This window comes from Culex quinquefasciatus, chromosome 3 (genome assembly GCF_015732765.1).
Source record: "Culex quinquefasciatus strain JHB chromosome 3, VPISU_Cqui_1.0_pri_paternal, whole genome shotgun sequence".
Lineage (NCBI taxonomy): Eukaryota > Metazoa > Arthropoda > Insecta > Diptera > Culicidae > Culex > Culex quinquefasciatus.
Genome location: NC_051863.1, coordinates 104,031,786 through 104,279,189, shown reverse-complemented (window position 1 = coordinate 104,279,189; position 247,404 = coordinate 104,031,786). Strand labels below are relative to the sequence as shown.

Here is a 247,404-nt window from a genome sequence, read left to right as displayed (position 1 = left end):
CTGTGTGAGTTGGCGGAGAATTACCCATATGTTTTATAGGACATCAGATGCCAACTTTTCAAAAATTTCCAGGTTGTGCAATGGTACTTTGACCGAGTTATAATTTTTTAATTAATACTGATTTTTTCAAAAAATCGAAATATTGGTTGCAAAAATTTTTCAAGTTCATTTTCGATGTAGGGGGAGAGGGGATAATATGCACCCCCTAAGGAGGTTAACTGCTTAACGAAAGTCGCCATCAATATCTTTTCACTTGCGCTAATGTTTTCAAAGCGCTTAAGATATAAAATTGCTTCCAACTACCGGCAACATGTTCTTTTGCCCATTACTTAGTCACTCACTTGAAAAATAATGCCGAAACATGTAAATAATTAGCAAGCGCCATCAAAAAAAACAAACGCGCTAAGTCTTTTGACGTTGCGATTTCGACCATCCATTCTAATCGAAGGCTGAAGAAAACCGAGCGAGAAGCGAAGGCAAATAAAGAACAAAGGGTGGCCACCAACACCACCAGCAGCGCTTGTGGTGTTGCCAGGAAACTTTCTCTATAAATACTACTTTTCGTGAGTGTTCGCTCAAAATTTCATCAATTTTGGCAGCACGAAGCAGACCCAAACGAGCGTTGGAAGAAAAAAAGAACTAAGCTGAAAATACAAAAATGGGCGTGGCCCAATGCACACGACTGATTAGAATGCGTTTTTGAAATATTTTTTTAAAATGCTTGTAAAAGGAATAGCATAACTTTTAATAAAAGTGAAAATAAACAGTAATGTTCACAAAAAGTTGCTCTACTCGTTGGTGTACTTGGTTTTACAAGGAACACTCCAGATTATCCAGCATCATTCAAACAAGACCGCTTATTAGGCTTAAAATGGGTTTATTTCCCCTATCTACAGAATAGTGAAGATTATGACAAAAACTATATACCTCAATACTTACAATAACAATAAATGCTTTTTATATTGTCCAAAAATCAAGAAAGTTCAATGAAATTTAGATTAAAACACACCATTTTAAAGTTTTGCAAATAACTTAAGCTGTTTTTATACTACGATGCTAAAATTTTTCCAGCATGGTTTATTAATGTTAAGCTTCCAATTTCTATGAGTTTTTCCCCGGAAAATTCTTCCAAATACCGAGAAAAGCAGGGGGTGCATTAGCGTGTCCCAAAAAAACACGAAGTCGAGGAAATCCATGTGCTCAGTTCTCAAATGATAGATAATCATGTTAGAAACAACTCTCTCATATATGAAAACTTTTGCAAAAATCGTTTACCATGTTCCCTGGGCATTTTTTGAAAAAAGTCAATTTTTTCGACAATTTCACAAAATCTGCTTAGGCTGGTACAAATATTTTTAAAAGTTTTTGTCCCCCCCCCCCCCCCCCTTCAAAATTGGCCCGAAAAATCAGGGGGCAAAAAAAATATTTTTACAATAAACTTAAAAATTTCAATGAAAATTCAAGTGCAACCAACTGAAATCAAATTAAAATACATTCTCCTGCGTTTAAAATCATTTTTAGCATGTTTGGGTTTATTAAAAAACTTAAGGTTTTTTGAAAATTTTCTATGCAAAATCTTTTTTTTCGATACAATTTTTGTTTTTGTCAGATCTTAGATTTTTTGAAAACCAATGATTGCAAAACAACTGAACTAGTGTAAAATGCATTTTAAAACACTTTTTTCATTTAAATGTGAAGACTATGGCTTGCTATTTAATTTTTTTATATTTTTATATTTCTTTGCCCCCCCCCCCCCCTTGACTACGGCCAGGGCCGAGGGACAAAAACTTTTTTAAATATTTGCATCGGCCTTAGAAAAAATGAAAAAATGCCTCTGTGCTCTCTTGTACTAAGCTTGCTAGTTTACCTATCTAGTTAGGATAAGAGAGCATTGAGGCATTGATTTGTTTTTTGTTTATTTGTATCCATGGAAACGCAGCAAACGTGCATCGATTGGCTTAAATGCAAAATGCTCTAATCATGAGTTATTTACTAAAAGTAATTCATTGATTTAGCACGTAGTGTGCCATGATAAAACAACACCAGGTAGCCTAAGTATTAGAGGATGAGCTAATTATGTTTAAAAACAGATGCGATATAGCCTCACTTTAAATTAGGGTTTAGTTTCCTTTAATATTGTATGCCAAAGATAGTTAATTTCAACAATTTCAGAAATTCGATATTCTTTCCTAACAAAAACTGGAATATCTTAGCTCAGAACTGATGAAACTTCAAAGTTGCTTAGACAAAAATCTTCAGCGAAAAATTTCCTACAAGATGCAAGTATTCTACAGATGAGGAATTTTTTGTGTCCAATACCGAGAGAAAAGATTGAAAAAAAGTATAGCGAAAACTCATATTTTTCGACGTAAAAGCTACCGGGAAAGTGAAAACATGGTTTTAATTGGCCAAATCGATATATATACACTTGTTTATTGAACCACAGACCATCATTTTATAGTATAGCCTACTTGAAATTTTAAGTTTTTTCATTTTTTCTAAGCAGATTTTGTGAAATTGTCGAAAAAATTGACTTTTTTCAAAAAAATGCCCAGGGAACATGGTAAACGATTTTTGCGAAAGTTTTCATATATGAGAGAGTTATTTCTAACATGATTATCTATCATTTGAGAACTGAGCACATTGATTTCCTCGACTTCGTGTTTTTTTGGGACACGCTAGGGTGCATTTTGCCCCGGGGGTGCATATTACCCCCTCTCCCCCTAAAATCAAATTTGCAATCAAAAAGTACTGTAGTGAAATTTTCTTAAAGTGCACCGTTTTCAAGCTATACCCATTTTTAGGTGACTTTTTTGAAAATAGTCGCAGTTTTTCATTTTTTTAAATTAGTGCACATATTTGCACAGTTTTGAAAAAAAAAATATTTTTGAAAAGCTGAGAAAATTCTCTATATTTTGCTTTTTTGAACTTTGTTGATACGACCCTTAGTTGCTGAGATATTGCCATACAAAGGTTTAAAAACATGAAAATTGATGTTCTTCAAGTCTCACCCAAACAACCCACCATTTTCTTACAGCGATATCTCAGCTACTAATGGTTCGATTTACAATGTTGTCTGCGTTGTCATTTTTTTTGGGACTACTTTCTGTTGAGGGAGGATGATTGTGAATGTGGGAATGAGAGAGAAAAAGAGAATGTCACAAGTATTTGTGCAAATTATAGTTAGAGACGGAAATTCTTGGGGACGAGAATCTCGCGATGAAAAAAAACGACAGTGTATGCTGGGAGTGATTCGTACGACCCTCAAGTGAATAGAACCTGTGAACAGTCTTCGGATTGATAGATTCCTTTCAAAATATGAACCTTCGACTTGTCAAATAAGTAAGTTCAGAGCATAGCAATGCCTAGCGAGACAATTATGCGAACAATTTCACGATGGGAATCATATTTGAACTTTTGGGATGGGACAAACAAATTTGCCGTTGATTTTCAAATTTCTGGAATAAAGTGGTAAATATTAGTTGAGTAGCTTAGAGTAGCATATGATACGAAATTATTCATGTATCTTACTTAAAATCCAGAGTTTTTTTTTTTTAAAAGGACCAATAAACTATTGTCTTTCATATGTTTATAGGACCATACCTTCACATTTAGGAGACCCGGGAGGCGGAGTCTTGTCGCAAAAAGAACGATACACGCCTGTGGATCCGTTGACGAAACCGCAAGGTTTAAGAGGGCCATTATAAGGTGTTACGTCGATTCCGTTTTTTTCCGGACCTTATAAAAAAAACTCTAGAAATCAACAAAAAATGCAAGTGGGAACATGGGCAGTATACAGTACAGACTCGATTATCAGAAGCCTCGATTATCCGAAGTTTCGATTATCCAATTACAAAATGAGCAATTCTCTACGAAATCGGTCTTATTTCTTCAATTTTAATTTTTGTATTTTTTAATCCGACTGAAACTTTTTTGGTGCCTTCGGTATGCCCAAAGAAGCCATTTTGCATCATTAGTTTGTCCATATAATTTTCCATACAAATTTGGCAGCTGTCCATACAAAAATGATGTATGAAAATTCAAAAATCTGTATCTTTTGAAGGAATTTTTTGATCGATTTGGTGTCTTCGGCAAAGTTGTAGGTATGGATACGGACTACACTGGAAAAAATAATACACGGTAAAAAAATTTGGTGATTTTTATTTAACTTTTATCACTAAAACTTGATTTACAAAAACACTATTTTTAATTTTTTTATTTTTTGATATGTTTTAGAGGACATAAAATGCCAACTTTTCAGAAATTTCAGGTTGTGCAAAAATCATTGACCGAGTTATGAATTTTTAATCAATACTGATTTTTCAAAAAATCGAAATTTTGGTCGTAAAATTTTCAACTTCATTTTTCGATGTAAAATCAAATTTGCAATCAAAAGTACTTTAGTGAAATTTTGATAAAGTGCACCGTTTTCAAGTTATAGCCATATTTAAGTGACTTTTTGAAAATAGTCGCAGTTTTTATTTTTAAAATTAGTGCACATGTTTGCCCAGTTTTGAAAAAAATATTTTTGAAAAGCTGAGAAAATTCTCTATATTTTGCTTATTCGGACTTTGTTGATACGACCTTTAGTTGCTGAGATATTGCAATGCAAAGGTTTAAAAACAGGAAAATTGATGTTTTCTAAGTTTCACCCAAACAACCCACCATTTTCTATCGTCAATATCTCAGCAACTAATGGTCCGATTTTCAATGTTAATATATGAAACAATTGTGAAATTTTCCGATCTTTTCGAAAAAAATATTTTCAAAATTTTCAAATCAAGACTAACATTTTAAAAGGGCGTAATATTGAATGTTTGGCCTTTTTGAAATGTTAGTCTTGATTTGAAAATTTTGAAAATATTTTTTTCGAAGAGATCGGAAAATTTCACAAATGTTTCATATATTAACATTGAAAATCGGACTATTAGTTGCTAAGATATTGACGATAGAAAATGGTGGGTTGTTTGGGTGAGACTTAGAAATCATCAATTTTCCTGTTTTTAAACCTTTGCATTGCAATATCTCAGCAACTAAAGGTCGTATCAACAAAGTCCGAATAAGCAAAATATAGAGAATTTTCTCAGCTTTTCAAAAATATTTTTTCAAAACTGGGCAAACATGTGCACTAATTTAAAAATGAAAACTGCGACTATTTTCAAAAAAGTCACTTAAATATGGCTATAACTTGAAAACGGTGCACTTTATCAAAATTTCACTAAAGTACTTTTGATTGCAAATTTAATTTTACATCGAAAATGAAGTTGAAAATTTGTACGACCAAAATTTCGATTTTTGAAAAATCAGTATTGATTAAAAATTCATAACTCGGTCAATGATTTTTGCACAACCTGAAATTTCTGAAAAGTTGGCATTTTATGTCCTCTAAAACATATAGTGTTTTTTGTAAATCAAGTTTTAGTGACAAAGTTAAATAAAAAATCACCAAATTTTTACCGTGTATTATTTTTTCTAGTGTAGTCCGTATCCATACCTACAACTTTGCCGAAGACACCAAATCGATCAAAAATTCCTTCAAAAGATACAGAAAATACATCATATGGACAGCTGCCCTAATGATGCAAAATGGCTTCTTTGGGCATACCGAAGGCACCAAAAAAGTTTCAGTCGGATTAAAAAATACAAAAAAAATCGAATGACCGAAATCCTAGAGAACTGCTCAAATGCATTTTTTCAATATTCAATCATCTCCATTTTGCCCGCCATCATTAAAAAAATCACTTTACTGCCCATGCTCGCATAAATGTTCGATAGGCAAAAAGAGCAAGGTGAGAAAAACGCATTTGAAGTTTGTCCCACATGTAAGGCTACGTGTTAAGTTTCCGCGAAATAACTGGATTTCCTTCTCATTTCTAAAATTAATGTACTGGATGTTGCAGGTTTTTTTGAAAGAGCACACGATTTTGAACCAAACTGCCCAGCAAAAAAAAAAAAGTTGAATTTTTGAAAGTCGAAAATTTTGTAGGTTGAATATTAACTCTTTTTTGAGTAATATTATCTAAAAAATGTGTAAAAATGTGAACCAGATGAATATTTACCAGAAACTGATGAAAATTCATCATTTTCTGCACGAAAAAAATGAGTTCACTTAAACGTGAACAGAGTTCATGTCAACGGGAACCAGGAAGAAAACTGGTGCAAAATTCAAAATTGCATTATGAAAGTTGGACAGTTTTCAGTCACCATTTCCTGATGAATGTTTACATCATTTTTTTCTGAGTGTACCAATAACTCAAAAGTTATGAAAATGCATATGGGACATTTAAGCGTTCAGGGTCAGTTTAGCTTAGTTGACGGGTCATGCGTAAGCTCGACAATTTAAAATAAGATTCGATTATCCGAAGTGAAAATTTTCCAAAGCCTTCGGAAAACCGACTCCGTACTGTGTCATATTCATATCATTCAGGGCTGTGGAGTTGGAGTCGGAGCCGAAAATTTCTGATTACCCGGAGTTGGAGTCGGAGTTATCTGAAATTCAACAAAAATTATGTTTATTTTTTATTTTTAATATTTGCTATAAAGCAGATTAATTTACAAAACTTTTTATATTTTTAATTTTTTTTCAGAGATCATTAAATGATAACCTGTTAATCAGCTCTTACCCAAGCATGTAGTATCATCATAACTCAAAAAATAAAAATAAATTAATAAAAACAATATTGGTTTTGTAGTCAGAAATGTTAAATTGATTTTCGACTGCGTCCTTTTGCCAATATTTATGGACCCTTCAAACTCAAATTTGACCAAATTTAATCTAGTTAATTCTGTAACAAGTACACACACAGTCATCTTATACCCCGATAGTGAATGTCTTGGTGGTTTTAAGTAAATCAATGTTCAGGAAAAAAGTTACGAGGTACATCAAAAAATATAAATAATAATCACTATTTATGGAAATCGAAAACAAAAAAAAACTCACTGACAGGATAACTCTTCCAACAAATATTCAACGATTATAACAATCTATTACTTGGAACTCAACATGCGCATTTTGTTTATAACTTTATACAAAGAATTAAAAGTGTCTGAGAATGTTGATCCTTAGGCAAACTAGTTTGATATTGCTGCAAATTATCGTTGAACAAATCTCAGGATTTCAGGATAGGACAGGATTTCAAGATAAAAAAAATATCCGTGACCTAGAAATATTTACCCTGTGGATTTTTGTTTTTTTATCCAATTCTAAGTTTTTCATATGTTTTCATGGAAGTGCACGACCATTCATAAAGCATCGTTTTAGGTAAAGATGCAAGAAGTATCGCGCGCTTTCTTTTAAATATATTCAAAAAATAAAAATTCAAATAAGTCAAAAATTCCGAGGTAAAATATTTTCAAGGTCACGAATACTTGAAAAGGACCCCTTAAGCGTTCTTACCACGAAGATTTTTTTTAGATATATTGATTTGTAATAATAAACTTCTTCAGCCTTGACGTGATGTCCATGTACGTCTTAAAAATGGAAATGGATCTTTAAAAAATAGTTTCGTTTAAAATTGTTATTTAAAAATACAAGGTGACTATGATAGTCACTGTGCTTCTTGTAAATGTCAACAAAAAATTGAGCAAATTGAATTTATATGTTAAATCAATCATTAAGGCCAGCTTTCTTTTAATGCTCATTATAAAAAATAACAATTTTATATTTTAGATTTTAGCTTTTTTTGGTGGCGTTTTTTATTTCTGTTTCAATAACGTCTAAAACATGTAAATCTAGAAACTTTTTTCCGGTTTTTTCGACTTAGAGATTTTTTAAATAATCCTATTTATCAATGTTTTCGAAATAATAGTAAACTAACTTTTAAATATTTAAAAATATGTGGAGTCGGAGTCGGAGCCAACCATTTTTTGGAAGCTGGAGTCGGAGTCGGAGTCGGCTAGAGTTGGTGGGCCGGAGTTGGAGTCGGAGTCTGAGTCGGTTGGATCTGAAAGCCGGAGCCGGAGTCGGAGTTGGAGTCGGCTAATCCCAGAAAGCCGGAGTCGGAGTCGGAGTCACTTGAAATATGACCCGACTCCGCAGCCCTGATATCATTCATATCATATCAACTGTTTCGATTTTGAAGATTTCGGTAATCGGCCCTTGTTCGCATAAATGTCCCTTATGCATTTTCATCACTTTTGAGTTATTGTTCAAAATCGCGTACTATTTCAAAAACCAAAAATATCCAGTACACAATGTTCAACAAGTTTGGAGGGAATTTAGTTTTTTCACAAAAACTTAACACATAGCCTTATGTGAGGGACAAACTTGACTTGCATTTTTCTTAGCTTGCTGCTTTTGCAGTGAGGCACTTTGAATTGTGCACATGATGAGTTTTCACATTAAGGCTAAATTGAATCAATAAATTCGTTTAATGCAATGTTATGTAAATTTCAACTAGAGACAAAATTTTATAAAATTATGGAGTTGCATGGTATTTCTGGTCCAAAGGCAACACGTTATTAACTATTGAACTAACTATGAAGAATATTTTTCCATTTGCTGAATAAGCTAACCAAGTCAGCATTGTATATTGTTTGTATCAACTTTATGCTTTATTAAAATAAATAAGGACTTAATCTAGTACAACACGAATGAATAAATAAGTTTGGAATCTCGTAGTAAATTCTAGAAGCATCTGGTTCGCGTACGATAAATACATAAAAGGGCTCATTTTATACATTGATCATATCATCATATGTCAGGATGCAGTTGCTGGATACTACCTGGTTGGCGTCATCACGTACAGATATACAGTCTATGCGATTGAATTTGTGGATTCTAGCTAGAGAAATTTTGCGACTCTCTTCCCCCTGTTTCTGGTTGCTTTCTTATTTCCCGTTTCGATAGGAATGCTTATCTCCTATGTGTTCCCGAGGCCACATACATTCGCACCCGGCATCGATCTAAAAAGCATGATATTATAGTTAGTTATTGTTTTGCGGTTGTTTTGCTTTTACCAGGTGTTCATTAGGGTGATCTACTAAAAAAAAAACAGATATCTTCGTTTTGCAAATCTCATTTTATGAAATTTTACGATATGACCTTGTAAAAAATACGCCAAGCTTATCCCTAAATTCAAATAACTTTTCCTCTTAATCCATCTATGTGGTTGGTGTCTTTTTCACTCCTTAACAACAATGGAAAACATAATGTATTCCGAAACTAATTTCATCACACGGGCTTCTTATAGCCGGTAATAACCGTTTTTAAACTTTTACTGTCAAACGTATATTAAAAACCTTGTTTACATGTTTCACCATGTGAGTTTAAACCTTGTTTACATTTTAAACCCGGTTATAAGGAGCCGTCACAAATGGGTTATTATGTAATCATATTTTGTCAGATCATAAACAAAAAACTTAATTTCAAATTTAAAGCCCATTTTTCACAATTTGATGCCAAAACTTTCTCAAAATGTTCTTCTACCGAAATTTAGCAAATATCAGTGAATTATAAAAATATGTTTTTCAATAAAGTTTTAAGTCTTCTTCCGACCTGTGGTCCCGATCACCCTAACATAAACCATGCTTGTATTACCTCTTCCATCCGCACGTGCTCCCAACAGTTGGAAGTTTTGGCATCTTCGTTGGAAACTTTTCTTCGAGTGATGAAAATCTTCTGCCTTATCTGCGTACACGATAGTCCGGTTTCCGTGCACTAAAATAAGACAAAAATTGTCTGAAACATGAATTTTATATTATACAATAAAGCAAGTAAAAGTTTTTTTTAAATAATTGATAAAACGAGATAAACGAGATTGTATATAATTTTATGATCTCCAGATCTTAGGATTTGAGATTGGTCGTTTAAGGTTTACATGTAAGTTAGAAGATAGAGGCACATATTACTTCCCAAGTATAAAAAGCAATTATATTTGTTTTGTGCAAGCCGTGCTCACCTTGTTGTGAAACGTGTTGAAGTATGGCTCCATGCATGATTCCGTAATATAATGGTCAGGTCGATATTGGTAACCATCTGTCCCGTTTCCCACGTAAACAATATTTACCTATGGTTAACATAATAATAATAATAATAATATAAGGTATAGTAATAATATAATATTATGAACTACCAGAACTTCGCAAAGCGGTTGCCGGACCCGAGACCGCTTCGCTTTAGAATTGATGTCTTGGGAGTCTAGACTTGTGGAACCTTCATCGGCCGCATAGTCCGCCGCCACAGCATCGTTAGAAACGTAATCGTTCGAGTCGTCCAAACGCTGATAGCTTGCAGGTGGTGGAAAAGGTTGTGGGCGCCACCGAATTAAGGGCTTCCATTGGTTGTAGCCTATGAAGCCTCGAAGGGGATTTTCATCGTTGCTGCCGTACACAAATGTGATTGTGACTGCTAAAGCAGAAACTATTACCTGAAAGTACATGTTTGGTGCAATTGTTAATGAAATCATAAAGAGGGATCTTTTCATATTCTTCGCTGCATTTTATTGAGAAACTGAGCTGTGTTAGACTAAGACTCAATCGAAAAATTGAGTCACCGAAGACGTCATCCATAAAGTATGTCACGCAAAAATTGGCCAAAATCAACTCAATATGACAATGAACTTTGTACAAAACTGTAAAAAATAATTATATTTTTTATTTATAATTGTAAATTCTTTGCCCATTTATTTAATCCTTAATAATTTCATTCTAATTTTAAAAAAATAAATCATTGGCACCTCTGTGAATATAAATTGCCAAAACACGAAAATATTGCCAACACAAGTATGGTTCAGAAAATGTCCAATCCTGTCAAAATGGCCATTTTCATTACCCAGTATCAAAAACCATGAATTTGGATACCCATTTTGCTCAAGTCGTATGGTTCGATAAATGTCCTTCTGGTAGAACCTTTCCCAGGGCACTGGCCACTCCGTGTGTGGCCAATCCTGTCAAAATGATCATTTTGATTACCAGTATCAAAAACCATGAATTTTGATAACCATATTGCCCAAATTTGTATGGTCCCCGGTAGAACCTTCCCCAGGGCCATGGCCACTCCGGGTGTGGCCAATATCCTACAAGTTTGGTCCCAACCCCATTGCCCCAAATCATTGAATCTAATCTTATTTAATCAGACCCTAGCGCTGCCAATCTTTCGAAAGGATCCTGGAGAATGCCTTAGGTTAGATTACGCCTAGCAAGCTTGGGGACACACCACCTTACGCTCCGAGATTTGGTTGTATTCGTTGGGAGCACCATGCTAAGAAGGTTTGGTACTCCGGGACCCTCTGGGATGGGACATTGTATTTCCACGAATGCCCTGGACACTATTTGCCGTGGTTATAGCGCCACAACTCGCTCGGCCATTGCCCCAAATTATTGAGCAATAAAATTACCACCGTGGATGCTTCTCTAACGGATTTTCGGTAAACACTAAAATTGTTCAGAGGCTATCTGTTAGCTTATATAGTTCGTATGAAATGTGGCAACATGGTGCAAATTTTGCCTCGTCTCCTGCTTTCTTGGAACTGTCACGCGAGCATGTTGCACCATTGTGCCTTGTTGCGTTGCAGACCCCTTCCCCAGTACCAAGCATGCAACATTTTCGTAACGCGCGACATTTTTCTGGATTGACACCTCACCAGAATAGAGCCTTTAGAACAAAGTTCTTTGTCAAAAAATGTACTATATAATAAATTTGAATGTGATACCGTCACATTAAAACGTCACCAGGGGTGACGTTGGGTCTGGGGGGTGAGTTTGGGTCATACAAAAATGCAGAAATTTGTATGACCCAATCTCAACCCCCAGACCCAATGTCACCCCTGATGACGGTACTTCTAAATACAGCAATTCCCTACGAAAACAGCATGATTCGAAAAAAAAAGTTCTCCGATCGGGCTCAAAATTTTTCTGGGGGTTCCTTGGCCGAAATAATTAGACCCGTATTTTTTTTGTTTGCCCATTGGGGTGAACTAAACCGTGTAAGGGTGGTCCAAAAAATGGCAATTTTCGTCATTTTTCGCAAAAACCACTTTTTTCAAAAAAATCATATCTCCGCGCCATTTCATCCGATTTAAGCTGTCCGCAAAAGAAAGATGATTAGTTTGGCTATTTGGGAAAAATAGTAAGAAATATCAAAAATCTAGCTTAACATTTGAAAAGATCGTATGAAAATTTAAAATGCTGTTTTGAAGGTCTTGGGAAGGTTCTTTGAAGGTCTTTGAAGGTCTGAAAATATTTTTATCGGATTTCTCGGAAAATTTCACATAACATATCTAAAAATGGTCAAGTTATGTTTTCAATACTCTGAGATACGATTTTTTGAAAATAAAAACTGGGTTTTTCGACGCGCCACGCGCAAAAATGGGAGAATGACGAAAACGGGAAAAAACCGACTTTTTTCACTAAAACTGCGATATTATGAAAATTTCAGCGATGACTTATACATGTTAGGGTACCAAAATTTTTGTAATTGAAATATGCAACTTTTTGTTCCATCACATGTATAGGAATTTTTCACGTTATCGCAGTTTCAGTGAAAAAAGTCGTTTTTTCCCCGTTTTCGACATTTTCTCATTTCTGCGCGCGACGCGTCGAAAAACCCAGTTTTAATTTTTTTTTAAATCGTATCTCAGAGTATCAAAAACATAATTTCACCAATTTGGTTTATTGGACCTTTAAAAAAAAACTCCAAAATTATTTTAGAAAAGAGGATTGATTTTAATTGTGTATATTTCGAATTAATATTATGCAATCATAAAAAAAAACCTAGCGTGACGTCACAGCCTCGCAAACCCCCTCCCCTCTTCGTCACATCTTGTCACACCTACGGTAACCCCCCTCCCCCCCTAAGAGCGTACGTACTTTATGGATGACGCCGAACCTCGGCAGAGCTAACACCTTCCAAATGCCTATGCGAGTTATTTGTATGTATAGAATGTAGATCTGAAAATACATGGAAACAATTCAATTTGTAAGAAGCGGCCGCGTGGTCCCGTCAACACACATGAGATATCGAAAATGGGGCTCAGATTCTTGATGAGAGCCCCCTAGGACAAAGTTTCACGCAAATCGAAGATGGGTCGGGGCAACTGCTGTGTGAGTTGGCGGAGTATGACCCTGCTATAGATGTCGTATTAAAAAAATCTTATTGAGAATGGTCGATAATTAAGTAAAAAATTGAGGTTATTTTAAAACATTTCATAAATATATATTTTTTAAACTGTGAAGTATATCTAGCAAGGATGGAATAATCACAAAAAATCTTTTTCGTTTGCATTCTTTCGTCACCCGACTTTAAAAAGTATTTGCAACGGCCTAAACCAAAATACCGTAAACTGGGGTCAATCGGGACACATGGGGCGAATTGGGACAGCAGTTTTAACAATGTTGGAGCACAATATTCTGATTTTTCTGGTTGGTTTCGGTTAGAACAGACTCAGGCCAACAAATCCATGTACATCCATTTCCAAATTTAAAAGCTTTAAGTGCTCTAGAAACTGCTGTCCCTATTCAGACTGTAGTCCCGATTCACCCCATATTATGGTACTTTCTTTTGGTTGCATTTTTTAGGAAGTTGTTCAAGGAATGCAATAAAAATAAAATATTTTACTTAAAATGCCCCCAATATTATTTCTTTGAAGTTTATTTTTAAACGTTGTTTTGACCGATTCTCTATTTTGTTAATTTGTCATTTGATCACCAGACAATTTTACATTAGATTTATTAAATACTTCAAACTAAACCAGCCCATTGCCGAGAAACAGCTATCCAATAATGAGAACTTAATGTTAAGTCGCTTGATTCAAAAATTTTTCAATAATGGTAATGGCATTTGATTTTGATTTTTAATTACTTAATTTGTCTTTAAATGTGTAAGTATCATAAATGGAATGTTAGATGGTATGTCCGATTTTACCTAAACAATGTTACACTTTCCATATGTCTCAATTGATATCACCTGAAAACATGAAGAACATTTTTTTTGCTAAGACACCCACCAAAACACAATCATTTGTTACACTTGTTTACTGGACCATTTTCGCACATTAAGCTGATCTTAGATGATTTTTCAATGCTAGAATTTCAGAAATACTTACGAAATTGATGATTTTATCCATTTTTCTTTCAATTACGTTGCTTTTCAAACAAGTTTGTTTTAGCCGTGTAAATTAATAATAAAACAAAATATCCTGAAACACTTAAACCAAGTCAACTATAACTGTAGTTATTCATGATTTTGGAAAGATAAAAACGGTTTATTATGAATTAAATCCCCTAAATACGTTAACTTGAGCACCGTGTGCGAAACAATGAGTAATGGTTGGATTGTACAACTGCTTTTATATTCATTTATATTTTTCGAACTGTCTCCTCACTGATACTAGTAGAAAAAAAGTCCAGATAGATATTGTCAGCACTTAGATAATGATATTCCCAGTAGATAAGGCTCTTTTTGCAATTGTCAATCAAGAGGGATGGTTGCGCATGCCTCCAGATGACCAAGTTAATCCGCAATTATAAAAATTAAAAGTGGTTCCTACGTAATGCAAATAACGCATTTGACTGTTGGCTTGACTGTACTAATTGCAGTGTTATATTTGAAAACTTTAAATGTCTGAATGAAAACGATAAAAAAAAAAATATTTTTTAAATTATTTTACCATAATTGCAAGTAAAACACCTTTCATCTTTTCCTCTTTCAATCCCCTTTCATGATATATGGTATTTGAAGTAAAAATTTTCAGCGCTTTCCGCTAGTGGTTCACAATTTTTTGAATGCACTTCGTGTCACTTCCAGGAATAAACTTTCATCGTCTATTCCGTGGAGTCCTGCAAAGAGTGCGCGAATCATACAATCATTGCTGAGCACACGTACATAAATATGTCATGAGTTATGTACACTAGAATGAAATATGACCACTAGAAATGCATTTCTCTTCTGAATGCAGCAGCTTCTGGCTAGACCGAGAGATTGTCACTAGCATTACATTGGGAAGTTGTGAGGAACTGCATCTGGTGACGATTGAAGTTGGTGAATCGTGCAAGTGCTATCGTGGGCACTTCGAGTCGAGATATGTATTTTTAATTCAATAATCGTGAATTGTACTTTTATAGTTGGCCATGTCTGAAAAACTGGATTCAAACCAATATTTAAGTGTTATATTTTTTGGCCATATTGCAAACCTACTGAAGTCTTAGTAGCATTTTTCGACGCGTGGGCATAATAGCCCTACCATAGTTGCTACTCTGAATAACAAATTCTTCGTCGTACAAGGTACCGAATAGTGAAAGCATGTGCTAGAATTACTGCTTTTAAGATTTTTCAAGCTTTGCTAGATTTGCTTGTAAATTACATAATTAAACATTTCCGCATTGGTTAATGTTTATGTTGATTTATGACAATATATCAATAAAATCATAATTCAACGTGTATGTATCACAAGCATAAGAAATTTGAATACATTTAGGATTTATTAACTTGATTCATAAATCATAGTCGTGCCGGTGTTTGTATGATAGCCGGGTAATTTTCATTTGTTTCCGGTAATGTTGATTACTATCTTTACCGGGTTATCCTTTTATCAAGACTCTTTTTTTTGTGCGAATTAGCGCCGACAGACGGTTGCTTAATTATAATTATGATGCGTTGACAATCCAATAACGTCAATCATGCTTGGTGCGAGTGATAAAGTTTGTTTGTTCTAGTTGGGGAGTATATCGGATGTTGGTATAACTGTGACGAACTTCCACTAAGCTATTCCTACCTTATCAAGGTTAGATTATGATGAGACAAATGGTTAGAGTGACGTAAGTATGCAAGGTTTTATTGCAATCATTTAGCGCTAGTACGATAGAAAAAGTTGCAAAAAAAACTTTATAAATGTTAGACTTTAATCGTTTGTTATGTTTTTTGATAAATAATTTGACTTAACTTAACACGAATGCCAAAAGCGTCACTAGTAATTGAAACTAAATGAATAAGTAGAAACTTCGAGAATCATCGCAAGTTATGAAATCACGATTAACGTACCTTTCCTAAATCTTTAAGCAATGAGTAATCGTTTGGCACTTGAAGCAATCAGTGTTTCAGCATATAAAAATTTAATCAGTGCTTAATGTCCACTGAGCAAAACAATTTCATAACGACCACTGGTAATATGTCGAGACAACTGTCTCCCGTAATTCTGGTGCTGCTCTAACTGGCCCCGAAATATCCCGCTTCTACCTGTAATTTGCTGACGGATTTATTGCACTTTTATGCTTATGTGGCTAGCTTTCACCTGACTCTTCAATTCAGAATGAAGCACAGACCGTAAAAGGGATTAAGGTAGAAAAAAAGTGGGAGAATTTTCGCAGAAGGACAAAACCCTAAAATGAACAACTTTGAATTACGAGACGAGAAACATGGGTTGGAAATACGGTTTGTAACTTTGGATGGGCCCGGAGAATGAGGTATCACTGGGCAGTTTTGCAGAGGTGAATTAGTCGAGTGTGAAATTTTGGCTAGGAAAGGTCGTTGCATAGCTACAGCTCTATTAGAATACTGGAGTTACCTCAAGCGAAATGGATAAATTCAGAGTAAGTTTGATTTACGTAAAGTTGTTTAATTCAAGTGGTTTCGGTGTAGCAAAGAGTAAAACATGTAGAAAAGCAGAGTGTTGTTTTTATGTAAAATTCAGAGGTCTCCAGAAATAAATCTATTTAGAGTTATAACATACATTAAAACCTCAACAAACAAATTTGAGATTATGTTGGTAGAATAACGAGTGTATGTAGGGGAGAGTGGGGAGACTTGATCCCAAGCCTGTATCTCGTCAGCATGTGGGTAAAACAATTAGCTTCTGGAAAGTTGTGCGAAATTGACTAAAACTCATTGTAGAAAACAAAGAAAAAAAAAACAATGTTTAGATTGAGTTACACACATTTTTCTAAGAAGTGCTGCAAAAAACTTCCAGGAGATCTTTTTTATTTGTTTTGATAAGTATAGAAAACACTCGCCGGGACCGTGGTGTAGGGCTAAGCGTGATTGCCTCTCACCCAGTCGGCCTGGGTTCGATCCCAAAAGGTCCCGGTGGCAAATTTTGAGACGAGATTTGTATGATCACGCCTTCCGTCGGACGGGAATTAAATGTTGGCCCCGGACTAACCTAAAAAGGTTAGGTCGTTAGCTCAGTCCAGGTGTAGGAGTCGTCTCCCTGCACGGAGAAAAAAGAGTTCCCAAAATCGTGAACAAGCGTTCATGAAAATGGGAACCTCGAACAAAGTGTTCAAATCCCATGGTACGATTTTGAAAAACGTACCATGAAATTTGAACACTTTGTTCGTGGTTCCAATTTTCATGAACGCTTGTTCACGATTTTAGGAACTCTTTTTACTCCGTGTGGGTCCTGTCCTGGTGGAGCCGCTGGTAGGCAGTTGGACTCACAATCCAAAGGTCGTCAGTTCGAACCCCGGGGCGGATGGAAGCTAAGGTGTAAAAAGAGGTTTGCAATTGCCTCAACAATCAAGCCTTCGGACACCTAGTTTCGAGTAGGAATCTCGCAATCGAGAACGCCAAGGCAATGCTGTAGAGCGAATAATTTGATTTGAGAAAACACTCAAAAATTATTTAAAAAAATATTTTATATACATGAATTGTTTGATAAACATATCAACTCCAAAACCCTTACGCATTTGACGTTAAATTTATCGTCATACTATTTTTACAATTAATTGTTTAAAAAAGTGCGTTTAGGGAGACTTGATCCCTGCATTTTTACAGTCACTGGAATCAGCCTCAAGATTAAATAATTGGTCTGAGTTTTTGTACATAGTTTCCTTCAGAATAGTAGTCCATAACTTACTGCAGTTTGAACCATTTTTCAAAAGTTTTGTGAACAAAAATTACCAGCTTTTGTAAACATGCTCAATTTTGGTCTAAAAAAGATAATTTTAAGTTTTGCCTTCCTCACTGAGGTAAGGCTATAATCCTGCTCTGAAAAAGAACTTTTTATCAAAAGCTCCTAGACCCACCTTCATGTGTACATATCGACTCAGAATCGAAAACTGAACAAATGTCTGTGTGTGTGTATGTGTGTGTGTATGTGTGTGTGTATGTATGTATGTGACCAAAATTCTCACTGAGTTTTCTCAGCACTGGCTGAACCGATTTTGATCGAACCAGTTGCATTCGACTTGGTTTAAGGTCCCATACATCGCTATTGAATTGTTTGAAGTTTCGATAAGTAGTTCAAAAGTTATGTATAAAAACTAACCTAATCCACCTATGTGGTTGATGCCTTCCTCACTTTTTACCAAAAATGGGTAATATTAGAGGTTTGGACACACATTTCAGGTTTTTTTAGTTCCAGAAAAAAACACAGATATAACTTATGCGGTAATAACTCGAGACAAGGTTGCCAGATCTTCAATTTTTTGGACTCATTGGAAAGGCCTTTCTATTACCTAAATCACGATGGGTCGGATGATGGATCCGGACATAGTTTACATATCACTTAAGTGGTCATAACTCGAGGCAGGCTTGCCAGATTTTCAATAATTTTGACTCATTGGAAAGGCCTTTCAATTACCTAACCAAGGATGGGTCGGATGATGGATCCGAACATAGTTTACATACATTTAGGTGAGATCCGGCTTCAAAAAAGTACATAAATATCACTTAGGTGGTCATAACTCGAGACAGGGTTGCCAGATCTTCAATGTTTTGGACTCATAGGAAAGGCCTTTCAATTGACTAACCAACGATGGGTCGGATGATGGATCCGGACATAGTTTACATACATTTAAGAGAGACCCGGATTCAAAAAAGTACATAAATATCACTTAAGTGATCATAACTCGAGACAGGGTTACCAGATCTTCAATGTTTTGGACTCTTTGGAAAGGCCTTTCAATTGCCTAACCAACGATGGGTCGAATGATGGATCCGGACATAGTTTACATACATTTAAGTGAGATCCGGCTTTAAAAAAGTACATAAATATCACTTAAGTGGTCATAACTCGAGACAGGGATGCCAGATCTTCAATGTTTTGGACTCATTGGAAAGGCCTCTCAATTGCCTAATCAACGATGGGTTGGATGATAGATCCGGACATAGTTTACGTACATTTAAGTGAGATCCGGCTTCAAAAAAGTACATAAATATCACTTAAGTGGTCATAACTCGAGACAGGGTTGCCAGATCTTCAATGTTTTGGACTCATTGGAAAGGCCTTTCAATTACCTAACCAACGATGGGTCGGATGATGGATCCGGACATCGTTTACGTGCATATAATTGAGATCCGGATATTTGCGAAAACATGTTTTTATACATAACTTTTGAACTACTTATCGAAACTTCAAACAATTCAATAGCGATGTATGGGACCTTAAACCAAGTCGAATGCAACTGGTTCGATCAAAATCGGTTCAGCCAGTGCTGAGAAAACTCAGTGAGAATTTTGGTCACATACATACATACACACACACATACACACACACATACACACACACATACACACACACATACACACACACAGACATTTGTTCAGTTTTCGATTCTGAGTCGATATGTACACATGAAGGTGGGTCTAGGAGCTTTTGATAAAAAGTTCTTTTTCAGAGCAGGATTATAGCCTTACCTCAGTGAGGAAGGCAAAACATGTTTTCGCAAATATCCGGATCTCAATTATATGCACGTAAACGATGTCCGGATCCATCATCCGACCCATCGTTGGTTAGGTAATTGAAAGGCCTTTCCAATGAGTCCAAAACATTGAAGATCTGGCAACCCTGTCTCGAGTTATGACCACTTAAGTGATATTTATGTACTTTTTTGAAGCCGGATCTCACTTAAATGTACGTAAACTATGTCCGGATCTATCATCCAACCCATCGTTGATTAGGCAATTGAGAGGCCTTTCCAATGAGTCCAAAACATTGAAGATCTGGCATCCCTGTCTCGAGTTATGACCACTTAAGTGATATTTATGTACTTTTTTAAAGCCGGATCTCACTTAAATGTATGTAAACTATGTCCGGATCCATCATTCGACCCATCGTTGGTTAGGCAATTGAAAGGCCTTTCCAAAGAGTCCAAAACATTGAAGATCTGGTAACCCTGTCTCGAGTTATGATCACTTAAGTGATATTTATGTACTTTTTTGAATCCGGGTCTCTCTTAAATGTATGTAAACTATGTCCGGATCCATCATCCGACCCATCGTTGGTTAGTCAATTGAAAGGCCTTTCCTATGAGTCCAAAACATTGAAGATCTGGCAACCCTGTCTCGAGTTATGACCACCTAAGTGATATTTATGTACTTTTTTGAAGCCGGATCTCACCTAAATGTATGTAAACTATGTTCGGATCCATCATCCGACCCATCCTTGGTTAGGTAATTGAAAGGCCTTTCCAATGAGTCAAAATTATTGAAAATCTGGCAAGCCTGCCTCGAGTTATGACCACTTAAGTGATATGTAAACTATGTCCGGATCCATCATCCGACCCATCGTGATTTAGGTAATAGAAAGGCCTTTCCAATGAGTCCAAAAAATTGAAGATCTGGCAATCTTGTCTCGAGTTATTACCGCATAAGTTATATCTGTGTTTTTTCTGGAACTAAAAAAACCTGAAATGTGTGTCCAAACCTCTCATATTACCCATTTTTGGTAAAAAGTGAGGAAGGCATCAACCACATAGGTGGATTAGGTTAGTTTTTTTTAAGCTAAACTTGTTAAATTTTGAACACAAACTTACAGGTTTTATGTGAAATTGCTGTAATTTATAGAAAATTAAAAGTTTGGATGAAAAAGAAACATTTTGCTTAAGATTTCTTCAAAATGTTTAAAGGGGGATCAAATTACCCCCAACATTTTGAAAACGCCGGTTTAAAATATTATTTTAAAACGCTTGGCATGATTCGAAGAGTTTATCTGATGAAATACCCTTATCAGCCCTTAAGCTTTTCGGTGAACCTCGTTGGATAAATGTACGACTCGTGCTGAAAAAATCCTCTTTTTGCAACTTGTTGCATAAACTACTATTACCCCTAATCCGACAAAATTCTAAATAATATTTTAATTAATTCTAAATGGCATTTTTTCCAATCAAATTCAAAATTCCAAAACCTCAATCTAATGTAAAATTTTCTGAGGATTCCGAATATGACAAAATTGAGACCAACAAGTGCCGTCTTCTTGGCCTACAGGGCAAAAACTAACGTTGTAAAATGTTTGTTCTAGTAAAATCGTAAAACTATGAGAAAAACTACGATTGGCCAAAAAGTTAATACCGTTGGCTTATAGTCCATGAAATTCCATAACTTTTGACCTATGGGAGTATGGGTGTTGGAAGCTGTTGCCAAAAGTTATTAAGGGTTTAAAAAAATCCATTTTTAACAGTAATTTGTAAAAGCTATGAGAAAAAGTCAAACCAATCCTGGATGTCTATAGCACATTTTGAAGGGCTTCAAAAGACCTTTCGAATGCAACTAAGAGAGTTGGAATTGATGAAGTTTTACGGAAATGCGAGCAATTTTAAGATTTTTCATGTGTTTTGGACCTCAAACTTCAATGCCCGTTTTACCCCACTTCCCTTTGTCGTATAGGGCTCATATTTGGCATGAGTTCATCTCATGTATAGATAAACAAACCCTGAAAGTTTCATCCAAATCGGAGCACCTCGATACGACCTGTTTCACATCGGTGAAAAACTCGCTCTTAAATTTATATGGTCTTTCATTTTTTCAAATGTTTAAATGTTTACGAAATTGTAAGTTTGCTGTTACGAGTAAATCGCTCTGAGTGTTATGACAAAAAAATTGTTTTTTCAGATTTTCCCAGGTTTTCACAAGCAATAACAATTGGTTCTTTTTTTGGATAAATACGTTTTTATAGAACAATTATTGATAATCAGCTTTGAACTGAAGCAAACCTAGAAAACTACCGTAACTATCCTCTAAAATCAAACTGACAGTTGAATAAAATTTTCTAATTAGCAAAAGCTTTGGCAAAGCAATTTCAAAAAGTTATCATTGTCACATTAAATTCCGTACAAATCCGTATTATACGAATAAAATTCGTACACAAATCCGACAAATGTTGAAAATTCGCCAAGAGGATCAAAAATTCGTATACATACCATACTATAATTGATTTTTCAGGCTTTGTGAATTTAGACCGTATTTTTATGTAATTGAAATTTTTATGAAATGTAATGTTAGTAACCATTGACTTAACAGAATATGCATAGAATTCTTCCGAAATATTATTCATATTTATGTTTATTATTTTGAAATCTTACTCCTTCGCTTCCTCCTCGTAAGCGGTAGATCGGAAGTTTATCCCCGGCTCGGATCAACACTTCTGGTTTTGATTGCTTGATAAAAGGAAGGTATTGTATCGTCACAAACTTGACCTTATCTCGACACTTTATGAAAATGACCTAAACATGGGGGATACTCTTCAAGGGTGTTACTTTTACTATTCCAAACTTGACATGATGTATTTCAAGTTTGGTTTGAATAAAGCGACAACGATTTTTTGAAAATGTATGTTTTACTATGCGAAATCTGCATACAAGTAAAAAATTCCAATAAGATTACAAACTTTGGTCTCTAACAGAGCATGTGATTGGACTTTGTTACCCTTGACAATTGTTTTTTTTCAAGATTAACAAAAGTATTCGTGATTGGTCTACAAGTTTTCACATTTTGAACTTGAGGAATTTGAGGTATTGAATATTGAGGTATTCAATTGAACAAAACGTTACAAAAAACATGGCTGCAGTGCAATGTATCATGAGTTAAATAAATAGTAATTTTTAACTAGATTTTTGTCAAAACAAAAATCTAACTCTTATTTTTGCTTGGGCCGGTGGGTTGAGAAAACAACCTTTAAATATGATGACACACTTTATCGATCTTATTTTTACTTATGCAACTTGTTTGGTGTTTTTTTGTTATAATATTTTTATTTCGTTTTCATTTAATTTACAGATTAATTTGCTTGTAATTTTGTTATCAATGAATCTCATATTATCAGAAGCAATACCGCATAAACGACAGAAAAGGTTCTTTCCAAATTTTTTCGGAGGTTATACAAGCACAGAGCCTTCTGAAACTACAGTTGCAGCTGTAGCGCCAAAACCGACCTATTTTATCCCGGGACCGAATGATCAAAATATGGCACCGACCTTCATACCAGCGGTTCCAATAAGTTATTTCACAGCCGAGAATGGACAGCACTTCATCGTCGTCAAACCCGTTCCTTCGGATAATGGTCCCGCTTATTCAAACAACATTCCAGTGGTGAAAAAAAACAAAAGACCACCAAAGAAAGTGGTGTCGGCAGCTCACATTCTGGGACTATCTACATCCGAAATCTTGGAGTTAAATCAACTGGCACGGATTATAGGCGTAAAGGATATGTACGATCTTCCACCGCTGGAAGAAGTGATGACACTGCTAGGAACTACATCAAAAAGTGAAACGATCAAAGCTGTTAGAGACTATGCTTCCACACCGGGAGGACTCGAATTAATCAAGGATTATGTTTTGAGTTATCAGCCTGTGAAGCGCATGGATACATTCGCGGCTAAGAATTCGGTCGAAGGCGTTGCAGATGACTGGGCTATCGAAAGCAACGATGATTTTGTCAATTTTGATCTAAATAATTTAGAAGATTTTAATGGTAACATGTCTCAATCTCTGGATGAAAATATCATCACACCAGTCGCTGAGCCTAGTTTTTTCGAAAAATTGAGATCATTCTTTACGTTTGGATACTATAAAGAGGAGTCACAAACAAATGAACCAAAAAGTTCTGAGCAGAAAACTCAAATGCCTCTAGTGCCAACCAAATTGGTTCCACATTTCATAATTCCAGTAAAACCAATTGTGCCAATTGACGAAAAATCCATTAATTCTAATCTGCAACGATACCCACTGACGCCTTTTATTCAAGATATGAATCCTTTCGCAATGAAACCGGTCCCAATTGAGCCATCTACTAGTACAACAACTGCCTCCGCTCCTCCAATGGATATGGACCACAATGAGACGCACATTTACCCCGATGAAACACCACAAGACAGCGCAAACATCGAAGATAATGTCTCCAGTGCGACGAAACAGCCTCAAATGCAAATTCCCTTACCGGAAGAGGCAAATGGGACAGTAAACAAGATTCTGAACAGTGCAGATTTGCCAAAGATGGACAATGTAGCGATAAGGGAGAACAGCACTTTCGAAATAACTACCGAGGCTTAGATTTGTGATACATATGATGTACATTATAACGGAAAAATTAGACAGGAATGTTTGGATAATTCGAGCATATATATTTTTAATAAGAGTCGTAAGTAGACAAACTATGGTATAGATCTAGTTTAATCTCAACAGACTTATTTAAAACGCATAATTAATTTTAATCTGTTGTACAAGACGATCGATATTAGCAATTTAAAATAGTTATACCTACTTCTAAACAGTTTCATTGATTTAATAAAGTTATTTTCTCTAAGTCATGGTTGTTTTTTATTACACATACGCTAAATTGCCGTGTACGATCCCCCAGTAAAAATGATAAATAATGTTTGATATATTCTATGGAAACCCAACCCCACCCCCTGTTAGAACAATTGAATCTTATGTTCAATTGGATTGGAAAGGTTACTGAAATTTAATTTAACTGTCTAAACACTGGTGCTACCATTGCACAGTGGTTCAGATCGCAAAATTAAGAAACATCGATTTTCCGAAAAATGGAACCATTTTGGTGGTATAGTTACTTTACTTTTACTGCTCGTACAACCTCCGGGTCATGAGCTGTCTCCAGATGCGCTGCCACTGGGCTCGGTCCTGGGCTGCTACTCTCCAATTCCGTTGCGGAACTCCCACTTGGTAGAGAGCCTGGAGCTTATTAGAGAACGGACATCTCAAACCAAAAGTACCAATCGAAGCACGAGAACTGTCAAACGGAGGTACCAAGCAGGGATGCCACTTGTTTTTTTTAAATGTCTGTAAAAAAGTCTGTGTATGTCTGTGCTTTTGTCTAAAATTCAAATATATCAATTCACAGTCATTGAAACCCATCAGAAATTTCGTTTTTAAGCATTTGAAGACTTACGAAATAAGTTTCGACAAAAAAGATTACAAAATAATAATTTAATGAAGTTTTTTAAAAGTCTGTGCACCTCAAAAAATGTCTGAAACAAGCTCAAAAGTCTGTGAAACACAGACAAATCTGTGTATCTGGCATCCCTGGTACCAAGCGAGCCTAAGACAAAGGATTTTGCTCGATTGGTACCTCCGTTTGACAGTTCTCGTGCTTCGATTGGCACCTTTGGGTTTGAGATGTCCGTTCTCTAATAAGCTCTAGGCTCTCTACCACTTGGTGGTATAAATATATCTCAAAAATGCGCAAGCCATACGCAGGTTGCATTCGATGGGAGAGATCTAGCACTGAAAACGCTTAAAAAATCCCACTCGAGATATCATTTTAAGGAAAAAGTGTATGGGACCCTAACGAAATTAAAAAATTGTTCAACTACAAATATGTTTCTCCATCATTTTGCCCGCTAAATCTGAATCTGCCCCTCAGAATTTAGCCAAAGTGTCAAAATATCAATGTTTGATTTTTTTTAAATTAAATATGTCTTTATTGAACTTTCTTATAATAATAACATTTCTTTTACATGCTAAGTGCTATGGCTTAATGCTCTTCATCTTTGTTGTATTTTTCGTTTTATTACATTTATTTTATTAACTTCAAATTGTTTTACAATATTGCATTAAATAGAATACATTTGAGTCAAAACCCGATTTAATCCCACCAGGGGTGAGGTAGAGCCTTTCTTACTAAAGAATTTAACTTCTTTCAATTCATAACATCGACTTGATACAAAAAATCTTATGATGAAAGCAAGATATTATTAATGATGTGTTTTCCAAAAGAAATTGAAAACACAATTTTCACCAAAAGAGTATTTCTAAACATACAAATTTTTAATCAAACAAGCGTTTATGACAAACGCAAGCACGGCAAGCTTCCCATGTGCCAGTGACGATGCACACCGCGGTTTTGGTTTTCTAGTTTTGGTACGAGCCCAAAAACCGAACAAAGCAGGCGCAAAGCAAAACCGAGGAACAAGTTAACCGCACAGTGGGAAGCTTGCCATTCAGCATCTGGGTGATGAATAGAGAAAATTCGTAACGTGATTTTCGAATGATCCCACTTTGTTTACATTTACAGAGTAGGAGGCTGTTCAAGCACAAGCATGACTTTTTTCTTACTGAGAAATGAGCTGTTTTATTATCAGTAGTAGTTTTTTACATTTTTTTTTTTGCTGGAAAATTGTGTGTGTTTTCAAGTTCCGATCGATTACAAAAGGTTTTTCTTTTACGGGTGACGAAGAACTGCGGCGAGAGTTTCATTCTGCGATGTCGCAGATTTTGGAATCCTGCAGCTCTTCGTAGTCCAGCGAAAAAACATCGCTCATTCTAGCGAAGCTGATCCAACAAACAGATTTTTGTCAACTAAACCAGTAGGTATTCAAACGGAATTAAACAATGAAGACAGCTTCTGGATGGATACAACCGCCTCAACCCCTTAAACATCTATCATTCAAAATCATAAAAAATGACGATCTCGCCTTCAACTTTCTTAAGATTTTTTGACTTCATTTGAATGTCCTCAAAAGCCACACATATTATATTTTTGCAAAAAAAAGAAAACAATTTTTAATAATCGATAACAATACTCTCTACTTTTGGCGAACAGTAAATTGGTTCCACTTTGACAGTTCAAAATTGAGGCCGGTTTGCGAACCACTATTCAGCACCCAGTTCAGCATCTACGAAAGTGAGAGAGTCAGAGATAGCTATTTTTACAACCGCACCACTACACACTCAATCGCAATACCTTAGGTAGATAGCCATTGGCGTCTCTGAACTCTGTTAAGTAAACTTACGAAATCACGACAAATTGAAGCCTACTTAAAGGCGATTTTAGGAGCATACGGGAAACAAACTTATTGTAGCGGGATGAATGTCCTATGTCACAACAGTTTTTGCATAAACATTGGACAGTTATGCAAAAAACGGACAGAGCAAAAGAAACCGAAAAGCTACGATATCTTACATGTTGAAGGAAACATCGGTAGACAAGCTACTTCAAACGAGTATAAGTCAAGCCAAAACATATATGCGCCAGCATTCTCGCGCCAGTATTCGAAGCTCAACTTGACAACTTGGCGTCGAAGCGTCGAAAATCAATGCAGTGTGATTTTTTGGCGATTTTTCCGATTAAAATTCATGCTGTATCGTCTTAGTTACGAAGATAAAAATGACGTCCAGCCATACAGTAAAACCTATACCTTTCTTTAGTAAGAAAGGCAAAAAGTAAATCGTTCTAAAAGTTGTTCGGGATTGCCGATCAATGTCAAGTTTGTTTTAGATGCTCACTCATGGTCTGTACTATGAATGTAGGAAGAAATTTCGGATAAAATTAGATACGAAAAATGTTGGTGAAGGTCACCAGGTGGGCTTTTACCTTTTTTTAGGGAATTTTTTTCTTATGGTAGATTAATCAAACGGCTCTAACTCCAGAACCATATTATGAATCTGGATGAAAATTTGGGAGGTTGTAGAGCTCGAAAATGCAATTTTGAGATAAATAAAAGATATGAAAATGAAAAATTTTGACCATATTTTCATTTGAAAACTGTGTATTTTGTTGAAAAGTCTGTCCACATCCGACAACAGATGGATATTTCGAAATTTGAGTGGCAACTCGCCCAGGTTCAGCACACTAGCATTCATCTGCATTCAGAAGAATCAAAATCGGATTCAGGGGAGCTGAGAACGACGCGACACAAAATTTGGCAAAATTTTACCACATACGAACATCACTCGATCTCCACGGAATTTATTTTCTCAAAATTCGAGGGTTGGAGAAAGACGAGTTCTGTCAAGATAAATCGATAGAGCGTCGAAAATCAATGCAGTGTGATTTTTTGGCTTTTTTCCGATTAAAATCCGATTATCGTCTTATTTACGAAGATGGAAATGACGTCCAGCCATAAAGTAAAACCTATACCTTTCTTTAGTAAGAAAGGCAAAAAGAAAAAAAATTCATTTTAACAACTAATCCTAACTTAAAATTAAAAAAAAGTAAATGTTTTGAAATATTCAAAATCAGTAGAACGAGTAAACTACGAACTGTATTTTAAAATGAATGCTCCAGAGTTCTTACTTTTTCCTGGCGAGTTTTGCACAGAGACGCATCGAGCTCTACAGGCTCAATAAAAACTCCTTACCTGCTCTGTATGGTAGAACAGAGCTAAGCTCTGTATGCAGCGAACAGAGCCAGCTCTGTATGGGGAAAAATAATATTGATTTGCATATAACTCAAAAACGATAAGTTTTAGAAAGTTGACATGTTCTAGAAAGTTGCTGGTACCAAAAGGTTCTATATTATTGTCTCAGACGTCATTACAATTTGATTGATTTGAGTTGTGCAAAACAAGAAAAAACTATTTATTTTCTAAGATACAAGGTATAGAATATTTTTGTTTTCGACAAAGTTGAACAACTCTCTCGAAGACACCAAAGCTCTATCTTCAATAGATACCGAAATAAAAAATAAAAACTTTTTTTATAATAAATACTGCTTGCGACAAACAAAAAGCGACCGCGTCGTAGGCACAGGTAATATGAGGCATGTTTGGTAGAAATCGTCTGAAGTGAAAACTAGTATAGCATAGAGAGTTTTTATGTTAAATGCTCTCGTCTGGATGGTTATATATTAAATGCTTAAACATTTGCCTTGCATTATCTGAGCTTTATTTCTTTCTACAAGATGCTAATCATCAGCACCTAAAAGGACCTATTAAAAATAAGTTGTGAAAAAAAAGATGCTAATCATGTTTGAACGAGTTCAATGAATCCATTTTATAACGTTTTAGTTAGGTTAGGTTCTAAATTGAAATGATAAATTAGTCAGCTAAGCAAGCAACAAACATGAAATTGGATAAACCGTCAATTTTGCTGTACCTTCAACTACACAGAAAAAAATAATGTAAATTTAAAAGCTGAAATTTTGGAAGGTTGAATTTTACCTCTTTTATGATGTAATTTTACCTCAATTTAGACTGAAAAAGTGACATTACACCAGAAAAGTGGTAAAATTACACATTTTCAGAGATAAAATTACACCTTGTTTCTGACATAAAAGATGTACCCCTTCCCAGATGTAATATTACCATGATTTTTTTTCTGTGTATTATATTATTATATGAGGATATTTGAGATATGAGATATATTATTATATGAGGATACAAATTTCCCTTTCCAGGCTGCAGTCTGAATTCACCCCTCTTGACGGTTTCCGTAATTCAAAATACTAAAAACTAGTAACAGTTCTCACACTGTGCTGGATTAATTATGTTTAAAGGTAAATATTTACTTAGCTGCCTGTATCTGATACAAAACCAACTGTATTTATAACAGTGTCAGTATAATCAAATCTGGCTTCCAGCTGTGTCCAACCAGCGCATACTGTTCATACATAGTCTGGCTGGACGGCGACACATGAGCGCGCATTTATGTTTTTTTTTGTTCAATGTGTGACAAAATTCAACGCTCCGGCAAGTTGATCAATGAATCAAACGGAATGGTTCGTTTCCAATGCAATACCGCGAAACCACACGGGGTGCAGATTTGCTTTGGCTCCACTCGGATGAGAGTCGGTCGCACTTTGGCGAAAGGACATGCGCTATGCTTTTGTTTTGGTAGAAGGTAGTGAAACATTTGTGGCCCACATAAGAGCTTGACTCGGTCGAGCCAGTTTTCCTTCAGAAGTCGTCCGATGCACAGGTCTCTCAGGACTTGTGTCACTATAAACAGTTTACCCCAGGATTCGTGCTCCTGGCTAGGTGCGGTTTAATAGGTCCCTTTGTGGTTAAATGAATAGTGTGGTTATTTTTTTTCTGCTTTTGCTACTTCCTTTTCAAATTGAGTGATTTTGGAATTAACTGAGGCGATAAAGTGAATGAGAGGATAAAACCATTAAATTTAAAAAGTGCTACGAGATAAAAAAATGTGGCAATTGATAAAGAAGGAAGAAAATTAAATTGGATCCAATAGGAAGTCTCTTAGGATGCTGCATAAATGGTTAACGTTGGTGAGCTGTGAAGCATGGAAGAGTTTCCGCAGTAGATAAATTGAATTTGTGCTGCAAACTGTCGGCGTGGGTTCTTCGACTGAAAGTTGCCAGCCAGCCTGCCAGCGAAGGTTTTGCGTAACAGGATAAACGTCACCAACTTTTGCTCGGGTTAAAACTAGGAGAAAGCCAAAAGTTTGTCATTTGCCAGATGTAACCGAAATGAATGAGAGAACGAACTCCACACAAGTGTGCACGGACCACAACCCAATAATGGAACAATAATTGGATCCTGAGAGAGAATACTCTGTCCTCTGTGCTCAAACCACCTCTTGGATAGGACATAAATTGAGAATAATATTTTTTGCACTGCGAGCAAGTATGTGCCGTTGTCACGTCTCAGCAGTAACGTTTGTTTGCCGATCGCATTTTCGATGATTAGTTTATTCAGTTTTCTTGAAGTGTCGTGGCACTGATTGAACAGCAAATTAGCTATGAAGTGCCATTTAATCATTATTATGTTTACAAATTATCCATATTCCTCTATGGCTTTGATTGCATTTGCAAACATATATTAGTCGTTTGTTTTTAAGTATGTTTCAGTTGAACTTCATTGAAAATATAAATTACACTGGTCGGCAATTTTTCTTCACATTCTCAATCCATGGAGTACGCAAGAAGGTCTCAGAGACACGAGCAATTTAAATTTTGAAAAAATAAAATAAAGTGTGCCGAAAGGGGTTTCCCCAATGTCTTAATAATACATTTTATACATTTGAATAATTTCAACCATTTTGAGCGTACTTAAGTTTGTTTTAAAATAAGCGCATCGAAATTTGATTTATTTGACGGGAGTTTTGTTGTTTTTTCGGTGACTGGGACCAAAACAAAATTTATTTCGTCAATTGAAACAGCTTCTGGAACCAAATTCTTACAGGGCATTGCGAAAAAATCAACAGTTATACATCTGTGTAGAAAATCAACATTAAAAAGTTTGATGCTATGAGGGTTGACAAACAAACCACAACTTTTCTCTATCTTTTTTGTTTTGTGGCGATACCTTAGCATTCATAGGTCCGATCTTTGAAGGTTCTCATACAAACATATAGGAAATTTTCTAATTTTACAAAGAAAAAAACTGGGTAATGTAGGTCCCTGATCACGAGTTCATGGTCAACTTTTCGATATCATGAAACGATATCTTGAGCGAAACCGTGAAGAGTAAGAAATTTGGTGTCAAAAGGATTTTTGTGTAAAATTGAACGCCCGATTTGATGGCGTACCCAAAATTCCAAATACAGACATGCCTCGGTTTAGCACCGCATATGGGGGATACAAAACCGAGGCGTGCATAATCGAGGCACAGAGCTTATGGGATTTTGGCTACTGTAAAACGGGGTGACTTTTATAGCCGGGGTGACTTTGATTGGTTTGATATTTTTCCGCAAAATGAAGAGTAAAAATTAAATACGTACGGAATTGTATGGATCATTCTGGCCATGTTAGAAAAGTGTTCAAAGTACTTTTAGAAGAAGTTTTCATAAAATTTTGAAAAGTTTTAAAAGTTAGTTAACTATGATTAAGAAAATGTTGATAAAAAGCATTATTTTGATATTCTGAAAGTGTCATGATTTTCTCAATAAAAATGGTTTCGAAACGAAAAATGGAATGCATTTTCGGATTCTATGGACAATTTTCCACTAGGAGAAAGTAAAATAAGTTTGTATATATTTGGTATTATGTGGTTTTCCAACATAATTCAAAAAAATATATATGCATTTTCAGCAGAATAAATGTCATATAAAATAAGAAAACTTTTGATGCTTGCTTCTATTTTAGTTGAGAGTGTAATATGATTCGAAAATTTTATAAACAAAACTAGTTTTAATGTATTTTAGGCAAAATTTTGGCTTTTTAATTATTTTACCTAAAATTAAGCTTTTTGTTAAAAGGCTTATAAACTTAGTTAACTTTTTATAAACATTGAATTTTTTTCTTAAAAGCTGTATCAGACAACTTAGTGTCGGTACATTTGACGTGAACATAAAATTTGAACACATTAAATTTGATTTTTACAAGAATAAATATGACTATCAAAGTCACCCCGGAATTCAAAATTAGAATTATCAATGCAACTATTTTTTCAAACACTATTGAAAAAACTTTTTATCAAAAATAGTGCATGCACCTTGTGTGACCTACCCTAGTACATGTTTAAAAAATAGTAATCTTAAGACAAACCTTACCAGTTGAAAAATATTTCAAAAATAAATTGATATTCTATCAATTTCACCCCGGTTTACGGTATATGGGAGACATTGGCTATAATCGTATGAAAATCTTGCAATCATCAAAAAATTATAGTGTTTTGTAATCGGTGATGTCAGCTATCCATTAAAATTATAATTTCATGAAAATTTTCACAAAAATACGTATTTTTCCTGTATTTTGAAAATGCATTTTTTTTCTCTAAAGAAACCAAAAATATAATGTTATTGCAATATGGGTATCAAATTATCAGTTTTTCCATACATTTCGAATGTTAAATCATTTTTTTAAACGCTCAAAATTTTCACAAAGCTACGTATTTTCGAAAAAAATACTCATAATTTCAGTTTTTATAATCTGGGTATCAAATGATCAGGATTTTTTCATACATTTCGAATGTAATAACAACATTTTTTGAAAATACAAAAAAAATCACACACGTATTTTCGAAAAAACACTCAAAATTTCCGTTTTTACAATGTGGTTATCAAACGATCGGGATTTTTTCATACATTTCGAATGTAATAACAACATTTTTTGAAAATACTCAAAATTTTCACAAAACTACTTACAAATGTATTAAAAAAATCCCGATCGTTTGAAACCCATATAATCCGAAGGTTTGGATGGGAGTATTGTATTGTTTTTATTTTCTTACTTCGAAGATAAAATTTTAGTTCTGCGACCTGATTTTAGTCAAAATTAATTGATTGAATTGTCCTGCAGAGCTCCACGGCCCGATCGCAAAAAATGCTTTGAAGGGACGAGTTTTTCAAAACCAGAATTCAAGGGCTAGCTGGGTATAAGTAAACGTAAAATGTGCCCCTTGGTTCTAGCGATACATTTGGACAGTACAGAGTGGAAATGGCAGAGCCAAAGTGGATTGAAAAAACATTCACACCTCTTAGGCGGCGAAGTTACGGCAGTGGATCGCTCGACACACACGCTCAACAATAGCGTATGTGCGTGTCCCATTTGCCTAATAACAGAAGAAGCCTTTGTGATTCTATAAATAGAATTGCAAGTCCGCAACAGATCTAATTCCTGGTCGCAGTGGATAGTGGCATCGAACAAAAATCACCTATCGGGCGTCCAATGTTACACAAAAGTCCTCGCGGTTTCGAGCTACGAATCACTTAAAATCTAGACAAATGAATGGGTTCATATCGCCCCATCTTCTCAAGATATCGAATAATGGACCTCGGATTAGACCACAAATTGAAAGCGACAAAAAACTGCTCTGACCGTTTCCTATCGTTTGTCGCTTCCACACCAATCGTTACAGAATACTCTCTCTTTGCTCTCCCTCTCACTTCAGTCGGGTAGTACAGCGAATGGTTCAGAGAGACCGATTGCGTTATGTCGCTAAGTCGCTGAGTCGAAATAGTTTGCGATCGGCTTTGTTTTACTCAGTTATGCTTAAAATCTATGTTATCAAAAATGTGTTGCAATTTTGTTGATAACGCGACATCAAAGACACATTTACAAGCAATTTCCATCATGCCAAATTCAAATTTACGGCAAACTGTGGTAGTGCAGGCCAAAAGAGCGCCGAGCTGGTATGTTGATAGATTCTCTCCTCTCTGAACGTACCGTAAACCGGGGTGACATTGATAGAATTTCAATATATTTTGAAATATTTTCCATATATTTAGGTTTTTCTCAAGATTGTAACTTTAAAAAAATGTTCTACACCCAAAATTCAGAATCGAGATAATCGTTCTCTCAAAATTTATTGAGGGCTCAGTGCCAAAATCGATAGAATAATGGTACCAACTCACACCATAATAACAAATGAGTTCATTCGTTAGTTGAATCAATAAATCTCCAACAAGTGTCATACATCGACTTCTGACTTCTCCATGGTCACCAAGCTGTGGTGGCCGAGGCAGCTAAGTCATTGAATTGGTTTGTCAAAGGTCTCTGGTTCGATTCCCGTTGTCGACACTTTTGGTTTTTGTTTGACGGATGAACTTTTTTGCAAATGAACCTCGAGAGAATAGTTCTATCGCCCATCTCGAGCTGTGTTCTCTGCGTCCGTGAATGGTACCACTATTCTCTCGACTCGAGACCATCATTCTCTCGGACTAGCGCTGCCAGTTTTGGGTGTAGGGTGGGCCACACAAGGTCCATGCACTATTTTTGCATATATAGTTGCATATAGTTGAGTCTTTTAATTACGAAAATTATGGTACCCAAATATTTATAGGTCATCGCTAAAATTTTAAAGTTATAGTGAAAAAAGTTGATTTTTTGTGAATTAAATATACTTTATTGAATCTTTCTTATAATAATTACATTTGGTTTACATTATAAGTGGTCAGCTGTGGCTCTTCAGCTTTAGTTTGCTTTTCGTGATTTAAACACTGTTCATTTTCATAACTTTAAAAGTATATGATTTATCATTTTTGTAACACTAGGTACAATGAGGAAAAAAATGTTAAGAAAACATAACCTAACCTAAAACTAACTTAATCTTACCATAAACTAAACCAATCCTTGAATCAAGGGGTATTCAGATATAGCACATTTTCCCTGAATTTCAAACATTTTTCTTGAATCTTCTGATCCAACATTTTTACTTCTGCTAATTCATGAATATTTCACAGTTTTCCGTGAATTTCAAACATTTTTCTTGAATCTTCTGATCCAACATTTTTACTTCTGCTAATTCATGAACCTCACTTGATCTTGTCCAGCCAGGAACATTCAAAACCATTTTGAGTACCTTGTTTTGGACACGCTGCACAGTGGATTCTCTCCGAACAAAGGTGTGACAAAATTAAAAAAATTCAGATATTCTACCAAATATGTCATATTGGGGTGATTTTAGGCAGTTGAATTAAAAAATACATTTGTTTTTCATGAAATAAAATCTAAGTTCATTTCATCATAAATTATTTTTTAAATGTTTTTATAATTGCTGAAATTGTATTTTTATTATATCAATAGTAGCTTGGAATTTTGATTTTGTGTGTGTGTAAATCTTAACAAATAAAATGTTAGGGTGGTACCATATCACAATGATCCATAACCGAAATTTCGTAGATACCACACTTTTGAATAACAGCTTTGTTATTTTCCGAAATGTTGATCAGGGTCAGTACAGTAGTAACATTAGGGTGGTCCAGTCAATAGGGTGTTCCAAAATTTGTGTATTTGAGGAAAAGTGTTATTTGGCTTCTATGAGATTATCATAACATTTTAACTGTGCTTATTTTAGTAGTATCTGTAGTTTAGGTAGAAAAAGATCAGAAGAAATTTCTAGAGTTTTTTAAAGGTGAAACAATATAAATTAAAGGACCTTTAAAAAAAACTCTAGATTTGTGTTCAGCCCAACGAAAATTTGATTTCAAGTTTTTATCTCCTTCTTTTTCGAATATTCTCCAAATACTAGGGTGCAAAACAAAGATCGTCACCTACAAAATTAATAAATCATTAACTTTTTGCAGTAGAGTTATTAATTAAAGTAATTTGTGATACATTTTAATTTGTAAAGTTGAGAATAAAGTTTTCAATTTTATTTTTTTTATTTTCCATCTTTCCTCCTCTTTTCATCCACGACTAGAGCCAAGGTCTGCTCTGCTTTTTTTGTACTAAGCTACACATAAAAATAGGTAAGGTAAAAACTGCTTTTAGGAAGACTTTTTGGAAGACCTCTTTGGGACAGTTGAAAAAAAGTCTTGCATGGTTAGGATTCCCACAAGAAAATCTATCGTACCAAAAAAAAGTATGTACCGTCATCAGGGGTGACATTAGGTCTGGGGGTGAGATTGGGTCATACAAATTTTAGCAATTTTGTATGACTGTATCTCACCCACCAGAACCAATGTCACCCCTGATGACGGTATTCATTAAAATGTTTGCAATTGCTCATTAAGTAATATGTTTATCACTGCCCGCATCACTTTGTTCCAATAGTTTTCCACGCAGATACACATCATAGCTTGTGTGCTATCTTGTGACACGTCCTATCTTTTTCAGCAGGCAGGTCACAAGATAGCACACAATCACATGTGAAATTTAACTATAGAAAGTATTTTCGCCGTTAAAGTTTTCAGTCATTCCAACAGGAATATTTAACCAAGTCATAAAAAAGACGAGGGAGCGGGCGGGGCGGAATCTTGGTACACTAAGAAATTCTAAATCCAGTATTATTTTAGTACATTTGTTGAATTCTTGAATATGAAGAAAAATCATAAGGCGATTGCCATAGCTGACTATTTGATCCGATTCGTGAATAGAGTAGAGTAGATCCACTTTGACTTTTTTTAGAAACATGCAAATTTTGATCTTTCGAGCAAGTATGAGCAAAATTTGCTATACACAGTCTGAAAGTACATTAAATTTCATGACAGAAACTGCATACGAGACTTTGGTCACACCCGTACAAAATTGTTCCTGAAGAGCTGAAATTCGAAAAAATCTTGAAAATAGTTAATGCTTTCTTTCGTTTGAATAGCTTAAAAGGGGGGAGGGGTCAATCAAAATTCCGAGAACAGTAAAATTAACAACTTTTAATTACCTTTCAAATGCAGCCAAAAGAATCAAATTTGGTTTAAAATTGGCTGAGTTATGCAAGTTTTAAGAAAATATATTTTTCGCGAATTTTGAAGTTTCAGCTACTAGAAATAACAAAAATGTCTGCACTCTCAAAGCCGCTAAAAATTCAAATTCCATCCAATCTTGCTGAAAATTTGGGAAAGTGTTTTTGAAGGTATGAGAAAAAATAGAAAAATACTAAAACTACTGAAATTCAACTTTCATTTTTTGATTTTTGTCACACCTGGATCCACTGTGCGCTGGAGCTTCAATTTATGAGTTCTAGCGCAACACTCCCAAACAGGTACTGCATACTCAATAACGGGGTAAATTATTTGTTTGTAAACTGCTAGCTTATTTTTCAAAGATAGCTTTGATTTTCTGTTAATTAAAGGATACAAACACCTGATGAGAATGCTGCACTTGTTCAATATTTTATCTAGATGTTGCCAAAACAATAGTTTCGAGTCAAGTATGAGACCTAAATAGAGATTCCCTTGTGGACCATCATTCAGTGAGGTACTCCTGGATTTTAGCTCCTGAAAAGTGCTTAAAAAGTGCAAAAATGCCTCAGGGAAAGAAAAAGAGGCGGTCCTCACCAGCAGGATCGGCAGATTCGAAGAAGCTAAAGAATGCCGAAGCGCTACCTGCAAAGCCAGGCAGTATGAGCTCAAAATTGTCTGGAAACCAGTTCGCTACCCTCCCTGTGGACTTGAGCGAGAAGAAAGAATTTGAACGACGGGAAAAGTTGCCACCCATTTTTGTGAAAACATCGTCATCGGATTCGGTGCGAAAGTGGCTGACCGGATTTATCAAATCTGGTGCTTTACGAGCTTCCATTCGCTTGTGTGCTGATGGACTCAAAATTCTGCTACCTACCAGAAAGGATTACAACTACGTTCGGGATTTCCTGAACAACACAAAGATTGAATACTACAGCCATGACGATCCAGGTAAACGCCCCATGAAACAGGTCCTCCGAGGCCTGTACGACATGGATGTGAGTGTGCTGAAAGAGGAGCTCAAAACTCTTAAGTTGAACGTGATCGAAGTTTTCAAGATGACGAGACACAACAAGGACATCAAGTATCGTGATCAACTGTACCTGGTTCATCTCGAGAGAGGATCGACAACGCCGTCTGAGCTGAAAGCAGTTCGGGCAATTTTCAACATCATCGTGACTTGGGAACGTTATCGTCCAGTGCACCGTGACGTAACACAGTGTTCGAACTGCTTGCAGTTTGTACATGGTGGAAGGAACTGTTTCATCAAGAGTCGTTGTGCAACCTGCGGAGGTGAGCACAAAACACAAGCTTGCGAAACAATCAACGAGAACATCGAAGCGAAATGCTTCAATTGCGGCGGCGACCATTCGACCAAGTATCCGAGCTGCCCAAAACGTGCTGAGTTTGTAAAAATTCGGCAGCAAGCGACGACGAGGCACCAACCAAATCGTCGCAAAACACCACCAACTTTCACGGAAGTGGATTTTCCTGCTTTGGCGTCACCTGGAGTGGGATCTGTTCGAGTGGTTCCAAATCTGCAGCCATTGCCGTTGAATCAGCAGCAAAAAGTTGCAGAGAATACAACACCTCCAGGCTTCAGTCAGCAACCGAGGAAAACCAACCAACATCAACGGGTGAAGGCAGTAGTGACCTGTTTTCACCACAAGAACTTTTGAACATTTTCATCGAGATGACAACAACTCTGCGTGGGTGCAAAACTCGCCAGGAACAAGTAAGAACTCTTGGAGCATTCATCTTAAAATACAGTTCGTAGTTTACTCGTTTTAGTGATTTTGAATATTTCAATGGATTTTTTTAGTTTTAGGTTAGGATTAGTTGTTAAAGTGTTTTTTCTTTTTACCCAAATGTATTCAATTCAATGCAATAATGTAAAACAATTTGAAGAAAATAAATAAATGTGATCAGTTAATAATAAAACAAAAAATACAACAAAGATGAAGAGCATTAGGCCATACCACTTATCATGTAAAAGAAATGTAATTATTATAAGAATGTTCAATAAAGACATATTTAATTTCAAAAAAAAGACCTAAATAGACAACTTCCTTTGACCAGGGTATCGAAACATCATTCATTTTTATCAAAACATCATCCTTTGGGACAAATCTGGCCGATTTGGAAAGTGGAAAAATGATAGTTTGAGTTTTGGCTGCATTTATGCGAATTTTCCAGTCGCCAAAGTATTCGGAAAGAACGTCAAGACCCTTCTGAAGACGGCCAACTAAATATCTGGTTATTTTACCCTTATAAATAACGGCAGTGTCATCAGCAAAAAGTGACAACACACCATTACCAGGAAGAGTAGGCAAATCAGATGTAAAAATATTGTACAGAAGTGGGCCAAGAATACTTCCTTGGGGAACCCCAGCATCAATGTTGAATAATCCAGAAGCAATCCCATTCAGAAAAACCCTGAACGATCTCTCTGAAAGATAGTGCTGGATAATTTTGATAAGATACATTGGAAAACCGTATAAATACAGTTTATGTATCAAACCATCATGCCAAACATTGTCAAAAGCCTTCTCAACATCCAACAAAGCCATAGCAGTTGATTTAGACTCAAGCTTGTTCTGCTTGATGATTTTAGTTACTCTCGTAAGCTGATGAGCAGTATTATGTCCCTTTCGGAAGCCAAACTGTTCATTCAAAATTATATTATTATCGTTGGTAAAATCCAAAAGCCTTGAATAGATGACCTTCTCAAAATTAGGACAGACTACTCAAAAGACTAATGGCTTCAAAATTGGTATGACTTTGCCCAGTTTCCAATTGGTGGGGAAGTAACCAAGTGGCAAACATTTATTGAAAATATTGGCTAGATGTTGAAAGAACTGATCACTCTGTTTTTTCAACACTAAATTAAAAATGTTATCAAAGCCTGAAGCTTTCATATTTTTAATTTGTTTAACTGCAACTTTGACTTCCTCACCAGAAACTTGGGAATCTGCAGGAAATTCAAAGGTAGAGTCATTGATTGTTGAAATACTATTGGCAACTGATGTTTCTTTACGGCTGGTCATGGAAGCGCCAAGATTATGTGAACTAACAAAATGAAGCCCAAGTGCATTTGCCTTTTCCTCGGATGTAATCAAAGGAGAATCCTCAACAATAAGAGGAGGAATAGGCTTTGGTTTGTTTTTAAGAACTTTTGAAAGTTTCCAAAATGGTTTTGAATAATTCCCAAGCTGGCTTACATGTTTTGAAAATTCTTGATTTCTGATATTGTCAAGTCGGTCTTGTATGATTTTGTTCAAATTGTTCACTGAAATCTTTTTGTCATAGTCCCCAGTCCGTTGATATTGTCTCCTATAAACATTCCTAAGTCTAATCAAGTGTTTAGTATCTACGTCAATATCAGTTACCTTAAAATTAACAGGAACCTCCCGAACGTTGGCAGCCTCTGCTTGGTTGATAGCCTGCTGGATCACCTCCAGCGAACGATCAATATCGGCAGAAGTTTCCGGGTGTTGATCATAGTCGATGTTGCTGTCGACCACTTGCTGAAACTGCTGCCAGTCAACGTTGTGGTAATCTTTCCGGGTTGGTTGCCGCTGCGGAGTAACGGAAGCTCCAACCTCCACAACCACCGGATAGTGATCAGAACTCAACTCTTCAAACACCTCAGGATGAGCCACGTTCTCAGCCATATTGGTAATGAAGAAGTCGATGATTGAGTGATTCCCAGACCGAGCCACCCTCGTTGGACGATCTGGACTCACAACGTTGTAGTATCCGTTTTGCAGATCGTTGTGCAGAATCACTCCGTTCCGATTCCTCCTGCTGTTGCCCCAAACTTCATGCTTCGCGTTGAGGTCACCAGCGATGATGTACTTTGCGCTCCGCCGTGTCAGCTTCTGTTCAGTTTTGCTGCTGAACCATCTCTGGAATTCACCTGACGTGGGCAGTATGCAGCAATGAAGAGTACTGGGCCAACAGAAGTGGGAATTTCCACCCCAACGGCCTCGATGATGTCCAGCTTGAAGTGTGGCAGCCGGCGTGGCTTGAGATCACGATGAACAGCGACAAGCACACCTCCTCCTCCAGAGGTGGTCCTATCGAGCTGCGTCGCGATCTTGTAGTTTTGCAGATAAACTTTTTCACCGGGCTTCAGATGAGTTTCCGTGATGGCAGCTACGTCGATCTCCTTCTCGCGAAGAAAATCCACCAGCTCTAAATTCTTCCTCCTAATGGAGCAAGCGTTCCAATTCAGCAGCTTGAGGGACCTACGATCCATACTGGATGACGAACGAGGTCAGCACTTCAATCTGCTGGGTCTTGGTTTTGCATCCACGCAGTGCAGCGGACATCTGTTTGAAAATATTGAGGAGTTCGGTTGAGGTGTAAAGATCATTACCATTTTCCTCAACTGCTGGTTCTTGGATTGGTCTTGGCTCCTGGCTGAAGCCCGGTGGTGGCGGTCTCGGCTCCTGGCTGGAACCCGGCCGTGGATGATTCATCTCAGCTCTCTTCCTGGGATCCAACGGCAACGGTGCCAAGTTCGGGACCTGGCGTCGCGGTTGAAGAGGTGGAAAATTTTGCTCCACCAGGGCTGGAGGAGTTCTACGACGCTGAGGCTGATTCTTCGTCGATGCTTGCTGCCGAATTTTCACGAACTCAGCTCTCTTGGGGCACTTTCGGTCGGTTGACGAGTGCTCACCGTTGCAGTTGAGGCACTTCACCAGCGAATCTTGGATGCACTGGGATGTGATGTGCGCATCGGTACCACATTTGGCGCAACGACGCTTCAGGTGGCAGTTCTTACCTCCGTGCCCGAAGCCCAGGCAGTTGAAGCATTGTGTGACGTCACGATGCACTGGTCGGTATCGCTCCCACGACACGATAATGTTGAAAACCGCTCGGATTGCCTTCAGCTCAGGAAGCGTCGTCGATCCCTTAGCCAAATGCAGCAGGTAGAGCTGGTCACGGTACTTGATGTCTTTGTTGCGTCGGCTCATTTTGTGCACGGCCAACACATCCAGTTTCAAAACTTTTAGCTCGGCAGCTAATTCCTCCACTGGCATGTCGTACAGACCTCTGACGACGATTTTGTACGGCTTATCCATGACGACATCATGGGTAAAGTACTCCGCCTCGTTTTCGGTCAAGTAATCCTTGACCAGTTGATAGTGCTGCCTGGATTGCACCAGCACCTTAAATCCGTCCTGACACAGACGAATGTTGCCTTGGACTTTCCCAGACTTGATGAGTTCAACCAGCCCCGCTCGAAAGTCGATCGTTGCTGCTGATTGCCGCACATAACGTCATGATTCGAATTCCCGGATGCTTCGAAACCCGGACACTTCATCTTGTTTTATCAATTATTTGGATATAAGTTCGCATTTTGAATGTCAAAACTGTGTTATTTGATGAATTCTAACATCAACTAAAAGTTTGTTTTAAAGTTTGTTTGAACGCTGTAGTTAGTGCCAAAACAATTAAATACAATAAAATTATAAGTTTACCAAAAATGCGAAACATTTCACTTGAAATATTTCATAGGCGTTCGAAGCACCGGGAAGGCAAAGCAGAAATTTATGGTTTCGATTTCCTTAAATTCTAGCAAATTTTTAATATAAACTATCGATTGTTTTGATGTTAACAGCTTATTTGAGACCTAAAGAATGCCTTTCACTAACATTTCAGTCCAAATTTGTGCGATTCATGAGTAAAATCGAGTGTCCGGAATTCGAAGCAAAAGTGTCCGGATTTCGAATCAGCTTTTATCAGTGTCCGGGATTCGAAGCAGAACAAGACATTTTAATTTTAAAATTCTGAAGAAAAATTGTTAGAAAAGACATATTTTGCATGCATTTTCTTGAAACTGACTGTTTATACTACATCCTGATGATATTTCTACATTTCCAACTTATTACATGATTTTTTGCCAGCTATAACAAAAATGATATGCTACTAAGTGTCCGGATTTCGAATCATGACGTTAAAAAGGAGGCAGTTTCTCCTTTCGCTGTTTCACTTCATTCTCCTTTGCTTCCGCTACCTGGTCCTCGTCAGGCAGTCCAGCGAACTTGTTGTTCTTCAAAAGCTGCTCCTCGTGCGATGAAGAGTTCTCCTCCTCCTCATCCATCGGTACAGTACCGTCGCTCTTTTTCGTCTTTTTGCTGTTCGATGTCACTTCCAAAAGCACCTTCCTTTTGGAAAGCCCCGGTTTTTGGCCATCAGTTGAGGCCTCAACCTTCCTTTTGGAAATTCCCACTTTTTTGCCTGCTTGAGCCGCAGGTAGGGCAATATTGCCGGCGTTTTGCGCCGGGACGCGACGAGTCATGTTGATTCAGACAACTTTCACCAACGAATGCTCGGATAACAAATGAAAAAAAAAGTTGATTTTTTTGCCAATTTCGTCATTCTCCGGCTTTTGCGCGCGGCGCGTCGAAAAACACAGATTTTATTTTCAAAAAATCATGCCTCGGAATCCTGTTAATAAACTCCTCCCATTTTTAGGTATATTAGGGTAGGGTAGTCATCAATGAGACACTTTTGGTTTTCAACTTTCAAAGATTTTTCTAATTTTTTCATCAGCATGTTTTAATGAGCTTTTTAGTTGCATTTTCTTTCTTTTAATGTGTTCTAACATTGACCAAAATATGAGATCGATCCGACATCTACAGCCAGAGTTATTTAACTGTCTCATTGTAGACGCACTTGGCAGGAACAATGAGACAGCTGGGGAACAATGAGACACACTACGAAAATCAAGATTTTTCTAGTAAAACATCATGTTTTTGTATTGCTCCATTGCAGGTAACTTGCCTTGAACATTTTAGAGCAATTTTGCCAACATGAAACTTTAATTAACAAAAGTTATACTAAAAAGTATTTAAATTTTGTAAAATCCGTATATTTATACCAAATAACATTGTATTGTTGATTAAATGAAGTTAAAACTCTATAAATATGCCAAAAATCACTTTTAATTCATGGTTTGAAAGATTTCAATAGATTTTGAAAAGTTTAATGAAGAAAAATCAAAGTGTCTCATTGTTACCCATAAGCTGAAATGAGTGGGGAACAATGAGACAGTCCTGGATACTGGGTATATTCTAAATTTTGGCCAAACCTAATGAAAGGACATTGTAGCCCAACTCAATCCCTATGGAACGTCGAATGAAATTTGAAGAAATATTAGTTTTGAAGTTAATGGCAGTCTATGAGCGAAAATGTAATTTTTAGTCATAATTTACTTTTACACCCCAGAATCAAACATGTATGAATAACTTTGCAAGGGAGCGTCCATAACCAAAGCCACTATTATAGCAGACGTGTATCTAGTAGACACACCTTTCCCCCAAATATGAGCGTGATTGGTTGAAACTACGACTTGTGAGAGCCATTTTATCATTGTTCCCCGTGTCTCATTGATGACTACTCTACCCTACGTAAAAATGTCCGGGAATCCGATAAAAATATTTCCAGACATAGGCTCTTTTGTCCAGACACCATCAAAACGGCATTTTAAAGTTTCATACGCCCTTTTCATATGTTAGGCTAGATTTTTGAAACTTCTTACTATTTTTCTTTAAAATACCAACTTGCATTTGCGTATAAGACAATTGAAATCGGTTAAAATGGCGAGGAGTTATGATTTTTCGAAAAAAGCGGTTTTTGCGAAAATCGACGAAAATTGCAATTTTCAGACCACCCTAAGGGCATCTCCAGCGCTGGGTGCAAATCAAATTTGCACCCGGCTCAAGAATACCGAGATCAAATTTGCCACCTTGAAAAAACTCCGTCATCCCCACCGCTAGGGTAGCAAATTTGCCACCGAAACAAGCCCACCGCGGGGAGCAAATATGGGTTTTAATCATTTTTTGCTCTCGTTTACCTTTAAAATCAATAATTATGTGTTGATTCATGCCTAGAAATGCTAAAAGTTTATTAAACTTTTGAATCCTATTGAAAATTTCAAAGAATTTCATTTTTCGAAAATGTCGAAAGCTAAACAATTTGCTACCCGATTTGATTCCCACCAAATTTGCTCTCGAGTTTGCCCCCGAGTCTCCCACCGCGTGTAGCAAAGCAGGTATCAAATTTGATCTCAAGTTCATCTATAGAAGAAAATATGGTCGGTACCTGTCGGGTACTCATTTTCTGATACCCGACAAGTACCGGCAAGCCGGGGGCAAAGTTTTTAATGCGTGTTTCGGAGATTTTTGTATGTCTCTTCTTGTGTATAAAGTAAAAAAGTAAATCTTTCCCAGTTCCTGAGGGGAACACCCTTGAAGAGTATCGGGCCGGCATTTACAAAGCGGATTCAGTGTCAGTTTCATTCTCAACTTAATGTTAACATGTTAAGGTTAATGACGATACACTACCTTCCCTTTACTAAGCAATCGATTCCAGAAGGAAAAGACCACCAGTTGTGTTGGTCCGAGCCGGGATTTGAACCCCGATCTACCGCTTACGAGGCGGAAGCGTTACCACTGGGCTACGTGGCTCGGTGTATGATTCAAAAAATTAAAAAATCTGAAATTAAAAAAAATTAAAAAAAAATGAAAATTCAAAAAGTAAAAAAAAATTAAAATTCAAAATTACAAAAATGTGTTTAAATAGCTTATTTTTTTCAATTTTTGAAAAAAAATTTAAAATGCAAAAATTCAAAAATTTTAAAATTTAAAATTTCAAAAATTCAAAAATTTAAAATTAAAAAAAAAAACGATTAAATAGCTTAATTGTTGTTGTATTTTTTTTTAATTTAAACAGCTATTTTTTTTTTGATTTTTTCAATCGAGAAATTAAAAAGAGAGATGTGAGCCGGTAACATGGAGTTAAACTTTCGCAACTGTCATGGTAAACTTCACAGAAGCTTGACAGAAAGTTTAATACCATGTTGCACTTTTAATTTCTCGATTTCTGTTTGTTTTTTTTTCAATTTTTTTTCAATCTTTTTATTTTTTTTCATTTTTCCTATTTTTTTATAATTTTTCTATTGTTTTGAATTTCTTCAAATTTGTTATTTTTTTTATTTGAATTTTTTATTTTTTTCTTAAATATAAAAAAAATGTTTTTTTTTTAATTTTTACTTTTTTTTGTTTTTAATTTTTTGTATTTTTTTAATTTTTTTTAAATCTTTTCTATTTTTTAAATTTTATTTAATTTTTTTTTCATTTTTATTTTTTTTAAATTTTTTTGATTTTTTTTTAAATTTTTATTTTTTCTAAATTTTTTGAATGCGTGTTTCGGAGATTTTTGTATGTCTGCTCTTGTGTATGATTCAAAAATTCAAAACTTTAAAAATTCAAAAAATTGAAAATTCAAAAATTAAAAATTCAAAAATTTAAAAATTCAAAAATTTAAAAATTCAAAAATTAAAAATTTAAAAATAAAAAAAAATTAAATTCAAACAGTCAAAAATTCGAATATTTTAAAATTCAAAAATACAAAAAATCCAAAAATACAAAAATTCAAAAATTTAAAAATATGTTTAAATAGCTTTTTTTTCAAAAATTGAAAAAAAAATTAAAATGCAAAAAATCGAAAATTTCAAAATGCAAAAATTTAAAAATAAAAAAAAATCAAAAATGCGATTGTTGTTGTTTTTTTTATTCAAAAAGCTTTTTTTTATTTTTTCAAGTTCTGTGAATTTATTTTTTGATTTTTTTCAATCTTTTTATTTTTCCAATTATTTGAATGTTTTTCTATTTTTTTGTATTTTTGTTTTTTTTTTGAACTTCCTTAAAATTGTTTTTTTTTTTTAATTTTGATTTTTTTTTATTTTTTTCTTGAAAATAAAAAAAAATATGTTTTTTAAATTTTAATTTTTTTTTATTTATTAATTTTTTTTAATAATTTTTAAAATCTTTTTATTTTTTTAATTTTATTTGAAATTTTTTGTCATTTTATATTTTTAATTTTTTAATTTTTTTTAACTTTTTCTAATTGTTTTTAATTTTTTTAATTTTTTATATTTTAAAAAAAAAAATTTAAAGTTTTTTTAATTTTTTTAATTGTTATAACTTTTTTACTGTTTGTTAAATTTTGTAACTTTTTTTTTTTTTATACATCAAAATATTAATTTTTTTCCGTGCATGATTCAGTTTTCCGTGCATCATTCCATTTGCCGCAGTAGCAAACCAGCAGAATAGCGGGTAGCAAAGTGAAATCCCGAAGAACTGATAGCAAATTTGCTACCGCGACAGGTACCGCGGTAGGGTTGACAAAAAAATCAAATCATCCACATTAACGACCCCGGGTCTTTAGTGGTCTCTATTGCAAGTTTCTGCTCGAACCTAGGAGTCCGAAGGCTTGAAAGGAGAGCACCCAAACCTCTTTTACTCCAAGGAACCTTCCACCCCAGTGTTTGAACTGACGACCTTTGGATTGCAAGTCCAACCGCCGCCAGCGATTCCACCGGAGTAGGCTTGGTTTGGTGTGTTGTTTGTACTTATGGCATGAAGACGACTCCTACACCTGTAATGACTTAACGGCCTAACAACCAAGGCCGGGACCGACATATTACTTCCTCATTCGATGGAAGGTAGGGTTGACGTCGGGTGCAAATTTGATTTGCTTCGATGTTTGCTACCCGCGCTGGAGATGCACTAACACGGCGTAGAAACAAAAAAAAAAAATACGGGTCTAATTATTTCGGCCAGGGAACCCCTAGACAAATGTTGAGCCCAATCCGAGCACTTTTGTTTTTTTCCATGCTGTTTTCGTGGGGATTTGCTGTATAAATATCAAAATTTTCGTAATTGAAAGACGCAACTTTTGGTACCATAACATGTACAGATCATCGCTGAAATTTTAAAGTTATCGCAGTTTTAGTGGAAAAAGTTGATTTTTTGCCGATTTCATCATTTTCACGTTTTGCGCGTGGCGCGTCGAAAAACTCTGTTTTTATTATCAAAAAATCATATCTCCGAAACATACGGTTCGACATCGCCAATTTTTTGATAATTTATGTGAAATTTTCCGAGGAATCCGATAAAAATATTTTCATACATAGGCTCTTTGGTCCAGACACGGTCAAAACGCCATTTTAAGTTTTCATGTGACTTTTTGAAATGGTATGCTAGATTTTCGAAACTTCTTACTATTTTTGCCAAATAGCCAACTAACCACCTTTCTTTTGCGTCTAAGACAGCTAAAATCGGATGAAATGGCGCGGAGATATGATTTTTCGAAAAAAGAGGATTTTGCGAAAAATGACGAAAATTGCCATTTTTCAGACCACCTTAACACGACGTAGGTCACCCTAATGGCCAAACAAAAAAAATACGGGTCTAATTATTTTGGCCAAGGAACCCCAAGAAAAATGTTCAGCCCGATCGGAGAACTTTTTTTCGGTTTAGGCTCTTTTCAAATGGAATTGCTGTATATAAAAATGTTGAGCCCGATCGGCGAACTTTTTTTTCGGTTTAGGCTCTTTTCAAATGGAATTGCTGTATACACAGTTCTCTGTCACAGTTGAGACAAGTTAAATCCAACCCAGGGAAGTACAACGATAGAAACTGCGCTTCTGAGCAACGTCTACTCACGCGGCTGCGCATAGGACGCACTCGACTCTTACCTGCTGGAACGGAATCCACCCCCAATCTACACCCAATGTGGTGTGCGAATTACTACAAATCACATACTCTTGGATTGCCGCGCCTTCAGCCACGAAAGGATCACATGTTGTATTAAAGGGACATTAGAGACAATTTTAGCAAACTTCATCGAGAATGAAAAAAAACGTTTTAAAATTTCTTACTATTACAAGGCTTAAAGAACAGTTTTAGAAACCGAATTAGAATTACAATTAAAAATACGACACGACACGTGTCTTTAATAAAACTAATAATAATAATTTCTCTATCCTGGTCAATATTATTCCACATCAATCCGTACGTATTTAATTTTTGATCTTCATGTTGCGGAAAAATCTCAAACCTAGACACTCCGGCTATCAAAGTCACCTCGTTTTACGGTATTCGTGTGTGACTTGGTTCGACGGACGGAGTGGGCAAAGAAATTCACGAAGTATTTGTGTCGCTGGGAGAAGCGATTGAGCAAGTTGCTGTCAGCTTGAGTTTAGTCACACACAGAAAAAAAATATGTAAACTCAGTTGATGTAAACTTGAGATTCGTAAACGGGTGAATCATACGTAAAATCATGTTTTTACGTATAATTTGTTGCAAATTTACATCAAAATGCATGTAAATCTAAATGTTTAATTACGTGCAAAAGTGTTATAAGGCGTAATATTGAATGTTTGGCCCTTTTGAAATGTTAGTCTTGGTTTAAAAATTAAAATATTTTTTCGAAAAGATCGGAAAATTTCACAAATGTTTCATATTAAAAAATTGAAAATTGGACCATTAGTTACTGAGATATCGACATTAGAAAATGGCGTGTTGTTTTTGTGGGACTTCGGAAACATCAATTTACCTGTTTTTAAACCTTTGCATGGCAATATCTCAGCAACTAAGGGTCGTATCAACAAAGTTTAAAAATGCAAAATATAGAGAATTTTCTCAGCTTTTCAAAAATATTTTTTTCAAAGGTGGACAAACATGTGCACTTATTTAAAAAAATGAAAAACTGCGACTATTTTCAAAAAAGTTACCTAAATATGGATTAAACTTGAAAACGGTGCACTTTATCAAAATTTTACTGAAGTACTTTTTGATTGCAAATTTGATTTTACATCGAAAAATGAAGTTGAAATTTTTGCGACCAATTTTTCGATTTTGCCTTCCTCACCTTACTGAGGAAAGGCTATAAAATCACTCGAAAAATGAACTTCTTAATTCGACCTCGTAGACCTACCTTCACGTATCAGAATCAAATTCTGAGCAAATGTCTGTGCGTGTGTATGTCTGTAAGTCCGTGCACCGAAAAAAATGCACTGAGCGAGTTGTGGCGCTATAACCACGGCAAATAGTGTCCAGGGCATTTGTGGAAATACAGTGTCCCATCCCTAGAGGGTCCCGGAGCACCAAAACTTCTTAGCATGGTGGCTTCCAACGATGAATTGCCTAAACAAACAGAAACGTGAGCGGGGGATCCCCACGTTTCTTCCTCCCCTGTAGATTCAGAATTGCATTGCTGTTTGAACATTCGTGTTCAAATTCAATCCAATTCAACGAATCATCTTTGCGGTTAACTTTACGCAGTTGGCCTGGCCGCTTTAACGTTTGTGATGTTTCAAAGCAATTTATTGCATTGGGGCACTGCCATTGTTAATAATGACAAGAGGATGCTAGGCGTTAATCAACCTAAGGCATTTTCCAGGATGCCCTCGAAAGACTGGCTGCGCTAGGGTTTGATTAGATTAGATTAGATTAGATTAGAAGTCCGTGCACCGAAAAAAATGCACTCGATTATCTCCGGACTGGCTGAACCGATTTGGGCCGTTCTGGTCTCATTCGATCCGTCTTAGGGTCCCACAAGACCTATATTAACTATTATGAAGTTTTGTTAAGTATTTCAAAAGTTATGCTAAAAAACGATTCTGGCTAAAATTTGAAAAATTGTAAAAAGGGTGGTTTTTGTAAGAAAACCCGTCTGATTATACATGATGCCCAAAACATTGAAGATCTGATAACTTTATCAAAAGTTATGAGCACTTTAGTGTCATTTGTACACATTTTAGAGGCCGGATCTCAAATATGTTGATGAAAAAGTTGTCCGGATCTATCATGTGACCCATCGTTGGATAGGCAATCAAAGACCTTTCCAACAAGCCCAAAAGATTGAAGATCTGATAACCCTATCAAAAGTTATGAGCACTTTAGTGTCATTTGTACACATTTTAGAGGCCGGATCTCAAATATGTTGATGAAAAAGTTGTCCGAATCTATCATGCGACCCATCGTTGGATAGGTTATCAAAAGATCTTTCCGGATCTATCCGGAGATTTGGCTCCCGGGAATTTGTTGATTTGAAACTCCCGGGAAAAATGAACAGATTTATTTTTTACTGCCTTAAGGCTTAAAAAACATAAAAGTAATATAACTATTGAAAGTGAACAATTTTCATGAAACAGCCCCGTAGTTGTTGTTCTAATATTACGTCCAATGATTTTTGGGATTCTAGATCCCATACTTCATGTAGATATGTTGTAAGAAGTAAAATTTAGAAAAAATTGTAGGTTTGACATTCTTACTACAGAAACAAATATGTACATAATTGTTAGGAAGGCACCAACCACCATCGGTGGATTAAGTAACGTTTTTTTGAAAAAAATCAGTATTGATTCAAAAAATTCATAACTCGCTTAAAGATTTTTTGCACAACCCTGAAATTTCTGAAAAGTTGGCATTTGATGTCCTCTAAAACATATAAAAAATAAAAAAATAAAAATAGTGTTTTTTTGCAAATCAAATTTTAGTGACAAAAGTTAAATAAAAATCACCAAAAATTTTTACCGTGTATCATTTTTTTCAGTGTAGTCCATATCCATACCTACAACTTTGCCGAAGACACCAAATCGATGAAAAAATTCCTTCAAAAGATACAGATTTTTGAATTTTCATGCATCATTTTTGTATGGCCAGCTGCCAAATTTGTATGGAAAATTATATGGACAAACTAATGATGCAATATGGCTTCTTTGGGCATACTGAAGGCACCAAAAAAGTTTCAGTCGGATTAAAAATTACAAAAATTAAAATTTTAGAAAAAAGACCGATTTCGTAGAGAATTGCTTTTTGGTAACCCCTAATTTAGCCATTGAGAGACGTGGTCAAAGTATGTATGAAATAATGTTAATGTTTGGTAACTTACTTATCTTCGGAATTAAATTGGTAGAAAACGTTTTCGGAATCAAACGTGTTTAAATGGGAAAAAGGCCGTAAGAGCAATGTTTAAAATGTTACTCCAGACATGTGAAAAAAAATAAATTAAAATAAACTCGAGTTCTGAAGAAAACTTATTATGTTATCGAATAATATTCAGGATTAAAACCTAAAAAACAACTTTACTGACAACTAGACACACATATTAAGTTTATTCATGAAACGTTCAATCCTAAAAGAAGAAGTATTAATCAAAGAATGATTCTTGTTTAACAGTTATTTAACGTGAAGACTTTCATCATTGTCATGATTTTTCGTTCAAAGATATAAGTTTTGCGTCGCTTTCAATATTTTGACAAAATTCTTTTAACAAGTTGTTCAGAATAGTGCCTTACACATGCTGATTCCTTTTGGTAACGATTATCCCATTCCATGTAAAGTTATGGAAATCGTCATTAATCAATGATTGCCAACTAGGACGTCAATGACTGTGCCACAAAATTATATAAATTTTGAAGCACATTTGTTTTAGATCAAAAATTCTTTCAGTGGCTACAAGAATGCAACAACCGGCACATGCTGATTCCTTTTGGTGCTGAAATTCGTAAAATTGTTTAATACAGAATATTTTATAGTGATGATCAATTTTCTTCAAAAATGATCAACGGCTTCACCTTAAATACTTTAAATCAAATTAGATTTACATTTTTATAAAAAGGGTTTCACAAATCAAATACATTGGGTTATATGTTATGTATGTAAGTTATGTATCCAAACTTACTGTCAAATACTGTATCATCAGCATTTTGCTGTCCTTTCATGACCCTGGTCAAGATGCAGGTTGTGAGCCGAAATTTTGAATCGGCCCTTTACATGAAGCGGTGGTATCGTCGTTGCTTGTTTAGGACAGAGAGATTTATAATCAATGCCGCCTAACATCATGCTAGCATATTTTTGCATCGATCAGAAGCTGCTGTGTAAGGGGGTGAATTCAAGAGTTGAGTGGATTACATCAATCTTCAAATTGCCAATGACAAACTGTTTTTTTAAACATGCAATTTCCTTTTTTGATATTCGCACAGAAAAAAGTTTCCGCGAAAATCGTGTGAAATCAATAACCAAACAATAAAATGCAAATGAAGCTGCCTTCTTCGAAAATGGGCATTGCATGTTTTATCATCCCATAAGCAATAGACTTTTACATCATGTTGCCCCGGATGTGGCAGTGAAATTCATATTCAGGCGAGAATATAATTTTGCTGAGTAACAATGCCGATGAAATTTGAACAAGATTTTCCGCCGGCGATAAATTGAGCTTTATAGCCCTGTTCTTTGCTGTCCTGCATCCGCGCAGAACCAGACACCGAGAGAGGCTGCTAGTTGAAGATTGCCGACGATGGAAAGTGATGGCCTGGCCGGCTTTCGTTTGCTTTTGTCACTCCACCCCAAAGGCAGCTAGTGTGGTGTGTTGTGCTAGCTCTCAATTACGAACAAAATGAAGTATTCGGGCGCTGGCAGTGGCAAAACAAACAGCAGAAACAGCATTCAATGCTACTGCTGCTCTTTCGTAAAAACAAAGATAATCCTCTTATCTCTTCACATAGACACTGGTGTGGCCAAATAAAGAAAAGCTGGCAAGGATAAAATTTAAATGATAATACTAACCGTTGGTTATTCATTGTGTGTAGGAAGAAAACACAAAAAAAACTGTAAAAGAATACAATCAATTTGCTGTTGATTTAACAGTTCCTTACATCTAATGGAGAAGCAAAAAGTGTCCCAGTGTGTCATAAATCGACGGACTCTAAAATCAGTGTCGTAAATCTAACGGGATTGGGATTTGTGAGTAATTGAATGAATCTTGTTGGCAGTATTTTGTGATCCACTGTGGACTACAAGTTAGTAAAATCGGAGCAGTATATTAAGGATCAAATTATGATAAGCAGTGTTTACTTTTTGCAACTGTCGAGAAACTTTAACTGTTTGTTTCGGAGTTGGATCATTGTATTGTACATTTTGCAAGGTTGTGCCATGATGCATACCGGTAAGTAAAAAAGAGTTTATTTTAACATTCAGCATAAAATTCTGTTACGACGATAAGTTCGAGTGTTCAGCTTAGAATCCAGAATTCAAAGTTTCGATAATCTGGAGTTCGATTATCCGGAGGTCTGCCTATGAGCTTCTGTTTATCGAATTGTGAAAACATATCTTTTTCATATTTTTCAAATTTTCTTTTTTTACGTAAAAGTTGAGTTCCTCAACCTGTGTTATATATATATACAGCAATTCCATTTCAAAAGAGCCTAAACCGAAAAAAAGTTCTCCGATCAGGCTCAATTTTTTTCTGGGGGTTCCTTGGCCAAAATAATTAGACCCGTATTTTTTTGTTTGGCCATTAGGGTGACCTTTATCGTGCTAGGGTGGTTCGAAAAATGGCAATTTTCGTCATTTTTCGCAAAAACCTCTTTTTCAAAAATCATATCTCCGCGCCATTTCATCCGATTTTAGCTGTCTTAGACGCAAAGAAAGGTGATGAGTTTGGCTATTTGGAAAAATAGTAAAAGTTCCAAAATCTAGCTTAACTATTGAAAAAGTCGTATGAAAACTTAAAATGGCGTTTTGACCGTGTCTGGACCAAAGAGCTTATGTCTGAAAATATTTTTATCGGATTCCTCGGAAAATTTCACATAACATGTAAAAAATTGGCGATGTCGAACCGTACGTTTTGGAGATACGATTTTTTGAAAATAAAAACTGCGTTTTTCGACGCGCCACGCGCAAAACGGGAAAATGACGAAATCGGCAAAAAATCAACTTTTTTCACTAAAACTGCGATAACTTTAAAATTTCAGCGATGACCTATACATGTCTGGGTACCAAAATTTTCGTAATTGAGAGACGCAACTTTTGGTACCATAACATCTATAGGTCATCGCTGAAATTTTAAAGTTATCGCAGTTTTAGTGGAAAAAGTTGATTTTTGCCGATTTCGTCATTTTCCGTTTTTGCGCGTGGCGCGTCGAAAACGCAGTTTTTTTTTCAAAAAATCATATCTCGGAAACGTACGGTTCGACATCGCCAATTTTTGATATGTTATGTGAAATTTTCCGAGGAATCCGATAAAAATATTTTCAGACATAGGCTCTTTGGTCCAGACACGGTCAAAACGCCATTTTAAGTTTTCATACGACTTTTCAATAGTTAAGCTAGATTTTGGAACTTTACTATTTTTCCCAAATAGCCAAACTCAACACCTTTCTTTTGCGTCTAAGACAGCTAAAATCGGATGAAATGGCGGAGATATGATTTTAGAAAAAGTGGTTTTTGCGAAAATGACGAAAATTGCCATTTTGAACCACCCTAGCACGATGTAGGCCACCCTAATGGCCAAACAAAAATACGGGTCTAATTATTTTGGCCAAAGAACCCCAGAAAATTTTGAGCCCGATCGGAGAACTTTTTGGTTTAGGCTCTTTCAAATGGAATTGCTATATATATATATATATATATATATATATATATATATATATATATATATATATATATATATATATATATATATATATATATATATATATATATATATATATATATATATATATATATATATATATATATATATCACTCTTCAAATTTTCTCTGTTCACGCACTCTCACCACTGATTTTTTATTTCTCTCAAGAAACTGCAATTAGGGGAGATGGGGGTAAGACGACCACCCTAAGGGAGAAGTCTCATAAAATTTACACAACTAGGTATTTTGAGCATGAGCATGAGCATGAGAGACCACCCATGGTTGTCCTTCTCCGTTGCTGAACAGAACCGTAATATCCTTTCAGCACTACTGATCATAGGCTTCGACTATCAAGTGGTATTTCCCTTATCAACAGCATGTATGAATGCGCTGAAAAGATAAAACACCATGACTTCCAGAACAAGATCAGTTGCGAATAGGTAACAGTCATTGGCCACCAACGGCGCCCGCCATGTCAGTTTGTAGATCTCGATTTTAAGGGGCGGGAATGTTAGTTAGCGCAGGTTGCTACTAGGGCAGCTGATTTACTCTGTGCTTACACCCCACGAGCGCCAGGAACCTGAAAACTTGTTAGTAGGATAGGGTGTTTGGTCAGGATTCATCATAGAAGATGATGATGCGACCCAAAATCATAGTGTTTGTTGAAAGGTATTATATTTATTCTCAAGGCAAACAATCGGTTGCTGCGGATGAGACATTTCCCGTTTAACTGTTGTTAAATTTTTAATGAAATGGTTTAATCTTAGACAGCCGGCTGTGGAAAGATAAAACCAAATAATATTTATTTATAAAATGAGGTGTTAAATGTAATGCTGCAATGAAAGCGTAGTATGATTTTAAATTATATAATCATTTAGTTCATGAATTTGTTACGGAATAGACGCGACGAACTCAATCATCAAGTGCCTTCCGATCTTCTTTCTGTTAGCTAGATAAGGTATTGATTTTCGTTGCCTCTCGAGCTACGATGCTATGGAGAGGGCTTAACACACAAACAACCGACGTCGAGCCCTCTGAGCTACGGAGCTATGGGAAGGTCTTTTCAACACAAAAAAGACTCGCGCACCACACGACGTTCTTGATGAATCAAAATAATTTTGTTATGCGATAAACCTAACGAACTCGGATCGTTTTTATCGAAAACTATATAACAATTCACGACAAAAATGCGAAACAAAAGGCACACACAAAAAAAATCACTTTTCACTCCGAATATTTTTTTACGACCACGCGCTCCCTTTGCCAATTATGCACTCAATTTACGCAACTAAGTATTTTGATCTCAAATTACGTAAATATTGTTCTACTAGTAGTATTATAAAAAATTCTTCTATGGCTTTGAACTCGACATGGTAAAGATAAAATACAGATTTATTTTTAAGAAAATACAGATCTGTCATAAAATAATCTGGCATCGTTGGGTAAGATGGTCAGTGCTACAAATAAACTTAATAATTTTGATAAATCCACCCAAATACCTACATGGTTGGTTGAACAGACTTCTCCTAACATCATAACAATTTTGGTTGAAAAAATCTAGTTTCAAATGTGAAGAAAAATGCTGTTTAAAAAATTTCATATTTTGGCTCAGTGAATTTCTTATTATTGCGACCACATTGCTGGACTCGGCTCAACGACCGACGAAATAGGCGGCGGGCCAGATGCGGGCATAAAAATGTCAAAACCTCTCCCCCTCTCACTTGGTCTCACCCTCCACCTGCACCAATTCACTGAAAAAAACCAACATAGCAAAATCAAATGTTTTTTCACGTGAGCTACTTCAAAAACCAACACGATAACTTCACATGATTTTCCTTTGACACTCACATGCTTTTCATTTCAATTGAATGTGAAATTCATTTAGCTCCAGCTGATCATTGGCACACAAACATTCAATCATTTTTGGCACGGTGTTCACGTGAGATTCAAATGAATTTCACCTTGATTTGCCCCAATCGGCTTGTCCTTTGGTTTTGAAGTGTAAGTCACATGAGATTCAAATGAATTTCATTTTGATTTGCTCCAATCGACTTGTCCTTTGATGTCCAAGTGAAATTCACGTTGGTTTCAAATGCTATCGATGACGAAAATGAATTCTAAAGCAAGATGGCAACTTCCGTAAAGTCAGAGCTAGAGCTCTCGCTCCTAATTTTAATTTCTACCCGAAAAAAGTGGTTTTTAATGTATAAAATATTGCTGGATAATTTTTAATAATATGGTAAGAAATTTCTAATGAATTCTTTACAATATTTAATACTAGAAAATTTCTAATATTTCTACAGGTAATCACGGATAGGATAACTTCCGGCGAAATTTTCCAAGACCCCCGTCCAGGCTTGTTCCGGTGCGTGAAAGTGTGAGAGATCATGTGTGGCATAGAAGTCAACTTTCGCTGATCGTCCAGAATGTGCATTTTTTTTTAAGTGTGAATCGCTCTCGAAAAAGTGAAGTTTTTGAATAGCACCTAAACTCCCAAGCTCGAGAAAATGGGGGAATTTCCATACAAATTCCCCCCTTTTCTCGAGCATGGGAGTTAAATTGTTAGTCATGCTAAAGTGTTTGTTATGTGTTGTTTGAGTTACATAAATAAAGGCAAAAATATCAAAAAGATATTAAACGTATTTTTATTTACAATCACAAATATAAAATAAACAAAAAATATGCTACATAAAATCTTCACTTGAAAATGAAGAGAAACCATTTGATTTTAATGTGCAATCCATTTCTTTCTCATAAAGATTTCATGCGATAATCATGTGGGATGACACGTGAAGTTTACGTGTTTACATTTGAATTTATAACGTCCCGCGATGACAAATTTCTAAGTGATTTGCTCATGACATTCACATGTAAAGTCGTATAGAGCAGATTCACGTGTGAAACATGTGATATTGCTATGTGACTTTCTTTCAGTGAAACGAAGCACGCGGTCACGTGATGGCGGCATCGAGCCAGAATTAGGGGTGATCATGTGGTGTAAAATGAAACTTTTTTCAAGAAAAATAATATTTTTCCGACTGAATAAAAAATTTGCGAGCATGTTCAAACAATTATTCCTAATGTTGGAGAAGTGATTAAAAATCAACATTTTAATCCATATTTTTCTATAACTTGAACTTTTTCACTCCAATTGAGAACCCCTAGGTCTATCCACGACCGTTTCCAAAGACCGTGAGAGGATGCCAGAAAATCCAGCTACCAACTAAATCCACAAAATGAAAAACTGTGAATGTTTACTACAAAACAAACACAATTTGATGCAAAATAATTAGTTTGTGTATTTTGGTTAGAATAAGTAAATCAAAATTATGTAAACAATATTAAATTATCGATTTTTATGAAAAGTTTGAAAGGATTTCATACTATTCAATGAGTTATGCTATATCACAGTAAAGAATGTTGTCGAAACGGCATTTTGATTAAAAATGGATAGTTATATCGAAAATGTTTTTCCTAATCTACAAATATGTCTTAATAGTAAAAAAAAACTGTCAAAAATATAACTTATATCAAATAATATTTACAATATGGGTGGCCGTCTTACCCCCGGAGGAGGTGACCGTCTTGCCCCCAAATAACTTATTTTTAAAACATTTTTGCAAATAGCTCATCGCGTTTTTAAACTTTTCCGAGGGACATAATCTAGGGAAAACTTCAATTTAACATGAAAAAATATTTGAAGACAGGAAAACATATTGTTATCTATCAAAAATGCCTAAGTTGTAATTCATGAAAATAACATCCAGTTTCAAGTTCAAAAATTATTTGTTTATGATGAGCAGAGTGGCACGTTGGTCGGATTTATTCCGGAGAAAACGCGTGATTTGCTTAACTAAACTGGAGAGCTTTATTGAACGCGTGCTTTTGCCTTCCTCACCTCAATGAGGAAAGGCTATAAAATCACTCGAAAAACGAACTTCTCTGTTCGACCTCGTAGACCCACCTTCACGTATACCTATCGACTCAGAATCAAATTCTGAACAAATGTCTGTGCGTGTGTCTGGATGTGAGTCCGTGCACCGAAAAATATGCACTCGATTATCTCCGGACTGGCTGAACCGATTTGAACCGTTTTGATCTCATTCGATCCGTCTTGGGATCCCACATGACCCTAGTTAATATTATGAAGCTTGGAAAAGTACTTCAAAAGTTATGCTTAAAAAACGATTTGGCTAGAGTTTGAAATATTGTAAAAAAGGGTGGTTTTTGTAAGAGAACCCGTCATGCTATACATTGTTAGAAAGGTATTTGAAATACCTTTCTAACGCGTCCGAAAGATTGAAGTTCTGACAACCCCATCAAAAGTAATGAACACTTATGTGTTATTTATAAACATTTTTGAGGCCGGATCTAAAATATTTTTATGAAAAAGTTGTCCGGATCTATCATGCGACCCATCGTTGGATAGGTAATCAAAAACAACAAGCCCAAAAGATTGAAGATCTGACAAGCCTATCAAAAGTTATAAGTACTTTAGTGTTTTTAATGATCTTTTTTTGAGGCCGAATCTCAGATATTTTGATAAAAATAGGTATTATTTACACAATTTTTTGAGGCTGTGTGGTATATTCACTTAATGAATGCGAGGAAGGCACCAACCACGTAAAGGTGGATTCAGTAACGTTTTTTTTTTTACAACGGATGGCGCAACAAACTTGTTGTTGTTGTTTTGCAGCTCTGACAGCTGCGCGTGAGGTCGACAGGGGGTTCGGCCGACTAGGTCGACTCGATGACAACAACAGGGTTGTTCATCTCAACACCCCCGCTCAATCCTGGGAGTCGCCATGTCCCGCGCGATGCCACCGGATCACAATGATCAGCCCCCGCTGAATCAGCACACTCACGACATCCACTTGTTCCGGGAGGGAACGCTGGTTTGGTCGATCAAACCGCTCCGCCGCCAGCTGCTGCAGCGGTCGAGCTCGAAGTCTTCGGAGGATGGCGGGACGCTGGCGCTTTCTTCTTCTTGTCCTGCTCCTCGATGTACTTTTTCCGCGCAGCACAGCCACGGAATTCGCTGTGTGGTTTCCACCAGTTCACGCACTTGACGCGCGCTTTGTGCTGCTGGGTGTTTTCCCCCAGCTGGTCTTTCCGCGGAAGATTGCACCTTTCGGTGAAGTGGGTCTCTCCGCACTTTACGCACCGGGGCGGAAAATTGCAATTTCTTGAGCCATGTCCAAATTTTTGGACAGCGGTGGCATTGGGCTGCATCGGCCGGATTCTTCGTGTAGAATCGCCACGTGACAAAGAAGCCGTCCAGTGCTTTAATCCGCCGTAGGTCCTGGATTTTGACGGACCTGCGATCGAAGTACAGGAGGTACAAGGTGTACGTACCTGTCACCGTAGTCGATTTTGAGAGCACCTTTATCTCTCGAGGCTTTACCTTGACGCCCGTCAGGTGTTCTTCCAGGTTGGAGATCGGGTGATCCGGATATCCCTGAAGGACGATCTTCACTGGGACCTTCTCTGCAGGGTCAAATGTAAAACATTTGAAGTTTCGCAACTTCAACTTCTTCACCACAAAGTCGAAATTCAGCTTTTTGTGTGTAATCACTTGCACAGAAGTTTTACTAATTTTGAGACAATATTGGAGTCCCTCAACCCAGTTAACTCAATCGGAATTCTGAAACGGAATTCAATCTGAATCGTTCACGTATTCCGTTTCAAATGCAACAACCGATTCCATGTACGTACCGGTTGTTGCGTTTGAAACGGAACACGTAAACGATTCGAATTGAATTCCGATTGAGTTAACTGGGAAGTAACTCGTCAACATCGTCAGCCAACGTATCCAAAACAAAAATTGGAGGTGGTCGTCGTTCCTTCAGAGAGTTACCGTTTTTCTGCTTTCCTTGCTTGCGCGCAAGTTCAGGAGCGGCCGTGGCTGACTGGTTACGGTGTTTGCTTTGTAAGCGAATGGTTCTGGGTTCGATGCCCATCTGCTCCCAACGAGAAAGTTTAGAACACAGAAATTTGAAATGATGAATATGAACGAAAAATCAAAGTCGCTCGAAGCGGGGTTCGATCCTCCGTCCTTTGGATTGGTAAGCAAAAATGCTAACCACTAGGCCATGACGACTTGGTGAGCTTGGACTGGAATTAGAAATACTGTTACAGAGAGCGAGTTGTGGCGCTATAACCACGGCAAATAGTGTCCAGGGCATTCGTGGAAATACAATGTCCCGTCCCAGAGGGCCCCGGAGTACCAAACCTTCTTAGCATGGTGCTTCCAACGAATACAGTCAAAATCTCGGAGCGTATGGTGGTGTGTCCCCACGCTTCTTCCTCCCCTGTCGATTCAGAATTGTGTTGTTGTTCGAACACTCAGTGCTCAAACTCAACCCAATAGGGGGATGGCGTCGCTATTTTTAGACCACATTTTCCACTTTTTCTCATCGAAACCGACTACTTTATCGACTTCATTTTGCTGGGCGAGATAGGACGTCGTCTATTTTTAGACGATGACTCAGCACTTTTCCACTCTTGCGCTTAGAAAAACCAGATGGCGGCACGATGTAACGCCACGTCCCTATTACGAGTCATCTCTGCGATACGGCTTTACGCAGTAGGCCTGGCCGCTTTAACACTTGTGATGTTTCAAAGCATTCCGATGCAATGGCGCACTACAAATGTTAATAAATGACAAGAAGAATGCTAGGCGTCATCTAACCTAAGGCACTATCCAGGATCCCTTCGAAAGATTGGCTGCGCTAGGGTCTGATTAAATTAGATTAGATTAGATTTCCTTGCTTGCGCGCAAGTTCATCATCGTCATCGTCGTCGCCAGCACTGCTGCTGTCACTGTCGGTGTTGTTTTCATCTCCACTCAGCATCTCGAATTCGTTGCTGGTGGGAACGTTGGAAGTGGTTGTTGCCGTAGTGCTGGTGGACTGCTGCTGTTGCTGGCCGGAAGTGCTTCCGGATACCCGGGTCGATTGTCTCGTCCGTACTGGGGACTCACGTGGGCGGTATGACACGTGTAAAAATGAAGGATCGGTGAAGTCACCGGGCACGCTCCCGTGCGCAATGGCGGTCGATGCGGTCTCTGTCGGTAGATGAACTTCGTGGGTTTTTCGAGCCGCACTCGAGCTGCCTCGGCCACGGTCGGCCCTTGGCATGCTGGAGGAGCAAACTCGCGGGTGATCACGGTGAATTACGGTGAAAAAATCGAAAAGTTTGAAGAGATCCGAACACTTGACTGTTTGTTCCATCTTGATCCGGATCGAACCAAATTAGCAGAATCTTTGGCTGCAAATGTTTTGATGCACCCTTCAGCAGAGCAATTCTTGTGAAAAAGGAAAGTTGCTTGTTTTAATGTTTAAGAGATTAAACCACAGAAAAATATTTACAAACTTGTTGATTTGGAAACAAAATTGCACACGTTCTGCGAATCGGCCATCTTGCCTTAACAACTAGACAATCTAATGGGAAGTTGGCCGAGCTTTCAGGTAAAAATATTTACGAGACTGAAAAATCAAGTCTGTCATAAAGAAATTGTCGAAAACCATCCAAAAACTATTTTTTTCATATACACTGGTTGGTCACTTTTTCGTTTGACACTTTTTTTGTTGGTTGGTCAAAGTCAAACGAACTGTCACTTTTTATACAGCGCTCACGCACACTATCAAAACAAACGTTCAGTAGTGTGTGTGACCTCCGTGTAAAAGGAGTGTCAAGCTAAAAAGTGATCCCGTTCGTTTGACAACGATTGGTGTCAACCATCGGGGTTTGAGTGTAGAATTGTTTTTCTTAACTTATTTTTATTAGGTCCTTTTAGGTGCTGTGACCAGGTTGGGACCGAGGATCAGTAAAACAATATATAATAACAAAAAAATCCTTAAATTCCATACTTGGAGATCATGTAACTGACGAGGGTTACTTGGTCCAAGCGGGTCTTGCAGGTCTTGAACCTGCCGATGTACTTGGAGATAATCCCCTACAGCTCAGCCGAACTGTAGAGAGTGTAGAAATTGTCGAAAACCATATAAAAACCAATTTTTCCAACATTTTTAGATTTAAAACCGCTGTAACTTCACAAGGATTTGACTTAGTACAGTGGTCAATATGGAGACTTTTATGTAAAATTGTCTAGAAAATCGATTCCTGTATTTGGTCTTTGAAAGATTTGACGTTTAGAGCACTTTTCAAAAAAAGTTTTCAGTAAATATTTTTTTTTATTTTTTAGGTGGGTTGCTCTATTCTGCATTTTTTGTGAGTCTTTTTGTAACATCTTAGGTTATTTTCACAAAATTTTGAACGAAAAAAAATCGTGCGCTCATCTTTAAATTTGACTTTTAAACTAAAAATCAGAATATCTCATAAAAGTGGCGTGTTTTTTTCTTACAGTGTATTTTTTTCGGCATGGAGTCAACATATTTTTGCCTTCCTCACCTTACTGAGGAAAGGCTTTAAAATCACTCGGAAAATGAATTTCTCAATCTCAACCTCGTAGACTCACCTTCATGTATACCTATCGGCTCAGAATCAAATTCTAAACAAATGTCTGTGCGTGTATCTGAATGTGAGTCCGTGCACCGAAAAATATGCACACGATTTATTTCCGGACTGGCTGAACCGATTTGGATCGTTTTGGTCTCATTCGATCCGTCTTGACCCTAGTTAATATTATTATGTTTTGTTACGTATTTCAAAAGTTATGCTAAAAACCCGATTTAATCCCACCTGGGGTGAGATAGAGCCTTTCTTACTAAAGAATATAAAAATAGTAGAACTTCTTTAAATTCATAACAACGACTTTGTTTATTTATAACGTCAGTACAAGAGAAAGTCTAATGATGAAAGCAAAGTTTTATAAATGATATGCTTTCCAAAAGAAATAAAAAAACGCATTTTTCACCAAAAGAATATTTGTAATCGTACATATTCCTAATCAAAAACGTTACTTAATCCACCTATAAGGTGGTTGGAGCCTTCCTCACATTATTGTTTGCGTTTTTTCTTGTATTTTAATTAATAAAATGTTTAATTCTGTATACGTGTATGAGTTAATCAATCGACATTTGTTGTAATCAGGCTTGTCACAAATACAGTTTTTTTTTTTGGCGCAGACCAAACACTCTAATATAATTTTTAAGAAAAGCATTTTTACTTAAAACTAAACATGCCAGATGGTGCTGAAAATAAGGATCTTTTTAACCATTTTTCAACATAACTGTTCAAAATAATTGTGACTGTTAATAATAATTGAATAATGTTTTGAGTCTGTGTTTAAAAACAGTCGACAGATTATTCCATTTGTTCACATTTTTCTTGGTAAAAATGATATATTTTCGAAACAAATATAGCAAGACTATGTATTCTGTTCACTCCTAACGTAAATATCCACTGACGTGAACGGAATTCACTTTTTGCGTACTTGGCCCAATCACATTATTTTGCTAGAGAATGAAAAATAATTTCTAACAAGAAAATACCTGACGAGAATTATGCGTGGAAGTACTACAATAAAACAAACAGACTTAATGTTGTTTCAATGATTTCATGCAAAAAATTAAATGGACCAAAACCAGAGTTTAACCACGCGTGGACACCGCTATTAAAACGAACAGACAGACTCTTTGTTAACACTTAGGCTTTGACCCATTTACATTGTTTTGCTTGATTTTTCCGAAAAAATGACATCGTAAAATCATGCGTAGAACAACAGACCAACAGTTCCTAGTTTTGCTGGCAAAACGCACTTTGTCAAAATCACATCCACGATCCTCCCTGGTTAGGGTATCTAATTAAAACACTTCCCCCGCCGAGCCCTGATAAGCTTTGAACAATTTATTTACCTGAAACTTCTTATGGACTCCGACAGCTAGCGAAAGTAGAAAGCTTTACGTTCAACCATCAAAGACGTCGGAGACATCGGCGAAATTACTTTCCTGGGTAGGCCAGAAGTGACGGTCATCAGCAGAACATTTAGTCAAGAGCGAAACGCTTTGCCCTGATTAAGGAATCAGGATTCTTACTAGTATTTTCCGGCTTCAGCATATCCTCGTACAAACTTGATCACCCCGTCTGCTGGTGGAGGATTAAAAGAAATCACTAAATGGACACCGGTGCCAATAAAATTCTTATCGTATCTTTACGTTTTTAATCGGTTGCGCGATAAAAAGTCTGGAATTTTCTCAAGATTTGTTTTTGTTTATTTTTGTTCGAATAACACAGGGTAGTGAACAATGACAGTCGATGGTCGATCAATAGAGCTGTGCCGTTCTACTTTACACGCTCGTTCAAAATCACTTTTTTTTTTGCTCATAACAAAATCGACTCGTAAATGAGTAAATGAGGTATTTGTCAAATTTGAGTGGATTTCAATCAGATATGTTACGAAAGTCAGGGGATAGGGAAAGTGGTGAAAAATTACTACAGTTCGTGTTAGCGCGCATGTAAAAAGTAGCTTTTTATTTTACAAGTTTGGTTTTAAAAACTAGGAGAAATTTGCATATATTAGGATGGTTTAGAATAGAGTCCTTAAGCCCTTTGTATTTTTTTATGTACAACGATGAAAAACACGATAAATACCATTTTTGATCACTTTTTCACTTTAAAGCAAAAAATAAAAATTAAAATGACGAGACGTTTCACAATGGATCAACTGTGGTCCTCTCAGGAAGAATTGGGTCCTAAAATGAAGCTTAGATTGCTGATATTATTGTTTACAGCGGTAAAGCTTATTTTTCTAAGTACATTGACCCTTTGTACGACCACAAAGACGTTAAAATGGATTTTTAAATCAATTTTGAAAAATTAACCTCGCGGTCCTTCTTGACAGAAAAGCTCCTGCTTGACAGCTCGTTCCAAGGGGACCATAGTTGATCCATCGAAAAAATGTTGTCTTGTCGAAAAAAATGTTTGCATTAAAATGAAAAAAAGTGATCAGAAATGGTTTTTAATCGTGTTTTTACCGTAGTACATAAAAATTGACAAAGGGCTTTAATACCCAATTGTCAAGTTGGATGCTTTCTGTCAAAAAGGGCTACGAACTTAATTTATTTTAATTAAATAAAAAAAAATCAATTTTAAATCCTTTGCGGTCGTACTCAGAAAAATAAGCTGTATCGTTGTAAACAATAATATACACCAATAATGTCCAAAAGCCCCACGTTAATTTTTATGTCGACGTTAAAAAAAACTCTTGAAACCTCGCTTGAAACCCATTTCTGATATTTTTTTATTTCATTGCAAAAAAAATGGTTCTCTTGGAAAGAGCTGTCAAATAGGACCTTTTCTGTCAAGAAGGACCACGAAGCTATTTAAAAAAAAAATGGATTTAAAAATCCATTACAAATCCTTTGTGGCCGTTCAAAAGGTCATAGTACTCAACAAAATAAGCTTTATCGTTGTAAACAACAAACAAAAGTCGAGAACAGAACACTGATGAAGTCAGCAAGTAGTAGACGAAAGACGTATCTGTCAAGATATTAAAATATATAGCGGAATTAAAAGGAACAACTCGTCTCTTTGTATTCATAGTAATGCATTCTGCTAAAACTCTCAACCAAACTACAACAACAATATGTATCAGCAATTAAAGCTTAATTTTAGGACCCAATTGGGTACTAAAACCCTATGTAAATTTTTATGTACAACGGTGAAAAACACGATTAAAAACCATTTCTGATCACTTTTTTCATTTGTATGCAAAAAAAAGTTATTGACAAGACAACATTTTTTTCGATGGATCAACTATGGTCCCCTTGGAACGAGCTGTCTAGTAGGACCTTTTCTGTCAAGTAGGACCGTGAGGTTAATTTTTCAAAATTGATTTAAAAATCCATTTTAAACTCTTTGTGGTCGTACAAAGGGTCATTGTACTCAGAAAAATAAGCTTTATCGTTGTGAAAAATAATATTAGCTATTTAAGCTTAAATATGGACCCAATTGATTTCTAAAATTAAGCTTAATTAAGCTCGACACATTACATAGAGTTATCTACGCGCGCATGTATTGCATGTACGTACACAAAAAAGATTGAGGTTAAATTTTGTACCCTCCAGCAAAACAAATGGCGTGCTAGTGTGCGTGAGATCGGGCTTAGATAACTCTATTACATATTTATATAGTTATCTAAGCCCGATCTCACTCACACTTCGGTTTTGTCGGGGCTGGAACCTCGAGCTCGGAGCCAGCACCGGTCTGGAACCTTGCCTGAAACTTTGATCGAAAAGTAGCCATTTTCTTTAAATCTGTTTAGCGTGCATCGCCTGCTAGCTGCAACCGTCAATAAACAAAATCAAAACAAAAGCACGGACAGGTGTTGCAAGAGTTTTTCGCAATTATTTAGACTAATTTGTGCGTTTCTTCCGATGCCGTGACCACTCGCTGGACTTGAATCGTGTTGGGCCGCTGCTGATGCAGCCGGAGAACACCCGAAACGGGCGGAGGGAGCGGATTTAGGCGACGGAAAAAAGCACGGAGTACGATTCCGGAACCGCATAGGACCAACATCGGCACCGAGCTGGGATTTCTTCCGACCGCTGACGGGGCCTTGAACGCCGCTATGGACTACGATAAGACCGTAGAAGCCATGGATACGCAAGCTCTATAACGCGTTAGATCCCCTGAACGTGCAGGCGCTGGCCCCGACGACAGTGGTAAACCCAGCGGACGGAGGTGGTGGCGAAGCAGTGACCGCCGGTCCCCAAACAGATGAACATAAGCGATCAGGACAATCTGGACGACGAGGTCCGGTCGGAAGCGACCTTTAACTTTTAGGTGGAGAATCTGAGCAAGCTGACGGATTCGGTCCTGTCGCAGGTGTATTACGTGCGCAATCTGCCCTGGGAGATAATGGCCATGCGGCGAACCAACAACACAACGTCGCCGCCCAGCTAAGCTTCTTCCTGCAGTGTAACGGCGAAAGTGACACCGCAAACTGGAGATGTTCGGAGTCGGCCGAACTGCGGCTGCTTTCGGTCATCCCGAACCGGGATCCGTTCGTGCGCTAAATCCGTCACGTGTTAAGTCGCGTCGATAACGATTGGGGCTCGAACAGGAGCAGCGAAAGGTCGAGCGGAAAGATTGGCTGCGAAAAGAGACAAGATGCTGAAAGAACACGGCGAACGGTTTGGGATAGTGGTGAAAGTTTTCCTGGAGCCGGAGCAAAAAGCGTAAGTTTGTCGAGGCGGAAAAGCCGGACGAGTTGGTGCTGAAGAAGATAGTGAAAAGCAAGGTGTTTTGAAAAGCGCAAACTGAAGAAGGCTCAAAAATAAAATTTGAATTTGTTTCTCACAGCGAATTTATTCAATTTATTGCTCTGTAGCAGAATGACTCCCCTTCGTCGTACAGATTGTGCTTGATTTCCCGCATCTCTCAGGTGGACACGAACCGCGGGTTGGAATCCTCAGTTGCCTCAACGTACACTTCCTGTTCCGTTGCACCGGTCGTAAGTGCCTTACCTTCTCTCGCAGTTCGGCTTCTTCGGTGGGAGCGACACCTTAGAAAAGCAATCCACCTTAAAGACCTCCGGGTCTTTTGTGGTCTTTGTTGCAAGTTTCTGCTCATTTATTGGCTTCCGAAGGTAATGTATGGTGAGCCACCCAAAACCTTTTTTACGCAAATGGACCGATGTTTTACTTCCCCATCCGATAGAAGACGTGATCAGGCGAATGCCACCGGATCCGTCTGGGATTGAACCCAGGCCTTACTGGGGTGAGAGACTACCACGCTAACCACTTAAGACAAATTCCCTCCAAATCAAATATTTTTCGTATGGAGCATAAACAATCGCTGAACGTCGATGAACGCCGTGTCGCGGTCGTCGGTTGCCTCGCGGTGCCGATGTTTTTTACCATTCCGGCGTGATTAGCGGAATTTTGCACTTGCACAGTGCGATGTATTGGCGACATGTGCAGAGTTTTGATACGCGATGGCGGCTGCTTTCCGTGGCAGCTCGTGAGAGTCAGCTCGTCTTGCATCCTCGGACCTGTTCAAACACTGAACAGACGATCTGGTGTGCTTCCAGGAACGTCTCACTCAGCAGTCCCAGAACCAAGACCTTCCTGGTGGAAGAGGCCTATCACGGCCACCTCCATCACGACTATCGTTTCCACCAGAAGACTGTCTCGTGGTTAACCAATCCGGCGAGGACTTCCCTCGACACGTGGTCACCGTCATCATTTGCTTCATCTCGTTGCACCGTTAAATGATTTCTCGAACCGTGACCAACTTGCCGATGCTCTCCACGTTTACCTCCCGGATCGAACCCACCATCATGCGGCTTATTCGAATTGTGCGTCCGGGACTGTCCGATCAGTACAACCAGCGGTCTGATCGACGACATCTGATCCTTTCCAGTGACACTGCCATCCTTACAAGGGTAATCTCCACCATTGGACAGTGGGGCTACCCCACTGGAGCCAGCGGATAATCTCCCCGATCATCGTTTTATGGTCATGGAGTACGGACACCACGTTTCGAGGAGGGTGAGGAGTCCTCGATGGATTGGTTCACCACCAGACGATATATCACATGATAGAACTTTTTCTATACTCAGTACACTTCCTCCGAGGCCACCGGTAAACGGTTCCGGAGTGGTCCGATCGGGCCAAAGGACACCGGCATGATAATAGATGATTAATGATTTCAATTTTACGAAGTTTGATAAGCAACAGGTCGACTTTTGAATATCACAATCATCGGAATCATTTGCGTGGTACCATGGAATCGGTTCCGGAGTGGCCACAGATACCCTGAACTGACCCAATATAGTCAGTATACCTATGTACTACAAATAACGTTTCATAACATTAGCTCAAATGTCGATTGAATGACAAAAGCTTTAAAAAAAACCTGCTTGACGGATGTTCCGGGTTGCCGGATCCGGTGGCCACTTTGGACAAATTACCTCACCGGGAACACAAAATCACAGTTAATGCCCGTGAAATGCAACTGGAAGTAACCCGCTAGATGTTACCGTTTGGGAGATACAGGCCCTCGAAGTCGGGGCCTCAAAAGGATCAACGCGTTAATTAACGTGCTCCGTTCACGTTCACGTTCAGATCAACGTAGGCTCCGTTCGCGTTCACGTTAATTTTAACGATTAACGATTCCGTTAAGTTAAACGCCGTTTATTTAAACGTTTAACAGCACTGGTCATCTTAGACCAACCACCCCACTCACCCCTTATCATATTTTATTATTGTTATTTTATTGTTGTTATCATATTTTATTATTGTATTGTCGATTTTATGTGTTAAAAGAAATGAAAGAAATTCACGAAGTATTTGTGTCGCTGGGTGGAGCGATTGAGCAAGTCGTGTTGCGTGCTCCAGTCGGCTAAGATGAGTGAGTGATTTCTGTTCTTTGAACCGAAAAACAAAACTCTTGCTTGTAAGATGTGAATTAATTCTGGATCCGTTAATGCAATTTCTCAGAATATCTTTCTCCTGATCTGAACCCGCAAACCGTAGCTGGGAGGGTCTTTGAGGTTGGGCGGGATGGTTCCGCAAGGTACTTTGCCGCAGGCGTGGGTGGCGGAGGAGCTGTCGCGCAAGACCGTTGTGGCCTACTCACTCCAGTTCCCTTGGCTGACGATCAGCTCGGAACACTTGCCCGCACCACACTAGAAGATCTTCTTCAAGTCGCCGAACGTCTCAAAGTTGTAGTTGAAGGCCCTGGCGTGAAAACGAGTAATAAGAGTTAGTTGTAGGAAGTGTTTTTACCGGGATTTTGAGAATTTACCGCCTTGAGGTCCTTGAGGGCAAACAGCCCCACGTATTTTCTTCCGCCGACCTTCCACAACAGCGTCTCGCAGTTGGGCTCGCACGAGTGGTATATGAACCGGGCCATGTTGCCTTTGGGCCCCGAGTCGGTTGTCAACTCCGTGTTCATCGTCAGGAAGAAACTGACCCTGGTGGATGTCCTCCTGTGCGATCAGATCCGTTTGGCCGCCAGTGCCGGGTACTGCTTTCGTTTGAAGCACTGGATCTTGCAACTATCGCCAGCTGGATAAGTCTTTGGATTGCACTCCTCGAGCAGCGCCCGGTTAATGCAATACGATTCCAGCCCGCACGGGTCCGTGTCCGACGATGTTCACTCACAGATCGAGTCCTCCTGTTGAAATAGAATAGAATCTGATATAACAATTGATACGGAAAACCATCCTCTCGACAAACTCACCTCCTCGTATCTGGCCGCGTTGCGCCCTCTCAGCGGAGCAACATTCTTGTTGAACTTGATCTTCACGTACATCGGCAGTTTAAAGCTCAAATCGTCCGGGGCCGATTTCTGGGTGTAAGCTTTTTCTGCCTGCAGCCGTTCGAAAATCTGCCGTGCCACGCGCAGTGCCCCGTTGTACCGCTCCATGATGCCCGACCGCTTCAGGTCCGTCACGCTGTCCAAGTCGCCATCGCAATCACGGGCCAGAACATTAACAAGGAATATTTGGCCCAGACGATCTCGTCGTACAGCGGCATTCGGCCGGAATCGAACTCTTCGCAGATGTAACGACTCTCCGGCTGGTTAAACTGGCGGCACAAGAGGTGGAACGTCGTCAGGCAGGTTTCTGAGCAGATGAAACTTCCGCCCTTGCAGCACAGGAAACACCAGTTGAAGTTGATTGAGCACTACACACTGCACTGCAGATCGTGGTCAGCAGCTGGGATCCGATGGGGACCGCTTGGCATCCGGGTTGTCCGAAAAAAAACGCGTCTTCGCAGGAAAATAACGGGTTGGGATTGTTTTGCTTTTTTTTGGCTGACAGTGACAGCTCATGTGCGATGCACGCTAAATTGATTTCCAAAAATCGGCTACTTTTTAATCAAAGTTTCAGACACGGTTTCAGCTCGGTGCTGGCTCCGAGCTCGAGGTTTCAGCCCCAAGCTCAAGGTTCCAGCTCCGGCTGAACCGAAAAGTCACCCCTAGGGACCGATTCGGTCTTGCTTGATCGCAAGGAGACGAAAAAATCTGCTTTGCGTAATAAAAAATGTTCCGTAGTTTGTTTTATTCCGCATTTGGGTATGATTAAAAAGTAATCTTCTTTGGGGTACTCGAGGGGTACTTTATTGAATACAAGGCACAGCTCTATTCATCGATCATCGACTTCCATTTCACAATTTTTAGTTGGATCACCCTGTACATCCGAATTTGAAAACCAAAACAAAAGTAGAAAAAAACAAGGAGGTTATGTTATTCTTCTCAACTGATATTTAAGTGCTCATAACTTTGGATAGGTAAGTCTAATCACTTTTTTTTTCAATCCACCTGAAAGGTCTTCTCAAGTGCTTTCTAAAAATATATAGTATGTGAAGGTTTCTTGAAAAAACCACCCTTTTTACCAAAATTTTATGTTTATATGAAACAGTTTTTTTAACATAACTTTTAAGATACTTAATCAAACTTCTTGATTTTAAATAGCAATGTAGGGGACGTTAAGACAGATCGATTAAAACCATTCCGGCCAAAATCGGTTGAGCCTGTGACGAGATATTCCAGTGACATTGATTTGGTACACATGTCTACATACAGCCAAACACACAGACATTTGCTCAGCTGGTGATTCTGAGTCGATATGTACAAATGAAGGTAGGTCTAGGAGGTCTAATTAGAAAGTTCATTTTTCGAGTGATTTTATAGCCTTTCCTCAGTAAGGTGAGGAAGGCAAAAAGGGTTTATGACAAACGCGAGCATAGCAAGCTTCCCATGCGTCAGTGACAACGCACAACGCGGTTTTGGTTTTCTAGCTGCGGTACGAGCCCTTTTGTGTGTTAGTATTTTGGTTCATCGTATCATTGTACCGAACAAAGCAGGCGTAAAGAAAACCGAGGTACAAGTGAACCGCATGTGCCGCACGGTGCAGAGAAGCTAGCCATTCAGTAAACGAAAACTTGCTGAAATTTCAGAAAACTTTGACAGCTCCAGACAAATTTTAACTGATGTTCAGGGAAAAACTAACTGAAAATGTCAGCAATGCAGTTTTCAGTAAATATTAACTGAAAACGAACATCAGAATTGGCATTCATAAGCTAAACGTCATGCGACATCTAGTGTTGAGTAGCAGAACAGAGCGAAGAATGTCGATTGAAATTTCCACCCTTTGAGGTTATGTATGCGAATTCTATTTTGTTAAATTCCAGCGTTAAAAACAACTTTTGTGCAAAAAATTCGAGCTGATACTTTGTTAACTTTTGATGCTCTATAATTTTAAACACTATTATTTTTTCAAAATTATTTTTTTTTCAATTTTTTTTTATTGCGTTAATTTATAGAGGGCAAAAAGTTTACACTCATACTTCTTGAATTTTTTCTAAAAAGTTTTTCCAAGAGCTGTAAATTCAATTTTATGTTTGCATTCCTATATAACCGAACAGCGAAAATTTGAATCGTCATTCTTCGATGCTTTGCGCCATCTGCCGGAATTATGGAGCATTTAGCGTTCATGAGCCAAACGACATGCGACACCTAGTGTTGAGTAGCAGAACAGAGCGAAGAATGTCGATTGAAATTTCCGCCGTTTTAGGTTATGTACAGTATGTTAAAAAGTATTTACACCCCTTGGGCACTATGCACATATTGTGATGAAACATCTAAACAATTTAATTTTGACAGAAACCTAGTACTACGTTTTGTTCAGAAACTCATGCCAGACATTTTGCTACAAATAGCTCATCAAAATATGATTTCTATAAAAAGTAATATAACAAATACTATTACGAAAATAAAAAAGGTGCAAAAAAAGTTTGTTCACCTTTCGAAAAATTAACATAAATAATGTTATTTGTTGACAAATCACCATGAATCCAGTCTCCCAACTCCAAATAGGCATCCTTGACTGATTAAAAAAATTGTTTGGATTGAATATAATGTTACTTTTTTATTATTGACCCTGAGTTAGGCCATGACTCTTTTTACTTGGAAGACGATATTCGAAGAAAAACGACAACTGGTAGTATCAAGTGGTTAAGAAGCGAAAAAAATCACCAGATCACAGACGGGATTCGAACCCGTACCACCGACGTCTCTTGCGGGGTACTTTACCCTTAAGCCACCGTGATCCTTGGGATTCTAGTTGTCCCAAGACACCAAAGTAGTGTTCAGCTGTAGATTTGATCGCACAACCACGCCTCTAATCTAGTTCTTCTTTTCGCTCTCTTAACCTTCTTGCTACCGTCGTTATTGTCGCTTTCTTCTTGGTGAACATCGCTGAGCAGTGTTTGATAGGCCATTTGCTTTATCGAGGGTAGTTGGTAGTAAGGATTGCTACTCATGAGCCCTTTCAAAGCGTTGACTCCTGTTCCTGCTCAGTACAGGCTTGTATCTTGGTATACAGAATTGTTTGTTACTTTTTTATTATTGACCCTGAGTTAGGCCATGACTCTTTTTACTTGGAAGACGATATTCGAAGAAAAACGACAACTGGTAGTATCAAGTGGTTAAGAAGCGAAAAAATGGTGCAGGTGGTTATGTTACACATGACCAGTATGACAAAGAACTTTGCAAGATGATTGTTGTAATTTTCGATTAGAATGTCCGGTCCAAATTTCCCCCCTCATAATTAACGTCCTATCGAACTAAGAGGACGGAAATGGCAAGTGGAGTTGAAATAGAAATCGAGGTGAAATCAAATGACTTTCCTTCACTACTCGAAAGTTACCAAGATGCGGGAATGTTTTTGCAAGGCTGCAAGGAAATTTGAACAGCTGACATTAAAACTGCCCTTTATTGGGCTTTAATTGATTACGAGATAGTTATTCTAAATTTCCAGAAACCGATTTTCGCAGCGGCACAAAAAAATGTGCATCGCAGTAATCTATTTATTACTTCCTGCCTAATAAGCAATTTATTTTCACTGCTTAACTTCAGATAATGGCCAAACGCAACTTTTTATGTCCAGTATCAAAAACCATAAAGTTTGATACCCATATTTGCCCAACTCTTACGGTTCGGCAAATGTCCCCCCATCGGAACATCCGCGGGGCCTCCGGCCACTCCGGATTATGGCCACTACTGCCGAAATGTTAAATTTCATGTCCAGTATCAAAAACCATAAAGTTTGATACCCATATTGCCCCAGCTTGTACGGTTCGGCAAATGTCCCCCCATCGGAACATCCGCGGGGCCTCCGGCCACTCCGGATTGTGGCCACTACTGCCAAAATGTCAAATTTCATGTCCAGCATCAAACACCATAAAGTTTGATACCCATATTGCCCCAACTTTTACGGTTCGGCAAATGTCCCCACATCGGAACATCCGCGGGGCCTCTGGCCACTCCGGATTGTGGCCACTACTGCCAAAATGTCAGATTTCATGTCCAGTATCAAAAACCATAAAGTTTGATACCCATATTGCCCAACTCTTACGGTTGGCCACTACTGCCGAAATGTCAAATTTCATGTCCAGTATCAAAAATCATAAAGTTTGATACCCATATTGTCCCAACTCTTACGGTTCGGCAAATGTCCCCCCATCGGAACATCCGCGGGGCCTCCGGCCACTCCGGATTGTGGCCACTGCTGCCGAAATGTCAAACATGTCCAGTATCAAAAACCATAAAGTTTGATACCCATATTGCCCAACTCTTAAGGTTCGGCAAATGTTCCCCCATCGGAACATCCGCGGGGCCTCCGGCCACTCCGGATTGTGGCCACTACTGCCAAAATGTCAAATTTCATGTCCAGTATCAAAAACCATAAAGTTTGATACCCATATTGCCCCAACTCTTACGGTTCGGCAAATGTCCCCCCATAGGAACATCCGCGGGGCCTCCGGCCACGCCAGTCCAGGTGGTGTCCAATTCCAATGATCGACTCCCGCGACTGGAATGTCTTAGCTGGTCCTTGCCTCCAAGCCATCTGCTCCCGGACCTCTAGGCCGTCTGCTACCGGGCCACCAGGCCATCTGCTTCTGATGTGTTCTCATCGACGTCCAGCAATAGAATGAATTTTCGGGGCCGACCGAGCCGAGTTTTGTTGGCTCGTCGACAATCCGAAAATTATGAGGTGGAGTGGGGGTGATTTTAGATACATCAATCTCACGTCTCTCGATTGACTGATTGGGAAACGTTCGTTCATCCAACCAGCGTGCAGCAAAAAGAGGGGAAATTTGCCGAGAGGGGAATTCGTCACGTAACGTTTTCGCTTCGCGAAAATTTTGGATTGACACCACGTATAGAAACCTTAGGACAAAGTTCTTTGTCAAAAATCACCAGATCACAGACGGGATTCGAACCCGTACCACCCACGTCTCTAGCGGGGTACTCTACCCCACTCTAACGTTAGGGGGGCTGCGGCCGAGAATCGGGCATCGCCAGTGCCAGTTAAGACGCTTAAGCAAAGACACGCACCTTAAAAATTTAATGTTTTGTGTTGCTCACTCACACCAATATCATTCGCGCTTGCAAGCACGCACACTGCCTCAATAATCGTAACGCGCAAACTGTCAAACATGTTTTTTTTTTTTTTTTTTTTTGAATTAAATATACTTTATTGAATCTTTCTTATAATAATTACATTTGGTTTACATAATAAGTGGTCAGCTGTGGCTCTTCAGCTTTAGTTTGCTTTTCGTGATTTAAACACTGTTCATTTTTATAACTTTAAAAGTATATGATTTATCATTTTTGTAACACTAGGTACAATGAGGAAAAAAATGTTAAGAAAACATAACCTAACCTAAAACTAACTTAATCTTACCATAAACTAAACCAATCCTTGAATCAAGGGGTATTCAGAAATAGCACATTTTTCCCTGAATTTCAAACATTTTTCTTGAATCTTCTGATCCAACATTTTAACTTCTGCTAATTCATGAACCTCACTTGATCTTGTCCAGCCAGGAACATTCAAAACCATTTTGAGTACCTTGTTTTGGACACGCTGGAGCTTCAATTTATGAGTTCTAGCGCAACACTCCCAAACAGGTACTGCATACTCAATAACGGGGTAAATTATTTGTTTGTAAACTGCTAACTTATTTTTCAAAGATAGCTTTGATTTTCTGTTAATTAAAGGATACAAACACCTGATGAGAATGCTGCACTTGTTCAATATTTTATCTACATGCTGCCGAAACAAAAGTTTCGAGTCAAGTATGAGACCTAAATAGACAACTTCCTTTGACCAGGGTATCGAAACATCATTCATTTTAATCAAAACATCATCCTTTGGGACAAATCTGGCCGATTTGGAAAGTGGAAAAATGATGGTTTGAGTTTTGGCTGCATTTATGCGAATTTTCCAGTCGCCAAAGTATTCGGAAAGAACGTCAAGACCCTTCTGAAGACGGCCAACTAAATATCTGGTTATTTTACCCTTATAAATAACGGCAGTGTCATCAGCAAAAAGTGACAACACACCATTACCAGGAAGAGTAGGCAAATCAGATGTAAAAATATTGTACAGAAGTGGGCCAAGAATACTTCCTTGGGGAACCCCAGCATCAATGTTGAATAATCCAGAAGCAATCCCATTCAGAAAAACCTTGAACGATCTCTCCGAAAGATAGTGCTGGATAATTTTGATAAGATACATTGGAAAACCGTATAAATACAGTTTATGTATCAAACCATCATGCCAAACATTGTCAAAAGCCTTCTCAACATCCAACAAAGCCATAGCAGTTGATTTAGACTCAAGCTTGTTCTGCTTGATGATTTTAGTTACTCTCGTAAGCTGATGAGCAGTATTATGTCCCTTTCGGAAGCCAAACTGCTCGTTCAAAATTATATTATTATCGTTGGTAAAATCCAAAAGCCTTGAATAGATGACCTTCTCAAAGAGTTTGGACAGACTACTCAAAAGACTAATGGGACGATAACTTGTTGGCGATGTTGGATCTTTTGAGGCTTCAAAATTGGTATGACTTTGCCCAGCTTCCAATTGGTGGGGAAGTAACCAAGTTGCAAACATTTATTGAAAATATTGGCTAGATGTTGAAAGAACTGATCACTCTGTTTTTTCAACACTAGATTAAAATGTTATCAAAGCCTGGAGCTTTCATATTTTTCATTTGTTTAACTGCAACTTTGACTTCCTCACCAGAAACATGGGAATCTGCAGGAAATTCAAAGGTAGAGTCATTGATTGTTGAAATACTATTGGCAACTGATGTTTCTTTACGGCTGGTCATGGAAGCGCCAAGATTATGTGAACTAACAAAATGAAGCCCAAGTGCATTTGCCTTTTCCTCGGATGTAATCAAAGGAGAATCCTCAACAATAAGAGGAGGAATAGGCTTTGGTTTGTTTTTAAGAACTTTTGAAAGTTTCCAAAATGGTTTTGAATAATTCCCAAGCTGGCTTACATGTTTTGAAAATTCTTGATTTCTGATATTGTCAAGTCGGTCTTGTATGATTTTGTTCAAATTGTTCACTGAAATCTTTTGTCATAGTCCCCAGTCCGTTGATATTGTCTCCTATAAACATTCCTAAGTCTAATCAAGTGTTTAGTATCTACGTCAATATCAGTTACCTTAAAATTAACAGGAACCTCCCGAACGTTGGCAGCCTCTGCTTGGTTGATAGCCTGCTGGATCACCTCCAGCGAACGATCAATATCGGCAGAAGTTTCCGGGTGTTGATCATAGTCGATGTTGCTGTCTACCACTTGCTGAAACTGCTGCCAGTCAACGTTGTGGTAATCTTTCCGGGTTGGTTGCCGCTGCGGAGTAACGGAAGCTCCAACCTCCACAACCACCGGATAGTGATCAGAACTCAACTCTTCAAACACCTCAGGATGAGCCACGTTCTCAGCCATATTGGTAATGAAGAAGTCGATGATTGAGTGATTCCCAGACCGAGCCACCCTCGTTGGACGATCCGGACTCACAACGTTGTAGTATCCGTTTTGCAGATCGTTGTGCAGAATCACTCCGTTCCGATTCCTCCTGCTGTTGCCCCAAACTTCATGCTTCGCGTTGAGGTCACCAGCGATGATGTACTTTGCGCTCCGCCGTGTCAGCTTCTGGATATCGCTCTTCAGTTTTGCTGCTGAACCATCTCTGGAATTCACCTGACGTGGGCAGTATGCAGCAATGAAGAGTACTGGGCCAACCGAAGTGGGAATTTCCACCAACGGCCTCGATGATGTCCAGCTTAAAGTGTGGCAGCCGGCGTGGCTTGAGATCACGATGAACAGCGACAAGCACACCTCCTCCTCCAGAGGTGGTCCTATCGAGCTGCGTCGCGATCTTGTAGTTTTGCAGATAAACTTTTTCACCGGGCTTCAGATGAGTTTCCGTGATGGCAGCTACGTCGATCTCCTTCTCGCGAAGAAAATCCACCAGCTCTAAATTCTTCCTCCTAATGGAGCAAGCGTTCCAATTCAGCAGCTTGAGGGACCTACGATCCATACTGGATGACGAACGAGGTCAGCACTTCAATCTGCTGGGTCTTGGTTTTGCATCCACGCAGTGCAGCGGACATCTGTTTGAAAATATTGAGGAGTTCGGTTGAGGTGTAAAGATCATTACCATTTTCCTCAACTGCTGGTTCTTGGGTTGGTCTTGGCTCCTGGCTGAAGCCCGGTGGTGGCGGTCTCGGCTCCTGGCTGGAACCCGGCCGTGGATGATTCATCTCAGCTCTCTTCCTGGGATCCAACGGCAACGGTGCCAAGTTCGGGACCTGGCGTCGCGGTTGAAGAGGTGGAAAATTTTGCTCCACCAGGGCTGGAGGAGTTCTACGACGCTGAGGCTGATTCTTCGTCGATGCTTGCTGCCGAATTTTCACGAACTCAGCTCTCTTGGGGCACTTTCGGTCGGTTGACGAGTGCTCACCGTTGCAGTTGAGGCACTTCACCAGCGAATCTTGGATGCACTGGGATGTGATGTGCGCATCGGTACCACATTTGGCGCAACGACGCTTCAGGTGGCAGTTCTTACCTCCGTGCCCGAAACCCAGGCAGTTGAAGCATTGTGTGACGTCACGATGCACTGGTCGGTATCGCTCCCACGACACGATAATGTTGAAAACCGCTCGAATTGCCTTCAGCTCAGGAAGCGTCGTCGATCCCTTAGCCAAATGCAGCAGGTAGAGCTGGTCACGGTACTTGATGTCTTTGTTGCGTCGGCTCATTTTGTGCACGGCCAACACATCCAGTTTCAAAACTTTTAGCTCGGCAGCTAATTCCTCCACTGGCATGTCGTACAGACCTCTGACGACGATTTTGTACGGCTTATCCATGACGACATCATGGGTAAAGTACTCCGCCTCGTTTTCGGTCAAGTAATCCTTGACCAGTTGATAGTGCTGCCTGGATTGCACCAGCACCTTAAATCCGTCCTGACACAGACGAATGTTGCCTTGGACTTTCCCAGACTTGATGAGTTCAACCAGCCCCGCTCGAAAGTCGATCGTTGCTGCTGATTGCCTCACATAAAAGGAGGCAGTTTCTCCTTTCGCTGTTTCACTTCATTCTCCTTTGCTTCCGCTACCTGGTCCTCGTCAGGCAGTCCAGCAAACTTGTTGTTCTTCAAAAGCTGCTCCTCGTGCGATGAAGAGTTCTCCTCCTCCTCATCCATCGGTACAGTACCGTCGCTCTTTTTCGTCTTTTTGCTGTTCGATGTCACTTCCAAAAGCACCTTCCTTTTGGAAATCCCGGTTTTTGGCCATCAGTTGAGGCCTCAACCTTCCTTTGGAAATTCCCACTTTTTTGCCTGCTTGAGCCGCAGGTAGGGCAATATTGCCGGCGTTTTGCGCCGGGACGCGACGAGTCATGTTGATTCAGACAACCTTCACCAACGAATGCTCGGATAACAATGTCAAACATGTTTGTTTGCTTTTGCAAAAGGTTTTAAAATAGTTTGTTGCTTGCGCGTTTTTTTTTTCGTTTTTCGTGAAAATGAAGGTAAGTGATTACATTAATTAGTCATTCAAGCCATTTAAGCAATTTCGCGGCAACAGGTTTTGTTTATTTCCTTTGCAGCTTCCTCCTCCGCCACCTCTTCCAAGCGGCGCACCGCTGGCATCCCCGAAGACCAAACAACAACCGAGGCCCTGGCCAAACCAAGGAGGAAGAATGGTTCGTCCTCCAGGGCACGGTCATCAAGGAGGATCCAGCGCGGATGGCTGCCAAAGGAGGATGAGAAGCAGAGGTAAGTCCAGCGGGATGAGGTCAACTTGAACACAACCTGAGTTTGTTTCGATTTTCAGGACCGATTGCTGCACCGGCACCAGTGGCGCTCTATCCGGATCGCACTTCCGCAAATGGTTCTGCCGTGGTGCGAATTCGCACAAACGGTCAAGCGAGTGAACTTTCTCCCTTCGGCAACAGTCGCTTCCCCAGCAGCAGAACAAACGTCTAGTACGGCGTTCAAGTGCCTAGTCGACACAGTGGCCCAAAACCATTCCAGCTACTATCTGCTGACCCAGCTGCTCAACAAGAACCAGCAGAGCGAGATCTTGCGCCGCATGAAGAACGCCGAGGCCGACACAAACCAACTAAAACAGCAGCTGGCAAGTCAACAGCCGCGCATTCCGATCCGCAAGAGCTGCAGTTCCCCATTTAGAAAACACACAGAACGTGCTGCTGCTAGACCAGCGCGGGATGCTGTACGAGTAGGCCGTCGAACTGACCGCTGCCAATTTATCCAGTCCTTTCGTCGGGGCAGTTCCAACCTCCGGAGCAAACAAATTTACCGCGCCGTCGGCTGCTAACCCAATGTTCCCCGGCGGATCAACCGCAGCCGAGCTGTCCAACTCGCTGCAGCAGAGGATGCATCTCTAGCAACCCCTGGGACGTCATGCCGCCGGAGCCAGCCGTGGTCCGTCACCTGGAACCTCAACTGACCAGCTTAGAGTGCTGCGCATTTGTTCCTTCATTTTCCGAGAGAGAATTAACTTCTTGCAGGAAAGCAGTTTTTCTTGTTCTGTTCAAATTTCTGAATTGTTAAAAAAATACAAAAATACAAAATACAAAATAACAAAAATACAAAAATACAAAAAAAAATACAAAAATACAAAAATACAAAAATACAAAAAAACAAAAATACAAAAATTTAAAAATACAAAAATTCAAAAATACAAAAATACAAAAAAAACAAAATAAAGTACAAGAAATGCAAAAAGTAGAAAATACAAGTACAAAAATACAAAAAAACAAAAATGCAAAAATGCAAACAAAAATACAAAATACAAAATACAAAGATGAAAGTACAAAATGTAAAAATTTAAAAATGAAAATTCAAAAATACAAAAATACAAAAAAAGCCAAAATGGGGTACAAAGTGCAAAAAGTACAAATAGGGTACAAGTGCAAAAGTGGGTACAAAAATACAGTGCTGAAAATGGGGGTAAAAGTACAAACAGGGTACAAATACAAGTGCAAAAGGTGGGGTGCAAAATACAAGTGCCAGAAGTGCAAGCCCAGTGAAAATACAAAGTGTAAAAAATACAAAATACAAATGCAAAAAATACAAAAAATGAAAATACAAGTACAAATACAAATACAAAATACAAAAATGCAAAAATACAAATGAAAGTAAAAATGCAAAAATAAAGTGAAAATGGAAATGAGGGTGAGGTACAAGTGGGTGGGTGTAAAATACAAAAGTGCAAGAGTGCAAAAATACAAAAAAGTGCACAGGGGTGCAAAATGCAAGGGTGCAAAGGGTAGATTAATTGCAAGTACAGGGTACAAAATACAATAAGGTGCAAAAATACAAATGCAAATGCAAAAATGCAAAAGTGAAGTGGGTGGGGTGCAAAAATGGGGTTCAAAAGTGAGGGTGCAAAGAGAGGCCAAGTACTTAAGGTGCAAAAAAGTAAAAAATGGGGTAAGATGAAAATAAAAGTAAAAAATACAAAAATAAAATGAAAAAAATTGAAAATACAAAAATACAAAATGAAATGCAAATGGGTACAAAAAAATACAAATACAAAAATACAAAATGCAAATGCAAAAAAATGAGGTGAAAATACAAGTGCAAAGTACAAGTGCTTAAATACAAAAATGCAAAATACAAAAATACAAAATACAAAAATACATAAAAATGCAAAAATGCAAAGTGAAAAATACAAAGTGCAGGGAGTGCAAGTACAAAAATACAAAATAAAAATACAAAATGAAAAGTACAAAAATGCAAAAATACAAAATGCTTGAAAGTAAAAAATGAAATACAAGTGCAAAAAGTACAGGTGCAAAAATAAAAATGTAAAAAATGAAAATACAATTGCAAAAATACAAAAAGACAAGGACTGGGGTTTAAAATACAAAAATTCAAAATGGGTGCTTAAGAAAAAACAAAAGTGCAAAATGAAAATGCAAAAAAATACAAGTGAAAATACAAAATAGTGTAAAAAAAGTGGGGTGCAAAAATACAATGAAGTACAAGTGAGGGTGCAAAAGTACAAAATGCAAAATGCAAAAATGCAAGTGCGGGAATGCAAAAGTGCAAAAATGAGGAGTGGGGGTGCAAATGCTTGAGGGAAAACAAGGTGTAAAGGTACAAAATGTAAAATGTAAAAATGTAAAAGTTAGGGGGTGTAAAGTGCAAGAAAAAGCAAAGTACAAGTGTAAAATGTGAAAATGTGAAAATTAACAAAAATACAAATGCAAAAATCAAAAAGTGCAAAAATACAAAATACAAAATGGGGGTACAAAGTACAAAAAGTGAAAATGCAAAATACAAAAATACAAAAATAAGTGCAAAAATGCAAAATGCAAAAATAGTGAAATACAAAAGTACAAGTACAAAAATAAAATACAAAAATACAAGTGAGTGAAATGAAGTACTTAAATACAAAATACCAAGGATACAAAAATAGGTGCAAAAAAAAATGAAGTACAAAGTGCAAATGCAAATACAAATTCAAAAATTCAAAAATACAAAAATTCAAAAATACAAAAACAAAAAAACAAAAAAAAAAATACAAAATGCAAAAAGTACAAAAACACAAAAATGAAATACTGAAAATACAAAAATACAATACAACCCAATATTATTTAAAAATAGGCAAAATGATTTAAATTAAACTGAATTCAGCCACATTTAACTTAATTTACAAAATTTTACTCATTTTAGCCAATTTGAACTGAATTTTACCAAATTTTGCTAAACTTGACATACTTTAACTAAATTTAACTGAATTTACCTTAATTTTATTTAATTGATTTAAATTTGATTCAACTTTACTAAATATAACTTAATTTAACGAAATTTAACTTTTTCCAGTTGATTCTACAAATTTCAACTAAGTTTATTTGAATTTAACCCAATTTAACTTTATTCAACTCAATTTAACCTAATTTAAATAAATTTTGCGAAGTTTAATAAAATTTATTTAACTTAACTGAATTCAATGGAATTCAATAAAAAATAACCAAGCTTAATAAAATTTACCTAGTTAAATTAATAAACTCAACAAACAAACAACAAAATTTAGAACAATATAACTTAATTTAGCCAAATTTAACTAAAATTAGGCAAATTGAACTAAAATTTACCAAAATTTAGCTGAATTAACCATAATTCAACTTAATTTCAGTAGATTTAACATGATGTAACTATATTCTACTTAGTTTTACTTAATTTAATTTAATTTGACTGAATTGAAAGTAATTAAACTCTATTTAACTAGTTTAAAAAACAAATTTAGCCAAATTTAAGTAAATTTAACTCAATTAGTCAAAATTTAAGTGAATTCTGCTAATTAAGCTCAATACCCAAAGGGCAATTCACTTCTGATATTGCACCAATATGAAGCCAATATTGGAGTCGATACGGTATGCAGCCAAGGAAGACTGCGCGAGTATTATGCGCGTATGATATTCACGCTGATATTTGGGTAGATACGACCTCAAATACGACGAATATGGGGTCTATATCGTCAATACGGTATGCAGACAATGAGAATATTATGTGCGTATGATACGCGTATGCAGTATACTCGAAGTGATTAACCCCTAGTCAATACCACTTTATTTAGTCAAACTTAAGCCAAATTTTACTAAACATAAATAAATTTTGCTTAATCTAACCAAATTTTACGTAATTTAACCTAATTTAACTGAATTAGCTCATTTTAGCAAAATTAAACTAAATTATACGAAATTTCGCTCAACTTAACATTTTTAAACGAAATTTTACCTAATTCAACTCAATTTACCTTAATTTAAATTAATTGACTTAAGTTCTGCCAAATTCAATTCAATCATACTAAATATAACGTAATTAAACCAAATTTGACTCTATTTCACTTGTTTCTACCAATTTTAACTAAGTTTATCTTAATTTAATCAAATTTTACTTAATTTTACTTAAATTTACTAAATTTAACAAAGATTATAACAAAATATTAAACTTAATTGAATTCAACAAAATCAAACATAGATTAACTAAACTTCACTAAATGTATCTAATTTAACGTAATTTACCTAAATTCAGCCAAATTAAAATAATTTCAATAAATTCAGACATATTGAACTAAATTATACTTCATTTCATAAATTTTATCTAAATTTGATTAAATTCAACAAATTTTATATTAATTTAAATAAATTAAGCAAAATTTAAGTAAATTCAGCCAAACTTTATTTAACTTAGTTGAATTCAACTAAGTTTAAACACATTTAGGAAAATTAAACATAATTTTGCTAAATTAAGGTAAATTTAACTTATTTCAACAAAATTTTACTAAATTTAACCTAATTTTTCTAAATTTAATAAAATTCGACTTATTTCAATAAATAACTTTCTTTAAACTGATTTCATTAAAATTAAGCCAAATTTTTATGATTTTAACTCAATTTGAGTAAATGCAACGAAATCAATCTAAATCTAACTAAATTTATCCAATTTGAATTTCAATGAACTTAAATAAATTTTACTTATTTTTACTAAATTTAATTAAATTCAACTAAATTTAACTATATTGAACTTAATTTAACCGAACTTGACTAAATTCAGCTGAATATAACTGATTTTACTTTATTTTAAGTTAATATAACTTAATTTAGCCAAATTTAGCTTAATTGAAATAAATTAAATAAATTTAATTAATTAAATTTATAAAATTTTACTGAATCGTACTTAATTTTATTTTTATTACTCAATTTAATTAAATTCAACTAAATATAAATAAATTTAACTAAATTTGAATAAATTTAGCTAAAGTTGAATAAATTTAATTAATTTAAACTAAATGTTACTAAATTCAACTAAATTGAATTAAATCTATTCAAATTCAACTAAATTCATCTAAATTTACATGAACTAAACTAAACATAACTAAATTTTTCTTAATTCAACTAAGTTTAACTAAATTTAACTAAATGTATCTAAATATAACTCAATTAAACTAAATTTAACATAATTTTACTAAATTTAACTTAATATAGCCAGGGTTGTTACGGTCGGCGCGGATCGCGCGGATGGCGCGGATGGCGCGAATAGCGCGGATCTGGCGCGGATTTGCTGGCTAATTTTGCTTAGGCGCGGATTTCGCGCGGATAGCAATTTTGATAAACAACATAATTGAGAACGATAGAATTTCTTTCAAATTACAAAGGAAAATATTATTAGGAATTAAATAAATTCAATCTTTTCGTTGAGTGCAAAAACACCAATCTCTAAAAGTTATTAATGAAGAAAATTTTCTTCTAAAAATTATTGATTTTTTTCTTAATACGAAACTTTGAAATAATCTTCAAGGAACGATTTTTATTAAATATATTGAGATTTGTTATATAAATTTAACATAACATTACAACTCATTATTTTAAAACATCTGCTTAAAATTCATATTAATAACAATTTTATTAAAATCAAAATAACAAAATTCGAAAAATTACAGAATTTAAAAAATTTAAGCTATGAAACTTTTTAGATTTTCTAAGTTTTTTCAATATAAAAATTATTAAAAATTATTAAAATTTTTAAATTTTTGGTTTATTGAAAAAACAACCTGCTAAAATCTAAAAGCGAAATGTAATGTTAAAATTAAAAAAATAGGAAATCTGGAATTCAGCAATTTGGAATTTCAGAATTTACATAATCAAATAATAAAAAAATAGAATTCATAATTTGAAATTGCCAAAACTTACAGACTCAAAAAACGTAAAAAAGTACGAATCATTTAGTTGAAAAATTACAAACATATTACAATTGTTTTTTTTTTATTTATTTTTTATTTTTATGAGAAAGTTCTTAAGTTATCAAATTATTAAATTTTTAAATTATTGAATTATTGAATTATTGAATTATTGAATTATTGAATTATTGAATTATTGAATTATTGAATTATTGAATTATTGAATTATTGAATTATTAAATTATTAAATTTTTAAATTATTAAATTACTTAATTTTTAATTTTTAAATTATTAAATTATTAAATTAATAAATTTTTAAATTATTAAATTATTAAATTATTAAATTATTAAATTATTAAATTATTAAATTATTAAATTATTAAATTATTAAATTATTAAATTATTAAATTATTAAATTATTAAATTATTAAATTATTAAATTATTAAATTATTAAATTATTAAATTATTAAATTATTAAATTATTAAATTATTAAATTATTAAATTATTAAATTATTAAATTATTAAATTATTAAATTATTAAATTATTAAATTATTAAATTATTAAATTATTAAATTATTAAATTATTAAATTATTAAATTATTAAATTATTAAATTATTAAATTATTAAATAATTAAATTATTAAATTATTAAATTATTAAATTATTAAATTATTAAATTATTAAATTATTAAATTATTAAATTATTAAATTATTAAATTATTAAATTATTAAATTATTAAATTATTAAATTATTAAATAATTAAATAATTAAATTATTAAATTATTAAATTATTAAATTATTAAATTATTAAATTATTAAATTATTAAATTATTAAATTATTAAATTATTAAATTATTAAATTATTAAATTATTAAATTATTAAATTATTAAATTATTAAATTATTAAATTATTAAATTATTAAATTATTAAATTATTAAATTATTAAATTATTAAATTATTAAATTATTAAATTATTAAATTATTAAATTATTAAATTATTAAATTATTAAATTATTAAATTATTAAATTATTAAATTATTAAATTATTAAATTATTAAATTATTAAATTATTAAATTATTAAATTATTAAATTATTAAATTATTAAATTATTAAATTATTAAATTATTAAATTATTAAATTATTAAATTATTAAATTATTAAATTATTAAATTATTAAATTATTAAATTATTAAATTATTAAATTATTAAATTATTAAATTATTAAATTATTAAATTATTAAATTATTAAATTATTAAATTATTAAATTATTAAATTATTAAATTATCAAATAATTAAATTATTAAATTATTAAATTATTAAATTATTAAATTATTAAATTATTAAATTATTAAATTATTAAATTTTTAAATTTTTAAATTTTTAAATTATTAATTTATTAAATTATTAAATTATTAAATTATTAAATTATTAAATTATTAAATTATTAAATTATTAAATCATTAAATTTTTAAATTATTAAATTATTAAATTATTAAATTATTAAATTATTAAATTATTAAATTATTAAATTATTAAATTATTAAATTATTAAATTATTAAATTATTAAATTATTAAATTATTAAATTATTAAATTATTAAATTATTAAATTATTAAATTATTAAATTATTAAATTATTAAATTATTAAATTATTAAATTATTAAATTATTAAATTATTAAATTATCAAATTATTAAATTATTAAATTATTAAATTATCAAATTATTAAATTATTAAATTATTAAATTATTAAATTATTAAATTATTAAATTATTAAATTATTAAATTATTAAATTAATAAATTATTAGATTATTAAATTATTAAATTATTAAATTATTAAATTATTAAATTATTAAATTATTAAATTATTAAATTATTAAATTATTAAATTATTAAATTATTAAATTATTAAATTATTAAATTATTAAATTATTAAATTATTAAATTATTAAATTATTAAATTATTAAATTATTAAATTATTAAATTATTAAATTATTAAATTATTAAATTATTAAATTATTAAATTATTAAATTATTAAATTATTAAATTATTAAATTATTAAATTATTAAATTATTAAATTATTAAATTATTAAATTATTAAATTATTAAATTATTAAATTATTAAATTATTAAATTATTAAATTATTAAATTATTAAATTATTAAATTATTAAATTATTAAATTATTAAATTATTAAATTATTAAATTATTAAATTATTAAATTATTAAATTATTAAATTATTAAATTATTAAATTATTAAATTATTAAATTATTAAATTATTAAATTATTAAATTATTTAAATTATTAAATTATTAAATTATTAAATTATTAAATTATTAAATTATTAAATTATTAAATTATTAAATTATTAAATTATTAAATTATTAAATTATTAAATTATTAAATTATTAAATTATTAAATTATTAAATTATTAAATTATTAAATTATTAAATTATTAAATTATTACATTATTAAATTATTAAATTATTAAATTATTAAATTATTAAATTATTAAATTATTAAATTATTAAATTATTAAATTATTAAATTATTAAATTATTAAATTATTAAATTATTAAATTATTAAATTATTAAATTATTTAATTATTAAATTATTAAATTATTAAATTATTAAATTATTAAATTATTAAATTATTAAATTATTAAATTATTAAATTATTAAATTATTAAATTATTAAATTATTAAATTATTAAATTATTAAATTATTAAATTATTAAATTATTAAATTATTAAATTATTAAATTATTAAATTATTAAATTATTAAATTATTAAATTATTAGATTATTAAATTATTAATTTATTAAATTATTAAATTATTAAATTATTAAATTATTAAATTATTAAATTATTAAATTATTAAATTATTAAATTATTAAATTATTAAATTATTAAATTATTAAATTATTAAATTATTAAATTATTAAATTATTAAATTATTAAATTATTAAATTATTAAATCATTAAATTATTAAATACTTATTCCAGAGTAAAATTTTGGCGAGAATTATCAAGTACAAAATTCCTATATTTTATAATCTGGTAATTTATTTTATGGGTTTAAATTTTTGAATTTATTTTTTTTCCTGAATTTGTTTTAAAAGCAACGATATTTAAAGCGTTACAAAAAATGCTAATATTGTTTCAGAAATGGCAAAAAAGGTTCCACTTGGTCCAGGGAAGGAATCCACAACTGATCAACGGTACTGAACCAAATGCTTTCTGTTATTTTCTATTTCCGTTTGAAATTTTATTCATTATGTTACTCTCTTTTATGTTTGTCGCAATTTTTTTTTTATATGGCGCGTATTTCGCGCGGATTGGGTTTTGGGGTCGGCGCGGATCTGGCGCGGATTTTTTTTCGACTTTTCCGTAACAACCCTGTATAGCTTAATTTAGCCAAAGTAAACTAAATTCAAGTAAATTATGTGAAGTTTTACGAAACTTTATAAAATTTTACTTAACCTAACTAAATTTTACTTATTGCTACTAAATGTAACTAAATTCGACTAAATTTAACTAAATTTAACTAAATTCAACTAAATATAACCAAATTTAACTAAATATATCTAAATTTAATTAAATATAACTCAATTTGACTACATTTAACTAAATTTAACTAAATATAACTAAATTTAATTAAATCATACTAAATTTAACTAAATTTGACTAAATCTAACTAAATTTAACTAAATCAAACAAAATTCAATTGAATTTTACTAAATTTACCTAATTTGACCAAAATTTTACTAAATTAAACTAAATTTCACTAAATTTAACTAAATTCAACTAAATTTAACTAAGTTAAGCTAAGCTTTACTAAGTTTAACTTAATTTAACTAAATTGAAATAAATAAATCAAAATTTTCGAATCCTAATACTTAATCTTACTAAGTTTTACTTATTTTGCCTAAATGTAATTAATTCAACTAAATTTAATAAAATCTTACTAAATTTAACAAAATTTGACTGAATCTAACTAAATTTAACTAAATCTAACTAATTTCAACTGAATTTATCTAAATTCAACTACATTTAATTAAGTTTAACTAAACATAACTAAATAAAACTCAATTTCACTTAACTGTACTATATTTTTCTAAATTTAACTAAACTTAACCAAGTTTAACTAAGTTTAACTTAATAAATCTTAATTGAAATAAATTAAGCTAAATTTTACGAAATTTTATTGAATTTAACTTAATCTAACTAAACTTAACTAATTTTGAGTAAATTTTGAGTAAAACTGAATTTTATTGAATTTAACCAAATCTTACTAAAATCAACTTAATTTTACTAAATTTAACTAAATTTTACTAAATTTACCAAAATTTGACTAAATTTTGCAAAATTTAATTAAATTTTACTAGATATAACTTAATTTTACTGAATTTCACTAAATTTTACGAAATTTTACTAAATTTTACTGAATTTTACGAAATTTTACTAAATTTTACTAAAAAATACTAAATTTAACTAAATTTTACTAAATTTTACTAAATTTAACTAAATTTAATTAAATCTAACATAATTTAAATAAATTTAAATAAATTTAATTAAATTTAACTAAATTTAACTTAATTTAACTTAATTTTCTAAGTTTAACTAAATTTAACTTAATTGAAATAATTTTAGCGAAATTTTACGAAACTTGAGTAAATTATACTTAATCTAACTAAATTTCACTTATTTTGACTAAATGTAACTAAATTAAACTAAATTTAATTAAATGTAACTTAATTTAACTAAATTTTACTAAATCTACTTAAATTAAACTAAATCTAACTAAATTCAACTACATTTAACTAAGTTTAACTGAACATAACTAAATTTAAGTAAATCTAACTAAAATAAACTAAATTTGACCAAATTACCAATAAAATCAATTTAAAGTCCTGTTAACATACTAACCTAACTTATATCTTTTAGCTAGTTAGGTAATTAGTTTAAGGTTGTTTGTTGTTAATTCAATATTTTTTTAAATAAAAAAATAATCTGTCGTGTTTATTTGTCACCCTATTTTATTTAATCGCCCAAACTTGAAATCCGAAGTAAACAGGAAGGAGAATCCCCCCGGTTTCCGGCACGTCAGTCCCCCGTTTATAGGCCCGTTATCGTGGTCAAAACGGGCCCAAAAGCGTGCCACAGACGGGCGTAACACAGCGGCCAAAATGCGTAACGCCCGCCTAAATGTTGCATTCTGGCACGCAATGGGCCACAACGAGGGGAAAAAAACGGGCTGAAAATCGGGCCCGCTTTCAGGCAAAACGTCCCCGCTTTTTGGCCGTTTTCCGCCCATTTTTCTATGTGGGACCCTTAAGCCACCGTGATCCTTGGGATTCTAGTTGTCCCAAGACACCAAAGTAGTGTTCAGCTGTAGATTTGATCGCACAACCACGCCTCTAATCTAGTTCTTCTTTTCGCTCTCTTAACCTTCTTGCTACCGTCGTTATTGTCGCTTTCTTCTTGGTGAACATCGCTGAGCAGTGTTTGATAGGCCATTTGCTTTATCGAGGGTAGTTGGTAGTAAGGATTGCTACTCATGAGCCCTCTCAAAGCGTGGACTCCTGTTCCTGCTCAGTACAGGCTTGTATCTTGGTATACAGAATTGTTTGTTACTTTTTATTATTGACCCTGAGTTAGGCCATGACTCTTTTTACTTGGAAGACGATATTCGAAGAAAAACGACAACTGGTAGTATCAAGTGGTTAAGAAGCGAAAAAAATCACCAGATCACAGACGGGATTCGAACCCGTACCACCCACGTCTCTAGCGGGGTACTCTACCCTTAAGTCACCGTGATCCTTGGGATTCTAGTTGTCCCAAGACACCAAAGTAGTGTTCAGATGTAGATTTGATCGCACAACCACGCCTCTAATCTAGTTCTTCTTTTCGCTCTCTTAACCTTCTTGCTACCGTTGAATATAATGTTTACTAACTACTTAGTATAAAAGTTTATATAACTCTGGAAATTCTATATAAAATTTATCTAAACTTAATTTTGCAAACTTGTAATTCAACTAACTGTCAAAATATTACCATACAATTGCTAAATAAACATTTTGGAGTGGGTATAACCAGGGCTGCGGAGTCGGGTCATATTTCAAACGACTCCGACTCCGACTCCGACTCCGGCTTTCTCAGATTAGCTGACTCCGACTCCAACTCCGGCTCCGGCTTTGGACAAATGGTTGGCTCCGACTCCGACTCCAACTCCACATATTTTTAAATGTTTCAAAAGTTAGATAACTATTATTAGGTAATTATTTTTTAAACATTGATAAAGAGGATTATTTAAAAACTCTCTAAGCGTCATGTTTTTCTCAAGAAAAATAAGTTAAGTAAAAGTAAAGTAAAGTAAATAAACGGAAAAAAGTTTCTAGGTTACAAGTTTTATACGTTATGGAAACAGAAATCAAAAAATATCTTCAGTTTTAGAGGCATTTTGAAAAGAACAGTTTTGTAAGTAAATTTGGATTTGTAAGTAAATTTGGATGATGTATTAGGATGATGCCTTGTAGTTTTGCACCATTTCAGAAATTTTTCTGTTGAAAAGTTTTTATTATATTGGCCAAATACCCATATAGGAGGGCCGAGGTACCCCAACAGAATCCGGAATATCTCCGGTAAAAATGGACCACATTTGTCCCCCATCTGGCAGTTCAAAATATAGACAAATCTGGATCTTTTGCAACCGAAAGCATCCAAATTGGTCAATTCTATCAAAAGTTATGGGATTTCTAAGAAAAAAAATAGGGGTCAAATGACTACCCGAGCGTTTGAGTGTTAATCGCGATCGCGCGGCGTGAGAGAGATGAAATGAAATAGTCGCATGTGTGTGTGCGCTCTTAGAAAGATCGCGTAGAGTAGCTTTAGTCTTGTTTGCAAATTTGCAGTGAACGGTCGTTTGACGACATTTTTTAGTTTTGGCCGTGAGTTTACTACAAATGCATTTAGCGTAATATTGTGTTTAAAAATTAAGATCTGAACTAAATTTTAAGACGGTAATTGTGTCAATCACATTTGACCACTACTGTTTGTACAGATGGAAAGAGAAACGATTCCACCTCTCCCTTCTGCCATACTGTGCCAGCTTCATGAAAATTCCTTCTGCATCCTCGATGGTAAACCACGGAATGACTGAGGGCAAATTTTATAAACTGAGATAAACCTATACAAATTATTGCACAAAAAGTACCGTCAGACAGAGGTCGGAGTCAAAGACAGAGTTTAAATTGAGAGAATGTGCCAAAAATGAAAATTGACTGTTCAGGCACTGATTCAGATTCAGTTGGCATTTCAAAAACATTTAATTCTGTAGTGCATTCTAATGTAAGCATTCGGGGTGGAGTGTCACTTTGAGATCTTTTTATTCTGAAAAGTCGTCCTTTAATTCATGCTCAACATGTTTCCAGTGTGATGCACAAAGAAAAGTTTCATATTTTCCGCACCGTGCCATTATCTGACTGTTAAGAATTTCTCATCAGACACACCGTGCTTCCTGATATCATCCAAGTGACTGCAAGTGATGGTATAGTCCAGCTACAGTTCTTAAGCTGGAAAACAAAAAAAAATCAATTGAGCCTGGAAGTTGAGGAAGATGAGGAATGCATGTCAAGGTGCTTTGAACTGTGCCAGCGCACAGTTACCCCCCCCCCCCCCTCCCACACACACACACACACACAAACACATTCGCTCGCTTGCACGTTTACTCAAATAGTTCACATTCCTGAGCGCATCTTCTTGACAACGCATTTCGCATTGTCCTCTGCTTCCTGCTACTGCTGTTGCTGCTGTTTTGTTGTGTGGGACGAAGCTCTTTTCGTTTTCATTTATTTTCTTCTTGAGACGACCGGGTTATTGAAGCTGACAGTTTCTGACAGAATATAATTTATTCTCTATCATCTAGAAACGGTACTTTGGGGCACAATATGTGTATTTAAAATAGCTGGAGCAAAAAAAAAATGTCGAAGACTAACGAATGGTTTTTTTCCTTTTCTGAACATTAATCATTCCTAGAATTTATTAAATTCAACATGGAGTGTTTTTAAATAATCCTTATGCATATAAACATATGAAATACAATAGATTATGGGACATTTGAAAAAAATCTAGATGGGTGAAACGGGAAGACACTGCGCGACTCGAGTTTTTGATTGCAGTTTTGGGCAAAATTACGTAAATAACTAAAGTTTTTTAAATTTTAGACGAAAAATAGGACGATAGCTAGTTCACTTTTCACTTTTCGTAATGAGAATTTCTTTACCGGCCTCGGTAAGAATGTTTTGCTTGGGGAATTTGAAAATTTCAAATTTCAGACTAGGGACTCGTATTCGGGCTGTAGTGGACGTAATTGGATGCTTCAAATTGCAAGATGTTGGTTTTTTGTCCTCTAAAAACCGGGTTAAACCGGTTCCGGGACAATCCGGATTGTTGAATGATATTGTTCCGAAACAGTTTTTTTGGTCGAAAAATGTCAATAAAAAAAATATGAAAACAATGTATTTTTGAACAAATATTGAAACTTGTTCAATAGAGACTCTTACAACATAAAATAGCAATTTTATAAAAATAGTTGATTATAAACTAATGTTTTGATAAGTTTTACTTAAAAAAACTAAATTTCAACCAACTTTTAATATAGCTAAACAAAGTAATCAAAAGTTCAATGTTGTCACAAACTGGCTAGAGGTAACTATAGTATTTGACACGGAAACAACATTTCATAAATAAATTCACTTAAATCGATCAGATTTTGTGCTTTTATTAGGGGTACGGACAATTATTTGACCTCTTTTTGTACTTTTTCAGTGAACTATTTTTGTTATTTTTTTTTTTAGAAAAGTTTTTTGCAAATTCAATGGCAGTGTCTTAAGGCTAGTATGTAGATTAGAAGGAAAGGGGTCAAGAAACAGCTTTACGAACAGCAGAACAAAAGAGAGGGAGCGATTTCTTGGGGCTTTTCTTCACCCTCTCTGACTTGCTTGCGCTGCCGCTGCTGCCCATTTGATTTTTTCTCTTGACCGGTTCTTTCCGAAGTGCGTATACCGCTTTAAAGAGTACATTTTGCCGCGGCGATTGATGTATAAAACATCGTACTTTAGTCGAATTTTATGTATTTTTATATCACAAACATTTTCCGTACGGGGGGTACGGACAAATATTTGACTCACTGTAGATAAATAAGATGAGTGCTGAACACAATCGAGTTTTCCATTGAGTTGCATAAAACAAATACATTTTCAAAAGGGATTTTTAGTGATTTGTTTGTTTCCCCACTTTAGTGTGGTGTCCGTGTGTTTGGTCAACTAGAAAATCAAAACAGTGTCGACAAGAATTTACTTTTCGAAACAATTGCTAAAAAAATATTTTTTCAACACTCCAATAAGTGCTGTGATGAACTTTTCTGCTCAGATGCAAAAAAAAACGATATTCTGATAACTCTAACATTTCTAACATTCGAAGCACTGGCGGTACCAGGGGGGGGGGGGGGGGCTGGTGGAGATTTGCCCGAGGGGTCATTCACAAACACCGTAATAAAAAAAACCATGTGTGTGCCCCCTTCTAACAATTCCTGGTCACGCTACTGATTCGAAGTGAAACATTTTGACAAGAACGAACTCGATTATTTATTTTACCAAACAATTAAGAAAATTCTACGTGCCAACGCCAGCACCATTCAACATCCTATGTTGCTCAAACTTTGAAACGAAACTCAGCACAGTGTCAAAAACATATTCACTCTCGAAATATTGGCAAATTATCATGCCGCAAAAAAGTTTACAAACCACGAGGATGAACTTGTTTCGTTGGGAAGTAATTACTTCAGTGGGAGCCTGTTTTCCTGAAAACCCATTTATATCCTCTCTAGAAACTTGGGAGATGGCAATGTTTTTGTTTCGTTCAGTTCAAAACCAGGAGACATGAAATGTTCGCTAGTGTAGCAAAGTGTCGCAACAGTTTAAATTTTGTATTTGGTTATGTAAATTAAAAGGAAGCACTAGTAGTGGTGTAGAATTTCTGTGTCAAAGCATGATTTTCTATGTTTATCTTACTAAATTTAACTGAAACCATTAATGAGACTACACAAATGTATTTAAAAAATAGAACAAAATGATTGTAAATGAAAAAATGAAAACGAATACAACTATAATTTAGATTGTATCTGAACTGTTAGATAGGGTAATATAACATTTCCTTTCATATACAAGATCATCACAATTGTACGATGTAACAAAACACAAATTGTAGGATATTCACGTGCACTAACAATAGGTCTATGTATCTCTTTTTCTTTATTTTTTTCAGGAATGATATCCATCAAAGAGAACAGAGATATGATTCTACGAACAATGTTCTACCTGCTCACCCCACACACGCCGGGTTATAAAAACTCGTTGCAAGCAAAATCAAGCCAAGAAAGCAGCAGTGATAATCAAAATGGTGTCAGCAGTAGTGATAGCAACGTAGCATCCGACGACAGTGTGGTGTTTGATCTCGACAGTGAAAGTGAGGACTTGCTAAAATATTACAAAACACCGATGCAGTTTGGGACGGAAAACTCTACGGTTTCGATATCGCAAGTTGGGTCGACCGCACACATACCTTGTCGGATACACCACATCGGCGAGGGAGTGGTGAGTTTGAGTCGCTTTGAAGTGCTTTTGTTGTGTTTTGTGATGTTACATATCGCCATCGTGCTAACTTGTCGTAGGGGAAACGAAACTATTGGCACTACGCCCCCCGGGGCATGGCCTTCCTCTAACGTGGGATTTCTGCTCCAGCGCCTCTGACGAGACAGGAGAAACCGGGACCGACGTTTTACTTCACCATCCGATAGAAGCTCAGTGGATAAGGCGGGAATCGAACCCGCGTCTCATAGCATCATCGGGATCGGCAGCCGAAGCCGCTACCCCTGCACCACGAGACCCACAGGGTAGGGGAAATATGCCCATTTTAATCAGTCTAAGCCGTTCGTCCAATTCTCATCACTTTTGCCGTTTTGCGCTATTAAATCAACATTTTCAGATGTATCAACAGTGGAGAGTTGCTTGCTCACTTTTGTTTGAGCTATTTATTACTTTGGAACAGTCAAAAACACTTTATGAAAGCTGCAATTCATGATCAAAGTGCTGATAGGCCGATAATAGAAATAGGCTGAGAAATGGTATACGTGCATTTTGGGCCAAATTGAGTTAAGAACGCCATATTGTGCAGCTCACAATGCCTCACCTTTTAACCGTCACAGATCCCCAAAATTCGATTTCAATCCTGAGATATTCAACAAAAACCGAAAAAACTCCGTGCATTTTTGTCACTTTATATATGAAAGTAGTTTCAATCTTGTCGTGCTATCTTGTCACTCCATGGAAATTTATGTAAGTGCGACAAAAGGCCAAAGGGATTTCAGGCCAGGAAAGTCAGGATGCGTTTGTCGCACGTACAAGCTAGACTACCGTAAACATTTGTAATTAAAACTCGGGACTCCAGCAACCAACTTCAACCAAACTTTGGGACAATGCACAGAATGGTCAGTCAAACAAAACGTGGTTGTTATTGTTTACATTGCGTGCTCTCGTTTTTGTATATTCAAGGTCAAACATTAAAACGCGTTTTTCTCAGAACGTCGAAATGGCGGGTGTGACAAGATAGCACGACGACGTCGATATAGATTAGTTTTTAATTCCATTAACACTGGAACGCCCAACGCATGTCCAACTTACACGGACGCCCAAGCCTCCCAAAAAAGGTGGAACGGTAATTTCAACTCGCTGGTTCTCGGGCAAAACTCAACCAATCGGGACGATTCTTGTTTCAAGTGGTTTGTAGGAATGTCTACAAGATACAGCGGTTTTAAAAATAAAAATGATGAAAAAAACTGTTTTTTTGTAGTTTTTTGCAATTTCTATATGACAGACTTGGTTTTTTAGTCTCGAAAATATTTTTACCGGAAAGCTCGTCCAATTTCCCATAAGTTTGCCTCTGACAGCTTTTCAATTTGACTCGTTTTAATATTTACGTAACCTTATTCACTATCCAGGTTTCTACCACACTGAAAAAATATTCTATTTACAGTTATGAGCAATGTAATTTAACTTATATTTGTAAGGCTGGATGTATTGAAATGCTGTCAAAGACAAACTTATGAGAAATTGGACGAGCTTTCCGGTAAAAATATTTACGAGACTAAACAACCAAGTCTGTCATATAGAAATTGCCAAAAACCACAAAAAAAAAAACAGTTTTTTTCACCATTTTTATTTAAAAACCGCTGTATCTTCTCAAGGATTGGACTTAGGACAATGGTCAATATGGAGACTTTTATGTAAAATTGTCTGAGAAATCGATTCCCACTATCGATTTTTGAAAATTTTGACGTTTAGACCACTTTTCAAAAAAAACAGTTTTAGTGAATGATTTTTGTATTTTTTTAGGAGAGACATACCATCCTGCATTTTTCGTGAGTCTTTTTGTAACATTTTAGGCTATTTCCTCAAAAATTTTGAGCGAAAAAAAATCGTGACATCACCTTGAAATTTAACTTTTAAACTTAAAAATAAAAAAATCTCATAGAAGTGGCTTGTATTTTTGTTTCAGTGTATTTTTTTCAAAAAGCCCGTCCAATTTCCTACAAGTTTGTCTTTGACCACTTTTTGATACGATGCAACGGCTTCGAGATACAGTAATTTTGAAATTGCAAAATACAAAAATATTTAAAAACCTCACGCCCTTCCCAAGTGTCATTTTCGAGTACAATTGGCTCCATATACACAAAAATGGCTTATATAGGCCTAGGATAACATGTCTGAATAGTTTCATTGAAATCGGAGAGGGTCGGGTACAAAAGTACCAGAAAAAATCCTGATTTGAGCTGGAATTGCTCTATACGAAAATCAATTCATTTCTAGTAAAACAACATGTTTTTGTATTGTTCCATTGGAGATTTACCTTGAGCATATTAAAGCAATTATGTCAACTTTAAACTTTAATTAACAAAAATTATACTACAGTCGACTCTCTGGTTGTCAATATTCAAGGGACTGTCGAGGAAGAGAATCATCAGATTACAGAAAGATGCAAAATGAAGACTCGATTGAAATTTATTTTTTCTTGATAACCAGCTATTCTTCATGTAAACTAATGTCAAAAACGTAAACAATGACTTTTATACCCCGCCGTTTGACATGCATGATTTTAAAACCCGCCAAATAAATCGCAGCAAACTTTGGGTTGCGAAGCGAAAAACTTGTCAATTGTTTTCCGGTGAGGGAGCACTAGCATTTTATTTATGGTTGCGTTACGCGGTACATCGTGGTACATCCCCCGTTCAGCAAAACTTTTGGTTGCCGTAACGCTCAAAGCAAAGTGACATTTGAGCGTTACTTTTTCCAAGCGTTCAGATCTAAGGGCTCTTAGGTTCTGATGACTTTTCTATAAGCTGTCAATTTTTTCACATTTCCAAAATCAACAATGTGAATTTACTGATGGCTCTAAAATAAATCGAAATAATGCATATGGTAATTTCAGGACGTTGACTGTGTGTACGAATATGTTGAAGAAGATTTCTGGAGCTGTTGCGGTTTACAGTGCGTTAAAGTCGGAACATACAGTTTACCGTTGTGACCGAATGCTTTGTCGTGAACAAAAAGAGCAGATTGTCGAATTTAACAATGTAATATTTCTAATTAATTTCTTTGGGGAGTGACGGACCATACCAGAAATATATGTGATGGAAGCTTTTTGCTTTTAGCATTCTTTAATTTATAGTTCTCATACTGGGATGAATTAAAACATTGACCCAGTGCCTGCAGTTTTCCACCGCTGCCGTTCATGGCCACCGGGTTAAAGTTCGCATAGGCCCAGTGTTGTTAGGATGGAAGCAACATCCAACAGTCCTAGCACAATTTCAGTCGACTATTTTGGTTCGGCTGAGCTGGTCCAACGGGGATGTTGATTAATTGTAAACTTCCAGGGTTGCCAGGTTGCCAGATAAATCTGGGAATGCCAGAATTTTCAAGTGTTAGCCTGAATAAAGATTCGCCCTTTTCTGTGCCGGATATTGACAGATTTTGCCAGATTTTTCACTTTATGCTAATTTTGAAAGAATTCTTGATTAAAACGAACGAATTTAAGTGAAAATCGAATAAATTAAAAAGTGTTTTTCTTAAAAAAAATTAAATTTAAAATTTTTGAAACATAAAATCAGTTAAATCATCTGAATTCTATTTTTTTGAACGAATTCAGATCCACCCTCCATTCAAGATTGTTAGATTATCGTCTGCCAGATTTTTCCAGATTTTTAATCGATTATTGGCCAGATTTTTCAAATATTGACCTGGTAACCCTGTACGTAGCTGTCATTCTGCCGAGGAGGATTGTCGGTATAATATTATGCCGACAAGCACGCTATAACAGCGTGTAGCCTAGAGACCCTAAATATACAGACTGGCCAGATAAGTTGCATCCAACATATGCATACTACACATCCTCCCTCTACTCAAGAAAAAAAAAGAAAATAAGATCCCCTAATAAAAAAAGGTGTCAAATATCCAATAAGCGTGAATTTGGGTTAAAGTTTTGACATAAATAAATGTTTAATTTATGAAATCCTTTTCATTTCTCCCGACAGTTTCAGCCTGTTTAGAATATTCTTTTTTATAAATAAGTACTCTTGGATAGAAAACAACACTTCTCTCACGGTTTCTCTCTTCGCTGCCCCAAGGCCAAAACACAACTACCTAACTCTGCAAAATATTATTTGATAAATCCTCGTTCGAAGCTCGGGATTGGATCCTCTCGTCTCAACGCTAACGGACGGAGAGAGCACCATGAACCTCTTCCAACACCTAGCTGTACCAAACTCTAGGGAGACGATTTTACATTTGACTTAACATCCGGGCAGCGCCCAACATTTTCTTTCCCATTCGACGATAGATGTGATCAAGGGTTTCTCTTCGAAAGAGACACTAACTGAGGTCTATTGGTATAGATCCTAGGCCAACAAGGGTGAGAAGCAACCACACCTGCTACCACACCGCCGACTCCGGCCAGCAATGTGAGTTAATATTAATTCTCAATAAAGCCTTTCTTCTGACCAGACTGCTTAAGAACAAAACACGAACCTGCGTAGATCCTCTTGTTCCTTTAGTTAGTTCTCACACCCTCACCCAGTTAGTTTAGTATCGTGGTGTTCGTAGATTAGACCTATTCGGCAAGCAATCCAAATTGTTCTGTTATCCTCTTACCGTTAGAAAACACCCGCCTCGGAACATGCACCTTCGCCCCTGGGTTGCGAGTCCAGAGGAAGAAAGCTACCGGGCCGCGTATTTGGGAGTTCTGATATCCTACCACGATTATAGGCTTATTCTTGATATCAAATATATTTTAACTTTGTGGCCTGACTCTGTGATACAAGAACCAATCATAATTGGACAACACGTCGATCTTCTAAGATCGACCGAGACGAAAAGGCTCGAGGTACGTTAGAAATGAAGATCAAGAATCAATTGCATTTGACTCGTGCGCGAGTATAAACCGTCGGGCAAGGCAGGCGTTTAGCCAAGCATAGTGCGGGTATCATCTCGATAGTTTTAAAATTACACCAATTTATCACCAGTGTTCATCAGTCAGATGAAAACCTCTATGAAAAGCAACCGAACTCCGGACAGCATCTTCCGGAGTACGTGATCATCCGTAGCGTCGGATAGCACCTGGCCGCTGACCACGTTGTGCACATGAGGACGCCCACAAACCCGTCGGAGACTAGAGCCAATTCCAGCCTTCATTCAATATTACACCCTTTTAAAATGTTAGTCTTGATTTGAAAATTTTGAAAATAATGTTTTCGAAAAGATCGGAAAATTTCACAAATGCTTGATGTATTAAGATTGAAAATCGGACCATTAGTTGCTGAGATATCGACATTAAAAAATGGTGGGTTGTTTGGGTGAGACTTAGAAAACATCAATTTTCCTGTTTTTAAACCCGGGCGGAAAGTGAGTTGGTTGCGACAACTTCGAACTTTCTTGGCTTGTTTATTTGCATCTTGTTGTAAACTCCTCGAGTTATGACGACTTTTGAAACCGACTGCGTATCATGGAAAGTATATTCTATGATCATACTGCATTATCTACAGTTGATATTGAGCTGTTAGTGGTAGTTTTTTTAGACTTAGCAAAAATTTCGAAAATTATTTTTTTTTCAAAAATTTTACCCGAACATCATGAAATGATTATTTTGACTTTGTTTCAAATTTATGCTGGACTTTGCAGTCACTGACCGAAGTTTCAATTTCCGATACTTAGAATAATTTTCATGAGCTGATATTTTAAAGTTTGATTTTATTTATGCTGGACTTAGAAATTTTTGCGTATATTTTTTAATTCTTTACTTTTTACAGAAAAAGCATTTTTTTGAGACTTCGAAAATTTTCGGGAGTTTGGAAACATGATAAATTATTTTGATATTTATTTTTGCTTTGAACCAAAATTTCGGAAAAATCGACGAAATTACAGGAAATTTTTGTCCGATTTTTACAAAAACATCAGTTTGTTCCTAAAATAATGTCCCTAACAAAACTTCTTCATTGAAATTTTGAAATTCGAAAGTTGGTTTTTAATAATTATTGATATACCCCCTACAAAAATCGTTCCGGCACTTAGAAAATTTACGGGATCCGTATCACGACAAGATTTTCGGTAGAATTTATTTGATTTTTTGGACTTAGCAAAATTTTGGCTTTTAGCAAGTAAAATTTCGGAAAAATCGTAGAAATTACAGGAAATTTTCGTCCGATTTTTACAAAAACATCAGTTTGTTCCTAAAATAATGTCCCTAACAAAACGTCTTCATTGAAATTTTGAAATTCGAAAGTTGGTTTTTAATAATTATTGATATACCCCCTACAAAAATCGTTCCGGCCCTTAGAAAATTTACGGGATCCGTATCACGACAAGATTTTCGGTATAATTTATTTGATTTTTTGGACTTAGCAAAATTTTGGCTTTTAGCCAGTAAAATTTCGGAAAAATCGTCGAAATTACAGGAAATTTTTACAAAAACATCAGTTTGTTCCTAAAATAATGTCCCTAACAAAACGTCTTCATTGAAATTTTGAAATTCGAAAGTTGGTTTTTAATAATTATTGATATACCCCCTACAAAAATCGTTCCAGCACTTAGAAAATTTACGGGATCAGTATCACGATAAGATTTTTGGTAGATTTTTTTTAGATTTTCAGGACATTGCGAAATTTTTGCTCACAGCCAGTTGAATATTTTTCAACATTTTGAAAAATTATTTTGATAAGAAACATAACCAGGCTTTTTGGAATTTTACTGTTGATTTTTGGACTTATGCAATTTTAGGAATATTTTCATAAACTGTTATTTTTAATTTAAAAAAAATGAATATAGAGACTTTGGATTTTTTGTGATTTGGAAAATTATTATAACATTTTGGCAATTCAACGCTTTCTCCACAATTTTTTAATGAGTTTTTAAAGTAAAATAATTTTTCAACTTTGAAAAATCTTGTTTTGATGTAAGTGCGTATATTCCTGCAATATTACTCATATTTGTGAAGAGGAAGAAGGGGGGGGGGGTCTGAATTGTGGCGGGGTGCATTAAAAACCAATAAAATTATTTTTGGGATCAAAATCTACTTTATGAACTTGATATGATTTTTGGAAGATTTCAGTTGTTTGCTACTATAAACTCAACTTGATGTGGCATTGTTGGTCAAATAAACTCAACAAGATTTTTCGCAGATACGCCTCGAACAATTTATGTTCGTGGCCATGTTCGGTTATCTCTTAACCATACCCTGGGGTGAACTTGACTTGTTCGTGTTTTTACGAACATGGGTAGATTTTTCCAAGATGCAACTTTCTGCCCCCCGATCAGAAAATTACATCTTACGGTAAACTTGTCATGTTGCCAAAAACATGAAGATGACATGTTTCCAGAACGCTTGACTTAAGAGATGTAGAAACATAAAATGTAACATGAGTTACTCTACGAAACATCAAAAAAATATCAAACCAAGTTGACATTTTGAACTTAAAAATATCATGTCATGGTACCGAAAAATATCATCCAGGAACATGAAATAATCATGGCCAATTCTGCTTTTTCCTGAAAAAATTGGTGCGAAAAATATCATCCAGAAACATAAAAATCAAGACAGGTTCAAGTTTTTGCCTGAAAAAAACTGTTCGTAAAAATATCATCCAGAAACATTAATGTATCATGAAAAGTTGTGATTTGTGAAGAAATCTTACAAATCCATAATTCGCAACTTCCCATGATACATTTTTATTTTCAGATGGTATTTTTCGACAGAAAACTTAAAAGGGCTTATTTTTTTAAGTAAAAGTGCATCACGTTATCTGAACTGAGTACACCCTTACCAAAAAACATGATTTTCTGAGTTCAATAAGTATAATTTTATGTAAATAAGTTAGACTCTAGTACATTTATATATTTTCAGAAAAAAAACACCATCATATCACTTGTTTTCATAGCTCTTTTATGTTTTCAGGTGACAATTTTTGACATGAAAAAAACTTCTTCTGACTATTTTTTTTGTAAACAGTGCATTGGGCTTACACCCTTACCAAAATCATGATTTTCTGAGTTCAATATCCCACTTTTCATACGATTTTTTGAGTTCAGGTACTACAACCATAAAAATGGTTAATAATTTTTTTTTCTGTGTACTGAAAGTCAACAATATTTTTAAATGTAAAAAATATTTAAAGAGGTTCATTAAATATTTAAATAAAATTACACTTAACGAGCAACATTCGGTGACTTGGCTACGTTCTCAGCCCAGTTACCGAACAACTACTGTATTTGATATTGCAAGTTACATAGATCATCAGTTTTTCAATGTAATATAAACAACTTTTTGTTGGAAAAAGTTACATTGACTTTAACATAATCTACTTCTAAAAAAATCTATTTATAAACTTAAAAACGATTCATGCCCAAATTCTTTAAAACACTGAAATAATAAAAGCAAATCAAATATTGAAGAAAGGTGATGTTCTTGCTTCAGTTGATTTATTCGCTCAAAACCAAAATCTTTCTTTGAATTAAACAGTTTCTTAAGGTACTCCTCATCTCAGTTTAGGACAACTACTATACCAATATAATACTGCAACAACGTGAAATTAAAAAAAAAATCTCTTTACGAGAACGTCTTTAAAAAATATTAAAACAATAATTCGCACAAAATATTCTAGTGACTTCCCAGAAAAAGATTTTCGAAACCATCTGTGATCAATTAATATAAAATTTATGACTACATTGATTTAGTTTGAAAAAATGTATATTCGCAAAAGTAACAAAATGAAGTTCGAACAGTGATAGGTTCACTTTAAAATAATATTTTTCGTACATACCTGGTTAATCCTCTTCAAATCCATCCAACCAAAGCACGATTGCATCGCAGCTAATTTGTCTAATTAAACAAAATGCCAGATGCTGAATGTCCTGAAACATGCCCAGGTTGTGGTCCTGTTAAAGAAAACAAAACACAAAGTATCAATTCTCAAACAGAATGTCCAGAGATTTTTATCAAATAATTTGACATGATATTATAAAAATAGAAAAGGAATGCAAATAATACTTATCTGAGTCAAACAATCGTTGAAATACTTCTTCCTACTAAGTATTTAGAACCAGCATGTACCATCGATTCAGATGGACTCCACTCTCCACCTTCACCGGGAAACTGCTCGCGAGTCGCCCAATAGATTACCTCCTCCGAAATAACGAGAGAAAGGTTCTTCCTTCTGTCACGGACACCCCTAAAGGATAGAAGCAATGTCACATTGTCACGTCCCTGCCCCTGCCACACACTCACAATAATCAATTAAAAACGTAAACAAACCCCAAAGCACAGTCACATGAACAATCGCAGGCCGCAGCCAGCACCAACGCGGATTTGTCAGTTTTCTCTCGCTCACCCTCCGGAAACACCAAGAAAGTTTCATCCAGTTGTAATCACCCGTTCACCAAGAATACGTCAAACGTAAACAAACACACACGCACACAATCGCGCATTCGCAAAAACAATGTTCCCCCACAAACCAGGATTTCAATCACGCGACACCAAAACCAAAACAAACTTAACCAGCTGTGTTTTCCTTCACCGAGAACTCCCGTGTCCTGTCAAATTCACCGAAATAGTTCCGGCGTTGATCCGTGTCAAGACAGCACCTGCAGGAGGAGGAGGAAGGAGGCCAAGTGACATTGAGGGCAAGAGGATTCCTCTTCTGGGGTCAGCTGCTTGGCCTGAACATTCCTTGCATCCGCCTACACTGAGCGGAACTTTTTCTTCGCCCCAGCCACCAAAACAGAAGCAATCACTTAACCACAACATATCGCGGCTCCCAAACGCCACGGAACGGACGAACACACACTCCCTCGGTCACAGAACGTACTCACAACCCGCGGCGATTCGCGGACTACAATTTATCCGCGGAAAACTACTGCGTGAAAACGTAAACAAACCAGCCCGCCACGAACGCAAAAGCTGTCTGTCTGCCGATTGCCGATTCCTGTCACGACATGTCGCGCGCGTTGCGTGCGAGCAGTGAACGAAAGAAGAGAGAAGAGAGAGTGAGCGAGCGCGTGGGCTCATTTTTACGCTTTGCGATGAAATTTTATTTGCGTTAAAATACTTTTTAATGTGATTAGTTTAACTAGTGTATTTAAAGTAAATTAAAGTGAAAAAAAACTCACTAAAAATTTCCATTAACAAAAGTGGCATTTTGCCGAGGAGTGAAAATTTTGCTAAGTCCAACATGATGGAAAATAATTGTATCATCTCATGATTGACAGGTCGATTTTTTTTCTAAGTCCCAAAATAATTGGACATTGAAAATTTTGCTAAGTCCAGCGAAAACAAGATAAAACTAGAAAATATCATCTCATGATGAAGAGGTCGATTTTTTCTAAGTCCCAAAATAATTTGGCTTTCGAAATTTTTCTAAGTCCAGCGAAAACTTGATTAAACATCAAAATATCATCTCATGATAGACGGGTCGAAATTTTTCAAAGTCCCAAATAAATTAATTTTCGAAATTCTGCTAAGTCCAAAATATCACATAGAAATGAAAATAAAACATTTGATGATACACTGTCTAGGAACATAAAAGTATCATGAATTTCGGCGGCAAATTTTTTAGTTTTTGGAACAAACAAAAATCATGCCATGTTCACAAAAACAGTCCATGATATTTTTAAGTTCATCCTAAGATGCGACTTTCTGCCCGGGCCGGCCCGGGCAGAAAATCGCATCTTAGAAGGAACACAAAAATATCATGGATTGTTTTTGTGAACATGGCATGATTTTTGTTTGTTCCAAAAACTAAAAAATTGGCCGCCGAAATTCATGATACTTTTATGTTCCTAAACAGTGTATCATCAAATGTTTTATTTTCATTTCTATTTGATATTTTGGACTTAGCAGAAAAATCAATTTATTTGGGACTTTGAAAAATTTCAACCCGTTTATCATGAGATGATTTGATGTTTGATCAAGTTTTCGCTGGACTTAGAAAACAAGGACTTAAAAAATCGAAAACTCCATCATGAGATGATATTTTATAGTTTTATCTTGTTTTCGCTGGACTTAAAAATTCGAATGCCCAATTATTTTGGGACAAAACCGACCTGTCAATGAGATGATACAATTATTTTTCATTATGTTTTCGTTGGACTTAGCAAAATTTTCCTCCGCAAACTGCCAGTTTTATTAATGGAAATTTTTATTGATTTTCTTCACTTTAATTTACTTTAAATACACTAGTTAAACTAATCACATTAAAATATTTTACCGCAAATAAAATCGCAAAGCAAAATCCACTCGCTCTCTCTCTCTTCTTCGTTGTTCGCACGCAACGACATGTCGCATCGGCATCGGCAAGAAACGCGTTTCGTGGCGCAATTTCCGCGGATAAATTGTAGTCCGAATGGCTGTGGCGTTCGTGACCGTCCGTTCGGGAGCCGTGATATGTTGTGTTTAAGTGATTGTTTGTGTTTTGTGGCTGCGAAGAAAAGTTTCGCTCAGTGTTGGCGGATGCGAAGCAAGCAGCTGTCCCCAGAAGAGAATCTGCCCTCAATGTCTCCTTCCTCCTTCCTGCAGGTGCTGTCTTGACACGGATCAACGCCGGTCATTTGACACGGTGAAGGAAAACACAGCTGGGTTTGTTTGTTGTGTGGGGTGGGAACATTTTTTCGCGAATGCGCGATTGTGTGCCGTTTGACGTATTCTGGTGAACGGGTGACAACTTGATGTTTCGAGGTGAGCGAAAAACGACAAATTCGCGTTGGTGCTGGCTGCCCTGTGATTGTTCATGTGACTGTGCTTTGGGGTTTTACGGTTTTATTGATTGTGTGGTGTGGCAAACAATGTGACATGCTTCTATCCTTGGGTGTCCGTGACAGAAGGAAGAACTTCTCTGGTTATTTCGGAGGAATCTATTGGGCGACTGCGAGCCGGTGAAAAGGGAGTCCATCTGAATCGTAAGCTGGTTCGAAATACTTAGTAGGAAGAAGTATTTCAACGATTTTGACTCAGATAATATTATTTCTTTCTTTTTTTTTACTATATCATATTGGATTATTTGATAAAAACCCTGAAATTATGTTTGAAAATTGATACTTTTGTTTGTTTTAACACCACAACAAGTTTCAGGACATTCAGCATCTGGTATTTTGTTTAATACGACAAAACGATGCGTGCTTGGTTGGATGGATTTGAAGAGATAACCAGAAAATTATTTTAAAGTGAACCTATCACTGTTCAAACTTCATTTTGTTACTTTTATATATTTTTCAAACCAAATCAATGCTTCGAAAATCTTTTTCTGGGAAGTTACTAGAATATTTTGTGCGAATTATTGTTTCAATATTTTCAAAGACGTTCTCGTAAAGAGATTTTTTTAATTTCACGTTGTTGCAGTATTATATTGGTATAGTAATTGTCCTAAAAGATGAGGAGTACTTTAAGAAACTGTTTAATTCAAAGAAAGATTTTGGTTTGAGCAAATAATTCAACTAAAGAAAGAACATCACCTTTCTTCAATATTTGATTTGCTTTTATTATTTCAGTGTTTTAAAGAATTTGGACATGAATCGTTTTTATGTTTATAAGTTATGTTATGTATATAGTTTTTTTAGAAGTAGATTATGTTTCAATGTAACTTTTGCCAACAAAGTTGTTTATATTATATTGAAAAACTGATGATCTATAACTTGCAATATCAAATAAAGTGAAATTTTATTTAAATATTTAATAAATCTCTTCAAATATTTTTACATTTAAAAATATGGTTGACTTTCAGTACACAGAAAAAATGATGGTAATATTCATCAGGAATGGTGACAGATTTTGTGGCAAAATAAATTATTAGTTTTACCACAGAAAATGATGAATTTTCATCAGTTATTGATGAATATTCATCAGGTTCACATTTTTAAACATTTTTATGTAATATATGTCAAAAAGAGGTAATTTTCAACATACCAAATTTTCAACGTTCCAAAATTCAACTTTTTCTGTGTACATCATTTTAATAACTTTCAAAATAGATAAGACTGGTGTCCTTAAAAATACACATTGTAACTGAGTTTTGTGGAATTAATATAAAATGAATATTAATGGGAAAAACTCAATATATATATCGATTCAATGTTGATAATTAATTCAATTTATACGCAATGTTTTTCACAGTACGCTTTCACTGTGCGCATGTTACGCCTCTCTCTCTTTTCTGACTATTTTTGTAAACAGTGTATTGGGCTTACACTTACTAAAAATCATGGTTTCTGAGTTCAATAGCTCACTTTTCATACGATTTTTTGAGTTCAGGTACTACAAGCTTAAAAATGGTTATATGGGTTGAACTCAAAATCGTATGAAAAGTGAGATATTGAACTCAGAAAATCATGTTTTTTGGTAAGGGTGTACTCAGTTCAGATAGTGCGATGGACTTTTGCTTAAAAATAAGTCCTTTTAAGTTTTCTGTCGAAAGATACCATCTGAAAATAAAATTGTATCATGGGAAGTTGCGAAATATGGATTTGTAAGATTTCTTCACAAATCACAACTTTCATGATACATTAATGATTCTGAAATTTTTACGAACAGTTTTTCAGGCAAAACCTGAACCTGTCTTGATTTTTATGTTTCTGGATAAAATATTTTCGCACCAATTTTTCAGGAAAAAGCAGAATTGGCCATGATTATTTCATGTTCCTGGATGATATTTTCGGTACATGACATATTTTAAGTTCAAAATGACAACTTGGTTTGATATTTTTGATGTTTCGTAGAGTAACTCATGTTTTTATGTTTCTACATCTCTTAAGTCAAGCGTTTTGGAAACATGTCATCTTCATGTTTTTGGCAACATGACAAGTTTACCGTAAGATGTAATTTTCTGATCGGGCGGGCAGAAAATTACATCTTACGGTAAACTTGTCATGTTGCCAAAAACATGAAGATGACATGTTTCCAGAACGCTTGACTTAAGAGATGTAGAAACATAAAATGTAACATGAGTTACTCTACGAAACATCAAAAAAATATCAAACCAAGTTGTCATTTTGAACTTAAAAATATCATGTCATGGTACCGAAAAATATCATCCAGGAACATGAAATAATCATGGCCAATTCTGCTTTTTCCTGAAAAAAATGGTGCGAAAAAATATCATCCAGAAACAAAAAAAATCAAGACAGGTTCAGGTTTTTGCCTGAAAAAAACTGTTCGTAAAAATGTCATCCAGAATCATTAATGTATCATGAAAAGTTGTGATTTGTGAAGAAATCTTACAAATCCATATTTCGCAACTTCCCATGATACATTTTTATTTTCAGATGGTATCTTTCGATAGAAAACTTAAAAGGGCTTATTTTTAAGCAAAAGTCCATCGCACTATCTGAACTGAGTACACCCTTACCAAAAACATGATTTTCTGAGTTCAATATCTCACTTTTCATACGATTTTTGAGTTCAACCCATTAACCATTTTTAAGCTTGTAGTACCTGAAATCAAAAAAATCGTATGAAAAGTGGGATATTGAACTCAGAAAACCATGATTTTTAGTAAGGGTGTAAGCCCAACACACTGTTTACAAAAATAGTCAGAAAAAGAGAGAGAGACGTAACATGCGCGCACAGTGAAAGCGTACTGTGAAAAAAACATTGCGTATAAATTGAATTAATTATCAACATTGATATTTAAATTGAATCGATTTATATATTGAGTTTTTCCCATTAATATTCATTTTATATTAATTCCACAAAACTCAGTTACAATGTGTATTTTTTAAGGGACACCAGTCTTATCTATTTTTTGAAAGTTTTGTTAATAACTTTCAATAAATCAGTTATTAAAATGATGTACACAGAAAAAGTTGAATTTTGGAACGTTGAAAATTTGGTATGTTGAAAATTACCTCTTTTTGACATATATTACATAAAAATGTTTAAAAATGTGAACCTGATGAATATTCATCAATAACTGATGAAAATTCATCATTTTCTGTGGTAAAACTAATCATTTATTTTGCCACAACATCTGTCACCATTCCCTGATGAATAATACCATAATTTTTTCTGTGTACTGAAAGTCAACAATATTTTTAAATGTAAAAATATTTGAAGAGATTTATTAAATATTTAAATAAAATTTCACTTTATTTGATATTGCAAGTTACATACATCATCAGTTTTTCAATGTAATATAAACAACTTTTTGTTGGCAAAAGTTACATTGACTTTAACATAATCTACTTCTAAAAAAAATCTATTTATAAACATAAAAGCGATTCATGTCCAAATTCTTTAAAACACTGAAATAATAAAAGCAAATCAAATATTGAAGAAAGGTGATATTCTTTCTTTAGTTGAATTATTTGCTCAAAACCAAAATCTTTCTTTGAATTAAACAGTTTCTTAAAGTACTCCTCATCTCAGTTTAGGACAATTACTATACCAATATAATACTGCAACAACGTGAAATTTAAAAAATCTCTTTACGAGAACGTCTTTTGAAACAATAATTCGCACAAAATATTCTAGTAACTTCCCAGAAAAAGATTTTCGAAGCATTGATTTGGTTTGAAAAAATATATTTGCAAAAGTAACAAAATGAAGTTTGAACAGTGATAGGTTCACTTTAAAATAATATTTTTCGTACATACCTGGTTAATCCTCTTCAAATCCATTCAACCAAAGCACGGTTGCATCGCATCTAATTTGTCTAATTAAACAAAATGCCAGATGCTGAATGTCCCGAAACATGCCCAGGTTGTGGTCCTGTTAAAGAAAACAAATCACAAAGTATCAATTTTCAAACAGAATTTCCAGGGCTTTTTTATCAAATAATCCAATATGATATAATAAAAAAGGAAAGCAAATAATACTTATCTGAGTCAAAAATCGTTGAAATACTTCTTCCTACTAAGTATTTCGAACCAGCTTGTACCATCGATTCAGATGGACTCCACTTTCCACCTTCACCGGGAAACTGCTCGCGAGTCGCCCAATAGATTACCTCCTCCGAAATAACCAGAGAAAGGTTCTTCCTTCTGTCACGGACACCCCTAAAGGATAGAAGCAATGTCACGTTGTCACGTCCTTGCCCCTGCCACACACTCACAATAATCAATTAAAAACGTAAACAAACCCCAAAGCACAGTCACATGAACAATCACAGGCCGCAGCCAGCACCAACGCGAATTTGTCAGTTTTTTTCTCGCTCACCCCCTCCGGAAACACCAAGAAAGTTTCATCCAGTTGTAATCACCCGTTCACCAAGAATACGTCAAACGTAAACAAACACACACGCACACAATCGCGCATTCGCGAAAACAATGTTCCCCACAAATCAGGATTCCAATCACGCGACACAAAATCAAAACAAACTTTACCAGCTGTGTTTTCCTTCACCGAGAACTCCCGTGTCCTGTCAAATTCACCGAAATAGTTCCGGCGTTGATCCGTGTCAAGACAGCACCTGCATGAGGAGGAGGAGGAAGGAGGCCAAGTGACATTGAGGGCAAGAGGATTCCTCTTCTGGGTGCAGCTGCTTGGCCTGAACATTCCTTGCATCCGCCAACACTGAGCGGAACTTTTTCTTTGCCCCCAGCAGCCAAAACAGAAGCAATCACTTAACCACAATATATCGCGGCTCCCGAACGCCACGGACCGAACGAACACACACTCCCTCGGCCACAGAACGTACTCACAACCCGCGGCGATTCGCGGACTACAATTTATCCGCGGAAAACTACTGCGCGAAAACGTAAACAAACCAGCCCGCCACGAACGCAAAAGCTGTCTGTCTGCCGATTGCCGATTCCTGTCACGACATGTCTCGCGCGTTGCGTGCGAGCAGTGAACGAAAGAAGAGAGAAGAGAGAGAGCGAGCGCGTGGGCTCATTTTTGCACTTTGCGGTAAAATACTTTTTAATGTGATTAGTTTAACTAGTGTATTTAAAGTAAATTAAAGTGAAAAAAAAATCAATAAAAATTTCCATTAATAAAACTGGCAGTTTGCGGAGGAGTGAAAATTTTGCTAAGTCCAACGAAAACATAATGAAAAATAATTGTATCATCTCATAATTGACAGGTCGGTTTTTTTTCTAAGTCCCAAAATAATTGGGCATTCGAAATTTTGCTAAGTCCAGCGAAAACAAGATAAAACTAGAAAATATCATCTTATGATGGAGTGGTCGATTTTTTTCTAAGTCCCAAAATAAATTGGCTTTCGAAATTTTCCTAAGTCCAGCGAAAACTTGATCAAACATCAAAATATCATCTCATGATAAACGGGTTGAATTTTTTTCAAAGTCCCAAATAAATTGATTTTCGAAATTCTGCTAAGTCCAAAAATATCAAATAGATATGAAAATAAAACATTTGATGATACACTGTTTAGGAACATAAAAAGTATCATGAATTTCGGCGGCCAATTTTTTAGTTTTTGGAACAAACAAAAATCATGCCATGTTCACAAAAACAACTCAAGTTATTTTTTTTTTCGTCCCATGATGCGACTTTCTGCCCGGGTTAAGAGATGTAGAAACATAAAATGTAACATGAGTTACTCTACGAAACATCAAAAAAATATCAAACCAAGTTGACATTTTGAACATCAAAATATCATGTCATGGTACCGAAAAATATCATCCAGGAACATGAAATAATCATGGCCAATTCTGCTTTTTCCTGAAAAAATTGGTGCGAAAAAATATCATCCAGAAACATAAAAAAATCAAGACAGGTTCAGGTTTTTGTCTGAGAAAAACTGTTCGTAAAAATATCATCCAGAAACATTAATGTATCATGAAAACTTGTGATTTGTGAAAAATTCTTACAAATCCATATTTTGCAACTTCCCATGATACATTTTTATATTCAAATGGTATTTTTCGACAGAAAACTTAAAAGGACTTATTTTTTAAGTAAAAGTGCTTCGCGCTATCTGAACTGAGTAAGCCCAATGCACTGTTTACAAAAAGAAATGGTCACAAGAAGTTTTTTTAATGTCGAAAACTGCCATATGAAAACATAATAGAACTATGAAAACAAGTGGTATATCGGTGTTTTTTTTTTTTTTTGAAAATATATAAGTGTACAAGAGTCTAATCAATTTATATGAAATGGATTGTTTTGTTTGATTTGGGGCTAACATTAATAAGCATGGGTACCATAAACCAGATGACTTTGATTGAAGATGATTTTGCAAAACGAAAAAAGCGTTAATCATACAGCTGGTGTAATCGTCTATTTGATATGCTAAATTGCATATTTTTAAATTCCTTTTTATTTTGGCCAATTCTAGATTACTTTTTCAAAACCACCAATGCGCCATGGGTTTCCTATGTACAAAGGACAATTGAAAAAAAGCGAGAATTACAATTTGCGTGAAGTTTTTCTAAATGGTAGTTTTAAGGTTAATATCTCAAAAATTAACACCATGAATGTTTTCAATTAAGACCCATTATCTTTAAAAAACGGGAATTGACATGTTTTGAATATCCAATTGATAAAAAGTGATATGTTCACATAACAATATTGTTTAACATACCTTGTAAATGATCTCTAAATCCATCCAATCAATTCCCTATGATGAATACTATGATATGATGATGGTTGTCAGAAATTGCTGTCCTGTGAAAGAGAAGAGAACCCAAAGTATCAATTCCCAAATGAAAATCCAAATCATTTTTGTAAAGATACTCCGCCTTTACAATAATTATTAAATGTAACTACTACAAAATGTGAGCAAACAATACTTATCTGAATAAAAACGAGAATTCCGTTGTCTAAATGACCGGATTTGTCCAATGCAAATGATGGCTACCGGAACGATGGAGGCCCCAAAATCTTCCGGTGGAAGATGGTGCTGCTAAATAGGTAGGACCCGCCCCGATGGAGACAGTTACAAAACGCAGCTGCTTATTAGATTGCACCGTTTTGCCTCCTCCTCCTCCTTCAGAGGCTGAAAAAAATATATTTGAACCGGGCTTTTGACGGTGGGGGCAAGCTGCAGCAGAACAAAAACTTTGGGGGCTGAGATAAATAAATAATACCTTGCGACTGCAAAGCTCCTCTTCCGTGAGATGCATCTGTCAACAGGCTAAACTAGCACCGTCTGCCACAGGAAGAATCTGGAGATTGTAGAGCTTCCGTAGAGCTGAATGATGGTGACCATACCGGCAACGAGGATTCTTCTTCTGACTTCTTCTGTGACAGGTGCAAAAGTCGATCGCGATAAAACCTCCTCCAAATTCTTTTCCAAACCACATCCCCCACATAAACAAACTAATACACACGCAATTACCGACATAAAACACATAAACAAAAACAGGACAGCCTGCCGGGTTCACTCCGCACCGAATTGAAGCCTCAGTTTCCATCGGTGGCCAACTCTGGCGGTGGTGAATCTACTTAGTTTTCCTCCTTCTAATGCACCAAAATGGTGACGCAAAAACACACAAGGTTCTCGCTACAAATCGTTCTTTTCCGCGGTAAAACGACAACCTCCACTTTCCCCTCACTCACTACACATAAACAAACACAAATACATACGACTATCGACACATAATGCACCAAAAATGCATTTTTTCCCGATTTACGAAACAAAAAACCACAGCACCGGTTTGTTTTGATTCCTGTTTTGACATTTCGCCGTGTGTGCGAGTGTAAGCAGCAAGTGGGAGAAAAGCGAAAAGAGAGAGAGAGTGCACGCACAGTGAAAGCGTACTGTGAAAAACATTGCGTATAAATTGAATTAATTATCAACATTGATATTTAAATTGAATCGATTTATGTATTGAGTTTTTGCCATTAATATTCATTTTATATTAATGCCACAAAACTCAGTAACAATGTGTATTTTTATGGGACACCAGTCATATCTATTTTTGAAGGTTTTTGTTAATAACTTTCAATCAATCTGTTATTAAAATGATGTACTGAAAGTCAACAATATTTTTAAATGTAAAAAATAATTAAAGAGGTTCATGAAATATTTAAATAAAATTTCACTATATTTGATATTGCAAGTTACATAAATCATCAGTTTTTCAATGTAATATAAACAACTTTTTGTTGGAAAAAGTTACATTGACTATAACATAATCTACTTCTAAAAAATCAATTTATAAACTTAAAAACGATTCATGCCCAAATTCTTTAAAACACTGAAATAATAAAAGCAATCAAATATTGAAGAAAGATGATGTTCTTTCTTCAGTTGAATTATTCGCTCAAAACCAAAATCTTTCTTTGAATTAAGTTTTTAAAGGTACTCCTCATCTCAGCTTAGGACAACTACTATACCAATATAATACGGCAACAACGTTAAATAAAAAATCTCTTCACGAGAACGTCTTTAAAAAATATTTGAACAATAATTCGCACAAAATATTCTAGTGACTTCCCAGAAAAAGATTTTCGAAGCCATCTGTGATCAATATATCTTGGTGAAAATTCAATTAATATAAAATTTATGACTACATTGATTTGATTTAAAAAAAATATATTCGCAAAATTTACAAAATGAAGTTCGAACAGTGATAGGTTCACCACGGACGAACGGACATGACACCACGAACAAATTTTGCTCATTTTTCTGAGGCAAAATTCAAATTTCAGCCGAATAAAAATACGTTAAAACCGCCTTGAAACACTAGCGCTACAGGTGTTCACGTTGGCGAACTATTTTTGTGTTGGTATTATTACTAATTCAGTCAAAATGTTGTCATGCTGCGGTGATTGAAAATTGTCGTTGATTTTCCCGCTTCCAATAGTTTTTCACAGCGCGCTGTTCTTTTTGCGGTGAACGATAGTTGTACGTTTTTGATTGATATCAACAATACTATCTGAAGCGAATCACGGAATTTGTAAATAAACAAAGTAATAAAGATGCACACAAATTTCGAGAAATTTTGAATTCAGGGGCGATTAACAACGTTAAAAAGGTATTTTGTTTATGCTTGATCCGCAAAATGAAATAAAAATAAATTTCGTTTTCGTCCATCAAATGTCACGCAGCTGGTAGTAAAAGGATATCCCGATGCCGTTTCTCCACGGTTCCAGATTTCAACAAAAAAATAACAGCGATAGATAGTCCTAGGCCAAATTGATCGCCATGGAAAAGGGAGGCCCTCAACACACGGAGCTCGAGGAGTGGCCTCCCAACTGAAGGACACCGCAACTTCCCAAGGAGTTCAGAAACGAGCTTTGTTGTGGTCCAGATTGTTTCGCAGCGATGGTGTGAGGTTTGCTAGGTTGAAAATCAGTTTAAATAAACGTTATGTGGTGTAAATTTTCTTAGATTTTTATTGTTTGATCTACAAATAAGGCACATTCGCGCAGCTTTTCCATTTCGTTTAGACAGTTGGGTAAAAGTCAACTCGTCCTTGCAGCTCAACCAAACGATGATTTATCCGGTTCAGCAACGACGTGTGTGCTGCTGGGGTTGCAGTCTAACACGTCTTCGGCAACCAGGGCGATCGAACTGTTCAGATTGCCGATCCATTTGGACTTTGTCGTCCAACATATGAGCCACCGAGGTAACCGTTAAACTCGTCCCCAGCTTCAACCCTTGTTCCAACCACTCTGCTTTGTCGAAATTGTGATCCCAATAATTGGGTTTCTCTTGCACAAAATTTCTTGTTTCAACCGGAACCAGGGAAGGGAGGTACAGCCAAGGAACAGCCTACAATTCACGGAACGATTCTAGATTGGAGTCCTTGAGCTTGTCGACCCCGAATCCGGAAATCTTCTGCCGCACATTAACTGAGCACTCCGCCCACTGCTAAAAATTGCAGAATTCAGTAGAAATTTGTTGACGGAAGTTCGGATCTGTTTAATTTTTTATTCGATTTTAGAAACTTCTCAATTTGATTAAATTACAAGCGCGAACTGAAAATTTTAAACGTTTTTTTCAGCCGACGAACCAACCAAAAAAATCAGGCAAACTGTCAAGTAGCGCAAACTGTCAAAGTTTGTTTTGACATGAGCGTTTGCGCACTGAAGACAAGCAGGAAAAGAAATAAGAAGAATTAGAAGAAAATCAGCTTCAAATTCAAAATGCTCGTGTCATGTCCGTTCGTCCGTGGGTTCACCTTAAAATAATTTTTTTCGTACATACCTGGTTAATCCTCTTCCAATCCATCCAACCAAAGCATGATTGCATCGCAGCTAATTTGTCTAATTAAACAAAATGCCAGATGCTGAATGTCCCGAAACATGTCCAGGTTGTGGTCCTGTTGAAGAAAACAAAACACAAAGTATCAATTCTCAAACAGAATGTCCAGGGTTTTTTTTTTATCAAATAATCTAACATGATATTATAAAAAAAATAGAAAAGGAAAGGAAATAATACTTATCTGAGTCAAAAAATCGTTGAAATACTTCTTCCTACTAAGTATTTAGAAGCAGCATGTACCATCGATTCAGATGGACTCCACTCTCCACCTTCACCGGGTGGAGGTGCTCGCGAGTCGCTCAATAGATTACCTCCTCCGAAATAACCAGAGAAAGGTTCTTCCTTCTGTCACGGACACCCCTTAAGGGATAGAAGCAATGTCACATTGTCACGTCCCTGCCCCTGCCACACACTCACAATAATCAATTAAAAACGTAAACAAACCCCAAAGCACAGTCACATGAACAATCACAGGCCGCAGCCAGCACCAACGCGGATTTGTCAGTTTCTCTCGCTCACCCCCTCCGGAAACACCAAGAAAGTTCCATCCAGTTGTAATCACTCGTTCACCAAGAATACGTCAAACGTAAACAAACACACACGCACACAATCGCGAATTCGCGAAAACAATGTTCCGCCCCAAATCAGGATTCCAATCACGCGACACCAAAACCAAAACAAACTTAACCAGCGGTGTTTTCCTTCACCGAGAACTCCCGTGTCCTGTCAAATCCACCGAAATCGTTCCGGCGTTGATCCGTGTCAAGACAGCACCTGCAGGAGGAGGAGGAGGAAGGAGGCCAAGTGACATTAAGGGCAAGAGGATTCCTCTTCTGGGGTCAGCTGCTTGGCCTGAACATTCCTTGCATCCGCCAACACTGAGCGGAACTTTTTCTCCGCCCCAGCCACCAAAACAGAAGCAATCACTTAACCACAATATATCGCGGCTCCCGAAGGCCACGGACCGATCGAACACACACTCCCTCGGCCATAGAACGTACTCACAACCCGCGGCGATTCGCGGATTACAATTTATCCGCGGAAAACTACTGCGCGAAAACGTAAACAAACCAGCCCGCCACGAACGCAAAAGCTGTCTGTCTGCCGATTGCCGATTCCTGTCACGACATGTCTCGCGCGTTGCGTGCGAGCAGTGAACGAAAGAAGAGAGAAGAGAGAGAGAGAGCGAGCGCGTGGGCTCATTTTTGCGCTTTGCGATGAAATTTTATGTGCGTTAAAATACTTTTTAATGTGATTATAATCATTATAATCATTATCATCATCATTATCATTATAATCACACAAATAATTATAAAGTAAATTAAAGTGAAAAAAACTCACTAAAAATTTTCATTAACAAAAGTGGCATTTTGCGGAGGAGTGAAATTTTTGCTAAGTCCAACGAAAACATGATGGAAAATAATTGTTTCATCTCATGATTGACAGATCGAGTCCCAAAATAATTGGACATTCGAAATTTTGCTAAGTCCAGCGAAAACAAGATAAAACTAGAAAATATCATCTCATGATGGAGAGGTCGATTTTTTTTCTAAGTCCCAAAATAATTTGGCTTTCGAAATTTTTCTAAGTCCAGCGAAAACTTGATCAAACATCAAAATATCATCTCATGATGGACGGGTCGAATTTTTTTCAAAGCCCCAAATAAATAAATTTTCGAAATTCTGCTAAGTCCAAAAATATCAAATAGAAATGAAAATAAAACATTTGGTGTTAGACTGTCTAGAAACATAAAAAGTATCATGAATTTCTGGGGCCAATTTTTTAGTTTTTGGAACAAACAAGAATCATGCCATGTTCACAAAAACAGTCTATGATATTTTTAAGTTCATCCTAAGATGCGACTTTCTGCCCGGGCCCGATCAGAAAATTACATCTTACGGTAAACTTGTCATGTTGCCAAAAACATGAAGATGACATGTTTCCAAAACGCTTGACTTAAGAGATGTAGAAACATAAAATGTAACATGAGTTACTCAACGAAACATCAAAAAAATATCAAACCAAGTTGTCATTTTGAACTTAAAAATATCATGTCATGGTACCGAAAAATATCATCCAGGAACATGAAATAATCATGGCCAATTCTGCTTTTTCCTGAAAAAATTGGTGCGAAAATATATTATCCAGAAACATAAAAAAATCAAGACAGGTTCAGGTTTTTGCCTGAAAAAAACTGTCTAATCTAATCTAATCTAATCTAACACAAACGCAGCCAGTCCGATGAAAGCATGCTGGAAAGTCTTGTGATTAGATTACGCCCCAAGCACTTTTCTTGTCATTATTAATAATTGCAGTACATCCGAGAACACCCGAAAATGTATTGCAAAAATTAAAGCGGCCAGCCCTACTACGTTGTGTTTACTGCAGAGAGGATTCTGAGAACGGATCACATTTCACAGAATCTACAGGGGAGGAAGGATGCGTGGACATACCGTACCAAACGCTCCTGTTTACAGTTTCATTTGTGTTTTGTATGATGTGTTAAGTGTAAAATATAGTGTGGTTATATAATCAAATAAATATAATAATGCAATATAATGATCATTTAATAAAATCCCTTCACCTATATATAATAACCAAGCACCCCAGCACAGCGGCACAAAAGAAATGAAAATGAGCATGCAAAAACAAGACAGCGCGTCCCCGTGGGCAGTGCACTAATGATGCCATTATTTAATGATAATAACCACTCACCTAAGCACACAAACAGCAAAACAATAGAAATGAAATTGAGCATGCAAAAACAAGACAGCGCGTCCCCGTGGTCAGCGCACTAATGATGCCATTATTTGATTATAATAACCACTCACCCAAGCACACAAACAGCGACACAAAAGAAATGAAAATGAGCATGCAAAAACAAGACAGTGCGTCCCCGTGGTCAGTGCACTAATGATGCCATTATTTAATTATAATAACCACTCACCCAAGCACACAAACAGCGGCACAAAAGAAATGAAAATGAGCATGCAAAAACAAGACAGCGCGTCCCCGTGGTCAGCGCACTAATGATGCCATTATTTAATTATAATAACCACGCACCCAAGCACACAAACAGCGACACAAAAGAAATGAAAATGAGCATGCAAAAACAAGACAGCGCGTCCCCGTGGTCAGCGCACTAATGATGCCATTATTTAATTATAATAACCACGCACCCAAGCACACAAACAGCGACACAAAAGAAATGAAAATGAGCATGCAAAAACAAGACAGCGCGTCCCCGTGGTCAGCGCACTAATGATGCCATTATTTAATGATAATAACCACTCACCTAAGCACACAAACAGCAAAACAATAGAAATGAAATTGAGCATGCAAAAACAAGACAGCGCGTCCCCGTGGTCAGCGCACTAATGATGCCATTATTTGATTATAATAACCACTCACCCAAGCACACAAACAGCGACACAAAAGAAATGAAAATGAGCATGCAAAAACAAGACAGTGCGTCCCCGTGGTCAGTGCACTAATGATGCCATTATTTAATTATAATAACCACTCACCCAAGCACACAAACAGCGGCACAAAAGAAATGAAAATGAGCATGCAAAAACAAGACAGCGCGTCCCCGTGGTCAGCGCACTAATGATGCCATTATTTAATTATAATAACCACGCACCCAAGCACACAAACAGCGACACAAAAGAAATGAAAATGAGCATGCAAAAACAAGACAGCGCGTCCCCGTGGGCAGTGCACTAATGATGCCATTATTTAATGATAATAACCACTCACCTAAGCACACAAACAGCAAAACAATAGAAATGAAATTGAGCATGCAAAAACAAGACAGCGCGTCCCCGTGGTCAGCGCACTAATGATGCCATTATTTGATTATAATAACCACTCACCCAAGCACACAAACAGCGACACAAAAGAAATGAAAATGAGCATGCAAAAACAAGACAGTGCGTCCCCGTGGTCAGTGCACTAATGATGCCATTATTTAATTATAATAACCACTCACCCAAGCACACAAACAGCGGCACAAAAGAAATGAAAATGAGCATGCAAAAACAAGACAGCGCGTCCCCGTGGTCAGCGCACTAATCGGTTTTTGCCTGAAAAAAACTGTTCGTAAAAATTTCATCCAGAATCATTAATGTATCATGAAAAGTTGTGATTTGTGAAGAAATCTTACAAATCCATATTTCGCAACTTCCCATGATACAATTTTATTTTCAGATGGTATCTTTCGACAGAAAACTTAAAAGGACTTATTTTTAAGCAAAAGTCCATCGCACTATCTGAACTGAGTACACCCTTACCAAAAAACATGATTTTCTGAGTTCAATATCTCACTTTTCATACGATTTTTTGAGTTCAACCCATATAACCATTTTTAAGCTTGTAGTACCTGAACTCAAAAAAATCGTATGAAAAGTGAGCTATTGAACTCAGAAAACCATGATTTTTAGTAAGGGTGTAAGCCCAATACACTGTTTACAAAAATAGTCAGAAAAAGAGAGAGAGGCGTAACATGCGCGCACAGTGAAAGCGTACTGTGAAAAAAACATTGCGTATAAATTGAATTAATTATCAACATTGAATCGATATATATATTGAGTTTTTCCCATTAATATTCATTTTATATTAATTCCACAAAACTCAGTTACAATGTGTATTTTTTAAGGGACACCAGTCTTATCTATTTTTTGAAAGTTATTAAAATGATGTACACAGAAAAAAGTTGAATTTTGGAACGTTGAAAATTTGGTATGTTGAAAATTACCTCTTTTTTTGACATATATTACATAAAAAATGTTTAAAAATGTGAACCTGATGAATATTCATCAATAACTGATGAAAATTCATCATTTTCTGTGGTAAAACTAATAATTTATTTTGCCACAAAATCTGTCACCATTCCCTGATGAATATTACCATCATTTTTTTCTGTGTACTGAAAGTCAACAATATTTTTAAATGTAAAAAATATTTGAAGAGATTTATTAAATATTTAAATAAAATTTCACTTTATTTGATATTGCAAGTTACATAGATCATCAGTTTTTCAATATAATATAAACAACTTTTTGTTGGCAAAAGTTACATTGACTTAAACATAATCTACTTCTAAAAAAAACTATATACATAACATAACTTATAAACATAAAAACGATTCATGTCCAAATTCTTTAAAACACTGAAATAATAAAAGCAAATCAAATATTGAAGAAAGGTGATGTTCTTTCTTTAGTTGAATTATTTGCTCAAAACCAAAATCTTTCTTTGAATTAAACAGTTTCTTAAAGTACTCCTCATCTCAGTTTAGGACAATTACTATACCAATATAATACTGCAACAACGTGAAATTAAAAAAAAATCTCTTTACGAGAACGTCTTTTGAAAATATTGAAACAATAATTCGCACAAAATATTCTAGTAACTTCCCAGAAAAAGATTTTCGAAGCATTGATTTGGTTTGAAAAAAAATATATTTGCAAAAGTAACAAAATGAAGTTTGAACAGTGATAGGTTCACTTTAAAATAATATTTTTCGTACATACCTGGTTAATCCTCTTCAAATCCATCCAACCAAAGCACCATTGCATCGCAGCTAGTTTGTCGTATTAAACAAAATACCAGATGCTGAATGTCCCGAAACATGCCCAGGTTGTGGTCCTGTTAAAGAAAACAAAACACAAAGTATCAATTTTCAAACATAATTTCCAGGGTTTTTTTTATCAAATAATCCAATATGATATAGTAAAAAAAATAGAAAAGGAAAGCAAATAATACTTATCTGAGTCAAAAAATCGTTGAAATACTTCTTCCTACTAAGTATTTCGAACCAGCTTGTACCATCGATTCAGATGGACTCCACTTTCCACCTTCACCGGGAAACTGCTCGCGAGTCGCCCAATAGATTACCTCCTCCGAAATAACCAGAGAAAAGTTCTTCCTTCTGTCACGGACACCCCTAAAGGATAGAAGCAATGTCACATTGTCACGTCTTTGCCCCTGCCACACACTCACAATAATCAATTAAAACCGTAAACAAACCCCAAAGCACAGTCACATGAACAATCACAGGCCGCAGCCAGCACCAACGCGAATTTGTCAGTTTTTTTCTCGCTCACCCCCTCCGGAAACACCAAGAAAGTTTCATCCAGTTGTCACCCGTTCACCAAGAATACGTCAAACGTAAACAAACACACACGCACACAATCGCGCATTCGCGAAAACAATGTTCCCCCACAAATCAGGATTCCAATCACGCGACACAAAATCGAAACAAACTTAACCAGCTGTGTTTTCCTTCACCGAGAACGCCCGTGTCCTGTCAAATTCACCGAAATAGTTCCGGCGTTGATCCGTGTCAAGACAGCACCTGCAGGAGGAGGACGAGGAAGGAGGCCAAGTGACATTGAGGGCAAGAGGATTCCTCTTCTGGGGACAGCTGCTTGCTTCCTTGCATCCGCCAACACTGAGCGAAACTTTTTCTTCGCCCCCCAGCCACAAAACACAAACAATCACTTAAACACAACATATCACGGCTCCCGAACGCCACGGAACGGACGAACACACACTCCCTCGGCCACAGAACGTACTCACAACCCGCGGCGATTCGCGGACTACAATTTATCCGCGGAAAACTACTGCGCGAAAACGTAAACAAACCAGCCCGCCACGAACGCAAAAGCTGTCTGTCTGCCGATTGCCGATTCCTGTCACGACATGTCTCGCGCGTTGCGTGCGAACAGTGAACGAAAGAAGAGAGAAGAGAGAGAGAGCGAGCGCGTGGGCTCATTTTTGCGCTTTGCGATGAAATTTTATTTGCGGTAAAATACTTTTTAATGTGATTAGTTTAACTAGTGTATTTAAAGTAAATTAAAGTGAAGAAAAATCAATAAAAATTTCCATTAGTTTGCGGAGGAGTGAAAATTTTGCTAAGTCCAACGAAAACATAATGAAAAATAATTGTATCATCATAATTGACAGGTCGGTTTTTTTTTCTAAGTCCCAAAATAATTGGGCATTCGAAATTTTGCTAAGTCCAGCGAAAACAAGATAAAACTATAAAATATCATCTCATGATGGAGTTTTCGATTTTTTTCTAAGTCCCAAAATAAATTGGCTTTCGAAATTTTCCTAAGTCCAGCGAAAACTTGATCAAACATCAAAATATCATCTCATGATAAACGGGTTGAAATTTTTTCAAAGTCCCAAATAAATTGATTTTCAAAATTCTGCTAAGTCCAAAAATATCAAATAGATATGAAAATAAAACATTTGATGATACACTGTTTAGGAACATAAAAAGTATCATGAATTTCGGCGGCCAATTTTTTAGTTTTTGGAACAAACAAAAATCATGCCATGTTCACAAAAACAATCCATGATATTTTTGTGTTCCTTCTAAGATGCGATTTTCTGCCCGGGCCGGGTTACTCTACGAAACATCAAAAAAATATCAAACCAAGTTGTCATTTTGAACTTAAAAATATCATGTCATGGTACCGAAAAATATCATCCAGGAACATGAAATAATCATGGCCAATTCTGCGTTTTCCTGAAAAAATTGGTGCGAAAAAATATCATCCAGAAACATTAAAAAATCAAAACAGGTTCAGGTTTTTGCCTGAAAAAAACTGTTCATAAAAATGTCATCCAGAAACATTAATGTATCAAGAACAGTGGTGATTTGTGAAGAAATCTTACAAATCCATATTTCGCAACTTCCCATGATACATTTTTATTTTCAGATGGTATTTTTCGACAGAAAACTTAAAAGGGCTTGATTTTCTGAGTTCAATATCCCACTTTTCATACGATTAACCATTTTTATGATTGTAGTACCTGAACTCAAAAAATCGTATGAAAAGTGGGATATTGAACTCAGAAAATCATGATTTTTGATAAGGGTGTAAGCCTAATGCACTGTTTACAAAAAATAGTCAGAAGAAGTTTTTTTTTATGTCAAAAACTGTCATCTGAAAACATAAAAGAACTATGAAAACAAGTGATATATTAATGTTTTTTTCTGAAATATATAAATGTACAAGAGTCTAACTTATTTACATAAAATTGATTGTTTTGTTTGATTACGGGTTAACATTAATAAGCATGGGTACCATAAACCAGATGACTTTGATCGAAGATGATTTTGCAAAACGAAAGTATGACTGAATACGAATGAAAAAAGCGTTAATCATACAGCTGGTGTAATCGTCTATTTGAAATGCTTAATTGAATATTTTTAAATTCCTTTTTATTTTTGCCAATAAATGATCCTAGATTACTTTTTCAAAACCACCAATGCACCATGGGTTTCCTATTTACATAGGACCTTTCTAAAAAGTAAGCGAGAATTACAATTTGCAAGAAGTTTTTCTCAAAAGTAGTTTTAAGGGTTATATCTCAAAAATTAACACACTAAATGTTTTCAAGTAAGGCTTATTATCTAAAAAAAACCAAACGGGAATTGACATGTTTTGAATATCCAATTGATAAAAAGTGATATGTTCACATAACAATATTTTTTAACATACCTTGTAGATGATCTCTAAATCCATCCAATCAATTCCCTATGATGAATACAATGATGTGATGATGGTTGTCCAGAAATTGCTGTCCTGTGAAAAAGAAGAGAACACAAAGTATCAATTCCCAAATGAAAATCCAAATCATTTTTATAAAGATACTCCGCCTTAACAATAATTACTAAATGAAACTACTACAAAATGTGAGCAATCAATACTTATCTGAATAAAAACGAGAATTCCGTTGTCGAAATGACCGGATTTGTCCAATGCAAATGATGGCTACCGGAACGATGGTGGCCTTAAAATCTTCCGGTGGAAGATGGTGCTGCTAAATAGGTAGGACCCGCCCCGCTGGAGACAGTTACAAAAAGCAGCTGCTCTTTAGATTGCACCTTTTTGCCTCCTCCTCCTTCAGGTGCTGAAAAAAAAATTGAACCGGGCTTTTGACGGCGGGGACAACTGCTCCTTAAATCTGTCAACAGGCAAAACTAGCACCGTCTGCCTCAGGAAGAATCTGGAGATTGTAGAGCTTCCGTAGAGCTGAATGATGGTGACCATACCGGCAACAAGGATTCCTCTTCTGATTTCTTCTGTGACAGGTGCAAAAGTCGATCGCGAAAAAACCTCCTCCAAATTCTTTTTCAAACCACATCCCCACACAAACAAACTAAAACACACGCAATTACCGACATAAAAACATAAACAAAATCAGCACAGCCTGCCGTGTTAACTTCGCACCGAATTGAAGCCTCAGTTTCCATCGGTGGCCCTCTGTGGCGGTGGTGAATCTACAGTCGACTCTCTCCCAGTCACGAAATATTCTAGCAGAGCTGGTTCTGCCAGAATCCTGCTAGAACGGTTGAACATTTTTGCTAGAATGCTGTAAGAATATCCAGCTCTGTGAGAACTCTGCTAGAATCCTGCTAGAACGTTGTGACTGGGCTGGTTGTCAATGTCCAAGGGACCGCCGAGGAAGAGAATTATCAGTTTACAGAACGGTGCAACATGAAGACTCGATTGAAAATATGTTTTTCTTGGTACCCAGCTATGGGAGAAAATCATGGGAACGTCCAGCAAACAAAAACAAACTAATGTCAAACACCCTTCAAAGCTTTGTTTTGCAAAGAAAAATGTCTATGCAAGCCATGAGATAGTGACAATATTGACAACCGGAAGAGATTTTTAAAGCAAACAGAATCCAAGGGACCGTCGAGGAAGAGATCCTTCAAGCAAGAGAAAATATCGAGGAATAAAGCCAATCGAAGTATGCAGGTTGAAGGGACTGAAGAATTCATCGATAGATGGAGCAATATTGATATCGAGAAGATCGACAGCCAGAGAGTCGACTGTACTTAGTTTTCCTTCTTCTAATGTACCAAAATGATGACCCAAAAACACACAAGATTCTCGTTCTTTTCCGCGATAAAACGACAACCTCCACTTTCCCCTCACTCAATACACATAAACAAACACAAATACATACGACTATCGACACATAATGCACCAAAAATGCACTTTTTCCCGATTTACGAAACAAAAAAGCACAGCACCGGTTTGTTTTGATTCCTGTTTTGACATTTCGCCGTGTGTGCGAGCGTAAGCAGCAAGTGAGATAAGGCGAAAATAGAAAGAGAGCGTGCGCGCATAGTGAAAGCGTAATGTGAAAAAACATTGCGTATAAATTGAATTAATTATCAAAATTGATTTTTTATTTAAATTGATTTATGTATTGAGTTTATCCCATTGATATTCATTTTATATTAATGCCACAAAACTCAGTTACAGTGTGTTTTTTTAAGGGATACCAGTCTTATCTATTTTTAAAAATTTTTGTTAATAACTTTCAATCAATCTGTTGTTAATATGATGTACACAGAAAAAAAAGTTTAATTTTGGAACGTTGAAAATTTGGTAGGTTAAAAAATTACCTCTTTTTTGACTAATATTACATAAACAAATGTTTAAAAATGTGAACCTGATGAATATTCATCAAAAACTGATGAAAATTCATCATTTTTTGGGGTAAAATTAATCATTTATTTTGCCACAAAATCTGTCACCATTCCCTGATGAATATTACCATAATTTTTTTCCGTGTACTGAAAGTCAACAATATTTTTAAATGTAAAAAAATATTTAAAGGGATTCATTAAATATTTCAATAAAATTTCACTTTGTTTGATATTGCAAGTTATAAATATCATCAGTTTTTCAATGTAATATAAACAACTTTTTGTTGGAAAAAGTTACATTGACTAATCTACTTCTAAAAAAATCTATTTATAAACTTAAAAACGATTCATGCCCAAATTCTTTAAAACACTGAAATAATCAAAGCAAATCAAATATTGAAGATAGGTGATGTTCTTTCTTCAGTTGAATAATTCGCTCAAAACCAACATCTTTCTTTGAATTAAACAAATTCTAAAGGTTCTCCTCATTTCAGTTTAGGACAATTACTATACCAATATAATATTGCAACAACGTGAAATTAAAAAAAAATCTCTTTACGAGAACGTCTTTAAAAAATTTTAAAACAATAATTCGCACAAAAAATTCTAGAAAAAGATTTTTGAAGCCATCTGTGATCAATATATCTTGGTGTTTCAATTCATGACTACATTGATTTGATTTGAAAAAAAAAAAATATTTGCAAAATTAACAAAATGAAGTTTGAACAGTGATAGTTTCACTTTAAAATAATATTTTTCGTACATACCTGGTTAATCCTCTTCAAATCCATCCAATTAAAGCACGATTGCATCGCAGCTAGTTTGTCTAATTAAACAAAATACCAGATGCTGAATGTCCCGAAACATGCCCAGGTTGTGGTCCTGTTAAAGAAAACAAAACACAAAGTATCAATTCTCAAACAGAATTTCCAGGGTTTTTTTTTATCAAATAATCCAACATGATATTATTAAAAAATTTCTAGCAAATAATACTCATCTGAGTCAAAAAATCGTTGAAATACTTCTTCCTACTAAGTATTTCGAACCAGCATGTACCATCGATTCAGATGGACTCCACTTTCCACCTTCACCGGGAAACTGCTCGCGAGTCGCCCAATAGATTACCTCCTCCGAAATAACCAGAGAAAGGTTCTTCCTTCTGTCACAGACACCCCTAAAGGATAGAAGCAATGTCATATCGTCACGTCCTTGCCCCTGCCACACACTCACAATAATCAATTAAAAACGTAAACAAACCCCAAAGCACAGTCACATGAACAATCGCAGGCCGCAACCAGCACCAACGCGGATTTGTCAGTTTTTCTCTCGCTCAACCCTCCGGAAACACCAAGAAAGTTTCATCCAGTTGTAATCACCCGTTCACCAAGAATACGTCAAACGTAAACAAACACACACGCACACAATCGCGCATTCGCGAAAACAATGTTCCCCCACAAATCAGGATTCCAATCACGCGACACAAAATCGAAACAAACTTAACCAGCTGTGTTTTCCTTCACCGAGAACTCCCGTGTCCTGTCAAATTCACCGAAATAGTTCCGGCGTTGATCCGTGTCAAGACAGCACCTGCAGGAGGAGGACGAGGAAGGAGGCCAAGTGACATTGAGGGCAAGAGGATTTCTCTTCTGGGGACAGCTGCTTGCTTCCTTGCATCCGCCAACACTGAGCGGAAATTTTTCTTCGCCCCACAGCCACCAAAACAGAAGCAATCACTTAACCACAATATATCGCGGCTCCCGAACGCCACGGACCGAACGAACACACACTCCCTTGGCCACAGAACGTGCTCACAACCCGCGGCGATTCGCGGACTACAATTTATCCGCGGAAAACTACTGCGCGAAAACGTAAACAAACCAGCCCGCCACGAACGCAAAAGCTGTCTGTTTGTCGATTGCCGATTCCTGTCACGACATGTCTCGCGCGTTGCGTGCGAGCAGTGAACGAATGAAGAGAGAAGAGAGAGAGAGAGTGAGCGCGTGGGCTCATTTTTGCGCTTTTCGATGAAATTTTATGTGCGGTAAAATAATTTTAATGTGATTAGTTTAACTAGTGTATTTAAAGTAAATTAAAGTGAAAAAAAACTCAATAAAAAATCCATTAATTAAACTGGCAGTTTGCGGAGGAGTGAAAATTTTGCTAAGTCCAACGAAAACATGATGAAAAATAATTGTATCATCTCATAATTGACAGGTCGGTTTTTTTTCTAAGTCCCAACATAATTGGGCATTCGAAATTTTGCTAAGTCCAGCTAAAACAAGATAAAACTATAAAATATCATCTCATGATGGAGTTTTCGATTTTTTTCTAAGTCCCAAAATAAATTGGCTTTCGAAATTTTCCTAAGTCCAGCGAAAACTTGATCAAACATCAAAATATCATCTCATGATAAACGGGTCGTAATTTTTTCAAAGTCCCAAATAAAATTATTTTCGAAATTTTGCTAAGTCCAAAAACATCAAATAGAAATGAAAATAAAACATTTGATGATACACTGTTTAGGAACATAAAAAGTATCATGAATTTCGGCGGCCAATTTTTTAGTTTTTGGAACAAACAAAAATCATGCCATGTTCACAAAAACAGTCCATGATATTTTTAAGTTCGTCCTAAGATGCGATTTTCTGCCCGGGCCGGGAACCCGGGCAGAAAGTTACATCTTCCTGAAAACTTGTCATGTTCGCAAAAACACAAACATGTCAAGTACCTGTTAACTTCCAGTTAAGAGTTAATCAAACATAAACGCGAACATAATTTACTCTACGCATATCAAAAAATTATCAACTTAAGTTCGTGTTGGAAACTTCAAATTATCATGCTATGGTACGGAAAAATATCATCCATAAACATAAAATTATCCCGACCAGTTCATTTTTTTCCTGGAAAAATATTGGGCGAAAAATATCATACAAAAACATAAAAGTATCATAACAAGTTGTGATGTTTCCAGATATTTTTTTTTTCTGTAATAATTTGGTTGCTTTAGAAAGCGTAATACACAGTAAGAAAATATAAGTTTCATATAGACTGTTTTTCAATTGTATTTCAATAATACAAATTAATTTAATGATATAATGTGATTTTCAAGTAAAATTTATTTTTATTAAATAAGCCTAAAATTAAAAACTCTAGCAAACAAACTGCTGGAAGACTAAACATAATGACAATCTAAATTTTTTAAATATTTGTATACAGTCATCCCTCATATTCGGAACAGTTTACAGATCGGCCAATGTTCAAAACGTCATAGAAAATCGATAATTGAACATAATGATTCGCTTTTACCTTCATTTGAAAGCTGTTTTTGCGCTCTTTCGAATGCTGTATTGAACAACTGCAAATTTTAACATTTTATATCAAGTTTTTGAAGAAAAACTTTGACCCTTGAAATCCACAAATTCGGAACACTTTTTTCTTACGATGTAAACAATCTTTTTTATCGCTCCAGGGGTACATATTAAAAAAAAATGACTTCACATTCTGAAACCAATAAAACTCATGCTTAGTAATGTTTTATGAATGGTCTGCTAACTTTTTTTGTGAAAATATCAGTTAAATTCAGGTGTTTCACAATTGTGGGAGGCACAATGACATCCCACAATTATGGAACAGGCAATTTGGAAGCAGCGTTTTGCTGCTCTGAATAAAATGGTCTCGAAATGCAGTTTTTTTTTAAAAGTTCTACTTATATTAATGAAATAGCAAAAGAATGTCCAAATAAAGGTCCTAAAAATAGTAGGGTACACAGAAAAGATGCATTTGGCATGCTTTTGACAATTTATCACAAAAGTGTTCCGAATTTGTGGGTGTTCCGAATATGTGGGATGACTGTATGATTTGCCGTATAATTCGAATTCATTCAAAGTTTAGTGTGAATAAGTAAGGCTGGTACAAATTTTATTTAAAGTTTTTTCACTCCTCCTTTGAAGTTTGCCCGAAAAATCAGGGGGCAGCAAAAAATTACATCCAAAATTGCATACTATTAACAATATTAAAACAAATCAAACTTTTTGTAAAGCCAAGTCAAAGAAAAAGCTTCGAAAATCTGTACAATTGAACTAAACAAATCAATAATGCACTAATTTATTTGCATTGGCCGCTGAAATTTTTCCTGAAATTCTAGCAAACCTATTTGAAAGTGTAGAAATTTGTAAATGTTGTCAAGGCAGAAGCGTTACAACTGGGCTACGTGGCTCGGTCTTATACAAACATTTAAATTTATAAAATTCCCAAACAACAAAAAATAAACAAAAATATGGTCTTTAAAGGAAAGAAACTAAAAAATATATGCAATAGCCTTATCATTAAATAATTTATTTTAAGAATTTTATATCAATCTGTCAAAAGTCAATAATGTGTATTCAAAATCAGCATAAATAACAGAATGAAAAACTGAACTTTGCTAAACAAACATTGAAATGTTTGAAAGAATTTCTAAACTGAAGTGATAGGTTCACTTTGAAATAATAATTTTCGTACATACCTTGTTAATCCCATCCAATCCATCCAGAGAGCATATGATTGCAGCACAATCCATTTTTGCAGCTGATTGGTCAAAGTAAACAAAATTCTAGAAGCCGAATGTCCAGAAAATGCCCGTTAGTAGATCTGTAAGAGAAAATAAAACACAAAGCATCAATTCTCAAACAAAATTTATGGAATAATTAAAAATTCAATAGTAAACAAAGAAAAAGAAAACAAGCAATACTTATCTGAGTTTTAAAAATCGTCGAAAAATATTTGTCGGCTTGACTAGTAGAAACAACATCTGTAGCCGCTTCAGGTGGACTCATCCTCCTCCGTGAAACTGCTTTCGAGCCACTCAATTGAATCACCTCCTCCGGAATCACAAGAGGAAGGTTCATCCTTTTGTCGCTGACACTCCAAAACGATAGAAACAATGTCACAGTGTCACGGCCAGTCCCCAATCACCACCATGATGCAGAAACGTAAACAATCACACGCACACTCGCGAAAACACACGGATCAAATACGGTTTCCCCACAAATCGCAATTCTGATGACGCGACGACAAAAACCAAAACAAATCGACACTGCTGTTTTCCTCCACCGAAAACTGTCAAAATCGCCAACATCATTCCGGCGTTGATCCACGTCTTAACATCACCGGCAGGAGGAGGAGGAGGAACGATGAAAAGCGGCATGTAGGCAGGAGGTTTTCGCTAACGTAATTTTTTTTCCACAGAGCCACAAAAACATCAACTTTCACATAAATAACAACATTTCGCAACTCTCACATAAAACGACATCAACGAACGCACATTCCCACGGCCAAAATACGCACTTACAACCCGCGGCGATTCGCAGGCTGTTGTTAATCAGTGGAAAACTACTGCACCAAAAACGTAAACAAACCCTTGTCCTTGTCCTGGCGAATCCGCCAAAATCCTTTCCTCGTTAATCCACAGCAGCATCTTGGGCAAGAGGATTACTTTTCTGGGGCAGCGGCTTGGCCGAAACTTTCCTTGCACCCGTCAACACGGAGCGAAACTTTTTCTTCGCCCCCCACCACAAAAACACAAACAATCACTTAACCACAACATATCACGGCTCCCGAACGCCACGGAACGGACGAACACACTCCCTCGGCCACAGAACGTACTCATAACCCGCGGCGATTCGCGGACTACAATTTATCCGTGAAAACTACTGCACGAAAACGTAAACAAACCAGCCCGCCACGAACGCAAAAGCTGTCTGCCGATTGCCGATTCCTGTCAAGACAGGTCACGCGCGTTGCGTGCGAGCAGTGAACGAAAGAAGAGAGAAAAGAGAGAGTGAGCGAGCGCGTGGGCTTTGCGATGAAATTTTATATGCGGTAAAATACTTTTTAATGTGATTAGTTTAACTAGTGTATTTAAAGTAAATTAAAGTAAAAAAAAACTCACTAAAAATTTCCATTAACAAAACTGCCATAGGTAAGTCCCGCTTGAAAAAAAAATTAATTGTATAAAAAATCATCTCATAATGCAGGGTTTTCAAACATATTCTAAGTGTCGGAAAAGTGAAATTTGGTCGAGGAGTGAGTCGAGCTAAGTCCAACAAAAACAAGATAAAACTAGAAAATATCATCTCATGATAAAGGGGTCGAAATTTTTTCTAAGTCAAAAATAATTTGGCTTTCGAAATTCTGCTAAGTCCAGCAAAATCAAGATAAAACAAAATAATATCATCCCATGATAAAGATTTCAAATTTTTTTCTAAGTCCCAAAATAATTTGGCTTTCGAAATTTTTCTAAGTCCAACAAAAACATGATAAAACAAAATTATATCATCTCATGATAAAGAGGTAAATTTTTTTTCTAAGTCCCAAAATAATTCGGCTTTCGATTTTTTTCTAAGTCCGGTAATATCATGAGAAAATGAAAATTTATCAACTGATGATAAAAGGTCTACAAACATAGAAAGGAACATAGATTTCGGCGCGCATTTTAAGAGTTTTTGGAACAAATATCAAACATGCCATGATATCAAAAACAACTCAAGTTATTTTTCTGTTCGTCCCATGATGCGACTTTCTGCCCGGGAACCTTTGCATTGCAATATCTCAGCAACTAAAGGTCGTATCAACAAAGTCCGAAGAAGCCAAATATAGAGAATTTTCTCAAATTTTCAAAAAAAAAATTTCCAAAAGTGTGCAAACATGTGCACTAATTTAAAAAAATGAAAAACTGCAACTATTTTCAAAAAAGTCACCTAAATATGGATTTGACTTGAAAACGGTGCACTTTATCAAAATTTTACTAAAATACTTTTTGATTGCAAATTTGATTTTACATCAAAAAATGAAGTTGAAAAAATTTTGCGACCAATATTTTGATTTTTTGAAAAAATAAGTATTGATCAAAAAATTCATAACTCGGTCAATAATTTTTTGCACAACCTGGAAATTTCTGAAAAGTTGGCATTTTATGTCTTCTAAAACATATCAAAAAAAAAAAAAAATTAAAATAGTGTTTTTTTGCAAATCAAGTTTTAGTGATAAAAAAATTAATAAAAAAATCACCAACTTTTTTACCGTGAATCATTTTTTTCCAGTGTAGTCCGTATCCATACCTACAAATTTGCCAAAGACACCAAATCGATTAAAAAATTCTTTCAAAAGATACAGATTTTTGAATTTTCATACATCATTTTTGTATGGAAAATTATATGGACAAACTAATGATGCAAAATGGCTTCTTTGGGCATACTGAAGGCACCAAAAAAGTTGCAGTCGGATTAAAAAATACAAAAATTAAAATTGAAGAAAAAAGACCGATTTCGTAGCCCGGGCGGAAAGTGAGTTGGTGGCAATAACTTCGAACTATCTTGGCTTGTTTATGCGAATCTTGCTGTAAACTCCTCGAGTTATGACGACTTATGAAACCGACTGCGTATCATGGAAAGTATATTCCATGATCATACTGCATTATCTACAGTTGATATTAAGATGTTAGTGGTAGTTTTTTTGGACTTAGCAAAAATTTCGAAAATTTTATTTTTTCCAAAATTTTACCTGAACATCATGAAATGATTATTTTGACTTTATTTCAAATTTATGCTGGACTTAGAAAAATTAGCAGTCACTGACATAATTTTCAATTTCCGACACTTAGAATAATTTTTATGAGCTGATATTTTAAAGTTTGATTTTATTTATGCTGGACTTTGAAATTTTTGTGTATATTTTTCAATTCTTTACTTTTACAGAAAAAGCATTTTTTGGGACTTAGAAAATTTTTGGGAGTTAGGAAACATGATAAAATATTTTGATGTTTATTTTTGCTTTGAACCAAAATTTCGGAAAAATCAACGAAATTACAAGAAAATTTTTGTCCGATTTTTACAAAAAACATCAGTTTGTTCCTAAAATAATGTCCCTAACAAAACGTCTTCACTGAAATTTTGAAATTCGAAAGTCGGTTTTTAATAATTATTGATATACCCCCTAGAAAAATCGTTCCGGCACTTAGAAAATTTACGGGATCCGTATCACGACAAGATTTTTGGTAGAATTTATTTGATTTTTTGGACTTAACAAAATTATGGCTTTCGGCCAGTAAAATATTTTCAACACTTAGAAATTTTTCGAGATGGGGAAAACAAAAAAAAAATTTGGGACTTAGAAAATTTTTGGGAGTTTGGAAACATGACAAATTATTTTGATGTTTATTTTTGCTTTGAACCAAAATTTCGGAAAATCGTCGAAATTACAGGAAATTTTCGTCCGATTTTTACAAAAAAAAACATCAGTTTGTTCCTAAAATAATGTCCCTAACAAAACGTCTTCAGTGAAATTTTGAAATTCGAGAGTCGGTTTTTAATAATTATTGATATACCCCCTTCAAAAATCATTCCGGCACTTAGAAAATTTACGGGATCCGTATCACGACAAGATTGTTGATAGAATTTATTAGATTTTCAGGACTTTGCGAAATTTTTGCTCTCTGCCAGTTGAATATTTTTCAACATTTTGAAAAATTATTTTTAATAAGAAACATTACCAGGCTTTTTGAAATTTTTTGTGGATTTTTGGACTTATGCAATTTTAGGAATATTTTCATAAACATTTATTTTTATTTAAGAAAAATGGAAATAGAGACTTTGGATTTTTCGTGATTTGGAAAATTATTGTGACATTTTGGAAATTCAACGCTTTCTCCACAATTTTTTAATGAGTTTTTAAAGTAAAATAATTTTTCAACTTTGAAAAATCTTGTTTTGATGTAAGTGCGTATATTCCTGCAATATTACTCATATTTGTGAAGAGGAAGAAGGGGGGGTTCTGAATTGTGGCGGGGTGCATTAAAAACCAATAAAATTATTGTTGGGATCAAAATCTACTTTATGAACTTGATATGATTTTTGGAAGATTTCAGTTGTTTGCTATTATAAACTCAACTTGATGTGGCATTGTTGGTCAAATAAACTCAACAAGATTTTTCGCAGATACGCCTCGAACAATTTATGTTCGTGGCCATGTTCGGTTATCTCTTAACCATACCCTGGAGTGAACTTGACTTGTTCGTGTTTTTACGAACATGGGTAGATTTTTCCAAGATGCAACTTTCTGCCCGGCCGGGAGAGAATTGCTCAATAACAGACTGATAACATTTTGAGTTATTCTTCGAACAAATCTTTGTTATTCTTTTTTGTTATTTTAAGAACTAATCCGATCATCCCAAGAACAGTTGGAGTTATTTTTTCATAACAAAAAATGTTATTCCTAAGTTGTTTTGGCTTTCAACCAATATCAGACCGATAACAAATTTTGTTATTAACTGTTATTGAACTCTTATGAGCAACTCTCTACGAAATCGGCCGATTTCGACCATTTTTATTTTTTGTATTTTTTTATTCGACTCAAACTTTGTGGGGGCCTTCCCTATGACCAAATAGGCTATTTTGCGTCATTGGTTCACCCATACAAGTCTCCATACAATTTTGGCAGCTGTCCATACAAAAATGGTATGTAAATATTCAAACAGCTGTAACTTTTGAGTGAATTTTCTGATCAATTTGGTGTCTTCGGCAAAGTTGTAGGTATTGTTGAGGACTTTTGAGAAAAAATTAGGTACACGGAAAAAAATTGGAGGTTTTTTTATCAACATTTTTTTCACTAAAACTCAAATTCCCAAAATACGTATTTTTTGATTTTCGAGACTTTTTGATATGTTTTAGGGGACATAGAGAAACATGGTCAAAAAATCTTCCGCCGAGTTATGAATTGGAGGTTTTTTTATCAACATTTTTTTCACTAAAACTCAAATTCCCAAAATACGATTTTTTTGATTTTCGAGACTTTTTGATATGTTTTAGGGGACAGAGAAACATGGTCAAAAAATCTTCCGCCGAGTTATGACATTACTTTTTAATGCAAAATTGAATTTGCAATCGAAAAGTACTTTACAGTTTTTTGATAAAGGGCTCCGTTTTCAAGATAAAGCCACCGAAAGTTTGATTTTAGCGAAATATTTGCAGTTTTTCAATTTTTAAAAATAGTGGCCATGAGTGACCATTTCTAAAAATATTTTTTTTGAAGAGTTCAGAAAATTTGCTATAAAATTGTCTAAGAGACATTGAAGATTGGACCTCGGGTTGCTGCTTGAGAAAAAGAAACACGAAAATTGAAGTTTTCTAAATCTCACCAAAACAACCCACCTGTTTCTAATGACGATATCTCAGCAATTAATGGTCCGATTTTCAATGTTAATACATGAAACATTCGTGAAATTTTCCGATCTTTTCGAAAAAAATACTTTGAAATTTCTTAAATCAATACAAACATTTTAAAAGGGCCAAATATTGAATATTACGCCCATTTAAAATGCTAGTCTTGATTTAAAAATTTCATAATATTTTTTTCGAAAAGATCGGAAAATTTCACGAATGATTCATGTATTAACATTGAAAATCGGACCATTAATTGCTGAGATATCGTCATTAGAAAAAGGTGGGTTGTTTTGGTGAGATTTAGAAAATTTCAATTTTCGTGTTTCTTTTTCTCAAAGCGGCTCTATCTCAGCAACCCGAGGTCCAATCTTCAATGTCTCTTAGACAATTTTATAGCAAATTTTCTGAACTTTTCAAAAAAAAATATTTTTAGAAATGGTCACTCATGGTCACTATTTTTAAAAATTGAAAAACTGCAAATATTTCGCTAAAATCAAACTTTCGGTGCCTATATCTTTTGATTGCAAATTCAATTTTGCATTAAAAAGTAATGTCATACTTGTTTTTGCATGAAACTTCAATTTTTTCCAAAAATCACTATTTTTTCAAAAATTTATAACTCGGCGGCAGATTTTTTGACCATGTTTCTCTATGGCTCAAAAGTTGCGGATTTTTGTCCCCTAAAACATATCAAAAAATCTCGAAAATCAAAAAATACGTATTTTGGGAAATTGAGTTTTAGTAAAAAAAAGTTGATAAAAAATCTCCAATTTTTTTTTTCCGTGTACCTATTTTTTCTCAAAAGTCCTCAACAATATCTACAACTTTGCCGAAGACACGAAATTGATCAGAAAATTCACTCAAAAGTTACAGCTGTTTGAATATTTACAAACCATTTTTGTATGGACAGCTGCCAAAATTGTATGGAGACTTGTATGGGTGAACCAATGACACAAAATAGCATATTTGGTCATAGGGAAGGCTCCCACAAAGTTTGAGCCAAATAAAAAAATACAAATAAGATCCATTTCCGGTTTTGGTAGAGAATTGCTCTTACACAAAAATTGATTTTTCAAGAAGATTCCATAACATTTTCTGTTATTTCAAAAGTATTTGTGATTAAAATGGCATGAATTTCCCCGGCCAGTAATATTATATTGAAAATGTTTAATAACACGCTAATAAGAGAAAATGTTATACATTTCAAAAACTCTCCTAATAACAAAATTTTTTATTCGTTCGGTATACTGACTTAGAAAAATAATTACCATAAATCGCACAAATGGAAAAGTTTCTAAGTGTCCATAACACAATCTGTTATTATTTTTTCTTTTGTTTAATATGTTTAGATCTTTGGGATAGTTTTGTTTTATTTCGTCGGGGTCATTATTTTGGCCATAAAATGGGGTCCTTAAGCTAAAATTATTCTTAAAAGTTAAAATTTTGGAAGTTGATTTTTTTAATTATTTGATATACTCCCTTAGGGACTTAGTTTCAAATGGTTAGAACTATGGGATAATTTTGACCAATCCTGTCAGGGTCATTATTTTGGCCATGAAATGGGGTCCTTAAGCTAAAATTATTCTAAAAAGTTGAAATTTTGAAAGTTGATTTTTTTAATTATTTGATATACCCTCTAAGGGACTTTGCTAAAATTGGCTAGAACTATAGGATAATTTTGATCAATTTCATCGGGGTCATTATTTTGGCAATGAAATGGGGTTTTTAATTATTTGATATACCCCCTAAAGGACTTTGCTAAAATTGGCCAGAACTATGGGATAATTTTGACCAATTTCGTCGGGGTCATTATCTTGGCCATGAAATGGGGTCCTTAAGCTATTATTCTACACCCAACCGGCAGTCGCATGATTGTGATGCATGGCGGCATGAAAGTATATCAGAATCTGCATGAAATCTGTCCTCATGCATTTTTTGCGATATAGGAGTATGACATTTTTGCCCGTTACCGACAATTATCGACATTACCGACGGCTTTTTGGTTGTATTTCACAAAAAAAAACACTTAGCAGAACGAGGATTGAACCACCAACTTCTTGGTTATTGATCCGACACGCTACCACCGCGCCATAGGGGGATGGCGTCGCTATTTTTAGACCACGTTTTCCACTTTTTCTCATCGAAACTGACTACTTTATCGACTTAATTTTGCTGGGCGAGATAGGACGCCGTCTATTTTTAGACGATGACTCAGCACTTTTCCACTCTTGCACCTCAAAAAACCAGGTGGCAGCACGATGTAACGCCACGTCCCTATGGACGCTTGATAAAAAGTGAGTGAGAGAGCACCAACATATGCTTCTCTTTGGAGTGTTGCTCGGGGACGGGCCAGCATTATATGTGTTGGTGAGAACTGCAGATCGCTGAAATTTTTACACGCGGGCAAAAATGATCTACGGGCTTGCTGCAAAAAATGTTATAAAATGTGACATTTTCTGCAGCAAATCCAATGTTGCAGATTTTGAGATATATTTTTCCTTTGGGTGTAAAAAGTTGAAATTTTGAAAGTTGATTTTTTTAAATTATTTGATATACCCCCTACGGGACTTTGCTAGAATTGGCTAGAACTATGGGATAATTTTGACCAATTTTGTCGGGGTCATGAAATGGGGTCCTTAAGCTAAAATAATTCTAAAAAGTTGAAATTTTGAAAGTTGATTTTTTTAATTATTTGATATACCCCCTAAGGGATTTTACTAAAATTGGCTAGAACTATGAAATAATTTTGACCAATTTCATCGGGGTCATTTATTTCACCATGAAATGGGGTTTCAAGCTAAAATTAATCCGATAAAATAAACTTTTGAGATTTCATTTTTGTTTAATTTTGTTATATTCCCTAACGGAATGGATTTATTTATTGAGAATTTTTGAAGTGTGAATAACAAAAACTGTTATTATTTTCACAGAGCGAGGAAGTCGGAGCTGACGTTGAAGTTTGAGCTGGTGTGAGACCTCGGAGACTGCATCGGATTCATCTAATTTTCAGCAACTTTTACTTGGAGTCGGAATCTGTGAAGTCGGGTATTTTTGGAGAGCTGAAGTCGTCGTTGGCGTCATATCCTGCATACAGAGTCGGAGTTGTCTTCAAAGTATGGATTCAAAGTCGCTTGGAGGTACCCGACTCTGCAGCCCTGACTAGTACAGAGGAGTTATGGCAACTGCAGGTTTATTTGCAAATAACAAATAAACCAAAACAATAACTTTTTGTTATGGAGACATACCAGTTCAATAACATGTTTTGTTATTATGCTGCTCCACCTCTCCGCACAAAATAACAAATCTTGTTATTCCTTCATGATTCCTTCTGTGTTATTGGTTTGTTATTGCAATAACAACATAATAACAGTTTAAGTTATTCTTCGAACAAATCTTTGTTATTGATTTTTGTTATTTTAACAACTAATCCGATCATCCCAATAACATATTTCGATCTTTTCACAATATCAAAAACTGACCTTCCCAAGTTATTTCCGTCTGCTCAGGTCGAGATACAGCAATATTTAAATTACGAAATACAAAAATATTTAAAATACTTACGCCCTTCTCAAATGTCATTATCGAGTGCAACTGGCTTCATATACAAAAAAATGGCCTAGGATAACATGTCTAAAAAGTTTCATTTAAATCGGAGAGGGTCGGGTACAAAAGTACCAGAAAAAATCCTGATTTGTGCTGGAATTGCTCAATAACAATCCAATAACCAAAAAATCATGACGGCGAATAACAAAACTTGTTATAAATATCAAAAAATGTTATTCCGACGTTATTTCAGTGAGCAAAAACTTGCAACAGAGTGTTACGATATTCTCACAACTAAAGCGGTAAATCTCAAATCGGCAGACAAAAAGGCGATGCCATTCATGCCATTTCAATATCAAATACTGTTGAAATAACAGAAAATGTTATGGAATCTTCTTGAAAAATTCATTTTTTCATTAGAGTTTACAAACAGTTTATGTTATCATAACAAAATTTGTTATTGGTCTGAAATTGGAATAACATTTTTTGTTATGAAAGAATAACTCCAACTGTTATTAGGATGATCGGATTAGTTGTTAAAATAACAAAAAATAATAACAAAGATTTGTTCGGAGAATAACTAAAAATGTTATTAGTCTATTATTACAATTACAATCCCGGGCGGAAAGTGAGTTGGTGGATATAACTTCGAACTATCTTGGCTTGTTTATTCGCATCTTGCTGTAAACTCCTCGAGTTATGACGACTTTTGAAACCGACTGCGTATCATGGAAAGTATATTCCATGATCATACTGCATTATCTACAGTTGATATTGACGTGTTAGTGGTAGTTTTTTTAAACTTAGCAAAAATTTCGAAAATTTTATTTTTTCCAAAATTTTACCCGAACATCATGAAATGATTATTTTTACTTTATTTCAAATTTATGCTAGATTTAAAAAAATTAGCAGTCACTGACATAATTTTCAATTTCCGACACATAGAATAATTTTCATGAGCTGATATTTTAAAGTTTGATTTTATTTATGCTGGACTTTGAAATTTTTGCGTATATTTTTCAATTCTTTACTTTTACAGAAAAAGCATTTTTTTGGGACTAAGAAAACTTTTGGGAGTTTGGAAACATGATAAATTATTTTGATGTTTATTTTTGCTTTGAACCAAAATTTCGGAAAAATCGACGAAATTACAGGAAATTTTTGTCCGATTTTTACAAAAACATCAGTTTGTTCCTAAAATAATGTCCCTAACAAAACTTCTTCATTGAAATTTTGAAATTCGAAAGTCGGTTTTTAATAATTATTGATATACCCCCTAGAAAAATCGTTCCGGCACTTAGAAAATTTACGGGATCCGTATCACGACAAGATTTTTGGTAGAATTTTTTTGATTTTTTGGACTTAGCAAAATTTTGGCTTTCGACCAGTAAAATATTTTCAACACTTAAAATTTTTCGAGAACAGGAAACTGAGAAAAAATTGGGACTTGGAAATTTTTTGGGAGTTTAGAAACATGACAAATTATGTTGATGTTTATTTTTGCTTTGAACCAAAATTTCGGAAAAATCGTCGAAATTACAGGAAATTTTCGTCCGATTTTTACAAAAACTTCGGTTTGTTCCTAAAATAATGTCCCTAACAAAACGTCTTCATTGAAATTTTGAAATTCGAAAGTTGGTTTTTGATAATTATTGATATACCCCCTACAAAAATCGTTCCGGCACTTAGAAAATTTACGGGATCCGTATCACGACAAGATTTTTGGTAGAATTTATTAGATTTTCAGGACTTTGCGAAATTTTTGCTCTCAGGCAGTTGAATATTTTTCAACATTTTGAAAAATTATTTTGATAGGCTTTTTGAAATTTTACTGTGGATTTTTGGACTTATGCAATTTGAGGAATATTTTTATAAACTTTTATTTTTAAATAAAAAAAAATGGAATATAGAGACTTTGGATTTTTCGTGATTTGGAAAATTATTGTGACATTTTGGCAATTCAACGCTTTCTCCACAATTTTTTAATGAGTTTTTAAAGTAAAATAATTTTTCAACTTTGAAAAATCTTGTTTTGATGTGAGTGCGTATATTCCTGCAATATTACTCATATTTGTGAAGAGGAAGAAGGGGGTCTGAATTGTGGCGGGGTGCATTAAAAACCAATAAAATTATTTTTGGGATCAAAATCTACTTTATGAACTTGATATGATTTTTGGAAGATTTCAGTTGTTTGCTACTATAAACTCAACTTGATGTGGCATTGTTGGTCAAATAAACTCAACAAGATTTTTCGCAGATACGTCTCGAACAATTTATGTTCGTGGCCATGTTCGGTTATCTCTTAACCATACCCTGGGGTGAACTTGACTTGTTCGTGTTTTTACGAACATGGGTAGATTTTTCCAAGATGCAACTTTCTGCCCGGGATCCAATAACAAAAAAATCATTACGACGAATATTAACTCTTGTTATAAGTAAGCAAAATTTTTATTGGCCTAGTATTTTCAATTATTCTTCTCGCCCTTGGGGCTCTTCTTCTGGGGCGCGCACCCACTTAATTTCTGGCACTCACTCTTGCCGCAACCCGCATTTCGTCGACCGCGTGCGCGCCGGCTCGTAGGTTCACCCATTGACCGCCACGCATTGTTGGAATTCGAGCGAGAAGAAGGAAAGCATTTCTCGCTCGCGAACGAGGGAGAGAACTTGTAGTACTTTTCTCTTCTCGCTCGCGCTTGCATTTTCGTTCGCGTTCTCGCTCTCGCCGCGAGCGCTCGCGAGCGCCTCGTGCTAGCCGTTCGCCCTAAGCTAGCAATTTGTTAATCAGGCTTATGAATACGAACCAGGCGATGGTATAGAGGTGTAACTTCCATCGCTGTGTTGTTTTTTGTTCGTTTCTAACACGTTCAACTTCTCGCGAACGGGCAATTCTGGCTCGCGAGAAAGCCCGTTCGCGAGCGGAGGAGAGCACGGGCAATCGGTGAGTTTCTCTCGGCAGCTCGAGACTCGCGGCGAGAACTCGAGAGAGAGAAAATTTTCTCGCGAGAGCGCGATAATACCAACACTGCCGCCACGTGTTACCGCATGCCCACGTGCGACCACAGTTTGGCAGGCTGCTTCACTTCCGCGCCCTCAAAGACGCACGCACGCCGTGCCGAGACGGCAACTCGTATCGCCTCGTGTGCTTTCCGACGGGATGTTCCGTCACTCGCCAGCAATCCTGCACCAGCCTCTAGCAGGCGATGTCTAGTACCCACTGAAAAGGCCCTAAATAAAACAATGTTAGTGGCCGGTTGGTCCCTTTCCTTCTCTCACCCTTTTCCGGGGCCTTTTGCGTTCTGGTTGATGGGGTGTGCGTGTTGCGCTTGCTCCTCCTGTTGCACCTGGACTGGATGACGCCGTGTGGATGTTTTTGGGTCTGAGGAAGGCAATCGGTCAGAACTGTGATGTGGGACTATTATGCCACTATTTATCTTGCTTTTGGCGGCGCTCTTCAGGGATGGCTCTTGTGCGATAGATTCCCACAGCGAAATTGGCACAGCAACTTCTGTGGCCGATTTTCTTGGATAAGTGCGACGATTCTGACAAGAACGCTCTCTGGTCTTTACCTAATTGCTTCTTCTTCCGGCGGTACCTCCCTTCGGGTAGCTTCCAGAGTTCGGTTTGGAGTTGAGGTGTCTTCCAGAATCCGGTTCGGACTTGACGCGCTTTACAGAGTGCCGTGTCCCCGGGCAGGTCTGATCGTCCAAAACGTGGCTTACTTCACGGGGTCTTGAGGGACGATTCCGTCCAGTCCGAGTGGCCGCTGGACGCTCCAACAGATGCACGACTTACGCGCCGAACGCAAATATCTTGATATCGCAGCCGCCGAACGAAGGCCCGACAATCATCCGCGAGGAATCCGCACGTGCGGTCCAAAATCGTGCGACACACGCGGAGGTCTTTTTCTCGCGACCTTTTCCTTTCGAGATGAGAGCAGCAATTGAGTTATCTACGTGCGCATGTATTGCGTGTATGTACACGAAGGGTTTTTAGGTTAAAATTTGTACCCCCAGCAAAAACAAATGGTAAGCTAGTGTGCGTGAGATCTGGCTTAGATAGCTCTATTCGCGATTAAAAGCTCAAAAATTCCGACAGATGGCGCAAAGCATTGAAGAATGACGATTAAAATTTTCGCTGTTCGGTTACATAGGAATGCAAACTTAAATTGAATTTACAGCTTTTAGAACAACCTTTAAGAAAAAATTCAAGTAGTACGAGTGTAAACTTTTTGCCCTCTATAAATTAACGCAATAAAAAAAATGAAAAAAAATTATTTTGAAAAAAATATATTGTTTAAAATGATAGAGCATCAAAAGTTAACAAAGTATCAGCTCGAATTTTTGCTCAAAAGTTGTTTTGAACGCTGGAATTTTACAAAACAGAATTCGCATACATAACCTCAAAGGGCGGAAATTTCAATCGACATTCTTCGCTCTGTTCTGCTACTCAACACTAGGTGTCGCATGTCGTTTGGCTCTTGAACGGCAATTCTTTGCCGCTGGCGGCGGAAATGGTTGCGGACGCTTGTGTGCGTGAAGTGTTGCCCGATCGGCGTGTGGTGAATTTGGCTTCGAACGAGGGGTTTTTTGTTTTTGCACATGCACCCTGCGTGGGGTTTGCTTGTTTCGTTTACAATAACTCGACGGTAACATTTCAAAAGGCATCATGTACATTTTGACACTTTCTGGGTTATTGCATATTCTAAAAGTACTCCTAATAAGCTACCTCTCCACCAAAAATGAGCAAAAGTTACTTCAGTAAAGTCTGATTAATCATGATTTTAAATAAAGTAACATAAACAAAATCTCTGCCATCAGCAGTCCCTGTGTATATAGCCCTGTCAACCTGTCAAACAAAAGACTACGTAAACCTCGTGACGAAAAAAAAGCATCATGAACAAAGCGCCATGTAGCGGCGAAGAAAAACGAATCATAACAAAGTGTCTCCCTTAATGACAGCAGGGTGATATAGACGTTGGTGATTTCAAAAGAAGTTATGTTCTTAAATAAAACGACGGAAATAATGTTTTATTGAATTTGGATGATCAAGTATCAATGAAAGCAACGTTTTTCATCGTTTGTTATTATTAGAACATCTTATTTTGCTTTTATATTAAAATGGGAATTGAAAATGGATGCTCAACATTCAAATGCGTTTTTCTCAAAACGCATGGTTTGTACATGAGGCTTTTTTGAAATGTTGGCGTCGAACTAACTAATTACAATACAAAAGACAAGGGGGTCGTTAAATTGGATTGCTTTGCTTTTTTTAGAAGACAATTGAAATGATATAAAACGTACCATGGTTTCATCTTTTACTTTACAGGTATCCTGGATTAGGAGAAAGGATTACCATCTACTTACAGTTGGACTAACGACCTATAGCAGTGACGAGCGGTTCAGTGCAACTCATTTACAAAATTCTGAGGTATCTATCAAATGGTTGATGCTATTTAAATACATTCGGATTTTGGAAGCTACTCAAAAAATACAGTAAAATGGAAACTCCATGATTACCGTCATCTAGAGTGATTCGGGAAACATTGAATGAATTTGAATAGCTGTTTTCGATTTTGCACAATAATTTTATATTTTTGGGTGGTTTTGGTAAGAACGGATACAGAACAAAAAAAAGTTCATCGACTCCAAATTTCCTCGAACTCTTAGTTATTTTGAATTTATTAAAAAGTCTAACTAACAGGATATCGTTGCCAAATAAAATTACTATTACTATTATTAAACAACCTGTGGTAAATTTCCTCGAACTCTTAGTTATTATGAATTTATTAAACAACCTGTGGTATTTTACATTTTAGTCAATACTTATGAAAAAATGTGGGTTTACTTTTAATATTTTTCATTTTAGTCAAAGTGATCATACACTCAACTTTTGCTTCTCGATAGTATTTTCCCATTTTATATAAGATAGGGTAATGTTTGATTTACAAAGTGCTTTCAATTGTAGGATTGGACACTACAGATTAAATTCGTCCAAGACCGGGACGCCGGTTGGTACGAGTGTCAGGTTTCAACACATCCACCGACGTCCATCTTTCTGGAGCTGCAGGTGGTCGGTATGTATGAGTACACGGATTGAAATCCTGTAAGCAAATCGACGTCATAGAGTTACCGCTTATAAATTTCCAACAGAGACAACGTTTGATGTTTTGTTTTACATTTTATATATTAAGAGCACTAAAAATTTCACAAACTATACCTCTTTAAGAGCGAGTTTTTCACCAATGTGTAACAGGTCGTATCGAGGTGCTCCGATTTGGATGAAACTTTCAGCGTTTGTTTATCTATACATGAGATGAACTCATGCCAAATATGAGCCCTCTACGACAAAGGGAAGTGGGGTAAAACGGGCTTCGAAGTTTGAGGTCGAAAAAACACAAAAAATCTTAAAATTGCTCGCATTTCCGTAAAACTTCATCAATTCCAACTCTCTTAGATGCATTCGAAAGGTCTTTTGAAGCACTTCAAAATGTGCTATAGACATCCAGGATTGGTTCGAATTTTTCTCTTAGCTTTTGCAAATTACTGTCAAAATTGGATTTTTTTAAAACCTTATTTTTTTTTTGCAACAGCCTCCAACACCCATACTCCCATAGGTCAAAAGATAGGTAATTTCATGCACTATAAGTTTATGGTATTAACTTTTTGGCCAATTGCAGTTTTTCTCATAGTTTTTTGATTTTTCTATAATAAACATTTTACAAAGTTAGTTTTTGCCCTGTATGCCGCCATATCGGCACTTTTTGGTCTCAATTTTGTCATATTCGGAATCCTCGGACAATTTCACGTAAGTTAGAAGTATTGGAGTTTTAAATTTGATTGGAAAAATAGCCATTTAGAATGAATCAAAATATTTTTTAACAATTTGTTGGATTAGGGGTAAAACAGGTTTTCGCCTACTTGATACAGCATTTGACGTATTGATCACAGGGTAAATAAAATCTATTTCTTTTTTCAAAAATGTTTTATTTAATTATTTTTTAAATCTAAATTACAACTCCAATACATCTAACTTACGTGAAATTGTCCGAGGATTCCAAATACGACAAAATTGAGACCAAAAAGTGCCGTCTTCTTGGCCTGCAGGGCAAACACTAACGTTGTAAAATGTTTGTTCTAGAAAAATCGAAAAACTATGAGAAAAACTGCGATTGGCCAAAAAGTTAACACCGTAGGCTTATAGTCCAAGTAATTACCTATCATTTAATCTATGGGAGTATGGGTGTTGGAGGCTGTTGCAAAAAGATATTAAGGTTTTAAAAAATCCATTTTTAACAGTAATTCGCAAAAGCTAAGAGAAAAATTCGAACCAATCCTGGATGTCTATAGCACATTTTGAAGTGCTTCAAAAAACCTTTTGAATGCATCTAAGAGAGTTGGAATTGATGAAGTTTTACGGAAATGCGAGCAATTTTAAGATTTTTTGTGTTTTTTCGACCTCAAACTTCAAAGCCCGTTTTACCCCACTTCCCTTTGTCGTAGAGAGCTCATATTTGGCATGAGTTCATCTCTAGTATAGACAAACAAACGCTGAAAGTTTCATCCAAATCGGAGCACCTCGATACGACCTCTAGAACAAACCGAGCAATATTTACAAATACTGCCTCTTAATGTGATTGTATCAAAAATTAATTAGTTATTTCATTATGCGCACACATAAGAAAAGGTCTGCATAAGGCTCCCCATAGTTTTTTAAGTAAGCGAAAATCTGGCCGATAATATTCCCCCTAAGGACAAATCTCTTTTGTGATGTTTGCAGCATCAGCATCGTACAGCATATCATTACATGTAATCGACAAGCCACTGAGTTGTTTTTTCGCCTTTGTATGTGCAGAATTGACAATGTTCCATGCATTGCCAAAACTTTTCTTGTTATGGAACGGACACTGAATACTAAACTAGTAAAGAAAAGTTCCGATATGGATACCAGTACAACAGACAAAGTTTAAATCAGCCACATGATGTTCAAGTCACGTCGCAATACTCGCGGTAAATGTTTGAGCTGAGGCGGGTGAGATGTGTTTACTCAGCTGTCGCAGCGTAGGTACAATTCTTTACGCACTTTAATTTTTCGGCTAATATTTCTTGGAATAAAAACATAAAAATTGCCGCGAGTGCAACTATAATTGTAAATACATTCAAAGAATTGTAATTGTAGACTATTTAGAAAGCGTTTTTTAAATGTTTATTTGTTCAATAAAAATAGGGCACTTTTGAGTTTTAGGTCTTTACGTGACTGACACAGTGTGAGTATCAACCAAATGCATAATTTTATGTGTACACAATCAATCATTTAAAACCTGACCCAATTGCAATGACCCCTTGTGAAATTAATTTATTTTCACCTCACTACATCGAACGGGTTTGTGGGTTTGTGTACGCTCTTGTCTCGTCTTCTTTTTAAACACCAGCTGGCGTCCACTTGTGCTTGACCTCTGCTAGCGTGTTGTTTTGAGAGACCCGTATTTAATTAAAGTCCTCCAACTGTGATTAAACTTTTTTTTATTATTGTTTCATTAAACGGGGAAACAATTTGATGGAGTAAATTGCTTTTCTTTCCGTCCTATGCTACCGCCTTTTTGTGTCTTCGTTGTGTACATTAAAGCATCCTTTTTTCGGAGTAAAAAAACGTTTGGAAGATTTTGTTCCATTGCGTGACTTAAGTTTTAATCAGCTACTGAATACTCAAAAAAATATTATTTTGTGTCAATGTTTCGAAATCTAACAAAGTTCAAGTAGCCTGATAAAGATATTTCAAGTGTTGTCTTGCCAATCAACGAATACTCAAACGATATATCCAACCATATGACCGGTAGTTAGGTCTTTTTGGGGAACGGAAGATTCAGAGTCGCTCTTAAGAATCTTGAGTTGTATTCGTAGTCGCTGAATTATCCGAAGGCAATTCTAGAGTCTCTATAAAAGCTACCTGCATAAATTTCCATAGTTTGTGATTAGGCAAATTTAATGTACAAAAAAAAATCAAATTATTCGCTCCACAGTATTGCTTTGGCGTTCTCGATTGCGAGATTCCTACTCGAAACTAAGTGTCCGACGGCTTGATTGTTGAGGCAATCGCAAACCTCTTCTTACACCTTAGCTTCCATCCACCCTGTGATTCGAACTGACGACCTTTGGATTGTTAGACCAACTGCCTACCAGCGACTCCACCGAGGCAGGATCCAGGGAGAAAAGACTCCTACACCTGGACTGAGCTATCGTCCTAACCTCTTAGATTAGACCGGGGCCAACATTTACTTCCCCGTCCGACGGAAGGCGTGATCAGACAAATCTCGTCTCGAAAAATGCTACCGGGACCTTCTGGGATCGAACCCAGACCGACTGAGTGAGAGGCAACCACGCTTACCCCTACACCACGCTTACCCCTACACCACGCTTATCTCTACAACACGAGTCTACACTAAATGCTTTTTTCAAATTTAATTGCTTTTTAATGTGAGGGAAATTTAAATAGCCTGGTTTAAAAAAAAGTCTTGCCTACGGATACGATGAGAGGTTATGAAATGCAAATATTATATTAACATATTTCAACAACCTTTTCGTGTGAATAAATAATTTGATTACCGTCTTGACAGAAATTGAACCATTGCTCAACTGAACAATGATTTCAAGTTTAATTTTTTTCTACGAATGAATTTTCAGAGGCGCGTGCTGAGATAGTCGGTCCGCAGGTTAAATACTTGACGCCTGACTCTACACTTAAATTAATCTGCCGAGTTGTGCAGAGTACGGAAGCTTCAGCTTTTATATTTTGGTATCACAACAATCGGATGATAAACTACGATGGCGATCGAGGTTTTAATGTCTCTACTGAGGCAGGTGAGTATGACAAATGTATTGCTATTTGTTGAGTTACTAACTTTCTTAATTCTTACAGACTACCACTACTCAGAGTTAATAATAAATCACGCATCTAAGGAACATTCTGGCAATTACACTTGCGTTCCAAGCAACTCGCAGCCAGCTAGTGTTGTTGTGCACATATTTAAAGGTAACTCGCTTGTAAATGTATTGTTCAATCAATACTCAAATTTGTTCTTTTTAGGTGATCATCCAGCCGCAATGTATCATGAACATCGCAGCGCCGCTATTGATCCACATCAACACGTTTGGCTAGCCGTGTTTCTTCTTTGCGTTGATACAATAGTCTACTTTGCATCATTTTTCTAAATGTTACCACCGGAAAGGATTATTGCATCATTAAATATGCATGTAGAAGTTTTGGAGAATTTATCAGTTAGGAATATTATCTAATGAAAAATAAAAACTGTGTATCTTAACAATCATTCCAAACAACAAGTGATTGATTTGATTTGATTAATCTTTCAATGGTTTATGGTCTTGTCATAAACATGAAAGTGGAACATAATAATTCATTCAAGACCAACATTCAAATGTTCTTCCAGTAATTTGGTACTGATCTCAACACTTTGTGAGTTTTGTCTAGTATTTCGACATGTTGAAATATTTTTGTTGTGTAAATATATAAATATTGAACGTTTTTGTAATATTTTGCCAAATCATTTGCATTAAAATATCACATCCTTAAAAAAATCATTCGTATTTAAATTCCATCAAGAGTATTGATAAAATGTTCAGTTTTGCCTTCTTCAGAAAGGTAAAGATTCAAATAAACTTTGAACAGAAAGCGTTTCGACATCGCTTAAGTTATATACGAAAAAATAAGCTAGGTACCACATTTTAGGATTCTATATTCAAATCATGTTATACATTGAATAGGTTATTGAAAGTCATTTCAAATTAGTTTGAGAGTGTTTGAAAATCTAGCAACACTGTTTCATGTTATGAAAACTTAAGTTATAATTATGTTCTTTTTCATACACAGCAAATAAAATAATAATTCAGCTGCGTGTAAAAGGTCTGGATGTAAAATAAATTTTGCATTATTTGATGAAATTCTGTGTAATATTACACCCTGAAATATGTAGCCCATCAGTATAGGGAGATGGCGTCGCTTTTTTTAGATCACGTTTTCCACATTTTCTCATCGAAACCGACTACTTTATCGACTAAATTTTGCTAGGCGAGATAGGACGCCGTCTATTTTTAGGCAATGACTCAGCACTTTTCCACTCTTGCACCTCAAAAAACCAGGTGGCAGCACGATGTAACGCCACGTCCCTATGGGAAACCTACTTGACCGAAATGTCAAGTTCACATATACGTTTATCCTTACCATTTTTTATCGGTCTGATGGCTGAGCGGGCTAAGGCGCCAGTCCTTACTGTAGGGGCTTGGTTTGAGTCCCGTGTGTTGCAACTTTTTTTTGTGTTTACAAAAATTGTACATGCAGCGTGTATATTAAGTGTAAGTGTCTTTTTTGACGAAGGTGATGTGCATGCTTTTGCGTGCGATTTTACTATCGGATTTTTTGCTGTGTATATATGAAAATTATTCATCATAAGACCTATCGATTGAATAGTTATTGTAAAGTTTGAAGTTCTGGCAACCTTGTTTCAAGTGAGAGTTACTAATGTGGTATTGACATGCTTTTTGAGGCCGTATTTTAGTAGGACTAAGATGGTTTCATACCAAAACCAAGTTTTCTGAGCACTTGTGTGAACCAGATTTGATAAGGAAGGAGTAAGGAAGGCCCAAACCGCATAGTTGGATTTCGCTTATTTTTTAAAATAAGTTATTGGTTGCTTGAAACAAAATTTAAAAATTTATATTTGTTTATTTTTTCTGGCGTAGGTTGTCACACCTATTTTTCCCTTTTCTTTACTTATTGTTGGTACTTGTGACTTCGGCATCCATATTCTACCAAATTTTGGGTTATTAAAAAAAAAGTTTAATTGATGTAGAAGCATGGTGTGTCACCCTCCCATATTCATTTGTCCAGCCAAGTTAGCGCAATCTCATATAAATGAATGCTGTGTTTCGAAATAAACATATATTTTGCAAATGAAAAACCAGATGGCGTTTATCAAAGGATATTTTTTAAATATGTTCGAAGTTCTCTTTGTTGAACTTTATCCTTGTAATGCGTGAAAAGCTCTTTGCCATTTGATAAACAAACTTTTTGTGGACATGCGCAGAAAACATTTGGAAAATACTAGCAGTTAGTCTTCCATACTTTTCAAACAAAAGCTCTTATCAACATTTTATATCTTTATTTCGTTGTTTTTTTTTATCACACGTGTGTAGTTACAAAATTTCCCTCGAAATAAGGAAAAGTCAGGGGATATGTGTCATATATTATTTAATGTAGATGGTTTGTATTTTTATTTTGTGTCGTCGTATTTAATTGTAATACCACATGTCTACCACCTATGTGGTTGGTGCCTTCCTCACTATTTATTAACAATGAATGATATGATGGGTTTAAAAAAAAGTACATAAATATCCCTGAAGAGGTTATAATTTATGACAGGGTTGCCAGATCTTTAATGTTTTGGACTCGTTGGAAAGGTTTTTCGATATCCTAAATGATGCATCCGGGTATAGTTTACATACATTTAAGTGGGATCCAGTTTCAAAAATGTACATAAATTTCACTTAAGTGGTCATAACTTGAAACAGGGTTGCCAGATCTTCAACGTTTTGGACTCGTTGGGAAGGTTGTTTTGGACCAACGATGGGTTGAATGATGCATCCGGACATAGTTTACATACATTTGAGTGACAACTAGAGGGTGACGAGCGAAAATTCCAGGGAAAAAAATCCCGGGAAATCGACAATTTTTGGACCTCTCGATTCCCGGGAAATTTGGTCGAGACTCCCGGGAAATTTTAAACTTATAAATATCGAAGCAATGTTTTATAAACTAATCAGGAAAACATTTGAAAATTCGAAATTGTTTAGAACATGTTCGAGGTACAAGTTCGAATAAACCAATGCTTCTCTAATATTCTTATTCAGAAAGTGTAAATTTTAACTTATCAAAAATTCAACTATAATTAAGAGAACCCAAAATAATGTGGACCCCAAAATTTACTTTAAAGAATACTTAGCAGTTACACCCCAGAAATAAAGTCTAAAGTTTTTCAAATATTATTTTTATTTATTATTTCTGATAGGGAAAAGCCTTTACAGTACAAGTATAATTTCCATATCCTCTCTCGAGCATAACAATCGTCATAATCTAGTTTCAATTCTTATTAAGTTAATAACGCTGTATCAATGTATTTTTTATGTCAATTAGTCATTTTGTGTTTCGCATCAACATCATAATTAAATTATATTTTGGGAAAACTTTGTGAAGTTAAGGTCCGCCAAATGTGAACATTTATGTTTTCCTGATAACTATTTCTTCAATAAATTTTTACAGTTGACCTTAAAAAGGAAAAAACGAATTTAAATTGTTGTTTTGACACTTTTTTTTCATCATGTTGCAATAATCCCGATACTGGGATTATCATATATTAGCTTTTTTTTACTACACAACAATCTAAAAACAATTTTTTGCTTCACATTTTAACCTACAATATTGAGTCTTTAAAAGATCAAGACACGGTCTTGTATTTGTAGATTCAGAAAAAAAGGTTTAATAGTTTGCGAAAATAATGAGGCTACTAATTGAAAGCATGAATTAATTGCAATTGAATTCATTGAAAAGAAACACATTTATTACTTTTCTTTATTAATTAATGGCACTGTTGGCATAGTTGACAAAAAACCCGGGTCCCGGGAATTCCAGGGAAATTGCTAAATTCAACTCTCGATTCCCGGGAAATTGAAAATCTTGAGAAACGTCACCCTCTAGTGACAACCGAGTTCAAAAAAGTTCATAAATTTTACTTAAGTGGTCATAACTTGAGACAGGGTTGCCAGATCTTTAATGTTTTGGACACGTTTTAAAGGTCTTTCGATAACATATTAAATGATGGGTTGAATTATGCATCCGGACCTAGTTTACATACATTTAAATATGATCCGACTTAAAAAAATTACATAAATATCACTCAACTGGTAATAACTCATACCAACTTACTATAAACAAACCATTGTGAAGTATTCTTTATTCTACGTACACTTCAAACAGTAATATTACCTTGTTTTACGCGTCGTTTTCAAAGTCCGGTTCGTTCAATCTGTTCGCGAATCACCAATTCCGCACGGTATTGTGGAGTACTCGTGAAGTGATAGTCGGTTCCGGAGTATTGACCACGACAACAATCCCATCGGTTCCCTGATTCCACTGCACGGCAGCACCAACCTATAACTGGAGCCCCACACAAGCACTGCGAACAATACAGCTAGCCGGACGTCATCACTTGTTTACATCCAGCTACACACTGCCCAACTTGAAGTCACCCTGAGTGGGGTTGCTCAAAATGGGCTGCAAACAGTGCCAGAAAAAGGTCTCGGACTCTGAGCGCATCATATGCCAAGGTTTTTGCGGGGCCAGCTTCCATATGATTTGCGCCAAGGTGGATATCCCGTTGAAAGACGCTCTGGGACAACGTCCTAATAATGCATTTTGGATGTGCGATGACTGCGCGAAGTTATTCATGAACGGTCACTTCCGTCTCATTGCCAAGGGACATGATGAGGGCAATTCGGAGATTGCTGATGCTGTGAAGACGATGCAGAATGAAATCACCAAATTGACTTCCACGTTCATCGCATTCACAGAAAAGGTTGCTGAAAATTCGGCGTCTACGACCACCTGGCCCAGCAAGCGTCCTAGGGACAGCGAAACGCCCACCAAAGTCAGCATCCCCTCCGCCTCACGCGGTAAGGCAATAACCACAGTTCCTGTCCTCGCCAGCGCAGAACAGGATGATTTGTGGTATATCTGGCTATCGAGTTTCCCGCCGAGCGTCACGGAAGACGATATCCGCCTGATGGTGAAGGAGTGCCTGTCCGTTGATGACGACGACCCCATCGCGGTTAAGATGCTGGTGAAGAAGGGCGTCGACATTTCTACACTGACATCAATCACGTTCAAGGTCGGAGTCAGTCGGGATTACCGCGAGTCATCTCTGGACCCGAGTAACTGGCCAGAGGGCCTGGCATTCCGGGAATTCGTTAACATCAACATTTTTTTCATTGAACAATCGACCTGCGCCTAGCGTAACTCCAATGGGGTTCTCAAGGCGTCGGCTAGATTAGTGTGTCCACCTCGCTGTCGCAAACTCATCACTGAACCTCATCACTTGACCGCTGCCGTTCTACACGGAAACTAAAATCATGATTGAGATTATAAGCAAACTGCATATAAACGAACTTTAAATTTGCTTCATAAAATCCATAGCACAGCTTCATGAACCCCATTTGGCAACATATGTTTATTAAACTTAATCTCAATACATTTTATATGCATGTTGCTTATAACCATGTTTGCCTTCTGCTTGTTAAACATCGTTATGCTCGCCAATAAACTTTGTGAGCATTGCATATAAACTGTATGTGCGAGATATCATAGATTTTTGCAGTATGCTTTTACACATGCAACTTATATGCAATGTTCACAACATTTATGTACGAGTGCTCGAATGTGTGCATAAATGCTTATAGTCAAACAAGATGGCGAAAATTGAAAAACAGCATAATTTGCAGCAGTTCTGAAATTTTCTTAAAAGTCAAACGAGTTAAAAAAAACTGGTTGCAGAGTGAATGGTTCGGCGTCCGTTTGATCCGACGGCATCATTTCGGTAACCCGGAATCCAGAATGTGGTCTCATCGCGGCAATTGGAATGCGGTTCGGTGGATCCTGGGGAGGTGGATAGTACGGAGGTTATCGGGACAGCAGGTGCGACAATGGACGGATCGAGTGAGGATTGGGGATGTGAGTTGATTGGGGGAGTTTGATTTGAGCTGGGAGATTTTATTTGTGATTTTGTTTATGTAGATAAAGAAGATCATCGACGTCCTCCCTTTCGGATCACTCGCACACTTCCAGCTTGTCCTCAACGTTCGGAGTGTCACAACCAGCGCCAACACCGGCGTCCAACGATCTGCTATCGGACCTGAGCGGACTTTCGCTGTGCAGTATTTACGGTGAGTTTTGGTTGAGATGCTTTATTACATGCAAAGCTTCGACACGGCCCCTGGACGGAGATTTTTTAAACCCGGACCCTTCTATAATTTCAGCTGGCGCCAAGTTGAGCCGGGATCTTTGTCAGCTGCGGCCGGAAACGTCCAGGATTCGTTCCGGAGAGGAGTGGGACGCGATTCGGAGGGGTCTGGATGGTCTGATCAAGTGTTGCCGGGACCGAGAAACCCGGAGCAGGTGCACTCATTCAAAACAACGAACAACACGACCTCCTTCCGGAACTTCTCACCGGAGATTGGCTCTACCTCGTAACCCACAAGATCCCCTCTTTAGCACCTTCCCCCGACCCGGACAAATTGCTACTTCTAGCGATGGCAGAGTTGGGAGAGCGTCCAAGGCGGGTTCAAGTTCAATCGATTGCAATTTGACGAGCGGACCTGGTGGAGGAGCGGTCCAACCCACAAGTGCACCCTGAAAGCAAAGCGAGTCAGCAACGACGCATGCTGTCAAAGTCTGGTCACTTGCCAATGCCATGCCAAAAGAGATTCCCACCATCGGCCGCGATTGCTTTTTATTTAGAATGTAATTAAAAAAACACGTGCAAACTCGTTCAAATAAATATACCTTAATAAAAGCAGCATAAAAAAATAAATAATAAAAATTGAAAGAAAATTTAGACAGAAAAATATCATAAGGCATAACAAATACAAGTAAAATGCATTACTAATGAAAATCAAATGAAAAATATCATAAAAATTATTAACTTTACTGATATATGTTTTAAGTGAAAACATATTAAAATCTGTGAGCATTGCATATACTGTTCATGTGCTGTGAACATACATTTTATATGCGTTAGCATATTTAAAATTCGTATCCATGTATATGTAATGCTGATAGAGTTTATATGCAGGGCTCACAACGTTTATGTGCAGAAGCATTTTGCAAAAATCTATATGCAAAACTAATAGCAACAATCATGATATTTATTTCAGTGTACCAATTTCGTCTCGAAACCATCCTGCTGCTGTTACTGCTGACCCGGGACGCACGTTATACAGAATTAGGGATGACCCCCGATCCACCGGCACAGTCGCGCCATCGCTCTGCGGTATTCCTGCCAATTGTACCTGCCATCCAAGCCGTCCCGGCCCTGTGTCCGGTCGCGGAAACGGGGTCATCCAAACTGAGAACTCAGGCAAGTACACGTCTCGCTTTGATTTACTTGCTCGCCCTGATGTCCTCCCAAGTTTCAGCCAACGATCTACACTATCTACAACGGGTCACTCTAGCGGCTTCAGCGACAATCAGGCTGACCCGGGACGCTCGTTCAAAAGCGACATGGATGGCTCCCAATCCACCGACACAGTCGCGCCACCGCTCTGCTGTAATCAACAACACTGTTCCTGCCGTCCAAGTCGTCCCGGCCCTGTGTTCGGTACCGGAAACGGAGCTGTGAGCACTCGACATCGTCCTAGAAGAATCCCCAGCACCGGAGTAGCCGCGGCCGCTGTTGCGGAGAGAATGCGCTCGCTGACTGAGCGTCGGCCCAACAGCCGAACTGTCATTTGGGCTCTATTTACAGCGGTACAATGGGGTCCTATACAACAATACTCACATCTTCCCTCTTCTCCGGGGTAATGATTAAAAAATACAAATCTCTTACGTTATTTTCTCCAATTTGTTTAAATATTGGAACCGAAATAATATAGTCATGACTCCTCCAGAATAATCTTGTTAATAATCATAATAAATATAATAATCAGCGTATCACAAAAATGTAAGACGCATGGAAACTTTTTTTTATTAGAAGCGCAAAAGAACACGTGAACTAACTGTTCTTATGATGCTACCTCCATCAGGCATCACAGAGAATGGCTAACCACCCACTCTATCGAGAAAGAATTTAACTAACTCTTCGACAGTCACGTGTTTTGGCGTCTCTTACAAGTTTCCTTACAAAGTGCGTATATTTCCTTACGTATTGCTCCTACATTTGAAACTGTTATTTGTTTTAAAAAGAAAATCATGTATGGGCAAAAGACATTTTTTTAAGTGATCGTATTTAAGAAAACTTCGTAAAATTTAATCGAGTTTTTCTAGGCATTTCATCGAGACTTCTTATAGACATCCATCGAAATTGAATCTGTTTTTGCCTACTTAATCTTTGTCCGCTAGACATCTCTTATACTTCAACGAGCCTGCGAGGCCTGCTGGGCTCGTCTTCCTTCTATTCGTATTCTGCTCTTATTAGTATACGCACAAGAAATGGAACCCATTCGTGGATAAATATGAATAAACTGAACTTCCGATGGATGAAGTTAACTGTATTCGCCACACCACCTCCGCTTTTCATCCAAGCAGTCCTGTTCTTCACGTGCATCCCACAACGCGATTAATTCGTTTGATTTTCAATGTTAATCAATTCTGCGTCCGCTCCAAAACAATCAAATCTCATCCATGATTGTGGGCATCCCTCCCCGCGTTAAGACCGAGCCACGTAACGTCCCATCGCACTTTGTTCCAGTGGATTTTTCCTAGAAATTCGTAAATGCGGTATATCATCAGTGATGATCACATTTAGTCCCGTAGACGAACAATTTTTAGCGTCCGTCCCTGTCCATAACCAGTGTGATTCGTAAACAGACATTTCCAAGAGGCCTTCCAGTTCGATTCGTAAGCGAACATTTTCTTGAGGCAATTCATCCCGGTCCACATCCAGCCTGATTCGTAAACAGACATTTCCTAGAGGTCTTTCCAGTTCGACTCGTAAACGAACATTTCATTGATGCAATTCATCCCGGTCCATCCAGCCTGATTCGTAAACAGACATTTCCTAGAAACCTTTCCAGTTCGACTCGTAAACAGACATTTCCTAGAGGCCTTTTCAGTTCGACTCGTAAACGAACATTTCCTTGATGCAATTCCACATCCAGTCTGATTCGTAAACAGACATTTCCAAGAAGCCTTTCCAGTTCGATTCGTAAACGAACATTTCCTTGAGGCAATTTATCCCGGTCCACATCCCGCCTGATTCGTAAACAGACATTTCCTAGAGGCCTTTCCAGTTCGACTCGTAAACAGACATTTCCTAGAGGCCTTTCCAGTTCGACTGGTAAACGAACATTTCCTTGATGCAATTCCACATGCAGTCTGATTCGTAAACAGACATTTTCTAGAGGCCTTTCCAGTTCGACTCGTAAACGAACATTTCCTTGATGCAATTCATCCCGGTCCACATCCAGCCTGATTCGTAAACAGACATTTCCTAGAGGCCTTTCCAGTTCGACTCGTAAACAGACATTTCCTAGAGGCCTTTTCAGTTCGACTCGTAAACGAACATTTCCTTGATGCAATTCCACATTCAGTCTGATTCGTAAACAGACATTTCCAAGAAGTCTTTCCAGTTCGATTCGTAAACGAACATTTCCTTGAGGCAATTCATCCCGGTCCACATCCAGCCTGATTCGTAAACAGACATTTCATAGAGGCCTTTCCAGTTCGACTCGTAAACGAACATTTCCTTGATGCAATTTCACATCCAGTCTGATTCGTAAACAGACATTTTCTAGAGGCCTTTCCAGTTCGACTCGTAAACGAACATTTCCTACGGTCGTCCCAGTTAGTCTGAAGCTTTAACAAGAATCAAAGAAGTGCATTCGGACATAGGCGAACCTGCCGCACGCTCGCTCTGTATCACGATTTAGGCTGAGAAAACTCACTCCTCTGTTTGCACTTGTGCACACCCGAGTGATGAGTACGCGCCGACGTTACCGAAGTAGGCGACGACACTGTTGCACTCAACGGATGACATTGAAAGTACATGCTCGGAGAACAACACATTACACTAAAGTGTTTGTTTTTAAATTCCATAACATCAAATACTCGCCTTGCAGTTTTTGCCACGCCTCAATCAAATTTCCAGCTCACTTTCAGACCAGAAACTTTGTAAGCTCTACACTTTGTCAAATGTTCCAAAATTTCACTGTTCCATTTCTTTTAATAAAACTAAAACGCTCCCGGCTTACCAAAGGTTAACGATGCTCATCCTGGTCAGTCAAAGGTTGACAAATAACCTCCACCAACTTGAACACTTTTTTTTTCTCTTGTTTTTCCACTCCTCTTCCTCTTTGTCAAGCAAAACACACAATCCATCCGCGTGCTGGGGATTCTCCAGGACATGAAGCAGGTTTTAAAACTTACCGGCAGTGTTCCGGAAGTTATTCCTCCTGGCAGGATCGCCAAATGTGAGCACTCGACATCGTCCTAGAAGAATCCCCAGCACCGGAGTAGCCGCGGCCGCTGTTGCGGAGAGAATGCGCTCGCTGACTGAGCGTCGGCCCAACAGCCGAACTGTCATTTGGGCTCTATTTACAGCGGTACAATGGGGTCCTATACAACAATACTCACAGGAGCCATCCACACTGGGAACTCTGGCAAGTACCTGTACCTTCCTGATGACATTGCTCGCCCTGATGTACTCCCGAATTTCAGTCCACGCCATGCAACAACAACAACAGCGATTCACGACATTGATGCTGAACATGCTGACCCGGGACGCTCGACTTATCGCGCTATGGATGACTCCCGATCCACCGACACAGTCGTGCCACCGCTCTGCTGCAATCAACAACACTGTTCCTGCCATCCAAGTCGTCCCGGCCCTGTGTTCGGCACCGGAAACGGAGTCATCCAGAATCTGTTCTCTGGCGAGTATTCACGTTCAGCTGATATTGATGCTTGCCCTGATGTGTCTCCCAGTTTCAGTCAACAACTCTCCATGACTTCGCAACACGGGTGCTCGAGCGACCCACCGGAAGTTCATCCGCCAGTACAACTAATTCCGCCGAACTCTAGCTTAAAGCCGCTCTCTGTATATTATCAAAACGTGCGAGGCCTAAAAAGCAAAAAAAAATCTTGACTAACCTCGACCATCTCTGGCAAGAAAACTACAATTACAACCCCTAAACCGACGACCCTAAACCGTCGAATTCGAAGCCATTGCAAGCACTAAGGTACACTGCCAACCCGAACACGCACCGCCAGGGATGATATCAACCAAAACTCAAGATCGTACTCATTTAAATCGTAGGATTGGCTGTGTACGGCCCAGAGATCCGCATTCTCCCATGTTACCGCAAGAATTGAGCAATTCTCTACCAAAACCGGAAATGGATTTTATTTGTATTTTTTGATTTGGCTCAAACTTTGTGGGGGCCTTCCCTATACCCAAATATACTATTTTGTGTCATTGGTTCACCCATACAAGTCTCCATACAATTTTGGCAGCTGTCCATACAAAAATGGTATGTAAATATTCAAACAGCTGTAACTTTTGAGTGAATTTTTTGATCAATTTGGTGTCTTCGGCAAAGTTGTAGGTATTGTTGAGCACTTTTGAGAAAAAAATAGGTACACGGAAAAAAAAATTGAGGATTTTTTTTATCAACTTTTTTTTTTACTAAAACTCAATTTCCCAAAATACGTATTTTTTGATTTTCGAGATTTTTTGATATGTTTCAGGGGACAAAAATCCGCAAGTTTTGAGCCATAGAGAAACATGGTCAAAAAATTTGCCGCCGAGTTATGAATTTTTGAAAAAATAGTGATTTTTGGAAAAAACGAAGTTTCATGCAAAAACAAGTATGACATTATTTTTTACTGCAAAATTGAATTTGCAATCGAAAAGTACTTTACAATTTTTTGATAAAGGGCTCCGTTTTCTAGATATAACCACCGAAAGTTTGATTTTTAGTTTTTCAATTTTTAAAAATAGTGACCATGAGTGACCATTTCTAAAAATATTTTTTTTGAAAAGTTCAGAAAATTTGCTTTAAATTTGTCTAAGAGACATTGAAGATTGGACCTCTGGTTGCTGAGATACAGCGGCTTAAAGAAAAAGAAACACGAAAATTGAAGTTTTCTAAGTCTCACCCAAACAGCCCACCATTTTCTAATGACGATATCTCAGCAATTAATCGTTCGATTTTCAATGTTAATACATAAAACAATCGTGAAATTTTCCGATCTCCTCGAAAAAAATATTTTGAAAATTTTAAAATAAAGACTAACATTTTAAAAGGGCAAAACATTGAATATTACGCCCATTTAAAGTGCTAGTCTTGATTTAAAAAATTTCATAATATTTTTTTCGAAAAGATCGGAAAATTTCACGAATATTTCATATATTAACATTGAAAATCGGACCATTAGTTGTTGAGATATCGTCATTAGAAAATGGTGGGCTGTTTGGGTGACACTTGGAAAACTTCAATTTTCGTGTTTCTTTTTCTTTTAGCCGCTGTATCTCAGCAACCAGAGGTCCAATCTTCAATGTCTCTTAGACAATTTTATAGCAAATTTTCTGAACTATTCAAAAAAAATATTTTTAGAAATGGTCACTCATGGTCACTATTTTTAAAAATTGAAAAACTGCAAATATTTCGCTAAAATCAAACTTTTGGTGGCTTTATCTAGAAAACGGAGCCCTTTATCAAAGAAAATGTAAAGTACGTTTCGATTGTAAATTCAATTTTGGCATTAAAAATAATGTCATACTTGTTTTTGCATGAAACTTCGATTTTTCCAAAATCACTATTTTTCAAAAATTCATAACTCGGCAGATTTTGACCATGTTTCTCTATGGCTCAAAAGTTGCGGATTGTTGTCCCCTAAAACATATCAAAAAATCTCGAAAATCAAAAAATACGTATTTTGGGAAATTGAGTTTTAGTAAAAAAAAGTTAATAAAAAAATCCTCAAATTTTTTTTCCGTGTACCTATTTTTTTCTCAATAGTCCTCAACAAGACCTACAACTTTGCCGAAGACACCAAATTGATCAGAAAATTCACTCAAAAGTTACAGCTGTTTGAATATTTACATACCATTTTTGTATGGACAGCTGCCAAAATTGTATGGAGACTTGTATGGGTGAACCAATGACACAAAATAGCATATTTGGTCATAGGGAAGGCCCCCACAAAGTTTGAGTCAAATAAAAAAATACAAAAAATAAAAATGGTCGAAATCGGCCGATTTCGTAGAGAGTTGCTCAATTGGAAGGTTAAGCAGTGCAAAAAACCCGACGTGTTGTGAAGTCGGACGAGTATAGTGAAATAAAATACGAAGTGTTCATTGTGCTTATGTGTTTGAAAAACTTGGTTTAAAATTTATTCAAGAATCATGTAAACTAGGGGAAATCTACCCTTTCCAATCAAACACCTATCTTCGTCATATGGAGAGTTTGATGCTCGATTAAAGCTCCAAAAATACTATTTGGGCTATAAACTTACCAGCAACAGCACCGCCTCGAGTAAGCACGCAAATTTATGCCACTTACTGGCCAAAAAGATCACATTTAATGCACTTTTGATCATAATTTGTATTTTGCGAGACCACTTCTCATCATTTTGTTGGCACACACAGTGACACACACGAGAATCCCTCAAACGCTTAATGAATATCGCCAAAATTAACTTTTCACTTTCGCTTACTTTTTCACGGCGCTTAAGATATGAAATTGCTTCCAACTACCGGCAACATGTTCTTTTGATCATTAGTAAGGCACTCACTTGAAGAATAATCCCGAAAAATGTTATAAATTAGCAAGCGCCATAAAAAAAACAAACGCGCCAAGTCGTTTGACGTTTCAATTTTCACTTTGCATTCCAATCGCAGGCTGAAGAAAACCGAGCGAGAGACGAAGGCAAAAAAGAACAAAGGCTGGCCGTCAACACCACCAGCAGCACAGCCAGCGATGCCAGGAAACTTTCCCTATAAATGCCACTTTTCGTGAGTGTTCGTTTGAACTGTCAGCGCAAATGGCAACACTCGACAGAGTGTTGGAAGAAAAAAGAACTAAGCCGATATTAGAAAAATGGGTGTGGCCCAATGCATTCGCCTCGATTAGAATACCCTTGGGATTTTTTTTAAATGCTTGGTAAAGAAATAGAATAACTTTTAGTGAAAGTGAAAATAAACAGAAATGTTCACAAAAACTTGCTCTACTCGTTGGTGTACTTGGTTTTAGTAAAATTCAAGGGAGACTCTAGATTATCCAGCATCATTCAAACACGACCGCTTATTAGGATTAAAATGGGTAGATTTCCCCTATGTGGATTAAATTATTCGACAAAGCCATTTTTTGCAATTTGCTAGGTTTAGCCGCCACCGTCGCCGAGGCTCTGATCAGGATACAGATTCGCATACTTTTTCAGCTGGAGGTTCTTGATATTAAAAATAGCCTCTTTTGATCACCAGGAGTCTGGAATTTGAGGCCGCCTTCTTGACGTTGTTATGAAAAAGATTAAGAAAATAAAATAACGCTAAATATTCTATACCAAGAGACAATTTACAAACCATTAGAATATTGTCAAAACTCCCCCAGCAATAGCATGCATTAAAGAAGTGCTTCTGGTGGCATATATTTCTCAAATTGTGACCATGTCCTCGATATCCGTAGGGACACTTTCAGGAGCGCAAATGCGCCTGTTAACCTGTGTTAACCTCTCATTTGGCGACGTTCATTTTTACTCAAAGAATTAGACTACCTCCGGCTTTGGGTGGGTTAAAATCCGCTCCTTTTAAAAGCATTCTGAAAAACAAGACATCTAATTTAATTTTTCCCGATAATTTACAAATTTGCTCACGGTGAACAATCGTAGTAATCGGTGAGTGCGGTCGCGAAAAAACTTTGCTCCGTCATATTTTTTTCGAATTTCGATACTTAAAAATTTGTTTTATAAAATGTTCGGTGATGTTCCTGAAATGGATCTGTTTCTAAAAGAACCTGGACGTTTGATTTAAAATCGTGTAGAAATGGTTGTGTTGAGAGTGAAATTTTACGTCATTTTCGGAGAACGTTTCAATGAAGATACCACAAGAAGACTGAGGTTACGAGTGACGAATCCCAATGGATGGACCAGCATTTGAGATGGAAATTTGTCTCAAGCTTTTATTTTTCGATCCTGGAGATGGTTCCTGGTTGCAAGTGTGCAATAGCGCGCTGGGATGTTTAAAGGAAGCATAGTTCGATTGCGGAGGAAGTGGCCAGTGGTGTTTCCGGAGTGTGGCAGCCCTGTAAAAAATCAAGGATCTAGCTGAGGATGCACTTTGCTGCGCAGATCAAAATGATTTCGGGTCAAGAGGAATTGGAATCAGTTCGAAAAGAAACGCAAGCTTTCATCGAGGAATTTGGTGAGATCAGTCCATTTTAAATAAAAATCTTAATTGATGTCTTTGTGAAGGGAGAGTCCGATTTGCTCTCCATCTGCATTAACTATTTATTATTCCTGATTTTCTATTCTTCTTTTGCTCTTCCTACCTGCCACCATCTCACTTTTTATGTCCTTGTGAGGGGATCATCGATCCATCCGCATTGACACACTATCTTTTCATTTTTCGTCTTGTCTTTCTTCTTATTTTTCATTGTTTTTTCACACTTACTACCAGTCTTTGTGAGGGGATACTGAGCTCGATTTGCTCTCCATCCGCATTGACCTTTCCTCATCTATGATTTTCCTTTTAAATAGTAGTTAGAACCAAAGCCGGGGATTGGGGAGGGAGCATCAGGGCAGTGGACGGTATGCTGTAATGGCGGAGACTGGATGTGGATAGTGGAAGACCAAAACTACGTCACAAGGGGAAAATAGTTTATTAATTGTACAATTCTTAAGGATTGTACAATTACTAAGTCTATTGACCTCTGTCAGTCTCCAGCTGTCTGCCGCGCCCTTTTAGGCCCCCAACAGGGTGCGAGCCCTGTTTTTCAGCTTTGTCAGACTTTTTTCGGAGTTATTGGAGGTTACTGTCGGAAGGAGATTCTCTTCCCCTGAGGACACTGTGAGTGAATTTGCTTGTTCGCGTCCAACCATCCCCTTTTGGCCCTTCATACGGCAGTAATTTGAAGATGCTCCCTTTAAGTCTGAGCCACTGTAATTCTAGGCAACCGCTACATAGGTCATCCTTGTGGCCCTGTTGGTTATCACATCAAATCAAAATCAAAATCAAAATCAAAATAATTTACAAATTTGCTCACCACAATTTGTTTATCTTCAAAATGTCAATGACAGATTTTGTTGAGGAGTTTGCTGCGATGGAAAAATTTTGCACCTTTCATTTGCAAAAAAAAAGTGTTATGGAATCTTTATGAAAAATCTATTTTTGCATAAGGGCGACACTCGCCATTCCGTTCGATGTGTTCGATATTCAACGATTTCTTCGACTTGTTCGAGTTTTGAGAATCAACTACATCATTTCGAACTAAACTAACATCGAGACTAAGCATAAGGGGACGACGTGACAACGCCGGGGAGAATGAACGTCCTCGTCGATCTACCAGGTGATTACCGTTCCTTAAGTTATGCTCTACATTCAGTATTCTACCGGACCTTTTTTTATAGGTGGTGATGATCGTGCATTCGTCGTTTAGCGTTTTCTGTTTAGTGTTTACATGCTGTTTTTTTTAATTACTTGACCATTTTGTACTATATTGTTAAGCGAACAAACAACAACAAAACTTCATTAAGACCATGTGGTCGGATGATTTAAATAAATAAATAAATAAATAAATAAATAAATAAATAATTTGAGATAATGTTGCCGGAAGGGATCGTAGTAATCGGTGCGTGCGGTCCCGAAAAATTTTGCTCCATCATTTTCTATTCGATTTTCGTAGTTTAAAAAAAGTTTTTTTAATGTTTGGTGATGTACCTGAAATCGATCTGTATCTAAAAGAATCTGGCCGTTGAATTTGAAATTGCGTTGGAACGGTTCTGTTGGAAGAGAAATTTGGATTCTGTTAGAGATCAAAGTGAACATCCCTAGCAGTCTCTTGTCTCGCTTAAGCTTCACACACTGTTGTTCGCTCAAGATAGTATGAACACACAATACACACTCACAGCTCATGTGAGAGTGAGTTCCAATCTTCTATGTGTACTTGATCGACACATGTACGCAGCAACAAGTGGTTGTTGAGCTGCATAATCTTTGGCTCGTCCCACGATGAAGAGAATGCTTTTAACCACGAGGGTGATCGCACTAATCCACGAGCAAACGTCCCGCCGCGCCATCTCGCGAAAAAGCCACGCCGCTCCGAGAAGAACCAGGCGTCCCGTGAAGAATATCGCCGTCCCGTGAAGAACCTCGCTGTCCCGTGAAGAACCTCGCCGGCTCGGGTAAAATCTAACCGTTTTCGGGAAGAATCGTGCCGTAGCTGTCGCGGCAAGCCTTCGTTCGGGCAACCCGATAAGTGCTGATGTGCTTGGACACGAGAAGAGTCCACAAGATTCTGTGGCCTGGTGATTTGTTCCCCCAAGTGGATCCAGCAACCGTCCCCTAACGCCCCTGAAGTGCACGCTGCTGTCTCTAGACGATCGCCACACTCGCCGACGAAGAACAGCGGCCCAACGGCCGATCCACAGCGCGATTATCACCCAAAAAGGTACGTTTTATGGCAAAAGGTGAACCCTCAATCCCCCCAAGTTCTATCCCGGTTGATCGCCCCTAACGGTTGAAGAAACCCTCGATTCGCCGGCAACGTACCGTCGACCTCGGCGCGAACAGATTCATTTTTGGAGTACCACTGGAACACTGAAGTTACGAGTGACAAAACCCAATGGATGGACCAGCATTCGAGATGGACAATTATCTCATGATTTTATTTTTCGTTCATGGAGATAGAACCTGTTTGCAATTTGGCAAGAGCGCGCTAGTAAGGTTAAAGGAAGTTTTGCTGAATTGTTTGATTGCGAAGGAATCGGTGAATGAATAGAAGAAACTCGAACCGCCACAAAATTTGTGACCATAGCGACAGTTCAGTGTACAACCAGCTTTTGATGGATTTTATGACGTTAGCCTTAGAAAATGAAGCTAACAAAAAACGTCAAGCAATTTCCCCCTGAAAAAGGCGCCAATCAGCGCCGAAACGTCGGACACAGCATAAACAGCGTTTCACTTTGCCCAGACTGAGTAGCCGATCAAACTCAAAATAATCATAACTCATCAAACAAAAAAATACGGGTCTAATTATTTTGGCCAAGGAACCCACAGAAAAATGTTGAACCCGATCGAAGAACTTTTTTTCGGTTTAGGCTCTGATTTTCTGTTCTGTTGCTCTTCCTACCATCTGTTTCTTATATGTCCTTGTGAGGGGATCATCGATCCATCCGTATTGACGTCCTACTATCATTTCATTTTCATTATTTTTTTACACTCAGGGTAGTGTGGTCATCAAAGAGACACTTTTGGTTTTTAACTTTCAACGTTTTTTTCATCGGCATGTTTCAATGAGCTTTTTGTTGCATTTTGTTCAATTTAAAGTGTTCTAACATTGACCGAAATATGAGATCGATCTGATCTCTGCAGCCAGAGTTATGACACAGTCTCATTGTAGACGCACATGGAAGGAACAATGAGACAGGTGGGGAACAATGAGACATTTTACGAAAATCAATACGTTTGTAGTAAAACATCATGTTTTTGTATTGTTCCATTGCAGGTGACACGTCAACATCCGCCAACATTCCCATCAGGAACGAGTTCCAGATGTTGAGCGACGATGAAGAAACAACAACATCGACGGTAGCAGCACTACCGACGACGACGAATACGATGGACGTGCACGGATGAAAGTGTCGACGTCAAAAACGAACAATTCTCTAAAGGAACGTAGACCACCTCCAATCTATGTTTTGGACACATTGGCGGACGTTATTGACGAGTTGCTGGAAGGCCTCGGATATTGTCTGAAAATCGGTAAGTCGTCAGTGCAAGTCTACACATTTGACAGCAAGAACTTCGACCTGGTTGTGGAGAAATTGAAGAGTAAAAACTTCAAGTTCTACACATTCAAACCCGTGCAGAAGACAGCCGTTAAGGTCGTCTTGCAGGGGTACCAAGACCGCCCGATCTCCGACCTCAAGAAGGACCTCTCGGGTGCTGGAATAACGCCGCGTGAAATAAAAGTCCTCTCGCGGAAGACAACGGTCACAGGTACACACACCCTGTACCTGTTGTACTTCGACCGTGGCACCTTCAAAATTCAAGACCTGCGGAAAACTAAGGCGTTGGACGGTTTTTGGGTAAACTGGCGGTTTTACTCAAAGAACCCGACGGACGCAGCGCAATGCCACCGTTGCCAACAATTCGGCCACGGCTCGCGGAACTGCAACCTCCCGCCCCGCTGCTTGAAGTGCGGTGAAACACATCTCTCGGAGGCGTGCGCACTGTCGTGCAAGGCGGACTTGGGGGACAAGGCAGAGCAAACCAAGGCGCGTAACAAGTGCGCCAACTGTGGAGGTAACCAGCAACTATTGTGGATACAGTGCACGAAAAAATTACCTCGAGGAGCAGGAAAAGAGGAAGAAGAAAGCAGATGCGTCCCACCCTCCTCAGCGAAGTACGAGCGTAACCGTGCCGGCTACTAGGCTGCGTAAGGTTTCCGCGGACAACTCAACCCTCCTGGCTGGGGGCGATCGTTTGCCAGCGTGGTTGCTGCCGGTAGCGGAAATGCGTTCCAGCAAGAAGTCGCCGGGGAAGATCTATTCAGCCTGCCGGAGTTCTTTGCTCTCACAGGGGGGATGATGTCGCGGTTTCGGACCTGCCGTAACAAGGCGGAGCAATTTCTAGCCCTTGGGGAGCTGATGATTAAGCACATCTACAAAGGATAAAATACTGTGATTTAGTTATAAGCTTTTTCTTTTTCTTTCCCCTTTCCTTTGCATATTTAGCAAGCAAATTACCCTCTCGGCAAATTTCCCCTCTTAAGTACACCACATTTGCCGAACCATAAGAGTAGGGGCAATGTGGGTATCAAACTTTATGATTTTTGATACTGGATATGAATTTTGACATTTCGGCAGTAGTGGCCACAATCCGGAGTGGCCGGAGGCCCCGGGGATGTTCCGATGGGGGGACATTTGCCGAACCATAAGAGTTGGGGCAATATGGGTATCAAACTTTATGGTTTTTGATACTGGATATGAAATTTGACATTTCGGCAGTAGTGGCCACAATCCGGAGTGGCCGGAGGCCCCGGGGATGTTCCGATGGAGGGACATTTGCCGAACCATAAGAGTAGGGGCAATATGGGTATCAAACTTTATGGTTTTTGATACTGAATATGAAATTTGACATTTCGGCAGTACTGGCCATAAACCGGAGTGGCCGGAGGCCCCGGGGATGTTCCGATGGGGGAACATTTACCGAACCATAAGAGTTGAGGCAATATGGGTATCAAACTTTATGGTTTTTGATACTGAATATGAAATTTGACATTTCGGCAGTACTGGCCACAATCCGGAGTGGCCGGAGGCCCCGGAGATGTTCCGATGGGGGGACATTTACCGAACCATAAGAGTTGAGGCAATATGGGTATCAAACTTTATGGTTTTTGATACTGAATATGAAATTTAACATTTCGGCAGTAGTAACCACAATCCGGAGTGGCCGGAGGCCCCGGGGATGTTCCGATCGGGGGACATTTGCCGAACCATAAGAGTAGGGGCAATATGGGTATCAAACTTTATGATTTTTGATACTGGATATAAAATTTGACATTTCGGCAGTAGTGGCCACAATCCGGAGTGGCCGGAGGCCCCGGAGATGTTCCGATGGGGGGACATTTATCGAACCATAAGAGTTGAGGCAATATGGGTATCAAACTTTATGGTTTTTGATACTGAATATGAAATTTAACATTTCGGCAGTAGTAACCACAATCCGGAGTGGCCGGAGGCCCCGGGGATGTTCCGATCGGGGGACATTTGCCGAACCATAAGATTAGGGGCAATATGGGTATCAAACTTTATGTTTTTTGATACTGGATATGAAATTTGACATTTCGGCAGTAGTGGCCACAATCCGGAGTGGCCGGAGGCCCCGGGGATGTTCCGATGGAGGGACATTTGCCGAACCATAAGAGTAGGGGCAATATGGGTATCAAACTTTATGGTTTTTGATACTAGATATGAAATTTGACATTTCGGCAGTAGTAACCACAATCCGGAGTGACCGAAGGCCCCGGGGATGTTCCGATGGGGGGACATTTACCGAACCATAAGAGTTGAGGCAATATGGGTATCAAACTTTATGGTTTTTGATACTGAATATGAAATTTAACATTTCGGCAGTAGTAACCACAATCCGGAGTGGCCGGAGGCCCCGGGGATGTTCCGATCGGGGGACATTTGCCGAACCATAAGAGTAGGGGAAATATGGGTATCAAACTTTATGATTTTTGATACTGGATATGAAATTTGACATTTCGGCAGTAGTGGCCACAATCCGGAGTGGCCGGAGGCCCCGGGGATGTTCCGATGGGAGGACATTTGCCGAACCATAAGAGTAGGGGCAATATGGGTATCAAACTTTATGGTTTTTGATACTGAATATGAAATTTGACATTTCGGCAGTACTGGCCATAAACCGGAGTGGCCGGAGGCCCCGGGGATGTTCCGATGGGGGAACATTTACCGAACCATAAGAGTTGAGGCAATATGGGTATCAAACTTTATGGTTTTTGATACTGAATATGAAATTTGACATTTCGGCAGTACTGGCTACAATCCGGAGTGGCCGGAGGCCCCGGAGATGTTCCGATGGGGGGACATTTACCGAACCATAAGAGTTGAGGCAATATGGGTATCAAACTTTATGGTTTTTGATACTGAATATGAAATTTAACATTTCGGCAGTAGTAACCACAATCCGGAGTGGCCGGAGGCCCGGGGATGTTCCGATCGGGGGACATTTGCCGAACCATAAGAGTAGGGGCAATATGGGTATCAAACTTTATGATTTTTGATACTGGATATAAAATTTGACATTTCGGCAGTAGTGGCCACAATCCGGAGTGGCCGGAGGCCCCGGGGATGTTCCGATGGAGGGACATTTGCCGAACCATAAGAGTAGGGGCAATATGGGTATCAAACTTTATGGTTTTTGATACTAGATATGAAATTTGACATTTCGGCAGTAGTAACCACAATCCGGAGTGACCGAAGGCCCCGGGGATGTTCCGATGGGGGAACATTTGCTGAACCATAAGAGTTGGGGCAATATGGGTATCAAAATTTATGGTAATTATGAATCTAGTGAATCTTGGGAAAATTTGGACCAGACAATGTAATCGAAAATTTCATCAACCATCTTGCAAAGTTCTTTGTCATACTGGTCATGTGTAACATAACCACCTGCACCTTTTTTATTAAATTTTTCTGCTCTTGTTAGTGCCTAAGTTATAGAAATAATTGTCCCGAAATGGATTATGATGCAACACACAGCTGAAAGGAACTCCAAAACTCTGTTATGAATTGCAAAAGAACTGATTGTATCTTGATTATTCACCAATAAAACCGAATTGAATTGAAATTGAATGGAAACTTTAATCAACAAAAGCTATACTGGAAAGTATTGAAATTTTGTAAAATCCATTTATTTATACCAAATAACTTTATATTTTTGATAAAATAGAGTTAAAACTCATTTTTTTTCTGTCTGAGTAATCTACCACTTAAACCTGATTATAGGTCTATTGTAGGATTGCCCAATGTTACTGTTGTTGGGCCTTTCTGTTGACTTCGCACGCAAACACCATTGTATTGGGTGAACGCGTGTGTCGACCAGCCGAAAAGCCGTAACTCTTGTAGACCACCTTCCATGCGTTTTTGCCTTCCTCACCTCACTGAGGCAAGGCTATAAAATCACTCGAAAAATGAACTTCTTAAATACGACTCCTAGATATACCTTCACGTATACCTATCGACTCAGAATCAAATTCTGAACAAATGTCTGTGGGGATGTGTGTAGACATGATTTTTTTTTCCACACGATTATCTCAGAACTGGCTGTACCGATTTTGGCCGGATCCGCCTTATTCTGTTTGTTATGGGGTCCCCTAAGACCCTATTAAATTTTATTCTGTTTAGTGAAGTACTTTTAAAGTTATGCCAAGAAAAAGTTTTTTTTTAGCTACAAAAATGGGTGATTTTTGCACTTTTGCATAACCTCAAAGGCCGGGTCTTTTTGCTTTTTTGACTTTTTGACCACGCCGGGGAGCCAAGGATTTGAACCCGAGTTTTTTCACAAGCAGAAATTTGCGTTGTAAAGCAACCGCCTTACTCGCACGGCTGCGGCTCAATATATATACAGCAATTCCATTTGAAAAGAGCCTAAACCGAAAAAAAAGTTCTCCGATCGGGCTCAAATTTTTTCTGAGGGTTCCTAGGCCAAAATAATTAGACCCGTGAGCAGTTCTCTAGGATTTCGGTCATTCGATTTTTTTTGTATTTTTTAATCCGACTGAAACTTTTTTGGTGCCTTCGGTATGCCCAAAGAAGCCATTTTGCATCATTAGTTTGTCCATATAATTTTCCATACAAATTTGGCAGCTGTCCATACAAAAATGATGTATGAAAATTCAAAAATCTGTATCTTTTGAAGGAATTTTTGATCGATTTGGTGTCTTCGGCAAAGTTGTAGGTATGGATACGGACTACACTAGAAAAAATAATACACGGTAAAAAAAATTTGGTGATTTTTTTATTTAACTTTTTGTCACTAAAACTTGATTTACAAAAAAACACTATTTTTAATTTTTTTTATTTTTTGATATGTTTTAGAGGACATAAAATGCCAACTTTTCAGAAATTTCCAGGTTGTGCAAAAAATCATTGACCGAGTTATGAATTTTTTAATCAATACTGATTTTTTCAAAAAATCGAAATTTTGGTCGTAAAAATTTTTCAACTTCATTTTTCGATGTAAAATTAAATTTGCAATCAAAAAGTACTTTAGTGAAATTTTGATAAAGTGCACCGTTTTCAAGTTATAGCCATATTTAAGTGACTTTTTTGAAAATAGTCGCAGTTTTTCATTTTTTAAAATTAGTGCACATGTTTGCCCAGTTTTGAAAAAAATATTTTTGAAAAGCTGAGAAAATTCTCTATATTTTGCTTATTCGGACTTTGTTGATACGACCTTTAGTTGCTGAGATATTGCAATGCAAAGGTTTAAAAACAGGAAAATTGATGATTTCTAAGTCTCACCCAAACAACCCACCATTTTCTATCGTCAATATCTTAGCAACTAATGGTCCGATTTTCAATGTTAATATATGAAACATTTGTGAAATTTTCCGATCTTTTCGAAAAAAATATTTTCGGAATTTTCAAATCAAGACTAACATTTCAAAAAGGCCAAACATTCAATATTACGCCCTTTTAAAATGTTTTAAAATTTCACTAAAGTACTTTTTGATTGCAAATTTGATTTTTCATCGAAAAATGAAGTTGAAAAATTTTACGACCAAAATTTCGATTTTTTGAAAAAATCAGTATTGATTAAAAAATTCATAACTCGGTCAATGATTTTTTGCACAACCTGGAAATTTCTGAAAAGTTGGCATTTTATGTCCTCTAAAACATATCAAAAAATAAAAAAAATTAAAAATAGTGTTTTTTTGTAAATCAAGTTTTAGTGACAAAAAAATAAATAAAAAAATCACCAAATTTTTTTTACCGTGTATTATTTTTTTCCAGTGTAGTCCGTATCCATACCTACAACTTTGCCGAAGACTTCAAATCGATCAAAAAATTCCTTCAAAAGATACAGATTTTTGAATTTTCATACATCATTTTTGTATGGACAGCTGCCAAATTTGTATGGAAAATTATATGGACAAACTAATGATGCAAAATGGCTTCTTTGGGCATACCGAAGGCACCAAAAAAGTTTCAGTCGGATTAAAAAATACAAAAATTAAAATTGAAGAAAAAAGACCGATTTCGTAGAGAATTGCTCCCGTATTTTTTTGTTTGGCCATTAGGGTGACCTACATCGTGCTAGGGTGGTTCGAAAAATGGCAATTTTCGTCATTTTTCGCAAAAATCACTTTTTTCGAAAAATCATATCTCCGCGCCATTTCATCCGATTTTAGCTGGCTTAGACGCAAAAGAAAGGTGATTAGTTTGGCAATTTGAGAAAAATAGTAAAAAGTTCCAAAAATCTAGCTTAACTATTCAAAAAGTCGTATGAAAACTTAAAATGGCGTTTTGACCGTGTCTGGACCAAAGAGCCTTTGTCTGAAAATATTTCTATCGGATTCCTCGGAAAATTTCACATAACATTTCAAAAAATTGGCGATGTCGAACCGTACGTTTTCAAGATATGATTTTTTGAAAATAAAAACTGAGTTTTTCGACGCGCCACGCGCAAAATCAGGAAAATGACGAAATCGACAAAAAATCAACTTTTTTCACTAAAACTGCGATAACTTAGAAATTTCAGCGATGACCTATACATGTCTGGGTATCAAAATTTTCGTAATTGAAAGACGCAACAGCTCAAATCGGATGAACCAAAAGTTGCGTCTTTCAATTAAAAAAAATTTGATACCCAAACATCTATAGGTCATTGCTGAAATTTTAAAGTTATCGCAGTTTTAGTGAAAAAAGTTGATTTTTTGCCGATTTCGTCATTTTCCTGTTTTTTCGCGTGGCGCGTCGAAAAACTCAGTTTTTATTTTCAAAAAATCATATCTCTGAAACGAACGGTTCGACATCGCCAATTTTTTGATATGTTACGTGAAATTTTCCTAGGAATCCGATAAAAATATTTTCAGACATAGGCTCTTCGGTCCAGACACGGTCAAAACGCCATTTTAAGTTTTCATACGACTTTTTCAATAGTTAAGCTAGATTTTTGGAACTTCTTATTATTTTTCTCAAATAGCCAAACTTATCACCTTTCTTTTGCGTCTAAGACAGCTAAAATCGGATGAAATGGCGCGGAGATATGATTTTTCGAAAAAAGTGTTTTTTGCGAAAAATGACGAAAATTGCCATTTTTCGAACCACCCTAGCACGAGGTAGGTCACCCTAATGGCCAAACAAAAAATACGGGTCTAATTATTTTGGCCAAGGAACCCCCAGAAAAAATTTGAGCCCGATCGGAGAACTTTTTTTTTGGTTTAGGCTCTTTTCAAATGGAATTGCTGTATATCAAATATCATTTTCAATTAATGTTCTGAAAGATTTACATAGATTTTGAAAAGTTTAATGAAGAAAACCCAAGGTGTCTCATTGTCCTATGGGCTGAAAGGAGTGGGGAACAATGAGACTGCCTTGGATTCTGGGTATATTATTAATTTTGTTCAAACCTAATGAAAAGATACTACACAGTGTTCGTAATGGCAAAATTATGTCTAATAAATTGATAACTCCTTTATTTGACGTCCTAGCCAAATGGTGTCTTCGGGAGAGTTGTTGTACTTGATATGGGCTATTTTGAAGTTATTGACAAACAATATTTTCCATAAAAAATCGATCAATTTACCCTTCAATTTATCGAATATTACCACGTTTTCTATTAGATTCAGCGTGAAAATTATAAAAAAAATGAAAGGAGCGGCCGTGGATTACTGGTCACGGCGTTCGCTTTGTAAGCGAATGGTCCTGGGTTCGATTCCCATCTGCTCCCAACGAGAAAGTATAGGAAACATAAATCTTGAAACTCTGAACATGAACGAAAAATCAAAGTCGCTCGAGTCGGGGTTCGATCACCCCCCCTTTGGATTGGTAAGCAAAAATGCTAACCACTATGCCTTCGCGACTTGGTGAGCTATGACTGGAATTAGGAATACTGTTACTATCAACTATATACGCGCTGGGTCCTTGTCCATTTTACAAGGGTTCGGAAGTTCTTAATAACGTTTGAATCTGATTGGTCCAAACGTTCTTCAGGGCGGGGCTTGTCGATAAAGCTGAAGTACCTCGCGCTCGGCTAGCCAGCGTAGAAATGGGTCACCGAAGCTCGGCAGAGCTAACACCTTCCAAATGCCTATGCGAGTTATTTGCATGTATAGAATGTAGATCTAAAAATACATGGAAACAACTCAATTTGTAAGAAGCGACCGCGTGGTCCCGTTTGGTTGATTGCACACACACACACGAAAATTATAAAAAGATGAAAAACCGCCAAATTCAAATTGAGATATCGATAGATACGGAGATATATTCGAGAAATGTAGTTGAAAGTGTGTACTTTCAGGTGCCTTGTTCGGTTTTGCGCCAAAATGCGCCATTTTGACATAGCAACTTGAAAATAGGCTCAAAATCACTTAAAAATTATAACTTAAAGTTATAACTTCTCAGTAATGGCTCAAAGCATTTTGCTGTCTTTGGCAAAGATGTGTTATTTTATGTCATAAACAACTCTTCAGAACATAGTGCTTTTTTCAGACCATTTTTGCGTATATCTCGAGTAGATTAAGAGCTACAAATTTGGCGCCTCCGACAAACTTTCATGAAATTTTCTCCTCTACAACTTTGCTTAAGACACCAAAGCCCTACAAAGTCATCCAACAAAATTAGTTTTGGTTGACACCCTGGAAGGTCGTCACCCTTTATGCTAACCTTATCAAGTACAACAACTCTTCCGAAGACACCATTTTGCTAGGACGTCAAATTAAGGAGTTATCAATTTATTCCACTTCAGTGTCTTGCGAACCTTCGTGGTGAACGGACACTAGAGCTGCGGTATTTTTACTACCTAAGCTCAGAGTTATTTCAAAACAAAATTCACAGTCTTTTTAAAGACTACCTGAGTTATTTTCCAAAATTCTAAACAGTCTTTTCAAGACTAACCCCGCCTGAAATTTTGTTGTATTTTACAAACAAAGCCATCTTTTAAGAGAACTTTGCTTGCAAAATGCGTCAAAACAAAGGTAAACGCAAATCTTCTGAAGATTTGGTCGTTACGTCGGTGAAGCGTTTGAACGCTAAACCGGCTAACGGAAACAGAAAAAGAAAACAGCCTCTTCTGAGGTCTGATTCTGATTCTGAATGTGAGGTCAATCCTCCAATTCCATTGACAAACAGTTTCGGTGTTTTATCCGAAACTGATGACAAGGAACCTTCTCCTCGTACTGAGCCTTCTGCCGTCGAGAAACGAGTAAAGGCTCCGCCAATTGTAGTGACTTCCGTCTCCGATTTGGCCAGCTTTCGAACGCAACTGAAGAATTGCAAGGAAACTTGCAATTTGAAGGTTTCGTTCCAGCTTGGTCGAAGAGGAGAATGTCGCTTGTTGACGGAATCTTTACAAGATCACCAAACTTTTGTTGGTTATTTGAAAAACCACAAACACAATTTTTACACGTATGAGACCAAGAATGCTCGTCCATTCAAGGCGGTCTTGAAAGGTCTCTCCAACGACTTGTCGGTGGATGAGATCAAAAACGAACTTAAGGTGTTGCTTGGCTTTGCCCCATCCCAAGTAATACCGATGAAGAAAAAATCAAACGGGAATATTTCTCGCTTTGGTTTGACTTCTCAATTTTATCTGATTCATTTCAACAGAAATGAAATCAACAATTTGAAACTTTTGGACAAAGTACAGTTTTTGTTCCATGTACGGGTAAAGTGGGAGCATTTTAAGAAACATGGCGGTAATGGCCAGAATCTGACCCAGTGCCGGCGTTGCCAGGCATTCGGTCACGGTACTGATCATTGCGCTATGGTTCCAAAATGCATGGTTTGCGGGGATTCTTCTCACGACAAGGACAATTGTCCCGTGAAAGAAGTCACCCAATTTAAATGTGCAAATTGTGGTGGAAATCACAAATCAAATTTCTGGGATTGTCCCATCAGAAAAAAAGGTTTTGGATTCTCGTGCTAAGCATCAGCCGAAATCCAAACCGAAATTTTCTCAAAGTCAGGTTGTACCTGCAACTTTAAATCAAACGTTTTTGCTATCTCCCTCAAATGAGAGAGCTAGACAAAATATTTCTACCATTGAAATAGGCAACGGTATTTCTTCCGCCGCCGCTGTTTCAGGTACATCCAAAAAATTTCAAATCCTCTGTCATTCTTCCGGAAATTGGCCAGGTACCTCAAGTTCAATCTAAAATTTTTTCGGTTGGCAACGCTTTGGGATCTTCTGATCTCGGCGATGTTACGTTTGAAAAAATGACTTTTTTGCAAAACTCACTGTTTGGTTTAATTCAAACAATGAGTAATGCTACATCCATGATGGAAGCAATCCAGATTGGATTAAAATTTGCGAATGATGTTGTTCTTACCCTGAAGTTTAATCATGGATCTAAGTAATTCCATCAATATTATGAATTTTAATGCTCGCTCTTTAAAAGCGAAAGAAAATGAATTTTTCAACTTTTACGAGTTCATAACGTGCATGTTGCTGTTATAACCGAAACATTTTTAAAAACTGGCACTTATTTGAAAAGTGATCCAGATTATAAAGTTATAACTAATAACCGAATGAATCGAAATGGCGGTGGAGTTGCAATAGTTATCCACCGTAGTATGACTTACAGTATGTAAAAAAAGTATTTACACCCCTTGGGCACTATGCACATTTTGTGATGAAACATGTAAAAAATTTAAAGTTTGACAGGAACCTAGTACTACGTTTTGTTCAGAAACTCATGCCAAACATTTTGCTACAAAAAACTCACGAAAAGATGATTTCTATAAAAAGTTATATAACAAATACTATTACGAAAATAAAAAAGATGCAAAAAAAGTTTGTACACCTTTCGAAAAATTAACATAAATAATGTTATTTGTTGACAAATCACCATAAATCCAGTCTCCCAACTCAAAATAGGCATCCTTGACTGATTAAAAAAAGAATTTGGATTGAATATAAAGTTTACTAACTACTTAGTATAAAAGTTTATATAACTCTGGAAATTCTATATAAAACTTATCTAAACTTAATTTTGCAAACTTTTAATTCAACTAAATGTCAATATATTACCATATAATTGCTAAATAAACATTTTGGAGTGGGTATAACACCGTTTTGGGGTATTTGTATCGATAGAATAGATTTTTCGTTGGAATTTCGTACCAACCCGGAATTACGTCGTAGGAAAATCCGCCGGCATCGAACCGGTCCACGATTCACAAGTCAACCTATGTGGAATCGGAAAGGGCATAAAATTTCCGATCTTTTGATACCCAAACATCTACGTTTTCTTTAAAACCTACGTTTTTAAATACCTGGGCAAAAAGTAAGTTTGATCCACGAGAACAAAAATTACGAAATTCCATACATTTTGGCAGGTTGCTCAAACGAAACCATAACAACGTTTTTGCTTAGGTATTTAAAAACGTAGGTTTTAAAGAAAACCTAGATGTTTGGGTATCAAAAGATCGGAAATTTTATGCCTTTCCGATTCCACATAGGTTAACTTGTGAATCGTGGACCGGTTCGATGCCGGCAGATTTTCCTACGACGTAATTCCGGGTTGGTACGAAATTCCAACGAAAATCTATTCTATCGATACAAATACCCCAAAACGGTGTTATACCCACTCCAAAATGTTTATTTAGCAATTATATGGTAATATATTGACATTTAGTTGAATTAAAAGTTTGCAAAATTAAGTTTAGATAAGTTTTATATAGAATTTCCAGAGTTATATAAACTTTTATACTAAGTAGTTAGTAAACTTTATATTTAATCCAAATTCTTTTTTTAATCAGTCAAGGATGCCTATTTTGAGTTGGGAGACTGGATTTATGGTGATTTGTCAACAAATAACATTATTTATGTTAATTTTTCGAAAGGTGTACAAACTTTTTTTGCATCTTTTTTATTTTCGTAATAGTATTTGTTATATAACTTTTTATAGAAATCATCTTCTCATGAGTTTTTTGTAGCAAAATGTTTGGCATGAGTTTCTGAACAAAACGTAGTACTAGGTTCCTGTCAAACTTTAAATTTTTTACATGTTTCATCACAAAATGTGCATAGTGCCCAAGGGGTGTAAATACTTTTTTTACATACTGTATAGCACGTTACGTGACTTTAAGTTAAAAGTTATTGAAAGTTTGGGCATTGAACTTGAAACTTCTTTTGGGAAAATTATGATTGCAGCTGCATATTTGCCTTTCCAATGCACTGGGGAAAATAAAAATTATTTCAAAGGGGATTTGAATAAACTTACTCGGCATAGATCTCGATTTTTGATCATCGGTGATTTTAATGCCAAACACCAATCTTGGAATAATTCAAAAGTAAATTCCAATGGTAAAATTCTGTTCAGAGATTGCACTTCTGGTCTTTATTCGGTTTTATACCCGAATGGGCCAACTTGCTTTTCTTCTGTTAGAAATCCATCAACAATTGATTTGGTGTTGACAAATCAAAGTCAGTATTGTGGTCCTTTAGTGACTCATGCTGATTTTGATTCTGATCATCTTCCAGTAACTTTTTCACTTTCTTATGAAGCAGTTACCAGACCCAATAGTTCTGTGTTTAATTACCACAAAGCTAATTGGGACAGGTATCAGCATCATATTGAGAATAATTTAAATCATGATTTTGTTTTAGAAACCAAAGCTGATATTGATTCAGCCTTGGAATCTTTAACTAATGCAATTTTGGATGCTAGGAATATTGCTATTCCTAAAGTCCAAGTCAAATTTGATTCTCCCATTATTGATGACGATCTTCAGCTTCTGATTCGTCTGAAAATGTTCGCCGAAGACAGTATCAACGTTCTCGTGATCCTGCACTGAAGCGAATTCAAAAGATTTGCAAAAGGTTATTGACCACAGATTCACTCTCCTGCGAAATGAAAAGTTCGCAAGAGATGTCGAACAAATTAAACCTTATTCCAAACCTTTTGGAAACTTTCAAAGGTTCTTAAGAAACCTCAAAACCCATCCCTTCTTTAAAAGATGGTGATAATATTCTATTAACTAATGGGAAAAAGCTCAAAAACTTGCTCAGCAGTTTGAGAGTGCTCATAATTTCAACTTGAATGTTTTGAGTCCTATTGAAAATCAAATTTCAATAGAATTTCAGAATATTGTTGAACAAGAATTTTCATCAGATGAAGTTTTTAATACGGATCTGAATGAAATAAAATCTATTATCAAAAATTTAAAAATATGAAAGCCCCTGGTGAGGATGGCATTTTTACATTTTAATTAAAAATTACCAGAAGCAACTTTAAGTTGCTTGGTCAAAATTTTCAACAAATGTTTTGATTTGGCATATTTTCCCAGTAGTTGGAAAAATGCCAAAGTAATTCCGATTTTGAAACCGGATAAAAATCCTGCTGAAGCCTCAAGCTATCGGCCCATTAGTTTGCTTTCATCTATTAGTAAATTATTCGAAAGAATAATTCTTAATAGAATGATGACGCACATTAATGAAAATTCAATTTTCGCTGATGAGCAGTTTGGATTTCGCCTTGGGCATTCAACTACTCATCAGTTGTTGAGAGTTTCAAATTTAATTCGAAGCAACAAATCTGAGGGCTATTCTACTGGCGCTGCTCTTCTAGACATAGAAAAAGCATTTGACAGTGTTTGGCATAAAGGTTTGATTGCGAAATTGAAAAGGTTTAATTTTCCGATTTATATCGTGAAAATTATTCAAAATTATTTGACGGATCGTACTCTGCAGGTATGTTATCAGAATAGCAAATCTGATCAACTACCTGTACGTGCTGGCGTCCCTCAAGGAAGCATTTTGGGTCCAATTTTATACAATATTTTTACTTCTGACTTGCCTGATTTGCCCCCAGGATGTCAGAAATCACTTTTTGCTGATGACACAAGCATCTCCGCCAAAGGCAGAAGCCTTCGTGTCATCACAAGAAGATTACAAAAGCTTGGATATTTTCAATTCTTATTTGAAAGAATGGAAAATTACTCCAAATGCTGCAAAACTCAACTTATTATTTTCCCTCACAAACCAAGGGCTGATTTTCTTAAACCAAAAGTCATCACATTATAAAGATGAATGAGGTAAATTTAAAGTGGGAGGATCAAGTGAAATATCTTGGACTTGGTTTTGACAAAACCTTACTTACAAGGATCACATTGAAAGTATCCAGGTTAAATGTAACAAATATATTAAATGTTTGTATCCACTTATAAACAGGAATTCTAGACTTTGTCTCAAGAATAAACTGTTAATTTATAAACAAATTTTCAGACCTGCCATGCTTTATGCTGTGCCGATCTGGACAAGCTGTTGCTTAACCAGGAAGAAAAACTTCAGAGGATTCAGAACAAAATTCTGAAAATGATTCTGAAACTTCCTCCCTGGTTCAGCACCAGTGAACTTCATCAATTAGCCGAAGTTGACACTTTGGATGTTATGTCCAATAAGATAATTGATGCATTTCGACAAAAATCATTGCAGTCTTCAGCTGCATTGATCCGCTCTTTATATAGTTTATAAGTTAGTTTTAAGGTATCCCTTTTCCCTTTTGTACATGTAGGACCTCCTACATTTGAAATCACTGAATAGCGAAAGCTACAATATTTCATGAATAAATGAAAGTTGCTAGTATTTAAAATTGAGGTGAAAAGTCATCGTTTGTGATTGGACACTCAATAATATTTTAACTGAATGAATGTACATGGAAAAGAAATTTGAATAAATATAAATAAAAAAAAAATTTATTCCACTTAATTTTGCCATTCCGAACACAGAACACAGAAGTTTTAGCAAAAATTGCGTATATCTAGAGTAGATTAGAAGCTACAAATTTGGCACCTTGTACCATTTTTGAAAAAATGGAGTATACTGCCTCTCTAATCGTGTCCGTCCCATATGTAAAAACAGCAAGCCGAGAAAAACGCATGGAGAACCGAGGAGAAAATTTCATGAAACTTTGTCGAAGGTGCCAAAAGTGTAGCTCTTATTCTACTCGAGATATACTCCATTATTGCAAAAATGGTCCAAAAAATTAATATTTTGGTGCAGTGCTGTTAAACGTTTAAATTAACGACGTTTAACTTAACGGAATCGTTAAAAGTTAACCTAAACGTGAACGCGAACGGAGCCTACGTTGATCTTAACGAGAACGCGAACGGAACACGTTAATTAACGCCGTTAATTAACGCCGTTAATTAACGTCGTTAATTAACGCGTTAATCCTTCTGAGGCCCCGACTTTGAAGGCCTGTATCTCCCAAACGGTAACATCTAGCGGGTTACTTCCAGTTGCATTTTACGGGCATTAACTGTGACTATGAGTTCCCGGTGAGGTTATTTGTCCAAATTTACCACCGGTTCCGGCAACCCGGAACATCCGTCAAGCATGTTTTTTTAAAGCTTTTGTCATTCAATCGACATTTGAGCCAATGTTATGAAACGTTGTTTGTAGTACATAGGTACACTGACTACCTTGGGTCAGTTCAGGTCATCTGTGGCCACTCCGGAACCGATTCCATGGTACCACGCAAATGGTTCCGATGATTGTGATATTCAAAAGTCGACATGTTGCTTATCGAATTTAGAGGAATGAAACTCATTAATCAGCTATTATCATGCCGGTGTCCTTTGACCCGATCGGACCACTCCGGAACCGGTTACCGGAGACCGGAGGAAGTGTAGTGAGTATAGGAAAAGTCCTTTCATGCGACATATCAAACTTCATGAAATTGAAAATTATGTCCACTTAGATGCATGTCGATGCCTTATGATTCAATATGTAGATTTTTATTCTATTCAGGAAATATACACTTACACTTTTGTATTGGTTCCGGTTGACCAGCCTTTAAACTCCAGTGCGCTTGCAGTTTGTAGGCTACAAGATGGTACGCAGTTGGAGTCCCATTGCACTGCATCCAAGTAGGCCAAGTAGCCAGCTGAATTGTTTAAGTTTGACACTCTCATCTCGCCGGTTACCATGGAAACCCAATCAAAGAGCCAGTAGTTGCTGTTTATTACGTCAATTGTCAAATTTGCCTGATTTTTAGTTCAAGGCCTCCTAGATTGCGTTACGGAACCACTTCCGAATGTTCTGTTCTGTCAATGATTTTAAAACCAGCCAACCAATACAAGTGTATAGCCACAAAGTAACACAGAGCGAGCAGTCCAAATAAATGTCATTTTATTTTTTGGCTCCATAAGGTTTGCTGGTAGCAGGCGTGCGATGTACCTGCGATGGGGGAAGCACTGTGGCCTCCAATGGCCGATTCCGGAAGGATCAACCCTGTTGACGTCAGTTTGGCCTTCATTGGTTATAATTTTCATTTTCCTATACTCACTACACTTCCTCCGGTCACCGGTAACCGGTTCCGGATTGGTCCAATCGGGTCAAAGGGCACCGGCATTATAAAAGATTATTAATGATTTTCATTTGACTAAATTTGATAAGCAACATGTCGACTTTTGAACATCACAATCATCGGAACCATTTGCATGGTACCATGGAATCGGTTCCGGAGTGGCCACAGATGCCCTGAACTGCCCAAGGTAGTCAGTGTACCTATGTACTGCAAACAACGTTTCATAACATTGGCTCAAATGTCGATTGAATGACAAAAACTTTAAAAAAATATGCTTGACGGATGTTCCGGGTTGCCGGAACCGGTGGTAACTTTGGACAAATAACCTCACCGGGAACTCATAGTCACAGTTAATGCCCGTAAATGCAACTGGAAGTAACCCGCTAGATGTTACCGTTTGGGAGATACAGGCCTTCAAAGTCGGGGCCTCAGAAGGATTAACGCGTTAATTAACGACGTTAATTAACGGCGTTAATTAACGTGTTCCGTTCGCGTTCTCGTTAAGATCAACGTAGGCTCCGTTCGCGTTCTCGTTAATTTTAACGATTAACGGACGCGTTAACGTTAATTAACGTTTAACAGCACTGTTTTGGTGATAACTTAAAATGTTAGCATTTTAGCGGCCTACTATGTCCTGAAGATCTGTTTATGGCATAAAATTACACATCTTTGCCAAAGACAGCAAATTGTTTTGAGCGTTTACTGAGGAGTTATAACTATTTTAAAGTGATTTTGAGCCTATTTTGCTATGTTTTCAAAATGGCGCATTTTGGCGCAAAACCGAACAACGCACCTGAAAGTACACACTTTCAATTACATTTCCTGAAATATCTCAGAGTCTATCGGTGTCTATTTTTAGATATCTCAATTTGAATTTGACGGGTTTTTATCAATTTATTTACAATTTATACGCGGAATTTCCATAAAAATCGATCAATTTACTCTTAAATTTACCGATTATTACCACATTTTCTACACAGAAAAAAAAAATCTGGTGTAATGTCACTTTTTCAGTCTAAATTGAGGTAAAATTACATCATAAAGGAGGTAATATTCAACCTTCCAAAATTACAGCTTCAAAATTTACATTATTTTTTTCTGTGTATTAGATTCCACGTAAAAATAATAAAAAAATGATGAAAAACCGTCAATTTCAAATTGAGATAGCTAAAAATAGACACCGATAGACACGGAGATATTTTGTAGTTGTAGTTGTGTAAATGTAGTTGAAAGTGTGTACTTTTAGGTGCCTTGTGCGGTTTTGTGCCAAAATGCGCCATTTTGAAAACATAGCAACTTGAAAATAGTCTCAAAATCACTTCAAAATGGTACAGGATGTCAGAAAGAGTGTAAGAGCTCTTTGTTTTCATCAAGGACAAAAACAACGTCCACACCAAGATCAAACAGATGGTGAAAGGAGTCAAGGTAGCCGGAATGTCACAGAGCGCAAAAACAGCTCGCTGGTGGTGACGCGAACAAAGAGGCAAAATTGGAGGAGGAAACGCTACGGGAGAAAGAACCCAAAACGCCGCCCGGTCCATGCTCAAAAAGGGACAGCGAAACGCCTGGAGAGGAAGATGACACAAAGAAGCAGAAGCAGGGGAATGGAGTCAGCCCGGAGCCAGCGAAGGAGCCAAAACCGAACCCAGGGAAGTAGAAGTAAGTGAGTACAGGACCATCTCGTCGGAAGCGGTTGGCGTCATAGGCGGAATGATCCCCATCGGCATTAACTGGAGGAGGACACCGTGTTCTACACCCGAAGAGGCACAATAGGTATCCGGGAAGCCGCGAGAGCCTAATTGCTGACAAGGTGGTAATGCTAGTGGGACACTACGGAGAAAGGCAGATGGACGCATCGGCTTATCCCGTCCGTATCCACCTGGGTGAACAGAAGCACATCAACAATCAAGAAGTTGATGGTTTAATCCTCGTTCTGTAAAGATTATGTTCCGCAATACAATCAATCAGCCGTCGTAATGTCGATAATTGTCGGTAACGGGCAAAAATGCCATACCCTATATTTCAAAAAAGCATGAGGACAGATTTCATGCAGATTCTCATATACTTTCATATATCATGCGACCGCCATTTGGGTGCAGGGTTCAGCAAGTTTGATACCGGAAGCAGTTCGCAAGGGCAGGAGATCGAATGATGCTAGTCTTGAAGGTTACACATTTTGGTTAGCCCGTTCTTTTTATAACCCAAACATTCATTCTAACTTCCACACACATCATTCAAGTCAATTTCAATATCATGGCACTGGAGTGAAAAAATTGTTTAGCAGGAAGTATCCTAGGCGTCATCCATAAAGTATGTCACGCTCTAGGGGGGGAGGGGGGTCTGAGCAAGTGTGACATTGCATGTTATAAGTATAGGAAAAGCGTGACAAAAGGGAGTAGGGGGTTAAATTTTGGCTGATTTTTGCGTGACGTACTTTATGGATGAAGCTCTACAAGATGATGCTATTTGTTTCTGTGTTTTTTATGTTGGTTTTTATTCAGGCTAATAATGAATTTTTTAAAAACTTCAACATGTTTTCAGTAAAAAATGACAACATCCTGGATTTATGTAAATGCAGAAAATTATAGGTGGTGATTCAAATACGGGGCATTTTTAGGAATTTTTCGGTTTCTGTGAGATTAAAATCTATCTGAATTTGGATGAGCCCGAAGATTTGCGCAACATCGCGTTTTTTTGGACACCGTAGTCTCCATAGAAGGAAAATTCAAGAGTAGCGAATTGTTGAACAAAAATTTTTGCTTGTGAATGTGATGGAATAGACGGAAATGAAGACATTTTGGATTTAAGCAAATACTTAACGAGGGTGATAAAAACTCAATCAACTATTCTAGATTGTATTCTGGGAAAATTGCTTTTGGCACCTATGACCAAAACTTCGAGCTACACGGGTTATCGGCTTGTTGCAACTAAGAATGTAGAATGTAAACACATCTAATCGCTATCAGCACTCTTGCGACAAACTCTGCAACGAGCTGCATCACCCATTCAACTTTCAGAGACAGTTTTTGCTTCGTAAATCTCATTCTCCTCTGATACAGGATGCATCGTCCAACTTTACCTTCCGTGTGTGTGTCGTTTCTTCATTCACTGTGATATTCACTTGCATATGCTGCTGCTGTACGGTGCAGAATACAGATAGAGCTGCAAGCGGTTAAATTGCTTCGTAAAAACTAACCTTCGAGCTGCGATGCAAGCTCCGACTCTAATCAGACGCATACGTGTTCTTGAAATGAGTACTGCCCTCCTGAGTACTATTTCGAATTTTTAAACCAGTTCAAGTCGTGACGAGAATATCCCACATCTGTAAATGTAGTGTGCCCCTAAAGTTGACTGTTTTGATAGGTGTGTATTGAAGAAGAAAGGTGAAATGAGCCGAGTAATTAGAAATCTACCTCGCTTGAACGTGGTGTAAGTTAACGTTGAGTTGCTTGAGCTTCTTTAAATATTAATTTATTTGCATTGAGATTTTTTTTTTGGTAAATGAGCAATTCTCTACGAAATCGGCCGATTTCAACCATTTTATTTTTTGTAATTTTTTATTTGGCTCAAACTTTGTAGGGGCCTTTCCTACAACCAAAGATGCTATTTTGTGTCATTGGTTCACCCATACATGTCTCCATACAATGTTGGCAGCTGTCCGTACAAAAATTTTTAACCCCTCTTCGATTTGCGTGAAACTTTGTCCTAAGGGGTAACTTTTGTTCCTGATCACGAATCCGAGGTGCGTTTTTTGATATCTCGTGACGGAGGGGCGGTACGACCCCTTCCATTTTTGAACATGCGAAAAAAGAGGTGTTTTTCAATCATTTGCAGCCTGAAACGGTGATGATATAGAAATTTGGTGTCAAAGGGACATTTATGTCAAATTAGACGCCCGATTTGATGGTGTACTCAAAATTCCGAAAAAACGTATTTTTCATCGAAAAAAACACTAAAAAAGTTTAAAAAATTCTCCCATTTTCCGTTACTCGACTGTAAAAAAATTGGAACATGTCATTTTATGGGAAATTTAATGTTCTTTTCGAATCTACATTGACCCAGAAGGGTATTTTTTTCATTTAGAACAAAATTTTTCATTTTAAAATTTCGTGTTTTTTCTAACTTTGCAGGGTTATTTTTTAGAGTGTAACAATGTTCTACAAAGTTGTAGAGCAGACAATTACAAAAATTTAAATATATAGACATAAGGGGTTTGCTTGTAAACATCACGAGTTATCGCGATTTTACGAAAAAAAGTTTTGAAAAAGTTGGTCGTCATCGATCATGGCCGTTCATGGTCACCCGCGCAGACACGGACGCCCTATGGGCCGTCTCCATACAAACAGGCGGCCAAATTATTTTTTTGCTTTTTAAATGTTTTTTTATACAAATTTGGGTAATTGTATGGTATTGAAATGATATACGTCGATTTTTATGACTTTTCATGTTTTTCAATAGTTGATTGTTTATAATAAATAGTATTTTCATACATTTGCTAGTGCAACAGAATTGTGTATATATTATATTGCAAGTTTATATTATTAAATTATGGATAAGCTAATACATCCCCACTTTAAGGACACCACCCCTCCCTCCTCTTTCTTTCACCCCTCCCCCGTTCCATCCTCCTCTCCAACAAAATTTTGTTAAGCGTAATAAATTCATTTTAAGTCAAATATTTATTTTTTATTGCTGTGTGTTTCTTTTTGTGAGTCCATGCCATATAACATGAGACACCCCCACTATGGTACATTGGGTGGCCAAGTTTCAAAAAAGTGACCTTCTCCAAATATTTTTTGGTATTTTTTTCTCGAAAGTAAACATTCTAACTAAGAAAAATCCATATTTTCAAAGCTCTAAGTTTGTTCATTACGGAGATACGCAAACTGAAAGTCAAAAAATGGAGTAAAAAACTAGCGTTTATCGTAAAAAAGGCTGATTGTTTAATTTTAACATAGCTTAGCCTTTTTAAATGTTTTATTAGGACAACTATACATCGTTGGAAAGGTAATGAGATAAGCTTTGAAACTATTAATAGATAAAATGTTGTTTCCAAACCAAAAACTGAAGTTTTCATCGAATAACTGGAGCATTTTTTTTGACAAATCATATTTTTTTGTGTTTGTTAATCGAGTACTTTTTTTGCTAACCGATGCTAAACATGAAACTAAGATTACTTGAAAGATTGGATTATAATCTAACATTGCTGAAATTTCCAGCCTGCGATTTTTTGCGTTTTCGGAGATATGCCATTTTGAACATTTACGTTTTATCAAAATTTGCTGCAATCTACATATGCGCCCGTTTATTTTACTTGCTTTGCTACCTACTTCGTGGGCATCGTCGCTTCAAAAATCAATTCTACCTGGTTTCAAGAAGTTCAAAATGACTTTATTGGAATTTTCTGTTGCCTACATTTAAAATTGAGTACCTTAGTCAAAATAAGGTATTCGTACCGAAGTTTCTCAAGCGAAACTGGAGAATCTCAGTTTGATACCGAAAAAAGTATTCAGCAAAATGTTGACTTAGCATTATGAATTTCTGCGATCAATCCATGAAACTGATCCACATTTAAGTTCTATGTTGGTTAGTACAAAACATCATAGAAAATACCTTTAAAATATCCTGAAGCTGTCACAAACTCTATAATCAAATGAATTTTAAGAATATGGTTTTTATTTTATCGTTTTAGTTCATAATTAATATTTTGAATAAAATTGATTTTTCTGTTATTTGATTTAACAATTAAAATTTTGCGCAATTTATGCCCGTAAGGAGGGGGAGGGGTGGTCTCAAGTTATAATGCATGGATTCACAAAAAGAAACACACAGCAGTAAATAATAAATATTTGATTTAAAATGAATTTATTACGCTTAACAAAATTTTGTTGGAGGGGGGGGGGTGAAAGAAAGAGGAGGGAGGGGTTGTGTCCTTAAAGTGAGTATGTATTAGCTTATCCATAATTTAATAATATAAACTTGCAATACAATATATACGCAATTCTGTTGCACTTGCAAATGTATGAAAAGACTATTTATTATAAACAATCAACTATTGAAAATTATGAAAAGTCATAAAAATCGACGTATATCATTTCAATACCATACAATTGCCCAAATTTGTATGAAAAAACATTTAAAAAGCAAAAAAGTAATTTGGCCGCCTGTTTGTATGGAGATGGCCCATAGTGGGTTGGTGCCTCGTTGTCGCTTGCTGCTGAATTTTTACAAACTCAGCATGTTTTGGGCAGCTCCGATTCTTGGCCGAATGGTCGCCGCCGCAATTGAAGCATTTTGCTTCGATGTTCTCGTTGATTGTTTCGCAAGCTTGTGTTTTGTGCTCACCTCCGCAGGTTGCACAACGACTCTTGATGAAACAGTTCCTTCCACCATGTCCAAACTGTAAGCAGTTCGAACATTGTGTCACGTCACGGTGCACTGGACGATAACGCTCCCAAGTCACGATGATGTTGAAAATTGCCCGAACTGCTTTCAGCTCTGACGGCGTTGTCGATCCTTTCTCGAGATGAACCAGGTACAGTTGATCACGATACTTGATGTCCTTGTTGTGTCTCGCCATCTTGAAGACTTCGATCACGTTCAACTTAAGAGTTTTGAGCTCTTCTTTCAGCACACTCACATCCATGTCGTACAGGCCTCGGAGGACCTTTTCCATGGGGCGTTTACCTGGATCTTCATGGCTGTAGTATTCAATTTTTGTGTTGTTCAGGAAATCCCGAACGTAGTTGTAATCTTTTCCCAGAGGTCGCCGGTTCGAATCCCGAGGCAGACGCAAAAATTCTAAGTGTCAATATGAATACCTATGGTGCCCTCTCCCCGTGCCATACCTTCACACTTAGGAAACCCGGGAGGCGGAGTCTTGTCGCAAAAAAAAAAAATGTCGGCCAAACATTCAATATTACACCCGTTTAAAATGTTAGTCTCGATTTGAAAATTTTGAAAGTAATGTTTTCGAAAATATCGGAAAATTTCACAAATGTTTGATATATTAACATTGAAAATCGCACCATTAGTTGCTGAGATATCATTCTCGGACGATACGTTGAGCCGAACAGTCGATAGTGGCAAACGCTCCCGAAAAAAAAGCAAATTTCTCGCGCGCGGCGCGGCCGTAGTAGTAGTGTGTGGTGGATTAGCGGAATCTATTGTTTAATAGATAAAGACATGGAAACCGGAGTTCGAAAGAACACGCTGAAGCTCTGCTTCCAGCAAGGCTCGAAGATACCCTCGAATCTCGAGGTTCTGAAATTTGTTACCGGAACTCTGGAACTGGGAGCGGCCGATCTACATTCCGTCTACAAAGACGAGAATGATGGTTCGTTCTACATCAAACTCATGGATGAACCAACCTTTACCGAGTACTGTGGTAGGCTCGAGGAGCTGTACATGTTCAGGTACGACGACGATTCAAGGTCACCTGTTACCCTCGTGGTGGCCAGTCGAATCTTCCGCTACGTACGCATTTTCAATTTGCCGCCGGAAATAGACGACAAGACCATCGCGCAAGTTCTCGGACAGTTTGGCACCATTCGTCAACACGTGCGAGAGCGTTACTCGCCCGAATGTAACCTCAACATCTTCAATGGCGTCCGTGGCGTGCATATGGAGATTGCAAAGGAGATCCCGGCCGGCCTGTTCATCGGACACTTCCGGGCCAGGATATACTACGACGGACTCAAGAATCGATGCTTCTTTTGCAAGCAGGAGGGACATGTGAAATCGAATTGTCCCAAACTGGCCAACAGTTCGTCAGGCAGCGGCGGATCACGGTCCTATAGCACCGTGACCGCCCAGGGGAGGCCTGTTAACGCACCGTACCTCAGCGTGCCGCCGATGGCACCCGTCATGGAACGACTCGTGAAAGCAGTTCAGGAACCAGTCCCATGCGCTGAAGGAGACAAATCGGCGACCAGCCCACCGGCCGGAGGACAAGGTTTGTCCGGCCCGGCGACTCCGCCGACGGAAGCAACAGGTACACCAGCAGTCATCGAAGAGCCACAAGTAAGTGCGGAAACTAACCAGCAGCGGGAGTTGGAGAACATGGACACTGGGGATGAGGTGGGCCATCAGGGTGTGGGTTTGGGTACCGGGGATGAGGGGGGTATTGGGGACCACAACCGGGGTGCGGGTACTGGGAAAGGGGGGGGTCTACTGGGTGTTAAACGCCCGGCGGAGCCGTCATCGGATCCAGAGGCCAACAGCAGCGAGGGACCAGAGGACAGCACCGGACAGCTTCCGTTCAAGGAAGTCAGCGGAGGAAAGAAAAACAAAAGATCCAAAAAAGGTAAAAAAGATCAGTCAAAACCTCTCTCAACGATCTCCACGCGGTCGTTGTTGAAACCAGCAAAGTAAGCGTCCATAACCTCAACCAAGCACGCGTTGTCTCGCGGAGTAGGTAGTAGTGTAGGAGAATGTTTCTTCGTAGTATATGTACCATCAATATTAACGCAATCAATTCTTTGCTAAAAAAGTCTCTCTTGAAAGATTTTATTTGGAATTCAGATATCGATATTGTTTTCTTACAAGAAGTTGCCTTTGAAGATTTCGGGTTTCTTCCTTCTCACACAGCGATCGTAAACATTAGCACTGATAACAAAAGCACAGCCATCCTCGTTAGGAAAAATATAAATTTTGACAATGTTCTCATCAATCCGAATGGTCGGTTATCTTCTATTTTAATCGATGATATTAATTTTATTAATGTCTACGCACCTTCTGGGTCCAATTATCGTAATGAACGGAACTCTTTTTTACTTTTGATATAATCCCTCATCTATCGTTTACAAAAAGAACATCATTGTGGGCGATTTTAATTGCATCCTGTTATCATCTGACTCGAACAGTTCAAACAAAAACATCTGCTCTGGATTGCAAAAATTAGTAACATCTTTGAATTTACATGACATAGAACATAAAATTAATCAAAAACTAATTTCACTTTTATAAGGGGTGATTCTAAATCGAGACTTGATCGGTTTTATGCACCTTTAGAATTAATAAATAATGTTAGATCGATCAATACTTCTGCTGTGGCATTTTCTGATCACCACGCAGTAATTTTGAAATATAAAGTTCCAGATAATATTCCTTTACAAACACGAGGTAGAGGTTATTGGAAAATAAATCCTAGTTTAATTATGAATGAAGAGATTACAGCTGATTTCAAAACTTTGTTTGGGAATTGGAAAAAGCAAAACATGTACATAAATAATTTTAATTTTTGGTGGAACGATTCAACGAAATCTAGAATAATGAAATACTTCAAAAGTCAAAGTTTTCTTTTTAATCAGCAAATACATAGAGAAAAAAACTTTTTTTACACTTGTTTAAATGAAATAATTGAAAAACAATCCGTCGGAGAAAATGTATATAATGAATTATGCTTAGTTAGATCAAAATTATTAGAAATTGAACAAAATAGATTAAATAATTTAAGTTTAAAAACAAGTTCTGGATCTATTTTAACTGATGAACGACTTAGTTTATTTCAAATTTCATCTAGAATTAAGAATCAAACTGAAAATTATAGTTTTAAGCTTAGAATTAACGGCGAGATTACGAATGAACATTGCAGATTAAAACAATTTATTACTTCACATTTCAATTCAATTTTTGCAGCTGATAACAGTGATCAAAATAATGATAATGTTCTCAGTCATGTTCACAAAAAACTTTCAGTCCAAGATCAAATGAGTCTTTCTAAACCGATTGATAAAGATGAATTAATTTTTGTTCTCAAAGAAGTCGCTAAAAAGAAAACGCCAGGGCCAGATGGTCTTACATATAAATTTTACTCTCACTTTTCAGATATTTTATTAGATGATTTAGTTATTTTATTTAATAGTTATCTTGTAGATGGCGTCAATCCATCTAGAGATTTCAAAAAAGGTATAATATCTTTGATTCCAAAAAAAGGTTGTGACCAATACGAAATTTCTAATAAGCGTCCAATCAGCTTGTTAAATAGTGATTATAAGCTTTTTACGAAAATTTTAGCAAATCGTTTAAAACCATTGTTGAAAAAGATAATTGGGCCCGGTCAAACTGCATGTAACATAGATAAATCATCTTAAAACTCTTCGTAACATCATAATTCGTGCAGGACAAACCAAAAGGTTTAAAGGACTTTTGCTAAGTTTGGATTTAGAAAAAGCTTTTGATAAAGTAAACCATTCTTTCTTGTGGAACGTGCTAAAGAAATTTGATTTTCCGGAACCATTCATCAACTGTTTAAAAAATTTATACAAAGAAGCGACATCGAAAATACTCTTTAATGGTTTTTTAACCGACTCCATCGAAATTAAATCATCCGTACGTCAAGGTTGTCCATTAAGTATGGCCCTTTTCGTATTGTACATCGAGCCATTGATACGTTTGATTAGTGATAATGTTAGAGGTTGTTTCATTGCTGATACCTTTATTAAGGTAATATGTAACCGTTGGTTACAATTCTGGATAATTGAAGCTTCGCCTCAGCATTTTATACAACTTACACTACACTACAACAGTTTTGATGGGGCGAAGCGTATCAGTGTAAGCGAGGCTGATGTCCACCAGTTTCCTGCGGGCGCATTTGAATACGTCACAAAGGAAATGGTGGGAAAAATGGACTTGGGAAAACAAATGAGGGAAGTCGATCTGGGGAAAATCGCTCTCTTCCAAACAGGCGTCCGAGTGGACAAGTCGTGCTCCCGCGAAGGGTCGTCAATCGCCCTTCCCATCGGCGGAACCCGGAGGTTTCCGCGAGCAGCTCGTCCATCTCGGATTGGTCGGCCTGGGTTGCGTAAATCCCGTGCTGGTAGCTTCCCACGTCTAATCCGTAATAGGACCACCCCCGTCGTCTGGCGCCTCCCCGCGCCATCACCGTCAAGGACGACCACCCTCAGGCCGCTGGCCTTAACCGCAAAGGAGGGTCCCTCTCGGCACGCCCGCATCAGTGGACTCTGGGGCTGCCGATCAGCCAATGAGGGAAGACGCCTGCCCATCGGAACCAGCAACGCCCGCTGGTCGTCCATCATCCCGGCACGGAAGCCGGAAGAACCGACGCCGCCCAAGGAGGCCGGCGAACAACGCTGCATCTGGCGCCGAAGTCCAGACTCGCAGCCAAGAACAAAGGGCCGCCGCATCCGTCAGCAACAACAATACCCCCTTGGGGCAGTTCCCGCCGCAGAGTGGAAGTTGGACGAACTCCTCTGCCGGCCCGCAATCGCCGGAGGCGAACCATCAGCTGAGCGGATCACGGTATGTTAGCCCCTGAAAAACCCACACTTTACACACCCACACCCACACGAACAAAACCCCAAATAAAGTGTTGATGAAAAGTGGAAATCCTTCCGTGTTTTTCTGTTGTAACCGATCCTCCCTTGAATCACCTAGTAGTTTGCCGACCCTGGGATTACCCGGTTTGAGTCTTGTGCTACGCTGGCCAAGCCATTACTTTCAATTGGCTCCCAGCTCAAATCCGCGAAAAGTGATCAAGGTTGGTGAAGTCAAGCAGAAAAATCAAAGGATTTTTCCAACGGGAGGTGGCAGGAATCCGAGTAAGCTCGGTTGGTCACTGTCCACCTACCCTGGTGCAAAACTATTTGAAAAGCACACAAATCCGCGGTTCCTTTACGGTCCTGTTGGAAAGAGGATCTTGCGCGCTTTCCAAAATCGTTTTCGGCACGATTCTACTCGTGGATTTTGGTCAGCAGCGACTTTTTACAAATCTATGCTGCTAGTACATAATTGTAATGTCCCTATGTGTGATACTCGACAGCCAACGCAGCAGCATTTATTGTTATTTATTCCGTCTCGTCCCTTTTGTGTTCGGACTTGACGATGAAATTGATTGACAACACAACACACAGATCTCCCAGCACACACAATAGACAGAAAGTGAAGAACAAAACGGAGGAGTGAAAAAGCCGTACTTACTGCACAGCAGCAGCGGTGTCGATCGTCGAGTTCGACAATATTGAGTAGCTCCAGCCGAAGTGTTAGGGATAATCAAATAACGACCCCGAGCAGGTCGTCAGTCTGCTCCGCGCGGGTGATTAGAGACCGCCGGCAGAGTTGAAAATTATTTGTGATTTTTGTACCTGATTGAACCCACATTTTGTCGTAGACCCAGACTGTTGATGTGACGTCATCCCTGGAGAGACATTTGCACCTGAATCTAGTCAAATCTTACCTGTTGGATGAAGCCAAGAACTTAGGCAATAAGTAAGTCCTGTGAGGCGATCCTGAATCAACAATTTCACCTGTGATTCACCCGTGACCCAGCCATATGACAAGTGACGTCATCCCTGGTAGGTGATAGGTACCTGAAAAGTCTTGTTTCTTTCTTAATTGAGGACAAGCAACCAAATAGGGGAAAGCCCCGACCCAAAAGCTTTATTTTAACTAATTTCTTTTTAAATTTTCTTAATTCTAGATCTTAAACTTAGTAGGAGATGCTGAGGAAATCGGTGGCCAAGATCGGCACCGACTTGGGTGCTAGGGGTTTATTGCGGCGTTGTCCCATCTTCCCTGGACCAAGTCAGCCGGTCTGGATTACCACGATATCCCAGTAGTCATTCCGAAACGTTGAGAGTACCTGGAAAGAAAAATAAAACAGAAATATTAGTTGAAAGAATAAAGTAATTAGAACACCGTGATCTGATAAAATTAGCCGTCTGTTGGTTTTAATTTGCTAGTAGGATTAGTGTGTGTTTTTGTGTGTTGATCTTAGCCACTCTCCCCTAAAGAAGTGTGGGTGGATAATCCCACCTTCGTGAAAAGGGATGAGAGTTGCAAGATGGCATAAACTTTGGTGCTGTAATGAACCTAAACTACTCACCATAAACCTTGGTGCTGTAACGAACCTAAACTACTCACCAGGTAAATCGGGAATCCATAGCCCAACGGGCCAGTTCGCGGACGATCAAGGGGTTAAAAACGTCGTTTCCCTCGGTCCGAGCGCGGCTGGTGGTGTTGTGGTGAGGGGATCTCCCGAGAATTGCAAAGGCCTAAAAATTTGTTTTACGATCCATTAGTGATCAAACATTTTAAAGTGTACACTGTTTTGTCTTACCTGTAGCTCATCTTGCGCGTCAAGATGGCTAGCACGGTATCCCAAAGACCATTAGTGGACTCCTGCAGGCGACTTTTTGTCCAAAAAAGTTCGTTCTGGCAGCGATGTTCCACGTCTCAGTCCAAATCCCCGCTGGGATGGACGAGAATGAGTCAACTTACCCTATAAAAGAAGCGCTTCGTTATGTTGTATTTTGTTTTGTACTTACCTTAACGTTCGTTGAAAATTCTGCAGGTTTTCAACACTTTTTACCGATAAAACTTTACGTTTTCACTTGCACTACTTTTGCATGTTCGCACGTGTAAACATTGCGATATGCTGACGTTTGACAGATTAGAGACGTTTCGGGAACTGTAAATCAGTTTGCCCGTCAGGAATGAACCCTTGTGGTGAATTTCCAAATAAGATCGAATGTGATCTAAAATTGGATTAAATGTAAATAGTTCATGAAAATGAACATCGTGGCCACGATTTGTAAATAGAGTTGTCTACTAATGTTTTGGGAATTATTTTAATTTATTCTTTTAATTTGTAGTGCATGTCTAATTGTTAATTTATTTATTTATTTAATTTATTTATTTTGCCTATTGGGCTGATTTGATAAATACCTCTGTGATATAATCTGTGATTGGTTATCACATGGACATGTGCATATTTGCCTAAAATGAGGCTTGTACATAAGAACTTGACCACGTACGCTAGACCACGAACCTGATGAGTGCCGAAGATGATTTTGGAAAAGCAGTTCGATTAAAAAAAATGTTCTTGAACTTCGTGCATTCACATTTTTTTCGCCGGGGTAGTGGATAGTGTAACCGTTGGTTACAATTCTGGATAATTGAAGCTTCGCCTCAGCATTTTATACAACTTACACTACACTACAACAGTTTTGATGGGGCGAAGCGTATCAGTGTAAGCGAGGCTGATGTCCACCAGTTTCCTGCGGGCGCATTTGAATACGTCACAAAGGAAATGGTGGGAAAAATGGACTTGGGAAAACAAATGAGGGAAGTCGATCTGGGGAAAATCGCTCTCTTCCAAACAGGCGTCCGAGTGGACAAGTCGTGCTCCCGCGAAGGGTCGTCAATCGCCCTTCCCATCGGCGGAACCCGGAGGTTTCCGCGAGCAGCTCGTCCATCTCGGATTGGTCGGCCTGGGTTGCGTAAATCCCGTGCTGGTAGCTTCCCACGTCTAATCCGTAATAGGACCACCCCGTCGTCTGGCGCCTCCCGCGCCATCACCGTCAAGGACGACCACCCTCAGGCCGCTGGCCTTAACCGCAAAGGAGGGTCCCCTCTCGGCACGCCCGCATCAGTGGACTCTGGGGCTGCCGATCAGCCAATGAGGGAAGACGCCTGCCCATCGGAACCAGCAACGCCCGCTGGTCGTCCATCATCCCGGCACGGAAGCCGGAAGAACCGACGCCGCCCAAGGAGGCCGGCGAACAACGCTGCATCTGGCGCCGAAGTCCAGACTCGCAGCCAAGAACAAAGGGCCGCCGCATCCGTCAGCAACAACAATACCCCCTTGGGGCAGTTCCCGCCGCAGAGTGGAAGTTGGACGAACTCCTCTGCCGGCCCGCAATCGCCGGAGGCGAACCATCAGCTGAGCGGATCACGGTATGTTAGCCCCTGAAAAACCCACACTTTACACACCCACACCCACACGAACAAAACCCCAAATAAAGTGTTGATGAAAAGTGGAAATCCTTCCGTGTTTTTCTGTTGTAACCGATCCTCCCTTGAATCACCTAGTAGTTTGCCGACCCTGGGATTACCCGGTTTGAGTCTTGTGCTACGCTGGCCAAGCCATTACTTTCAAATAGCATATGCAGATGATCTCAACATTTTCATTCTCAATGATCATGAGTTCGATACGGTACTGGAGATGATCAATTATTTTAGTATATACTCTAAAATAAAACTGAACGTTAACAAATCGCACTTTATGCGGTTAAATAACTGTGTCTCCGGTCCGCATTTAATCCCGGAAAAGGACGCATTAAAAATACTAGGAGTTTATTTTGAAAATTCTTTTTCTCGAACTGTTAAATTAAATTATGATTCTGTTATACAAAAATTAAAACATTTTTTAAAATTGCATTCTTCGCGTCATTTGAATTTGATACAAAAAATTTGGATATTAAATACATTTATACTTTCAAAGATTTGGTATTTGGCTCAATTTTTTCCGCCAAATAAAGTGCATATTGCTCAAATATATTCAAGTTGTTCGATGTTTCTATGGAATAACCATTTTTTTACAGTAACCCGTAATCAGATGTTCTTAGATGTAAGTGATGGAGGTTTAGGATTAGTAGATGTAGATTTGAAATCAAAAGCTTTATTTATAAAAAATATTTTGTTCTCTTATCCTGATGCTGATGACCCTATGGACCGTTTCATGATGGCACAATGTCAAAATACTTCTCTAACAAAAGCAACACGAGAATGGCTGTGCGAAGTTTCGCGTATTGCTCTATTTCAAGATTTAATAACAACTAAGTCAATTTATAGATTTCTACAATCAGAAAAAATATTTGTACCAAAAGTGGTTCAAGAAAACCCTGATCTTGATTGGAAGCTTATTTGGGAAAACATTAGTAGTAATTGTTTGACATCAAATTCAAGAGAGGCTCTTTTCTTAGTAATGAATGACGTCATTTGTACAAAATCTAAGCAGTTTAGAAATAACGTAAGAGGTGTAGAAAACAATATTTGTGATTTTTGTAATTCTATCGATACTACGGAGCATAGGATAAAATATTGTACAGGATCAGTAATTGTATGGATTTGGCTAAAGAATGTACTCAATGTAAAATTAAAAATTATGATCGATGATCCTGAAGAAATATTAGCAACGGATATTGATAGTAAGGATAGTAGATTGAAGGCAGCGCTTTTTCTAATAGGCGAGGTAATAAGTTTTAACTTAAAGCATTATGGTACACCAAGTTTAGGTAAATTTGAGCAATCTTTGCGAGATACACGATGGAACAACAAAAAACTTGTTAAAACACAATTTTGTAATTTTCTAAACATACTTTGAGGTTATGAACAGATTGTATATTTTGGATTTTCAATAAAGAACAGTTAATTTGAAAAAAAAAAGATATCGACATTAAAAAATGGTGGGTTGTTTGGGTGAGCCTTAGAAAACATCAATTTTCCTGTTTTTAAACCTTTGCATTGCAATATCTCAGCAACTAAAGGTCGTATCAACAAAGTCCGAAGAACCAAAATATAGAGAATTTTCTCAGCCTTTCAAAAATATTTTTTTCCAAAGTGTGCAGACATGTGCACTAATTTAAAAAAAAGTCACCTAAATATGGATTTAACTTGAAAACGGTGCACTTTATCAAAATTTTACTGAAGTACTTTTTGATTGATTGGGCATACCGAAGGCACCAAAAAAGTTTCAGTCGGATTAAAAAATACAAATATTACAATTGAAGAAAAAAGACCGATTTCGTAGAGAATTGCTCACTTAATATTACACACTGCATGTACAATTTTTGTAAACACAAAAAAAAGTTGCAACAGACGGGACTCAAACCAAGCACCTACAGTAAGGACTGGCGCCTTAGTCCGCTCGGCCATTAGGATAAACGTATATGTGAGCTTGACATTTCGGTCAAGTAGGTTTCCCATACTGATGGGCTACATATTTCAGGGTGTAATATAACACAGAATTTCATAAAATAAAAAAATATTGCTCAAATATATTCAAGTTGTTCGATGTTTCTATGGAATAACCATTTTTTTACAGTAACCCGTAATTAGATGTAAGTGATGGAGGTTTAGGATTAGTAGATGTAGATTTGAAATCAAAAGCTTTATTTATAAAAAATATTTTGTTCTCTTATCCTGATGCTGATGACCCTATGGACCGTTTCATGATGGCACAATGTCAAAATACTTCTCTAACAAAAGCAACACGAGAATGGCTGTGCGAAGTTTCGCGTATTGCTCTATTTCAAGATTTAATAACAACTAAGTCAATTTATAGATTTCTACAATCAGAAAAAATATTTGTACCAAAAGTGGTTCAAGAAAACCCTGATCTTGATTTCATAAAATAATGTAAAATTTATTTTACACCCATGCCATTTATACGCTGCTGGATTACTACTTTATTTGCAGTGAATACGGAGCGTCGGATCGAGGTGCTCTTTGTTGTGTTGGGTTCGTATAAGTCCAAGGAAGGTTTTTACACCAAAAAGTGGTTGAATAATCAAACAAGCTAAAAACGTCAAAAAATGAAAAATACAAGACAAAGTTGGACGGGTTTATCTTGATTTGTATAAAATTTTGCTAGAATTTATGGAAATCAGAACCAGCGTTGAAAATCCGACGACTATGATTAAATTAGCGACCAATCGCTGGGTGGATTTTCATGGATTTTTCGATGACCGACATCGAAAGCGGCATTCGATGCTCGTGGCCAAATTTGGTCGAAAACTCATATTTTTCGATCAAGTTAAGTGGTAAAATAGTTTAGATTGATTGTTCATGGCAGTACGGACAACAAAAACAAATACTAATTGCCGGAAAGCCCCGAAAATGTGATTTTCCGACTTTTGAATTTCGATGCACGAGCATCGTAAGATGACCGACATCGAAAGCATAGTCACTACCATGCTTTGCTAAAATCCGTAGTAACATTTCAATAGGGCGAATCTGCATTTGTAAACAAGCAGTCTATCCCTTTCACTCAAGTGACAGTTTACGTCAAGTAAGAAGGGGATAGACTGCTTGTTTACAAACGCAGATTCGCCCTATTGAACTGTTACTACGGAAATGTCAGTGCATCGTAGTTCGATGCCTGTCCTGTCAGCCATATTGCTGCCGCGACACCATGGACACAAACCAAATAACGCTGTGAAATATTTCCGTGAACAAGCGTTTCAAGCGGTTTGTTGCAAACACATGAGATTTTTCCGATGCCAAAATGGCAACAATGGAATCGGCTGATGTTGATGTCGACAAAGTTTTGAAAAGAGGCGATAGTCTACCTCAAACTATTTTAAAGTGGGTTTTTACGTTTTCAAATAACAAGAAAGAATTTTGATTTTATTTCACAGCATGAAATGTATGTAATTCAAGGAAAATGTTGATTGCCACCTATGATACGAGAGTTTACCATAAACATAGAACATTTTTAAACAGTACGCTCAAAGTGTGTACGGTTTACCATGCACGAAAAGTTGAAAACATGGAAAAAGTTAGATTTTTTTTTCATATTTATTTTTATGGCATAAATATTTAATAATTGCATCATAGTTCTGGTTGAAGGTTAGAAGGGTGGGAGAAATTAAGAAGAAAAGCATGTAATGGAATGGAATTGATGTTATTTATGAAAGCAGGAATGTGTAGTCGTGATTGGAGTTATTGGAGTCGGGTGATTTTTGTAGACCCGGAGTTGTAGCTAAAACCGTCTGTTCGGCCAGGGAGCCGACTCAGAAAACTGCGGACGACCCACCGTTTCTTTTCAGGTTCCAGGATCCCATCGATGCAGCAGCGGACAACTCCAGCGGACGGTAAGTAGCGGCGGACCAGACTTCCAGGTAAGTAAAACTCAAGGGTTTCAGGTGCTCCGAGAGAGGCAACTTGCCTTCTCGGAGGTTGGATTAGAAGACAAATATGGAGTGGCAACTCACCAACCGGGACCCTACGTTGTGTTTTCTGCGGGAGGATCAGATGGGAGCAACGGGGGCGGAAGCAGGTGGTCCAGCAGTAGCAGCAGCAGGTGCAGGAGCAGCAGGTGCAGGAGCAGCAGGTGCAGGAGCAGCAGGTGCAAGCGCAGCAGCAGGTACAGGCAGCAGCAGGTGCGGGAGCAGCAGCGTTCCGGCGGTAGCAGGTGCAGCAGCAGAGCAGCGGCGGTATGATAAGTAAATTTAACACGCGCGTAGGTAAGTAAAATCGCACTTTATTTCTCCAGAAAAACTAATTTAAAACTTTATTTCAGCACTTCTGTCTTCAAAAAAGGTTGTATTTCGAATGAAGGCAAGACACGCAAGCACGGGTCGGCTTGCCTCTGACAGCGCAGCGGTGCCAGAATTATGGGGCGAAAATAATAATGCCTGTCAGCACCAGCTATTATGCGGTGTTGGCGGTGCTATCAACAAACTAAAAGGCCCTATATAGAGAGACTGGCTACTGACACAACACCGTCAAATTCTTAAAAACCGAAATGGTAGTTGACATATTTTGGACAGGCCCCAAGCCAGGGCAGGTACATTCGGGTGGAAGCCGCCTCCCCCCCCCCCACCTCATTTTTGGAAGACTAGCGGGACAAACTCGAGACAGGGTTGCCAGATTTTGAATGTTCTGGACTCTTTGGAAAGGTCTTTCAAATACCTAACCTACGATGGGTCGGATGATGGAACCGGACATTGTTTACATGCATATAAATGAGGTCCGGCTTCCAAAAAGTACATAAATATCACTTAAGTGGTCATAACTCTAGACAGGGTTGCCAGATCTTCAATGTTGTCGACTCGTTGGAAAGGTCTCTTGATTATCTAACCAACGATGGGTCGGATGATGAATCCAGACATCGTTTACATCCATTTAAGTGAGATCCGGCTTCCAAAAAGTACATAAATATCACTTAAGTGGTCATAACTCTAGACAGGGTTGCCAGATCTTCAATGTTGTCGACTCGTTGGAAAGGTCTCTTGATTATCTAACCAACGATGGGTCGGATGATAAATCCAGACATCGTTTACATCCATTTAAGTGAGATCCGGCTTCTAAAAAGTACATAAATTTCACTTAAGTGGTCATAAATCGAGATAGGATTGCCAGATCTTGAATGTTCTGGACTCGTTGGAAAGGTCTCTTGATTATCTAACCAACGATGGGTCGGATGATGAATCCAGACATCGTTTACATCCATTTAAGTGAGATCCGGCTTCTAAAAAGTACATAAATTTCACTTAAGTGGTCATAACTCAAGACAGGGTTGCCAGATCTTCAATGTTGTCAACTCGTTGGAAAGGTCTCTTGATTATCTAACCAATGATGGGTCGGATGATGGATCTGGACATCGTTTACATACATTTAGTGAGATCCGGCATCAAAAAAGTACATAAATATCACTTAAGTGGTCATAACTTGAGACAGGGTTGCCAGATCTTCAATGTTGTGGACTCTTTGGAAAGGTCTCTTGATTGCCTAACCAACGATGGGTCGAATGATGGAACCGGACATCGTTTACATGCATATAAATGAGATCCGGATATATGGTAAAACACATTTTTATACATAACTTTTGAACTACTTATCGAAACTTCAAACAATTCAATAGCGATGTATGGGACCCTAAACCAAGTCGAATGAAACCGGTTCGATCAAAATTGGTCCAGCCAGTGCTGAGAAAACTTGGCAAGAATTTTGAACACATACACACATACACACACACACACACACACACACACACACACATACACACACAGACATTTGTTCAGTTTTCGATTCTGAGTCAATAAGTATTCATGAATGTGTGTCTCTGAGCTCTTAATAAAAAGTTCATTTTTAGAGCAGGATTATAGCCTTACCTCAGTGAGGAAGGCAAAAAGCACAGTTTTGACAATTATTATGTGAACATATAAATATAAAAAAAAATTATAAAACAAGATGAGGTGTCCGGGTTTCGAAGCGTCCGGGAATTCGATGCATTACGTTACGTGTTAGCGTTTGTTTTAGAGCAGTTAAGTTTTATTCTCGGGTTAGTTTTAAAAGGTCCTAAGCGCCAGTTGTAAACATAGCAGTTTATTGATCGGTTCTCGATCAATCAGTATCGTCAAGGAAGTGAGGAGTGATTTAATCTTTACTTCAGTCACCCCTGCATTAAATGAGCAAATTTTTATTTCTGAAATCATAAAAATACAATTTAATTGCAACATCACATAACCTCAATTTTTTAACTTCTCAAACCATCTTGTTAACAATAGAGCTTTATGACGTTTCGCGTACACACACTAGCGCACCATTTGATTTTGCTGGCCGGACAAAATTTAACCTCAATCTTTTTCGTGTACGTACACGCAATACATGCGCACGTAGATAACTCTATTGGCCAGCCGATCGAAATATATCAATGTTATCACCCACTTTATTAAATGGCGCGCATTCTGTTGCTAAAGTAATTTGAAACAAATGTCGCTTGACTCTCCCATTCCATTCAAGTACCTAGAACCGCCACGTTTTGAGTGTTACTCCGATGGACAAAAAAGAACAGAGTGAGGGGTAAAATTTGGAAGGATGCTTGTGATGATTCCGGAAAATAAGGATTAATTGAAGATTAGAAAGGATTGTTTTGGTTGTGGATGTTGTCCCTTTTCTAATGAGCAAATAAATCAAATTAGAATCAAACCCTTCAATAACACTAACCAACAAAAATTGACAAAAAAACTTGAGGGGAAGCATGAAGTTTGAGGTCCTCAGAAACACAAAAATATGTGGGAGCAGCGAACAGCACCAATTATTCTCCATAAAACTTTGAAGAAAACCATTTGGACCTGTCTAAATATTTTTGAGAAATTCAAAGTGCACTTGTTTCTGGGGACCTCAAACTTCATGCTTGCCCTCGAGTTGAGCCTGCGCAGAAATTTTGTTGGTCGGTGTAATCAGCAGGACAGTTCGGACACTAAGAATATTAAATGTTCAACATAAAAGTATTTTGTTGCTATTAAAAAAATAAACCAACAATGTAACAAGTGTCGATTTTGGTCGGTAAAGCGGCATTTTTTTATTAGGACTTCTTTTTTCTACAAATCATATCTTACATTGTTTATAAATAAATTATTACATTTAGCGTAGTTCTCAAAGTAAGAGTATGTAAATCGTGTAGGATAATGTTAAAGTATATACCTATTAGGGTGTTTCATCGAAACAAAAAAGTTCTCAGAATCAGGCAAACCGAGGTTCCCCTAGTAGAGGATACCCATAGGGACTCTCATGCCAAATATCAGCCCATTTGGTTGAGATTTGGCCTGTCCCCAGCGGTTCAAAGTTTACATGTAAATTACTATGGGATTTTTATGCTTTTCGTTCAATCGTTCCTGCAGGTCTGGGGACAACGTGGATTCACTCGGAATAAAGACAGGTGTGTAGGGGATGGTCCAATGAACAAATTTCAGAAGGAATTAGGGTTGTCCATTCTGTCCCCAAGGTGCGCATTGGATCGACGTCCGGTGTCTCCAGAATCAACGATTCACCCTTCAAATGTACGCATTGTCCTAAGTATGCTATGACGGCTAGCTGAAAATTACGACGCCCCATGTCAGACGGTGAACACGTGGCAGAGCATTCACTCAAGTTTTGGCTCAGAAACATTCTTTAAAGTAATAAAATTATAATTTTTGATGTTCCTGTAATAATTTGAACTATTCCAAATAACGTAACATGATGATTTTGTAATAATAATGCAATCGATGCTTCTCCACGTGTTCACCGTCTGACATGGGGCGTCGCGATATTCAGCTAGCCGTCATAGCATAATAAGGACAATGCGTACATTTGAAGGGTGAACCGTTGATTCTTTAGACACCGGACGTCGATCCAATGCGCACCTTGGGGACAGAATGGACAACCCTAATTCCTTCTGAAATTTGTTCATTGGAACATCCCCTACAAACCTGTCTTTATTCCGAGTGAATCCATGTTGTCTCCAGACCTGTACGAACGATTGAACGAAAAGCATAAAAATCCCATAGTAATTTACATGTAAACTTTGAACCGCTGGGGACAGGCCAATTCTCAACCAAATGGGCTGATATTTGGCATGAGAGTCCCTATGGGTATCCTCTACTAGGGGAACCTCGGTTTGCCTGATTCTGAGAACTTTTTTGTTTGGATGAAACACCCTAATACCTATACCTAGTAACTAAAGTAAACATAAACAATTTAATCTGCAAAACATAATAACATTGTAGAAAAAATAATAATTTTTCAAGCAGAGACCATTGGATTTTTAGGATCAGGCCAAACAATTCATATCTATAATAAAAAAAATACTATTTTGTTAATCTCTTTGAGTCACGATGGTTTGTCTTCGATGTTTTTGGTTCGTCGTTTCATTTGATAATAGGCTGTTTATAAAAGCACTCACATAATTAGAGATTCGAGAAAAATTTAACACTTCAATAAACTCTATTGGGTTTACATTACATATATATCGTAATTGGACTCCTGAAACCACTGGAGAAACTTTTTTAATTGTTGTTGCTACGAAACGGCCACCACATCATCGTCCATGCTGCTGCCACAGTAATGTACAGCACGTTATCGGTGCTGAACGAAACAGAGCCAACAGCAGTGATGAGGGCGTCCTCTCGTTTGCTAGACCTGAGTGATTTGCGTGGTGTCGCCTTTCTGAATTCGGCGTCCGGCAGGAGATTCGCCGTCGTCCTCATGCTGGGACACTGGAAGCCATTTATCGAGAAATTTTGGACGGAACAAATAATTAAATGTGCTTCGAAACTGGCGACTCATTGTGCAGTACAGAATGAAGTTGATGGCCGAGTTTATCAGTGCCATCACATCCATGAGGTCCCCTGCGAAGAAAGAGGGAAAATGATTTATTACAGCTGCTTAATACAATAGGGCTAGGTAATTGTATGTACATTGTCATTGATAATTTTAGTTAGCTTTATGAGACCCTGAAGTAACAAGTTAAATATAAAGAGAAATACAAATTTTACTGATGAATCTTTTCGCACTCTTCGGCAAAGGACTCCTTAAAACACAAACTATGAGGTTTTGAAAACAGGCAAAAATCGTCAATGGGCTCAAAACAGTCAATAATCAAAGCGTATTTAGAATTCAAAGTTAAAGCGTCAGATCCTATCTCCACCAAACGAGCTCATATTTGACTCCAAATTTACCTATTTTGTTACATCGTTATACCTATCCTTATTTATAATTATATTTTAAAAACACAATATTTAATATTGAGAGTGGTGAAATCATTTTTCAGTCCTTCGGAAAGTCGTTTCGTGAAGCATTAATGCCAGAAAAGAATTTTAAAATCGAAAAATCGCTTAAAAATTCTTTAAATTTATGTTACCGTCATCAGGGGTGACATTGGGACTGGGATGAGATTTCGTCATACAAATTTCAGCACTACTTAAAAGAGAATGATATCAAATCAGATTTTTCGTCCATAGTTAAAGATTTCTTTGTAAAAGAGGCAAACAATCATGCAAAGTTATGAAACAATTAAAAAATCAATTAAAAAAAAAAATTAAAAGCAAATGTTAAATGTCGGCTTAATGAAAAGAGGTTAGAATTTCGTATGCTGCATAAAATAAACAAAAGTTATTTCTGAATTCTTTTGAATTTTAAACCATATATATTTTTAAAACGAAGAAGTATGTATGACTAACCCAGTTTCAGGTAACAGTTGTAAAAGAATGGTGGGCCCAGAACAGCGCTCAGCAGACCCAGAATGCCTTGTGGAAATTCTGTAATTAGAAAGAGAAGCAATACCGCCAGCAGCATTCGGGTTGTACGATCTGTTTGTTTTTCCTTTTCCATGTTCTTGGAATTCTTTTGTGTTGCACGTCAACCACCCGTCCGTCAACGATTTGTTTCATGCCCTCGACGTTCCGGTTAATTGTTTTCGTCGATGTTTGGCTTCCAACAATGCTCCAACAAGACGCAGGCTGAGAATCGTCAGGGCGATACAGGGTATCAGTTTGATAACGACGCTGTAGATCCAAAAGTTCACATTCTGTAGAGCTGGATTTTTTTCCGCCAGCTCGGAAGGATATGTCCGGTAGAGGGTAACGTTTCTAGCTGATTCATTATTCATTGCCTTGAACGGATTACCGTCGCTTCCTAGCAGATCAAAATATGGTTTTATGCGGAGAGACATGTACAGAGGGATGCCGAGGAGGGGGCAAACCACATAGGAACTAGTGATTGCGAGTAGTGTGTTTGTCATGCCACACCAAATGCGGTTTTTCTGTGGATAAGCCACTGCTATGTATCGCCACACTGCCAGTGTCACCGTGAGCCAGATTGAGATGGTATGACAAATTTGTGCAAATATCGCGTGAAACATGACGTACCAACTCCAGCTGTACGTTAGTCGCTCCTCACGGGAGTAATTGATCGAAGGGGTCATGTACACTGCGTAGGGCACATAATCCAGCATCACTAGTAGGTCGGCCACGGCCAAACCTGTGAGGATGGCGTTGGTCGGAGAACGCATTTCACGTCTTGTCAGCACTACGATATTCAGTGTATTAGCAATACTGCCGAAGATACACACCAACAAGCACACAATCCCGTGGATGTTTGAATAACTGCAATGGTAAGATACAAGGAATACCACGTTACACAAATCTATTCATTTCACTCGGTGTGGTTGGTATATAAATCATAAGAGGTATAGCAGTAAAGGTAATAAATAACACTGTAGTATCAGCGGTAAAAACCATGTGTTAGAAAGAGCATCTTTTTAATGTCAGAGCTTCCCGCAAGAGCAACACATACGGCACAAGACGATTTGCAAGAAAAAAAGAGCAAACCAATGTTGAATGCAGCGAGCTATCTCCGGAACAATGAAATTTATTTTCATTTGGTGTGTGAAAATATTCATTTTCGCTTCTTCTTGGTCAGCAGTAAGTGAATAAACGTTTTATTATGCATGAGAAAAGGGTCTGGTGATTGTTTTTTTTCTTCGCTCACTTTAACTTACTTTTTGCGATATTTTCCAGTACAATGATTACACGGTTATAATAAGGATCCTGGAAAAGCAGGCACTTTACAACACTCTGCTTTTCCACAAGCAAAAGCTTTTGTCCATGTAGTGGTATTGTAGTAGTGATAGTAAACTGATCCTCAAGTCTTTGTACGTGTAATCCCTCCGTACCATCCAGCTTCTAGCAGCACCACTTGAGGAAAGCTTTTACGAATTTGAACCAAAAAATAGAGGATGTCATCCATAGCTAAAAAGAACTGATGTAACGTAAACCGGGGGATCATGGAAGGATCCGGACAGAATCCCTTTTTTGCAAGACAGAGTTGTTATTAGCGTCATAATTTTAACCTTTGTCGCTGCTGCCATGTGTGGTGAAAAAGTTTTTTTCAAGACCGCTTCGCATACGTGAAAAGGGGTGGTCGTTTGCAAATCCCTATTTTTGTTCGTCAAACAACAATACGACCATCAAAATCCAATCAAAGTTCATATCGAAAGAATCCTTTGTGCACGGGAAGTGCGAGTGACTATGGGCCAAAGAACAATGTGCCTATCTTGAATTATGAATAACAGCAAAATTGAACTGTATGAAAAAAAAAGAAAACAAAGTAGACTTCATAGCTGTCGGCCACCATTGCTAGTACCAACCACTAGTGTTTTCCTTTTTATCTACAAGGACTTCGCCGACCTGGGCTCCTAAGTGTATGAAAGTATGGCACGGAGCGACGGCGCCGAATACCCATATGTACACAAAGAATTTTTAGAGCGCCCGCCGCGGGATTCGAACCGGCGACCTCTGGATTGTGAGTCCAGTGCGCGGTCCGATTGATCCACACGGGCGGGAATTGTATGAACCAATAAAAAAAATCAATTTCTTCAACTCAAAGCCAATCCCAAACCCAGTATTTAAACAAATCTATCCAGGTTTTTAAGCGAAAATGGCGTTCGAAAGGTGAACGCCCGAAATGTCAAAATCACGCAGTGCAACCAACATTACGATAAAAGTGTGCCATGGCATGACAGCCACATTTTTTTTTTTCTAATGTTGGTGTTGCTGCGCGATTTTGACATTTCGGACGTTCACCATTCGAACACCATCTTCGCTTAAAAACCTCGATTCGTTAGGCATATACCGTCATCTCGGGTGAATCGGGACTACAGTCTGAATGGGGACAGCAGTGTTTAGAGCACTTAAAGGTTTTAAATTTGGAAATGGATGTACCCATTTTGTTGGTCTGAGTCTGTTCTATCCGAAACCAACAAGAAAAATCAAAATATTGTGCTCTAACATGGTTAAAACTGCTGTCCCAATTCGCCCCATGTGTCCCAATTCATTCCAGTTGTCGGTAAGTGTTGTTTATTTTAAACGGTGGCACGGTGTGTTTTCTAGAACAAACTTTTCAGGAAAAAATAGTAATCACTATTTTTTTAAATACGTCTTATAGGAAATTTTCTCAGCTTTCCAATGTTTCTAAGAGCGAAATGTTTCATCGAGAAATTGCTGAGATATATTTATTTTAAGTTTTTTGTTTTAAATTCCTTTATTATATAGTGTAAACTTTTGAATAACAGTTCCGTAAATTTGTCAAATGATGTGTTCCATGTGCCATTTACTCATCAAAATGTGCAAAATAAGACAAGAAACAACTTTGTAGAAGGATGCAAACCGCTAAACATGCTTTAACTGTGTTTTTTTTTATCTATTCAGAAATTAAAATCATAACACCGTATTAAAATATATTTTCACAAGAATTATTAGATTATTGCAAAATTTTTGTGTGAAATTACAGCTGGCTGCTCTGATTTAACTTGTACAACCGACTTTTTTTTGCAGGTTTGAGACTTTTGATGGTATTATTGGATTTTAATGAATGAATATGATATTTCCTTAAGCAAACATTAACCAGGAACATGGATACAAAACATGATTTAAAATCTAAAATAGACTACACATCAATGTTGCAAGCTTTAAAAGTATTTTTTTTCATGAGTATAAAACAAAAATAAAATTTTATAAAATTGTTTATTGTTGAATTGCATTTTAACCTAGCAACCAAATTCGTGTGTTCCAACTCAGAATGTTTAAACTTCAACAAAAACTACCATTCCTAACTATTTGAACAAATATCAAGGTGTTTTTCCACCCTCAACTTAAAATGTTTTTTTTTTATTTATAAAGAAACTATTTTAATTTTGTTTCCTAATATTGTGTCTTTTTTATAAAAGATTGACCACACCCAAAGGAAAAATATATCTCAAAATCTGCAACATTTGGTGCAGTGGATTTGGTGCAGAAAATGTCATATTTTATAACATTTTTTGCAGCAAACCCCTAGATCATTTTTGCCCGCATGTAAACATTTCAGCGATCTGCAGTTCTCACCAACACATATAACGCTGGCCCGTCCCCGAGCAACACTCCAAAGAGAAGCATATGTTGTAAAGTGTCAAAAAATTGAGCACCTCCAAGATCTTACACATAAGGTGCTTACAATCTCTCCTTCGTCCATAGGATTTGTAAACTGTGTAAACACCTTTCATTTAAACGCTTGGTAAAATTTGAGTGACCAACTGTGAGTGGTAAAGTGCCTAATAGAAAGTAAAGTGCCTAATAGAAAGTGGGGACACGAGAAACTGAGAACCCAGCGTTTTTTTGTCAAAAAATTGAGCACCTCCAAGATCTTACACATAAGGTGCTTACAATCTCTCCTTCGTCCATAGGATTTGTCAACTGTGTAAACACCTTTCATTTAAACGCTTGGTAAAATTTGAGTGACCAACTGTGAGTGGCATTGCATTTTGAGTGCCTTGTCCCCACTTTCTATTAGGCACTTTAGTGAGTGGCATTGCATTTTGAGTGCCTTGTCCCCACTTTCTATTAGGCACTTTAATATGTTGGTGCTCTTTCACTCACTTTTCATCAAGCGTCTATTAAAGGGATTTTTTTGTGAAATACAACCAAAAAGCCGTCGGTAATGTCGATAATTGTCGGTAACGGGCAAAACTGTCATACCCCTATATTGCAAAAAATGCATGAGGACAGTTTTCATGCAGATTCTGATATACTTTCATGCCGCCATTCATCACAATCATGCGACTGCCAGTTGGGTGCAGATTAAACAAAAATAGTCTGATAAACTTAATTATTGTATCGATTTACTAGTAACAATAAATCCTTTACTTTCCACTCCTGCTTGATAACCATGATTCAGTAGCTGAATTATTAGTTAAATATCAAAGTGTACGTGTTACTGAAGAATAAATTAGCTAGAAATAATGTTGACTGATGAAAAGCTTACCTAGTGTGGAAATCATCCAGTCCTTGCCCGCAGTAAACAGACTCGTGGTTTGTCGTCGTCGTTGTTGTCATTGTGCCATTGTCCCCGATCAATCCACCACCGCCGGAAGTCACATCTGTGTCATTCGTCATGCCGCCCTGACCGATCGCAGTCACGTCCATCTTTCCCAGCATCCCCAAACCTTTGGAGTGTGAAAAGTTAGTGGTTCATAATTGAATTCAATTATATACACAGTTCCTGTTTTTTCCCTCCTCCACTAATGTGCAGTTTCTTCTAACATGCGATTTGTTCCTTTGCAGTGTCACGCATTCCAGTACTTTGTGTTGAGTTGTGCAGAGGGATGAAAATTACTATGTACCACCTCTCTCCTATGTACATGTAGATCTAGCCTGAAAAGAAGGGTGGGAAAAAGTGTTTCGTGAAAGAGTAGTGCACTTGCATGAATATAAATTGAGACTGGATCATATTAGCGGAACATATACTTTACGTTCGTAACACACTAAAAATATATATTAAAAAGCTTGTTGAAAAAATGTTTGTTTTTAAATTTGGTTTAAATTTAATAGAGAGAATGTTTCATTTCATCGAAAATTAAGAAATTATTTACTGTGTACAAGTGACACAGAGTCACCGCTAAACAGCAAAAAGACACAAGAGGGAAAAACAGACATCCATAGAACATGGTCGCATATTGAATAAAACTTGAGCTAGGAAATATTCGCTTAAAGATTCCTCCTTTTCTTCATTACACGAAATTTGTTCAATCTCGGTGGCTATTAGGTCGTGATGAGGCTAGCAAGAAGCTATCTGTAATGTTTTATGACCCATGTTGTAGAGATTGACTCGCAGCATGAAATGTGACGATAATGTTACATGCCAGAGCATGTAATATTACATCCGGACACGTCACGCGCTGTTGAACAGTAAATTAATAAAAGCCTTGCAAGGTTTGCGTGCCAGACACGGTTTTTCGATACCACCGAGGTTTTGCAGCAGCTTGGGAAATGCGCATAGGCCGAACAGGAGCCAGCAGGACCAAGAAGAGGTTGTTTTACACAATAATAAGCTTGTGGTTCACCGCAAAGAAGAAACGTGTTCAATGTGTAAATGACATGCCTATAATCTAATATTATTGAGGGACAAAAACAATTAATGTTACAAGTCACATTAACACGTCATCCTACAATGCAAAACTGTGGCATGAATAAAGCGTATAACATTTATTTGATTTTCTTAGACTGGATTTATTTAAATCGTTGATTTTTTTCTATTGAGTAATTATCTATCAACTCACACTACATCGGGAAAAATTGCCCCGACCCCGAGTTAGAAAAAAACACGAAATTATTAAATGAAATTTTTGTTCTAAATGAATAAATGACCCTTCTGAGTCAATGTAGAAAAGTACATTAAATTTCCCTTAAAATGACATGGTCCAAAAAAATCTACAGTTGAGTAACAGAGAATGGCAGAGTTTATAAAATTTTTTTAGTGACTCAGAATCATGTTCTGAGCAAATGTCTGTGTGAATGTGTGTAGGTGAGGGTGCCCAGAAAAAATGACCCCCTGCTCCACAAGCGAAAAACGGTTTTTTTGGGTTATTTTAAGCATCTGTGTAAATTTTGAGCGACATTGGATGAGATTAACCCATTGATACCCGAGCCTAAAGTTAGTGAAAAAATGTTTTTCATACAAAAATGACTTTTTTAAATCGCTAATAACTTTTCAGGATTTGGATTAACAGTTTTGGTATGTTCTACAAAGTGGTAGAGCATTAAATTTCCAATAAGAATCTCACTTTTGGGAATATTTGGATGGAAGTAGCGCATCGTGCAGACCAAACCGTAAGAAACATAAGAGTATCAATGTGTAAATGATGACCGATTTTGCTCATATTTGGCCCAGAGTCTTAAAATAGGTCAAGGAACAGTATTCAGCTTGTGGAGCGAGGTTTTGAAAAAAAGTCACATATTCTGGTCTGCGAACCCTATCAAAAGAATTGAGTAATAAAGTTGATTTGTTAAACATGTTTAGGGAGAATGTTGCTATTTCTAATTAATGTATTGACTTAATGAATGTGAGGAAGGCACCAACCATCACAGGTGAATTAAGTAACGTTTTTCGATTAAAAATACGGTTTCTTTTTATTCTGAGTACGCCATCAAATCGGGCGTCCAATTTTACATAAAAGTCCCTTTGATAGCAAATTTCTATCTTATTACCGTTTCAGGCTGCAAATGATTGAAAAACACATTTTTTCGCATGTTCACAAATGGAAGGGGCAATCATGGTCACTATTTTTTAGAATCAAAAAAACAGAGTTCGGAAAATCACTCACGGGTTACTCAACCATGAGGAAAAACTTAGTTACCTGCGAGTAAATTACTCAACACTCTCGGTGAGTGTGAGGGTTTTGCTCATTTACTCACAAAGTGGGCTATGAGGGCTCATGAGGGCTATTTTCGAGACAAATTTCGGGATGTCAAACTCTACATGGGTGAATTTCTTGCTCATTCAACAGTAGAAAAGTAGTCCTGATGGTAGAGGCGCAGTGCTATCAATTAGAAGTTTTTTTTTATCACAGTGTCTTGTTGTTTATTCGACCGTATCAATAAATTTTTAGGTTAGGTTTGGCTTTCGGTCTGTTTGGGGAATCAAAACACAATTTTTATGTTTTTGTGCCTTACCCAATAAATCTACCCCTAGATTCCTTGAAAAAGGCCCAAAACGAATCGAAACGTCGGATGAAGAAAACATACAAGTGTTTTGATTCCCCAAACAGACCGAAAGCCAAACCTAACCTAAAAATATATCACAGTGGTTCAAATCCTGATTTTTATCTGTTTTTTTCAGCGAGTTTTGTCCTACCGACGGATAGGTCGGAGTTTGTTTAGACTAGGAATGTATCTGCGGGTGGATTTTAACAGCTTTACCAGCAGTGGATGGCCGTGATGCTGAGGTAAGTGGCCACTCCCAGTCGTCGACAGTTGTATAAATGTGTTATGCTGCAGAATCGGGACATCCCGAAGGAGTTGCAGTAGCCGCCGGTGGCTTTGGCTTGGAGGTTCACTGAAAAGCCGATCCAGTGCTTTGGACAGCTTTAGGCTAGGGCCACCGGCATCCGCTGAGGCTGCACTGGCGTGTCCTGGTTCTTAGGTAAGACATATTGGTAGAACTGACAGCGACCGAGAATGGCCACAGTTGCACAGCTGTCGAAGGGTATGGCTGCCAAAATCCACCCGCAGAAGCTGCCCCCGTCTGTGGTTTCCGATTTATCCCGCGGTAGGTCAATCCACAACAGATTTCGACCGGTCGCCCATCTTAAAATTATGAACATAATTGCCCATCCGCCAGCCGCTGGACTTCGACAATCCAAGGTTTACTTTTCAGCAATGAAAAAAAATATACTAGACAGACAAAAAAAAAGTGTATGCCTAATTAATACCAACACAAAACCTAAGGATTTATAGACATTGACGCTACCTCGAATGTGCAACCGATTGATAAAGACGTTTGATTTTGAATTGATAAGTTCATTGATTCTATAAATAACAAACTGTTGGAAACGGCCTACTCACGCCCTCATTTTACTCAAATATGAGTGAATTTACTCAGCCCTCACACTCACGGTGAGTAACGAGAGTGTTTGCTGTGAGGAAGCCTACTCGATTTGTGAGTGTGAGTGGTTTTCTGAACTCTGCAAAAAACTGCAAATATTTCGTTAAAATCAAACTTTCGGGGGCAATATCTTGAAAACGGACCCCTTATCAAAAAAACTGTGAAGTGCTTTTCGTTTGCAAATTCAATTTTACACAAAAAATTGAGGTCAAATTTTTTTTGGTATAACATTTCGATTTTTTCCAAAAATTACTACTTTTTCAAAAAATCATAACTCGGAGACAGATTGACCATACTTCTCTATAGCTCAATGGTTGCGGGCTTTTGTCCCCTAAAACATATCAAAAAATCTCATAAATAAAAAAATACGTATTCTGGGAAATTAAGTTTTTGTGAAAAAAATGTTTTATTTATTTTTTTCCGTGTTTTTTTCTCAAAAGTCCTAAACAATACCTACAACTTTGCCGAAGACACCAAATTGATCAGAAAATTCTGTCAAAAGTTACAGCTGTTCAAACCGTAGCTGGTACGTAAACATTTTTGAATGGACAGCTGCCAAAATTGTATAGAGATTAACCAATGACACAAAATAGCATCTTTGGTCATAGAGAAGGCCCCCACAAAGTTTGAGCTAAATAAAAAATACAAAAATAAAAATGGTCGAAATCGGCCGATTTTGTACAGAATTGCTCCTCACGGCGTCTTTTTCAGGGGGGTAGTATTTTTTGAGACATAGCAAGAAAACTGTCATATACATATGAAAATGTGGAACATCCCCGTTCATTTGCGGGGCGAACGAAAATCTTTGGTCGGGAAAAATCAAAGTTATCCTCATTTGAAGTTTTTGAACTTTTTTCCTATGGGGCGAAATTTCGTCTATTTCAATTTAGTATTGTTATAAGTCTACATGGGTGTGGTACCCAAGTACGGCCCTGACGCCAACATCAGTAGGAACAAACGAGTACAGCCCTGACCGATTAGCGGGAAGCTGTCAAGTGAGGATTAGGGAAGTAAACAACAGCAGAGTCAGTCTGATCTGGAATAGCGTGGCGAGTGGTCGTAAGAGTACCACATTGACGACGAGGAAAAAACAAGTGATTTGTGAAATGTTTTGTTCACAAGAAGAAATAGAGAAAGAAATGTGGTTGTGATTTTTCGTTGGGTAAAAAAAGTATTGCAAGGCTCCGTTGTCCTTGGCCTCTACCCAAGGTTTGGAATCCGAAAAAAAAGTTTAGTGTAACAAGATAACTGTTCAAAGGAGAAGAAGCCGATGATGGGTAAAGGAAAGCCCGAGATAAATTCAGCTTCAATGGTCTTTGCCGATTCTTTGAAGCGTTGTGGGCTCACAAATTTATTGCTGATGGCCGTGTTTAAGTTCGGAGTTTGCGTTCTCGGCCGCGGCAACGATGGGAGTGTTCCTTAATCATATGGGCCGGAATACCAAGGATTGCAACCTAGATCCCTGCAAACTGATGCTGAAGTTCATCAGCTGGAAAACGAGACGGAACGAAAGCGAAAGATCCCTAAGGTAAATTATTACAGCATGACTTGCGAAAGAAAGTGGAGGTCACTTTCGTCCGGCCAGCAAAATTAAAAGTTGTAGTAGTGTGCGTTTGCGAAACGTCATTAAACGCTAGACGACGGATGAAAAATGAAAAAGTTTGTTGGTAGGGTTGTTGTTGTTTATTCGACCATTACGGCAACTTTAACCTAAGTGGTAATTCGCTGCCTTTGGTATGGGTAGTTTGCATAATTGTTCCAAATGGAAAGAGTGTCTGAGACAGGGCCGTGCACAGGATTTTCGAAAGGGGAGGGTTTTCTCGAAAGGGGCGCATGGGGTGCTTGTTTAGATTGCGAAAGGGCGCTAACAGTCAATCTTTAAACTCAATACAGTCGACTCTCTGGTTGTCAATATCCAAGGGACCGTCGAGGAAGAGAATCATCAGTTTACAGAACGATGCAAAATGAAGACTCGATTGAAAATATTTTTTTCTTGATACCCAGCAATGGGAGAGAATCATGGCAACGTCCATCAAACAAAAACAAACTAATGTCAAACACCCTTCAAAGCTTCGTTTCGGCAAGAAAAATGTCTATGCAAGCCATGAGAAAGTGAAATTATTGACAACCGGAAGAGATTTTTAAAGCAAACAGAATCCAAGGGACCGTCGAGGATGAGATCCTTCAAGCAAGGGAAAATATCGAGGAATGAAGATAATTGAAGTATGCAGATTGAAGGGACTGAAGAATTCATCGATAGATGGAGAATTATTGATATCGAGAAGATCGACAGCCAGAGAGTCGACTGTAAATAATACTTTGGTATATTTTACATATATTTTGCTGGTTCGAATCCCGCGGCGGACGCTCTAAAATTCTAAGTGTAAATATGGGTATCCGGCGCCGTCGCTCTGTGCCTTACTCAAACAGGGCGGCGAAGTCCTTGTAGTTAAAAGGAAGACAGTGGTTGGTCTAGTACCGGCCGACAGATATAAAGTCAACTTCGTTTTTTATATATTTTACATTGGTGCAACAGGAGACTACACTTTTTGAATTGGTGCTGCAAATCGTGTTGAATAGCACCATGAAGGGGGGGGCGTTAATTCGAAGTTTGAGCGAATTTGAGATTTTTGCGCAAATGAGAGTTTTGGCGTAAATCGGAAGAGGCATGGGCCGTTCACTTGTGGAGCGTAAGACGGGGTTTTAGGGAAGAAGTGTAGCAGTAATTGCTCAAAACAAGTTTTCATTATTTTTTTTTTTAAATGTTAAGAGTAGTTCTCTACGATTTCGCAAATTTTTTTCACGATTTTTAGCTTTTCATTTTTTTGATTTGGATGAAACTTTGCCATGCACCATGCATTCCATATGTCAAAAGAAGCACAATTGCATAATTCGTTTTTCTATACAAATGTCCATACAATTCTGGGGCCGGTCATATTATTCATCTGGTTTAGGAGATATGATTTTTTTGAAGAAAAAAAAACGTAAAAGTGGACAAAAATTGTTGAAGCAATTTTGTTAACAAAATGTACCGTTTTCAGGTTAAAGCTTATTTTAGGACTGCATGTTCAATTTATTTTGGTTTCTTTTCAAGAAAATTTTGTACAATTTTCTCTCTGAAACTTTCAAATCGAGCAATTTGTTTCTGAGATACAAAATCTCAAAGAAATCAAATCGATGAACTTGATTTTTTCTAATTGTTAACCCTTTGCTGCCCAATTTTTTTTCGATTTTTTTTAAATTTTTCCCTTGTCATTTTGAGCAACTTTTGTTCTACGAAAAAGTTTACGTCTCTTGTTTTTTGTTGTTTTTGTTTCATTTATAGTTTTTATATTTGCATTTATCTTGTTTAGTTGATATTTGTTTTTGGTAGTATTTGGCCTATTCTAGCACCTAATTTGTCATGTTTTTACAGCCAATTTTTCATTATTTTTTTGTATGTTTTTCATTTTTTTTACTCTAGAACAAACCATTATCATTTAAATTGTTAAAAAATGCTTAGAGGTATAGTCTGAAACAATAGAAAAAAAAAGTACAGAAAATATTAGTGAAAAACACAGCCAAGAAAAATTTTCATTTTTTTAAACATTGGTAAAGTCAAATAAAACAAGTCACACGTTCAACCCTACAAAAATCAAATTTTAAGAGTTCACCTTTCCAATGCTTTTTAAAGGTCGAAAATTGGTTAAAAAAAAGATTTTTGGCGAATTATTAGATCGAACCCCACCTAGAGGTGGGGTTGGGTTGTAGCTGGATAAACTGAAAGTGTTCAACTGATCATAACTCGGAAACTACTGGTTTTCAATCGACTTTTCTTTGCATTCCCTATGTCAAAAGAAGCAATTTTGCATCATTTGTTTTTTCCATACAAGTCTCCATACAATTTTGAGGGCTGGAATGGGTATGTAAACGTATGAAATTTTGTATCTTTGGACGGAATTTTCTGAAAATCTCTGAAACTTTCAAATCGAGCAATTTGTTTCTAAGATACACAATTTCAAAGAAATCAAATCTATGAACTTGATTTTTTCTAAGTGTTAACCCTTTGCTGCCCATTTTTTTCGATTTTTTTTTTAATTTTTCCCTTGTCATTTTGAGCAACTTTTGTTCTACGAAAAACTTTACTTCTCTTGTTTTATGTTGTTTTTGTTTAATTTTTAGTTTTTAGATTTGCATTTATCTTGTTTAGTTGATGTTTGTTTTTTGTAGTATTTGGCCTGTTCTAGCACCTAATTTGTGATGTTTTTTACAGCCAATTTTTCATTATTTTTTGTATGTTTTTCATTTTTTTTTACTCTAGAACAAACCATTATCATTTAAATTGTTAAAAAATGCTTAGAGGTATAGTCTGAGACAATAGAAAAAAAGTACCGAAAATATTAGTGAAAAACACAGCCAAGAAAAACAATCATTTTTTAAAACATTAGTAAAGTCACATAAAACAAGTCACACGTTCTACCCTTATTTTTTTTTTTCAAATTTTAAGAATTTTTCTTTCCATTGCTTTTTAAAGGTCGAAATTTTGTTAAAAAATTGATTTTTGGCGAATTATTAGATCGAACCCCGTCTAGAGGTGGGGTTGGATTGTAGCTGGATAAACTGAATGTGTTCAACTGATCATAACTCGGAAACTACTGGTCCGATTTTCAATCGACTTTTCTTTGCATTCCCTATGTTAAAAGAAGCAATTTTGCATCATTTGTTTTTCCATACAAGTCTCCATACAATTTTGAGGGCTGGAATGGGTATGTAAACGTATGAAATTTTGTATCTTTGGACGGAATTTTCTGAAAATCTGAAAAATTAGATATGAAACTTCATTTTTGGGTCCAACATTTGTAACAGATTTTTTGAGTATAAAAAATTTAAAAAAGATAATTTTGAATGTATTTCTATCGATTCCTTGACTTTTCTGAAGAAACGTCCTAGAAAATCGATAAAAAGTAACAAAGTTGATACAGGAAACAAAAATATACTTCGATTTACCCCAGAAAATGTTCCGAAAAGGCACCTCTCTCATAAACAAAATTTAAAAAATGATAAAATAATTAACATATTGAAAAAAATACTATCAACGCCTGAATATCACCATAGAAATGATGAAAATATTTTGAAAATTAGATTTCAAAGAAAGTTTCACATCACGTAAAAAAATAATCAAAAAAAGTTAGCTTAAAAACATAAAAATGATAAAAATTTGCGCCTTGTGATGAAATAATTTTTTAAAATAAAACAATTTGACTACCTTTTTGAAAATAAAATTTCACTGGAGGTGGCCTCATGACAAAATAAAAAAATGAAAAAAGTAGAGCAACATAAAAAAAGATCAAAGATAAATTTTTTAAAAATAGGATTTTACCAGCGGCGTTTTGTTGATAAAATTATTTGACTATCGGCGCTCCTCAAGCTATAAAGACTATTCAAACTTAGTCAAACAAAGTTTGCCAACCGGCGCAAAAAAATTTTGTAGCTGGAACGCTAAACAGAATTTTTATTTTTTTATGTTACCGTACGCCAAACTTTGTTTTGCTCTTAATAAACAGTCTTTATGTTGCTAGAGGGGCGTCGATAGTCAAACTTTTTTTTGTTGAATGTTTTAATTTTGTCATAATAGCGGTTCCAGTAAAATCTTATGTTTAAAATATTTTTATCATTTTTAAGCTGATTTGGGCACCGATTATTCAACTTTTTTTTCAATATTTTTACCAATTTTTTTCCCCACTCATAAGGGCGCCTCCAGTACAACTTACATATGGGTCATTCCATCTGAAGCGGAACAGCATTTGAAAATTACCCTCTCCAATCCTGCTCAAATTTGGCAGGGCTGTTGATACTATCAAAACATGCAAGAATCCCGAATTTCATCCAAATCGGACCACCCCCTCCATTTTTGTACCTCCCCAAAAAATCGACCTTTTGGGGATTTTTGACCAAACCTCCTAGATTCAAATGACGATAACTCAGGAACCACAAATCTTAGAAGGTCGGTCTTAGACTCAATTTTGAAGGAAATTGGGCGTAGAATCCATTTCCGTGGTCAAAATGTCGATTAATTTATTTATTCTACCTGTATTGCGCAATTGAAAACTTTAAACGGCCGTATCTCAAAACACCCCAACTTATTTTTTTTTATTTGACCTCACCATCGTGTTCCCCGGCCAATTTTACATAAGAATCACTTATCGACAGAAATGAATATGTTTCGTTCCAGAGATATCGAATTTTAAAGTTTTGTGTTTTCGAGATTACCTACATCAGCTTCATTCGCCGCATCTGCTAGAAGCACACAGGCGGGCCGATCAATAACTGCTTCTTGAAATAATATTTCATCATAAATAATCTTTACCAAATTGGGCAAAAATTAACTGTATAACACTGTAGGAAACTGAAGTTTAATCGCGAATAATCGCGAAATATCTACTCAAAAAAAAATTAATGAAATGAATTTCTGTGCTAACCCACAGGACAGAGCAATAACGACACACAGTAAAGGGCAGAATTGAATTCCGGCGAAGCGAGCAGGAAAATGCAATTAATCTTGTTAGTAACACTGAACAATAAGCGCACGATACATGATTGAGTAAAAATATGAATTAAAATGAATAAAATTTGTTGATACGTTGTACTTTAGTGAAGGACGATCACAAGGAGTAGGAAAAGGATTTCTGGAAAGTATAAAATTGAAAAATGTAAGCAAATCACAAAGTTTGATCTGCTTCAAAGCGGCTAATTCCCCAAATTTAGTTGCGATGATTTCGACACCGTCCGAACAACAGTGTTTTTTTTTCTTCTATCACGGCTGCTGTCCTCAAGTATGAAGATTTTTTTTAAATTGAATGTACCTTGACCAAAATCATCTTTCAATCAAATGGAGCTGGCTAACAATATAAAAATTGATTTAATATGATCAATCTTTTAAACCATAAATCAGATTTGCCAAATTATGGTAAAGTGTCAATAGTAGACTATAATAATGATAATAATAATACTAAAGCAGGTTTTGGGGTTTTTGCTGTATGGCACTATTTTGCTACCGTCCATGATAAAGGCCCTAGTCATGGCCTCGGAGGTACTCTAAAACGGTTAGCAACATGTAAAAAACGGTGCATTCAAAATAACCCAATAAATATTCCTTTCACAAGAATAGATTGATCAAGGTAGGTATCAGCCATTTGAATAAATATTTGCGAAAATTTTTTAAAATTTAAATTAAATTATTCATCTCCCAGAACACCAGGTAGCAGTTATTGATCGGCCCGCCTGTGTGCTTCTAGCAGATGCGGCGAATGAAGCTGATGTAGGTAATCTCGAAAACACAAAACTTAAAAATTCTATATCTCTGGAACGAAACATATTCATTTCTGTCGATAAGTGATTCTTATGTAAAATTGGCCGGGGAACACGATGGTGAGGTCAAATGAAAAAAATAAGTTGGGGTGTTTTGAGATACGGCCGTTTAAAGTTTTCAATTGCGCAATACAGGTAGAATAAATAAATTAATCGACATTTTGATCACGGAAATGGATTCTACGTCTAATTTCCTTCAAAATTTAGTCTAAGACCGACCTTCTAAGATTTGTGGTTCCTGAGTTATCGTCATTTGAAACTAGGAGGTTTGGTCAAAAATCCCCAAAAAGTCGATTTTTTGGGGAGGTACAAAAATGGAGGGGGTGGTCCGATTTGGATGAAATTCGGGATTCTTGCATGTTTTGATAGTATCAACAGCCCTGCCAAATTTGAGCAGGATCGGAGAGGGTAATTTTCAAATTTGCACTTTTTCGTGCACAGTTGAGATGGAATGACCCATATTGAGAATTTACATAAAAATGTTTACGTCATAGGGGCGCCCCCATTCCATTTTCCATATCGAGAATTTGCATGATTTTTTTTAAGTCGAAGGGGCGCCTCAAATCAAAATGTTCATATCGAGAATTTGCATTATTTTTTTTTAGTCATAAGGGCGCCTCCAGTCAAATTTTTTATAAAAAAATTGTATGATTTTTTTAAAGTCGTAGTGGCGCCTCCAATTAAATTTTCATAATCAGAAATTGTATGATTTTTTTAAAGTCGTAGTCGCGCATCCATTAAATTTTTCATAGCGAAAATTTTCATGATTGTTTAAGTCGTAGGGGCGCCTTCAGTCAAATTTTTGGTATTGAAAATTTGTTCTAAAAATTTTAAGTCACAAGTTGAATTTTCATAATAAGAATTTGTATGATTTTTTTTAAGTCATAAGGGCGCCTCAATCCAAGTTGCCATATCGAGAATATGCCTTTAAAGTCGTAGAGGCGTCTTCAGTCATATTTTTTACATTAACATTATTTTTTTTAAATACGTATTTAAAAAAAAAATTCATAGGGGTGCTTCCAGTCAATTTTTCATATCCAAAATTTGCATGATATTTTTAAGCCGTAGGGGCGCCTCCAGTCAAATTTTTAATGTTGAGAATATGTTTAAAAAAAATTAGGTCGTAGTGGCGCCTCCAATAAAATTTTCGTATTGAGAATTTTAATAAAAATGTTTCATTCATAATTATAGGTCACATTTTCATAATAAGAATTTGTATGATTTTTTTTGAGTCAAAAGAGCTCCTCCATTCATTTTTTAAGTCGTTAGGGCGTCTCCAGTCAAAATTTTATATTGAGAATTTGAATTGGAAAAAATTAAATCGTAGGGGCGCCTCCAGTAAAATTTTCATAATTTTCATAAAAAAATTTTAGTCATAGGGGCGCCTCCAGTAAAATTTTTCATATCGAGAATTTGCATGAATTTTTTGAAGTCGTAGGGGAGCCTCCATTAAATTTGTTATATCCTGAATTTGCATTATTTTTTTAAGTCGTAGGAGCGCCTCCAATTCAATTTTCATATCAAGAATTTTCATAAAAATGTTTTTGTCATAGAGGCGCCTACAACCAAATTTTAATATCGAGAATTTTCATGTTTTTTTCAAGTCATAAAGGCGCCTCCAGTCATTTTTTTTAAATATAATTAATATGTTTTTTTAATGTCGTAGGGGCGCCTCCATTCAATATTTCATATGGAGAATTTGCATGATATTTTTAAGTTAAAAGGGCACCTCCAGTCAAGTTTCTATATTGTGAACTTTTATTTAAAAAAAATTAAGTCGCAGGCCTCCAGTTAAATTTTCATGATTTTCATAAAAATGTTCAAGTCAAAGGGACGCCTCCAGTCAAATTTTTCATATCGAGAATTTGCATGATTTTGTTAGGTCGTAGGGGCGCCTTCAATTCAATTTTCATATCGAGAATTTTCATACAAATGTTTAAGTCATAGGCAGTCATGCTCCGTTCGTTCAAGTTCACACAGCAACACGAAAAATAACAGCTCTGAGAACGAACGCTCGTCTCTAAGAAACGTTCGTTCATTAGGCTTTTTTGAAACGAACGGAGAACCCAGTTCAGAACTTCAACATTTTACTTTGATAAGACCTCAGTAGACTAGCTAAACTTCATTGACTGTTAATCATCCACTTACATATCAGTACTGCTAGCTTAGTGGTAACAATTAGGTTTAGTAATCAGAGGTAGTGAGTTCGAATCTCTTTTTTGCTGAACTAAAAAGCACAGATTTTTTTTTTTTAAATCTTGGTTGCAATAAGTTTTCGTTTCCATTTTAGTTGGGTTGCATTTTGCTTTTTAACCGTTTCATTTAGTCTCCCTATCCTCCCAGCTGGAGTGTCCCTTGATTTGTATAAAATGTAATTTCAGTCGTCGTCAAAAAGTTGGTACACAAAAACATATTTCAAAAAAATTGAGATTCGAACTCACTACTTTTGAATACTGTTCTTGCATATTACCACCGAGCTAACTAAGCTCTGTACAAATCATTAAACTGAATGTTTAATTAAGTTTAACAGTTGCCATAGAGAGCCTATGGCTACAGGCGGTTCACAGAACGCGTTCCAAACTTTGAAGAGAACGGCACGAAAAAGTGACATTCTGTTTTTAGAACGAAAATCAATGGCTCCTGCGCGGTGGGTTCAGTTCGTTTTGAAGAAAGAGAACGAACGCAGAACGGGTTCCGTTCAAATTGCATGACTGGTCATAGGGCGCCTCCAGTCATTTTTTCATAATAAGAAATTGTATGATTTTTCAAAGTCGTAGGGACGCATTTATTAAATTTTTCATAGCGAAAATTTTCATGATTTTTTAAGTCGCCTCCTGTCAAATTTTTAATATTGAGAATTTGTTTAAAAAAATTAAGTCGTAGGGGCGGCACCAGTTAAATATTCATAATAAGAATTTGTATGATTTTTTTAAGTCATAAGGGCGCCTCAATCCAAGTTGCCATATCGAGCATATGCCTTTAAAGTCGTAGGGGCGTCTTCAGTCATATTTTTACATTGGGAATTTGTATTTTAAAAAATAATTCATAGGGCGCTTTCAGTCAATTTTTCATATCAAGAATTCGCATGTTTTTTAATTCTAAGGGCGCCTCCAGTCAAATCTTTAATGTTGAGAATATGTTTAAAAAAATTAGGTCGTAGGGGCGCCTCCAGTTAAATTTTCATATTGAGAATTTTCATAAAAATGTTTCATTCATAGTCATAGGTCAAATTTTCAATATAAGAATTGGTATGATTTTTTTAAGTCATAAGAGCGCCTCTAGTCAAATTTTCATTATAAAATTTGTATGTTTTTTTAAGTCGTAGGGCGCCTCCAGTCAAATTTTTATATGGCATATTCGTACTGAAAAAATAAGTCTTAGGGCGCCTCCAATTAAATTTTCATAATTTTCATGAAAATGTTTTAGTCATAGGGGCGCCTGCATTCAAATTTTTCATATCGATAATTTGCAAGATTTTTTTAAGTCATAAGGGTGCCTCCAGTCAAATTTTCATAACAAAAATTGTATGATTTTTTAAAGTCGTAGGGGCGCCTCTATTTAATTTTTCATATCGAGAATTTGCATGATTTTTTAAGTCGTAAGGGCGCTTCCAGTCAATTTTTATATTGCATATTCGTATTGAAAAAATAAGTCTTAGGGGCGCCTCCAGTTAAATTTTCATAATTTTCATAAAAATGTTTTAGTCATAGGGGCGCCTTCAGTCAAAATTTTTACATATCGAGAATTTGCATGATTTTTTTAAGTAATAAGGGCGCCTCCAGTCAAATTTTCATAACAAAATTTGTATGATTTTTTTAAAGTCGTAGGGGCGCCTCCAGTCAAATTTTTATATTGCATATTCGTATTGAAAAAAATTAAGTCTAAGGGGCGCGTTCAGTTAAATTTTCATAAAAATGTGGTAGTCATAGGGGCGCCTCCAGTCAAATTTTTTATATCGAGAATTTTCATGTTTTTTTCAAGTCATAAGGGCGCCTCCAGTCAATTATAATAAAATTAATATAATTTTTCTAAAGTCGTAGGGGCGCCTCCATTCAATATTTCATTTCGAGAATTTGCATGATTTTTTTAAGACGTAGAGGCGCCTCCAGTCAAATTTTTATATTGCATATTCGTATTGAAAATAATTAAGTCTAAGGGACGCGTCCAGTTAAACTTTCATAAAAATGTGGTAATCATAGGGGCGCCTCAAGTCAAATTTTTTATATCGAGAATTTTCATGTTTTTTCAAGTCATAAGGGCGCCTTCAGTCAATTTTTATAAAAAAGTTAATATGATTTTTTTAAAGTCGTAGGGGCGCCTCCATTCAATATTTCATTTCGAGAATTTGCATGATTTTTTTAAGACGTAGAGGCGCCTCCAGTCAAATTTTTATATTGCATATTCGTATTGAAAGAAAATAAGTCTTAGGGGCGCGTCCAGTTAAACTTTCATAAAAATGTGGTAGTCATAGGGGCGCCTCAAGTCAAATTTTTTATATCGAAAATTTTCATGTTTTTATCAAGTCATATGGGCGCCTCCAGTCAATTTTTATAATAAAATTAATATGATTTTTTTAAAGTCGTAGGGCGCCTCCATTCAATATTTCATTTCGAGAATTTACATGATTTTTTTAAGACGTAGGGGCGCCTCCAGTCAAATTTTTATATTGCATATTCGTATTGAAAAAAAATTAAATCTTAGGGGCGCCTCCAGTTAAATTTTCATAATTTTCATGAAAATGTTTCAATCATAGGGGCGCTCCAGTCAAATTTTTCGTATCGAGAATTTGCTTGATTTTTTAAGTCATAAGGGCGCCTCCAGTCAAATTTTCATTAAAAATTTGTATGATTTTTTTAAGTCGTAAGGGTGCCTGCTTTCAATTTTTCATATCGAGAATTTGCATGATATTTTTAAGTCGTAGGGGCGCCTTCAGTCAAATTTTTATATTGCATATTCGTATTGAAAAAAAATAAGTGTTAGGGGCGCCTCCAGTTAAATTTTCATAATTTTCATAAAAATGTTTTAGTCATTAGGGCGCCTCCAGTCAAATTTTTCATATCGATTTGAAAAAAAAAATCTCTTTGGCATTTTAGCAACATAGCTAAAAAAAATCGGCCCTTCGGGCCGAGGGGCGCATGGGGTGTAACTAACTTAATTTGCCAGGGGGGGGGGTTAAACCCCTAAAACCCCCCCCTTGTACACGGCCCTGGTCTGAGAAATGGTGCTCTATGAGAGATATTTGACGATAATTTGTAGAAGGCTCAGAATGAGGTTGCTACTCTGGTAAACAATTGCAAGGAAGGATGAATTTTTCCGTTTGCATGATAAGAGAATCGTATTGTTTCCCGTGAACAGTGATCGATCTCAAGGGTGAACCACAGAAGGGAAGAAGACAAGGATCAGTCTCAAAGGAGACTTAAAAAAAGTGTCTCAAGGAAGACAAGGATCAGTCTCAAACGAGACTTTAAAAAAAAGTGTCTCAAGGGAGACAAGGATCAGTCTCAAATGAGACTTTAAAAAAAGTGTCTCAAGGGAAACAAGGATCAGTCTCAAAGGAGACTTTAAAAAAGTGTCTCAAGGAAGATAAGGAACTAGTATCAAGGGAGACATACAAAAAAGAGTCTCCAGGGAGACAAGAGGTCAGTCTCAAGGGAGACATAAAAAAATGTCTTCTAGGAGACACAAAGTTAGTCTCAAGAAAGACATAAAAAAAGATTCTCCAGGGAGATAAGAGGTTGGTCTCAAGGGAGACATAAAAAGTCCTTAATAGAGACATGAGGTATGTCTCAAGAGAGACTAAAAAAAACATGAAGTCTTCAGGAAGACAGAAGAAGAAGAATTATCAAATGAAACTACGAAAAATGAGAAAAGACAAGTGTCAAGTCGAATTTTTAGGGACGGTCTCACGTTGAACAATTCGTTAGGAGACTGTCAAATACAGTTTCAAAGAAGATGGAAAAAGGCAGACACAAAAACGGTATTAGGTTGGCTAACCTTTAGGAGAGATTGACTGTTGTCAAATGAAAGCTGTTGGCCAATAATAATAAAAAAAAAGAAGAATCCAACTTAATTTTTATCAAACCTTCGTTCTTGCCCTATAGTCAAACCCAAGCGTAACCGAAGAAAGCTTTAGGTTAGAATACGCCTAGCTATTCTCTTGTCATTTATCAACACATAAAGAGTGCCATCAGGGTTCGGTGATGAAGCGGCTAGCGTCGTAGCCTCTTAACCCAGTAAGGTCTGAGTTCAATCCCAGACGGACCCGGTGGCATTTTTCGAGACGAGATTTGCCTGATCACGCCTTCTATTAGATAGAGAAGTAACACGTCGGTCCATTTGCGTAAAAAAAAGGTTTTGGATGACTCAGCACACTTGCAACAAAGACCACAAAAGACCCGGGGGTCGTTAAAGCGGTTTGCTTTTTGAATGCCATTGAATTAGAATGTATTGAAGCATCACAAACGTAAAGTAGGCAAGACCTTCTGCGTAATGTTAACCGCAGAGATGATTCGTTGAAGTAGATTTAGTTTGAGCACGGAGTATTCAAACAACAACATAATTATGAATCTACAGGACAGGAAGAAGCTTGAAGACACGCCACCATAAGCTCCACGTTTTGGTTTCAGTCAGATATTCGTTGGAAACATCACGCTAAGAAGTTTGGCACTCCTTGACTCTCTGGGATAAGACATTGTTTGTCCACAAAGGCTCTGGATACTACTTGCTGTGGTTACAGCGCCACAATTAGCTCAAAAGGAAAGAATCCAATATAAAAATTGGTAATGGGATGGTTTGGGTGCATGTTAAAAATTTAAAGAACTAGTTTCCTAAAACCTAGTTAGGAGATACAGACTGCTGCTTAGGACACAAATGTAACATGATAAACAAATATGTTAGCACTAGGTGCTTGAGCAAATGTTAGAAGATGTTTCAATCCATCGTCAAAAATATCGAATGTCACTAAAAAGAAAAGAAAGGAAAAAAATACAATATTTTTGAGAAAAAGAGAATAAAATAAAACAGAATGGATTTGTAAACCTTTTTAGAACATACTTGTATTAATGTAGTTTACAAGGGTCTCGGGCTGATATGCACCGTTAAAAGGTATAAATTGACAATCCCGCAATGATAGTTTGAGATAATGATGAAGAATTAACGAAAAAAATATAGAGGGTGACTTGTAGAATTTAATTCTGGACAGTGTTTCTGTAAGATTTTTTTGATAGCTTCTAAATTCTGGTAAATGTGTTTTAAACAATATCACAATACCAAAAAAAAAAAGAATATGTAAGACCCCAAAGTAAGATTCGATATTGTAAGGCAGGCTGGTAATTAAAAAAAATCTAAAATTTTCACTCAAATAAGCAAATGCAGGAAAGCATCATGCATTAATTGTTTTATAAGGCTTTCTTTGCCCAGTGGAAAAAAAATACATAATTTAACCTTAATATGACGAACTTCTCGTCACAGTGTGCTGATGCAAACAATGATCGAGCTCGAGCTGTCACAGTCCTGCGAAGTATGTTGGCTGACATATCGGGCGGCCAGTAAAAAAAAAAGTTAGAAGTCGCCTAACAAAAAAAAACTTTTGCTAAAAGAGATAGTAAACCTGGTGCAAACAAGCCTCCAGCTGTAATGTAAACATCTATAAACATACTTTCAATGTGTTGGTAAATTTCTGGCTAGAAAGTCTTATTAGAAATAAATTGCATGGCAGTTCTATGTTCATTTTCCAATCAAATTGGAAAGATCTCTAAAGAAACTAATCTGGAGTTTTTTTTGAAAAGGTCCAATAAACCAAATTTTCAGTTTTTGCTTTTTGGGTGTTTTTAAAACCGCCTTGAGTCAGGGGTATTAAAAAACACTCAAAAAGCAAAAACTGAAAATTTGGTTTATTGGACCTTTTAAAAAAAAACTCCAGAAATGTCGTATAGCCATAACGTACTTAGAAAAACGGATAGCCATAAGGCTCTGAAACACAAGTTTACGTAAAGGATAGGTACATAAATAGGTAGATGGTGAAATTACAGCATAGTTTGTACAGTAACAATTAGCCACGGCTGTGAACCTTGAATTAGAAAATTTATTGATCTTAACATTTTTGCTATGAAAAGGGTGAGAGCTGCACTGCCGCTCGAAGCAAGTCCGTCCCATATGTAATGTAAGTGCAGTTTAGTAATAAATATTAAAATGTATAATTGAGACGCACAATTGATTAAGAAACAGAATTAGTTGACTGTATGAAAAAGGTTTAAGTGAAAGGTTTTGATTAGTGGTAAATTATCATGAAAATAACCTTGAAAATAACTGTTTAAATCTAGTCAGTAAACCGCAACCCAGAAATCAATGATATTCAGTTGAAAATCTAATCTATTATAAAAAGGGAGAGATGTGGTACCCAAGTACGGCCCTGACGCCAACATCAGTAGGAACAAACGAGTACAGCCCTGACCGATTAGCGGGAAGCTGTCAAGTGAGGATTAGGGAAGTAAACAACAGCAGAGTCAGTCTGATCTGGAGTAGCGTGGCGAGTGGTCGTAAGAGTACCAGAGTTCAGATCATATAATTTCTTATGGGAAACAAGCCTTACCCGGCAAACTTCGTCCTGCCTTTTTTTCGTTTGTTGACGTTTCTGGCTTGTTTGCTAATTCAGCCTCCTTTGATCAAAATTTGATTTTACGTGACTTTTCCCATACAATCTGCAGATTTTCCGGAATCGGTTCCAGAGTGGCCAAAGTTGTAACTTTTTGGCGTAAGAACCTTCCTTGGGCTTATACGAACCCAACACAACAAAGAGCACCTCGATCCAACGTTCGTCGAAATTTTTTATATATATAGATGATGCAAGGAACATTTTTCTTGAAGCACGCAAAGTGATTGAAATAAGAGAAAAAAGTTATAAAGGTTTTATTTATGTTTTTTAGATGTTTATCGCTGCGAAATGATTTTTGGTTTTTTGATCGATTGGTTTTCGGCGAAAAAAACACAACAATTATTTGTTTGCCAGATTGTCCGAACGTTTCAGTCGCCTCACTGGCTTGCGAGCATCTTCAGTGGACACTAAAAATTAATTTTATTATTAAAATACGTACAAAAAATACAACATGTTTCAACTCTTACACTCTTCCTGCCGTTTCTTTTCTGGATACGGCCACGTTTGTTTACAGTTTTCACTGTTGTGTTACCCTTGTGTCCCTTCTGGTAGATTTAAGCTTTGTTACAATAGAGTTGTACGTTGTTTTGAAATTTAGTGAGTCCCTTTTTTTGTTGACCACATTTTTATCCCCCTTCAACTTAATGTTAAAAGTGTCGACAGTCAATCTTGTTTTATAGTTTGTAACTTTGTCAAGTATTTTCGTATTGTCAAAGTTAAAAATATGTCCCTCTTCTAGTGTGTGTTGAGAAAGGCCTGTTCCACCAATGTTTCTTGTTCTTACGTCTGATTTGTGTTTGTCTAAACGTGTTTTCAAAAACTGGCTTGTTTACCCTATATATGTTTTAGGGCAAGCACCACATGGAACTTCATATACCACATTTGTGTTCTTTATTTTTGGTATTTTGTCTTTCGTTTTTGTAAACAACACATCTTTTATCTTGTCAACTGGTTTAAAAACTACTTTGAGATAGTGTTGTCCCAAATACCTTGCTAACTTTTCCCCAAGGCCTGGTACGTAAGGAAGTGTAACAAACCCCGTGGTGTCTTTACGTGTGTTTTGTTGTAATGTGTTGTACATTATGTGTAACCTTTCCCTAATCACTTTTTCTGTCAAAAAACTTGGATAATTGTTGTTTCTCAAAATGTGTTTCACAGTTTTAATTGTGTTTTCCCGGTACTTAGCGTGTGTTAGTTTTAATGCTCTGTCAACTAATGCAATGACTGTGTTCTTTTTGTGTGAAAATGGGCTTACCGACGTGTAATCCAAATACCTTCCATTGACATCTTTTGGCGCCCATTCTGTTGTGATCACGTTCCCTCTCTTCGCAGTATTACGTCTAGAAACTTCAGCTTCATATCTACTTCCATTTCCATCGTAAACTGCAAACGCTGATGAAAACTGTTGAAAACCTCCAGTACAATTTCAACATCTTCCAATCTCGCACACAGCAAACAGTCATCGATGTACCGCTTGAAGAACACTGGCACGATCCCACGGGCCATCAAGTTCTCCAGAGCTGCTCTCTCAATTCTCTCCAGCACGATGTTCGACACCGCTGGTGATAGTGGAGAGCCCATCGGGACACCAAACCTCTGAACGTAAAACTTCCCGTTGTATTGAAAAATGTCGATCTCAATACTGTCCCCAACATTTTGAAGAAACTCTCTTCATCCAGCTTCGTGTGCTCTTTTATCTCATCCCACCGTAAACGAACCGATTCAATGGCAAAATCGACCGGCACGTTCGTGAAGAGAGACACTACGTCAAGGGAAAACAAAATGTTCTCCTCGGTTATTTGCTTCCCACGGATTTCCTCCACAAACTCGAAACTGTTGACGATGTGGTGCTCAGTCTTACCCGTTACCTGGTTGAGGATGTTGGACAGATACCGTGCCATCTTGTACGTAGCCGTACCGATCGTTGAGTTGATGATCCTCAGCGGCCTTCCATCCTTGTGCGTTTTGGGTAACCCGTACACACGTGGCGGGTTACAGTTGTGTAGCTTGTACACTAGCGTGGTTCACGTTTCTATGAAAAAGACAAAAGTTGTTATTTTGTCTTGCATCAACCGGAATTTCGTTCTTTTATGTCCCCAGAAGCACTCCTGAAAATTTGAGCCCATTTGGTAAGGTCTAGGAGCTCCAGTTTTAATTTGAAATTTATATGGGATTTTGATTTATTTTCCATGGGAAACTATCTTTTTTACATTGTATTAGGATTTTTTTTTTATAAATCGATGAAATGACTTGATTCTTATAGTAGGAGATAGGTTTTGAACTGGGGAACAACTTTGTAGAACATACCAACTTGCTTGGTCTTGACCCTTTAAAGATACAGATACTTTTAGATGGTGGCTGGCCCCTTCAAAAGCCACCATCTAAAAGTATCTGTATCTTTAAAGGGTCACTTCCTAGCATGTTGGTATGTTCTACAAAGTTGTTCCCCAGTTCAAAACCTATCTCCTACTATAAGAATCAAGTCATTTCATCGATTTATAAAAAAAAATTCTTATACAATGTAAAAAAAGATAGTTTCCCATGGAAAATAAATCAAAATCCCATATAAATTTCAAATTAAAACTGGAGCTCCTAGACCTTACCAAATGGGCTCAAATTTTCAGGAGTGCTTCTGGGGACATAAAAGAACGAAATTCCGGTTGATGCAAGACAAAATAACAACTTTTGTCTTTTTCATAGAAACGTGAACCACGCTATTGTACACCTTCACCTCCGATTGCTTGATGAAACCCTTGTTCGCCCATTCATCGATTTGTTTGTTGATACTTTTGCATGTTTTCTTGGTCTGGTCCCTCGCAATCTGCTCGTACGTCTCCACATCGCTCACCAGTGCTTGCATCTTCTCATCGTACTCTTCCCGCTTCATCACCACCACTGTCTTCCCCTTGTCCGCCTTGGTGACAACCCAGTCCCCTCTCTCCAGGAGAAACTGCTTGGTGTTTTGGACTTCTTTTCGTGTGCTCTCGTGCTCGTCGTGGAAAGACTGCTTAGTGTAGTTAACGTGGTTGATGATCGCGTTGGACACATCTTGTCGAATCAGATGTACATTCGGTCTTCCGTTCACGGCAGCTTCTATCTCGGACAGAACTACGTAACCCGTTCGTTGCAGCTCGGCAGTGGTTTCAACAACCCAAACCCGCACACGGCACCGTACGTTCGGTGATTAGGGAAAGGTTACCAGTGATGTCAACCATCGCGACGCTCATTTTTGGTTCGCGGCACATTTTTTGTTTGTAGTGATTTTCAGTTACGGAATTTGACAAAGTTGTATATGAAGAACTTGTAGAACACATTAAATCGTATAACTTTGCTGAACATAGTATTGATTTTTGATAAATACAAAAAAGTTACAACCAAAATGTGTTAGGCAAACGAAAGCATCGCGAACCATTGGTCCTGAGGTCTGGAATCTTTTTGTAACTTTTGCGTATGAATTTTACAGCTATGCAATGTTCTGAAGAAATGTTGCTGTTGGTGAGTTCTACAAGTGCTTCAAACATCATTTTGTCTAATTCCGTAACTGAAAAGCACTACAAACGAAAAATGTGCCGCGAACCAAAAATGAGCGTCGCGATGGTTGACATCACTGAAGGTTACACATAATGTACAACACATTACAACAAAACACACGTAAAGACACCACGGGGTTTGTTACACTTCCTTACGTATCAGGCCTTGGGGAAAAGTTAGCAAGGTATTTGGGACAACACTATCTCAAAGTAGCTTTTAAACCAGTTTACAAGATAAAAGATGTGTTGTTTACAAAAACGAAAGACAAAATACCAAAAATGAAGAACACAAATGTGGTGTATGAAGTTCCTGGTGCTTGCCCTAAAACGTATATAGGGGAAACAAGACAGTTTTTGAAAACACGTCTAATCTAATCTAATCAAACCCTAGCGCAGCCAATCTTTCGAAGGGATCCTGGAGAGTGCCTTAGGTTAGATGACGCCTAGCCTCTTCTTGTCATTTATTAACATTTGTAGTGCACCATTGCATTAGAATGCATTGAAACATCACAAAACGTTAAACCGGCCAGGCCTACTGCGTAAAGTTTACCGCAGAGATGATTCGTTGAATTGGATTGAGTTTGAGCACAGGGTGTGTGTTCAAACCACAATACAGTTCTGAATCTACAGGGAGGAAGAAGCGTGGGGACACACCACCATACGCTCCGAGTTTTGGTTTTAGGTTATTATTCGTTGGGAGCACCATGCTAAAAAGTTTTGGTGCTCCGGGACCCTCAAGGAAGGGACATTGTATTTCCACGAATGCCCAGGAGTCAGGACACTATTTGCCGTGGTTATAACGCCACAACTCGCTCACTGTTGATGAGATAATGGAAGTTATTAGTATATGGTTTTCAATTTACAATACAGTTTTTTTAAACGTTAATTCTTTGAAGCCATCATGCTGGAAAAGTGTCCGTGTTCCATGTGCTGTTTTGGGACTCACTGGGATGGGACATCGTATTTCCACAGATGCCCAGGCCATTACATGCCGTGGTTATAGCGCCACAACTCGCTCCAAGCCAGTTTTTGAAAACACGTTTAGACAAACACAAATCAGACGTAAGAACAAGAAACATTGGTGGAACAGGCCTTTCTCAACACACACTAGAAAAGGGGCATATTTTTAACTTTGACAATACGAAAATACTTGACAAAGTTACAAACTATAAAACAAGATTGACTGTTGACATTCATGCAAACGGGAACCAGGAAGAAAACTGTTCATAACATAAACATTGCGTAAAAATCATTAAAAAGTTAAAATGTACCGTAAACTGAGGTGACTTTGATAGCCCGGGGTGACATTGATAGAAATTTGATTCGGCCACTAATTTTGATACATCGAATGTAGCAGTCACAATTTTGCATATATGTTTGATGATAAGCTATCCCTTAATGCTCACATACTCAAAATTCTCAAAAAAGTTTAGATATTAATTTGACGGGCATTTTAAAAACTCTTTCAAACTCACCCCGGGCTTTCAAAGTCACCCCAGTTTACGGTATGTAAATCTATTAATTTAATCTCAAATAATTGAGCTTAACATACAAAACAAGCACGGGACCGTGGTGTAGGGGTAAGCGTCGTGGTTGCCTCTCACCCAGTCGGCCTGGGTTTGATCCCAGAAGGTCCCGGTGGCAAATTTTGAGACGAGATTTGTCTGATCACGCCTTCCATCGGACAGGGAAGTAAATGTTGGCCCTGGACTAACCAAGAGGTTAGGTCGGTTAGGTTAGCTTAGTCCAGGTGTAGGAGTCGTTTCCCTGGGTCCTGCCTCAAGGGAGTCGCTGGTAGGCAGTTGGACTCACAATCCAAAGGTTGTCAGTTCGAATCCCGGGGTGGATGGAAGCTTAGGTGTAAAAAGAGGTTTGCAATTGCCTCAACAATCAAGCCATCGGACATCTATACAACAATTAAATTGTTTTGCTAAAAAACATACAAATAATTGATCTTTTTATTTACAGTGGCAGTGCGTGGCTGAATGGTTACGCTGACCGCTTTGTAAGCGGATGATTCTGGGTTCTATTCCCATCTGCTCCAACCTTCGATCGGATGAGGAAGTAAAATGTCGGTCCTGGCCTTGGTTGTTAGGCCGTTAAGTCATTCCAGGTGTAGGAGTCGTCTCCATGCCATAAGTACAAACAACACACCTAACCAAGCCTACTCCGGTGGAATCGCTGGCGGCGTTAGGACTCGCAACCCAAAGGTCGTCAGTTAAAACACTGGGGTGGAAGGTTCCTTGGAGTAAAAAGAGGTTTGGGTGCTCTCCCATTCAAGCCTTCGGACTCCTAGGTTCGAGCAGAAACTTGCAATAGAGACCACAAAAGACCCGGGTGTCGATAATGTGGACGGTTTGATTTGATTTACAATATTATCACCTGACCTCAAAATAAGTACGAGATCTCTTGTGAGTTTTAATATTTTTTTTTTAAATTCATAAAAGTGATTTACAGTTGGGCATAAACCCAACAAATTACACTTTTCTGTAGTGATTTGTATACTCAATGGGCCCAGAAACATTTCTCAAAAAAGAATTCATCAAAATAATGATCTGAATATCAAAAAACATTGCGGTTTTTGGGAAAGGGGTGTGCAATTTTATCAGAAAATCTCCCAAATTTCCAATAAAACCTTTATAACTTTTTTCCCTTATTTTCAATCACTTTGCATGCTTCAGGAAAAATGTTCCTTGCATCATTCCCCATAAGAAATTATATGATCTGAACCATAAATCATGCCCATGTAGACTTATAACAATACTAAATTGAAATAGACGAAATTTCGCCCCATAGAAAAAAAGTTCAAAAACTTCAAATGAGGATAACTTTGATTTTTCCCGACCAAAGATTTTCGTTCACCCCGCAAATGAACGGGGATGTTCCACACTTTCATATGTATATGACAGTTTTCTTGCTATTTCTCAAAGAATACTACCCCCCTGAAAAAGACGCCGTGCAATCCGATCTCTTTCTCGGAACAATCGTTAAAAGATAGTTGAACAGCAAATTAACAATCTAGTAACAAGTAATTTTTTATATAAAGTTTTATAAGAAGTTATCAAAAAGTGAATAGTGTCCATTTTGTTATGATTGGTCCTTGAAATTGTGTGGGTTTATTTGTATATGAATCTATATAACAAATTTCGATGGTTTTGTTCGAACGCGAATCAGTTCAATACGGAGCGTCGGATCGAGGAGTTCCCTGTTGCGTTGGTTTCGTATAAGCCCAAGGAATTGACACTATGGTCACTCTGGAACCGATTCCGGGGCATCGGCAAAAAAAATGTCAGCAAACGAAAAAAAAGGCAGAACAAAGTTTGTCGTGTAATGCGATTTTTGTGTTTTGTTTCGCATAATCCAAAAATAATTAATGCCGTCCCGAGCAGACGGAAATAACTTGGGAAGGTCAGTTTTTGATATTGTGAGAAGATCGAAATATGTTATTGGGATGATCGGATTAGTTGTTAAAATAAATAAATAAAATCAATAACAAAGATTTGTTCGAAGAATAACTTAAACTGTTATTATGTTGTTATTGCAATAACAAACCAATAACACAGAAAGAATCATGAAGGAATAACAAGATTTGATATTTTGTGCGGAGAGGTGGACCAGCATAATAACAAAAAATGTTATTGAACTGGTATGTCTCCATAACAAAAGAAGTTATTGTTTTGGTTTATTTGTTATTTGCAAATAAACCTGCAGTTGCCATAACTCCTCTGTACTAGTCAGGGCTGCAGAGTCGGGTACCTCCAAGCGACTTTGAATCCATACTTTGAAGACAACTCCGACTCTGGATGCAGGATATGACGTCAACGACGACTTCAGCTCTCCAAAAATACCCGACTTCACAGATTTCGACTCCAAGTAAAAGTTGCTGAAAATTTGCTGAATCCGATGCAGTCTCCGAGGTCTCACTCCAGCTCGAACTTCAACGTCAGCTCCGACTTCCTGGCTCTGTGAAAATAATAACAGGTTTTGTTATTCACAATTCAAAAATTCTCAATAAATAAATCAATTCCGTTAGGGGACCATCCATAAACCACGTGGACGCTTTAGGGGGTGAGGGGGGGGGTGTGGTGATTGTCCACGATCCATACAAAAAAGATTTTTTTTTGTATGGACAATTGTCCACGAAGGGGGGTGGGGGGGTAATAGATTCCCAAAAAAGTGTCCACGTGGTTTATGGATGGTCCCTAGGGAATATAAAAAAATTAAAAAAACAAAATGAACTCTCAAAAGTTAATTTTATCGGATAAATTTTAGCTTGAAACCCCATTTCATGGTGAAATAAATCACCCCGATGAAATTGGTCAAAATTATTTCATAGTTCTTCAAATAATTAAAAAAAATCAACTTTCAAAATTACAACTTTTTAGAATAATTTTAGCTTAAGGACCCCATTTCATGGCCATAATAATGATCCGGCCGAAATTGGTCAAAATTATCCCATAGTTCTAGCCAATTTTAGCAAAGTCCCTTAGGGGGTATATCAAATAATTAAAAAAATCAACTTTCAAAATTTCAACTTTTCAGAATAATTTCAGCTTAAGGACCCCATTTCATGGCCAAAAAAATGATCCGGCCGAAATTGGTGAAAATTATCCCATAGTTCTAGCCAATTTTAGCAAAGTCCCTTAGGAGGTATATCAAATAATTAAAAAAATCAACTTTCAAAATTTCAACTTTTCAGAATAATTTTAGCTTAAGGACCCCATTTCATGGCCAAAATAATGACCCCGCCGAAATTTGAAAAATATCCCAAAGATCTAAACATATTTAACAAAAGAAAAAAATAATAACAGATTGTGTTATGGACACTTAGAAACTTTTCCATTTGTGGGATTTATGGTAATTTTATTTCTAAGTCAGTATACCGAACGAATAACAAATTTTGTTATTAGAAGAGTTTTTGAAATGTATAACATTTCCTCTTATTAGCGTGTTATTAAACATTTTCAGTATTCAATACCAAATTTTGTTATTTTATCAGAAACTGTTATTATTTTTTCTTCTTGAAGTTGAACTTCAGGATAAAATGATAACACTTTTTGTTTTTTTAACTGGATTTGTTATTGAAATATTATTAATTTTGTTATTACCGTCTGCCCGGGGTAAGATGTGCTATTTAAGGCATACTCCCAAATCGGGTCGACGGTTACGTTTTTACATGTTTTGGTTTGCGGCAACCAAAACCACTCTCTAAAGAGCTCGCTGTTGCTTGGCAGTGGTTTTGATATGCTTCAGTTCGGATTAAAATATATTTGAACAAGTTTTGAATAGAAAATCTCATGTAAACAACAACATTTATATGAATCTCAAAATTGCTAAAGATTGCTCATCCCTACTTCTTCTTTAAGAAAAATCTTGAAAATTCGTTTTGTTTTGAAGATAATGCAAATGAATGACGGCCGTAGTGAAGGGGTTTAAATTTGATTAGTATTTTCAAGTGTGGAATGAGAAGCATCAACATCAACTTAAGTTCCAGAAATGCATGCCTTAAAAGCTAACATATCGTCTATAATAATATCTGAAATGGGGGAATTTGCTGTCAAATATGGGTGGTAATGTAATAGGCAGAATTGACAAGCTAGGGTGGAAATGATGATATCATACATGGCAGTTAGTGTGCAACAGAGCGAATAACTCTACATGCAAATTTTCTAACGCTCATTCTGTAGTAAAGAGTCTTATAAGTCACGTTATGATTTATGATTTTTTTAATGAGAATAGAACTACACAGAAAAAAGTAATGTAAATTTGGAAGCTGTAATTTTTGAAGGTTGAATATTACCTCTTTTATGATGTAATTTTACCTCAACTTAGGCTGAAAAAGTGACATTACACCAGAAAAGTGGTAAAATTACACATTTCCAGAGGTAAAATTACACCTTTTTTCTGACATAAAAGATGTACCCCTTCCCCGATGTAAAATTACCATGATTTTT

General features: G+C 36.8%; 6 protein-coding genes, 1 long non-coding RNA gene and 1 pseudogene across 18 annotated transcripts; 5 read left to right on the top strand and 3 right to left on the bottom strand.

The window, feature by feature from the left end:
- Positions 1–8,531: 8,531 nt before the first annotated feature.
- On the bottom strand, positions 8,532–14,254 carry LOC6030946. The gene is made up of 5 exons (XM_038259904.1): positions 14,043–14,254; positions 10,074–10,367; positions 9,900–10,007; positions 9,539–9,658; positions 8,532–8,904 (listed from the first exon to the last, which is right to left on the bottom strand). Exons 1-5 carry the CDS (start codon positions 14,061–14,063, stop codon positions 8,830–8,832), a joined length of 618 nt encoding a protein of 205 aa, XP_038115832.1. The 5' UTR covers positions 14,064–14,254; the 3' UTR covers positions 8,532–8,829.
- A 2,248-nt stretch (positions 14,255–16,502) lies between these two features.
- LOC6030950 (lachesin) lies at positions 16,503–154,701 on the top strand. Of its 12 annotated transcripts, XM_038259896.1 has the most exons (9): positions 29,808–29,865; positions 53,275–53,280; positions 53,359–53,714; positions 97,520–97,848; positions 149,484–149,585; positions 150,123–150,231; positions 153,836–154,012; positions 154,071–154,184; positions 154,239–154,701. In XM_038259896.1, the coding sequence occupies exons 3-9, from the start codon at positions 53,606–53,608 to the stop codon at positions 154,361–154,363; spliced, it is 1,065 nt and encodes a 354-aa protein (XP_038115824.1). In that variant the 5' UTR covers positions 29,808–29,865; positions 53,275–53,280; positions 53,359–53,605; the 3' UTR covers positions 154,364–154,701. The 12 variants fall into 12 exon arrangements, with proteins under 12 accessions (XP_038115830.1, XP_038115821.1, XP_038115823.1 ...); XM_038259893.1 differs by lacking the exon at positions 53,275–53,280 and having other exon boundaries at positions 29,773–29,865; XM_038259895.1 differs by having other exon boundaries at positions 29,783–29,865; positions 53,275–53,714.
- Positions 22,949–24,349, top strand: LOC6030947. The gene has a single exon (XM_001841755.2). It carries the CDS (start codon positions 23,114–23,116, stop codon positions 24,197–24,199), a length of 1,086 nt encoding a protein of 361 aa, XP_001841807.1. The 5' UTR covers positions 22,949–23,113; the 3' UTR covers positions 24,200–24,349.
- A 1,590-nt stretch (positions 154,702–156,291) lies between the features above and the next one.
- On the top strand, positions 156,292–161,875 carry LOC119768777. The gene is made up of 2 exons (XM_038259905.1): positions 156,292–156,428; positions 161,150–161,875. Exons 1-2 carry the CDS (start codon positions 156,401–156,403, stop codon positions 161,611–161,613), a joined length of 492 nt encoding a protein of 163 aa, XP_038115833.1. The 5' UTR covers positions 156,292–156,400; the 3' UTR covers positions 161,614–161,875.
- LOC6054570 lies at positions 159,504–160,707 on the top strand. Its single transcript, XM_038259903.1, has 3 exons — positions 159,504–159,947; positions 160,011–160,159; positions 160,253–160,707. The coding sequence occupies exons 1-3, from the start codon at positions 159,624–159,626 to the stop codon at positions 160,464–160,466; spliced, it is 687 nt and encodes a 228-aa protein (XP_038115831.1). The 5' UTR covers positions 159,504–159,623; the 3' UTR covers positions 160,467–160,707.
- A 49,146-nt stretch (positions 161,876–211,021) lies between the features above and the next one.
- On the bottom strand, positions 211,022–218,495 carry LOC6030955 (annotated as a pseudogene).
- LOC119768813 lies at positions 218,368–218,835 on the top strand. Its single transcript, XR_005278236.1, has 2 exons — positions 218,368–218,499; positions 218,602–218,835. It is a non-coding gene; the product is annotated as an uncharacterized LOC119768813 (long non-coding RNA).
- A 20,396-nt stretch (positions 218,836–239,231) lies between these two features.
- LOC119769179 lies at positions 239,232–241,135 on the bottom strand. The gene is made up of 4 exons (XM_038261083.1): positions 241,096–241,135; positions 240,652–241,028; positions 239,639–239,875; positions 239,232–239,516 (listed from the first exon to the last, which is right to left on the bottom strand). The coding sequence occupies exons 1-4, from the start codon at positions 241,133–241,135 to the stop codon at positions 239,232–239,234; spliced, it is 939 nt and encodes a 312-aa protein (XP_038117011.1).
- Between the last annotated feature and the right edge of the window lie 6,269 nt (positions 241,136–247,404).

Bases quoted from the DNA above. Each gene is read 5' to 3' on its own strand.
- LOC6030950 (XM_038259893.1), top strand. From the start codon at position 53,606: ATGATAAGCAGTGTTTACTTTTTGCAACTGTCGAGAAACTTTAACTGT. The intron at 149,586-150,122 runs GTATCTATCAAA...TTTCAATTGTAG, and splicing joins CTCATTTACAAAATTCTGAG to GATTGGACACTACAGATTAA. The intron at 154,185-154,238 runs GTAACTCGCTTG...TGTTCTTTTTAG, and splicing joins TGTTGTGCACATATTTAAAG to GTGATCATCCAGCCGCAATG.
- LOC6054570 (XM_038259903.1), top strand. From the start codon at position 159,624: ATGTTCACAACATTTATGTACGAGTGCTCGAATGTGTGCATAAATGCT. The intron at 159,948-160,010 runs GTGAGTTGATTG...TTGTTTATGTAG, and splicing joins ATCGAGTGAGGATTGGGGAT to ATAAAGAAGATCATCGACGT. The intron at 160,160-160,252 runs GTGAGTTTTGGT...CTATAATTTCAG, and splicing joins TTCGCTGTGCAGTATTTACG to CTGGCGCCAAGTTGAGCCGG.
- LOC6030947 (XM_001841755.2), top strand. From the start codon at position 23,114: ATGGCACCGACCTTCATACCAGCGGTTCCAATAAGTTATTTCACAGCC.
- LOC6030946 (XM_038259904.1), bottom strand. From the start codon at position 14,063: ATGGATAAAATCATCAATTTC. The intron at 9,659-9,899 runs GTGAGCACGGCT...GTCTTATTTTAG, and splicing joins TCAACACGTTTCACAACAAG to TGCACGGAAACCGGACTATC. The intron at 8,905-9,538 runs GTAATACAAGCA...CATGCTTTTTAG, and splicing joins AGCACGTGCGGATGGAAGAG to ATCGATGCCGGGTGCGAATG.
- LOC119769179 (XM_038261083.1), bottom strand. From the start codon at position 241,135: ATGGTTGACATCACTGGTAACCTTTCCCTAATCACCGAAC. The intron at 239,876-240,651 runs GTGAAGGTGTAC...AAAACGCACAAG, and splicing joins GTTTCATCAAGCAATCGGAG to GATGGAAGGCCGCTGAGGAT. The intron at 239,517-239,638 runs GTTCGTTTACGG...TTTTACGTTCAG, and splicing joins TCGATTTTGCCATTGAATCG to AGGTTTGGTGTCCCGATGGG.
- LOC119768777 (XM_038259905.1), top strand. From the start codon at position 156,401: ATGTGTCATATATTATTTAATGTAGATG. The intron at 156,429-161,149 runs GTTTGTATTTTT...TATTTATTTCAG, and splicing joins TATATTATTTAATGTAGATG to TGTACCAATTTCGTCTCGAA.